The 267285-nt window shown below is 40.0% G+C and overlaps 15 protein-coding genes and 1 pseudogene across 33 annotated transcripts; 6 read left to right on the top strand and 10 right to left on the bottom strand.

Annotated features, from left to right (window-relative positions):
• Positions 1-1793: 1793 nt before the first annotated feature.
• Positions 1794-16985, bottom strand: malt1 (MALT paracaspase 1). Of its 3 annotated transcripts, XM_085295161.1 has the most exons (18): positions 16866-16981; positions 16592-16777; positions 15389-15555; positions 15067-15188; positions 13346-13493; positions 11244-11422; positions 10987-11083; positions 10840-10887; positions 9705-9728; positions 9556-9600; positions 8421-8624; positions 7928-8105; positions 6899-6970; positions 6693-6820; positions 6125-6274; positions 5244-5401; positions 4991-5116; positions 1794-3844 (listed from the first exon to the last, which is right to left on the bottom strand). In XM_085295161.1, the coding sequence occupies exons 2-18, from the start codon at positions 16738-16740 to the stop codon at positions 3353-3355; spliced, it is 2487 nt and encodes an 828-aa protein (XP_085151287.1). In that variant the 5' UTR covers positions 16741-16777; positions 16866-16981; the 3' UTR covers positions 1794-3352. The 3 variants fall into 3 exon arrangements, with proteins under 3 accessions (XP_085151287.1, XP_085151285.1, XP_085151288.1); XM_085295159.1 differs by having other exon boundaries at positions 16592-16985; XM_085295162.1 differs by lacking the exon at positions 10840-10887 and having other exon boundaries at positions 16592-16985.
• Positions 16986-24763: 7778 nt separating this feature from the next.
• Positions 24764-37434, top strand: prlrb (prolactin receptor b). The gene is made up of 9 exons (XM_085295158.1): positions 24764-24902; positions 26501-26661; positions 28816-28948; positions 29794-29957; positions 32497-32660; positions 34338-34476; positions 34593-34689; positions 34777-34846; positions 34943-37434. Exons 2-9 carry the CDS (start codon positions 26583-26585, stop codon positions 35681-35683), a joined length of 1587 nt encoding a protein of 528 aa, XP_085151284.1. The 5' UTR covers positions 24764-24902; positions 26501-26582; the 3' UTR covers positions 35684-37434.
• Positions 37435-38666: 1232 nt separating this feature from the next.
• On the bottom strand, positions 38667-46619 carry LOC146562908 (selenocysteine insertion sequence-binding protein 2-like). 3 transcript variants are annotated; one of them, XM_085295156.1, is made up of 18 exons: positions 46356-46609; positions 45789-45907; positions 45567-45708; positions 45414-45483; positions 44368-44573; positions 44180-44264; positions 43987-44081; positions 42224-42367; positions 42050-42136; positions 41853-41954; positions 41627-41759; positions 41331-41497; positions 41088-41217; positions 40822-40981; positions 40496-40716; positions 39857-40011; positions 39595-39760; positions 38667-39477 (listed from the first exon to the last, which is right to left on the bottom strand). In XM_085295156.1, the coding sequence occupies exons 1-18, from the start codon at positions 46362-46364 to the stop codon at positions 39353-39355; spliced, it is 2316 nt and encodes a 771-aa protein (XP_085151282.1). In that variant the 5' UTR covers positions 46365-46609; the 3' UTR covers positions 38667-39352. The 3 variants fall into 3 exon arrangements, with proteins under 3 accessions (XP_085151282.1, XP_085151281.1, XP_085151283.1); XM_085295155.1 differs by having other exon boundaries at positions 45567-45711; positions 46356-46608; XM_085295157.1 differs by lacking the exon at positions 38667-39477 and having other exon boundaries at positions 39601-39760; positions 39857-39932; positions 45567-45711; positions 46356-46619.
• Positions 46620-48730: 2111 nt separating this feature from the next.
• Positions 48731-55726, bottom strand: LOC146562907 (solute carrier family 75 member 1-like). Of its 2 annotated transcripts, none has more exons than XM_085295153.1 (13): positions 55590-55726; positions 55013-55194; positions 54382-54478; positions 54176-54279; positions 53889-54047; positions 53514-53705; positions 51390-51492; positions 51180-51291; positions 50986-51094; positions 50776-50866; positions 49803-49850; positions 49618-49707; positions 48731-49501 (listed from the first exon to the last, which is right to left on the bottom strand). In XM_085295153.1, exons 2-13 carry the CDS (start codon positions 55163-55165, stop codon positions 49398-49400), a joined length of 1362 nt encoding a protein of 453 aa, XP_085151279.1. In that variant the 5' UTR covers positions 55166-55194; positions 55590-55726; the 3' UTR covers positions 48731-49397. The 2 variants fall into 2 exon arrangements, with proteins under 2 accessions (XP_085151279.1, XP_085151280.1); XM_085295154.1 differs by having other exon boundaries at positions 55013-55191; positions 55590-55702.
• A 1104-nt stretch (positions 55727-56830) lies between these two features.
• LOC146562906 (zinc finger protein 462-like) lies at positions 56831-72121 on the bottom strand. Of its 3 annotated transcripts, none has more exons than XM_085295136.1 (11): positions 71995-72121; positions 71605-71669; positions 66586-71519; positions 66221-66486; positions 65519-65637; positions 65033-65161; positions 64649-64892; positions 64006-64148; positions 63680-63903; positions 60058-61276; positions 56831-58083 (listed from the first exon to the last, which is right to left on the bottom strand). In XM_085295136.1, exons 2-11 carry the CDS (start codon positions 71612-71614, stop codon positions 57947-57949), a joined length of 7425 nt encoding a protein of 2474 aa, XP_085151262.1. In that variant the 5' UTR covers positions 71615-71669; positions 71995-72121; the 3' UTR covers positions 56831-57946. The 3 variants fall into 3 exon arrangements, with proteins under 3 accessions (XP_085151262.1, XP_085151263.1, XP_085151264.1); XM_085295137.1 differs by having other exon boundaries at positions 72032-72097; XM_085295138.1 differs by lacking the exons at positions 64649-64892; positions 65033-65161; positions 65519-65637.
• A 1268-nt stretch (positions 72122-73389) lies between these two features.
• Positions 73390-77923, top strand: LOC146562905 (4-hydroxybenzoate polyprenyltransferase, mitochondrial-like). Its single transcript, XM_085295147.1, has 7 exons — positions 73390-74946; positions 75707-75873; positions 76058-76179; positions 76427-76512; positions 76617-76750; positions 77482-77670; positions 77782-77923. Exons 1-7 carry the CDS (start codon positions 74562-74564, stop codon positions 77896-77898), a joined length of 1200 nt encoding a protein of 399 aa, XP_085151273.1. The 5' UTR covers positions 73390-74561; the 3' UTR covers positions 77899-77923.
• Positions 77924-78913: 990 nt separating this feature from the next.
• Positions 78914-104473, bottom strand: LOC146562904 (zinc finger protein 462-like). Of its 4 annotated transcripts, none has more exons than XM_085295140.1 (11): positions 104376-104473; positions 103951-104015; positions 99910-103865; positions 99553-99818; positions 98817-98935; positions 98331-98459; positions 97941-98184; positions 96534-96676; positions 96352-96431; positions 90056-92456; positions 78915-81661 (listed from the first exon to the last, which is right to left on the bottom strand). In XM_085295140.1, exons 2-11 carry the CDS (start codon positions 103958-103960, stop codon positions 81636-81638), a joined length of 7374 nt encoding a protein of 2457 aa, XP_085151266.1. In that variant the 5' UTR covers positions 103961-104015; positions 104376-104473; the 3' UTR covers positions 78915-81635. The 4 variants fall into 4 exon arrangements, with proteins under 4 accessions (XP_085151268.1, XP_085151266.1, XP_085151267.1 ...); XM_085295141.1 differs by having other exon boundaries at positions 104271-104456; XM_085295139.1 differs by having other exon boundaries at positions 104339-104456.
• LOC146562903 (4-hydroxybenzoate polyprenyltransferase, mitochondrial-like) lies at positions 103765-128121 on the top strand (annotated as a pseudogene). The gene is made up of 9 exons (XR_014894691.1): positions 103765-103904; positions 105561-107783; positions 108326-108562; positions 109314-109480; positions 109661-109782; positions 110030-110115; positions 110220-110353; positions 127680-127868; positions 127980-128121. The product of XR_014894691.1 is annotated as a 4-hydroxybenzoate polyprenyltransferase, mitochondrial-like (transcript).
• Positions 128122-129748: 1627 nt separating this feature from the next.
• On the bottom strand, positions 129749-145348 carry LOC146562902 (zinc finger protein 462-like). Of its 3 annotated transcripts, none has more exons than XM_085295144.1 (8): positions 145251-145348; positions 144826-144890; positions 140797-144740; positions 140445-140701; positions 138929-139071; positions 138747-138826; positions 134507-136460; positions 129749-131777 (listed from the first exon to the last, which is right to left on the bottom strand). In XM_085295144.1, the coding sequence occupies exons 2-8, from the start codon at positions 144833-144835 to the stop codon at positions 131752-131754; spliced, it is 6414 nt and encodes a 2137-aa protein (XP_085151270.1). In that variant the 5' UTR covers positions 144836-144890; positions 145251-145348; the 3' UTR covers positions 129749-131751. The 3 variants fall into 3 exon arrangements, with proteins under 3 accessions (XP_085151270.1, XP_085151271.1, XP_085151269.1); XM_085295145.1 differs by having other exon boundaries at positions 145146-145331; XM_085295143.1 differs by having other exon boundaries at positions 145214-145331.
• A 3440-nt stretch (positions 145349-148788) lies between these two features.
• Positions 148789-156829, top strand: coq2 (coenzyme Q2 4-hydroxybenzoate polyprenyltransferase). Its single transcript, XM_085295148.1, has 7 exons — positions 148789-149450; positions 150202-150368; positions 150549-150670; positions 150918-151003; positions 151108-151241; positions 156388-156576; positions 156688-156829. Exons 1-7 carry the CDS (start codon positions 149429-149431, stop codon positions 156802-156804), a joined length of 837 nt encoding a protein of 278 aa, XP_085151274.1. The 5' UTR covers positions 148789-149428; the 3' UTR covers positions 156805-156829.
• Positions 156830-159892: 3063 nt separating this feature from the next.
• On the bottom strand, positions 159893-175324 carry LOC146562900 (uncharacterized). Its single transcript, XM_085295152.1, has 9 exons — positions 175236-175324; positions 174856-174920; positions 171271-174770; positions 170905-171161; positions 169402-169544; positions 169218-169297; positions 166319-166929; positions 162771-166171; positions 159893-160057 (listed from the first exon to the last, which is right to left on the bottom strand). The coding sequence occupies exons 2-9, from the start codon at positions 174863-174865 to the stop codon at positions 160032-160034; spliced, it is 8028 nt and encodes a 2675-aa protein (XP_085151278.1). The 5' UTR covers positions 174866-174920; positions 175236-175324; the 3' UTR covers positions 159893-160031.
• On the top strand, positions 175011-183634 carry LOC146562899 (4-hydroxybenzoate polyprenyltransferase, mitochondrial-like). 2 transcript variants are annotated; one of them, XM_085295150.1, is made up of 6 exons: positions 175011-176598; positions 177825-178156; positions 178908-179074; positions 179252-179373; positions 179756-179944; positions 180056-183634. In XM_085295150.1, the coding sequence occupies exons 1-5, from the start codon at positions 176387-176389 to the stop codon at positions 179778-179780; spliced, it is 858 nt and encodes a 285-aa protein (XP_085151276.1). In that variant the 5' UTR covers positions 175011-176386; the 3' UTR covers positions 179781-179944; positions 180056-183634. The 2 variants fall into 2 exon arrangements, with proteins under 2 accessions (XP_085151276.1, XP_085151277.1); XM_085295151.1 differs by lacking the exon at positions 175011-176598 and having other exon boundaries at positions 177772-178156.
• Positions 180307-188333, bottom strand: mboat4 (membrane bound O-acyltransferase domain containing 4). Of its 3 annotated transcripts, none has more exons than XM_085295146.1 (3): positions 188115-188333; positions 183812-184036; positions 180307-182565 (listed from the first exon to the last, which is right to left on the bottom strand). In XM_085295146.1, the coding sequence occupies exons 1-3, from the start codon at positions 188234-188236 to the stop codon at positions 181617-181619; spliced, it is 1296 nt and encodes a 431-aa protein (XP_085151272.1). In that variant the 5' UTR covers positions 188237-188333; the 3' UTR covers positions 180307-181616. The 3 variants fall into 3 exon arrangements, 1 of the variants encoding a protein (XP_085151272.1); XR_014894689.1 differs by lacking the exons at positions 180307-182565; positions 183812-184036 and adding exons at positions 185277-186793; positions 187545-187674 and having other exon boundaries at positions 188115-188232; XR_014894690.1 differs by lacking the exons at positions 180307-182565; positions 183812-184036; positions 188115-188333 and adding exons at positions 185277-186752; positions 187545-188089.
• Positions 188334-192362: 4029 nt separating this feature from the next.
• On the top strand, positions 192363-210986 carry gldc (glycine dehydrogenase (decarboxylating)). Of its 2 annotated transcripts, XM_085295135.1 has the most exons (26): positions 192363-192658; positions 193393-193692; positions 193869-193947; positions 196899-197034; positions 197445-197609; positions 197846-197923; positions 198706-198853; positions 199008-199204; positions 199302-199398; positions 199482-199587; positions 199845-199984; positions 200830-200910; positions 201059-201156; positions 201836-201920; positions 202035-202076; positions 202171-202313; positions 202953-203028; positions 204720-204845; positions 205198-205347; positions 207136-207248; positions 207407-207548; positions 208055-208166; positions 208275-208370; positions 208566-208738; positions 208833-208913; positions 209406-210986. In XM_085295135.1, exons 2-26 carry the CDS (start codon positions 193405-193407, stop codon positions 209544-209546), a joined length of 3093 nt encoding a protein of 1030 aa, XP_085151261.1. In that variant the 5' UTR covers positions 192363-192658; positions 193393-193404; the 3' UTR covers positions 209547-210986. The 2 variants fall into 2 exon arrangements, with proteins under 2 accessions (XP_085151261.1, XP_085151260.1); XM_085295134.1 differs by lacking the exon at positions 192363-192658 and having other exon boundaries at positions 192779-193692.
• A 2821-nt stretch (positions 210987-213807) lies between these two features.
• LOC146562896 (monocarboxylate transporter 13) lies at positions 213808-220238 on the bottom strand. Its single transcript, XM_085295133.1, has 5 exons — positions 220101-220238; positions 218639-218869; positions 218420-218563; positions 217206-217988; positions 213808-215937 (listed from the first exon to the last, which is right to left on the bottom strand). The coding sequence occupies exons 2-5, from the start codon at positions 218838-218840 to the stop codon at positions 215735-215737; spliced, it is 1332 nt and encodes a 443-aa protein (XP_085151259.1). The 5' UTR covers positions 218841-218869; positions 220101-220238; the 3' UTR covers positions 213808-215734.
• Positions 220239-221201: 963 nt separating this feature from the next.
• jak2b (Janus kinase 2b) lies at positions 221202-247932 on the bottom strand. 2 transcript variants are annotated; one of them, XM_085295131.1, is made up of 24 exons: positions 247913-247932; positions 244145-244381; positions 243524-243647; positions 243299-243416; positions 240508-240653; positions 239101-239392; positions 238717-238836; positions 238397-238554; positions 235087-235198; positions 234545-234731; positions 232256-232380; positions 231915-232046; positions 229884-229971; positions 228797-228924; positions 228439-228577; positions 228090-228241; positions 227798-227948; positions 227211-227347; positions 226897-227086; positions 226521-226645; positions 226246-226418; positions 226011-226128; positions 223658-223771; positions 221202-222012 (listed from the first exon to the last, which is right to left on the bottom strand). In XM_085295131.1, exons 1-24 carry the CDS (start codon positions 247917-247919, stop codon positions 221905-221907), a joined length of 3381 nt encoding a protein of 1126 aa, XP_085151257.1. In that variant the 5' UTR covers positions 247920-247932; the 3' UTR covers positions 221202-221904. The 2 variants fall into 2 exon arrangements, with proteins under 2 accessions (XP_085151257.1, XP_085151258.1); XM_085295132.1 differs by lacking the exon at positions 247913-247932 and adding an exon at positions 247213-247718.
• Positions 247933-267285: the final 19353 nt, after the last annotated feature.

Genomic DNA, 267285 nt, shown 5'->3' with positions numbered 1-267285 from the left:
TTATACCAAGTGAAACACTAAAAGTAGCCTCACTCTAGTTCTCACAGCGTGGCGTTTACCTCTAAAGTTACCCATAGTCTAATTCTTCTCCTCACCACAGTAGAAATGTTCACACGTTTTGGTATCAATCTCAATTTGTTCTGCATTTTTTAATGTTTAATTCTTAAATCTTTTTCAGCCTTAACATTATTATTATTCAGTTGCCTTTTTATTTCCGGTTTGGCTTAAAAGATAGCTTCTTTAACTAACAGTCTTGACTAGGTCAGCCAATACATTGTAAAAATGAAATGGGGCTGCATTGCTAGACTGTGGTTTAGTTGTTTCTGTCACAGTGTGGTACTAATTCTGTATGCCACACATAGTCCGATGAAGTGCAAATGAGTAATCAGGACTATCACCTAGCACGAGTGTTATTATGGAGTTGAGGAACTGATACGCACTCACTGGCCACTTCTTTAGGTATTCTTCGCGAGTGCCGGGTTGGACTGTGTTTGCCTGTAGCACTGCTTTCTTTGTGTCATTCTTTCAACAAGGTGCTGGAAATATTTGTGGTCCATATTGACATGATAGCATCATCCATCCATCCATCCATCCATCCATCCATCCATCCATCTACTGTCTGAATGTCGCAGCAGAAATCAAAACTCATCGATCCGATCTGATCTCATGCAGCTCCATCAGCACTCCCCATTCAGGTCAGAGGAAATTGGTCAGACTGCACATCGTCTTCATAGATGAAACAAGCGCATTCATTTTTATTCAGTAATAGCACATACCAATTATATAATTGAGACAAAAGAAGTGAAATGGTTAGATATTTAGTGGTTGAAATAAACTTATTGTGGTTGAAAGAAACTTGAAGTACCTTTTTTTTTTGTTCAAAACTATAATTTATTTTCTATCTTCTGTCCCTTGTTGTGGACATCAGATCAGTTGCTGTAATTTTGTTCCTAATGCATTCAGATCATGTTGAAATGTTCACTTTCAGTGTTCACTGTGTGTGAACAGCTCCAACAATATATATGAGAATATGATGAAGACAAATTCTTTAAGCACAATATACTAAAAACTAAAAATTGGCAAAGGCAGAGAGACATACAAAAAAACAATTTCTTTAAATCTAGTTTAGTAGGTGGAAAATTCCCTTTTTCCTGTTCTGATTGTAGCTATTCTGTGAATAAAATGAATTGACTGGTGTGAATCGAAATGATTGTGTGACTTTAGCTTGATCTGATTGGTCAAACAATTTATTTCTATTCATTAAGAGAGGCAAACTGGGCCTGGGCCAGGCTTCCTGGAGTGCTAGGCCATGTTTCACCACTGATTTACCACATGAGATTCAGGAGGGCGCTATTTCACACAGGGCATTATACAGTCAAGGAATGAGAAAAAGATAAAAATAGGGAAAGCTTGCCTTTTAATTAGCGAATATCAATCAACTGTGCAGCAGACTGTGTGTACCCTCAGCCAGTGATGTCTCAGCATCAGGCCAAGGCCTAAAGCAGCAACACCAACTTGGGGGTGATAATGTGAACAGTGGCAGAAATCCCAGGAAAGGCACTGGAGTGGAACACTTTTGGAAAGTTTCATGGTTCATTGACAAGACAGAGGCTAAAAAAAGTCCTCTGCTATAGAAGGGTGTAAGCTGGGCTCATAATGTAAGGCAGTGAGTTCGAGAGCAGTGGGCTCAGAGACAGAGGCTGACAGCAGAGAGGTGTTCTGCTGCCATCCTGAGGGGGTCAATAAAAATAAACAGAAAAACATAGGTAACTAATTTTTGGGGTTGTTTTTTTTGTTGTTGGTTTGATTGTTTTTATTTCAGGTGTATTGTTAGAGATCAGTAGTAGAAATTAACAAACATGAGTCATTAATATATGTTTAAGGTACTTTAAGGCTCATTTTCAGCTCCAAGTTTTATAGTAAACCAGCCTTATATGACTTCCCAGTAACACACACAATCAAATTAAAAACAATACTCAAGTGACTACCTGCCACACGCCTTGTAAACGTTACTTATGAACTCGATCTCCCACTCCAAAAGTATGAATATTTTGGAGCAGCCCGGTGGTTAGCATGGTGGTTAGCACTGTTGGCGACTTGTCCAGTGTGTACCCCGCCTCTCGCCCTATGACAGCTGGCTCCAGCACCCCTCCACTCCAGCAAAGGATATGCGGAAGTGAATGAATGGATGGATGGATTTAAATTCTAATAAGTTACTTGATTGTAACCACGTGTTGCACTCTACATAAAGTGAGCTATACTAATTAGAAGTCATGACTAAAGGGGACAAGAAATGCTGCACTGTTGGGCCCTACTCTCAGAAACTGAAGCCAGGTTTAATAACTAAGGGGTTAAAGTCTCGTGTGGTTGGTTGGTTCCGAAACTAGTGACAGAATCGATAACGCAGAGGAAAATAAGGTCACTAAAACTAAAATTCAGTTTAAGTTGATCACATCTGTGCTGTCTCCCATTGCAACAATGAGTTTTATGTTAAGGATTTACTGTTCACTTTCACTCTGTCTCTTCAGCAGTAAGTGGCTCTTTGCTGTTTGGCTAGTTGCATTCAAACGGGAAAATCCAGGGTTAGCCGTAATGTTCAGGTTTGTAAAGCACTTTATAAATGAGGGCCATATCTTACATATATACTTTAATGGTATATATGTAAGATAAAATAAGGAAAGGGCGATCCACTATAAGATTATTTCCAATTTATGCTATTTCTACAATTCAGAGGAAAATAATATTATAGAATTATACTTTTTGAACCAGTATTTGATGGCTGTAATGATATATCACCAGTTAACCCATTCATATATTTACACAGTGAAAGCAGAGAGAACATAAAAATACACACAAATTCCTCATCCAGCTGGTGGATTCAAACCCAAGACCCAAGACTTTTGCTGTGAGGCAAGAGTGCTAACCACTGCACCACCCTTAACCTTCATATATAATAACAAAAAAGCTGCCAAGTCACAAATGTATAAGTAATAATTATAAATACAGGAATACAAACATGGATGTAAACCACCTCTTTTTCTCAGGTTTATTTGATAAAATGCATACCATGTACCGTTTTTATTTTAATGCCCACCTAGTTTGTAGTTTAAATGCATCTGGCTAAGAAAAATAGTTTCAGCTCTATTTTTAAGTCTCTGAAATACTGTTACATGAGGACCTATTAGTCAGTTTACTCAAATACATGTTTTCAGTTCTCAAAACAGATTTACAAAGGTCAGCATAACACTTTCTGAAACAACCGATGTATAAAATATACATTTGAAATATGTAACAACAAGAGCAGCAGTAATATAGATTCAGAACTACAGACATTTAAAGCTTCTATTCTGTCTCACTGTGGCTGTAGCTGCAGACTGTTGATGAACACAGTCTGCAGCTCGTTGATGTCGTCTGTGGTCTCTATGGGAATGCTGAGCCTGCCTGGTGAGCTCGAAAGCCCACCGGAGGTGTACGGTGGGTCATAGCGACACTGGCTGAGATTTTCATAGTAGATATCCCCGCAGCCTCCAACTGCGCCCTGCAGATGCTCACCGATGTCCAAATAGCGATGCTGCGGGGAGAGGCGGTTGTAGTCCTGGGCCTGGTGTGACCCGTGATAGAGGTGGTGGCGGTGTTCGGGTCCAGGGCTGTGACAGGGGCTGTGGGATGGACTGTGGGGCATCAGGCAGGTCTGCAGGCAGCTGTTTCGCCGCATGGCCCGGTGGAGATCCAGTCGGGCTATCAGCGGCTTTCCAATGTTGACGCTTTTCGTCCAGTGGATCGGATGATCGTCGTCCATAGCAGTGAAGGTTCCCTGAAGACACACGGTGAAGACCAGCTCCTCCTGTTGCATGAGGTGTTAGCACACAAAAAGTTGTATTAATCAACACTCAAAGCTGTTGTAGCACAAAATGAAACCACATCAAATAATTTCTGAATTATAAATCATCTTAACAACTGTGAATAAACTTTATGGTGACCAGGTAAATCCTCCTACTTCCAGTGATCCTATAAGTTTTCTATGTGTCAACTATTCAATAGTTTATCTATACAAGAGGAAAAGTTTAATGACTTTTCCTTTACACACGCAAACATCACTATATCTATTAGATCAGAGATTAGCGAGGATTAGCAAGAGGAGAAGATCTTAATAAATCATAATCTGGGGTGGCTGTGGCTACATGTAGCTTGCCATCACCAGTGTGTGAATGGGTGGATGACTGAATGTGTAAAGTGCTATACAAATACAGCATTTAATAATGCCTCACAGCCTCCTAGAAGATCCACATGTGAAAATCCTATTTGATTTTCAACAAATTTGATTTTCACATTCGTTGATCTCTGACATCAACATGTTGTGACCCTGACCATTAACCATCATCTTTTATAGCTGAAGAGTAAAGATTATCCGCAGATGTCGATGTAGCAGCGGAGCAGATGTTACAGATGTTATACAAAGCTTCTCTGCCTATCCATTAAGTGGTGCAGAAGGTGGTCAGGAGAAATCATTAATTTTCCATAAACATTCATCACAGTTATTCATTTGGATGACCTCTGATGGAAAGAATAGCAAATGTGTACTCATTCAAACTAAATTCAAGCTGAATTCAAACAGCAACAGGATTGAAAGGATATAATTCCCTCAGCAAGTAACATGAATGCACTCCACAGCTGGTAGCTTAATATCCAGACACACGTTAGGGATTGCTCCACCCTTTGTGTAATATCTCCACATCTATTCCTACTCCTCAGATCAACTTATCCATCAACCAGAAAAAAGCCAGTTACATTCACACTGTGGCCTGGGAAGTGCGAGTATAGTTAAAACTCCATGAAACACATCCCACTACGCTCCGATCAGCTCACCAGTCTCAGACCTCAAATTAACCATGATGTTAGCTGGATCCAGCACTCTATATTTCCTCCAGTTATGTCCAGCTCCGAAATCTAGCACACTAAGCGATATACTGTAAATATTTATAATTCTTACCCTAAGCTTCTGCAGTGAGCTGAGTCTGGTGTAGAGACAGTGTTGCGGCAGACTGCTGGACAGGAGGTAGATCCCTGTCTCCTCTGGAGTTTCTCTATTCATCAATTTAGGATCCACATCAAGGTCCTAAGGGAGTTTTCACAAACAGAAAAAGTTGCATATTTACAGACACTTATGGTGTAACTTCTCCTTCACTGCTTAGTGATAGACAGATACAAATGTATGTTCTGCTTTCAGATTCATGAGAGCATACCTGTGAGAAGTCAGTGACGTGTGCTTGACAGAAGGACATGTCTGTAGGTTTCTTAACGATGTGAGTGTAAATCACGAGCACATTGGAGAACTCCGCAGCGAAGCCCAACTTAATCTGAGCGCCGCAGTCAAAGTTGAGACACATACTCTCAGGAAGTTCTGCAGTAAAATACAGAAACGAATTTAGACTCACATACATTTAAGTTTGCATACATTTGACCGAAAGTCCACCTGTAACCATTTACTTAAAATGAAAACTGAAAAACTTTGACTCCCATGTCCCAAAGATTAATAATAACAGCTTTATTATTATTAATCATGTGTGTGTGAATAGTTTTTTGTTTTTACATTGCCCTTGTGCCTAAAAGAATTCAAAGAAAAATGCTAAATATGCATTACAGTCCTTTTAGTACAACTAAATAATGACTAACACAACAATATGTCAAATATATATCACTCATTCACCAAAAATGTCTTTAGTTTGTAAAATACTGAATGCTTTCACTGCTTCTCTCTCAAATGCCACAAATAAAACAGGCACGAAAGAAAAAGCAGCATTTAAAGTGAGAAACCTAACAGGTTGGGACAATATTTAGAGGAACTGGGTCCCCCTCAGACACTGTGAAAGCAAGATTTACAACAGTAAGAGCGAATGACTTCTCCATTGTAGGGGCAAATACTAGAAGAGGCACCGTGGCTGTTACAGGGTGCGTCTCTCACTCTACTGATTGTTGCCCCTTCACCAAGTTTCTACCAGTATAAGCTGAGCACTTTTTCACCATTTGTAAAAATCTGACTGAGCCTCCAGTTCTGAGCTGCCATAGGCAAATAAGGTTTTTAACATATAAAAAAAATGCTTTAAATCTCTAGTACTAAACTCACCGTGAGCTTTTGCCCACTGTCGGCTGTGGGCATGAGCGAGATCAGCGCTGTCTCCGGGCAAAATAGGATCCGTCAGCGCTCTCCTCTCCGACAGACTGCTGCGGATCTCCAGAGCCTGCTTCCCCTTTGTAGCGTCAAACTGGCCCATATCTGTGCACAAAACATAAATCAGACAGTCTGCAGTTATTATAACACAAAAAGCCAAAACATCCTTACATGACCTGAAACGCAATCAGATTAAAAACATTGCATTGGGAGTTGAGAGGCATTGGATTTTTAATTTAACAAAAGCTAATGGATCATAAACTTGTGGGTCCTTGAAGGAAACTCCATTAGCCAACAAGCATGGAAGAATAATGGAAAGCAGAATACGTTTAATTAAATTGTTTTATTCTTTTCATTAAACTGACCGCTGAAACACATCCTGCAGGAAACACAGTAACTGAAATGCAATTTAATTTAAATTTTGCCAAAGGATTCAAAATGCTCTGCTGATCATCTTTTAACTAAGTGCTTCCTACATTGTCTCTGATGTTAGCATATGCTGTACTTTTGTGTTGTTTCTTACCCTCGGCGACTCTGTCCAGCACCACAGTGATCTTCTCGTCATCCAGCAGGCGCTTCTTCAGAAACTTGACAAACACACCGTTGGTGAAGCCGGTGGAGCTCAGCTCAAAGGCCTCTGCATCTTGGCACCTGAACAGCCAAACAAATAATTCAACACTTCATATCTGGGAAACCAAAACCATGTATGAAGTTAATTTATGGACTTACGTAGCATATCCAAAGACAATGTTGGCGGTAACCCTCAGGACGACGTTTGAAGTGCTGTCATCGTGAATATTCCTGAAAATAAATATGTAAAATTTTGATACTTTCTAAACTTTAAGCTAGAGATACAATAGTTTCCTAACTGTCCTTTTCTTAAAGAAAACAGAATATATGCAGTGCTCAAAGAAAATTAGAGGAACACTCAAAGCAGACATTGGGTCTTGAAGGTCGACGTACATGCTCGTAATGAGATGCCGGATTACATCCTGTTTGATCTTCTCACAGACCTGGATCAGGACATCGAGAGCTCCTGGATAGTCCGTGGCTTAATTTGACACATGGTCTTTTATCCCCATACCAAACAGCAATCAGTGTAGTGCTGGCTAGCATGTTTAGGTCTGATCTTCAAAGGATATGCCTCCCCAGACCAACACTGACCCAATACAAACAAATCATGTTGGATGATGTTACAGGCATATTGTTCACCAAGGTGTCTCCAGATACTTTGTCACATGTGCTCGGTGTGAATCTTCTGCTACACCCACCACAATCTTGAGACTGTGTCGGGAGACACAGCAAACCTTCTTGTGATGACACATACAGATGTGCCATCCTGGAGAAGGTGGACTACCTGTGCACCCTGAATGGGCTGTAGATACCATCTCATGGTATGAGCAGTGACAATGCCACTAACAAACACCAAAACTAGAGAGAATCAGTCAGGAGGGACGAGGAGAGAGCAATTCAGTTCAATTTTATTTATATAGCACCAAAACTGTTGCCTCAATGCAGTTATAGCAGTGGTCAGTAACGGCCACTTGTGCAACCTTTCCTTTTGGGGGCGATGTCTTCTTGTTACCTGCTCAGTGCCACTGGTATCACTTTTATTTGAACCAACGCTGCTAAAATGGGTTCACAATGTTTCCTGCTTTGTAGCAGGACAGACGGATACCCCGGCGGTTTAACTGACTGTGTGTTATACAGTGATGATCTGTGTTCTCTTGATTTTTTCTGAATGACTCTAGCACTCACCTCTTCCTGCACATGTCCAGCAGAAAAACATTGAGGTCCGTCTCCTTTTCCTGCATCAGTTTAAGGATGCTCTGCACACACAAACAGTTGGCTGAGCGGTACGGATTTGGAGCATCTACTGGCACCATGAAACTGTTTCCATAGTTTTCGTATCCGTGACCAGCATAGTACAGCAGACCTAAAGAGGAAAGTCGGCATTTCAGTCAGGCAGCTGAGAGATACAAGATCTGGTTGCATACAGCTTTTTTTACTGTTGTTATTTAATGTTTATTTAATTAGAATAACATTTGTTAAGTTATAAATAATCTTGAAAATGCTATGCATTCATTTATATTTTCTTATTTTATCTAAATATTGTTTATGCTTAGATTAGAAGGATTAAAATGGTAGTGTTTCTCTTTCATGCTGTGTTTTGGGATCCGTATATTTCTGTCACCTTCTGGGCTGAAACAATGGCCCAAACCGCTCAGAGGTAAGTCAAATGCAAACGTACCATAGACTCCTTTGTGAAGCAGCAGTAGAAACTCATCTACAGCATTTCTCATCTCTGACTCTGTGAGGTCTAGTAGCGAAACCACCTTGAAGTTTAGCTGCCGCAGGAGGTTAGTGAGATCATAAACATCCACCATTGGAGCTTTAAGCTGCGGGTGGTTCTGGTAAGACAGGTTTCCGATCAGCAGGGCCACTTTGTCAGTTGCTGGGATCAAACACATGAAAGGGAGAAAATGATGAATGTAATAAAAGGAATACCATCCAAAAATCAATGACATACATGGTTTCAGAACTGGAAAGTGAAGTGGAAACAGAAAATAACTGAAGGCGGAAGCGCTGCAAAATAAAATGACATGTGTGACAACGGTGCAAAATCCAGTTATGAAACCTTACAGGTGTGTAGCGAACATCAGAACAAAGGCAAAGTCCACTGGAACATGACGTTAAGTAGTATCGGTTTAAAGGTGTAATAACGCAGGGGCTTTCCTTTTTCCCCCACATACGACTCATCTGCTTTGCTTACTTTTAATATCATGTAAATGACAACAAAGTCCATGTTTTTTTCCTGTCCTTATTTGAGTAAATCTGCTGGTACTGTTTTGCACAGGATCGTTTGTTCAGTTAGACTACAATAAACAATGATTTCCAATGGCAGTTCCTATTTTTTTTGCATGGCTGCACAGTACATGTTAGAGCAAGAAAAACATCCATCAGAAGAAACGGGAAATTTACATACATTCACAGCATTTGTGGTTTATTGTTTGCACAAACTAGAAACTGAGGTAGAGATGATAAGAATCATAATAACCAAGAAATGGAGGGAGGAAGGAAGGAAGTGTTTCATACAACAGTGACATTATTATCACGCTGATGTCATAAAACACGCCAGCCTTTTGTGAAGCTTTTCCTTTTTTGGTGAGTAGCTTTTTTTAGTGGGTGTTATTCTCTGGTGTTTAGTGCATGATGCTGCAAAGTGTTATTTTGTCCTTGTGTGTGGCTGCTAACACTGTGCTACAAGAAGGTTTCACATCTTTGTGTTGGCGTAAGTACTGAGACTGAAACTGATCGCAGTAGTATCGCACATGCAAAGTAGAGGAACTGTGCACCAGCTATCAGTCCTGCATAAAGACACTCACCATAAAGTTGTTCAGGAATACTGTTTAGGAAGAATTCATTGGAACCTAAAAAACAACAAGAAAGTCAACACAAAGCCAAGCATAACATAGGAAGTGCTGTTTAAGAGAAATATTTGATGTCTATGCTTGCTGCGCGTGGTTCCTCTTACCTTCTCCAATGGCGTAAATGTCATCTAGGAAAAAAAAATATCATTATCACTCAAGTTTAGCGTACAAAACTGATTAGTTAAATGAAAGGGTGAAACTTAATAGTAATAAAAGTAATAGTAATAATATTCAGAATTAATAAGAAAGAAAAGACCAAAACCAACACTGAAGTAATCTGCTAACGTCTCTTTGTGCACAAGGACACATGATCAGTCTGCTCTTTGTCTACATTTCATTTATAGACTCTACAGAGATTCAGGGGAAGCAAACAGATGCATGAAACAGTGAGCAAAAAGCATTTATTGTTTCAGTATTTAAGTAATATTTTCCCCTGTTGCATCTGATTCAGCTCAAATAAATGTGACTGAGCATTCAACTTAAAATGGCTTGCAACTGTTCTCATAGTGGTCCACAGTGGGATACTACACCACTGGATTTAAATGATGTGTTTCAGAAACATTTTTACACAGATTTCTTTTTTTTTTTTACTTCCAATCTGGCCAGAAAAACAACTTGTTTAAATGAGTAAACACTTTTTAAATGATGCTGGAAGCTCGTAGGTTGTTTTTTTTTCCCGCAGTAGCAAACACTGTGTCATGTCACTCCTAGTTCCCCTCAATCTCTACAACTGAAGTAGAGAGTACAAAATTAGCATGACCCACAGAGCCACAAAAACCACAATAATTGAAAAAACAACAGAATGATACACAGAAACTATTTGGTGGTCTAAATGTTTCTTTGTGAGTATTTGTAACAGTCAAAGGATGCTGAGTGTGGGACTGCAACAATCATCATCAGACGTAATGGACACGTAACCACAACTTAGTGCTGCAGACATTTTTCCCCATACAGCAATCGAGCTCTGTCACACAGACAGAGAAACACGATGAGTGGTTGAATTGGATCACTTCATTAAGTACCACAGATAAATATGAAATGCATTAAAGATGACAGGAAGGATTGATTTTAGTACAATCAGAAAGCATGCATGTGAGTTTTGTGCTGATTAGTGAGAATAATCCAAGACCACGATCCACATGCAATCTGAATGAAGTTGTGATTTCCATTCGCATGCAGCTAACACCTGCTAACTGTTACCCAATTTAAAACACCATGCACCAGTGCCTTCAACTCTACCTTCAGAGCACTCCATTGCCCCTGAAATCTGGACTGATATCCTTGGTGCTTTCAGTTAAGAACAGAGGCAAATAATCGCTCAAATATGATGACAATGAAACTGGTTCAATAGTAATTTTAAACAAAATGTCTTCAAGTGTGACATACCTATCACAACATCAACTTCATTGGTCCACATTCTCTCAGAGCTGCTGCTGATCTCACAGCGATACCTGCCTTGTTGTTCCTGCATCACGTGAGGAATCTGAAATATACACACAGTTATGCCACAACAGTTTTAATGTCTCAAAACACACACACACACACACACACACACACACACACACACACACACACACACACACACACACACACACACACACACAAGCAATAAAAGAAAAACATTTCTTCCCATATCCTCTCACCATGAGTTTCCTCTTTGTAGAATTCGGAATTGGGACTCCATTTCTGTGCCACTGGTATCGAGGAATCGGCCGTCCCACGGCTCCGCATTCCAGCTGCAAATCTTCCCCAACATGTAGCCGCTGGGACTGAGGCTGGATCACCACCTTTTGTCGACCATCTAAAAAGTGATAACTCTGCCCTGATGATGTGAGGAAAGAAGACAATTACACACAGCACTGCATAACGTATTCTTCATCCGTTAAAGGATTCCCATTTGAGCTGGAAAAAGTGACAGAGTTTCAGGTCCCGCAAAAATAAACAAGTCCTGTTCAGACAAAGAACAGGAAACTGAGGTCAGTGAGCTTCAAACACTAACAATATCTCAGTGATGAATCATTTGTTTTCAATGGAGAAAATCTACATAAAGTCAGAATAAAATGTTGGAATACTGGAGAAAACCTTTGTACACAACACCAAGAAAGAAACTTCTGATTAACTGTGTAAACTGCAAGATTTTGCATACTGTTTTTTATGTTATTTAATTACTAGTACATTATTAGGTTGCAACTGTTGGTTGTTGTCCTCAAAGAGGGATATAGGTTAGCTGGGAAAGTTATTTTTATTAACAGTCAACCAAATCAGGCAAAGCTATTTTACAGTGACAAAAGCTTGTAGTGTGCCATTTATTAGCTTTGAGCAATAAGGCCACATCTTCGTCACAGCATCCATGTTATTTTCATATTCCAAGCACAGGAGCACAGGGTAGCTGGAAGGAAGTAAAAAAAAACTCATAAAAGACAAACATCTGAAGAGCATATGTATTAAATATTGCAAGTGTGCTAGCTATGTGCACAGTATATAGCTAGCGCACACTGCAAGGCATCAGGTCAGAACGATCACAGTCACTGGTCCTTTTTTGAGGATTTAAATTCCACACTTAAACTTCTTCTCTAGTACCACACATTCAAGATGTGTACCAGCAGGCGTAGCTCTGGATTATGAAATACTTCGCCTGCTATCCAAACAATATAACAACAAACTGTCAATCACTGCTGCTTTGCATTGAATAGACAAGAGCTTTTGGTCTTATAACTAATCTGTAACAATTGTGATGTAACAAGAGTGCAGTGTTTAACACCGCGCTAATTCGCACACACGCTAGATTCTTGAGATTCTTGGCTGAGCAGCTGTAGCGCAGAATTAATATTTAGCGCATTTATGCTAATAACCACAGCAATTAACCACAGGAATTACAAAATCACTTCTGCATCACGCTAAAGCCATTCACAAACGCTGCTAAAGAAACTTCAATGTTTTAGCTTTAACTGGAGATAAGATTACCAACGGCTCTACAAAAAAGGCCCTTTCTCTAACAGTAAGAACTCATGACAGCCCTCCTGTCTTGGCCAGAGTTGATGTGTTTTTGGAGGTTTTTTGGTAGGCGGAGTCAATCAATGCAAATGGGAGCACTTGGTCAGTTTCCAGCATTTGAGCTGTATCCCTCTCTCTCTCTTATCTACCCAGCATTATGTTACTTGTTTTGCCTGCTTCAACCTTTTAATATAGTTTTGCATAGTACAACACCTGACACCAGGCGTGGGGGAACTCCAGGTCTCAAGCGCCAGTGTCCTACAGGTTTTAGATGTGTCCTCGATCCAACACAGCTGATTTAAATGGCTACATTACCTCCTCAACATGTCTCGAAGTTCTCCACAGGCCTGGTAATGAACTAATTGTTTGATTCAGATGTGGTGACCCAGGATGATATCTAAAACCTGCAGGACACCGGCCCTTGAGTTCCCAATCCCCGCTCTTACACTCACCATTTTAACTCCACCTGCTGAGATGCTGACAACACTGACCTCATAACCTCTTTTCAGTTAATACTTTTAATTTAAACTGTGTCTCTTTCAGTTTTTGTCATGGCTCATGAGGTGAATCATGACCTGATAACTTAATTTCTTCTATCCACACAGCGGACAGCATATAGACAGTGATGTAATTCAACTCCTAAAGCCCAGAGATGTGAAATATATACAATCAGAGCTGTAACATCAAACATCACCTTAACTGAATATGATTTTTGGACAGATCTACTGAATATAAACCTGCACAATCTTACCGTAACACAAGGTGACATTCAGGACATCCACCTGAGCCCAGTGGCTGAACTCAAAGGCATCTCCACAGTTGACTCTGCAGATGTAAAAACCAGCATCCTTCATCTGAACTGGACTTATTACCAAGTCTGGGGAGAAGCTGTTTGGAACCTGAAGTTTGAAAACCACATTTATTAGTTTACAAGGTTGTTCCCAGCTCAGAAGTGAGACAATTTCGACACCACAGTCATTTTATCTAATGCCTGAAAACTCTGCATGATGGAAACATTATGTCATCATTATGGACATAATAAACTGGAAGGTATATGCATTTTTCTCAACTTGGGCCTGTGAGCTTTGTCTTTCTTTGATCTTCTACTGTCAATGATCTTTATGAGTCGCTGAAATCCAAAAAGGGATGATAAAGTCTTTTACATCACAAGATCAGGAGCAAGCAGGGCATAAGGAGCACTGTTTCTATTTGAAAAAGGTGCTGATTGAGATCACTTCAAGCCCAAACTTGTTAATTTTGTACTTCAGCTCAAGTTTGTGACTCACTGCTTAAAATCCTGACTTCCTTAAAGACTTCTGCCAGGAAGTACTGCTTAAGGAAATGCATTTCAGAGACCGTGAGGCAAAGTTAACAGTTTGGGGAAAAATATTTTTTTAAATAACCTTGCAGTTACCTAAAATTACATTTAGTGTCTTGAAAAAAAATTGGAAAAAAATTGTGTATTTATAAAACTAATGTCCTTAGTTTTAGTCTGTTAGTTCATTTAGGGAAATCAGGCTGAAGAGGCTGACAAACAGCCTCCTTATAATCATTAAAAACACACAAACAACACTGACACTAATGAAATTTAAACATTAACTACACAACACAATGAGCAAAACCACTCTGTAAACTGAGTGAAAATAAACTAAAACCAAAACACAAACTCATTAGAAAAGATCAAAGCTTTGGGTAGAAACTTAGACATGAGCTCCTTCCTCCTAATAATACGACAGCATCTGAATGTGTCTTTTTCTATGATTGAGCACCCATGATGAAGGAAGGAAGTGTTTCATACAACAGTGACATGATGATGAAGGATGTAAAAGTTACATCCTTCAAGTCAGAATGAGTAACACTTATGTATCCCTTTCAGCATGGCGTCACAAGACTGAATGCATGCTGACGCTGACACATGCAGACAATTGCAACTGTGCACCTTTATGAGTTGCTCAGCTCACTAAAAAACATCCCTGCGCTATAGGAAGAGATTCAGGTAAGTTTCTTAACCACTTATTTAGGATCACCCATTAACTATGATGAAACAACAGTGCTATTTACTGCACCGATGATAGGGTAATCATGTCTTCTCACTATTGGAAATACTCTGTTTTATGGGAAAGTCCTGACTGAGAAGAGAATGCAACCGCAGGACTCACTAGTGGTGAATTTACCGGATCATGCAGGTGGACTTTGTACTAGGAAGTTGTCGGTTTAAACACCATTTAATGTTTGATCAGACCATGTTGGACATTTTTGATCTCACATGCATTTCAGTTGTGTCATTTCTAGTAAAGTTAGTAAAGTTATGGCTGCAGTGAATGTGTGAAAAACGCTAAAGAGGTTTTAACGCAAGTACTTCAATTTAAAGTCAGAAAAAATTCAATGTGTGTGTGTGTGTGTGTGTGTGTGTGTGTGTGTGTGTGTGTGTGTGTGTGTGTGTGTGTGTGTGTGTGCGTCAGAGGAACTCACCTCTTCCTTAGATTTGAACCACTGGTACTGTACTGGAGACTTGCCCACAGCATGGCAGCTGAGCCGCAGATTGTGGCCACATATAATGGATACAGACTGGGGCTGAATGAGGATCTGGAGGGCTGCACATGTACAGGATAATTACTGTGAATTTACACTGATTTAGATGGACTGTATACAGCAGAACTTTGTGGTGCCTATAAGTTTCATCCAAACAGCACAATGAACTGCGAGCTTCAGATGAGAAATAAAAAGAATGCAGAAAGTGAAGATTAACCTGCATGATTGACAACATAGCAGCATCGATGTGGTTTTACTCTACCTGGCGGTTTCAGGCACTGCAGAGCCTCTGAGTTGCCTAAAGTTTGGAGGTAGTCCATCAGATGGCCTGTGGTGCAGCCTCGCTCTCCCATCAGCCTTAGCAGCATGAGACTCGGGCTTCCCTCCAGCTCCAGCACCTTCAGCGAGCACATCTCCATGTCGTCCGAGCTGGAAAACATGTAGGTGATTGTCAGCATTTCATATTTCAAATCGTATTACAGTAAAACTCGTCTTTACCATTTTCACACACGAAAACTCAGATCATAAGAAACTGTTAGACAAAGATAAGGGAATAAGTTTACACAAATTTAAAAGAAAGGCAAATTAATGATAATCTTTAAACCATCTGCACTGCTTAGTGCACAATCAGTGAAACACTTTATCTAACAGATAGATGTTAGTGTCATACCGTAACACTTGTATTTGTTGAAGCTTATTACAAAGCTCCTTAATAAGTTATATTTAAGAGCTGATATGTCTTGCTGTTCAGTTTTTGTGATTCTCTATTTACCTGAACTCCCTTCTTTTGTGCTATTTTACACTTGTCTGAGCTTATTTAGTTTGTACTTATTTGATTGAGCCACGTTGTTTTTTAAGTTTTGGCTGCTGTTTTGGTATAATAATGCATATTTCATCTTATAAGCAGACTGCACTGTACGGGGAATATATGTACTCAAACACACGGTGTAATAGTGATATTAGGCAGGTGTGATATCATATGATAATGTTACAGCTGTACAGTAACAGCTAGGATGAAAAAAAACAGAGGCAAACATTAGTCATCATCATTATTTGTTAATAAAACTGCATATAAATAATGACTGGACCCTACACTTTTGATTGATAGTTTCATTAACTGCCATTAACCTGGAAGACGCTGTAAGGAAAAACAAATATTTGTCCAATTTAATCTCTCAATGAGGGTTTCTTGATTTTATTAACTTGGAGTTACATATTTATTTATGCCAGAAAATATACAGGTTAATTGTGCATTACTGTATTACATACTCTACACCTTTATTTTTTAATATAAACCACAACATAAAATTGACAATAACCACCAAACCGAACAGTGTAACTATAATGAAAGTTAATCGCATTAGTCTCCATTAGCTTTAATAAATAAACCGGTGGTTAAGTGTATGCATGCAATGATTTCTGGTCATTTGCTAAGTACAAGTACTAATAGTAATGTTTAACCCACCTGACTTTAAACCGTCTATCATTGCCAACAATCTCTCCAAGTTTTCGCCATCCTTTAGTGCTGGATTTGTCCAGCACCTCACACAGCCTCTTCACAACCGGCTCCTTCAACGAGTTGATCTTCGTGGACCGTTCCAAAGAGTCCGACATGACAGTTCCTCAACCAAAGCTCACCATCAACGTGTTTCTATCGCACGCAAAAGAAAAGTTATGGCACGAGAAATAAAATATGTCTACTTCCTGAAAGAAATGATAAAGTTGACAGACACGCCTACAGCGTCGTCTTGGTTTTTCCCCGTGGTGCAGCTCAGTTGTGGTTTCCTTCTAACAAAGAGCACTTATGCATAAAGATGAGTCTCTGCATGTACGCTTGTGAAGCGAGAGGCGAAAAGAAAATCCCGAACTCTGGCCTGTTTTCAGAGTTTACCTCCTTTCATTAATTCAACGCCATTAAGATAAACCAAGTAACTTACTCAAAAATTAACCTGTGTGATATCTCATTTTCTATTCGTAATTTTGTTTGGAGTTAATCGAAAGAGGATAGCCTACTAGCTAGCTCTGTGCAAATGCCAAAGAGAGTGTAGCTGCCCTCTACTCGCCATTTGACTGAGCCAACACGATTATTTGGTATTTGTTCAGTGTAGTTAAATACGTCACTGTTTTTTTACTGTAAACGCTGCTAATACTAGCTAGTATATACCAAATAACCCTTATTTATCAAGGTTAATCTATATATTCTTTTCTTTTAACATGCAACGTCCTCGTATATTAAACGAGTGCTCAGGCTTAAAATCACAAACCAAGTGGCACAGACACAGGAACTTGAGGAGAGGTGAGTCATCTCGCTCAGTTTGCACTCTTTGATTGCAGTCAGCCGCTCAGGTGGGAGCCGGTGACCTCCTCAAAGTGAAGGAGCTAGAAATTTTCTATAGATTATTGGTTGGCACAGAAAATGAACAGGTTTTTTTAAGGATCAATCCTGTTTTCATTTATGTAGGCATCACTTCCTGGAAAGATACATTGAGGACTCAAACAGTTTTTACCCAGTACTGACATTATCAAGTCAAAACTGGTTGTACACAATGTACACAAAAAGGTTATATCACAAAAAAATTATTCTGTTAATCTGGACGTAGTGTTTTCAGTGGGGAAAACATTCACTCATCACTCATCCAAGTGACCATTTAAGTCTCGGCTGACTGCAGGCTTCCCCCACCTTATAAACTAGCACCACTGACTAACCCTAACCTGCAGTCAGCACTGGTTTTGTGAGTTGACCAAAGGAGAGGCTTGACACCCCTTGTCTCCTCTTACAGAATCTCAGAGCTTTTCTTCTATATACTCATATGGAGACTGGCTCTCTGTAAATCCTGTTTTGTCTAAAGGTTTTTTGTTTTTTGTTTTTTTGTTTTGTTTTGTCTAAAGGTACTTTTTGTAATTGCCCCCTGCAAGCTGTAACAAAAGAATTCACCACAAGGTGGCACTGTTTTACCACTGGAAGCATATCTTTTCAGGTGTGTGCTGCTGTTCAATCAGTCCAGTACCATAATAAAACAAAACCTAACAAAACTAACCTGTCTAAACTTAACTAAGCAGCATGTTGTTCATTAATAATATTTTTAAAAGTGATGATGCATGAAAATATTTGAGATATACAATAGATTCGGTATATAGGAGAATGGAGGGATGAAAAGTTCAAATTTAATGCTGGGAAATTCATGTTGAGGAACACACAAAAGAATAAAAGTTAATGTACAGAAACACAAACTAATAAAATTATAGTTGTGACTATTTTACAAACTGCAATGAGACTGCATGGTGCTGTTAGTGTACTCCTAGTGCCAGTCCCAAGCCTGGACTTATTTCCTCACATACTTTTGATATTTTTAGTTATTTTTTTGATGTCTTTAAACTTGTTAGAGTCCTGGGTAAGTGACCCAGTGTTTTGTGTTATTATAATTTTTTGATTTCATCACGGTTTATCATTACTAGTCTTTTGGTTTATGGTTCTGTATTTGTAGCTCTCTAGTTTTTCGCTTTCTGATTTCTTGGTTTTTGTTCCTGTGCATCTCACATTTAGTGTAGGTTTAGTTCTGACTTCACGTTTTTCTCATTCCCCAGTCAGTTGTGTCTCATGTCGCAGTTTGTTACTGTGTCAAGTCCATGTCTGTCATGTGTTTTCTGTCTTATTTTGATAGTCCCTGTCCTGTGTGCAGTGTGTCTGGTTTTGCTTCCCCTTGTCTCATTAGGTCTGATTTGTCCCAGCTGTGTTACCACCTGTTCCCCATCCTCTCATTAGCTGTGTCCCAAAACTTGGATATTGTGGGCCACGAAGGATACATCCAACCCATCCTTCAAATCTGGGGAAAATGAGGACGCATTTGTCGGCCGGATTAAGAGGAGTCTACGAATTGAGACAGCCTTTGTCGCGTTGCTGTGACGTAATCGGTCTACAAATGTGCCCTCAGGAAGATGCAGCCTATGTTTAAAAAGTTAATTCCTATTTCTCAGTTCCTGGTTTATTTTCTTGTGTTTTAGTTTGAGTTTTTGTGTTTCTAGTTTCAAGTTTTGCTTTTGTGTTTGTAGTACACCCTGCCTGCTACACAGCAAACCTTGACAAAACTGTTTGTGACATACAGTGGGATGCAAAAGTTTGGGCAACCTTGTTAATAGTCATTATTTTCCTGTATAAATCGTTGGTTGTTACAATAAAAAATGTCAGTTAAATATATCATACAGGAGACACACACAGTGATATTTCAGAAGTGAAATGAAGTTTATTGGATTTACAGAAAGTGTGCAATAATTGTTTAAACAAAATCAGGCAGGTGCATAAATTTGGGCACTGTTGTCATTTTATTGATTCCAAAACCTTTAGAACTAATTACTGGAACTCAAATTGGCTTGGTGAACTCAGTGACCCCTGACCTACATACACAGGTGAATCCAATAATGAGAAAGAGTATTTAAGGGGGTCAATTGTAAGTTTTCCTCCTCTTTTAATTTTCTCTGAAGAGTAGCAACATGGGGGTCTCAAAAACAACTCTCAAATGACCTGGAGACAAAGATTGTTCACCATCATGGTTCAGGGGAAGGATACAGAAAGCTGTCTCAGAGATTTAAGCTGTCTGTTTCCATAGTTAGGAACATATTGAGAAAATGGAAGACCACAGGCTCAGTTCAAGTTAAGGCTCGAAGTGGCAGACCAAGAAAAATCTCGGATACACAGAAGCGACGAATGGTGAGAACAGTTAGAGTCAACCCACAGACCAGCACCAAAGACCTACAACATCATCTTGCAGCAGATGGAGTCACTGTGCATCGTTCAACCATTCAGCACACTTTACACAAGGAGATGCTGTATGCGAGAGTGATTCAGAGGAAGCCTTTTCTCCCCCCACAGCACAAACAGAGCCGCTTGAGGTTTGCTAAAGCACATTTGGACAAGCCAGCTTCATTGCGGAATAAGGTGCTGTGGACTGATGAAACTAAAATTGAGTTATTTGGGCATAACAAGGGGCGTTATGCATGGAGGAAAAAGAACACAGCATTCCAAGAAAAACACCTGCTACCTACAGTAAAATATGGTGGTGGTTCCATCATGCTGTGGGGCTGTGTGGCCAGTGCAGGGACTGGGAATCTTGTCAAAGTTGAGGGACACATGGATTCCACTCAGTATCAGCAGATTCTGGAGACCAAAGTCCAAGAATCAGTGACAAAGCTGAAGCTGCGCCGGGGCTGGATCTTTCAACAAGACGACGACCAGAAACACTGCTCAAAATCCCCCAAGGCATTCATGCAGAGGAACAAGTACAGCGTTCTGGAACGTTCATCTCAGTCCCCAGACCTGAATATTATTGAAAATCTGTGGTGTGAGTTAAAGACAGCTGTCCATGCCCGGAAGCCATCAAACCTGAATGAACTAGAGATGTTTTGTAAAGAGCAATGGTCCAAAATACCGTCAACCACAATCCAGACTCTCATTGGAACCTACAGGAAGCGTTTAGAGGCTGTAATTTCTGCAAAAGGCGGATCTACTAAATATTTATTTCATTTCTTTTTTTATGGTGCCCAAATTTATGCACCTGCCTGATTTTGTTTAAACAATTATTGCACACTTTCTGTAAAACCAATAAACTTCAATTTACTTCTCAAATATCACTGTGTTTCTCCTATATGATATATCTAACTAACATTTTTTATCGTAACAACCAACGATTTATACAGGATAATAAGGACTATTAACAAGGTTGCCCAAACTTTTGCATCCCACTGTATATAACACTGACTTTTTCTCCACTATGCAATCTTTTGTCCTGCACCTCCTTAAATTGTCTTACTCTCTGTGATTCTCTGTTCTTAATGATTTTACATATTGTAATTTGATAGGTATTTCCATTCATTCTTATTGATTTTTAATTCTTTGTAAAGTAAACTTCAGTGTTTAGTGTTATTATTTAATAAAATATATTTTACCCTAAAGATTAATGGGGTCCAGCCATTTATAACTTCCTTGTTAAATCTTCTTAGAGTTATAACAATTTTATCAGCAGCTGGTTTAAGAGGATGACATTTTACATAAAAAAAAGACATGCAGAGAAGCCACGAGTTTATTCTTCGAGTTAATCACCATGACAGTCTATGAAGATTAGAGATGTGAATCTATGAGGAGGTGCAGCACAGATTTAACATTTGTTTATGTAGAGTCTATTCAACACAGACTGCAAAACATGCAATTGTCTTGCAATAACATGACAAATTGCATTCTTAGGATTGAAAATGCCAACTGGAACAATGATGGTAATAACAACATAAACTCACCTTTATTTAACGTCACCAAACAAACAGGTTCTTTTGATTGTTTATGGCTATATAAGTAAGTAATGTGTTTAATATAAAATGTGAACATGACTTAAACAGAAACTAAAGGTGTGTCACTCTTAACTGACACGCCAGATGGGCTAAGCACTGCCCAGATAGACAGGCGTGTGGAAAAGTACTGGGGAGCTTCTCTGCTGAACGCAAATTTTTGTTGCTGTGGAAGTTATCCCGCAAACATGTAATGCTTCGCCCAGCCTTGGGGCAAATTACAAGTAGTCACAGTTAAAGCTTTTCACTGAAACCTGTAATTTTACCACATTTGTTTTAAAAATCAGCCCTTTTTAATAAAGCATTTTATTCCTATTGAGCGATCATGTGAGAAGCTTTATCCTATCTTAAAATCAGTATGAGTAATTTCCAGCCACACTTTCCAGTTTCAAATAAACACGGGCAAAGAGTTGACTGAGAGAGTCCAAATGTAACAGTAGAGAAAATCCTGAACACTGAATCATAGTGGATATATTTAGGCTTTTTTTGGTCAGCTATTAACTGTGACTCATCTAGAATCAAAAGGCCTAAAAACTGTATGACATGACAAATACTACAACAGAAAACATATCAAATGTTTGAGCTGAGAAAATGCATTATTTAAAGCAATATACTAACTAATTAACTAACTAACTAAAAAGAAATAAAAATATACTAATTTTGAATTTGATGGCAGCAACATTTCTCCAAAAAAGTTGGTGCAGAGCCATGTTTACCACGGCGTAGCATCACCTCATCTTTTTACAACAGCCCATAAATGTCTAAGACCAGCTGCTAGACTGTGGAAGAAGAATGCTGTCCCTTTCTCGTCTGTTAGAAGATTCTAGCTGCTCTTTCATGATGGACTGAATGTTTTCATTGGTGAAAGGCTTGGACTGCTAGCAGGTCAGTTCAGCACCCAGACATATATGCAGTTTGACAAGCTGAAATACCCACGCTCTTCCCTGAAAAATACATAGTCTGGATGGGAGTATTCGATGCTCTAAACCTTTAAGCGTTGATGGTGCGTTTCTAAATGTTTCCACTTCCACAGGCACTAATGCACCCTCATACCATAAGTGATCATCTAGATCATGTTCACCTAAAGCTCCTTTCTTACATGACAGAGTTTCAACCGGCATTTGTGGATGCACAATGAACTGTGTTTACAGACAGTGATTTGTAGAAGTGATCCTGAACCCATGACGTGATGACCAAAGCTCACAGACAACCAGTATTGATATTCTGTCTTGTCTCTTGCGCACAGGGATTTCTCCAGATTTTCAGAATCCCTTGATGATTATGTTCTGTAGATGATGGGATAAGTTTTTCAATTTTACATTGAGGAACATTATTCTAAAATTATTCCACAATTTGTGGACAGTTTTTTTTTTCGTAAAATGGTGACCCTCTGCCCATTTTTACTTTTGGAAGCTCTGCCTATTTAAGGTGCTTTTTTGATGCCCATGCATGTTACTCACCAGTTGCCAATTAACCTGATTAGTTGCAGATGTTCCAATTGCTTTTCTACCATTTTCCCCCATCTGAACTTTTTTTTAAAATGTGTTAGTGCTATTATGATGCTATTAATGGCAGCAGGCTTAAGGGAGCTTGTATTTTTCATAAAATACAAGTGAAACAACGTGAAACTTGTGCACACTCTGATCAGGTTTCACGTCATTTGTTTGTTAGCAAGGAGCTGCTTAAGTGAACTCCAGAAAACCTTTGTGGACATGGTGATCTGTAGTCTGTCCTTGACCAGTGCCCCTAAAAAATAACAACACTGATGATGGTGGACAAAGAGGAACGTCCACACCTCCATATCAGACGAGAGCATCCCCATAACATCATTTCACCTGTTGTACTTAACCCTTTCATATTCCAAAATAGAGGTTGTCGTCACTGGAAGACAGCTGCACCTGTTTGCAGCAAACAGTGTACAAGCCATCTAGAAATCAACAATACCGCACAGATGGATGCTTGAAGTAAAATTCAAAGATAAGGCTGGTGAGATTCTATATTTTACTTTTTGTTGCCAAATCCTAAAGTAAGACCAAAAGTAGCTACGGCTAAATCTACATCAGAGAATTAACACCAACAAGGAGATGTATATGGGACTGAATTAAAAAAACAAATTCTGTGTTCATGGTAACAAAAGAGTTAGTGTGGGGTGTATGTTAATATATTTTTATTTTACAGCAACAGTGTGATTATTGAATTTTATTACAAATTTCAACATTTAAAATGTTGCTCTCATACTGAAGGCCTTATAATTTACATAATGATGTTAGTGAAATCAAAATTCCCTAACATCATTCAACAAACCCATGTGAATGTGTGATGATTAGTGTTTATCTGATAACAAACCTAGTCATGACCCTCATATACTCACTCGAACAATTTAGGGTTTTGAAACAAGCTTTTATAAGCTTGTAACCAGTATCTGTTTAATTCTGTTTTCTACACCCCTCGTTCATTTCTTCATTTTATGTTTGTTGGCTATTTAAAATAATGAAATAGGTGCAGAAATATTAATCTATCACAGAAATGGTAAACGGAAGAGAAAGTGTTAGGTACAAGAGGAGGTCGCTCAAAAAACTCTACTGTAACTTTCTTGAGTTTACAACCTTTTCTTCATGTGACCTGTAAAACATGACAGCAATATATTTTAAGAGAAAATGTGAGACAGGTGTGCTGCTCTCGCTCTGACTGAGTTTATGCATCTTGATGAGTCACTGCAGGCAAATATTCAGGCAAAAAAGTACAGTGTACACAGTGTATATATACAACAATAAAATAAAACAAGAAAACGTGAATATTTTTAGAAATCTGCCAAAGACCTGTTTAAAATTTTTAAATGGTTTTGTTTTTATTAGGCAAGTAACAAACTGAATTCACGTTTTTACACCAAAATGCAAAAATAATGTGTTTTACAATTTTTTCTGCCTTTTTTTTAACTGTAAATATAAACTCGTGGATAACAAAATAATCAAAGCATTAAAATATTTTGGAGTAGCTTTGATATGCGTGTGCATACTGGTGGATTAACCATTATAGGAACATTAAAAAAATGTAGCTAAATTTGCTAAAATACCAATAAAACATCATGAAGGTATGAAGACTGCCCTTTAAACCTGTTACTAACCAGCCAGTTACCATTACTGCTGGTACTTTCAGGGAATTAAGTGAAGTGAGACATCTCGCTGTGTTTACTCTCTCGCTCGTACTCAGGTGGGTATGTCGTGACGACAATAAGCCCCTCCCCCGACTACTAACGAGACACCTCTCTTCCTTATTTGTGGTCATACCTGGGGTGTTAGGCGCATTGGTTGCCAGGTGTGCGGAGCTCGTCTGGAGCTCGTTTGGCTTTGTGTCATGACTGAAGAAGGCTACCTTTTTTGTTCTGTACCCGTCAACGTCCGATAAATATCGATGATAAACATAGCTGCCAAGATCATAAAGTGGTGAGTGAACGCCAGAGCGCGTCTATTAACCCTCTACTAACCTTTAGTTGTACTTATTTGTGTGTGTTTTTTTTCCCCCCCGCGGCTTCCTGGTAAATATCACACCTGATAGGGCTGCATGTAATTCTTTGGTAATGGATTCTGTGCGTGTTGTGTGCTCGCAGGTTGGTCTACAGAAAATGAAAACCTAAATGTGCTATGTAATGCAATGCAGGGTATTAATCAGGCTTCCTATCACTGAGTAGCTGAGAGTATAAAGCGCGTAAATCCACATGATTTTTTTTTCTGAATTTAATGTGGGTTTTTAAAAAAAAGTTATTTCTTCCGCTTTAACACAAAAAATCTGATAGTAATAAAAGGAAGCAATTAGTTAATCAGTATTAGTACACATAATAAATATTATACATATAGTACAGTTTATATCCTTAGGTACAAATTATTAGGCCTATATTTATACAGAGTGTTGACTGAACATCTATGCTGTTGTGTGTTACCCTAGTAACAGTTTTTCAGCATGCGTCTTGCCAAACATTCTTATATTTTTGCACTTTAAATACAGCATAATAATGCAATTTTTTTTCACTTATCTTTAAACATGTAGAATATTATATGTAGTTCATTAGAAGAATATTAAAATATATACGTTATACTAGATTCAAGATAGGATAGGTTTACTCCCAGACCAAATGTTTATTCTGATTGCCAAATAGAGTATTTAGCTTTGGGTTTTAATTTTGGCATGTAATTGAGACATAAGCCCGATCCAAGACTTGCTCCGCTGAGCGATCCTGTTAAAACTTGTCAGAATGGGTGTCACAGCAGGGAAAAAAGGAGCTTGTTGTCTCTGTTTGTGCTGAGCAAAACAACACAAATTACAAAAAGGGAAAAGGTGTGGCCCCTTTGCGATATTCTGTACATTACAGGTTGGTAACCAGAAAAAGACGGTTTCCTACACTTCCTGTGGTGACTGATTGCATCAAGCATGTTAAGGTGGCAGAAAACTACTTTGGTGTCTGAGTTCCCACTGAGCTGAGCTTCAGTAAATTTCCAGTCCATGTAGAAAAGCCGTGCAGCAGTTTGCAGTGACGTGCAGTTATTCATCAAGCATTTCCAACATAATTGTGCGTACTTTGTTTCTGTGTGTAATCTTTATCCAAGTATCTCTCAGGAATAAGGAAGTGCATAAACAGTCCAAAGTGCGTGTTTGTGAATTAGATGACTTTTTTAAAATCCCCTACACACATATTAACGTATTCATCTCCAGCATTTTTTTTAGACAATGTAAAATTTGCTTAACACCAAACGGCATGTTTCAAACTCTTTTTCACGTTTTGTCTGGCAATTTCTGGCAAATCCACTTTGCTTTTGAAATGAGCAAAATGAATCTAACATCACACTTTCAGTTTATTTATTTACTAAAACACTCATATAATGTTTGAAGTCCTTGATTACAGCTGATGATATTGCCAGCCAATTATTAACAGTTCATTTTAACGTTTGATAACCATATGAAAATTGTTACTGACCCGTATATGTAAATGAAAAACTGGTATTATTGGTTGTGTTTGCTGTTTTCCCACCATATCTGCTTGTTTCAGGTAACAACAAGACATTCTGCCTCAAGCTCGTATCACACCATTGCCACTTGCTTGTGATGTCACTTCCCTGTCACAGAGTGTGATGGCTTGTGCCAGGATGGTGAAGCATCTCAGGCTGCCATTGCTGCTCCTGCTGCTGGCATTAGCTGCAGAATGCAACAGTAAGTTAAATCACTGAGGCTCGATTCGCTCAGAATATTTACTTACGGTTAGACGACATTTCAGCTGAAGTATAGACGTTTTAGTGTTAATGCATGGGGTTTAACAGAAGTATTGCTCCTACATCTCTTTTGACGTCATGCTGAGAGGATTGATAAAGAAACATCCATCACTGGGCAAATTATCAAATTATTTTTGAACCTCTGAAAATTGGTGACATACATAAAAGTGGCTGTAACACCCAAACCTCAATGTGATTCTTTTGTTAAACCCTTTGAATTAAAGCTGAAAGTCTGCACTTCAATCACAGCTTGACTAAAATCCACTGTGCTGGTGTACAGAGTAAACGACTACATCATGGTCCAAAACTGGGCCTTTAGTGCTAGTGGCCTACAGACTATAAAATGCAGATAGTTTTGGATTTTTTTTTTTTTTGTAAAAGGATATTCGGTGCTCATTATCCTGAATAATTACATTTAAAAATTAAAACGAAACACCTTTTTTTTTCTTTTTTCTTTTTTTTTTTTACTTAAATAAAGTTTTCTCTGGTGTGTTATTCTGTTATTTGTAATCTAACAAAAAGCAGCAATGGTTAAAATCTCAGTTTGAAAACACTGAATCCAAGCAAGATTTAATGTACAGACTAATAACTGTGTCTCTACATTAAATCAGTCTGAAGATTAACTGTGAATCTTTGCAAACATTAAAGTCCACGAATAAAATGAAATGAAGTTATGTTTGATATTAGTGGTTTCAATTCTGCCTACTTTCCGTAGCCATGTTACGTCTAGCAGCTGGACATTTCTGGGCTCCTGCTCTCGAGCAGTAGGAGTTTTACCCTCACTTTATCCTTTCTTTTGAGCCAGAAGCTCCCTTGTTGTGCCTCCTCCACCAGATATTTGAGAGCATTTATCAGCATGGAGTCTGTCATCGCAATTCCAACACCCCACACTCTGTTCATGAGCCCACATCTGGCAGTCCTCAGTAATTTTCCCTTTTCCCACAGAGCAGGCATGGTAGTGGTAGATATGTTACCATAGTGAGGTTGTGGTTTTCTGTTGTGGTAATTTTGATTTTGTATTGAGCTCATGTTCTATTTCCTTTCAAGCCACAGTAGTTGCCAACACCTCCAACTGCAAATCTGAGCCCCACCTCTTTGCCTGACAAACAGGATCAGGCACTCTGTTATCATGCTCTCTGTTTACTTCCAGCCTTATTGCTTTCAGTTAGGTTATACAGGACCCTCATATCAGGCCTATGTTACTGCTTCCTTCTAGAAAACGTGCTGCAAGGTGGTAGCTCTCCTCTAGGCCTCCTACATAGCCTTGATAATGATACACAGCCTTGCTTGGGGCATCCACCATATGTGTTCTCATAACAGCCCTTCGATAACAGCCTCCCAGGATGTCCACCTACTGTGCTCCTGTTGGCTAACAGCTCTGATTTTATTTGTCTTCTCTTTCATTTTCTCAGTCTCAACCCACATCTATCAATCTGTCCTACATTTATAGAAACAATCTTGTGCTTTTTCAGTCTAATGATGACGGAGTTTACTGAGATTCCAGACCACTATGCCCTGTGCTTGAACATGAGAATGACCCAGTCATATACAGATTTTATTATTGTTTTTTCTTAATATTATTCTTTTAGTTGCTCCTTTTATGGGTCTGCCTCCATTTCACCCGTTCCCTAACATCCTCCTCTGTCACACCAACCACATGCATGTCAATGACCATATCCATTAATCTTCTCTGTGGTCTTCTTCTTTTCCTCCTCTCTGGAACCTTCACATTCAATACCTTTGTCCTATATACTGACTGTCCCCACCTTGCCTCCCTAGCTTTGTCACTTAAGTATCAAGAAACCTATTAAACTATTTTTGACAAATTTTTCCACCAATCACTGTGGAGTTTTATGTCTAAATAAACATTATAGAAAATGCCATTTCAAATGGTCACAGGTTGAGTTGCTGTGAGCACAGCTTAAATGAATAAACTCTGGGTGGATGAGTGAAACTAAGATAAGTTATCAAAGGTAAGAGACAACGTTCACTTACCTGAGATAAGTGAATGCTGTCCTTTAAATAACTGTGCCAAGTTTTTTTTTATCATATTGTTTATTGGAAGCTGATGTCTCTTTGTCACGTGTGTTGCCAGGCATGTCTCCACCAGAAAAACCAGACAAACTTGGCTGCAGGTCCCCCGACAAGGAGACTTTTTTCTGCTGGTGGACCCCAGGCTCTGATGGAGGGCTGCCCACTGTGCATCACCTCTACTATAAGACAGAAGGGTTAGTTTAACCTACCAAGTCTGTTTTCTTGTTATTTTACACAATAGAGATTGTGGGTCCTCCGCTGGAATCAAACTGGAGTTTTAAGTACGGCATAGTGTATTTATCTTCACCCCACGCTACCAGATACTCCATGAAGTTTCAAATTCTTTATCACCCGCGTTGAGAAATAGTAAAGGTGTTGTTTAGTTGTACGTGGTGCTAGATAAGTAAATGTGGGGAAACTACTGGGTCTCTTTTCACACCCTTGTGAGCTGAGCACAAATCTTTGTGGATGTGCAAGTACACCAACGTAGACGTGGCTCACCCAAATGACCCACATTTCTCTAGCTAAATCCTAGCACTAGCATTTCAAGAATCTTCACAGATGAAATGCCACAAAACTGAGTCATGGTCCTGAGAGGATGGATCTCGAAGATGTTTGTGTGTTTGTGAAGCCCTGACTTGGTGACATTCTAAATCATTAGTCATCCCAGCGAAGAATATAATATAATAACATGCTAACCAGCTCATATTATCATTTAGGTTTCCAGTAGTTGTCTTTACTATAAATAATAAGGATATTATATGATATTTTTAAGTGTTTTTTTTTTTTCTTTGCTAATTTTGAATCATCAATCACTTAACACGCATATTGGGTTAATTGATTGATTCCAAACTGGGCAAACTTGAGTATGTGAGATACACTTAATGCTTAAGCCCATAGAATATGATAGTAAGGTGCAATAGAAATGACTGTACATGCTTACAGACTCATCAGAAAATCCAATTATTCATTTCTTAGGAGATGCAACTGAAGTCACATTGCAGTGATCGGTGATGACATGTATTTTGTTCATGTGCAGTCAGGAGAATATGCGCCAGTGTCCGGACTACCACAAAGCTGGAAGTAACTCCTGTTTCTTTAGCAAGACCTCTATCTGGGTCGAGTACACTGTGATTGTGGAGGCCTCCAATGCCCTGGGGAATACTTCTTCAGACCCCCTTACTTTTGACTTGATGAACATTGGTAAGTTTTTCTAGTTTTAAATAATTTACATGAAATATATAAATCAAACATGATTTTTGATTGTTTTGTGATAAACAGAAACCATTAAAAATAGAAATATGAGCATATATCATTTCTGTAAAGCATTCTTGTACTAAAAATATCCTCAAAGTTTATTTATTTTTTTATTTTCTGGGTTGTAATGGTGGCACGGTGGTTAGCACTGTTGCTGCACAGCAAGAAGGTCCTGAGTTCAATTCCACCATCAGGCCGGGGTCTTTCTGTGTGGAGTTTGCATGTTCTCCCCGTGTTTGCATGGGTTACCTCCGGTACTCCGGCTTCCTCCCACCGCCCAAAGACATGCAGCTTGTGGGGATAGGTTAATTGGATAATCCAAATTGCCACTAGGTGTGAATGTGCGAGTGAATGAGAGTGCAAGTGGTTGTCTGTCCCTGTGTGTTGGCCCTGCGACAGACTGGCGACCTGTCCAGGGTGTACCCTGCCTCTCGCCCTATGACAGCTGGGATAGGCTCCAGCGCCACCCGCGACCCTGAAAAGGATACGCGGAAGCGAATGGATGGATGGGTTGTAATGATCATTTAAACTATGATTGCTTTTGGCCTATCACTGTACTGTGCACTAAACTATAAATCACGCTGACCTTTCTTTAGCTACACAGGTTATTATTTTACAACACTGAAGCTTGTTGATATAATTAGGATTTTCTGGTAATGATTAAGGGTCACTTCAAACTTTCTCATTCAGAATGAAAAACTTTTAAAATGTTAATAATAATAATCTGCTCAGATCAAAACATATTTGTGTCAGAACAGGAGTAACACAAAAATCTGTACGGACTGAGCTAATGATTGGCACAGTTTTATTGCCCAGACTGCCTTCTTGAGGCTGGTGAGGAATGGAAAAGTACTGAGTGACATACATGAGCCGCAAATAAAAACCTGAACAGAATGAGGTGGAACTGGTTTGTGCACAGCAAAACTTCTGTATACTCCAGCATCAAATTTCACACCTTTTGTTGAGGTTATACAGGCAGAGCGGTATCTGCGTCCTGTCCTGTAAGCAAACAGTAATTTCACTGCATTAGTTGTGGAGGGTTTTTGGCCTCAGAAAACACACTTTACAAGCACCCATGCATGAGACTAAGCACAGATCAACATGCTGGTTTCTGAATAGGGCAGCTGCAAACCAAAGTAGAGGTGTGGCCATAGGGGAGGCAATGCTAGTCTGCTGGTTGGTTGTTTCACATGTTTGCCTGCAAACAAATCATGGGTGTAGGGTTTCTGTTGAGTAGCACAAGAAAATATAGAGTATCGGACTCTTCATTTGCTAAATTATGATTACATTTTATGCACTAGAGTGGTTTTTTTTGTTTTGTTTTTTTCTAAATCAGTTCATTCAGTTCAATTCAGTTTCATTTACATGGCTCAAAATCACAACAACAATTAACTCAAGGCACTTTACATTGTAAGGTAAAGACCCTATAATAATACAGAGATGGCCCCCAACAATCAGACAACCTCTTATGAGCAAGCAGGTGGTGATAGTGGGAATAAAAAAACTCACTTTTAACAGGAAGAAACCTCCAGCTGAGCCAGGCTCAGGGAGGGGCAGCAATCTGCTGCAACTGGTTAGGAGGGAGAATGGACAAAAGACATGCTGTGGAAGAGAACAAGACATTAATAACTAACGATTAAATGCAGGGTTTTGTATAAAAGAAGTGAGTGAAGAAGAAACCTCATGGGAAACCTTCTAGCCGAATAGACCTATTGGGAGCATTCTGTGTCGCCTGATCCAGCCCTAACTATATGCTTTATCAAAAAGGAAAGTTTTAATCCTAATGTTAAAAGTAGAGATTCACACTGGGAGCTGGTTCCAGAAGAGGGGCCTGGAAGCTGAAGGCTCTGGCTCCTATTCTATTATTGGATAGTGGAGTAGTGAAGACAGGAAAGGGTGAGTGGGTGGGGGTGCAGCAATGGGTCGCAGGTCAGACTAAAACCTGGGCTGCTGCATTCTGGCCATGTTGAAGGCTTTTCAGAGAGTTCATTGTAACAATAAATTATAATAGTACAGCTTAAAAAGCAATAAATGAACAGAAGAGGATGTTATGGATAGGCTGAGATGAAGTCAGGAAGTAATTTTGTTAAATGAGCTTGCTAGAGACCAAAATATTTACGATTATGATTTTTGCCTCACTTTAACAGCCCTACCTGATAGCTTGACAGTAAACGCACAAACTGTGGGTTAACTCTTGGACACCAAGAACCTTGTGTAAAGTCACTCCTCACTCCAACATGCCCATCTGTATCTACGCTGGTGTTATTGGATAAAGGCAAAATGACAAAAAAAAATACAATCACTTTTTTCAGCCTAGTTCAAAATTTCAATATGTAAACAAACTAAAGTTAATGCTCTTCTCATAAAACTTAATTTCATTTTGCTTTTAGTGCCAAATACCAAATGTTGGCATGCAAATATACTGAACTAAGTTTGTACCTGATAAACAGCATCACAGTCTCTGTTTCTCTCTATTGATGAACAGTGAAGCCCTTTGCACCTGAAAATGTTACAGTGGTGGTCAACATAGAGGACAGCCCACACCTCACCATCCAATGGCATACACCGTCTAACATAGACACAAAGTCAGGATGGGTCACTCTGAAGAATCAACTGAGAGTCAAACCAGACAAGAGCAAAATATGGAAGGTGAGTGGCTGACAGAGCTTCTCTAATATTGCATGGAAACGTTCTTACACTGTGCCAAAAATGAGTCCCCATGGAAAATTACCATTGGATGAATGAAACATGTGCCAACCTATTTTGTTCTCACCACTGTGTGTATGTTAGTAAATTATAATTGTTCAGAACAAACAGTTTTGTAGACTCTTCGTGCTATTTGGATACTATCTACATGCTAACCCTCCCCCACCATATATAAGGAAACAAGTTTCCGAAATGACAATAATAGTTATTATTGGTATTATCAGTAGAGGAGGTGGTTGTTGTTGTTGTTGTTATAGTAGTAGTATTAATTTTAAAGATTTGTATTTGTTTTCCTAAGGCAGCCAAGCTGTGATTTGTTTGTATGCATTTTTAGGGGGGCTTCTAAATGTTACTTTTCTTTTTTTGTTTTTTAAGATACATGATTTATCAATATTTTTATATTTTTCCGTGAAACTTCATTTAGTCAATTGATGAGGTCTAGTTATCCCAAGCACAGTGGCAAATCTACTACAAAATAACTTCAAAAGAAATAAATTAAGGTATTGCAATGGCCCAGTCAACGTTCAGACCTCAACCTGACTGAAATGCCGTGGCGGTACCTTAAAAGAGAGCCATGCATAAATGAATGACCGCAAAACTCAGTGAACTTAAGCAATGCAATAAAGAGGAGTGGGCCAAAGTTCGTCCACAATGAGGTGAGAGCCTGATAAAGTCATACGGAAAATGATTGCTTCAAGTTATGCATGACCTTGTGTTTTTCACACACTGCCTCTGCCTTTTGGCTTAGTTTTTGTTGAATAAATAGTGACATGGTGTAATATGTCACCTGCTGCTGTATCTGAGGTTGTGTTTACCCAGTTTTAAAACCTGGAAAGGACTAGATTTTTGTTTTTTTTTATTTAAATGTCTCTGTATATAAAACCTTCAAACTGACACAGCGCACGCTTCCTGTTTGTATTGATTGTATGTGAAAATTGTAAATAACTTTCAAAAATCTGTGGATCTGAATGCCAATCAAGTCTAAAAGTTACTTCTTCTTAGAAGTCACTTCTAAGTTTGACCAACATTAATTTTATGCAAACCTTTTAACAAATATACAAATCAAACCGACATAACATTTTAGAATTAAATGTGAAATCAAATTAAACTCCAAGTTTAAAGTAAATTAAGTATTATTATTATTACCATTTAGATTTTCTATCCAAAAAAACAGAAAGCCACACAGTGAAAGCTTAACATGTTACCCATTATGAGTTGAAACCTCAAAATGTTACATTTTGAAAATTAATGCAATCACAAAATAAATTTTAGGTCTAACTTTTAGCAGTCTTGGCTAGTAGCGATTATCTCCTCTGTCAGATGATGAATCCATGTTGGCAAGTCAAGCATGAAATCAGGCTCTGGAATGAACTGCACCAGCCCAAATAGGAAATCATTAAACAACCTTTTACTGTCATGTGAAGAATAAAGTTGTGGTATAACCTGTCACACACGATTAATCAGTAAATCAGTATACTGCAGTTTAACCATAAATTTTATGGTTAAATTGTTTTATTTCAAAGTAAACAAATGTATTTTTAACTCTCATTTAGTCCAAAGGTGATCTTAACAGTAGTAGAAGTCAAATGTTTTGTGATTTCTTTTCCTCTTTCTTTCTAGAATTACGCGTCAGAAACACAAACACATTTCACCATTTACAGCATTGATCTTGGGGTGGTGTACATGGTTGAAGTGCGCTGTGCAATAGACAATAGCTGGAGTGAGTGGAGCAACACTACCTTTGTCAAAGTCCCTAACTGTAAGTCCCGAAAGCCCTTTACGCCTTCTTTACAACATATTGGCAAGTGCTAACAGTTAAAGATTAATAAAAATGTGCCTTTTTTTTTTTTTTTTTTTTTTAAAAACAAAATTCAGTTTCTCGCAAGGACAATTCCTTTTGGATACTGGTTTTCAGCCTCTGTCTAATTCCATTGCTTGCGGCAATGATTATCTTGATCCTGAAGAGAAAAACGTATGTATCTGATATAAAGTCTAAATCACTCTATTTTACATGAAGACAAGATGTGAAGACTTGACTCATGACTGTTTTCTTTCTCAGTGTGAAGAAGTATATTCTGCCCCCTGTCCCTAGTCCAAAGATAAGAGGAGTTGATGTTCAACTTATCAAGGTGATTGCCTCTCCATTCTGCTTCTAGAATATGCACACACAAAAAAAGCCCCATTGTTTTGGTGCTGATAATAATATACTCTATTAACCTTTGCAGAGCGGCCAATCTGAAGATGTCATTAATGCCATGCTTCTCAACCAGAGATTTCCTGTTATGATACCCTGGAAGGACCAGAAAGAGGATTACCTGATCGTGTCTGATAAAGAAACCTCGTATTTGCCATTGGAGAAAAAGAAAATATTCATTCTGCCACTTGCCATGGCATTAGACTCAGAAGTCCAATCTAAGGAGACAAGTGAAGTGGATCACTTTCCAAAAGACAGCGAGTCTTCCTCAGAGGAGAGTTCAGATAAGACAGAGTCGTCGCAGCTTCTTACTAAATGCTCAAGTGCAAACGTTTTAAATGATGAGAAGGCAAATCAGCTAAAAGGTGTCACTGAGAAGATCTTCCAACCGTTTGGAATCTGTGGTTATGTGGATATTCCGAGACATGAGCACATGCAGGAAGCAGACTACAGCAGAGTGAACGAGGTAAATGGTGACAATATTTTAATCATGAAGAAAGAAAATATTCCCCATACTCTGGACACACAGGGACAAGAAGGCAGTGTGCCTGATAACTACAGCATGGTGAAAGAAGTGAATAGTGACAACGTGGTTTTCCTGGAGAAACACAGTGAGTCAGTTAACGCTTCTTTTAAGGCTAAAGGCTACATAGACTGGGTCAATCAGAAGCCAAAAAATCTTCATATGACTGGGCACAGTGAAATGGGAGTGTGCCCACAACTAGTTGGTTGTGAATATGTAGATACTGTCCCTCCACCAGCTGTAATCTAAAACTTTTTATCATATAAAAATGCTATTATAAGGTGACAGCAGACATTCATCATTACTTACTGTTGAATCAAAGCTGTGAATAGTCTATATTTTTGCTGTTCTCGTTGGATGTACGGTTGGTACAGACATTCGTAAAAACCATAAAATATACCATCTCTGGTCCAGGGGTACTTGGGCTACTGAGTATAAATTATACTTGCACCAACAGCAGGTAAAAGTTTGTCCTTATTCAGTAGAACAGTTTGACATGTGCTCATTGGATTTGCGCATTTTGTCCAAACATCCATGAGAATGATAGTGCTCTGTTTCATCTCGAGTTATCTGGGGGCTGACTTTTTGTTTTGAGTAACATCCAGTGAATGGATTCTTTTCAACCAGATTTGGCTAATACTGTGGTTTACCAATTAATACCTGCAAAAACCTCAGGTGTAATTTGTGTTTAGTAGAAATTAGTATTGCCAAAGTTATGCTGAAATAGATCGAGACTATACCAGCTAAACATCAAATCCCTGCTTTTAGCTCAAAGCATGATGTGTCCGAGTACAGCATGACTGAATTGCTTTTAAGTCAACTCTTATATTACATTAGCCATGTCAAGCTTTCAAAACATTATTAGTAGAATGCTTAATTTGTGGTATAGCTAAGTAAAGTAACCCAAGTTTAATCATTTAAGGCTTGTTGGCAAAGAGACTGTTGCTTGATGGCTTTACAGTTACTGTTTTCCTTTTTTGTTTTTGTTTTTTTTTTTGTTTGCCTCTGGAAGGTAAATTGTGGTCTGTTTCATTATCAAGAATGTACACAAAGAGCATATCCAGGTTTCTAAAGTCATTACAACGCAATATTATTGGCACATTTTTATTTATTTTTTTAAAGTGGTGGCATACTGTGCTGTAACTGACAAGCAAATCTGCATATGAACCTGTGCCTAGTCTAATCAAGTGATTATTTTACAAGATATGGTATCATTAAAAAAGCTTCAGACTTAAAGAATAGATTTGTTTTACTGATGTAAATTTATAATTAGATTTTTAAAATGCATCTTGTAACATAATACAAGGACTTCCAGATAGGTAATACTTATGCATTACGCATGTAAACAAGCTAATTACATGTGGAATTTAAAAGAAACTTTTGTTGTGTGTGTTTGTTTGTTTTAAACACTCAATTAGAGAGATGGGGAGAGAGAGCGAGATCAGAGGGAGCAGAGTTCAAATGGGTTAACAGAGATGACATAATAAAATATGGAAAAATCATTGTTTGTTCATTTTTCTTCTCTGCCTGAATCTTAAATACTCTCTATGGTCTAAAGGAGCATTTGGCTACCATACATTTCATTTTTTTTTTCAGAACTGGTTCATGTATGAACTAGCTTACATTCACCTCAAAAAAAGTGAGATATATAGATATATCTTTTTTTTTTTTTTTTTTTAATTTAAATAAATTTTTATATACCAAAACCTGAATGTCAAAGATGTATCGGCTCATCCAGCTCACAATCCATCACCAGTCACAGGTTATTGCCTGTAAAATGACAAATGTGACCTTGGGGTGGCTGTAGCTCAGGTGGCAGAGCAGGTCAGCCATTAATCAGAAGGTCGGTGGTTCGATCCCTGGCTGCATGCCAAATATCCTTGGGCAAGATACTAACCCCATGTTTGCCTACTGGTGGTGGTCAGAGGGCCCGGTGGCGCCAGTGTCCGGCAGCCTCGCCTCTGTCAGTGCGCCCCAGGGCAGCTGTGGCTACAATGTAGCTTGCTATCGCGTGTGTGTGAATGGGGGAATGACTGAATGTAGTGTAAAGCGCTTTGGGGTCCTTAAGGACTAGAAAAGCGCTATACAAATGCAGGCCATTTAACAATTTGGATAAAAACCCATTAGGTGATCACCGTGTGCATGTTTCATTACAACCTGATCAATACTGTTGGAGCGGCAGCGATTCTTACTTCTGTTTAGCATTTATTGATAAATGCTGATTGAACAAATATTTTTATGTTTATTTGAGAAGACAACTGAAGGTTGTAGACTTGCTGTTCTCTATAATATTGGGGGTGTCTCAGCCAAATGTACTCAAGCCTCTACTCTTGTGCATTAAAGATTCACTTATTAAGTTGTGATTACACAAATGACACTTAAAATTGAAATTTAAAATTAATGGACTTCAAACTGATCACAAAATGTAATTCCATTGTTCTTGGGACAGTATCTTTTCTATAGTTAAGTATTTGTCAAAAAAATATATACCATTTTAAAAAAAACAAAAAAACAACAACACCTCAACAGTGTGGCAATACATACTTATCAGCACTTTTGGAGCTTACTAAATATTTATTATCTGTATAATTCGATTATAACAAATGTCGTAAACTGACAAATGTGATTTCTTACAACTTTTTCAGGTTTAAACAAATCTACACAAACAATACACAAATTAAATGAATGAGACTAAACATCTTAAACTTAAGACTATGCACAGACAATTTGACACAACACACACATGTCACATGACACTGTTACCTTGCAAAATGTCTGTTATGAAATCTATTTTATATCTATTTCTCCCTGGCTTGAATCAAAATGTAAATGTAATGACTTAAATGCAAAACCATGTAATATCAGTCAGTCATTCAGATATTAAAATCCAAGCTTGGTTTCTACTTTTAAAAAATAAAGCGCAGTTTAATGGATTTTAGTTTTTTTGCCCCTGTGAAATATTGCATGGTTTAAGTTTATTACCCTGTGTGAACCTGCCAAAAACTGAACCAAATGTGTAGAAAAGATTTGTATTTGTGGGTAAAATTTTGAAAATGTAAAAAACAAACTTATTAACATGAGTGAAAGTCTAAGCAGGTTGTTTCATCTTTCATCCAAGTGGATTCTTCAGTAATAAAATCAAATTTATTTAAACCCTACTGAGGGTTGTGCTACATATGCTAAATACCAATTCTAAGCAGTGTGAAAGTCACAAAAGTGCACTCTAAACAAATCACAGGTATTATGTTTATTGTGTATATATATTCTAATATACACTGCTTTATGTTGATTTCTTGTGTATAGACAGTATGCTATAGAGACTGGTATGCAGCATATGTTATATAACATGAATGAGAACATTGAAGAACATAAACATTGGTTTATCATTGTTCTTAAATTAATGTGTAACTTCAGTGTCATGGCAAAATAAAAGGTAAATTTAAACCATTAATTCCTTTAATATGCAATCTTGAACTTACTCCACATGTTTACAAAGGATGATACACAACTCTTTATTCAAAACCTTCAAATTTTACTGGAGTCAAGGAATGTCACTATGTCAAAATGTCATTTCTTTATGTAAAATGACACTAAAATGTCAAAATCGTTTGAACTGAAGTTTATTATAAAGAAAAAAAATGCAGTGTTAAATCATCATACATCCCCTTAACAACCTCCACACACTGTCATGAAGCTGCTGATCATTCAGATTGTGGGATCTCTTCAAGTTCAGCCCTACTAAGAAGAAATCATAAATAACTGGAATAAGCACTAACATGATACTGACAAAGTCCTGGAAAGCTGCGAGCCGCAGTTTGAGAAACACCTGCAGCACTGTAGCCTTGGAAGGCTCTTTTTCTGCCAGTACGATGAGAAATAAGGGGATCCATTTTTCAGGCACAAAAGGCTTCACAACTGTTAGCTCTCTTCATCATCAGTGTTTTCAGTACATTCATTGTCCAAGTGCATGGACCGCAGCTCCACCTCAAAGTCCATTAATGTGTGGTTATACTCTTCCTCCAACATTTTCTTCCAGATTTTTACTGAGAAAGGGAGACAATATGTAATTATTTTTTACTGTTTCACGATTACTGTTAGAGACACTTTGTTTTTTACTAGACAGAGCAATATCATCGCTATCCAATGTTACAGTTACTTACTGTATTGTGGTTCCTCTGGCTCAGTTACATCCGGGTCAGGCACAGGTTCCTCAGTGTTTGTTTCAAGCTCTGCCTCTTCCTGGTCTCTCTGCTCCAGGCTTGACACCATCCCTTCATAGGCTGTCCTGGCCTCAGAAGACAGCTCGATCATCTTGTGATAATAATCCTGTAGGTACGAAAGTTTTCAGCTCATTTGAAATTACCTATTAATGTCATCTTAAAACAATAATTGTGCGTACATTTGCATAACAATAACCCTGACCTGTGCACCATCATAGTTGAAGATGCCGACCAGGGTGACAGGCACGGCCTTGTTGACACAGCGTCCCAAAGCTTTTCTAGAGAGTGCAAATATGAACGGCACACCCTGCTCACGACATGTATCAATGATTGTGTGGAGAGCCTCATCCAGGCCGCCTGTGAAAGGTGATATTTTTGCCCTTTTCATGCAATTGTAAGCATTCCTTGTACGTCACAGCTCTCCCAGGATCACATTTATGAAAGACTATATGACAATTCTCGCTTTTCCATGTTGCTTGATAAATCAGAAAACAACAAATTGTATTCTCTCCATTTTGTCTTCTCTCTAATTTGTGATTTTTAAGACCAAAAAACATTTCTGAAATGCCAACAGGGAATAGTGTGCTTTTTAAAAGCAATAGCATAAAACTAGAAAAAAAGGAGATAATGAAGTTCTGAAACTGTAATGGACATGTTTAAAAATATTAAGTGACCATAAAGAATTGGGATGCATACATATAACTCCTGCTGATCATAGCCTAGACTTGAATTTTAAAGTAACAACACAAAGAACATGAAAGTTGGACTGGCCCAAATTTAAAGAAAACGTTCAGAATTCCTAGTTTCCAAACTGAAAGCCAACTATCAGGTCTTATAGTACCTTTGGACTGGATGCGTTCACAGTTAGGTGAGATAATGACACACTTGATCTTCCTGAGTTTGAGGTGCTTGTGGACCTCCCTAAGGCCCATCACGAGCCGCCTCTTCATGCGGGCCTTCATGGGGTCCTTCTGGTACAGGCGGTCCTGGAACCGAACCAGCTCCTTTAGCAGCAACATCACGCACTCATCCACATCTTTGCTCAGCATCTGGCTGCAATAACTGAAATGCAAATGAAAATGGAAACGCGATATACTCAGGGTGCAAGCAACCAACATCAACTTGTGACTGGTCATGCAGTGAAGCGTGCAGCTTTGGCAGTCTTACTCTCTGAATTTTCTGCTGTGGATTTTAGGTGCTGGGTATGACTGAGGTGAGGGGATTTGTTGCTGTATGGTCTCATTTTTGTCCGTCTCTTCAGCTTCTCCCACGATCTGACATGTGTCATTTAATTCATCAAATCCCTCTGCAGGAGAGCCAACCTCATCTATGGTTTGAAAAGCACAAAATTAAAAATATTAGCTGCAATCATTCGTTTCCAACAGCTCAGAACAAAGCATACTGGCAGCAATAATTTCACTGCATGCTCTGACCTGTGGCGTTTGCATCACACTGCTCTTTTTCTGTACAGTTACTCGCAAGTTTATACTCGCTTTCAGGCAGCAGTCCTCTCTCCTCCAGTAAACGCCTCTGCTTCCTCTCCTCTCTCTCCTTCAAAATGACCTGAGGAACCAAAACATGAGTTCAAGTCTATAAACAGAGCTACACAGCTGAAATGAATTCTCATAAAATTGATTATATTTGTCTTTATTGCATAGTAAATAAATGAACTTTGCCTTCTTCAGAGGAGTTGGTTTCTTTGCTTTGGGCACCTCTCTTTGCTTGCCTTTCTTTACCAAAGGACTAGTTGAATCGAGGGGATTGTGTGCAATTTTATCCTGCTGCCACAGAGGCTTCTTCTGGGCAGATGTTTGCTTCTGAACAACAGGTAGTCCTCCACCAACTACACATACAGGAATACTTATTTTTCATCAGGTTATGATAGCATGCACTCCAAGATCGGGGTTAGGAAACTACTTAAATTAGCATTATTCTTCAAAACAAAGTATAAAGTGATATCTATCAAGCCAACCTGTGAGAATAACTGGCTTAGCGTCCTGCTTGGCTTTCTGAGACTGCTGCTTCTTTTCCAGGGTGGCCAGCATGTTTCCGATGTCCAGTTGCATAGGAACCTTGCTCTTTTTCCCAGAGGCTTTCTCGCTTTTCTAGAAATCAGGTAAACAAGAACAGAACTGCACATTAAAATCAAACCTGTTTCCAATTCTAAAGGTTAACTTTAATGTACACAAGACACAAACCTGTCCTTTTTTTCCCGTTTCAGTGGGTTGTGTCTTTGCTGCAGGTGATTTTCCCTGGTTCTGGTCAGCAGATTGATGCTGACTTCCTTCTCTTTGGTTTTCCTTAAAAAGAATGTAAAAATCACTATCATAAAAAAACACTATAAAATGTAATTTTAGACTAATATTAAATATATATATGATGAAATGATGAGTACCTCATTGCATAGTTTTGTATTGCTGCTGGTTATTAACCTTTCAGTCTTCGACAAAGCAAGAGTCAAGTCTGGGAACTCCTCTTCATCCTTCAAAGAAAACCATACAACAGAAGTAATCCTTCTCCTAGGAACAGAACGAGTTGAACAAAAATTCACAACTCAGATTTTCTTCACCTCAAATTTTGGAGGCTCTTGAGAAATCACCGGCTCTGACGAGTCACCTCCTGCACCCTCACTGCTACTTTTCGGCTTCTTTTTTTTCTTTCGCTTTTTCCTCCCTGGAGCTATCTCTTCCTCCTGTGCAGCCATGCTCTCAATCTGATAAGATATAAAAATGACAAAGCTCAAACACCCGATGAAAATATAAAGGCTTACTGTGAAAGTTTAGCTTTTTGTTATGTTGAGCAACCCATTTGATAAATTCTGTTATATCAAGGATGTAAACACCACGATATATAGTCTGTGTGTCTATAATTACATGTTTGCTTGATGTTCACAAATAATGTCTCTTTGGCCTCATTACTCTGTTGCCTTGCTTATTTTGGTTTGGTTTACAATGTCTTTGTAAATAAAGAACAGCTCTTCACAGAAACTCTCCAGTGTTGCCATAGTTTGAACACAATTTTAAGTACTTTTGACTGTGACGCATGTCAGGTGTACAAGCTGATATGGTATTAAAAAACTGTAATTACCTTGGACTTCAGCAGGTGTGCTGTGTCAGATTTTATAACTATTGCAAGTTGGCATGCTGTAATTTCATTTACATTTATGAATAAAATGCAAGCTTCGAGAGAACATTTGTTGCTTCTTGCTTTTTCTGTGATGGTGCTCAGCCTCTGTGTGGATACAGAGTGTAACGGGAGAGCAGTGGGAGCTCTGTTGCAGAGTAATACTGTCCACATATTTTTAATTAGCGTGAAAAATCTACCTACATTTAAGAAAACCTAATAAAAAGGTTAATTACAAAAAACACCAAAAGCTACTAAATGGATGGTGCATAAGTGAAATTAAGTGTGATGGTTACTGCTGTGCGAGAGACATCAAGAGCCAAGAGTGAGCTATTTAAAAACAAAACAAAACATGACAACAAATGGTAAATGGCCTGTATTTATATAGCGCTTTACTAGTCCCTAAGGACCCCAAAGCGCTTTACATATCCAGTCATCCACCCCTTCACGCACACATTCACACACTGGTGATGGCAAGCTACATTGTAGCCACAGCCACCCTGGGGCGCACTGACAGAGGCGAGGCTGCCAGACACTGGCGCCACCGGGCCCTCTGACCACCACCAGTAGGCAACGGGTGAAGTGTCTCGCCAAGGACACAACGACCGAGACTGTCCAAGCCGGGGCTCGAACTGGCAACCGATTACAAGGCGAACTCCCAACTCTTGAGCCACGATTGTCCCAATACAACAAAACGAATACATACACAACTCACAAATACTCAGATATATCTAGTAATATTTAGTAACAGCCTTACAGATTTCTTTCCATCTTGTAAGTATATAAAGTGTAACGCAGAGCAGGGGTAGTGAGAAGGCTGTTTCGCCTTTCTTGTAGAATAATGAAAAAAAAAAAAAAAAAGTGTTCACACCTATAATACTCACAAATTAACTTTTAAGTGTCCAATTAAATCTTTTTTTTTATATTTACTCAAAATTTATTTAAAGAAGTTAATTTCGGCTGCTCTCTTGTCACAAGGGACGTAGGAGCATCCCGTGTCGATTTGGCAAAACATGATGCCCTTCCGAATGCTATCCCCGAAGGGACTTGTGTTTCCAGCTGAAATCAAAACATGGGCCCAGATAAGAGCCAGAAAATAAATGGTAGGTTTACCTCATGAAAATAATTAATTCACTTACGGATTGTTAAGATTTGCCAATTGCCTAGGAATCTGGTATAACTGTTGAGAATCTAAAACATGCATCATACCTGCATACTGTTACAGCTGATTGTCTTGTCATTGGGATCAAGTTTCTTCGGAGGCTGAGAGGCAATGTTAGCCCAGGACGTCACCACCGGTTGGACTGTGCACACACACCAAATAAAGATAATCAACGTGTGAAATATTTTTAAAACTGCCTTAAAATTGCTGAAAGACAGACTAGAGTAAATCTGAGCCTACCTGCTTGGATAACTTGGCTTTCTGGCTTGGCATTAGTGGCACACACCTGGGGACCAGGTAGGGTTGGAGATCCTCTGCTGCCAGACTGCAACAAAAAAATTACAGCAGCACCAACATCATGAGTATAGCTTTCTGTAATGTGCAAGAGCTGTCACATAGCTTAACATTTGATATTCCCATGAGCTGACCATCCAAGAAGATGCCAATTTTGGAGTTTGGGAGCTTGTGAATGGAGGATCCCAGCACTCTTTCCGAACAGTAGGAGCTGCTTTGGCCACTGAAACACCACCCAATTCCGGAAAATCAGCCATCTTCACTTCAAATGGGACAGAATTTGTCTGTGCTGGTTTTGGCTTCCCTGCAGAGGTTGGGGCAGATCTTGTACCTTTAAAACCTGGGAATGAATTATGAAATATTAAAGGAGAAATATTTACATAAAGCAGCGGGTTTTAAACATTTTGTGCCCAACATACTACAATTCTGTTCATCAAAACTGAACAAACAAACAAAATCTATAAGACAATAATATGCTAAAGAATCTCATCAAGAATTACTGCAATTCTCACTGTATTGACACCTTTGCTCTACATCATCTCAACTGAATGTTGTCAGTTCATTCTTTAATTGCATTTCAGACAGTTACAGTTTATCTGCAGCATCTAGATCTTGCAAGATACCGTTACACAAAAACCATTAAATGGTCTTGCAGCTTCAGCTGTAGAGCTCCTTTAAAGTAGGCCAAGTTTCTTTCAGAATCTCTCTGTGCCCCTTTAGCTTTCTTGGCACCATATTAACATTGCCAAACTGCTGCCAGAGGTTTATGCACTTGGGCTAAAGGCCACAGACATTCCAAATCCACGTGAAGCTGTAAGACAGGCAGCTTTCACAATAATATCTGCTGGGTCATCAGCATAGGTTGTTACTTGGAGTTTGAGTAACATGAGAAAGCAACAAGGTTGGTGCACAAACATGCCCAAGGCACTAAAGCAATAGCCAAGCCTTTAATGTGTGGGCAACTCACAAGTTAGCCGATCATTCGTGTCGCTTTGCCCTCCTGTATATGGCAGTAATACGTGCAAGCTTGATACCAAATCCCATGGGATATTTGGGAATCACTTGACCACAAAATGATTTCCAATGTTAAAAATATTTTGTTTGTACATTCAATACAAAAACTAGCATCTGAACCAAGAAATTATTCCCAAAAAAAGTTAATACCATGTACGCCACTTACCTTTTTTCTGCATGTCCACTGAGGTTTTGCCCATGAATTTTCCTTGAGAGTCCTTTTTGTTTTGAGGCATCTGTGAAGATTAGAAAATAACAATTTACTTCATGAATAAAGTTTGTTTACATGTAGGTTTCTGTAAATAAAAATAAAGCCAACCTTAGCTTGGGGATCCTGTTTGGTCCTATTGCTCTGTAGGAAGTTATCACTGGCCTCTCTAACAGGGCGGCTGCTGCTGTAGCCATGACTCCTCGGTGCATCTCCTCCTCTGCCTGCTGGTTTTGGGCTCAGACCTGACTGGCTTCTTAACAAATTGTAACAACATGAGCACCCGATGAAAAGCCAAATGATTAAATACCCCTGAAAATGATAACTTCCTACCCTCTTGAAAACTGATCGGAGGTATAAGGGTTTGGTAGAATCAGAGGTTGCGCTGATGCTGATGTGTGGGGCTCTGCAGGCGGTTTCCTCGACCCCCTCTGGTATCTATGGTCAAAGTCCTGGAAAGCAAAGCACATGACAGTTTTTTCTTCTGCCACCAAACAGCGTGTTGGTGTTTGACCTTTGATAATCACGCCATTAATTCCAAATTCGAGTAGAATCTGCATAAAGAAATTTAGCTTAAGACTAACCGCTATATCGATGTTTTGGACTCACAATGCACTAAAAACGAAACGCATCCATCTCCACTTGATTACAAAACATCCAGCTTATGTTGCACAATAGTAACCGCCGGGTTGAAAATGTCTTCCAGTATAACTGAACTATTACCTCATTATTGTGTTCAAACCACACATTGTCTTAGCAGTATCTCACTCGTGTAACTAACAGTTAAAGTTTGCTAAGAGTTAGCTCACGCTCAGCTGCAAAAACTAACATTCGTTAGCTTTCTAGCTAACTAGCTAGCAAAAGAAAAGAACAAATGTGGCATTCATTTTCATAAAATACCTTGTCCATCACTCTAGTTGAAGTCACATCTTCGTATCTTCATATAAGCTCATACAAGTCGCCAAGCTCCATCTTACGAGTGTACAGACAATAATCTACCCCAAAAGTGTGTGCATGGCTAACCAGGCTAAGCAACCTGTTTGACAGCATGAAGCCGGAGCAGCTAGCTGCGTGAAACAGCTGGTGTTTACATGTGCAGTCAGGAGATCCACAGCGACACCCTCTGATAAAACAATGTAAACCGTTTAACGAGTATTCCTGTTAATTAAAAAAGTATAATAAACTCTATGAATCCATCTTTTATTGAGACCCCGAAGGCTAGAAAGACGCATAAACATATCTATAACTCTATACTCTGTGCATATATGTGTAAATATAAAACACTTAACATTATCTAAACATACCAGGAGGACCCCAGATTAACGTTGTTGCTTGGCCCTACTTAATTTAAGTTGCTTAAAATTGCACTACATACACATTATTACTGACGCTGGCTCCGTAGTGTAGTGGTTTGCACATCTGCTTGGAACGATAACACATTATTAGTTATATTTTGTTGTAGTTTGCTTGGACTTCTTTGAAACTCCAAAATAAATTGTTGTGTATTTATTTAGTATTTCATGAAAGAGAATTGCGTCTTTAAATTTTCTACTTTGTTAAATTAACAAAACTAAAAAGCTTTACTCTGAGTACCAAAAGTCAATGTCTGGTTTAATTATATAGCACATTTCATCATAGGCCTGCTTTAACTCAATATGCTTTACACAGAAGATAAAAACACCTATGCAAGTTTATGATGAAAACAAAATGAAGTAAAGTGCACATCCATGCACACAGTTATTAACTGTAAGCCTGTGAGAACAAAAAGTTTTTGAACACAGATTAGATTAAATTTAGGTCTGTAGACAGCTTAATCCAGAGAACACGACCATACGTGTAAGCACCCTCAGCACACTTAGATTTATCTCTGGAGACAGTTAAAAGATCTGCAACTGAAAATCTGAGAAGAACGACTGAGTAATAGACACTGAGCTATTTAGAAGTTTACTGGAGGAAGTCAGATGTGTACTATACAAACCACTGAGAGCTTTATGAGCTAATAGAAGGATTTTAAATGTAATTCTGTATTCAGCTGGGATCCAGTGAAGTGACTTTAGCACTGGGATAATATGGTCCAATTTTCATGTCAGGACTCGCCGCTGCACTCTAGACAAGCTGAAGTTGTCCTACTAGTAATTTGGATAATCCTGCAAACAGAGCAGTAGTCCAACTTGCTGAACACTTGGACCAATTTCTCAGTTAGTTTGTGATTAGGATTTTCTAACTATATCTGTGGTAGAAAGCAGTTCTGGTGACCTTATTGATGTGATTATTAAAACTGAGATCACTGTCCAAAATGCTGCAGAAGTTCCAGACAGAAACAGAGTGAGACTGTATGGGATGATAAATATGAAAAAATTTTCTCTCTCTCTGACTTTTTGGACCAGGGACAAGGATTTCCATGTTTAAAACGTCTCTAGACAGCCAACTGTTAATGTCATCAGTGCATCAGTTTGTGAACAGAGGTTAGATCATCAGAAAGTGATAAGTACAGCTGTGTACTATCTGTGTAAGTATGATAGGATATATTGCGATTCTTTATGATAGTGCCAAGGAGGAGCATGTAAAGGTTAAAGAGTAATAGACTAGTAACAGACCCCTGATTTAATTTCTGTTACACTTTAGGGGCCAGATGTTTTGCAGTGGCACAAATGTGTGTTTTAGAGTAAAAAACTTTTTTTCTTCTTTTTTAGTGCCTTTTAGTACAGCCATTTCATTTTCAAGGTGCAAAATGTAGAGAGGAGAATATTTAAATCAGTGGTACAAACTGAATTGAATCATGTTTTCAGCACACAACTGCTGACTGTGTCAAAATTTAACACTGAAAAAAGTATACCTTGCTTTTTGCACTTCATACTGACCTGAACTGACTGTGCCTATGAAATAATTGCACCTTAGAAATGAGCGCAACTTTTGTAAATCAGCCATAAAACTAACCACACCAGTTTGGGTCTTGTGCTTACATGTTATTTTGCCCCATGATGAGAACTGGTTAAGAACCTGAACTGTTAAACCAATTGAATCACAAAGTCGTTGACTAAAAAGTCACACATAATATATCAAATTTAAGTTTCTTTCATATCGTACATTGAGTGTAAGGATTTTCATGGATGGTGCTTACACTTTCCTTTGTTTTAACTGGACTTTACATTTATTTTAGTTTTCTTGATATGAAAGCATCGAACTGTGTATACTATGCTCAGAATAAATCAAGTTAAACTCAGATTAAAAAACAAAACTCATGAAGAATTTCCCTTTTTTGCATTTACCAAGAATAAAGATTGTAATCTTTATTTTTATATACTAAAAAAAATATCAAAAACATATCTTACCTTTAAAAATGTATTTTAGATACATATTGTGAAGTAAAATGTATGCAGCAAAAGCATTAAGTAGACCCAAATACTAAAGCATAAAGATGTTGATCAAAGCTGTACTTGAGTACAGTATTTAATGTGTAGTTCACATAGAATGAATTAGAAAAATTATACAAAAGGTTCAAAGTAAGATAACTGTTCATTGCCATGGACTGATGTTTCATTCTCTGTAGTAAAGAATAGAACATCAAAAAGTTTTATGTGTGTTAATGCTAAAGTATCCTTTGCAAAATAGAAAATCTTAGTGATTAATAAAATACAACATTACAAAAATATCTGTGTACCAGGAGCACTAATATCACATGGAATTCCTTCTAACCCACCCAGTCTACAATACACACCGGTCTATAAGAACACACAAACAACATTATGTTCATTCATTCGTTTTTGGTATTTGTACCATCTTCTCATATCATTTTGTTTCATTTTTTGATCTTTGGCCAACAGCATGGAAAAGTAAACATCCTATTACTGTGAATTTAGTGCTTGCTTTCCCAGAAGATGTAAACATCATTGCATTGATGTAGGTAATGAAACAAGGTTTTTTAAAAAGTCTTTAAGTTGCTCATTCCTCTTTTAGTCTCCTGGCTATGCCCAGGAGAGCTAAGGGCAAGACGAAGGAGGCCGATGTGATAAGAAAGCAGGTCTGTGCTCCAGCAATCCAATATACTGCAAACAAATCAGTTAAAACAAAACAAATATGAATATATAACAAATAATTCAAATAGCACCATCTCAAGAGAAAAGCAGCATATGGAAAGATCCTTTAGTTTCAGTTTCCTCACCTGAGGAGGACACAACTGGGCCCAACGCTCTGGCCAGGGCACCCAAACTACGCAGAATCCCCATCACAGTGCCCTTCTGACTGGCTGAGCCTAGAGGAATCAGCAACAGTGGGTAATCAGCAACAGTACCAACATTATAGCAGGATCAAAATATTTTTGATACTTTGATTTGATAAAAGGCTCACCATGGTCAGAAACTAGAGTCGACAAGCAGGGGACAACTATGGCAGCCGCTGTAAGAATAGGATACATAATACGTTGGAACAATTTTATAATTTAGGGACATTTAAGTAAAATGCTATATAGCACAATATCATACAAAACAGTAACAATCTGATATTTTGCTTCTTAGAAAAGTTAGAGGACGACTTGATAAGAATAACACGAAGTATTTAAACTAAAGTGATATTATCCACTCCTGTTAGGGAGCAGACTAAAAAAAAAGGATCCCTACTTCAATATGCACACATATTCTGATCAAAACAACGCCTAGATTTATGGACTTTGCATCAGATTAAGTATCAGGTTAGACACCATGTTTCTAAAATTTTGGGGGCCAAATATAATAACATTAGTTTTTATCTCAATTTTGAAAATGAATGAAAAAAAATTCCAGACATCCAGGCCTTTGTTCTGTAAGATATATCTGTGGTTTAGCTACATAATTTGCTGTAAATATAGCAGCATATAATCTGTATATCAATGAAAATGTATGTAGTATTTTCTTAGGGAAGAATGTAAAATGTAAATAGAACTGGTCCCAGTACAGAACCCTGTGGAACTCCACATGAGTATAATTCATTCTGAAATTTGACTGAAACTCTTCAGATAAACCACTCCTCTGCTAATGACTTCTTGACTATGTTATAGTTGTTCATTTAAGAATTTTTGAAATAAGAGAAGGGATGGGGATTGGTCTATGATTACTTAAGACAGCTGGATCAGGCAAAGTCTTCTTAAGCAATAGTTTAATTACTGCATCCTTGAAAGTGTTCTTGGCAGTGTTCTTCTATTTTAACAGTGTACTGTCCTGTTATGTATTTTGGCAGTAGTTTATCACATAGTTTTTAGATTTATTTACACATTCTTGGGTGCTGTCAAGACAAGACAGATGAAACTGAGTTACTGCATATTTCGAATACAGTAATTTTGACTCACCAAAGGAATACAGTGACAACCCAATGTACAGCATTGTTACATTCCACGATAACCCGATGATTACAAAGGCTGGGATCAATGCTATGATTGCCTAAAAACAAGAAAAATGGTTCAGTAAGGTAGACATTTGTGCAGTGATTTATCCTGTTCCATTAACACCAACAACGGCATTAGATCAGTATTTGCCATGCAAGCAGTTGGTGACTTTACCATACGAACAGCCCTGATGTGCTGCCCCGGTTTTATTCTGCGAGCATAACCACCCTGGATTAAAGCCATGATGACACCAATAAAGAAGAACATCTTTCCCTGCTCCATGCTGTTAGAGAGAAAAACATAAGGTTGCTGTTTGTCAGACTTAAAAGGGAAACTCAGAGTACACAGCCTTATCTTTGAGTTCATACCTTGTAAACTGGAAACGCTGGTGAGTAAGAAAACTTAAGGTGAACTCCAGACCAGAGAACAGGAAGAGGTAGCAGAAATAAACCAGCCCCAGCACTCGAAGGCTTTGCATTCCTGTGAAACACAGCCCAATAGTGCAGCACTGTGTTAAGGTTTATTCACTCTTTATAAACGGGACAATCACAGATGAATGCAGCGTATACACTACTCACCGTTTCTTGAAAGTTGATCTTTTTTCTTACTAACAGCTGCAAAATAGAACAAGGATAATGGATGCAGCAGGTCCCTGCAGTCCCCACAGCCTGAAGACAAAGCCTAAAATGGAACAAGAAAAATGATCTGCATCTCTCTCTCAGTGAATAATGATTTGAAAAAACAATGCTGTTTCTTCAGAAACAATAAGAATTATGTGAACTTGTAATTTTATTTTATTTATGTATTTTTTCTGCAGTGGGTAGGTGAAAACTGAGAAAAATCAGACATGTTCAATCCAAACAGTGATCACTGTCTCTTTGAAACATTCCTCGCCTGGTGGTTTCAGGTATGTTGCTCAATCTGGCAGACATGCACATAAATCATCGCCTTACTAATAAGGTGGTGTACACAGTGGATCAGCAGCCATAGACCTGTCCAGACATGCGTTAAGTGGAATGACAAAAATTGCTTAAAGTACACCTCATAAGGTTTTTTTTTTGAAAAACTTTCATATAATTTCTGTTGAAGAAGGAATAAAGAGGGTGGAAATACTCTAAACATTGGACATCAGTATATCCTGTGTTTAGCAATGTTCTCCCTGTGTTTGAGTGGGTTCTCTCTGGGTTCCTCCCACAGTCCAAGGACGTGCAGTTAGTGGGGTTCTGAACTGCCCAAAGGTGGGTGAATGTGGTTGTCTGTCTCTATGAGTAAGCCTTGGTCAGATTGGCAACCTGTCCAGGGTGTACCCCACCTCCTTCTCTCCCTATGGTAGCTGAAATATGCTCCAGCCACCCCACAACCCTGATAAGGATAAGCGGAAGAAAATGGATGGATGGGTGTTTGTTGGCGGTGGTCTGACTATTTCAGAAATGGATGATCTACTTTGATTTTCACACACAACCATCTTTAGGGTTTTCAGACTATGGCTCAAAAAAGACAAATTACTCAGTGAGTGGCAGTTCTCTGGATGGAAATCCAAAAGCCAGAGAAGAATGGCCAGACTTCTACGAGCTTTTAGGAGCACAACAGTAGCTGAAATGACCACTTACAACAAAGGTACGTAGAAGAATGCACAACATGTGGAATCTTGACGCAGGTGGGCTAAGGCAGTCAGAATTTGGTTTAAACAACATGAAGGAATGGATTCATCCTGCAGTATATCATGATTCAGGCTGGTAGTGGTGGTGTAATGTGTGGGGGATAATTTTTTGTACACAGTGAGTATTGTTGCTGACCATCCCAATCTTACTACAGTGTGCACATGCTCTGATGACTGATTAAAGTAGTTCACTGCACTCAAATGGACTCCAAAGTCAGCTGATCTCAATCTAACAGAGCACCTTTGTGAAATGGTGGTAGTGAAATTCCCACCATGTATGTGCAGCTGACAAAATCTCCACCTGAAACGGTTTGGTGCTCTCCTGTCAGTATGGACCAAAATCACTGAGTTTTTCCAGCACCTTGTTGAATTTATGTCTTGAAGAATTAAAGTAGTTCAAAAGGAGGGCAAAGGGTGGTCCAGCACCCAGCAGCCTGTTACCTTAGCTCAGCATGAAAAATTGAAAACATTGGAAAACAGATAGTCACTGATACTGGTACTGATATTGGCCCTTATTGAAGTACTTTGTATTTAAGGTGTGTGATACTTCCTCTTCATGGGAAAAAAGTACTTTTTTACTAAACTAAATGTATTTTTCAATCATAGCAATCATTTTTAGAGAAACATATTGTAAACCCAATACAAATATATGGTTACATTGTTTTTTCTACTGTTAGATCAGTATGTTGTCAAATACAGTGGATGTCCTTACATGGTCATTTCAGACAAACAGCTCTGGCAATTACTAAAGCGGTCTAACCCATCTCCTGTTGGGTAATAGGGAAGGAGAACTGAGCTAAAGACTTCTTGTTTGAGACAAAGCCCAGTGTAAGATAAATGAGCACTGTTTTGAACTGTGAGTCATGGAAATCTACACAATTGTAGCATAATAGGTCAACTTTAAGTGAAAAAGGTTCATACTTGTTCTACCACAGGGTGTTTTGGGAATCCATACAGCACAACTGATGGCTGGAAAATGTATGTCTACTGTTTAAAACTGCATTTAGTTCTGTTTGCATTAGCAGGAGTGTTTCTAACTAACCTTGACGTCCTTTGTTAATGTTTCTGGCAGCATCAGCCAAATAAAGAGCAGATCGGCAGTGCTGAAAGCCAGGGCGAGCAGAGCTGGAGTGAGGTAGAAGACATTTCCTGTTGCTTTGGAGGTGATAGCAAAGTAGGCGCCCATCAGAGGCCCCACAGTGAAGCCCAAGGAGAAGGCAACGCCGATCATGGCCTGATTACAACAGAGGGAAACAGAAAACAGAAAGACACTTTATTTATCTATTCTCAATACATGTGCTAAGCTAAGTGTACTGATAACAAAAAAAAAGTATGTATAAATATAACACAAAGTAATTTTAATTAATTTCACTTCAACAAAACATTTCCTGTAATGACCACAAATATTTCTGCCTACCATTCCTCGGTTCCGTGCTTTCGGGCACGGCAGGTCAGCTATGATGGCAGTGCAGAGGCTGACGTTGCCCTTACAAATGCCCCCAATTACCCGAAACAAAAGGAACATGCTGAAGCTCCGGGAAACAGCCCAGACTGCATAGGAGGACATCAGCCCTAACTGAAACACAAGGCACCCAATTAGATGTGAATGAGTCAGCTCTGGAGAAAGGGCTTTGTGTTTTCTTACAGAACGAACAGTGATAAACAAAACTTTAAAAAGTCTTAAAAAAGTGATGTTTTCCTCACTGTGGTGAGCATAAGCAGGGGTCGCCGGCCATATGAGTCTGACAGAGCCCCGGTTACAGGTGATGCCAGGAACTGTAGCAGAGAAAACAGTGAGCCAATCAGACCTGGGGGGGGGAAGGAGCATTATTAAACCAATGAGCCTGCAACACTGAAAATGTTGACCTTAACGTTGAATAAATCTGATGTTTAAAATTAATCCAATATACCTCCAAACAGGACACTGTTGTATTTCTTTTCCAAAGGAATCCCAACAGCCTCCCGGAACCAGTCCACAACAGTTTGAAGAGACTGATACACACCATCCTGCCCACACACAAACAAAGCATCACAGAGCTATAGTATAAATACCAGCAAAGTGGTTGCTTCACCATGACTCAGCAGGCAGATTCACCCACGGACTAATCGAATCAAATCACTCATGAGTTTGTTACAGTTTTTATGGAGGAGATTCTTCAAACAAAACCATCTTTGTTCGAGGATGTGTTCACAATGTAGAAATGGTCCGTTGAGGGAATTCCATTCAAAAAAATCCTATCTAACAATTTTCACACTGCAAAAAAATGTCTTCAGTAAACACTGTTACCCTTTGATCATCACTGGCAGGAAATAAGGCTGCTGGAATCACCTTCAAAGTTTTAATGCTTTTAACCTCTTTCCTTGTCGTGTATAGCAGGCTTATCAGCTTAATGGACTGGACTGGTTCTTATATAGCGCTTTTCTACTCATCTGAGCACTCAAAGCGCTTTAATATCTGCTGTGATTTTAAAAGTGCCTTTACATGATTATACTGCTATAAATAAATAAATAAATAAATAAATAAATAAATGAAAGACCAACCCTGCTTTCTGCATAGTGATCCAAAATAGAAGGCAGCAGAGGTAGAATCAGAGTGAATCCCAGCAGGTCCAGCAGCAGGATGATAAACACAATCTTGATGACCTTTGTGGAGAAGTTGCCTTCATCTTCCTTGGATTTGTTTACGGCTGACATTTTTCCACCTGATAGTGTTTCTTTTCCTGCTGTACAAAGAGCAGCACACAAAACGTTTACACCAGTTTATGCCGGTAAACGTGTAATTACCGACACCCTTAATTAACCACATCTACTTACAGTAAGTAATCAGGAAACAGAGGGAGAAAAACGTGTTGGTCGAGGAGGAAGGAGGAAACAATTCCTGCAGCCTTCCTCACCCGAGCAAATCCACCTCAATTTGTATGAACTTAAAAAGCATCAACACACAAATGTGTTAGATTGTGCTTTCAAATATCTTCATCTAAAAGCACAAAACACGTTTCTCTTCATGTAAATGGTTTGGATCCAGTGGTACTGACCAATATTTATCAGCATCGCATTTTTTCCTCGATTTTTCTCCCTATGTATTTCTTCTAATGTCACCTTAACACGTTTAACTTACCCAGTGTGCGCAGAGCGGTGGACTCAGAGAAGCAGATCAAAGTGAGGACAAGTTCACCTCGACCTGGCTCATCAGTCAGTCCATTATTGAGTACACACCAGGAAGCAGCGTCCTCTTACATTTGGATGACAAGAGTGTGTCGTAACCAACGCAAACACAAGAAAATGCTGCCTTCACGTGACCTCCGTAAGCTCGTATTTTCGCCTTTCTCCCTCGTTAAGGTTTTTCTGTGGTGGTCCAACAAATCTTTTGATTCAGTGCGTCAAAGCAGTGCTTAGAGAATTTATTGAAACAGTAAAGCTGTAATGCCATGTAGTTCACTTTGATGACTGGAATATAATCAAACAGTGGCATGGCCAAACGTTGTATTGTCATATTAACACCATTACTGGTGGCAGAGTGTGTCATAAAAAAATTTGAGAAAACTGAAAAGACAGCCTTTTAGTCAATCCATCTTCTGTTCGCTGATGCCTCATCAGAAATGGTTTCAGTGGCTGTCAAGAAGCCAGTGGTAGAAAACAGGGAGAAAATGCTCAGTATGCCAAATTGCACAAGAACTGGGCTGAAAATCAGTGACAGAAGTTCTTATAGAGGGCTGAATCCAGATGTGAAATGTTTAGTTCAAATTGTCAATATGTATAGAAGAGGTTATGGTGGAGGTGCTGTCATGGTTTGGGGTTTCATTTCAGCCAGTGGTGTTGGGGATCTTATTAAAAAGCTTTTGATCAAACATGGAAAATCATGTAGGAAAGCATCTGCTTGGCAATAAGAAAATTTTTCACAAGACTGATCCCCAAACACACCTCCCATGCAGTGAAAGAATATTGGGATAGAAAAAACACACACACAACTGAACCCAGTCAGTCATGGATTTTCCTTCCCAGAGCCCGGAACTTAATATTACTGAAGCAGTGTGGGATTATATTGACAGAGAACAAAACCAAAGTCAACAAACATCCAAAGAATTACAGGAGAAGCACTCAAGGGAACAAGGCTAGGTTAAGAGAGTTCAGTTTGTGTTGATGAAAAAAGGTGGCCATACCAAGTATTGAATTTCAGGCTCATCAGAAATGTCCAGACTTTTTTCTCAGTATACTGTATTTCTATTTTCACATTTTTATAATTTGCTACACCCATTTCCTAGATCCACATCAAAATTAAAAAAAAAAAAAATAGGGGTGGGTAAGCCATTTGCACAGTATTATTTAGCTAATGCGCACATTGCTCTTTACATCAAGACATTTGAGATCAAACATTTATTGTTGTAACCAGATTATATTTTCTTAATGCACTATTTGATTTTTGCTACAGGGCAACACTTTTAATACAAAGCATCCATGTTTTATAATACAAGGATATGAACACACGTGGTCTCATAACACATTAACTTTTTAAACTTGAACTGTGTTTCAGTCTTCTGTAAATGTCCCTGATTAGTTCTTGGTCCAGCCTGCGTCCGTTTTTTGCTGTTGTTCAAGAAATTGAAAAAAAATGGACCATTTATTAATCATTTATGACCTATTGTGCACAAGTCTGTATCTTCAGATGTACTGCCTTTTCTGACACCAGTGACATCTACTGTAATGGTAAAATTAACTAAAAATGTTTAAATTCACCACTTTCATAGAAGGCGCCACTCTAAGCTAGGAGGAAAATAAATATCAGGTGCTGCAAACACACTTTAAATTCAAAACAAATTGAAGTATTAAAAAAAATAAAATAAAAAAAATAAAAATTGTTAACATGGAATACCAAACTAAATACTGATATTTTACTGTCAACTATTTTCCTTTTCAGTACAAAATACACAATAAAAGTGTGTTGAAATACCAAACAACACCTGAAGGCAGCATTTAATGAACTTTCTGTTATGGAAGTTGGTTCAGTTTGTGGTATTTAACTCTATGTAAACGTTTTCATGTAAAATTAGTTCACAGTGTAGAGGTTTCTGCAGATTTTACAGTAATAAGTTCTCGTAAATAATACCTCCCTGCACAAACTACAGGAATAAAAATGAACTCTTGATGACAGTTGATCACGGCCATTATCCATTAGTGTTTAAAAAAAAATACAAAAAAAATTCTAAAGATTTTAAATACAGTGTGTCACACATAATACATTCACCATATTGGTTCAAAGTTTTATTTACTGAATCACATCTATGTTTAACAGCTTTACCATAAAAGCATTTTATAGGAAGAAGTTTAAAAATGCACAAAAAAGGAAACGTAAATATGTAAACGTACAGTTAGATAAGATATGAGAATAACAAAATCTAAAATGCGTAACTCAACACAACACTGGAAGGAACTTTCCATAAAATGGAAACCCAAATAAAAAAAACGTGGAAAAGACTGTTAGATTCCATGCCGCATGACGTGACGCTTCAGTTCAGAGCTGTTCACCAAATTTCTTCCACAGAACTCACAAGTAAATCGTTTCTGCTCTGTAACCGAGGAGCACAGGACTTCAGCAGGTTCTTTTGTTGTTGTATCTGAGGGAGGGGACAAAACAAAACAAATCAACAACGTAATTATCCCATACCGAAGATTCCTCAAAATCTATTTATGTTCACAACCCAATACTTACCTACAGTTAGTTATCACAAAAAAGTAGATAAAAGCTCAGAAAAAGAGTAAAAAATTACCATTAGAACTTAAGAAAAACCCGAGAAGTTCTCATATTTTTTGCTTGAACGACTAAATAAACAATGATCACACACATAGATCATCTCCTTTTGAATCACTTTTTATCATCAGATTTGTCTGTAATCACACACAGTCCTGTTTTTTTTCATTTAATTTTTCAAATTAATATTAGGAATGCACTAAGATACAGTCATGTGAAAAAGAAAGTACACCCTGTTTCAACTCTAAGGATTTACATATCAGCACATAATAAGAAAATATAACAACACTGTATATATGTAATACACTATATGTATTACTAATATTACATTTATTTAACAGAAACTCAGCCAAAATGCAGAAGCAGTGTGTGAAAAAGTAAGTACACCTTATATTCAGTATCTTCTAGAACCATTCTTAACAGCATTCATCGTCTGTATGACTTTATCAGTCTTTACAACATTGCTTCAGTTCAGTTTGAGGTTTTCAGGCATTCATTTAAGCACAGCCAGTCCTGTGGATTGGAAACGAGCCTAAATCATCGCCCCTCCACCACCCTGCTTGACAGGTGCTGCAAGGTGCTTGTGCTGTTATCCTGTTTGGTTTTCTCCAAATGTGATGCTTTGCAGTATTGCTAGACATCGCTATTTAACCCTTTAGAGCATAGGTGTCAAACTCTGGCCCGCGGGCCAAATTTGGCCCACAGCCTAATTACATTTGGGCCACGAAGCCATACCAAATGACTATCAAAGATGGCCTACTGGTATTATGCAGCTAATATATATATTGTTTAGTATTAAGCTTTGTTTGTTCCATATTCAGTTTTTCAGCAAAACGTGTTTGAGTCCATAAGAAAAGATTCATTCTTATATCACAATACACAATATTGTGTATTGTGTATTTTGTTGTACAGTTATTTTATTTTCAACTTTAATTTATATATTTATCTTTATCTTATTCTTCCCAGTTAAATTTACCCTTCATTCTAATTTGTGTTGTACAGTTATTTCATTTTTAACCTTAATTTATATTTTATTCCTTCCTAGTTAAATTTACCCTTTTTAATTTTTCATATTTATTTCCTATCTTATTCATAGCCTTTTCCTTTTTTGTTCTCTTTAGGTCACGAGCAGTTGTCCAAGCATTTCACTACATATCGTACTGTGTATGACTGTGTACGTGACAAATAAAATTTGAATTTGAATTTGATTTGATCTGGAGGAATAAATATATTTCAATAAATATTAACGTTAGCCCGCGACTTTGTTCCAGTTTTGAATTTTGGCCCACTGTGTATCTGAGCTTGACACCCCTGCTTTAGAGTCTCAGATGTAGCTCTTCTACATATATTTCTTTGGTTTGTCTGAGCATCTCCGCCTTGTGCATTGTTTTATCACACATGTGAATCAGATCAATGAACTGCCAGACAATTTGTTTTCATAGAGGTCACCATACTTGCTGATGATTGTAGCATCTGGCTGTTACTTACCTTCTTACATCCTATAGACGCAACAAAGATGGCTCTTTTAGTTTTTCCACACTGCTTCTGCATTTTGGCTCATTTTTTGTTAAATTATTAATGACATAATAGTTCATCTTTAATTGTACTTATCTAAAGTCCTGACACATAAAACCTTACAATTCAAAGAGGGAGCACTTTTATTTTCATAACTCTATCATTGATGTTGCCCAATATCTGCATTTACCATCTCTTTTTCTGTACTTTAAACAAGTGTTAAAGTGTACTTAAGAGTGTACTTTTAAGTGTACTTAAAATATGTGTTTTGCTTACAAAAATGCACAAAAACTAATATTTTAATTCACTCATAATTTCTTTTTACCTTCAGGCTCTTGCAGACAATCATCATCCTTCATCCCGTCGTGGTCACCAGGCGCCTGATCTTGGTGTCGTTCCTCGTCTTCTGTGAGCATCTCAGATTCTTGGTTCTGTTTCTGCTCGAAAGGACCGTTCTCTTCTTCCTCCTTGAAGCATTCAGGAGAGTGCACTTCCTTCTTCAGACATTCTTTCTCAAGTACTGGTATTTCTGTGCAAGGTTTAGGTTCCTGTTCACTGCTTTGCTGAGTGTGCACTTCTTCCCGCTTTAATTTTGTAAACGAGACACCTAAAATATCGCCGGTGATCATCTTAAGTCGTGCACAAGTGGGCGGGAGGGTTAACATATGTCTTTCAATTTTTAAACTCTCCTTTGTCCTCGTGTTATTTACATGTGCAACATTTAGCTTTGTTAAGGCTGAATTTGCCTCTATACCAACTTGACTCTTTGGATTCTGGAACAAAGGGAAGTTGCTCTCTTCAGCTAATGGGATATCACTTGCCTCAGTGCCCTTCTCCATCTTGACCGTTTTACCCTCATCTGCCTTGTTATGCATCTTGCTGTCATCATTGGCCAACTGTAAGATATGACGCAGTATGTCATCTTCTACCTTTGCCTCAATGTTCAGTGTTTTATGCTCAAGTGCTTTAACGTCTTGCTTTTGAGCTGGTGTTTCTTCATCCACTTTGAAATCATTTCCTGTCTCCATTTGTTGTTTGTCTCCAGATTCTGTGAATTCAGGTTGGGCTTGGTTTTCATATGTCTGCCTCTCTTCCTCTGGATTGCCGTAATCCTCACATGGGGTATCTGTAATTTTCACTTCTCTTACACTTTGTTCCACATTTCCTGTCTCCTGTTCTCTTGCAGTCTCTAGCAGCACAAGCTCCGCTTGTTTTTGCAGCTCTTGTTGGACAGTAGAGTTTGGTTTTGCATTTTCACGTTGAATGCCTGATTCGGAAGTCTGGCCAGGACTTTCTCCGTTGGTTTCCTGGCATTCCCTGATCTGGAGTGCACTTTTCTCTGTGGTATAGTTTTCTTCCAGGTTCTCAGCTTGTGGAACCTCATCACAGTCTGCAAAAAGGTCCTCCATTTCTACATCTTCTCTGTCCTCATCGAGCTGGTCCATGTTAGACAACTGTTCCTCTTTTGTTACTGGCACATTACCAACGCTTGCCTCCAGCTGATCAAGGCTCACCTGACCCACGAGTTCATGATTCCTCACGACCTGCATAGACAGAATCAAGGTCCAAATTATGATACACTTTTCCATCACATTATATTGGGGTGAGGGTGGGGCCCTGATGATGTAGAAGCCTCAAAAACTCATTTATCCAATATAATACACTTGGAGTTATGGGGTTGAGATAAGACTCCCAGTCCTATAGTTTATGGGAAGCCAGACATGACATGGTAAACACTTTCGTGGTGAGTTTATGGGCTTAGTCCCTGATTTTGGAGGCATACTGAATAAAAAAAATGGTAAATGGCCTGCATTTGTATAGCTCTTTTCTAGTCCCTAAGGACTCCAAAGCGCTTTACATATCCAGTCATCCACCCATTCACACACACATTCACACACTGGTGATGGCAAGCTACATTGTAGCCACAGCCACCCTGGGGCGCACTGACAGAGGTGCCCCAGGGTGGTAAAACATTATTACAACTATTTTGCAAATCATGTTTAAATTGCTTAAAAATGTTGGATTATCTTTTGTCTGCTTACTGCATAGAGATAGCAGTTTCACAGTCAGTCCCTCTCCTTCTCACCACATCTTATTCTTTGAAACTAAGATGGTTGTGGTGAAAATGCTAATCTTGGGGTATCAAAACACAATTTCAGAAACCAACGGATAATGTCACAGTAGTTGTCCATGTCCATCTTTGACATTACCTATGGTTTAATCCCCGTAAATGTAGCACTTTTCAATAGCCAAGGAATTGGGGTAGGATATGCACTGCATCACTCCATTAGGTGCAACCTTAATCAATCTAAGGAGCTTGCAAAGAAAAGCGTCTGGACTTCTTTGAGTTGCTTGAAGACGTTTCACCTCTCATCCGAGAAGCTTCTTCAGTTCTAAGGGTCAAATGGTGGAGAGACCCAGATTTAAACCCAGTGGGAGTTTCCCCCCACAGAGGGACAAAGGACCCCCTGATGATCCTCTACCTAATCATATGAGCCAAGGTGTGAAAGCGGGTGTGGGTCACAATCAGCCAGGGTTTCGGGTGAGCTCATTGTGAAACATGGCCCCACCCTATCATGTGATTTCCTGAGGTCAGATGGCCCAGGATGTGAGTGGGCGTTAAGGCATCTGGGAAGGGATCTCAAAACTGGATTATAGATGGCAGACAGTTGGTGTCATAAACCACCGCCTCTGTTCAAAGATGCTCGCTCACAGTGGACGGAAATGGCTTCTTTCACTCCTCTTTCAAACCATCTGTATTCTCTGTCCAAAATGTGAACGTTGGCATCCTCGAAAGAGTGACCTTTGTCCTTTAGATGCAGATGAACTGCTGAGTCTTGTACAGTGGAGGTGGCTCTTCTAGGTTGTGTTATGCGCTTGTGAAGTGGCTGTTTGGTCTCGCCGATGTAGAGGTCTGGGCATTCCTCGCTGCACTGTACAGCATACATCACGTTGTTAAGTTTGTGTTTAGGAGTTTTGTCTTTCGGGTGAACCAGTTTCTGTCTGAGTGTGTTGCTGGGTCTGAAGTACACTGGGATGTCGTGCTTGGAGAGAACCTTGAGTTTCTCTGATACACCGGCTACATAGGGGATGACAATGTTGTTGCGTCTGTCTTTCTTATCCTCCCTCGCTGGTGTCTGATCTTCTTTTCTGTGCATCTTTGCTGACTTTATAGGATTCCACTTCTAGGATATAAGGATTCCACTTCTTGTCTTTTGATTTTGACCCAGGTGCCATCTACATATCTGTACCAATGGCTGGGTACTCTCCCTTTAAAAGAGCCAAGAGCCTTTCTTTCCACTTCCTCCATGTAAAGGTTGGCTCTTCAAGCAACTCAAAGAAGTCCAGACGCTTTTCTTTCCAAGCTCCTTAGACTACAATGACCTGGATGACTGAGAACCTTCACAGACACAACCTTAATCAATATTAAACCGATTTGTGGCAAAGTTTTTGAACTACAAAAACATTCAGACTACAGGAATCAAATGGCCCAGTGCCAATGTCTCCGTAGCGAATGTGATATGTGAATAAAACCATTCTTTTGCAAAAGTAAGTCCACTGTCTATATGTAGCTTGTGAAAGTGATGCAGTGCTACTAAACAAGATACATGGTTGACATTTAAAAATGTCATTCTGATGAATTCTTTATGTTCATTTTTATATCTATTCATATTTTTAGGATGTATGCTCCCACTCTCTTTCGTTGGCTACTCCCTTCAAATATCAGACATGTTGACGTCTGACGTCTAATTGCTGCTTACGTTTTTTATAGGCTTAAATAACTTCATTCTTCATTCAACTTCATATTCTCTTGATTTTCTAAATCTTCATGGTTATGACAGCAGTGTGTAGAACAAGAGCACCGTAAGCCCATCAGTTAAAGAAACAACGTTTTTTGACCCAAAGGAATTCCAAGGATGCACAGAAGGCTTTAGAGAAATCCTGACCTGATGCTTATCGCTCAGGTGTGCCTCCAAATCACTCAGCCGGGTGCAGTCGAAATAGCACAGCCGACACTTGTAGGGTTTGATGTCATCGTGCCTCATCATGTGCAAATGCAGGTTTTCTGGGCTGCCACTGGTGAAAGTACATTTGTGACAGCGAAAGATGATGCCTTGAAGGTAACGTGACAGTTTGGGGCGACGAACCTCTATTGGCACTACACGTTCCTCTGTAAAGAAAAAAAAAGGAAAAAAGGGAATGCTTGTGTGACAGCGTCAGGTATCGGAAAGCAGAACACGTTCCTACAAATCCTGCAAATGCTCCAACATACCACGATGCAAGACAATGTGATCAATCATGTTGTTCTTGTTCTTAGTTTGGTACAGACAGAAAGGGCAGCAGAGGTCCTTCTGATGAGTAGGCTTTGACTGGCAGGTAGAGTGACCCGTCTCCATGTGCATTTCCAGAGTTTTCCTAATGACAACAGGAGAAATCAGTGATAACATTGCAAATCTGTCGGTGTTTGGTGACAACTCGTGTTGAGTAATGAGTAGAAATGACAAATTCAAGATGTCTGTCAAGTCAAATACCTCATAACACTCATCCAAGTTATTTCCATACATCTAAAATAATTGACAACAATGTCTAAATTTGAATAAAAGAAGCTTCTTCTTCAAAAAGGGTTCAAACAGCAGATAGCGCGGCATGTTTGATTTAGCACACTTTTATGCCAGGTTCTCTTCCCGATGCCACCCCAAAGGGATTTGTGTCTCCTCCTTGAGGCAAACCAGGAATGCATTATGTCACCTGACTATAGAAACTAGTCAGATCCTGCACATCTGTGATGATGCAGAATTAAAAGTATTAATTACAATTTGCAGATTTTTAGTAACACACTAAATTTTATTAAAGAAAAAAAAAAAGGCCAAAAATCTTTTGTACACAGCAAAATACAAACTCTTACAGCACCTTACCTTAAACCTGTGAAAAAGTTGCAGTCTTTACATCTGAGGATTTTCTTTCCATGCCGATTTAGGTAGTGCCGCCGGATACTAGACAGGTGTCCAGTGCTGAAATTGCAGAACTCACAGTGAAGCACGCTGTTCTCAGGTAATTTTGAAAGTTGCACGTTCACTTTAGATTTGATGCTGCTCTGTGCCATCATGGTGTAGTGGTTTAACTGGCGCCGCACATCTGGGGGCTCCAAGTACAGAGATCCTGTCAAAGTTTCAAGGACCCACAGTCTGTTAGTACTGCTACAAAACCAAAAACTGTTTGTTTTATGAAAACCAAGACCAAGTTTAAAAAACAAACAAACAAACGCACACACACACAAAAAAACATGAGATATGACTTGCCTTTAATCAGTTCAGGTCGCTCATCAATTTCAGGCAAGCTGTTCATTTTCTCTGATGAATTAGAGGACTCCTTAAACCTCTCTTCACTCTCATCTTTGTCTTCAGTCTCAGCTGCAGCCATGATGAGATCTAAGTATTCAGCAAAAGAATAACCAAATGAAAAAGGAAAGACATAAACGCAGACATAAAGCCACACGAAATCTCTCAAACCCCTTCTTGTGAAAGATGTGGCTGTCTTTAAAACTAAGCCAAAACCATCCCAGTCTGAACAGTTAAAGTCAGCTTCTAATATAAAATGCACCTGTGACAACTCATATTAACTTGACCAAATCCAGCATACAGAAAACTTATGCTAATAATCTACAACAAAAGACTAATTTTAAAAATTCTGGTGATTTTGAAATCAATGTTCGCAGATCAAAGTCAATGCATTTGACACTTAATGCTCATAAGATACCACTGGTGATCTTACAAATGAGTTCTTACCATTATGCTTTTTCATAAAATGACTCCTCCAGAGGCCAAAGACTGTTGTCCGATAGGTACAGCAACTACACAGAAAAGGTCTCAGAGTTCCAGATTTGTGGATGAGATATTTGCTAATGCTGGTGAGGTAAAAAGAAAAAAAAAAGGTTCACAATCATTCAACTCTCACAAAAAATACAGCTTGGGGTGTTTGGGACTTGCTTTAACGAACAAAGCAATCAAAATTCAATTTCAACAAGCCTGCGAAAGATACATTAGTCAAACAGAGAGTAGATGAAGTAACTCCTAAAATCTGTAAAGGAGGTATAATTTCTTGACTTTGGTTCTCTTGTCAGAAAGCCATTGTTTCGATTTATGAGGAAACGGTCTTCTTGTGCAGTTTAAAGTTATACAGGAGTGGATAGAGGTGGAATTGAGGAAAGCGGGAAAGGGGAGTCTAACTTTTTATTTAACCAGGAAGTGAAAATGTTGAGATAAAGAAGCTTTTCTGCAAAGGTTTTCCAATACCCAGATAGGCACTGTACTTTTTCAGACTAAACAAGACCAACTGCTAAAATTTCCATTTGGCTATGTTACTTTTTAAGTGAGCCCACAAAAAAAAAAAAAAAAAGCGTGGCAAAATGGGGTGACTGCTTTAATAGCATTATTAATACGTTTTTTTTAGTTTAGTTTTTAACAATAAAAAAAGCCCAAAGTTCTTACTTGTGTTTTAATCCAGATGTGGAGCTATTGTCCAATTTCTTGATGGCTGCCAGGGCTGCGTGGCTGTGCTCATGTGAATGCAAGCCTTTCAATGACATAAACATCCGGCCGCACTGTCTACACGTGTGTTTGTCTCCATTCGATTCTAGTTCTGGCTGCTGTACATCAGAGAGTTCTGATGTAGCGGCGCTCTGTACTGGTGTCCCGTTCCAACGATTAACCTCGTTCACAGTTTCCAATGTGGTCGTTTCATCTTGCCTGCAGGGCTGGAAAAAAAAAAAAAAAAAAAAATCACAGCAATGGTCAAATAACACGAGTAGATCAGAAGACAAAGAGCGTAGACAGGAATTACAGCGTCAACTTACCTCGCTGGATTCTTGCTCTAGTGTTGTGCTAATAAGCGACTCCTTTCTCTGCGCAGCCTTGGCCTTCTCTAGCATCCTTGCTCTGTGGCGATCCATGTGATAACACAACTTTCTAATCCCATTTAATTGTGTGTTGCAGTGGTCACATTTGTAAACCCCTGTGGTTTTCTTTTTCGTCGATCCTAGTGACAACACAGTAAAGTCCAATTTCCACTCTGAGCGGTGAAAAGTACTATAGTGGTCAATGAGCAGCTGCGACGACTTGAATGTTAATTCTGGACATTTCAAACATTTAACCTTTGTGCTGTTGCCTGATTTAAGTATGTTGCTGGGAAAGTTCCATTTACGCTTATTATATTTCTCAAGAAGTTTGTAAATACTGACTGCATCCAATTTGTGAGTATTTTTGTAGTGGCACTGGAGGTATTTTCGATACAGTCCTTTATAGGTGCACATCTGGCACTTGTACAACTGTTTGTTGCTGCGGAGGCCGGACAGCAAAGTTGATGGGGATGCCTCAGGAGTTTCCGTTTGTGGAGCCTGTCTACTTTCCGCAATGCTTACTTCTCTCGAAGTTTTGTTTTTCACAGAGGCATCCTCCCATGCTGAGCCCTGAGATGTGTGAACCGGCTGGCTTTCAGTGTCTGTGTGCTCATACACTTCTGTGTCATGATGAACCCTCTTACAGTGAGCATTGAGTTTTGTCAGTGATCCATGGATTTGTGAACATTTTTTACACAAGTACCCTCTTTCATTAGAACCTTTTCCTAAAGTACAATTGACCATGTTTGATACAAAGACTTCACCTGTCTCAAGTTCATCTGCCCGGACTACAATTGCTGGATGCTTCATTTGACAGTGAGTGAGGGTCCCGTGGTAGCTAGCATTCACATATGGACAGTTTGGACACTTGTAGATCAAGAGGCTTTCTTCTGCTGTTATGCTAGACTTAAATGTCTCAGAGGCTTTTTCTTGTTGCTGAGTTGATGGGTCTTCAAACGGCGATGGCGCTGTCTTCTTGAGAGGCTGTTTGTATATGGGCACGTAGTATTTTAAATAAGCCTCCTTTCCATGCGTCACTGCATAGTGGCCTCCAAGATGCTTTTTCCTGAAGTAAACTTTAGAACACAGCACACATTTGTATACGCAGTCCTTTGAAATAGTATGCTTGTGGTTAGCAAGCAAATGGCGACCAAGAGCAAGTTTGGTGGTGCATGTGTAAGAACAGTGCTGGCAGTTGATCACGGCATAGATTTTCTTGCTTAAAACTGAAGTCTTTGATACAGATCCATGTGTACTGTAGGCTTTAGATAGAAGTATTTTACTTTTAACTAATGGCTTAGGAGCAGGTTTGGCCGTGCTTTGTGCTGTGCTTGCACCAGTCTTCTTGTGGTCTCGCTCGCAGTGTTTGTTCAGTTTCTCCAGCGTTGCGCAGATTTGGGGACAGGTTTTACACATGTGCCCACAAAGTTTCAAAGTCTCACCAGGAGGACTGCTTTTCCGGGTTTCGTCCAAATTTTCAACATACACCATATCCACATGGAGACTATCGGCCCTGGATGGGAGGTTGGGATGCTTCATCTGGCAGTGAGTGAGAACACCCTGATAAACGGTATTGACGTAGGTACAATACGGACACTTAAAGACATGCAGACGTTTTTGGAGCTGCTTTTTTGGTTTTTGTTCTTGTTCAAATTTTTTGATTACAACTTCCGGGTGTTTCATTCCACAGTGAATATGGAGACCGTGTTTGCTATTAAAATTTGCAGAGCAGTAAAGGCACTTGAACACTGTGGAGGACGCCTTTGCTTCATCCTGTGATTTACCAAACTGGTAGGAGTCAAATGAGCCAGGTCTGTCACTTTGGTCTTGCACCCGCCAGCTTGCGTTTGTTTTCTTGGAAAGTTTTGCACTCAAAGGATGAACCATTCGGTAATGGTGTGCCAGATCTGACAAAGAGTTAGATTTAAAAGAGCATCTTTTGCAAGACAAACCAGCTTTATTTTGTCCGGATCTTTGGGATAGCAATCTGTTTTCAGTGCCACTGCCTCCACTCTGCTCTAGATCAGGCTTCTTCTTTTTACAATGGACCATTCCAGGACCAGCATATAACCGAGAACTTACATACTCAACGCAGGGGACACGTCCTAGGTGGCGTTCCTGGTAGTGCTCATAAACTGCTGCAGCTTTTTCATGTCTGAAAACACAGAATTCACAATAATAGCCGCGCTCTAATGATCCTTGTCTAAAATAATATCTTAAAATATCTGTGACTGTACGCTTTACTTTGTGAATTTTCCTTAAATGCGTCTTCAGAGCATATATCACGTCAGTTTTGTATGCGCATGAGTAACAGTTCAGGGACCTCTTTGTGTGTGGGGTTGTCACTGAGGGTGTTGCTGAAATGACCAAAGATTTTGAATGCTTCTTTGTTTTTTTCTTTTTCATTTTCATCTTGAGGATTTCCTGAGCAGCTTCTTCATTTTGAGTGGATGTTAGAGGAGATTTCTGTGCCTGATCGTGGATCTTAGAAGTATGCAGAAGGATTTCTGAAGGCTTCGCCTTAAATCCATGATGTGTTTTGCTGTAATGGCGCATTACCTGATCCAAAGTACTATGCCTGTAGTTACAAAAGTGGCAAAAAAAAGCTTTTTCTTCGCCTTCATTTATTATAGGAAGAGGTAGATGGGAAGAAGAGGAATCCTTTGCATTTGCTTTCCTGATTTCATCATGGATTAAAGCTGTATATTCAAGAACACACTTAGTGCTGGAATTACACTTTCGATGAACCTTGGCCTGATGGTTAATTACTCCTTTTACAGACGGATTTCCGAAGTTGCATTTGTGGCAATAAAACAAGTTTTCTGGACATGCGTAGGACTTGTTCTGTCTCTCTCCTGTTTCTGAGGCATCTGCTGTGTAATCCTCCTTATACAGATCTTCTTTTTCCCTACACATCTTCACTTGTTTACTAGTATTAAATTGGGAAGATGAAGGACTTTTTGACATCTTAGATTCACTCTGACGTTTCTGCATCTCAGCACTATACCATAGGACATCATCAGTACCTATTGGTGCATCCATAGAATGTTTTGCATTGTGATGACCAAGGATACTCTTAACCTTGGTACTTGTGTAACTGCAGAACTGGCAGTAAAATGTTTCATTTGGTAAACTGGATGAGGAAATGTCCAGTCCAGTAGTAATTTCATTACTGGATTTTGTTGGAAACTTCGAAGATTCCCCTTTCGTGGTTTGGGAAGATTCTGAACGATTCTTACAGGCTTCTGGTGTGGTCTCTGAATGATCTACTACAATCACAGAATCTGAACACTTCTCAGATGTCATCTCTGATGCTGCATGTGATGTGGGACAAGCTGACTGTTTGATTTTATCTAATGTGATTACTTCATCTGGGTGGCTTTTTTGGTAGTGAACATGCATAGCAACAACTGACCTGTGACTAAACATGCATTTCTGGCATTTATACAAGGCCATGTCTGCTCTTTTAGAAGAAGAATTTTGGGATGTGTGGGCACGCTCAGTAGAAATTCCATCTGATTTTTCTAAACTCAGCTGAGACGATTCCTTTTGGGATTCAGACATTGAATATCTGCAGAACAATAAGGAATTCTCCACTTCATATGTTGCATGCTTTGCCTTGTAATGTTCTTTCAAAGACTTCAATAGATTGGTAGTAAATTTACAAAGAAAGCATTTGAAAACCAAACTGAGGCCACATGATTTCATGGCAAATACATCTGGGGCATCTGGATGATTTTCCAAGTAGTGCCTCTTGAGGTCAGCTGTGCTTAAAAACTCAACTGGACACTCCAAGCAACGAAAGGTGGCACTGTGATCACTTGCGTCCTGAATGTAGACAGAATTGTATCTGATATAAGGGTGGTCACTTTGATAATGGGCAGAAATTCGCCTGATGCCCACGTCACTGTAGTCACAATGTTTACAAGAATACACTTTTGCCACGTCTGCCTCGTCTTCATCTTCGCTGACTTCAAATGAAAACTCGTTGCTGCTGGATGACTGCTGTCTTTCATTTTCTTTTTCCGTGAGCATCTCTTCGTTATCCAACTTGGCTTTTTTGACAGGATGACTTTTTAAACTTTTACCACTGGATCTCTTCACAGCACTGTCAGGAACAGTTTCTTTTCTGAATTGTTCCGGAGTTTTAGATGGTGTCAAATCAGTAGTCAAGTCAGTGTGCAAAAAATGGTACGACTTACTTCCGGTGATATCTATCACAGACTTTGCTGTGACTTTGAACACACCACTACTGTTTGGACAGGAGCTTGAAGGAGATTCCTGCAAAATGATAGTTCCTTTGGTTCCATCAGCTAATTTTTCAGCAGTCATTGCATTTGATTCAGATGACACTGAGAAGTACTTTGTAATGGTTTGCAATGGCCTCTTGTAGGTTTTCAGGTCCTTTAACGTGCATTTCCCTTCTGAGGTAGAAATATCTGAAAGAACTGATGGATCTTCCGATGTTCCTGCAGCTTCATTGTTCTGGTTTGCTGAAATGACACTTAAAGTGCTGTCGAGGTTTTCTGAAATGATGACACCTCCTGACACGTTAGGATTTTCTGAAGTTTTGTGACACAGTTCCTCGTGTTCACTTAAACCATCCCAACTACAAGCTTTAAAATCACACCTCTGGCATTTAAAATTATCTCCTGAACTGCTGCTGCTGTTCTCTGTGTTGGCTTTGTCAGTCCCAGGGCATAAACCAGCCTCTCTGAGAGAAATTTCTGTATTGAGGCCATGCACCTTGTTGAGGTGTTCAAAAAGGTACACCTTCGATTTGAAGACCAGCACACAGTGACTACAATGGAAAGCCTTAACTTGGGATTCTTCAGTGACTGCTTGGCTGATGACTTGCTTGATGTGGCCAGAGGTGGAGCACTCCACTGTATCTGAGGGGGCAGGCAACAGACCAGTATAGATCAGCATAGGTCAGTATCTATTCACAAAGACGTTGCATACCTCTGTGATACATACCGTTTTCCATCTTGCATGCCTCTTTTAACCCACAGCCTTACACATTAAGTGACACACCTAGACAACTGAAAAAACAGATTATTATTTTTCTCAAGGCACAGAAGCAGCACAACATAATCCGACACTACTTCGTTATCCGTTATTAAGTTATACACACAAGTGAATACTTAAAAAAGAGAGCGAGAGAGCGAGATTGTACGCTTTGCTAATATTATCTTTAAATATGGCAGCACAAAGAACTCAACACCTCTATTTAACTTTCAGTGTAGCATATTCAACAGGAAGGAGACGTAAAACGAGTCAACCGAATAAACAGATCCTACCTATTTTAACAAAATGCCGAAATGTGCAACTCGCTAAAGTGCGCGATGCACGCAAGGTTTTACTCACGCATGCACACAAAAACAGGACAAGGCTTAGGAGGCACCGTTTTGAACCGCTGCTGGAAGTCGCATGAACACGGAACACGTTTCCGCCATTTTTCCCGCGAGTGTGACTCTCCCTGGCCTGTGCTTCCGCCACCGCAACAAAACATCTTCACTTCCGTAGAATTCACCAACCCTTCAAAATAAAACTACCTGAAAACTACCTCCGCTGTGTAAGTAATTAAAATATCAGTTATAATGTTTTTTTCCAGCAGTTACACGAGATTCGATATAACGACAGGATATTTTGGTTTAATACGAACTAGGATTTCTTAATTGTATTTTTTTTAATTTTATCAATTTGATTTAAAAAAATGTGTGTTTGTTAATATTCACGAAAACGTATGGAGTTTTTTGTTGTTGTTTTTTTTTTTACTTCCACGCTTAGTTCATTGTGAAATCTGGGGAAACAGTAACCGGAAGTGCGTAGATTTCATGCCTTAACGCCAAGCCCCCCTTTTAAAAGTCTTTTCTGTGTTTGTGATGGTGTTGTTTTCTGTTTCTATGGCCGGCGATATAGGTATTATAATGTCCAATGAAGGGTATTAACAAATCCTCCATACTGTAAGTGTTATATAGCACCGCATATTTAAATAAATGGGCGCTATTGTTATTAAAAACTTATAACAGAAATCCTTTTTTCAGGCTCGGTTTCTATCGCAGGCAGTTGGCCACGTGCTTGCAGTGACGATGCTTGCTGAGCTGCACAGGTCACAAAGAAAGCAAGAAAAGCTTTGTTTTACCAATATCACCTTGGTATCCCAGAGAAATTTTATACTGATGTTGCAGACTTTTGCAGAGGGTCTGGCTTTTACAACAAGATGAAAGCTAAAACATTCTAGGAAAAAAAATAAAGGATCTAGATTTGTGTCATATATCACGTCTTCACAGCATTTTTTGCTCAATATGTTTCAAATTCACTCTTTATATGTTCATGATGCGCAAATCCTTTCGAGGCAGATATCCTGCTTTAAGCAGGAGGCCGTTTGTGTAAAAAAGGAACGACCATCTCTCAAACGAGAAGGGGCTTAAGAGTTTATCTTTCACGATCTTATAATGCGGTGAATGCAGCCATTCCTCATCTCACAATGAATAGTACTCATACTAAAAAAGTACAAAATGAAAGCATGTTTCTCATTATCAACTGCACCACTTAACCAGCCACACTGCTCTGTTTCTATTCTCATTGTAGTCTTTGGGGCGATCGTGGCTCAAGAGTTGGGAGTTCGCCTTGTAATCGGAAGGTTGCCGACATACATCGCCGCTTTACGTCAACTCCGAAGCCCTTTGGAACAGGGCCCTGTGCAGCACTGTTCAGCAAGAGCAGTGAGGTTTCAGTTGTAAAGCTGCTTACACTTGTCACATGTTTTTTGCATATGCAATAATGTTGCATATTCCACAGCCCTACCCTGTCTTGACAAGTAAATTTAAGAATCTGTTTAGAACTTATTTATTTTATTTCTCACTTTGAATTTTTTTTTATTGAAACTAAGCTTCTGGCTGATTGGTGTTATTTTAGTCATTTTGCAGCCGTATTGTTTGTAAAGTTGGTGAAGCCTGCAGTCGGCTGAAACTGAAGAAGTCACATAGATAAGTGATAAAATGTTTCTACTAAACGCTGGGTCCAGATGAACAGAAATAAATTTCTAGGATCCGATCAGTTTACACTGACTACTACTCCATGGTTGTTTTGTATGTTAACAAGAACAAAATAAGTGAAGTAGACTTACAGGGCTTGTTCAAAGAGGTTTTCCAACATATGGTTTTAACCAAAAAAGCATGGGTGCTTTTTCCTTAAAAAGTGCAAAAAAAGAAAGAAACAGGCAATTGTTAAGAACGCCTTAGGTGAAGCAGTGTTAGATAAACTAACAAAACACTGCTATTAAAAAAACTATTGGCATATAAAAGCTTCCATTAAGCTGAATATTATTTATATTATTGCATACATATGGTTGACAGAAAGTGACCTCTGTAGCTATTTCCCATTGAGGATTGCAAAAGAAACCACAAAAACGAATAAAACCAACTTACTGATTGTTTGTACATGTGCAGAGGAGGCAAAGTGGATATACTGGATAAAGAATGCTGAATATGGAGCTGCCATAATAAAAAATAAAAACTAGTTAGTGTGAGACCTGGTTTTTATTTAACCAGTAAGGAAATTGTGATGCACACTCCACACCAGTTGGAGGCGCTGGTCCTCCAACTTGTCTGTCAGTCTCAAAGAAGAGACGACCAATGACGACCCAGCAGGGAAGTATTGATGTGGTTGTCATCTGTCCAGTGTTTGGTCTTTTTAAAATCGGTATATTCTCTATTGTAACCTTCATTGTAAGCTTGCTTTGGCGTTATATCACACTAGAGTTAGCAAGTGTGTTGGTAGCATTCATTATATTTTCAGTGATAGCTTAGCCTTGTTACTGTAACACCAGCTTGTCTCATGTAGGTGTGTGCAGTGTCTTACCTAAACAGCTAAAACAGTCAGGTTGTTTCAGCCAAAAGTTTCACACATCTCTGTTTCTGTTGTACCAAATGTATTTGTTTAACCTTCGTTTGCATGTGTCTTTCTGCTTCTGTGTGTGCAGGGGTGATCTTTATGAGTGCAGAGACACCATGTTCACAGCCAAGCTAGCTTTGAGCACTCTGAAAAGGATCCACCATGGAGCTTGTTATCGATGTCTTTCTACCTGCTTCATCCAGAAGGAAGGGATACAGGCTGGAGATGGGCCCCCCTCAGACTCCCGTGTGTGGAAGAGAAAGCCTAAGAACCAATCTGCAATCTGGTCATCAATAAGACTTCTTGAAACACAGCAAAACGGGAGAAGACGGTTCAGTTTATCAGCTGCTACTATAGTAAATTCAGCACCAGTACACGTCCAACCGTACCTCCGGCTGATGAGGCTGGACAAACCTATAGGTTTGTACTTATATGAACATCACATTGTTGGGTTGTCGTGTCTTCATTCGCTCACCCCAACCAGTCGCGACAGATAGCCGTCCCTCCCTGTTAAAAGGGAGTTTTTCCTTCCTACTGTGACAAAGCAAGCTCATGTACTCAGGTTTAACTTCAGCAGGTCATTATGACCATGTCTACATGCTTAAACACATTCATTTTCTGCTATGCAATGACTTTTATCTGTGTCAGTTTAAAAAAAAAAATTGATATCTAGAATATTGCAGAATTTTGACTTTATTCCAAACATGCACTCTTTAAGCCCAGAACAATTTTTAGCAGCATTTTCACCATGTTAACAAAACAGAACAAAACAAGAAGCTATATAACATTAATACAGTCTTCAGAAAACAAATGGCTAAAATAAGCACGTCATCTTTGACCTTGTAGAGCTATTAACTGGCACTAACAGGGAAGCATCTTTGTAAGCATGTAGCCCTAACTCATGATGTAGATAATAATTGTTAAAATTGTTCTTTGAAAGAATCCTACCAAACTGTAAAACTCTTATGTAATTACTGTGTAAGACAATGAGTCTAAAATATCTTGCCCCTGCATTTTTTCAGTGTCACTGCACAGATGCATCTAAAACCAAACCACATTTAAAATGCCACCAGATTAATGTAGCTATTGGCTGCACATTCATCTCTTTGTGGGCTTTGTTTCTGTTCTTATCTTACTTCCTTGTTTAATTCCCTTGAAATTCATTGCCTTTTAATCGTAGGGACATGGTTGCTGTACCTCCCCTGTACATGGAGCATTGCTCTGGCTGCTAACCCTGGATGCTTCCCAGATCTGGGCATGCTCACACTGTTTGGTACAGGTGCTCTTCTCATGAGAGGGGCCGGCTGCACCATCAATGACATGTGGGACAAAGACTTCGACAAAAAAGTAAATGAGATTTTCTTACAGCTGACTCCAAACAAAGAACAGGACATGTTTTTGCAATAAAGTAAATTAAACTTCCATTTCTAAGCAGACGTTAGTCTTACCTGTGTCACTGTCACTCCCCTGCTCAAAGTGTTTCTTTATTTTTCAGCTCTGATAAATTGAAAGTGTTTGTGTTTTTGCGCAGGTGTCCCGCACAGCCTCTCGACCAATCGCATCAGGAGAGATTTCTCGAATGCAGGCGCTGGTCTTCCTGGGAGGGCAGCTCTCGCTTGCACTTGGGGTTCTTTTGTGTCTCAACTATTACAGGTACTCAGAATCAATTTTATGTATGAACGTTAATGACATTTTATTAGGAAAATATAAATAGAAGAATAGGAACAGGTATATAGGTTAGATTAAATCCTCCGAGTCATGAGAAAAAAAAATTAGTGCAACAGTTGAACTGGATCACAATATTACTACAGTGTGTTAATTTTCATAGTGTAACTAAAAGTGATTATTTATCCAGTTATTTTGCAGTCTTTCCCTCACATTGTTCAAAATGCTCTCACAGTATAGCTCTGGGTGCTGCTTCTTTATCTCTTGTTATCACCTACCCGCTGATGAAGAGGTTCACTTACTGGCCACAGTTTGTGTTGGGTATGTGCTGTGTAAAGTTATCTTGTAGTGTTCTTTGTCTAGAGTTAATATTTTACAGATTATCAGAACTATAGCTGTTCTCTTGTTCTCTTCTCTCACTTTAGGACTCACTTTCAACTGGGGCGCTCTGCTCGGCTGGTCCGCTATTAAAGGCTCTTGTGATTGGTCCGTGTGTCTCCCGCTATACTTCTCAGGAGTGATGTGGACGCTGGTATATGACACAATATACGCACATCAGGTAAAGTAGTGGGCCTGAGAGATCGCACCACTTCGTTCCTATTAAACACAATTCTTTCCTTAAACCAAAGGCTGAGTGCAGTAAATGTAAAAGAACGCTCTCATACACCAACACTACCCTGAACCAATGATACCTGGCAACATGCTTTTTTTAATGCCAAATTCTGACACTGCCATTTAAGTGTTGCAGCAGAAATCATGACCAAGGTCATCAGCACCAGACCAGGAAAGCAGTTTTTCCAGTCACCTGTTGTCCAATTTAGCTTGCAAATGATAGCTTCAATTTCCTGACAGGAGCCCCCAATGTGCTTTTCTGCTGCTGTAGCCCATCGTGTTGTGCGTTGAGAGATGCTTTTTAGCAGATGTTCTTCTGAGTGGTTATTTGAGTTAACCTTGCCTTCCTATCAGCTTCCTTTCTGTCCATTCTCCTCTAACCTCAGACATCAATAAGGGATTTTTGCCCAGGTGAACTGGTATACATAATAAAGTGACTGTTGAGAACCTGTAAATTTAAGAAGAAAGGAACCGAGAAACTGAAACTAATTTAAAAACAGTTTAAACTGTGAGTACATGGTAGCTGTTCCTTTATATTTAAGAAATGCAGTTTAAGGGATTGCAGTTTACTGTTTACTGATGTTTTTCTTTGAGGTGAACATGAGATTAATGTGTCCCGTGTTACAGTAGGGACCTTGATTGACTGTGACCTCGTGTTGTTTTGTCTTTCATAAATAGGATAAGGAGGATGACATCAAAGTAGGAGTCAAATCTACTGCACTGAGGTTCCAGGAGCAAACCAAACCCTGGCTGAGTGGCTTCGTTGTGGCCATGATGTCTGGACTGGTATTAGCTGGGGTCAATGCTGAACAGACTCTCCCTTACTATGCTGTACTCACCGGTATAGCAATGCACCTGACAAACCAGGTGAGGATCATGGTCAACTTTAATACAACATTTAAATGAGAAACATGCACAGATTCATGTGTTTTAAGATTAGGTTTTCCATTGAAGTATATTTATTTTCTTCTCTTGTAGATTTACACATTAGACATCAACAAACCAGAAGACTGCTGGAAAAAGTTTGTTTCAAACAGAAACCTTGGACTGTTGTTGTTTTTAGGTATTGTTGTCGGGAATTTGTGGAAAGAATAAAGACAGACTCTGAAGAAATGAACAAGCCTTCATATAATTAGAGACGATGTTTTATTACATTTGTGTGTTTTGTTTTTTATGAGAAGCACTCTTTTAACAACTTATGTATTTTCAAAAATTCCAGCAAATCTAAATTGAAATTGCTGCAATAACTTTGACCACCAGGGAGCAGTATGATTCCTCCTACCTGATGAATGTACTGTACGCCAGTGGCCTCATTACTTTGTTTTGGTCCATAAAACACATAAATATCTGGGTCTTTGCGCGACATCATAAGTCACTGGTTGACATTGGTGCTCTTTGTTTTTATTCTGGCCAGGCAGCATTTACCCACTTTACCTGTGCTTATGGGGCGATCGTGGCTCAAGAGTTGGGCGTTCGCCTTGTAATCGGAAGGTTGCCGGTTCGAGCCCCGGCTTGGACAGTCTCGGTCGTTGTGTCCTTGGGCAAGACACTTCACCCGTTGCCTACTGGTGGTGGTCAGAGGGCCCGGTGGCGCCAGTGTCCGGCAGCCTCGCCTGTCAGTGCGCCCCAGGGTGGCTGTGGCTACAATGTAGCTTGCCATCACCAATGTGTGTGTGAATGGGTGGATGACTGGATATGTAAAGCGCTTTGGGGTCCTTAGGGACTAGTAGAGCGCTATATAAATACAGGCCATTTACCATTTATGTGTCAGAAACCACTTCCAGTTATTAATTATAGGACTTTGGTGAGAGTCGGCATGTAGATCTGCAGACTTTACTGGTTCTTTTTAGTGCTTTTGCAACATGAGACTGCTCTCACCCATGATGTTTCAGTACTCTAAAACTTTTAAACAAATTTTAAAGAGAATTCATTTACATCCAGTCCAGTGAAAAACTAAGTTCAAGGTTCAAGGTTCTTTATTATTTGTCACATGCATAGTTACAAATAATAAAGAACCTTGAACTTAGTTTTTCACTGGACTGGATGTAAATGAATGTCCAGTGAAAAAAACTAAGTACATCTAAGTACATCTTCCAATATAGAAGGTATGTTTAGTTGCAATAACTTAATCATTTTCTCTATGAGTTTATCAGTTCCTTACATTGTTGTAGAGGAATTTCGGCCCACTCTTCTTTACAGTGTTGCTTCAGCTTGATATTTGCAGGCATTTGTTTATGCAAAAGTTTCTTAAGATCCCACCACAGCAATTGAATCAGGTTGAGCATGAAAAGGGGAAAAAACAAAGCTTGGACACTGCTAGCACGGCGCCCACACAAACGCAAAGCAGGGGCTGAAGCATAGCTGAATATGTTTCCAAACCAACTTCATTCTAAGCCAAAGACTAGAAAATACAGTGAAGCATAACTTCCCTTTGGTTTCACCTGCACAAGTCCAAGGTAGGTCTCCCCTGCAGAATTGGTTTTCCCTTCGTCAGGAGCAGCGCTGGGCTCTCCAAATCACGGACAAACAGTATCCCACATTCTTGATTTTTAGTTCACAAGCACTTGTTGTAATGACTAACTACTCCTGACATTTTGGAGATGTTAGCTCTTTATACAGCAAAGTTACAGCGGGATACAAATAACACCAGGCTGATACTGCCACGATTTGTTCCCCCCCATCTAAATCACGGACAAACAGCATCCCACAGTTGTTTATGTTTTTAAACCCATTTTGCACAGAGGCATTTTTTTTTTGAAAAATTTATTGATAGCAATATTGAATATTACATAGGAAAAAAACAACTACATGTAAAATAATTACACCGTGACGCCTCTGCCTTTCTAAATGGAGGGACAGTAACTGCGTGTTTATATGTAAGCATGTAAAACCTGAAGATAGAGACAAAATACTGTTAATCTGAATAGCTGCCATTCTGCAATTCCTCTCATGTAAACAATAACATTGCCCACAGCCTGACATGAATAAAGGCACATGCCTTTAATGTTGCATGACGAACTCTGTATTCCTCGTCCACACATAAACACAAAAGATGAGTTTTAAAAAAAAAAAAATCTCAGTTTTCGGTGATTTGAAACACCATTTACGTGTGGACGAAACAGCTGCGTTTTCAAAAATACCAGTGTAGGCGTGGACGTAGTGTAAAAGAGTTAGTAGTTTATTTTCTTACTACCAAGGTTATTATTGCTAACGAAAACTAACGAAATAATGAAAACTAGAAGTGAAAAAACATTTTCGTTAATGGAAATAAAAATAAAAACAAAAAAAGGAAAACTAACTAAAACTGTAATGAGTGTTCACAAAACTAATAAAAAATTAACTGCATTTATAGCAAAACTGTGTTTAGTTTTCATTGATGTGTGCATGTCATACAATAGTCAAGGGTGAAAATGAAGTTTAGTTTCCAGATTTTTTTTGCTGTCTAATTATGCCAGCAGGTGGCAGTACGGTAGTCGAGTCGTCTGTGTTGCTGCTCCGTCCACGCGCAGAATCATGTCAGGAGAAAGCGCCAGATTCCAATTTGGGATTACTTTGAATATGACTGTTTTGGATAAAGCAAGTGTCTTGTAGTGGAAAGAGACAAATTATGAGGGACATTTCTAAAGGGAAAAAAATTCCCACAAACCTTAAAGTGCACTTGAAAAGCTCACACAAGAAGGCTAACCTAGCTTACCTTGAGAATGTAAGGGAGCACACTCAACCCTCATCCCCAGAAAACAGAAGCTAACCCCAGGCAAGGCAGCGTGATGCATCCCGATGGTAGCTGGAATCGCAACATACTCAAGGATAAGCAGAAGAGAATGACTGATATGATGAAACTGGGATTTTGTTACACTTAATTATTGCAAACACAACTAAAACTATAACTGAAACTAATCAAAACTAAACTGAAACTAAGGATTTTCAGAAAAAATAAAAACTAAACTAGCAAACAATTGGTAAAAACTAATTAAAACTGATATAAAATTGAAAATCTGAAGTCAAAACTAAATATAAAATAAAAACTAATGAAAATTGCAAAACTATTAAAACCCTGCTTACTATCTGCAGATTACTTGTATTTGCTCAATTGTTTACTAAATGTTTGAGGTGTGAAATAAACCGCAATTGAGCAAAATATGGGTGTGTGTGGTTGGAGGATGTGTTAGTGCGTGCGTGTGGGTGTGTGTGGTTGGAGGATGTGTTAGTGCGTGCGTGCGTGCGTGCGTGCGTGGGTGTGTGTGGTTGGAGGATGTGTTAGTGCGTGCGTGCGTGCGTGGGTGTGTGTGGTTGGAGGATGTGTTAGTGCGTGCGTGCGTGCGTGTGGGTGTGTGTGGTTGGAGGATGTGTTAGTGCGTGCGTGCGTGCGTGGGTGCGTGGGTGTGTGTGGTTGGAGGATGTGTTAGTGCGTGCGTGCGTGCGTGCGCGAGCAAGGGGGAGGGGGCGAAGAACACTTTTCTGTAAAACAAAGGGGGGCCCAGCAAAAAAAGTTTGGGAACCACTGCCATAGAGGATGCCAGGGTTGAAATCATGGATAAGATGTTTCAGAAAAAAGACAAGATAAAATCTAACCCACTCTAGCATTAATACTTGCATCAGCTTTAGGAAAACTACACCTAGAGGACTGGGTGGCGAGGTGAGGTTGATCCCCTCCATTAGAGTAATGAATTGTCCATAGGAATCCAAAGGACCACCAAGCAGTGTGGTAAAATTGAGGATGTAGTTGATTAGAGGGAGAAGCGTGACACAAGTCTGCCTTTTGGATGGTGTCAGTACGACTCGTTTCTCCTGAAGGTCCAAAGACACAGAGGTGATTCTCTGGGTGAGCAGCATCAAAGTGGACACTGCCAAGAACAGTCTGAAAGTGAAAGAGATATTGCTGTGATTAAATAGGATATCTGTATACATATAATGTTTTTACTTTAGATGTAAAAACATTATGTCTAACTTAGGCTAAGAGTTCATCTATAATGGTGAAGAAATGGCCTCTGACATTCATATCAGAGTCTTTTTAGTACATTAGCTGTTCTAGAGCTGTGATCACACAAAGTTGATTCTTGGAAACGGCATCTGAAAGGTTAGGCAACAACATAACAATTCTTGGAAACGAAACAAAGTCAACAGGCTGCTAAAACCACGTGATGTGGTTGAATGCTTCAAGCAACAGATTGTTTTATTGAAAAACACATGGTCGTTTTGAGTTTGACATATTTCACAAAAGTGTGATTAGGAACATTTTTGCCACTGTGTTTACAACCCTGTACGCGTTTGAAAACTGAAGGGACTGTGCTGTGTTCTAATCCTATCAAAGATCAGAACATAGCTTATATAATTGAAAGAGCAAGATAAATTGCTCAGGAGTTTCACCTCATCTCCCAACCGTTGTGGCAGACATCTGTCACTCCCTGGAGGCTTCTTCCTGTTAAAAGGGAGGGTTACCTTCCCACCATCACCAAGTGCTTTGCCCATAGGGTATCATCTGATTGTTGTGGTTTTCTCTCTAATACTGTAGGGTCATTGCCTTACAACTTAAAGACCTCACTTTTGTGATTTGGTACTAAATTCAAATGACGATTTTATGTTCTACATTGTTATGTTTCTAATTTCATGATGCAAATGTGTTCTTTCTTATGTAAATATGATCTTTCTTAAAAAAGCCGTTGTCTCTGTTGTTCTAAACCTAGTAGATACTATTAAGCATTAGTGATACCTTTGAAGGTAATCGATGCCTGGATACCATCACGGATACTTGATTTTAAAATATGTGCCAAGCATGAACTGCACCTTCTTAAAGTATCCAAAAATGTACTGCTCTGGTCACAGGTCCTCATTCTTTTTAAAGGTGCCAACTTTCTGTAACTTGTTATAGAAGAGAGAGGGGTTTTAAATATTTTTTTAAAATAAATACCATAGAGATACCATACAAATCACTGCATGCTGCATTATTTATATTTTATACAACATCCTAACTCTGAACAGGCTTGATTCATACATCTGTACACCCTAGAGAATATTCACTTACGAAAGGTTCGGAGGATATAGCATGAAAACTGTCCCATATGTTTATGTAATTTGTAATGGCAGAGTGAAATCAAGATTAATACCTGATGATGACTGGTTCGTGCAGGTAGTATTCCCTGTTAGGGCTGCCACAAACGATTATTTTGATAGTCGACTAGTCAAAGATTATTTTTGCAATTAGTCGACTAATCAGATCATGCGTCCACTGGACGTAAAAGTACATCTTATTGCACCAGCAGCATCTGCTCTTATATAACTATCATTAGCTTACAGCTTTAAGTGTTTAAGGTCTGTGCCAACTAAAAATAAAGACAAGATGGTAGTTTGCAAATTTCATTAAAATTTAATAGATTGTTTCGGTGAAGTTTAATAAACTCCTTGCTATCTAAAATATAACAGGACACTGGAGTATATTCTCGAGAATCTCACACTTCTGATAATCAGCTGTCTGCTTGACGTTTATTCAGCTATGTAAAAACTATAACTTTAATCTCACCCAAACTGATTTACTCAGGAACAAATAAAATACTAAAAAAAGCTAAACAATAACATTGTTAAGTTATCTAAGTGACTTATATATGTTTAACCTGAGTAGCGAAAGACAGCGGTGGGTCTCAGGGCACTAGTGAGCCTAGCCCCCGGCTCGCTATCGAGCTAGTGGGTAACAGACGTCTCCGAAAACGTCGGAGCGCTTTTGAAAATATGTGGTGTCTTGATAAACTGAGCAGATATTTGAGGTTTACACAGCTACATTCTCGCCTGAACATATGTTAAACCTTTATTTTGTGACCCAGAAAGAATAATAAGAGTAATATTAAAACTAACTAGCTGCCGCCGTTTGAGCTGGGCTGCGCTATGAATTCTGGGACACTGCTTCTTCTTCTTCTTCGGGGTTTAACGGCAGCTGGCATCCTTGTACATGCAGTGCTGCCATCTTCTGTATCAGTCCGTTATTACACTCTTAAATCCTACTACTTATTCCTGTGTCTTTTGTGATCTTACAAAGCTTCAAACGACGCGTCGACTATTAAATCAGTCGTCGATGATTTTGATAGTCGACGTAATCGTGACTAGTCGACTAATTGTGGCAGCCCTATTCCCTGTACTGTATAAGTAGGTGCCAGAAGGTTTGCCACAACATCTGCATAACAAATGCCCAGGTGTGGATACAGCTGTGATCTACACAGCACACGAGTAGAACAAAGGCAAGTGTGGAGGTGAACAGCTTGTGCTGTTATCCTGTTTGGTTTTCTCCAAACGTGATGTTCCCTTTCAGTCGATTCACTCGGTACAACACATAAGTATGGGATATCACGCCCTCGCGTGTCCTGGCTGAAGAAACCTTTATTCACGCCTTTACGGCAGATGACGTGTGATGACACGCGCAAGGCCCCGCCCGCACATATAGCCGCTGCCATCACCGTCATCCCTCAGTTCTTACGCTCTTCACCTCGCTGAGAACACCTCTGCTGAGTTGGGCTAGTTAGCTACTGCTAGTTAGCTCCGTTGTCTGCCCACTTGAACCTAGCTTAACTGCCCCTGTTGGTGTTAGCCTCCACCGCCCAGCTGGTGCGTAGGCTGCCCGCGGAGCGCTATTTTCAAGTTTTTCTTGTGCAGCGTTTCGCTTTGCGTTTTGGGAATGGACTCCAAACCGAAGCGAGCAAAGCAGAAATCTTCTGTTCGCCCCTGTCCTCAGGGATGTGGTTTCTCTTTGCACGACAGCGACCAGCACGATGCCTGCCCTGTCTGCCTGGGGATCGTCCACGCTAGGAGAGCGTTGACGGAGCCCGAAGCTTGTGCGTTTTGTCGCCAGCTCCGACGCTCGACCCTGGAAAGACGGGTGACGTTTGTGGAAAGAGTGCTGGGACGCTCGGCTGTCGCACGGCATGACCCTCTTCTTTCCGAGTCTGGAGCCCCGGCTTCGTCCGAGTCCGAAGACGAAAATTTTCAGGTCGATGTCCCCGCGATTAGCTGGGCTGACCACATGGAATACGTTGACGGGTTAGCCGATGACGGACCGGAACCATGCAGGAGCGCTGACGGGCTTCAGCCTGGGTTGAAGCCCGCCAGCGCTCCCCAGGAAGACGATGACGTGCTGGACATCGGCCTGGACATCCATGGTTTGTCGGAGGATGAGCAGGAGAGCTCATTGTCGACCCAATATGCCGCCGCTGCTGCGCCGGTCGGCCACGATGACACCTCTCTTTTCTCCCTGTTTCGCCGTGCCGCTGAGAAGCTGCAGGTGGACTGGCCCTCTCCTCCACCAGCTCGGAAGCCGTCGCGGTTTGCGGGTTTTTTCCTTCCACCGGAGCCCGCAACGGCCAAAAACTGCCTTCCCATGTTCCCAGACTTTCTCTGCGAGCTAACAGCGTCATGGGACAAACCTCTGTCTACCCGCGTCACTGTGCCCGGCTATGGACAGTACATGGAATTGGACGGCGCCGAGGGAGCTGGTTTAGCTAACCCACCCCCTATGGAGCCGTCTCTGGCTGCTTATCTGGCCCCGTCCCATAACCATGGTGTCGGTGGCCCCGCAACTCTGCCGTCCAAGCACTGCAGATTCTCGGCCTCGCAGCTGGAGAAGATTTATCGGGCTCAGGCCGGCACCGCTCGAGCCATGAGCTCCGTCACCATGCTCCAGACGTACCAAGCAATGTGCCTGGCGGAGCTTGGATCGCTGGTTCCGGAGGACAGCCCGCTGTCACCTCTTCTTAACGAGGTTAGAGTCACCACGGATTACATCCTCCGTGCGTCTCGCTGTGCAGCGCTCTCCCTGGGCAGAGGGATGGCTTCGACAGTGGTGGCGCAGAGGCACCTGTGGCTGACCCTCTCCGACGTCCCTGATAGAGACAGAGCTGTGTATCTGGACGCACCAGTGTCTGCGGCTGGGTTATTCGGACATTCACTTGAAGCCATTCAGGCTAGATTCGATCTGAGGAAGAAGCAGACGGAAGCTCTGCGCGACATCATCCCCAGACGCCAGCCCCAGCCCAAGCCCACTGCTAGCTCTCACAGGCCCGCCGCTCCTCTGACAGCTGGCAAGAGACCGGCGCCCACTGCTGGAGTGGGAGGGCCGCCGGCGAGAGCACGTACTCCGGCCCGAGCTCCACGCCAGTCGGCCTGGGGCAAAGGCCCTCCCCCGGGCCCCCGACGGGACCCGACGCCCAGGAGGAAGAAGCCTCAGCCCTCCTAGCTGTGATTGCGAGTGGGGAAGGGATCCGGCAGCAGGGAGACGCTGCTCTTACCCCTCTGTTGCCGCACAAGAGGTGCCGCTTAAGTTCTGTTCAGGTTGTCAGCCCCAGAAGGCGCTGCACTTCCCTATCGCGGTCTCCCAAGCACATAACCCCTGCACACGGTTCAGATGTGTTGAATGTTCAAGCGACCACATCGAGTGTTCCCGCTGTTTTTCATTGTTATGCCCCGGAAAAGGTGCACCCAACAAAATGTATAAATGTACATGTTCCCATGTTGCAATCAATAAAGAGTGTTGTTTACTCTCAAACAATCTCAAATGCTCAACCTGCAGGCGAAATGAGCCAGGTCAGGCAGGGGATGCAGTCCCCTGCAGACACACTGGGGGGCGACGGCGCCCCGCCGTCAGTGCTGCAGGCCAGCCGGCTGGCTGCTCACTTCCCTCAGTGGCGCGCTTGCGCCCCCTCTCCGTGGGTGCTGCAAACCGTTGCCATGGGTTACCGGTTGCAGTTCCGGGTCAAGCCGCCTCGTTTCCAAAGAGTCGTGAACACGATTGTCAACCCCGAGGCAGCCTTGGTACTCAGAGAGGAAATACAGGCGCTATTACAGAAGAGAGCAATACGGGTGGTCCCCGCTTCGGAGACGGACAAAGGTTGGTACAGCCGTTATTTTGTCATTCCGAAGAAAGGGGGAGGGCTTCGTCCCATCCTCGACCTGCGAGTCTTGAACACGTACCTGCGAACGTACAGGTTCAAGATGCTAACACTCAGACAGCTCCTGAGTGCAGTCGGCCCGGGAGATTGGTTTGCGACAATCGATCTAACAGATGCTTATTTTCATGTCGCTATACACCCGAAACACAGGCAGTTTCTGAGGTTTGCATTCGAGGGCGTAGCCTACGAATACCTAGTGCTGCCGTTCGGGCTGTCGCTCGCTCCCCGCACCTTTACGAAATGTGCCGAGGCAGCGCTAGCGCCCCTCAGGAAGAGGGGCATCCGCATCTTGGCCTACCTGGACGACTGGGCTCTCGTGGCTTGCTCCAGAGAACAGGCGGAGACGCAGCTGTCGCGGGTTCTGTCACACATTCAGACACTGGGGTTCTCTGTGAACTTTCAGAAGAGCTCGCTAATCCCAGGTCAACAGATCGCTTTTCTCGGTCTGGAAATATGCTCTCTTTCCAGCCGCGCACGGTTGTCAGAGCACAGAGTGGCCGCGTTTCATCGCTGCCTCGCTCAATTTCAGCTGGGACGCAGACTGCGTTTCCAGACGATATTGCGCTTGTTGGGCATGATGGCATCTATGATCGCCGTAGTGCCGCTTGGGCTGTTGAAAATGAGAGCGTTTCAACGCTGGACTCTCTCTCACCGTTTGTGTGCTTCGCGTCACCTCCGGAGGAGGCTGCCGGTAACTGCGTCTTGCATGCTAGCTCTCCGTCCTTGGAGGGAGCCCGGGCTACTGCACCAGGGCTCTCGGATTGGGAGGGTGTTGTTTCGCAAGGTGGTGTCCACAGATGCTTCCCTAAGTGGGTGGGGAGCGCTGTGCGAGGGTGCGTCAGTGAGAGGGATCTGGTCCGCGGCTCAGCGCCAGCTGCACATCAACCACTTAGAGCTGTTAGCAGTGTTCTTAGCTCTAAAGCGTTTCCGTCCAGTCCTGCAGGGCCAGCATGTCTTAGTCAGGACGGACAATTCAACAGTGGTGTCTTATATAAACAGGCAGGGAGGAACACGCTCTCTTCCCCTGTTGCAGCTGTCTCGCTCTCTGCTGTTATGGTGCAGTGTTCATTTTCTGACTCTAAGAGCCACCCATGTCCCGGGCCACCTGAACCTGGGGCCGGACCTTCTCTCCAGGGGGGGTCCTCTGGTGAGAGAATGGAGGTTACACCCTTCAATAGTGGCTCAGATTTGGGATCTATTTGGCGAGGCGCAAATAGATCTTTTTGCTTCCAGGGTGAATGCTCACTGCCCCCTGTACTTCTCCATAATCGACCACGATGCACCCTTGGGCTTGGACGCGCTAGCGCACCAATGGCCAGACGTGCTCCTGTATGCATTTCCCCCAGTGGAAATGATATCTCCAATTCTGGAGAGGGTGCGTCGGCATTCCCTCTCTCTGATCCTGGTGGCCCCTTGGTGGCCCGCGAAGTCGTGGTATGCAGAAATAATCAGCCTGCTTGCAGCAAGTCCTTGGCAGCTTCCTCTCCGCAGGGATCTCCTCTCTCAGGCGGGGGGGGAAGTGTTTCATCCGCGCCCGGATCTGTGGCACCTTCATGCTTACCTGCTGAGAGGTTAAACTTGGTTGCTAAGGGTCTGCCACCTAGTGTGGTAGCGACGATTCAGAGCGCCAGGGCCTCGTCTACTAGAGGCTTGTACGCTTACAAATGGCGAGCCTTCGAGCGATGGTGCCAGGTCCGCCACACTCTCCCATTTCAGTGCTCTATTGTGGATGTTTTGACATTCCTGCAGGAGCTGTTGGATAAAGGCCTTTCGTTTTCGACGATCAAGGTTTATTTAGCGGCTATATCTGCTTGTCATATCGGTTTTGACGGGGTGACACCAGGTGCGCATCCCCTCGCCGTGCGTTTTCTGAAAGGGGTTCGCCGGCTGAGGCCCGTGCTTAAGTCCAGTGTCCCGGCTTGGGACTTGTCTTTGGTGCTGGAGGCCCTTTGTGGCCCTCCGTTTGAACCCGTTGAGTCGGTAGATATGAAACTTCTTTCGTATAAGACCGCATTACTTCTCGCTTTGGCCTCGGCGAAGCGAGTGGGGGACCTTCATGCGCTGTCTGTGCATCCTGCCTGCACACAGTTTTCTCCTGATGGCCGCAAGGTCGTATTGCGTCCGAATGCCGCCTATCTTCCCAAGGTCATGCCTGCATCTTATAGTTCAATGGAGTTTGAGTTGCTGAGCTTTTGCTCCCCTCCTTTTGAATCTGAGGAGCAGAGGAGGGTGCATTCTCTTTGTCCGGTGCGTGCACTACGCACCTACATTGAGCGCACTCGGGATGTGCGTTTGTGTGACCAGTTGTTTGTCTGCTTCGCTAATCCGAATAGAGGTAGAGCTCTGTCCAGACAGAGGCTGTCCCACTGGATTGTAGAAGCTATCTCGCTGGCATACAGCACCGGAGGTTTTGCGTTGCCCCACGGGGTGGGAGCTCATTCCACCAGGGGGATGGCGACCTCATGGGCTCTTTTTAGAGGGGTGCCTGTGGCTGATATTTGTGCAGCGGCTAATTGGGCGTCGCCGCACACTTTTGTGCGGTTTTATCGGTTGGACGTTACAGCCCCTTCGGTGGCTCATGCTGTCCTTTCTGCTGGGTCTACCACTCACTAAGGATGTGGTGGTCCCGTTCCGGTTCGGTGGCTGCTCTGCGGGGCGTGTATATAGGTCCCATACTTATGTGTTGTACCGAGTGAATCGACTGAAAGGGAACGATTAGTTATGTCTATAACTTCTGTTCCCTGAAGGAGAGGAACGAGGTACAACACAGGGTGGCCCCACTGAGCAGTTGGCTCGGTGAAGAGCGGCTATCGAACTGAGGGATGACGGTGATGGCAGCGGCTATATGTGCGGGCGGGGCCTTGCGCGTGTCATCACACGTCATCTGCCGTAAAGGCGTGAATAAAGGTTTCTTCAGCCAGGACACGCGAGGGCGTGATATCCCATACTTATGTGTTGTACCTCGTTCCTCTCCTTCAGGGAACAGAAGTTATAGACATAACTAATCGCTTTGCAGTATCGCTAGACATCGCTATTGAAGCCTTTAGAGTCTCAGATGTAGCTCTTCTACATATATTTCTTTGGTTTGTCTGAGCATCTTCACCTTGTGCATTGTTTTATCACACATGTGAATCAGATCAATGAACTGCCAGACAATTTGTTTTTACAGAGGTCACCATACTTGCTGATGATTGTAGCATCTGGCTGTTACTTACCTTCTTACATCCTATAGACGCAAAGATTTAGTTTTTCCACACTGCTTCTGCATTCTGCTTACAAAAATGCACAAAAACTAATATTTCAATTCACTCATAATTTCTTTTTACCTTCAGGCTCTTGCAGACAATCATCATCCTTCATCCCGTCGTGGTCACCAGGCGCCTGATCTTGGTGTCGTTCCTCGTCTTCTGTGAGCATCTCAGATTCTTGGTTTTGCTTCTGCTCGAAAGGACCTTTCTCTTCTTCCTCCTTGAAGCATTCAGGAGAGTGCACTTCCTTCTTCAGACATTCTTTCTCAAGTACTGGTATTTCTGTGCAAGGTTTAGGTTCCTGTTCACTGCTTTGCTGAGTGTGCACTTCTTCCTGCTTTAATTTTGTAAACGAGACACCTAAAATATCACCGGTGATCATCTTAAGTTGTGCACAAGTGGGCGGGAGGGTTAACATATGTCTTTCAATTTTTAAACTCTCCTCTGTCCTCGTGTTATTTACATGTGCAATATTTAGCTTTGTTAAGGCTGAATTTGCCTCTATACCAACTTGATTCTTTGGATTCTGGAACAAAGGGAAGTTGCTCTCTTCAGCTAATGGGATATCACTTGCCTCAGTGCCCTTCTCCATCTTGACCGTTTTACCCTCATCTGCCTTGTTATGCATCTTGCTGTCATCATTGGCCAACTGTAAGATATGACGCAGTATGTCATCTTCTACCTTTGCCTCAATGTTCAGTGTTTTATGCTCAAGTGCTTTAACGTCTTGCTTTTGAGCTGGTGTTTCTTCATCCACTTTGAAATCATTTTCTGTCTCCATTTGTTGTTTGTCTCCAGATTCTGTGAATTCAGGTTGGGCTTGGTTTTCATATGTCTGTCTCTCTTCCTCTGGATCGCCGTAATCCTCACATGGGGTATCTGTAATTTTCACTTCTGTTACACTTTGTTCCACATTTCCTGTCTCCATTTGTTGTTTGTCTCCAGATTCTGTGAATTCAGGTTGGGCTTGGTTTTCATTTGTCTGTCTCTCTTCCTCTGGATCGCCGTAATCCTCACATGGGGTATCTGTAATTTTCACTTCTGTTACACTTTGTTCCACATTTCCTGTCTCCATTTGTTGTTTGTCTCCAGATTCTGTGAATTCAGGTTGGGCTTGGTTTTCATATGTCTGTCTCTCTTCCTCTGGATTGCCGTAATCCTCACATGGGATATCTGTAATTTTCACTTCTGTTACACTTTGTTCCACATTTCCTGTCTCCATTTGTTGTTTGTCTCCAGATTCTGTGAATTCAGGTTGGGCTTGGTTTTCATTTGTCTGCCTCTCTTCCTCTGGATCGCCGTAATCCTCACATGGGGTATCTGTAATTTTCACTTCTGTTACACTTTGTTCCACATTTCCTGTCTCCATTTGTTGTTTGTCTCCAGATTCTGTGAATTCAGGTTGGGCTTGGTTTTCATATGTCTGTCTCTCTTCCTCTGGATTGCCATAATCCTCACATGGGGTATCTGTAATTTTCACTTCTGTTACACTTTGTTCCACATTTCCTGTCTCCATTTGTTGTTTGTCTCCAGATTCTGTGAATTCAGGTTGGGCTTGGTTTTCATTTGTCTGCCTCTCTTCCTCTGGATCGCCGTAATCCTCACATGGGGTATCTGTAGATTTCACTTCTGTTACACTTTGTTCCACATTTCCTGTCTCCATTTGTTGTTTGTCTCCAGATTCTGTGAATTCAGGTTGGGCTTGGTTTTCATTTGTCTGCCTCTCTTCCTCTGGATCGCCGTAATCCTCACATGGGGTATCTGTAATTTTCACTTCTGTTACACTTTGTTCCACATTTCCTGTCTCCATTTGTTGTTTGTCTCCAGATTCTGTGAATTCAGGTTTGGCTTGGTTTTCATATGTCTGTCTCTCTTCCTCTGGATTGCCGTAATCCTCACATGGGGTATCTGTAGATTTCACTTCTGCTACACTTTGTTCCACATTTCCTGTCTCCATTTGTTGTTTGTCTCCAGATTCTGTGAATTCAGGTTTGGCTTGGTTTTCATTTGTCTGCCTCTCTTCCTCTGGATCGCCGTAATCCTCACATGGGGTATCTGTAATTTTCACTTCTGTTACACTTTGTTCCACTTTTCCTGTCTCCTGTTCTCTTGCAGTCTCTAGCAGCACAAGCTCCGCTTGTTTTTGCAGCTCTTGTTGGACAGTAGAGTTTGGTTTGGCATTTTCATGTTGAATGTCTGATTCGGAAGTCTCGCCAGGACTTTCTCCGTTGGTTTCCTGGCATTCCCTGATCTGGAGTGCACTTTTCTCTGTGGTATAGTTTTCTTCCAGGTTCTCAGTTTGTGGAACCTCATCACAGTCTGCAAAAAGGTCCTCCATTTCTACATCTTCTCTGTCTTTATCTAGCTGGTCCATGTTAGACAAATGTTCCTCTTCTTCTTCTGTTACTGGCACATTATCAACGCTTGCCTCCAGCTGATCAAGGCTCCCCTGACCCACGAGTTCATGATTCTTCATGACCTGCATAGACAGAATCAAGGTCCAAATTATGATACACTTTTCCATCACATTATATTGGGGTGGGGCACTGATGATGTAGAAGCCTCAAAAACTCATTTATCCAATATAATACACTTGGAGTTATGGGGTTGAGATAAGACTCCCAGTCCTATAGTTTATGGGAAGACAGACATGACATAGTAAACACTTTCCTTGTGAGTTTATGGGCTTAGTCACTGATTTTGGAAGCATACTGAATAAAATATTACTACAACTATTTTGCAAATCATGTTTAAATTGCTTAAAAATGTTGGATTATCTTTTGTCTGCTTACTGCATAGAGATAGCAGTTTCACTGTCAGCCCCTCTCCTTCTCACCACATCTTATTCTTTGAAATAGAAGTGGGCGGTATAAACGGTATACGGTAGAAACGATATAAATTTGGCTAACGGTAGAGATTTTGACTATACCGCTCTACCGCGATAGCGTATGTTGATGGTGTCATCAAGCTGCGCCTGTTTTGGTTGAAAGCATTGCAGCGACTAAAAACAACATCATCTGCAATTTTTACTGAGCGACAGTAATAGCAAAGAGACAAAGTACTTTTGGAATATGGGGATAGCCAAAAACTCCACTCCTCCACTTCTGTCCCATTGATTCATTCAGTGGGGCAAAAAAGTATTTAGTCAGCCACCGATTGTGCAAGTTCCCCCACTTAAAATGATGACAGAGGTCAGTAATTTGCACCAGAGGTACACTTCAACTGTGAGAGACAGAATGTGAAAAAAAAAAAATCCATGAATTCACATGGTAGGATTTGTAAAGAATTTATTCGTAAATTAGGGTGGAAAATAAGTATTTGGTCACCTCAAACAAGGAAAATCTCTGGCTCTCACAGACCTGTAACGTCTTCTGTAAGAAGCTTTTTTGTCCCCCACTCGTTACCTGCATGAATGGCACCTGTTTGAACTCATCATCTGTATAAAAGACACCTGTCCACAGCCTCAAACAGTCAGACTCCAAACTCCGCCATGGCCAAGACCAAAGAGCTTTCGAAGGACACCAGGAAAAGTATTGTAGACCTGCACCAGACTGGGAAGAGTGAATCTACAATAGGCAAGCAGCTTAGTGTGAAAAAAATCAACTGTGGGAGCAATCATCAGAAAATGGAAGACATACAAGACCACTGATAATCTCCCTCGATCTAGGGCTCCACGCAAGATCTCATCCCGTGGGGTCAAAATGATCATGAGAACGGTGAGCAAAGATCCCAGAACCACACGGGGGGACCTGGTGAATGACCTGCAGAGAGCTGGGACCAAAGTAACAAAGGTCACCATCAGTAACACACTACAACGGCAGGGAATCAAATCCCGCAGTGCCAGACGTGTTCCGCTGCTGAAGCCAGTGCATGTCCAGGCCCGTCTGAAGTTTGCCAGAGAGCACATGGATGATACAGCAGAGGATTGGGAGAATGTCATGTGGTCAGATGAAACCAAAGTTGAACTTTTTGGTATAAACTCAACTTGTCGTGTTTGGGGGAAGAAGAATATTGAGTTGCATCCCAAGAACACCATACCTACTGTGAAGCATGGGGGTGGAAACATCATGCTATGGGGCTGTTTTTCTGCCAAGGGGACAGGACGACTGATCCGTGTTAAGGACAGAATGAATGGGGCCATGTATCGTGAGATTTTGAGCCAAAACCTCCTTCCATCAGTGAGAACTTTGAAGATGAAACGAGGCTGGGTCTTCCAACATGACAATGATCCAAAACACACCGCCCGGGCAACAAAGGAGTGGCTCCGTAAGAAGCATTTGAAAGTCCTGGAGTGGTCTAGCCAGTCTCCAGACCTCAACCCCATAGAAAATCTGTGGCGGGAGTTGAAAGTCCGTGTTGCTCGGCGACAGCCCCAAGACATCACTGCTCTCGAGAAGATCTACATGGAGGAATGGGCCAAAATACCAGCTACTGTGTGTGCAAACCTGGTAAAGACCTATAGTAAACGTTTGACCTCTGTTATTGCCAACAAAGGTTATGTTACAAAGTATTGAGTTGTATTTTTGTTAGTGACCAAATACTTATTTTCCACCCTGATTTACGAATAAATTCTTTACAAATCCTACCATGTGGATTCATGGATTTTTTTTCACATTCTGTCTCTCACAGTTGAAGTGTACCTCTGGTGCAAATTACTGACCTCTGTCATCATTTTAGGTGGGGGAACTTGCACAATCGGTGGCTGACTAAATACTTTTTTGCCCCACTGTTAATGCTGAATTCTCTCGCAGCTGCTATATTCCCATGTTGTTGCAGTATATTAATGACTAACCTCGTATTGTGGATGGATTATCTCAGTTGTTCTCCTGACTGAAGTTTGGTCCGTTTACAGCATCCTGCCATGCAATTGCATTTGTCCCTAACCACTAGAAACCCTCACGTTAACTTTTATCGAGTGGGAAAAAGTTGGCATTCATCCTTCAGCTTCACTGTGCTAATGTTATGCTAACGTAGCTGTGTCGCTAGCAATCACGTAGGACATCATTATATACCAGCTAGCCCAACTTCAGTAACCTTACAAATGTCATTGCTGTTTAGTTTTCTGTCTTCATTTATGTTGGAAGTGATAGCAGAGCTGTACATTTTAATTTTTTCAGAAATCTCTCAGTCAGAACATGCTATATGATGTTTAGGTGGAAGCTAGCGAGCAAATTTCCTGCTAACTTCTAACTCCATTCAATTTAATAGATTCTGTTTTCATGGATGCCTGGATGTTAAACTTAATTGTTACACCTGGTAGAGCAGAAACGCTGATCATTTTATTAAAGATGAAAGAATTGCGATAGTTTGTAACTCTCAGTGACGCTGCAGTGTTTGACTTTGGGACCTGAAGTGGACGGAGTTTTGGATTACTCCGCAAGGCTCCTGACTACGGCAGCCGTAATGCTCCGGCAATCCATCAAGCGGTGCGCTTTCATAGCTCTCCAAAGTCGTACTAAAACATTTTTTGATTTCTACGCACCGTGTAACACAAAATCGGTTTGAGGTCAGTAAGCACAACCAGAATTCATACATAAGGCACACTGTCGATTTTTGAGAAAATTAAAGGATTTTAAGTGTGCCTTATAGTGTGTAAAATACGTTATACAGAAGAAAAGAATATATCCTGATATATATCGTTACCGCACATGCTTCAAATTATACCATGATATGGATTTTAGGCCATATCGCCCAGCCCTACTTTGAAACTAAGATGGTTGTGGTGAAAATGCTAATCTTGGGGCATCAAAACACAATTTCAGAAACCAACGGATCGTGTCACAGTAGTTGTCCATGTCCATCTTTGACATTACTTATGGTTTAATCCCTGTAAATGTAGCACTTTTTAATAGCCAAGGAATTGGGGTAGGATATGCACTGCATCACTCCATTAGGTGCAACCTTAATCAATATTAAACCGATTTGTGGCAAAGTTTTTGGACTACAAAAACATTCAGACTAAAGGAATCAAATGGCCCAGTGCCAATGTCTCTGTAGCCAATGTGATATGTGAATAAAACCATTCTTTTGCAAAAGTAAGTCCACTGTCTATATGTAGCTTGTGAAAGTGATGCAGTGCTACTAAGCAAGATGCATGGTTGACATTTAAAAATGTCATTCTGATGAATTCTTTGTTCATTTTTATATCTATTCATATTTTTAGGATGTATGCTCCCACTCTCTTTCGTTGGCTACTCCCTTCAAATATCAGACATGTTGACGTCTGACATCTAATTGCTGCTTACGTTTCTTATAGGCTTAAATAACTTCATTCTTCATTCAACTTCATTTTCTCTTGATTTTCTAAATCTTCATGGTTATGACAGCAGTGTGTAGAACAAGAGCACCGTCCGCCCATCAGTTAAAGAGAATACCTTTTTTGACCCAAAGATGATGCCTTGATGGCAACGTGACAGTTTGGGGCGACGAACCTCTATTGGCACTACACGTTCCTCTGTAAAGAAAAAAAAAGGAAAAAAGGGAATGCTTATGTGACAGCGTCAGGTATCGGAAAGCAGAACACGTTCCTACAAATCCTGCAAATGCTCCAACATACCACGATGCAAGACAATGTGATCAATCATGTTGTTCTTGTTCTTAGTTTGGTACAGACAGAAAGGGCAGCAGAGGTCCTTCTGATGAGTAGGCTTTGACTGGCAGGTAGAGTGACCCGTCTCCATGTGCATTTCCAGAGTTTTCCTAATGACAACAGGAGAAATCAGTGATAACATTGCAAATCTGTCGGTGTTTGGTGACAACTCGTGTTGAGTAATGAGTAGAAATGACAAATTCAAGATGTCTGTCAAGTCAAATACCTCATAAAACTCATCCAAGTTATTCCCATACATTTAAAATAATTGACAACAATGTCTAAATTTGAATAAAAGAAGCTTCTTCTTCAAAAAGGGTTCAAACAGCAGATAGCGCGGCATGTTTGATTTAGCACACTTTTATGCCAGGTTCTCTTCCCGATGCCACCCCAAAGGGATTTGTGTCTCCTCCTTGAGGCAAACCAGGAATGCATTATGTCACCTGACTATAGAAACTAGTCAGATCCTGCGCATGTGTGATGATGCAGAATTAAAAGTATCAATTATTACTCATCCTGAATGCAAATGCGAGAATAAATGCAACATTTAAAACAAATGTGAAAACGAATATTTACTAGGGCTGCTCGATTATGGCAAAAATTATAATCACAATTATTTTCACTGAAATTGAGATCTCGATTATTTGACGATATTTATTTAACAATAACAATGTATTGAATAATGACTTTAAAGATTGTCAAAAAATAATATAAAATAGTGTGCAAATACTGATAACAGTGCAAATGTTTGCAATATAAAAAATAAATGAAAAATGTAAACATCTATGTTTAGTGAACTTTGCAGTGTTGCTCTGTGGTGCAGCTACGACACTGTAGCAAAGTTTACACACTATGTCTACTTGATCCACGTCTGACTCCGCCAACCCATAATGTTTCCACACCACTGAAGTTTTTTTTACCTCTCTTTTCAACCAACAGCAGTCACTCTCCTCTCCAAATAACTTCTGCTTAGCTTTCGGAGCTTCCCTCGGGTCCTCTTAATTGTTGTGACACGTGTTCAAAATGCAGAGAGGTGCGCTCGATTTGCCACACGAAGCAGCGCGAGAGTAAAGCACGAGGGAGGGGCTAATAATCCGCTCAGTCATTTTTAATGATCGTTGAAAGCCCAGATCGTAATCGTGATTAAAATTCGATTAATTGAGCAGCCCTAATATTTACATAAAAATATTTTCGAAGTTTTCAATCCCAGAATATCATTTGTGTACATTTTCCATTTTCAAAAACAAAAGCTAAATAGTTAAAGCTAAGTAGTACAATTTGCAGATTTTTAGCAACACACTAAATTTTATTAAAGAAAAAAAAAGCCAAAAATCTTTTGTACACACAAAACTACAAACTCTTACAGCACCTTACCTTAAACCTGTGAAAAAGTTGCAGTCTTTACATCTGAGGATTTTCTTTCCATGCCGATTTAGGCAGTGCCGCCGGATACTAGACAGGTGTCCAGTGCTGAAATTGCAGAACTCACAGTGAAGCACGCTGTTCTCAGGTAATTTTGAAAGTTGCACGTTCACTTTAGATTTGATGCTGCTCTGTGCCATCATGGTGTAGTGGTTTAACTGGCGCCGCACATCTGGGGGCTCCAAGTACAGAGATCCTGTCAAAGTTTCAAGGACCCACAGTCTGTTAGTACTGCTACAAAACCAAAAACTGTTTGTTTTATGAAAACCAAGACCAAGTTTAAAAAACAAACAAACAAACAAACACACACACACACACAAAAAAACATGAGATATGACTTGCCTTTAATCAGTTCAGGTCGCTCATCAATTTCAGGCAAGCTGTTCATTTTCTCTGATGAATTAGAGGACTCCTTAAACCTCTCTTCACTCTCATCTTTGTCTTCAGTCTCAGCTGCAGCCATGATGAGATCTAAGCATTCAGCAAAAGAATAACCAAATGAAAAAGGAAAGACATAAACGCAGACATAAAGCCACACGAAATCTCTCAAACCCCTTCTTGTGAAAGATGTGGCTGTCTTTAAAACTAAGCCAAAACCATCCCAGTCTGAACAGTTAAAGTCAGCTTCTAATATAAAATGCACCTGTGACAACTCATATTAACTTGACCAAATCCAGCATACAGAAAACTTATGCTAATAATCTACAACAAAAGACTAATTTTAAAAATTCTGGTGATTTTGAAATCAATGTTCGCAGATCAAAGTCAATGCATTTGACACTTAATGCTCATAAGATACCACTGGTGATCTTACAAATGAGTTCTTACCATTATGCTTTTTCATAAAATGACTCCTCCAGAGGCCAAAGATTGTTGTCCGATAGGTACAGCAACTACACAGAAAAGGTCTCAGAGTTCCAGATTTGTGGATGAGATATTTGCTAATGCTGGTGAGGTAAAAAGAAAAAAAAAAAAAGGTTCACAATCATTCAACTCTCACAAAAAATACAGCTTGGGGTGTTTGGGACTTGCTTTAACGAACAAAGCAATCAAAATTCAATTTCAACAAGCCTGCGAAAGATACATTAGTCAAACAGAGAGTAGATGAAGTAACTCCTAAAATCTGTAAAGGAGGTATAATTTCTCGACTTTGGTTCTCTTGTCAGAAAGCCATTGTTTCGATTTATGAGGAAACGGTCTTCTTGTGCAGTTTAAAGTTATACAGGAGTGGATAGAGGTGGAATTGAGGAAAGCGGGAAAGGGGAGTCTAACTTTTTATTTAACCAGGAAGTGAAAATGTTGAGATAAAGAAGCTTTTCTGCAAAGGTTTTCCAATACCCAGATAGGCACTGTACTTTTTCAGACTAAACAAGACCAACTGCTAAAATTTCCATTTGGCTATGTTACTTTTTAAGTGAGCCCACAACAACAATAAAAACAAACAAAACAAAAAAAAAAACGTGGCAAAATGGTGTGACTGCTTTAATATATGAGTCTAAATTTAGCCATTATTACTTTTTTTTTAGTTTAGTTTTTAACAATAAAAAAAGCCCAAAGTTCTTACTTGTGTTTTAATCCAGATGTGGAGCTATTGTCCAATTTCTTGATGGCTGCCAGGGCTGCGTGGCTGTGCTCATGTGAATGCAAGCCTTTCAATGACATAAACATCCGGCCGCACTGTCTACACGTGTGTTTGTCTCCATTCGATTCTAGTTCTGGCTGCTGTACATCAGAGAGTTCTGATGTAGCGGCGCTCTGTACTGGTGTCCCGTTCCAACGATTAATCTCGTTCACAGTTTCCAATGTGGTCATTTCATCTTGCCTGCAGGGCTGGAAAAAAAAAAAAATCACAGTAATGGTCAAATAACACGAGTAGATCAGAAGACAAAGAGCGTAGACAGGAATTACAGCGTCAACTTACCTCGCTGGATTCTTGCTCTAGTGTTGTGCTAATAAGCGACTCCTTTCTCTGCGCAGCCTTGGCCTTCTCTAGCATCCTTGCTCTGTGGCGATCCATGTGATAACACACCATTCGAATCCCATTTAATTGTGTGTTGCAGTGGTCACATTTGTAAACCCCTGTGTTTTTCTTTTTCCTCAATCCTAGTGACAACACAGTAAAGTCCAATTTCCACTCTGAGCGGTGAAAAGTACTATAGTGGTCAATGAGCAGCTGCGACGACTTGAATGTTAATTCTGGACATTTCAAACATTTAACCTTTGTGCTGTTGCCTGATTTAAGTACGTTGCTGGGAGAGTTCCATTTACGCTTATTATATTTGTCAAGAAGTTTGTAAATACTGACTGCATCCATTTTGTGATAATTTTTGTAGTGGCGCTGGAGGTATTTTCGATACGGTCCTTTATAGGTGCACATCTGGCACTTGTACAACTGTTTGCTGCTGCGGAGGCCGGACAGCAAAGTTGATGGGGATGCCTCAGGAGTTTCCGTTTGTGGAGCCTGTCTACTTTTCGCAATTTTTACTCTTCTCGAAGTTTTGTTTTTCACAGAGGCATCCTTCCGTGCTGAGCCCCGAGATGTGTGAACCGGCTGGCTTTCAGTGTCAGTGTGCTCATACACTTTTCTGTCATGATGAACCATCTTACAGTGAGCATTGAGTTTTGTCAGTGATCCATGGATTTGTGAACATTTTTTACACAAGTACCCTCTTTCATTAGAACTTCTTCCTAAAGTACAATTGACCATGTTTGATGCAAAGACTTCACCTGTCTCAAGTTCATCTGCCCAGACTACAATTGCTGGATGCTTCATTTGACAGTGAGTGAGGGTCCCTTGGTAGCTAACATTCACATATGGACACTTTGGACACTTGTAGATCAAGAGGCTTTTTTCTGCTGTTATGCTAGACTTCAATGTCTTATGCCTTCTTTTTTTGCGCTGCTGTTTTGGTTTTTGTTCTTGTTCAAATCTTTCAATTACAGCTTCCGGGTGTTTCAATCCACAGTGAATGTGGAGACCCTGTTTGCTATTAAAATTTGCAGAGCAGTAAAGGCACTTGAACACTTTGGAGGACAATGAGCGAGATCTGTCACTTTGGTCTTCCACCCGCCAGCTTGCGCTTGTTTTCTTGGAAAGTTTTGCATTCAAAGGATGAACCATTCGGTAATGGTGTGCCAGATCTGACAAAGATTTAGATTTAAAAGAGCATCTTTTGCAAGACAAACCAGCTTTATTTTGTCCGGATCTTTGGGATAGCAATCTGTTTTCAGTGCCATTGCCTCCACTCTGCTCTAGATCAGGCTTCTTCTTTTTAGAAAGGACCATTTCAGGACCAGCATATAACCGAGAATTTACATACTCAACGCAGGGGACACGTCCTAGGTGGCGTTCCTGGTAGTGCTCATAAACTGCTGCAGCTTTTTCATGTCTGAAAACACAGAATTCACAATAATAGCCGCGCTTTAATGATCCTTGTCTAAAATAATATCTTAAAATATCTGTGACTGTACGCTTTACTTTGTGAATTTTCCTTAAATGCGTCTTCAGAGCATATATCACGTCAGTTTTGTATGCGCATGCGTATGAGTAACAGTTCAGGGACCTCTTTGTGTGTGGGGTTGTCACTGAGGGTGTTGCTGAAATGACCAAAGACTTTGAATGCTTCCTTGTTTTTTTCTTTTTCATTTTCAGCTTGAGGATTTCCTGAGCAGCTTCTTCATTTTGAGTGGATGTTAGAGGAGATTTCTGTGCCTGATCGTGGATCTTAGATGTATGCAGAAGGACTTCTGAAGTCTTCGCCTTAAATCCATGATGTGTTTTGCTGTAATGGCGCATTACCCGATCCAAAGTACTATGCCTGTAGTTACAAAAGTGGCAAAAAAATGCTTTTTCTTCGCCTTCATTTATTATAGGAGGAGGTAGACGGGAAGAAGAGGAATCCTTTGCATTTGCTTTCCTGATTTCATCATGGATTAAAGCTGTATATTCAAGAACACACTTAGTGCTGGAATTACACTTTCGATGAACCTTAGCCTGATGGATAATTACTCCTTTTACAGACGGATTTCCAAAGTTGCATTTGTGGCAGTAAAACAAGTTTTCTGGACATGCGTAGGACTTGTTCTGTCTCTCTCCTGTTTCTGAGGCATCTGCTGTGTAATCCTCCTTATACAGATCTTCTTTTTCCCTACACATCTTCACTTGTTTACTAGTATTAAATTGGGAAGATGAAGGACTTTTTGACATCTTAGATTCACTCTGACGTTTCTGCATCTCAGCACTGTACCCTAGGACATCATCAGTACCTATTGGTGCATCCATAGAATGTTTTGCATAGTGATGACCAAGGATACTCTTAACCTCGGTACTTGTGTAACTGCAGAACTGGCAGTAAAATGTTTCATTTGGTAAACTGGATGAGGAAATGTCCAGTCCAGTAGTAATTTCATTACTGGATTTTGTTGGAAACTTCGAAGATTCCCCTTTCGTGGTTTGGGAAGATTCTGAACGATTCTTACAGGCTTCTGGTGTGGTCTCTGAATGATCTACTACAATCACAGAATCTGAACACTTCTCAGATGTCATCTCTGATGCTGCATGTGATGTGGGACAAGCGGACTGTTTGATTTTATCTAATGTGATTACTTCATCTGGGTGGCTTTTTTGGTAGTGAACATCTAGACTCAGCTGAGACGATTCCTCTTGGCATTCAGACATTGAATATCTGCAGAACAATAAGGAATTCTCCACTTCATATGTTGCATGCTTTGCCTTGTAATGTTCTTTCAAAGACTTCAATAGATTGATAGTAAATTTACAAAGAAAGCATTTGAAAACCAAACTGAGGCCACATGATTTCATGGCAAATACATCTGGGGCATCTGGATGATTTTCCAAGTAGTGCCTCTTGAGGTCAGCTGTGCTTAAAAACTCAACTGGACACTCCAAGCAACGAAAGGTGGCACTGTGATCACTTGCGTCCTGAATGTAGACAGAATTGTATCTGATATAAGGGTGGTCACTTTGATAATGGGCAGAAATTCGCCTGATGCCCACGTCGCTGTAGTCACAATGTTTACAAGAATACACTTTTGCCGCGTCTGCCTCGTCTTCATCTTCGCTGACTTCGCTGCTGGATGACTGTTGTCTATTTTCTTTTTCTTTTTCCGTGAGCATCTCTTCGTTATCCAACTTGGCTTTTTTGACAGGATGACCTTTTAAACTTTTACCACTGGATCTCTTCACAGCACTGTCAGGAACAGTTTCCTTTCTGAATTGTTCCGGAGTTTTAGTCAAATCAGTAGTCAAGTCAGTGTGCAAAAAAGGGTACGACTTACTTCCGGTGATATCTATCACAGACTTTGCTGTGACTTTAAACACACCACTACTGTTTGGACAGGAGCTTGAAGGAGATTCCTGCAAAATTTTCAGGTCCTTTAATGTGCAGTTTGCTTCTGAGGTAGAAATATCTGAAAGAACTGATGGATCTTCCGATGTTCCTGCAGCTTCATTGTTCTGGTTTGCTGAAATGACACTTAAAGTGCTGTCGAGGTTTTCTGAAATGATGACACCTCCTGACACGTTAGGATTTTCTGAAGTTTTGTGACACAGTTCCTCGTGTTCACTTAAACCATCCCAACTACAAGCTTTAAAATCACACCTCTGGCATTTAAAATTATCTCCTGAACTGCTGCTCTCTGTGTTGGCTTTGTCAGTCCCAGGGCATAAACCAGCCTCTCTGAGAGAAATTTCTGTATTGAGGCCATGCACCTTGTTAAGGTGTTCAAAAAGGTACACCTTGGATTCGAAGATCAGCACACAGTGACTACAATGGAAAGCCTCGACTTGGGATTCTTCAGTGACTGCTTGGCTGATGACTTGCTTGATGTGGCCAGAGGTGGAGCACTCCACTGTATCTGAGGGGGCAGGCAACAGACCAGTATAGATCAGCATAGGTCAGTATCTATTCACAAAGACGTTGCATACCTCTGTGATACATACCGTTTTCCATCTTGCATGCCTCTTTTAACCCACAGCCTTACACATTAAGTGACACACCTAGACAACTGAAAAAACAGATTATTATTTTTCTCAAGGCACAGAAGCAGCACAACATAATCCGACACTACTTCGTTATCCGTTATTAAGTTATACACACAAGTGAATACTTAAAGAGAGCGAGAGAGCGAGATTGTACGCTTTGCTAATATTATCTTTAAATATGGCAGCACAAAGAACTCAACACCTCTATTTAACTTTCAGTGTAGCATATTCAACAGGAAGGAGACGTAAAACGAGTCAACCGAATAAACAGATCCTACCTATTTTAACAAAATGCCGAGATGTGCAACTCGCTAAAGTGCGCGATGCACGCAAGGTTTTTACTCACGCATGCACACAAAAACAGGACAAGGCTTAGGAGGCACCGTTTTGAACCGCTGCTGGAGGTCGCATGAACACGGAGCACGTTTCCGCCATTTTTCAAGCGTGTGTGACTCTCCCTGGCCTGTGCTTCCCCCACCGCAACAAAACATCTTCACTTCCGTAGAATTCACCAACCCTTCAAAATAAAACTACCTGAAAACTATCTCCGCTGTGTAAGTAATTAAAATATCAGTTATAATGTTATTTACCAGCAGTTACACGAGATTCGATATAACGACAGGATATTTTGGTTTAATACGAACTAGGATTTCTTAATTGTACTTTTTTTAAATTTTATCAATTTGATAAAAAAAAATATGTGTTTGTTAATATTCACGAAAACGTATGGAGTTTTTTGTTGTTGTTTTTTTTACTTCCACGCTTAGTTCATTGTGAAATCTGGGGAAACAGTAACCGGAAGTACGTAGATTTCATACCTTAACGCCAAGCCCCCCTTTTAAAAGTCTTTTCTGTTTTTGTGATGGTGTTGTTTTCTGTTTTTATGGCCGGCGATATAGGTATTATAATGTCCAATGAAAGGTATTAACAAATCCTCCATACTGTAAGTGTTATATAGCACCGCATATTTAAATAAATGGGCGCTATTGTTATTAAAAACTTATAACAGAAATCCTTTTTTCAGGCTCGGTTTCTATCGCAGGCAGTTGGCCACGTGCTTGCAGTGACGATGCTTGCTGAGCTGCACAGGTCACAAAGATAGCAAGAAAAGCTTTGTTTTACCAATATCACCTTGGTATCCCAGAGAAATTTTATACTGATGTTGCAGACTTTTGCAGAGGGTCTGGCTTTTACAACAAGATGAAAGCTAAAACATTCTAGGGAAAATTAAAGGATCTAGATTTGTGTCACATATCACATCTTCACAGCAGTTTTTGCTCAATATGTTTCAAATTCACTCTTTATATGTTCATGATGCGCAAATCCTTTCGAGGCAGATATCCTGCTTTAAGCAGGAGGCCGTTTGTGTAAAAAAGGAACGACCATCTCTCAAACGAGAAGGGGCTTAAGAGTTTATCTTTCACGATCTTATAATGCAGTGAATGCAGCCATTCCTCATCTCACAATGAATAGTACTCATACTAAAAAGTACAAAATGAAAGCATGTTTTTCATTATCAACTGCACCACTTAACCAGCCACACTGCTCTGTTTCTATTCTCATTGTAGTCTTTGGGGCGATCGTGGCTCAAGAGTTGGGAGTTCGCCTTGTAATCGGAAGGTTGCCGACATACATCGCCGCTTTACGTCAACTCCGAAGCCCTTTGGAACAGGGCCCTGTGCAGCACTGTTCAGCAAGAGCAGTGAGGTTTCAGTTGTAATGCTGCTTACATTTGTCACATGTTTTTTGCATATGCAATAATGTTGCATATTCCACAGCCCTACCCTGTCTTGACAAGTAAATTTAAGAATCTGTTTAGGACTTATTTAGCTTATTACTCACTTTGAATTTTTTTTTTTATTGAAACTAAGCTTCTGGCTTATTGGTGTTATTTTAGTCATTATGCAGCCGTATTGTTTGTAAAGTTGGTGAAGCCTGCAGTCGGCTGAAACTGAAGAAGTCACATAGATAAGTGATAAAATGTTTCTACTAAACGCTGGGTCCAGATGAACAGAAATAAATTTCTAGGATCCGATCAGTTACTACTCCATGGTTGTTTTGTATGTTAACAAGAACAAAATAAGTGAAGTAGACTTACAGGGCTTGTTCAAAGAGGTTTTCAAACATATGGTTTTAACCAAAAAAGCATGGGTGCTTTTCCTTAAAAAGTGCAAAAAAAGAAAGAAACAGGCAATTGTTAAGAACGCCTTAGGTGAAGCAGTGTTAGATAAACTAACAAAACACTGCTATTAAAAAAACTATTGGCATATAAAAGCTTCCATTAAGCTGAATATTATTTATATTATTGCATACATATGGTTGACAGAAAGTGACCTCTGTAGCTATTTCCCATTGAGGATTGCAAAAGAAACCACAAAAACGAATAAAACCAACTTACTGATTGTTTGTACATGTGCAGAGGAGGCAAAGTGGATATACTGGATAAAGAATGCTGAATATGGAGCTGCCATAATAAAAAATAAAAACTAGTTAGTGTGAGACCTGGTTTTTATTTAACCAGTAAGGAAATTGTGATGCACACTCCACACCAGTTGGAGGCGCTGGTCCTCCAACTTGTCTGTCAGCCTCAAAGAAGAGACGACCAATGACGACCCAGCAGGGAAGTATTGATGTGGTTGTCATCTGTCCAGTGTTTGGTCTTTTTAAAATCGGTATATTCTCTATTGTAACCTTCATTGTAAGCTTGCTTTGGCGTTATATCACACTAGAGTTAGCAAGTGTGTTGGTAGCATTCAGAGCATATTTCTCCTGTTTTGGCTTCCTGTTAAATCCAGAATTGAATTCAAAATCCTGCTCCTCACATACAAGGTCTTAAATAATCAGGCCCCATCTTATCTTAATGACCTTGTAGTACCATATCACCCTATTAGAGCACTTCGCTCTCGCTCTGCAGGCCTACTTGTTGTTCCTAGAGTATTTAAAAGTAGAATGGGAGGGAGAGCCTTCAGTTTTCAGGCCCCTCTTCTGTGGAACCAGCTTCCAGTTTGGATTCAGGAAACAGACACTATCTCTACTTTTAAGATTAGGCTTAAAACTTTCCTTTTTGCTAAAGCATATAGTTAGGGCTGGATCAGGTTACCCTGAATCCTCCCTTAGTTATGCTGCAATAGACGTAGGCTGCCGGGGGATTCCCACGATGCATTGAGTTTTTCCTTTCCAGTCACCTTTCTCACTCACTATGTATTAACAGACCTCTCTGCATTGAATCATATCTGTTATTAACCTCTGTCTCTCTTCCACAGCATGTCTTTTATCCTGTCTTCCTTCTCTCACCCCAACCGGTCGCAGCAGATGGCCGCCCCTCCCTGAGCCTGGTTCTGCCGGAGGTTTCTTCCTGTTAAAAGGGAGTTTTTCCTTCCCACTGTTGCCAAAGTGCTTGCTCATAGGGGGTCATATGATTGTTGGGTTTTTCTCTGTATCTATGAAGCGCCTTGAGGCGACTTATGTTGTGATTTGGCGCTATATAAATAAAATTGAATTGAATTGAATTATATTTTCAGTGATAGCTTAGCCTTGTTACTGTAACACCAGCTTGTCTCATGTAGGTGTGTGCAGTGTCTTACCTAAACAGCTAAAACAGTCAGGTTGTTTCAGCCAAAAGTTTCACACATCTCTGTTTCTGTTGTACCAAATGTATTTGTTTAACCTTCGTTTGCATGTGTCTTTCTGCTTCTGTGTGTGCAGAGACACCATGTTCACAGCCAAGCTAGCTTTGAGCACTCTGAAAAGGATCCACCATGGAGCTTGTTATCGATGTCAATTGTTAGATTATAATATTATTTTATGCCATGTTATACCCCTAACTAAAGATTGTGAATTATTATGTAGTTTTAGTTTTCATTATTCTCCTGAATTAGAAGAAGCTGATAACTATTGCATTCGTTAAACTGATTTGCATTACATTAGACTGCTGATTTATTGTGGATGAATGATATTGTTTTATGATGTTATAAGAAATACTGTTTGCAGAAAGTCATCGCCTTATTTGTCTGATTAGAAGAGAACAGAATATACTGGAGTTTTCTGCCCCAACTCAGCAGGAGCAGATAAACGGGGAGCCAAGGTCGTAGCTTAGGCGCCGTGTGAGAGAAAAGCATGTGAATGTTTAGGCTTTTATGATAAGGTGGGAGAACCAGAGGCTATAAGAGTTTGAGCAATGCTCCACCATTTTGAGATCTGAGGCTGTCTGCATCAGTGTCCATCTCCCACGTGTGTGATCATTAAAATCATCGTTTGACTTGACCCGGCCGGACCAGTGTTGTTATTGTGGTTTTTCTCTTGTCTCCATCCCCAATATTTTGAACCATAACACTTTCTACCTGCTTCACCCAGAAGGAAGGGATACAGGCTGGAGATGGGCCCCCCTCAGACTCCCGTGTGTGGAAGAGAAAGCCTAAGAACCAATCTGCAATCTGGTCATCAATAAGACTTCTTGAAACACAGCAAAACGGGAGAAGACGGTTCAGTTTATCAGCTGCTACTATAGTAAATTCAGCACCAGTACACGTCCAACCGTACCTCCGGCTGATGAGGCTGGACAAACCTATAGGTTTGTACTTATATGAACATCACATTGTTGGGTTGTCGTGTCTTCATTCGCTCACCCCAACCAGTCGCGACAGATAGCCGTCCCTCCCTGTTAAAAGGGAGTTTTTCCTTCCTACTGTGACAAAGCAAGCTCATGTACTCAGGTTTAACTTCAGCAGGTCATTATGACCATGTCTACACATTCATTTTCTGCTATGCAATGATTTTTATCTGTGTCAGTTTAAAAGAAAAATATTGATATCTAGAATATTGCAGAATTTTGACTTTATTCCAAACATGCACTCTTTAAGCCCAGAACGATTTTTAGCAGCATTTTCACCATGTTAACAAAACAGAACAAAACAAGAAGCTATATAACATTAATACAGTCTTCAGAAAACAAATGGCTAAAATAAGCACATCATCTTTGACCTTGTAGAGCTATTAACTGGCACTAACAGGGAAGCATCTTTGTAAGCATGTAGCCCTAACTCATGATGTAGATAATAATTGTTAAAATTGTTCTTTGAAAGAATCCTACCAAACTGTAAAACTCTTATGTAATTACTGTGTAAGACAATGAGTCTAAAATATCTTGCCCCTGCATTTTTTCAGTGTCACTGCACAGATGCATCTAAAACCAAACCACATTTAAAATGCCACCAGATTAATGTAGCTATTGGCTGCACATTCATCTCTTTGTGGGCTTTGTTTCTGTTCTTATCTTACTTCCTTGTTTAATTCCCTTGAAATTCATTGCCTTTTAATCGTAGGGACATGGCTGCTGTACCTCCCCTGTACATGGAGCATTGCTCTGGCTGCTAACCCTGGATGCTTCCCAGATCTGGGCATGCTCACACTGTTTGGTACAGGTGCTCTTCTCATGAGAGGGGCCGGCTGCACCATCAATGACATGTGGGACAAAGACTTCGACAAAAAAGTAAATGAGATTTTCTTACAGCTGACTCCAAACAAAGAACAGGACATGTTTTTGCAATAAAGTAAATTAAACTTCCATTTCTAAGCAGACGTTAGACTTACCTGTGTCACTGTCACTCCCCTGCTCAAAGTGTTTATTTTTCAGCTCTGATAAATTGAAAGTGTTCGTGTTTTTGCGCAGGTGTCCCGCACAGCCTCTCGACCAATCGCATCAGGAGAGATTTCTCGAATGCAGGCGCTGGTCTTCCTGGGAGGGCAGCTCTCGCTTGCACTTGGGGTTCTTTTGTGTCTCAACTATTACAGGTACTCAGAATCAATTTTATGTATGAACGTTAATGACATTTTATTAAGAAAATATAAATAGAAGAATAGGAACAGGTATATAGGTTAGATTAAATCCTCCGAGTCATGAGAAAAAAAAATCAGTGCAACAGTTGAACTGGATCACAATATTACTACAGTGTGTTAATTTTCATAGTGTAACTAAAAGTGATTATTTATCCAGTTATTTTGCAGTCTTTCCCTCACATTGTTCAAAATGCTCTCACAGTATAGCTCTGGGTGCTGCTTCTTTATCTCTTGTTATCACCTACCCACTGATGAAGAGGTTCACTTACTGGCCACAGTTTGTGTTGGGTATGTGCTGTGTAAAGTTATCTTGTAGTGTTCTTTGTCTAGAGTTAATATTTTACAGATTACCAGAACTATAGCTGTTCTCTTGTTCTCTTCTCTCACTTTAGGACTCACTTTCAACTGGGGCGCTCTGCTCGGCTGGTCCGCTATTAAAGGCTCTTGTGATTGGTCCGTGTGTCTCCCGCTATACTTCTCAGGAGTGATGTGGACGCTGGTATATGACACAATATACGCACATCAGGTAAAGTAGTGGGCCTGAGAGATCGCACCACTTCGTTCCTATTAAACACAATTCTTTCCTTAAACCAAAGGCTGAGTGCAGTAAATGTAAAAGAACGCTCTCATACACCAACACTACCCTGAACCAATGATACCTGGCAACATGCTTTTTTTAATGCCAAATTCTGACACTGCCATTTAAGTGTTGCAGCAGAAATCATGACCAAGGTCATCAGCACCAGACCAGGAAAGCAGTTTTTCCAGTCACCTGTTGTCCAATTTAGCTTGCAAATGATAGCTTCAATTTCCTGACAGGAGCCCCCAATGTGCTTTTCTGCTGCTGTAGCCCATCGTGTTGTGCGTTGAGAGATGCTTTTTAGCAGATGTTCTTCTGAGTGGTTATTTGAGTTAACCTTGCCTTCCTATCAGCTTCCTTTCTGTCCATTCTCCTCTAACCTCAGACATCAATAAGGGATTTTTGCCCAGGTGAACTGGTATACATAATAAAGTGACTGTTGAGAACCTGTAAATTTAAGAAGAAAGGAACCGAGAAACTGAAACTAATTTAAAAACAGTTTAAACTGTGAGTACATGGTAGCTGTTCCTTTATATTTAAGAAATGCAGTTTAAGGGATTGCAGTTTACTGTGTTTACTGATGTTTTTCTTTGAGGTGAACATGAGATTAATGTGTCCTATGTTCGTTCGATCAATCAATCAATCAATCAATCAATCAATCAATCAATCAATCAATCAATCAATCAATCAATCAATCAATCAATCAATCAATCAATCAATCAATCAATCAATCATTATTTATAAAGCACTTTTCATACAAAAAATGTAGCACAAAGTGCTTTACATAGTTAAAAGCAGCCCACCCCACCCTCCAACTCACTCCCCACACTCTCATTAACATAAATGATGTGAATACACACATATCCCCCCCCCCACACACACACACACACACACACGCGCACACTTAAAGAGTAAAAATTGGGCTGGGTTCACATGAGCCAAGTGAGGAAACACTATAACAGGGAGCCGTCTGCACCGAGAGCCGGTCACAGACCGCAGCCTCCAGGCTGGGCACACAGCAGGAGGGAGGCAAAGGAGCCCCCCAGCCAGGCTGAGAGGACCCCCAGCGACCCAGCAGCCACGGTCGATCACAGCCCCGGTGCAGAGAGCCCCCTCCGAGGAAACACTGGAGATATGCCACAATAGGCTATATACAGGGTAAAATGATAAAATAAATAAGAAGGGGATACAATATAAATATAAATAGAGTAAGAAGATTAAAAAATGGATAAGAATAAAATCAATAAATATTAGGTAAAGCCTAAATTAATAATAAAATAGCAGGATAGAATAAATAAGCATAAAATAAATAAACGCTAAGTAAAAGCTAAATTAAAAAGGTGGGTCTTGAGCCTGTTCTTAAAAACATGTACGTTCTCTGCGGCCCTGAGCTCCTCCGGCAGGCTGTTCCACAGACGAGGACCATACCACTGAAAAGCTGCCTCTCCGTGAGTATGTGTCCTGACTTTAGGGACAATCAAAAGGCCAGTACCAGAGGACCTCAGGGTCCGCGAGGGTTCATATGGTAAAAGCAGATCTGAGAGATAAGAAGGCCCAAGACCATTAAGACATTTAAAAACCAATAAAAGAACTTTAAAATCTATCCTGAAACACACGGGGAGCCAATGCAGCGATTCTAAAACCGGTGTAATGTGGGTCCGCCCTCTGGTCTTCGTCAGCACACGAGCTGCCGAGTTTTGCAAAAGTTGTAAAGTTGAAATATTCTTCTTAGGAAGACCAGAGAGCAGGGCATTACAGTAATCAATGCGACTGGTAATAAAAGCATGCATCAGCATCTCTGTGTTGGCCCGAGAGAGAATTGGGCGGACTCTGGCTATATTTTTTAGATGATAAAATCCAATTTTGGTTACATGTTTAATATGTGGGATAAAACCAAGCTCAGAGTCAAAAATAACACCCAGGTTTTTCACTTGTAGCGAAGGACATAGTGAAAATGCCTCTAATTTAGACAAGAGTTTCTCTCTCTGAGCCTCAGGACCGACAATTAAAACTTCAGTCTTGTCCTGGTTAAGCTGTAAAAAGTTTTCTGCCATCCAAGATCTTATATCTAAAATACAGTTAAAAAGGGCATCCATTGGTCTGGTGTCATCAGGAGACACGGAGATGTACAGCTGCGTGTCATCAGCGTAACTGTGAAAGTTCACTCCATGCCTCCTGATGACACTGCCGAGAGGGAGCATATACAAATTAAAAAGTACAGGGCCTAAAACCGACCCTTGAGGCACACCACATGTCATTTTATGGATCTTAGAGGAGCATGTATCCATACTCACCATAAAAGTTCTGTCAGAGAGATAGGAAGTGAACCAGTTGTGTACAGCACCAGAGAGGCCTACCATGTGTTTCAGTCTGTTTAAAAGAATAGCGTGGTCTACTGTATCAAAGGCTGCGCTTAGATCCAGTAGCACCAGGACTGAGAGCTTTTGGGCGTTGTTAAGGTTCAAAATATTGGGGATGGAGACAAGAGAAAAAACCACAATAACAACACTGGTCCGGCCGGGTTGAGTCAAACGATGATTTAATGATCACACACGTGGGAGATGGACACTGATGCAGACAGCCTCAAAATCTCAAAATGGTGGAGCATTGCTCAAACTTTTATAACCTCTGGTGCCTCCACCTTATCATAAAAAGCCTAAACATTCACATGCTCTCTCTCACACAGCGCCTAAGCTACGACCTTGGCTCCCTGTTTATCTGCTCCTGCTGAAATGGGGCAGAAAACTCCAGCACACTCTGTTCTCTTCTACTCAGACAAATTAGACAATAACCTTCTGCGAACAGTATTTCTTATAACTCAGCAATATAATGCATCATAAAACAATATCATTCATTCACAACAAGTCAGCAATTTAATGTAATGCAAATCAGTTTAACTAATGCAATAGTTATCAGCTTCTTCTAATTCAGGAGAATAATGCAAACTAAAACTACATAATAATTCACAATCTTTAATTAGGGGTATAACATGGCATAAAATAATATCATAATTTTACAATTCCCCCTGATGAGGTCATTAGAATAATGACCTCACAAACACCCCGTAGCCCAGTGTGGCCGGGTTCATCTCTTCTCACTCCTGAGGTCCTTTGTCCCCCTGAGGGGCAAACCATATGTAAGATGACCTCTGTGTTTGCGCAAGTCAGGTGCAAGACAAACTATTACTACAAGGATAGCAGGTCCAGATGACACTCCCCTGTTCTCCCACAGCTTTATTTGGTGTTCCCTTATACCATTCAGACGTAGACTAGAACCTCTGTCCGAAGAGCTCTTAACCTTTATTTTATTGCTGCAGCTACCAGTGTCGTCCAGTTGGGTGATCCTCTGCTCTTAATTCTTCAACCTTAGGGGTTAGACAACCCTTCAGTCGTAACACAGATCAGGGGATTATTCTGCTCCGATTTCAAACAACGATCTGTGTATTCTCCAGAAAAAGGAACAGGAAGGTGTCCCCTTTTTGCCCAAAAGCCTCTCGAACTTCGTTGGTCTGGTGTTCCCGGATTTCCGCCAACCCCTTCATGGTTATTGCTGTGTTTATGGGATCCATCCTTTTGTGGTGACTAGCTGGAGCCCAAACGCCATGACCCTTGGACCCAGTTGATGTCTCGGCAGTCACTGTGTCTGACTCTGCTACGGAGGATCCTCGCATCTCTGTGACCTCGTCTGGTGTCTGTTCCTTTCTCTGTAAGAGACAGAAAACCAAAACACCTCTCTTCCTAACCCTAATAATCTAATGTTATTATCTACTGACCTTCTAGTGATTCAGAATTGGTCTAAAACATTCAGAATGTCCCAGGGACTTATTCTAATCATATCTTATGTGTGTGTAAGCATGTTTGCATTTAGCCCTCCGCACTCAAGGCATTTCTTACACTTTATCAGTCCGGACAGTCACGCCGAACGAAGCTTCTGACCTTCAAAAGGCCGAGTGCCAACTCGTTATAAGCACATTTGCAAGGTGTGTCTGAAAATTATTGAAACCCCTCTTTTTAACAAAAGACAAAAAATTAACAAATCTTCTAAACGCTATTCAGTTCATTTCAATGAGTAATGATTAAACATGAAAATGATAGTTTATGCTTTTTCACTGATTCTCTAAAAGGTCCGTCTTCTCGGACCGCTATTAGCTTAAGCTTTACCATTCCTAAATTATTAAAGACACAAATGAAGTTATAAAATGTTCAAATAATCCTGGTTGGATGTTAAAGCTCAACCTTCCCCCCCTTTTTTGACACATTCCAATGTGTCAAATCAACGGAGCTAGAACATTCAAAAAAAAAGTTAGGCAGCTACAAAGTTTCCCAGACTCTTAAGGTGATCCGCGTGTAACGTTCTGACTCAGGTATTTAATATTTTAACAAATCTCGTTTAATTAACTGCCACTATTTAAACTAACCTTAAAGACATACTTTAAGAAAAGATCACAAAGAATAACATGATATCAGTGTTTTGTAAGCGCGTGCGGCCTTCTATGCTCGAAGCCTTTCCCCTCAATAGATCAGTCAGACATTCGCGCTGACTGTAGCTTTTAACCCTTATTAACTTGAGCACAACTCTACAATGAGCAACAAGTTGCAATATGTATAAAAATGATCATGGTTACACCTGCAATGAAAAATTATATCATTATCCTAACACCTGTAAATGGAAGATTCATCAGAAGTTATAACAATCACAGGAACACAGATGTTAGTATAAGGTCAAAAGCTTCAATAAATGATCATCGATGCAATGCTTGTTGCATGATTCTCATACAATAATAATGCTGACATTGAAAATAACAGTATAACACCCCCTTTTGTCCCGTTTCACTTGACACCTAAACGTTTATAAATGCCTCTTTAATTCTTGATTTTATTTCCCCCTTTTCTCCCCTTACTGACCACAGCAGGGGGATCTTAGTTTTGAATCAGCCATGAATCCAGCTCACCTGATTCATCAGTGAGCTCCACCATCACTGGCGTCTGACAGGGTGGCGCTGCATACTCTTCCTTTAATATCACTATTTTCAACCTGTTAATTAGAGTGTTTAAACCTGAAGTCGACTACGTCCACAACAAGTCAATACAGCTGTAAATGTGGCCAATTATCAATCTATTACCAATCAATAACAACAGATAACTTCTATTTTATGCATGCTTTTAATCAACCACTCACCCAGAGGATCTCCAATCCCAGGAAATGCCTTCTCCTCCTTTAATGAGTCTGTCCTCCTTCCATGCCCTGGTAACTGGTCCATCCAGAGCCATATGATCTCAAATATACATACGACAAGCCAAACCACACCTTGGTCACACCAACCCCCTTTCCACCCCCAAGATGTCCAATGCCATCCTAGTATGGACTGTCAAAAGTGGCTTTAACGCTGACTGTTCTGACAATCCATTTTATAACGTTCCTGGTCAGATTTGCCAATCTCTGCACCAGAGTTTTAAACGTTTCGCCATTTTCATTAGATTTTATCTTTTATTTAGTTTCGACTCCAGATTTTCAATTTTTTGCCAGTTGTAATTAGTTTTTACCAATTCTTTGCTAGTTTAGTCTAGTTTTTATTTTCTGAAAATCCTTAGTTTCAATTTAGTTTTATTTGTGTTTTGCAAAAGTTAAGTGTAACAAAATCTCAGTTCCATCATATCAGTCATGCTCTTCTAATTATCCTTGGGTGTTGAGACTAATAACTATTAACTCTTGCCGCACCGAGTGGTCCTAATTTTGGTTCAAGTGAATTGATAACCTTTTTGAAGGCGATTGTTTCACACCTTTATTTAGATGTCCCAGTCCTGTTATCTCGGGATACATCACGCTGCCTTATCTGGGGTTAGCTATTTTCTTGGGATGCGAGTTAAGTGGGGGAGCTCTTCAAGGAGGGGGAGCGTGCTCCCCCTGATGAGGTCTTCTAGGTAAGCTAGGTTAACCTTCTTGTGTGAGCTTTTCAAGTGCACTTTTAAGGTTTGTGGGATTTTTTTGTTTTATAAATGTCCCTCAAGACCCCCTGATGACCCAGTAATTCATTTTTGCGCACTGTAGTACACATTTAGTTTTTTGCTTGTAGCTCTCATACTCTACTTGCCACTCCTCTAAGTCCTGATGTTTCTTAGAGAGGACAACAGTACCTTTAAAATTATGTCACATGTGTGGGGGTGTGGCCTTGCCAATTGTTTTTCCCACCTTTTCAAAATGGCTGGCGTGCCCACAAGCACATTTCATGGAAGAGAGAAAGGTAAGCTTGATATTTACATTTAAAATGTTTTGTTAAACTCAGATTTTTATTTTATTCAAAAAATAAACATCTGGTAAATAATTTCAGGGGTCTTTAAGAATTAGGCTCATTTACTTTCACAGGGAACATGACTAATTTATTAATGTGTGCTCTACACATTGGGACTTTATATTTATATTTATTTCACTTTTTCCTAATACCCAACTTTTGACAAAGGCGGAGAGAATTCTTAACACAATTATTAAGGGAGATTCAAACATAGATTTTTCAAAATATGAGAGGGTCAGGACCCACTAAAAGCCACACAAAGATTATCGAGATGCAGTGGCAGATGTAATAGAGAAAGACACAGGGCCACCTGAAATCTGTCGTCCTATCTGGTGCAAAACCAACATGTAGTAGAATCTGGAATTTTGATTTTGAGTTAAAAATAAAATATGGGTAAAATGCAGAAATCTTTTCCAGTAAAGTAAAAAAAAATAAGTGTCGCAATTATAGTTGAATCCATAACACCTAATTGTTTCTACGAGATCACGTCGTTGCTAAGAGTTATCAGTGATCTCAATGTGTGAAAAGAACTCACAGTATCTGGGGTTTAAGCTCCTCTTGGCTGAGAAACCTGGGACAAACATGTGAACAAGACCTGAATAATACCAGTAATGAAGACTTCTCTCCAAAGATCAATAAAAGGAAGCCCCAATCTGATGAGAGTCTAGCAAAATATGGTTCACTCCACTTGCCTGAAATGGTTAGCAGTCCAAGGCATTTCAGTTGTAGAATGATTGGGTACAACAATGAAACAGATGTGAGATGAGGGAAGTGCCAAATGTTCCTTTGTGTCTCCAAATAAAATGAGTACTTCCTCAGATATCCTAAATAAATTGACTTTTGTGAAATAGACAGTTCAGTGCCATCACTTATTCCTAAACCAATAGTTTACAGCTAGTGAAGTGTCAGTGACTTCTGGGTTGGTCCCTGATCTTCATCTTATGAGATTGTTATTTTAATAACACTTGATTCATTTAAAAGAAAAAAGAAAAAAACGAAAATATTTTCTCCCTGTTTTTTCTTATTCTCTGGGTCTCAGGAGGACATTATGTCCCTCTCCACTACAAGACTCTTGTTATGTCTACAAAACAGTCATATTAAAATCATCCTCAATTCTATTCTGGCGCTGTCTCCCGACTTTTCCTGACCTGATTCTGCGCGTGGACGGAGCAGCAACACAGACGACTCGACTAACGTACTACCTTAATTTCACTACAGCAGGGCACGCACACATCAATGCAACCAAACACATTTTGCTATAAATCCAGTTAATTTTAGTTAGTTTTGTGAACATTCAGTACAGTTTTAGTTAGTATTTCTTTTTTTTTTGATTTTATTACCGTTAACGCAAATTTTTCCACTTCTACTTTTCGTTATTTCATTTGTTGTCTTTAATAATAATAATCTCCTCTGCACCCTTGAATAAACACCATTAACATGATCAACCCTTTGCTGCTTGTTATTTCACCATGTTATTGAATCAAATACTTCATGCTTATGTGGTTTACGACATTATATGTATCTAAAGCTCCACTTTGTGTCTAAATGTTTGAAGAATTTTTGAGGGTCAAATTTTGAGAATTTGACCATAGTGAAAGTTATGGCATTATCACCCCCTTTGGGGATTACCTGTTTCCAGTTTTGATGATATTCCTCCCCGTTCTTTATTTTTGCAAGTACCCCTCTTCGGTGGCGAGAAACTGTTGGTGTGATCAAGCGGGTGCTGTAAAAACAAAAGCTCAGGACAGAACAGTCACCAGTCATGTACTTCATTCAAAATTAACAAATATCAAGCTTCATATTGATCCTCTGAGTGTAATGGTACATTTTAATTTGCACTTCTAAAAACAATATTTTCTTTATTTTACTCTTGTTCTTGTGCAGCACCACCCCTCAGCACATGCCCCTGTTATTTTATCTTACTTTTAAATTGTTGACTACTTCAAGAGAGCGCCCAAAAGACGGGGACCAGTGTTTATCATTACATATCTCCATTTTGAGTGTGGCTGTCTATCATTCCCCTCTTATTCATAGACCTCGGTGGAGGGTTTTTTGTTTGTTTGTTTTTTTTTTCTAAAATTAATTGACTCTCTATAGTGACCCACTATGGTTAATAATAACATGCTCAGTCATGAGTGGGATCAAACCTTTTCTTCACTTTAGCATTTAATATTCCCAACAATATAATGTAATACCTTAATTAAAACACAGCTACTAAAACACAATTTCCTTAATGCAAACATCAGTAGCTCAAAATTAGCAACCAAAGGGTTCAGTCTGCAGTTCACACTGCTGTGAAGCTACAGCTCTTTAGTCTCTGTCATTCTTCTGTTCTTGCAGACAAAACAAAGCAAAACAAAACATCCACCCTTCTTTTACAGGCTGGGTGAATTGTCTGTGGACATTCAATAATCCTAAAGTCAGCACCGTTTTTGTCTCAGTATCAAGTCAGTTAAACTTTTAGTCATCAGTCCATGACTTTTAGTCGTCAGTCATATGCATACATCCACACACATTCATACCAAAAGTTGCTGATAATGGAGTCTCACGCGCAGCCTATTCGAGGCTCCATCACCAGCAAGATGACGTCATCATTTTAAAGGAAACAGCTCCTTGTTTGTTTTTCCTTCTTTGGACTGGATTGACTCGCTGCAATCCTTTTAGGCTTCAGGATCAGTGTCCCATATAAGTCAATTTTCTCCCAAGCTCATTATAATCATGGAGAAAAAATACTTTGCGACTGTTTTCAATAAGAATATTTTATAGCGCTTTAAAGTTCAATCTCTCAGGCCTGGATTAAAGAGCTGATTTGTTAAATCAGGAACTCACAAAATACCAAAATATCACCACCGGTGGATCACACCTCTCAGATGTTCTTATCTCAGTGCACTGTAACAAAAGCAAAAACAAACGTAAACAATAAAACACTCATATAATAACAGATACTGGGGCCCATTGCAAACATGTCCAAAGTTCAAACCATCTTTCTCTCTTTTAGAGAAAGAGAACAATCCAAACCTCACTGATAGAATCAACCTAGTGTCAAACAAAACCCAAAGATCAACCAAAACTCCTTTTTGCACCAACAAAACATGTTGGATTTACTTGACTCAATAGTGGACACTAGTTACACACCAACTCTTTACCTTGGCAAAAACGTAAACAACTAAGTTGAATCAACACAACCTTTTCATAATCTCTTCGAAATAAAACTCACACCATTCATTCATCATTTTCGCTCTGTACCACTGCTCCTTGTTAGACTGTGTGAAGCACAGTAAACAATTCAGTGGAGGCTTTGAGCCATAAACAGACATCACGCACAGACATTGTTTTCATTATCAAAGTGCTTCAGACCATGTCCTCTAAATCTACACAAATGCCCTCTGCGTAGCATGAAATACATTTAAGCAATAAATAATCAGTCAGTTCTTGCTGTTGTAACCAACTCCGTATTTGGATGTTTGTGTGCAGCATTTGTTAGTAAAGCATTCTTCATTGCATCAGCGTGTGTGTGTGTGGATCACTTCTCAGTTCATTGACTCAACATTTTAATTTGTGTGTGTGTGTGTGTCATTTCTCCCTCAATCAACGAGTGCATATGTTCATATGTATGTTTCTTTTCACTCTGAGTCGGTGCATGTAGACGTGTGTGTTTGTGTGGGTGTTTGTGTTCATCACTTTCCTGTTGTAGTGTTCTGGGTAAACCACGGCCTGAAGCGTGCCCTGGGTCCTGCCCTCCTCCTTTTCAGTCTGTTTGCATCCATTGGTGCTGCTGCTCAGAGTTCTGTCCATACTGGTTCTGGCCCCAATTGAGGCAGTCCTTTTCTCCAGTGTCCAGCATCTTCTCCTTATTTCGCTCCTCCTTAACTTGACCCTTTTGCTTCGGTCTTCCTTCAGGGTTTTGATACGCAGCTCAATTGTCTGGATGTCCGTTTGTTGCTTGCAGAAGTGCGACTGCTGTCCGTTTGTTTGCAGGTGGAACGGCTGACATCCAGAAGGTGTATAGGAGAGTCTGCAGCTTCCACCTCCCCAGTGGAAGACCTCAATCTTTGTTCTGTTAGTTTTACACAGGCCTCAAGGCTCTCTGGGATCCCTTCTTGCACTCTCAAGCCCACGGCTGAGGTCGTAGTCGTGGTCCCATTCCACGGGAATGGAGTCCATGGTTGTTTGGGTGTCTCGGCCCGAGCGTTCAGTCCAGAGCTGGGCAGCCCAGGACGCTGAGCGATCGGAGGACGGCAGAGGCGACAGGAAGCCATCCCCCTAACGTTCGCTCCATAGCAGACCGGACAAATCACACTGCTCATCTAGCTCCAGGACGCTCTGGCCTGATTTCAAGTCCGGTGTCTTGGACTCCAAGCCTGATGGGTTCGATTTTCAGCTAGCTCCTCCTGGGCCATGCTCAGTTTCTGCTCTGATGCCTCGAGGTCTTATTGAGGGCAGAAACCTCAGAGTCTTTTCCGTAGAAATCAGATTTAAGTCCATTGATGTTTTCCTTGCTTTGCTCCACGGCCTTTTGCGGCTCTGCTGTTCGGCTCTTCTCAGAGGTCAGCTCCTGGCCGAGCCCCGACACCTGTGCCTTCAGCTTATTTTCTCCTGGTGCTTTGTCCATTCTGAGGTGACCTCAGTTACTCCTCCTGTCCCTGGCACGCCCTTTTTTGCTGCCCGATGGTCATTGTTGGTCCGTCACTGTCCTGCACAGTTTTAATGCAGAGTGGTTAAGGTCAGCATGGTTTTGCTCGGCCTCACTTTTCATCTGGGCTTGATGGGCGTCTCGTCACAGCTCTGTCAGCTGAAGCTGTCTTTTTCCATATGGCAAGAATGTAAAGAGTGTGTGAGAGGGGTGTGTCCAATCAGGCACAATGCTGGTGGCTTTGCGAGTGCCTCGTTTTCCAAATCCAGATGTTTCTTTGTCACGTACACAGCAACAGAGAGAACAGTCTGTTGTTGGGATGGCTGAGGTCTTTCACGATCTTCCTGGTCTTGGTCCAGCACCGCCTGCTGTAGATTGAGTGCAGGTCAGGGTGCTCGGAGCGGATGGTGCGCTCAGCTGATTGCACAACCCTCTGTAGTGCTTGTCTGTCCGGCATGGTGCTGTTCCCGAACCAGACAGTGATATAGCTGCTCAGGATGCTCTCAATAGTTCCTTTATATAAGGTGGTCAGAATCGGTGGTGGGAGCCGGGCCTTTCTCAATCTTCTCAGAAAGAAAAGACGCTGACAGAAATCTCCCCGTGTAGTGAAACGGGCCTTGGATTACCGCTCTCCGTCTCTGCTGCATGAGATCATTTTCCTGCAGCACTGTTGACATTTTCAAGTTGTTGTTGCGGGTTCAGCTGCTTTAGCATTTAGTCAGGGTCACATCAAAGATGGTAGAGGAGAGAGCAAAGATGGTAGAGGGGAGAGCAGGAGTCCAGGGTCAGCCTCGGCTTTTCCGGGCCGACAAAGCAGCCTGTAATCAAGCATAAAGAGAAAAAACAAAACAAAACAAAAACAAAAACAAACGAACAGGAAAATCATGTTGTATTGGCTGTGTTACTCAGAGAGGGGAAAAACAACGGGACCAGGCCCTGTGTCAGCCTTCTCTCCCCCCTTTTTTTTTTTTTTTTTTTTTTTTTCTCACCATATAATCCTCTCATAACTCACCAAGCTGACAGGACAACACAGGTACATGTTAAAATTCTTAAGATCATGTTTAAAGCACAAAAATGGAATTTTCTTTCATTCAGTAATCACTTGTATTAATCAATCAGAAGAAAACATGTCACAGTTTGACTTTTATTAACCACTAAATTTGTCGTGTTATCACTGGTTGTGATTTTTTTTTTTTTTTTTTTTTGAAGTTAAGTTGTTGTCCTGCAACCCAGAGGGTTTATTTGTTAGTAGTGGATAAACTTTATTGTGTAACGGCGGGTGTATGTTAAGTTTCACTGCTTTAAACTTGCTGGAAAATCTTCACGTGTTCATGGGTGTAAGCTGTTTCTTCATTGCGTGTATGTGCGTTTGTACATGGGCTAATTTAACGTTTTTTCTCAAACGAGGCATTTCTCTAGCACGTGCCTCTCTCTCACATTTCTCTGCTTGTGTGTGTTTTTGTTTCACCTTCTTGTTGTGATGCTCCAGGCGCCTTCCCAACCTCCACAAGTCTGTTGGCCGCAATTTTATGTGTAAAACTTCTCTTAATTTCTCCTTTAATTCTCTGCTAGCTGCTGTCTTTTCCACAGCTGCTGATTCTTGCTGATTTTGTGTCCATTACTATAATTTTGCTTCGGCCGCCGTGCTTGTGGGGGCAGTTGGTCCAGCCCCATAGCCACCTGTATCAACACACTGAGAGATTTATTTAATATCATTTTCATCACTGTTAAATAGACTAGCAGGCAAGACGCCCACCTTTGCACTGCAGACTACATGCCAGTCTCCCAACACACTCCTCTCTGAGTTTCCGCTTTAAACTCCAACATCATTCACACCCCAGTCATTCAACACCTTATTTGTAGTATCATAATCAGCAAAATCAGCGTTTTACTTACAGGCATGTATCATTGTTTGCAAATCAAAATTATAAAACTCAAAAACACGCTAAACAGGAAGCAAAGTCCTCTGTGCGCGTCACAGCTCATTTGCATGTTCACACACCGTCTAAAAATAGCTCGCAGCGCTGCAGTGCGCTGTCGTCACACACAGGGTCACACAAAGCTCAGACAAAACTCTTCTATTTTATATTACAAAGACGTCTTATATTTACAATCACTGACAGGCCTGACAGATTCAGCACCTAACAAATTTCGACAAATTTAAGTTAACGGGTCCAACCGAAGAAAGCTTCACTTTTTTGTAATCAATTAACCAGTATCTGTTTCCTCCAGAACAGCCTATGGCCTGATTTCTAAAATCCCTAACTCAATTTAACTGTGTCCAAAAAAGCACATCACACCATTTAAACGGTGAGGAGATTCTAACTCCTAGCTTATTTCGGGATGCCCTGTACCCCACAGTTAAAGCCAAACTGAACTACCCCTGTTCGCCGACAGGTCAAGACCGCGCGTCCACGGCCAGGAGGGAGCGTAACCTCCGGGCTATGTGCTTCTTAGCATCTTCCAGTGCCGTCCTATAACAATTTTCACCTAAACAATTTTGACAAATTTTAACATATCAATTAAACAGTATCTGTTACCTCCAGAACAGTTTCTGACCTAATTTGTAAAACTATTAACCAGTCTCTGTTTCCTCCAGAACAGTTTCTGTCCTAATTTCCCTACCAAACTACCTGAGCCTTCAGCTCAATATCCAGGGACTCAAACCCAACATTATATCTGTTACCTCCAGAACAGTTTCATATTTCTTCAACTTCATTAAACATTCTTAAGCAACTTTAACTGCATAACACACGGTGATTCTCATCAAAATCAAAACAGACACTCTACCAGTAATTTCAGTGAGTAGACTTTAATTTAGTCATATCCAATTTGGCACATTTTGGAAATAATTCAACAGGTAGTGCCTTACCTTTAGATAAGCCGGCTTTTGTCCACTCAAATCAGACCACTGGCTCGTGCCTGTCCGTTCGACAACCTCGGACCGTCCAAACTTTTAAATTCCACCCCAATACCACAGGACGAGCCCCCAAGCTGTTAAGGTTCAAAATATTGGGGATGGAGACAACAGAAAAAACCACAATAACAACACTGGTCCGGCCGGGTTGAGTCAAACGATGATTTAATGATCACACACGTGGGAGATGGACACTGATGCAGACAGCCTCAAAATCTCAAAATGGTGGAGCATTGCTCAAACTTTTATAACCTCTGGTGCCTCCACCTTATCATAAAAAGCCTAAACATTCACATGCTCTCTCTCACACAGCGCCTAAGCTACGACCTTGGCTCCCTGTTTATCTGCTCCTGCTGAAATGGGGCAGAAAACTCCAGCACACTCTGTTCTCTTCTACTCAGACAAATTAGACAATAACCTTCTGCGAACAGTATTTCTTATAACTCAGCAATATAATGCATCATAAAACAATATCATTCATTCACAACAAGTCAGCAATTTAATGTAATGCAAATCAGTTTAACTAATGCAATAGTTATCAGCTTCTTCTAATTCAGGAGAATAATGCAAACTAAAACTACATAATAATTCACAATCTTTAATTAGGGGTATAACATGGTATAAAATAATATCATAATTTTACAGCATCCCAGTTACATCTAAGATCATTTAAAACCTTTAGGAGAGCCGTCTCTGTGCTGTGGTTCACCCTAAATCCAGACTGGAATATCTCCAGGATCTTTCTATCATTTAGAAAATCATTAATCTGAGTAAAAACAAGTTTTTCTAAGATTTTACTTAAAAATGGTAAGTTGGATACAGGTCTGTAGTTATTAAAATCATTACAATCCAAATTGCTCTTCTTCAGAAGGGGCCTCACCACCGCCGTTTTAAAGGCAGCAGGGAAGACACCCAACTGAAGAGAGCAATTCATCATGTATAAAAGCTCAGCCTCAAAAAATCCATAAAGTGTTTTAAAGAGTGAAGAAGGGATTGGATCTACAAGACATGTGGTGGGTCTCACTGTGGAGAAAACTTTCTTAAGGTTCTCAGCATTAACCAGGACAAAGCTGTCCAGTGTCTCCTCAGGTACGATCGAGCCCGCAGATGTGTTTACAAACATATCGCGATTAGATAAAATATCAGATCTGATGGCGCTGACTTTTCCCCTGAAGTGGTCTGCAAACTGCTCACAGAGTGAGTCTGTGGGGGTTCTTTGGGAGCTGTTAAAATCAGGGTTAAATAAATGATCTATGGTGGAAAAGAGGACCTTGGGATTATTTTTGTTATTACTGATTATTTTGGCGAAGTATGAATTTCTTGAATTCCTTAATGTATTATTGTACACTTTAAGTTGCTCGCAAAATATTTGATGGTTGATAGTATTTTTATTTTTCCTCCACCTCCTTTCTGCTGCCCTGCAATTTCTTTTGAGTTTTTTGACTTCTTCGTTTCTCCAGGGTGATACGTGTTTTACGTTAATGTTTTTGGTGGTGAGTGGAGCAACGGAGTCAAGGCTTTTTTTCAGTTTGCTGTTGAAATGATTAAAAATCAAATCGCAGGGTGCAGGTAAAATCGCAGGGGGGCATTCGTCTAAAACCCTGGTAAAATTTGCAGCCACTTCAGAGGTTAGATAGCGCCTCCTCACAGTTCGCACCGAGGTCTCCCGCTGAATAAAACCGGTGATGTTAAAAAACACACAGTAGTGGTCAGAGACAGCCAAGTCAACAACAGAGGACACGCTGGTGGACAGCCCATGGGTGATGACCAGGTCCAGAGTGTGTCCTCTGTTGTGAGTCGGCTGTGTGACGTGCTGGGTAAAATCCAAACAGTGAAGAATGTTTAAGAATTCTTTTGATGCAGGGTCAGAAGGATGATCTATGTGCAGGTTAAAATCACCGGTTAAAATTATCATATTATATTTTGAATGTATGTTTGTTAAAAATTCTGAGAATTCCTTGATAAAAGCAGCACTGTCTTTAGGTGGTCTATAAATTGTGACAGATGAAACTGGAGGGCTGCTGAAAACAATAGCGTGGAATTCAAAAGTGGTAAAATGATCAAGTAAAATTTGTTTGGAGGTGAGTGTGTTGTTGGCTAAAGATGCAGTCCCACCACCTCTCTTACCACTTCTAACAGAAAAAGAGAAATTAAAATTTGGTGGGGAGGCCTCAGTGAGAACAAACTGGTGCATCCGAACCCAGCCATGTTTCAGTTAAAAATAAACAGTCAAGTTTATTATCTAAAATTAAATCATTAATAATAAAAGACTTGTTCAACAGAGAGCGGACATTTAAAAGTGCCATACTGATTGAGACTGGTGGATTTTTGACAATAGAGTTGAATGGATGTTGATATTTTTGAAGAGGCCGGAGGTTATTAATGTTTTTGGAGTTACTAGATTTATGATAATTCTGTTGCTCTCTGTTTGTGATTATGACGGGTATTGTGTTGACTGTGGGAGAGAGAGGTCCGAGTCCAGAGTTTTGTGTATTACTGTTAAAAGTGGAACAAATATAGGAGCTGGGACCAGGGGAACATCAGTCAGTGGCAGACAGATCTGCAGGTAATGTCAATTTGGGGTAGTGACAGGGCGATGTGCGGGAGTGCTGTACGCCAAATGCCAAATTGGCGGACAGCAAACGGCGTCCCCAGGCGTTGAGGTGGAGCCCGTCTGCCCCAAAAAGATGCCTCCTCTCCCAGAAGGCATCAAAATTGTTAATAAAACCCACGCCGTGGGAGACACAGGCGGAGGAAAGCCAGGTGTTAAGGCTGAGCAGCCGGCTGAAACGGCCTATCCCTCTGCCACAGGTGGGGGTGGGCCTGGAGATAAAAGCACTCACCTGCAACTGACCAAGGAGGCTGAAGAGTTGGAGGAAGTCCAACTTCAGCAGCTCAGATTGCTGTTTGGGGATGTCATTGGTGCCGATGTGGATGATGAGCCGGTTAACCTGTGGGTGGGATGCCAGAATGTTGGGAATTCTGTCCACTATGTCAACAACAGTGGCTCCCGGGAACGACAGCGTGAGCGCCCCCCTCATCCGCACGTTCCTGACGATGGAATCCCCGAGGACCAGCGTGGAGAGAGGAGGTGCTACCGGGGGCTGCTGGCCATCTGAGACGCCCGCGCCGCGGCACCGGGGGTGTTCAGATGGAGATGCGCCAGCCGGACTGCGTGAGTGACTCCCAGGTAGCCGCGCCGTGGGGCCTCTTCTCCGAGGAAAAGCACAGCTCTCCGCGGTGAGTTTGCACCACAGCGTCGGGTTGCCCACCGCGGCTCCGGGGGCGTAGTGGTGGAGATGGCGCAGACCTCAGCGACACAGCGGGATGGCGAGGGCTAGCGGTCAGAGGAGGAAAGTCCACAGGATCCAGGATGTTAAAGTAGGGACCTTGATTGACTATGGCCTCGTGTTGTTTTGTCTTTCATAAATAGGATAAGGAGGATGACATCAAAGTAGGAGTCAAATCTACTGCACTGAGGTTCCAGGAGTAAACCAAACCCTGGCTGAGTGGCTTCGTTGTGGCCATGATGTCTGGACTGGTATTAGCTGGGGTCAATGCTGAACAGACTCTCCCTTACTATGCTGTACTCACCGGTGTAGCAATGCACCTGACAAACCAGGTGAGGATCATGGTCAACTTTAATACAACATTTAAATGAGAAACATGCACAGATTCATGTGTTTTAAGATTAGGTTTTCCATTGAAGTATATTTATTTTCTTCTCTCGTAGATTTACACATTAGACATCAACAAACCAGAAGACTGCTGGAAAAAGTTTGTTTCAAACAGAAACCTTGGACTGTTGTTGTTTTTAGGTATTGTTGTCGGGAATTTGTGGAAAGAATAAAGACAGACTCTGAAGAAATGAACAAGCCTTCATATAATTAGAGACGATGTTTTATTACATTTGTGTGTTTTGTTTTTTATGAGAAGCACTCTTTTAACAACTTATGTATTTTCAAAAATTCCAGCAAATCTAAATTGAAATTGCTGCAATAACTTTGACCACCAGGGAGCAGTATGATTCCTCCTACCTGATGAATGTACTGTACGCCAGTGGCCTCATTACTTTGTTTTGGTCCATAAAACACATAAATATCTGGGTCTTTGCGCGACATCCTTCATAAGTCACTGGTTGACATTGGTGCTCTTTGTTTTTATTCTGGCCAGGCAGCATTTACCCACTTTACCTGTGCTTATGGGGCGATCGTGGCTCAAGAGTTGGGCGTTCGCCTTGTAATCGGAAGGTTGCCGGTTCGAGCCCCGGCTTGGACAGTCTCGGTCGTTGTGTCCTTGGGCAAGACACTTCACCCGTTGCCTACTGGTGGTGGTCAGAGGGCCCGGTGGCGCCAGTGTCCGGCAGCCTCGCCTGTCAGTGCGCCCCAGGGTGGCTGTGGCTACAATGTAGCTTGCCATCACCAATGTGTGTGTGAATGGGTGGATGACTGGATATGTAAAGCGCTTTGGGGTCCTTAGGGACTAGTAAAGCGCTATATAAATACAGGCCATTTACCATTTACCATTTATGTGTCAGAAACCACTTCCAGTTATTAATTATAGGACTTTGGTGAGAGTCGGCATGTAGATCTGCAGACTTTACTGGTTCTTTTTAGTGCTTTTGCAACATGAGACTGCTCTCACCCATGATGTTTCAGTACTCTAAAACTTTTAAACAAATTTTAAAGAGAATTCATTTACATCCAGTCCAGTGAAAAACTAAGTTCAAGGTTCAAGGTTCTTTATTATTTGTCACATGCATAGTTACAAATAATAAAGAACCTTGAACTTAGTTTTTCACTGGACTGGATGTAAATGAATGTCCAGTGAAAAAAACTAAGTACATCTAAGTACATCTTCCAATATAGAAGGTATGTTTAGTTGCAATAACTTAATCATTTTCTCTATGAGTTTATCAGTTCCTTACATTGTTGTAGAGGAATTTCGGCCCACTCTTCTTTACAGTGTTGCTTCAGCTTGATATTTGCAGGCATTTGTTTATGCAAAAGTTTCTTAAGATCCCACCACAGCAATTGAATCAGGTTGAGCATGAAAAGGGGAAAAAACAAAGCTTGGACACTGCTAGCACGGCGCCCACACAAACGCAAAGCAGGGGCTGAAGCATAGCTGAATGTTTCCAAACCAACTTCATTCTAAGCCAAAGACTAGAAAATACAGTGAAGCATAACTTCCCTTTGGTTTCACCTGCACAAGTCCAAGGTAGGTCTCCCCTGCAGAATTGGTTTTCCCTTCGTCAGGAGCAGCGCTGGGCTCTCCAAATCACGGACAAACAGTATCCCACATTCTTGATTTTTAGTTCACAAGCACTTGTTGTAATGACTAACTACTCCTGACATTTTGGAGATGTTAGCTCTTTATACAGCAAAGTTACAGCGGGATACAAATAACACCAGGCTGATACTGCCACGATTTGTTCCCCCCCCCCCATCTAAATCACGGACAAACAGCATCCCACAGTTGTTTATTTTTTTAAACCCATTTTGCACAGAGGCATTTTTTTTTTGAAAAATTTATTGATAGCAATGTTGAATATTACATAGGAAAAAAACAACTACATGTAAAATAATTACACCGTGACGCCTCTGCCTTTCTAAATGGAGGGACAGTAACTGCGTGTTTATATGTAAGCATGTAAAACCTGAAGATGGAGACAAAATACTGTTAATCTGAATAGCTGCCATTCTGCAATTCCTCTCATGTAAACAATAACATTGCCCACAGCCTGACATGAATAAAGGCACATGCCTTTAATGTTGCATGACGAACTCTGTATTCCTCGTTCACACATAAACACAAAAAATGAGTTTTAAAAAAAAAAAAAATCTCAGTTTTCGGTGATTTGAAACACCATTTACGTGTGGACGAAACAGCTGCGTTTTCAAAAATACCAGTGTAGGCGTGGACGTAGTGTAAAAGAGTTAGTAGTTTATTTTCTTACTACCAAGGTTATTATTGCTAACGAAAACTAACGAAATAATGAAAACTAGAAGTGAAAAAACATTTTCGTTAATGGAAATAAAAATAAAAACAAAAAAAGGAAAACTAACTAAAACTGTAATGAGTGTTCACAAAACTAATAAAAAATTAACTGCATTTATAGCAAAACTGTGTTTAGTTTTCATTGATGTGTGCATGTCATACAATAGTCAAGGGTGAAAATGAAGTTTAGTTTCCAGATTTTTTTTGCTGTCTAATTATGCCAGCAGGTGGCAGTACGTTAGTCGAGTCGTCTGTGTTGCTGCTCCGTCCACACGCAGAATCATGTCAGGAGAAAGCGCCAGATTCCAATTTGGGATTACTTTGAATATGACTGTTTTGGATAAAGCAAGTGTCTTGTAGTGGAAAGAGACAAATTATGAGGGACATTTCTAAAGGGAAAAAAATTCCCACAAACCTTAAAGTGCACTTGAAAAGCTCACACAAGAAGGCTAACCTAGCTTACCTTGAGAATGTAAGGGAGCACACTCAACCCTCATCCCCAGAAAACAGAAGCTAACCCCAGGCAAGGCAGCGTGATGCATCCCGATGGTAGCTGGAATCGCAACATACTCAAGGATAAGCAGAAGAGAATGACTGATATGATGAAACTGGGATTTTGTTACACTTAATTATTGCAAACACAACTAAAACTATAACTGAAACTAATCAAAACTAAACTGAAACTAAGGATTTTCAGAAAAAATAAAAACTAAACTAGCAAACAATTGGTAAAAACTAATTAAAACTGATATAAAATTGAAAATCTGAAGTCAAAACTAAATATAAAATAAAAACTACTGAAAATTGCAAAACTATTAAAACCCTGCTTACTACCTGCAGATTACTTGTATTTGCTCAATTGTTTACTAAATGTTTGAGGTGTGAAATAAACCGCAATTGAGCAAAATATGGGTGTGTGTGGTTGGAGGATGTGTTAGTGCGTGCGTGCGTGCGTGGGTGTGTGTGGTTGGAGGATGTGTTAGTGCGTGCGTGCGTGGGTGTGGGTGTGTGTGGTTGGAGGATGTGTTAGTGCGTGCGTGCGTACGTGCGTGCGTGCGTGTGTGTGGTTGGAGGATGTGTTAGTGCGTGCGTGCGTGCGCGAGCAAGGGGGAGGGGGCGAAGAACACTTTTCTGTAAAACAAAGGGGGGCCCAGCAAAAAAAGTTTGGGAACCACTGCCATAGAGGATGCCAGGGTTGAAATCATGGATAAGATGTTTCAGAAAAAAGACAAGATAAAATCTAACCCACTCTAGCATTAATACTTGCATCAGCTTTAGGAAAACTACACCTAGAGGACTGGGTGGCGAGGTGAGGTTGATCCCCTCCATTAGAGTAATGAATTGTCCATAGGAATCCAAAGGACCACCAAGCAGTGTGGTAAAATTGAGGATGTAGTTGATTAGAGGGAGAAGCGTGACACAAGTCTGCCTTTTGGATGGTGTCAGTACGACTCGTTTCTCCTGAAGGTCCAAAGACACAGAGGTGATTCTCTGGGTGAGCAGCATCAAAGTGGACACTGCCAAGAACAGTCTGAAAGTGAAAGAGATATTGCTGTGATTAAATAGGATATCTGTATACATATAATGTTTTTACTTTAGATGTAAAAACATTATGTCTAACTTAGGCTAAGAGTTCATCTATAATGGTGAAGAAATGGCCTCTGACATTCATATCAGAGTCTTTTTAGTACATTAGCTGTTCTAGAGCTGTGATCACACAAAGTTGATTCTTGGAAACGGCATCTGAAAGGTTAGGCAACAACATAACAATTCTTGGAAACGAAACAAAGTCAACAGGCTGCTAAAACCACGTGATGTGGTTGAATGCTTCAAGCAACAGAGATTGTTTTATTGAAAAACACATGGTCGTTTTGAGTTTGACATATTTCACAAAAGTGTGATTAGGAACATTTTTGCCACTGTGTTTACAACCCTGTACGCGTTTGAAAACTGAAGGGACTGTGCTGTGTTCTAATCCTATCAAAGATCAGAACATAGCTTATATAATTGAAAGAGCAAGATAAATTGCTCAGGAGTTTCACCTCATCTCCCAACCGTTGTGGCAGACATCTGTCCCTCCCTGGAGGCTTCTTCCTGTTAAAAGGGAGGGTTACCTTCCCACCATCACCAAGTGCTTTGCCCATAGGGTATCATCTGATTGTTGTGGTTTTCTCTCTAATACTGTAGGGTCATTGCCTTACAACTTAAAGACCTCACTTTTGTGATTTGGTACTAAATTCAAATGACGATTTTATGTTCTACATTGTTATATTTCTAATTTCATGATGCAAATGTGTTCTTTCTTATGTAAATATGATCTTTCTTAAAAAAGCCGTTGTCTCTGTTGTTCTAAACCTAGTAGATACTATTAAGCATTAGTGATACCTTTGAAGGTAATCGATGCCTGGATACCATCACGGATACTTGATTTTGAAATATGTGCTAAGCATGAACTGCACCTTCTTAAAGTATCCAAAAATGTACTGCTCTGGTCACAGGTCCTCATTCTTTTTAAAGGTGCCAACTTTCTGTAACTTGTTATAGAAGAGAGAGGGGTTTTAAATATTTTTTTAAAATAAATACCATAGAGATACCATACAAATCACTGCATGCTGCATTATTTATATTTTATACAACATCCTAACTCTGAACAGGCTTGATTCATACATCTGTACACCCTAGAGAATATTCACTTACGAAAGGTTCGGAGGATATAGCATGAAAACTGTCCCATATGTTTATGTAATTTGTAATGGCAGAGTGAAATCAAGATTAATACCTGATGATGACTGGTTCGTGCAGGTAGTATTCCCTGTTAGGGCTGCCACAAACGATTATTTTGATAGTCGACTAGTCAAAGATTATTTTTGCAATTAGTCGACTAATCAGATCATGCGTCCACTGGACGTAAAAGTACATCTTATTGCACCAGCAGCATCTGCTCTTATATAACTATCATTAGCTTACAGCTTTAAGTGTTTAAGGTCTGTGCTAACTAAAAATAAAGACAAGATGGTAGTTTATTAAATTTTAATGAAATTTGCAGATTGTTTCGGTGAAGTTTAATAAACTCCTTGCTATCTAAAATATAACAGGACACTGGAGTATATTCTCGAGAATCTCACACTTCTGATAATCAGCTGTCTGCTTGACGTTTATTCAGCTATGTAAAAACTATAACTTTAATCTCACCCAAACTGATTTACTCAGGAACAAATAAAATACTAAAAAAAGCTAAACAATAACATTGTTAAGTTATCTAAGTGACTTATATATGTTTAACCTGAGTAGCGAAAGACAGCGGTGGGTCTCAGGGCACTAGTGAGCCTAGCCCCCGGCTCGCTATCGAGCTAGTGGGTAACAGACGTCTCCGAAAACGTCGGAGCGCTTTTGAAAATATGTGGTGTCTTGATAAACTGAGCAGATATTTGAGGTTTACACAGCTACATTCTCGCCTGAACATATGTTAAACCTTTATTTTGTGACCCAGAAAGAATAATAAGAGTAATATTAAAACTAACTAGCTGCCGCCGTTTGAGCTGGGCTGCGCTATGAATTCTGGGACACTGCTTCTTCTTCTTCTTCGGGGTTTAACGGCAGCTGGCATCCTTGTACATGCAGTGCTGCCATCTTCTGTATCAGTCCGTTATTACACTCTTAAATCCTACTACTTATTCCTGCGTCTTTTGTGATCTTACAAAGCTTCAAACGACGCGTCGACTATTAAATCAGTCGTCGATGATTTTGATAGTCGACTAATCGTGGCAGCCCTATTCCCTGTACTGTATAAGTAGGTGCCAGAAGGTTTGCCACAACATCTGCATAACAAATGCCCAGGTGTGGATACAGCTGTGATCTACACAGCACACGAGTAGAACAAAGGCAAGTGTGGAGGTGAACAGCTTGTGCTGTTATCCTGTTTGGTTTTCTCCAAACGTGATGCTTTGCAGTATCGCTAGACATCGCTATTGAAGCCTTTAGAGTCTCAGATGTAGCTCTTCTACATATATGTCTTTGGTTTGTCTGAGCATCTTCACCTTGTGCATTGTTTTATCACACATGTGAATCAGATCAATGAACTGCCAGACAATTTGTTTTTACAGAGGTCACCATACTTGCTGATGATTGTAGCATCTGGCTGTTACTTACCTTCTTACATCCTATAGACGCAAAGATTTAGTTTTTCCACACCGCTTCTGCATTTTGCTTACAAAAATGCACAAAAACTAATATTTCAATTCACTCATAATTTCTTTTTACCTTCAGGCTCTTGCAGACAATCATCATCCTTCATCCCGTCGTGGTCACCAGGCGCCTGATCTTGGTGTCGTTCCTCGTCTTCTGTGAGCATCTCAGATTCTTGGTTCTGCTCGAAAGGACCGTTCTCTTCTTCCTCCTTGAAGCATTCAGGAGAGTGCACTTCCTTCTTCAGACATTCTTCCTCAAGTACTGGTATTTCTGTGCAAGGTTTAGGTTCCTGTTCACTGATTTGCTGAGTGTGCACTTCTTCCTGCTTTAATTTTGTAAACGAGACACCTAAAATATCGCCGGTGATCATCTTAAGTTGTGCACAAGTGGGCGGGAGGGTTAACATATGTCTTTCAATTTTTAAACTCTCCTCTGTCCTCGTGTTATTTACATGTGCAACATTTAGCTTTGTTAAGGCTGAATTTGCCTCTATACCAACTTGATTCTTTGGATTCTGGAACAAAGGGAAGTTGCTCTCTTCAGCTAATGGGATATCACTTGCCTCAGTGCCCTTCTCCATCTTGACCGTTTTACCCTCATCTGCCTTGTTATGCATCTTGCTGTCATCATTGGCCAACTGTAAGATATGACGCAGTATGTCATCTTCTACCTTTGCCTCAATGTTCAGTGTTTTATGCTCAAGTGCTTTAACGTCTTGCTTTTGAGCTGGTGTTTCTTCATCCACTTTGAAATCATTTTCTGTCTCCATTTGTTGTTTGTCTCCAGATTCTGTGAATTCAGGTTGGGCTTGGTTTTCATTTGTCTGCCTCTCTTCCTCTGGATCGCCGTAATCCTCACATGGGGTATCTGTAATTTTCACTTCTGTTACACTTTGTTCCACATTTCCTGTCTCCATTTGTTGTTTGTCTCCAGATTCTGTGAATTCAGGTTGGGCTTGGTTTTCATTTGTCTGCCTCTCTTCCTCTGGATCGCCGTAATCCTCACATGGGGTATCTGTAATTTTCACTTCTGTTACACTTTGTTCCACATTTCCTGTCTCCATTTGTTGTTTGTCTCCAGATTCTGTGAATTCAGGTTGGGCTTGGTTTTCATTTGTCTGTCTCTCTTCCTCTGGATCGCCGTAATCCTCACATGGGGTATCTGTAATTTTCACTTCTGTTACACTTTGTTCCACATTTCCTGTCTCCATTTGTTGTTTGTCTCCAGATTCTGTGAATTCAGGTTGGACGTGGTTTTCATTTGTCTGCCTCTCTTCCTCTGGATCGCCGTAATCCTCACATGGGGTATCTGTAATTTTCACTTCTGTTACACTTTGTTCCACATTTCCTGTCTCTATTTGTTGTTTGTCTCCAGATTCTGTGAATTCAGGTTGGACGTGGTTTTCATTTGTCTGCCTCTCTTCCTCTGGATCGCCGTAATCCTCACATGGGGTATCTGTAATTTTCACTTCTGTTACACTTTGTTCCACATTTCCTGTCTCCATTTGTTGTTTGTCTCCAGATTCTGTGAATTCAGGTTGGGCTTGGTTTTCATTTGTCTGCCTCTCTTCCTCTGGATCGCCGTAATCCTCACATGGGGTATCTGTAATTTTCACTTCTGTTACACTTTGTTCCACATTTCCTGTCTCCTGTTCTCTTGCAGTCTCTAGCAGCACAAGCTCCGCTTGTTTTTGCAGCTCTTTTTGGACAGTAGAGTTTGGTTTGGCATTTTCATGTTGAATGTCTGATTCGGAAGTCTGGCCAGGACTTTCTCCGTTGGTTTCCTGGCATTCCCTGATCTGGAGTGCACTTTTCTCTGTGGTATAGTTTTCTTCCAGGTTCTCAGCTTGCGGAACCTCATCACAGTCTGCAAAAAGGTCCTCCATTTCTACATCTTCTCTCTCCTTATCTAGCTGGTCCATGTTAGACAAATGTTCCTCTTCTTCTTCTGTTACTGGCACATTATCAATGCTTGCCTCCAGCTGATCAAGGCTCCCCTGACCCACGAGTTCATGATTCTTCATGACCTGCATAGACAGAATCAAGGTCCAAATTATGATACACTTTTCCATCACATTATATTGGGGTGGGGCACTGATGATGTGGAAGCCTCAAAAACTCATTTATCCAATATAATACACTTGGAGTTATGGGGTTGAGATAAGACTCCCAGTCCTATAGTTTATGGGAAGACAGACATGACATAGTAAACACTTTCCTTGTGAGTTTATGGGCTTAGTCACTGATTTTGGAAGCATACTGAATAAAACATTACTACAACTATTTTGCAAATCATGTTTAAATTGCTTAAAAATGTTGGATTATCTTTTGTCTGCTTACTGCATAGAGATAGCAGTTTCACTGTCAGCCCCTCTCCTTCTCACCACAACTTATTCTTTGAAATAGAAGTGGGCGGTATAAACGGTATACGGTAGAAACGATATAAATTTGGCCAACGGTAGAGATTTTGACTATACCGCTCTACCGCGATAGCGTATGTTGATGGTGTCATCAAGCTGCGCCTGTTTTGGTTGAAAGCATTGCAGCGACTAAAAACAACATCATCTGCAATTTTTACTGAGCGACAGTAATAGCAAAGAGACAAAGCACTTTTGGAATATGGGGATAGCCAAAAACCCCACTCCTCCACTTCCGTCCCATTGATTCATTAATGCTGAATTCTCTCGCAGCTGCTATATTCCCATGTTGTTGCAGTATATTAATGACTAACCTCGTATTGTGGATGGATTATCTCAGTTGTTCTCCTGACTGAAGTTTGGTCCGTTTACAGCATCCTGCCATGCAATTGCATTTGTCCCTAACCACTAGAAACCCTCACGTTAACTTTTATCGAGTGGGAAAAAGTTGGCATTCATCCTTCCGCTTCACTGTGCTAATGTTATGCTAACGTAGCTGTGTCGCTAGCAATCACGTAGGACATCATTATATACCAGCTAGCCCAACTTCAGTAACCTTACAAATGTCATTGCTGTTTAGTTTTCTGTCTTCATTTATGTTGGAAGTGATAGCAGAGCTGTACATTTTAATTTTTTCAGAAATCTCTCAGTCAGAACATGCTATATGATGTTTAGGTGGAAGCTAGCGAGCAAATTTCCTGCTAACTTCTAACTCCATTCAATTTAATAGATTCTGTTTTCATGGATGCCTGGATGTTAAACTTAATTGTTACACCTGGTAGAGCAGAAACGCTGATCATTTTATTAAAGATGAAAGAATTGCGATAGTTTGTAACTCTCAGTGACGCTGCAGTGTTTGACTTTGGGACCTGAAGTGGACGGAGTTTTGGATTACTCCGCAAGGCTCCTGACTACGGCAGCCGTAATGCTCCGGCAATCCATCAAGCGGTGCGCTTTCATAGCTCTCCAAAGTCGTACTAAAACATTTTTTGATTTCTACGCACCGTGTAACACAAAATCGGTTTGAGGTCAGTAAGCACAACCAGAATTCATACATAAGGCACACTGTCGATTTTTGAGAAAATTAAAGGATTTTAAGTGTGCCTTATAGTGTGTAAAATACGTTATACAGAAGAAAAGAATATATCCTGATATATATCGTTACCGCACATGCTTCAAATTATACCGTGATATGGATTTTAGGCCATATCGCCCAGCCCTACTTTGAAACTAAGATGGTTGTGGTGAAAATGCTAATCTTGGGGCATCAAAACACAATTTCAGAAACCAACGGATCGTGTCACAGTAGTTGTCCATGTCCATCTTTGACATTACTTATGGTTTAATCCCTGTAAATGTAGCACTTTTTAATAGCCAAGGAATTGGGGTAGGATATGCACTGCATCACTCCATTAGGTGCAACCTTAATCAATATTAAACCGATTTGTGGCAAAGTTTTTGGACTACAAAAACATTCAGACTAAAGGAATCAAATGGCCCAGTGCCAATGTCTCTGTAGCCAATGTGATATGTGAATAAAACCATTCTTTTGCAAAAGTAAGTCCACTGTCTATATGTAGCTTGTGAAAGTGATGCAGTGCTACTAAACAAGATACATGGTTGACATTTAAAAATGTCATTCTGATGAATTCTTTATGTTAATTTATATATCTATTCATATTTTTAGGATGTATGCTCCCACTCTTTCGTTGGCTACTCCCTTCAAATACCAGACATGTTGACATCTGACATCTAATTGCTGTTTACATTTTTTATAGGCTTAAATAACTTAATTCTTCATTCAACTTCATTTTCTCTTGATTTTCTAGATCTTCATGGTTATGACAGCAGTGTGTAGAACAAAAGCACCGTCCGCCCATCAGTTAAAGAGAATACCTTTTTTGACCCAAAGATGATGCCTTGATGGCAACGTGACAGTTTGGGGCGACGAACCTCTATTGGCACTACACGTTCCTCTGTAAAGAAAAAAAAAGGAAAAAAGGGAATGCTTATGTGACAGCGTCAGGTATCGGAAAGCAGAACACGTTCCTACAAATCCTGCAAATGCTCCAACATACCACGATGCAAGACAATGTGATCAATCATGTTGTTCTTGTTCTTAGTTTGGTACAGACAGAAAGGGCAGCAGAGGTCCTTCTGATGAGTAGGCTTTGACTGGCAGGTAGAGTGACCCGTCTCCATGTGCATTACCAGAGTTTTCCTAATGACAACAGGAGAAATCAGTGATAACATTGCAAATCTGTCGGTGTTTGGTGACAACTCGTGTTGAGTAATGAGTAGAAATGACAAATTCAAGATGTCTGTCAAGTCAAATACCTCATAAAACTCATCCAAGTTATTTCCATACATCTAAAATAATTGATAACAATGTCTAAATTTGAATAAAAGAAGCTTCTTCTTCAAAAAGGGTTCAAACAGCAGATAGCGTGGCATATTTGATTTAGCACACTTTTATGCCAGGTTCTCTTCCCGATGCCACCCCAAAGGGATTTGTGTCTCCTCCTTGAGGCAAACCAGGAATGCATTATGTCACCTGACTATAGAAACTAGTCAGATCCTGCGCATCTGTGATGATGCAGAATTAAAAGTATCAATTATTACTCATCCTGAATGCAAATGCGAGAATAAATGCAACATTTAAAACAAATGTGAAAACGAATATTTACTAGGGCTGCTCGATTATGGCAAAAATTATAATCACGATTATTTTCACTGAAATTGAGATCTCGATTATTTGACGATATTTATTTAACAATAACAATGTATTGAATAATGACTTTAAAGATTGTCAAAAAATAATATAAAATAGTGTGCAAATACTGATAACAGTGCAAATGTTTGCAATATAAAAAATAAATGAAAAATGTAAACATCTATGTTTAGTGAACTTTGCAGTGTTGCTCTGTGGTGCAGCTACGACACTGTAGCAAAGTTTACACACTATGTCTACTTGATCCACGTCTGACTCCGCCAACCCATAATGTTTCCACACCACTGAAGTTTTTTTTTTACCTCTCTTTTCAACCAACAGCAGTCACTCTCCTCTCCAAATAACTTCTGCTTAGCTTTCGGAGCTTCCCTCGGGTCCTCTTAATTGTTGTGACACGTGTTCGAAATGCAGAGAGGTGCGCTCGATTTGCCACACGGAGCAGCGCGAGAGTAAAGCACGAGGGAGGGGCTAACAATCGGCTCAGTCATTTTTAATGATCGTTTAAAGCCCAGATCGTAATCGTGATTAAAATTCGATTAATTGAGCAGCCCTAATATTTACATAAAATTTTTTTTTTTTTTTTTTTTTTAAATCTTGAGATAAAGAAGCTTTTCTGCAAAGGTTTTCCAATACCCAGATAGGCACTGTACTTTTTCAGACTAAACAAGACCAACTGTTAAAATTTCCATTTGGCTATGTTACTTTTTAAGTGAGCCCACAAGAAGAAGAAGAAGAAGAAGAAGAAGAAGAAAAAAGCGTGGCAAAATGGTGTGACTGCTTTAATATATGAGCTTAAATTTGTCTATTATCAATACTTTTTTTTAGTTTAGTTTTTAACAATAAAAAAAGCCCAAAGTTCTTACTTGTGTTTTAATCCAGATGTGGAGCTATTGTCCAGTTTCTTGATGGCTGCGTGGCTGTGCTCATGGGAATGCAAGCCTTTCAATGACATAAACATCCGGCCGCACTGTTTACACGTGTGTTTGTCTCTATTCGATTCTAGTTCTGGCTGCTGTACATCAGAGAGTTCTGATGTAGCGGCGCTCTGTACTGGTGTCCCGTTCCAACGATTAACCTCGTTCACAGTTTCCAATGTGGTCATTTCATCTTGCCTGCAGGGCTGGAAAAAAAAAAAAAAAAATCACAGTAATGGTCAAATAACACGAGTAGATCAGAAGACAAAGAGCGTAGACAGGAATTACAGCGTCAACTTACCTCGCTGGATTCTTGCTCTAGTGTTGTGCTAATAAGCGACTCCTTTCTCTGCGCAGCCTTGGCCTTCTCTAGCATCCTTGCTCTGTGGCGATCCATGTGATAACACACCATTCGAATCCCATTTAATTGTGTGTTGCAGTGGTCACATTTGTAAACCCCTGTGTTTTTCTTTTTCCTCAATCCTAGTGACAACACAGTAAAGTCCAATTTCCACTCTGAGCGGTGAAAAGTACTATAGTGGTCAATGAGCAGCTGCGACGACTTGAATGTTAATTCTGGACATTTCAAACATTTAACCTTTGTGCTGTTGCCTGATTTAAGTATTTTGCTGGGAGAGTTCCATTTACGCTTATATTTCTCAAGAAGTTTGTAAATACTGACTGCATCCAATTTGTGATAATTTTTGTAGTGGCGCTGGAGGTATTGATATCGTCCTTTATAGGTGCACATCTGGCACTTGTACAACTGTTTGTTGCTGCAGAGGCCGGACAGCAAAGTTGATGGGGATGCCTCAGGAGTTTCCGTTTGTGGAGCCTGTCTACTTTTCGCAATTTTTACTCCTCTCGAAGTTTTGTTTTTCACAGAGGCATCCTTCCGTGCTGAGCCCCGAGATGTGTGAACCGGCTGGCTTTCAGTGTCAGTGTGCTCATACACTTTTCTGTCATGATGAACCATCTTACAGTGAGCATTGAGTTTTGTCAGTGATCCATGGATTTGTGAACATTTTTTACACAAGTACCCTCTTTCATTAGAACGTCTTCCTAAAGTACAATTGACCATGTTTGATGCAAAGACTTCACCTGTCTCAAGTTCATCTGCCCAGACTACAATTGCTGGATGCTTCATTTGACAGTGAGTGAGGGTCCCTTGGGAGCTAACATTCACATATGGACACTTTGGACACTTGTAGATCAAGAGGCTTTTTTCTGCTGTTATGCTAGACTTCAATGTCTTATGCAGACGTTTTTGGAGCTGCTGTTCTGGTTTTTGTTCTTGTTCATATCTTTCAATTACAGCTTCCGGGTGTTTCAATCCACAGTGAATGTGGAGACCCTGTTTGCTATTAAAATTTGCAGAGCAGTAAAGGCACTTGAACACTTTGGAGGACAATGAGCCAGGTCTGTCACTTTGGTCTTCCACCCGCCAGCTTGCGCTTGTTTTCTTGGAAAGTTCTGCACTCAAAGGATGAACCATTCGGTAATGGTGTGCCAGATCTGACAAAGAGTTAGATTTAAAAGAGCATCTTTTGCAAGACAAACCAGCTTTATTTTGTCCGGATCTTTGGGATAGCAATCTGTTTTCAGTGCCATTGCCTCCACTCTGCTCTAGATCAGGCTTCTTCTTTTTACAATGGACCATTCCAGGACCGGCATATAACTGAAAATTTACATACTCAACGCAGGGGACACGTCCTAGGTGGCGTTCCTCGTAGTGCTCATAAACTGCTGCAGCTTTTTCATGTCTGAAAACACAGAATTCACAATAATAGCCGGGCTCTAATAATCCTTGTCTAAAATAATATCTTAAAATATCTGTGACTGTACGCTTTACTTTGTGAATTTTCCTTAAATGCGTCTTCAGAGCATATATCACGTCAGTTTTGTATGCGCATGCGTAACAGTTCAGGGACCTCTTTTTGTGTGGGGTTGTCACTGAGGGTGTTGCTGAAATGACCAAAGACTTTGAATGCTTCCTTGTTTTTTTCTTTTTCATTTTCAGCTTGAGGATTTCCTGAGCAGCTTCTTCATTTTGAGTGGATGTTAGAAGAGATTTCTGTGCCTGATCGTGGATCTTAGATGTATGCAGAAGGACTTCTGAAGTCTTCGCCTTAAATCCATGATGTATTCTGCTGTAATGGTGCATTACCCGATCCAAAGTACTATGCCTGTAGTTACAAAAGTGGCAAAAAAATGCTTTTTCTTCGCCTTCATTTATTATAGGAGGTGGTAGATGGGAAGAAGAGGAATCCTTTGCATTTGCTTTCCTGATTTCATCATGGATTAAAGCTGTATATTCAAGAACACACTTAGTGCTGGAATTACACTTTCGATGAACCTTAGCCTGATGGATAATTACTCCTTTTACAGACGGATTTCCAAAGTTGCATTTGTGGCAGTAAAACAAGTTTTCTGGACATGCGTAGGACTTGTTCTGTCTCTCTCCTGTTTCTGAGGCATCTGCTGTGTAATCCTCCTTATACAGATCTTCTTTTTCCCTACACATCTTCACTTGTTTACTAGTATTAAATTGGGAAGATGAAGGACTTTTTGACATCTTAGATTCACTCTGACGTTTCTGCATCTCAGCACTGTACCCTAGGACATCATCAGTACCTATTGGTGCATCCATAGAATGTTTTGCATAGTGATGACCAAGGATACTCTTAACCTTGGTACTTGTGTAACTGCAGAACTGGCAGTAAAATGTTTCATTTGGTAAACTGGATGAGGAAATGTCCAGTCCAGTAGTAATTTCATTACTGGATTTTGTTGGAAACTTCGAAGATTCCCCTTTCGTGGTTTGGGAAGATTCTGAACGATTCTTACAGGCTTCTGGTGTGGTCTCTGAATGATCTACTACAATCACAGAATCTGAACACTTCTCAGATGTCATCTCTGATGCTGCATGTGATGTGGGACAAGCGGACTGTTTGATTTTATCTAATGTGATTACTTCATCTGGGTGGCTTTTTTGGTAGTGAACATCTAGACTCAGCTGAGACGATTCCTCTTGGCATTCAGACATTGAATATCTGCAGAACAATAAGGAATTCTCCACTTCATATGTTGCATGCTTTGCCTTGTAATGTTCTTTCAAAGACTTCAATAGATTGATAGTAAATTTACAAAGAAAGCATTTGAAAACCAAACTGAGGCCACATGATTTCATGGCAAATACATCTGGGGCATCTGGATGATTTTCCAAGTAGTGCCTCTTGAGGTCAGCTGTGCTTAAAAACTCAACTGGACACTCCAAGCAACGAAAGGTGGCACTGTGATCACTTGCGTCCTGAATGTAGACAGAATTGTATCTGATATAAGGGTGGTCACTTTGATAATGGGCAGAAATTCGCCTGATGCCTACGTCACTGTAGTCACAATGTTTACAAGAATACACTTTTGCCGCGTCTGCCTCGTCTTCATCTTCGCTGACTTCGCTGCTGGATGACTGTTGTCTATTTTCTTTTTCTTTTTCCGTGAGCATCTCTTCGTTATCCAACTTGGCTTTTTTGACAGGATGACCTTTTAAACTTTTACCACTGGATCTCTTCACAGCACTGTCAGGAACAGTTTCCTTTCTGAATTGTTCCGGAGTTTTAGTCAAATCAGTAGTCAAGTCAGTGTGCAAAAAAGGGTACGACTTACTTCCGGTGATATCTATCACAGACTTTGCTGTGACTTTAAACACACCACTACTGTTTGGACAGGAGCTTGAAGGAGATTCCTGCAAAATTTTCAGGTCCTTTAATGTGCAGTTTGCTTCTGAGGTAGAAATATCTGAAAGAACTGATGGATCTTCCGATGTTCCTGCAGCTTCATTGTTCTGGTTTGCTGAAATGACACTTAAAGTGCTGTCGAGGTTTTCTGAAATGATGACACCTCCTGACACGTTAGGATTTTCTGAAGTTTTGTGACACAGTTCCTCGTGTTCACTTAAACCATCCCAACTACAAGCTTTAAAATCACACCTCTGGCATTTAAAATTATCTCCTGAACTGCTGCTCTCTGTGTTGGCTTTGTCAGTCCCAGGGGATAAACCAGCCTCTCTGAGAGAAATTTCTGTATTGAGGCCATGCACCTTGTTAAGGTGTTCAAAAAGGTACACCTTGGATTCGAAGATCAGCACACAGTGACTACAATGGAAAGCCTCGACTTGGGATTCTTCAGTGACTGCTTGGCTGATGACTTGCTTGATGTGGCCAGAGGTGGAGCACTCCACTGTATCTGAGGGGGCAGGCAACAGACCAGTATAGATCAGCATAGGTCAGTATCTATTCACAAAGACGTTGCATACCTCTGTGATACATACCGTTTTCCATCTTGCATGCCTCTTTTAACCCACAGCCTTACACATTAAGTGACACACCTAGACAACTGAAAAAACAGATTATTATTTTTCTCAAGGCACAGAAGCAGCACAACATAATCCGACGCTACTTCGTTATCCGTTATTAAGTTATACACACAAGTGAATACTTAAAGAGAGCGAGAGAGCGAGATTGTACGCTTTGCTAATATTATCTTTAAATATGGCAGCACAAAGAACTCAACACCTCTATTTAACTTTCAGTGTAGCATATTCAACAGGAAGGAGACGTAAAACGAGTCAACCGAATAAACAGATCCTACCTATTTTAACAAAATGCCGAGATGTGCAACTCGCTAAAGTGCGCGATGCACGCAAGGTTTTTACTCACGCATGCACACAAAAACAGGACAAGGCTTAGGAGGCACCGTTTTGAACCGCTGCTGGAGGTCGCATGAACACGGAGCACGTTTCCGCCATTTTTCAAGCGTGTGTGACTCTCCCTGGCCTGTGCTTCCCCCACCGCAACAAAACATCTTCACTTCCGTAGAATTCACCAACCCTTCAAAATAAAACTACCTGAAAACTACCTCCGCTGTGTAAGTAATTAAAATATCAGTTATAATGTTATTTACCAGCAGTTACACGAGATTCGATATAACGACAGGATATTTTGGTTTAATACGAACTAGGATTTCTTAATTGTATTTTTTTAAATTTTATCAATTTGATAAAAAAAAATATGTGTTTGTTAATATTCACGAAAACGTATGGAGTTTTTTGTTGTTGTTTTTTTTACTTCCACGCTTAGTTCATTGTGAAATCTGGGGAAACAGTAACCGGAAGTACGTAGATTTCATACCTTAACGCCAAGCCCCCCTTTTAAAAGTCTTTTCTGTTTTTGTGATGGTGTTGTTTTCTGTTTTTATGGCCGGCGATATAGGTATTATAATGTCCAATGAAAGGTATTAACAAATCCTCCATACTGTAAGTGTTATATAGCACCGCATATTTAAATAAATGGGCGCTATTGTTATTAAAAACTTATAACAGAAATCCTTTTTTCAGGCTCGGTTTCTATCGCAGGCAGTTGGCCACGTGCTTGCAGTGACGATGCTTGCTGAGCTGCACAGGTCACAAAGATAGCAAGAAAAGCTTTGTTTTACCAATATCACCTTGGTATCCCAGAGAAATTTTATACTGATGTTGCAGACTTTTGCAGAGGGTCTGGCTTTTACAACAAGATGAAAGCTAAAACATTCTAGGGGAAAATTAAAGGATCTAGATTTGTGTCACATATCACATCTTCACAGCAGTTTTTGCTCAATATGTTTCAAATTCACTCTTTATATGTTCATGATGCGCAAATCCTTTCGAGGCAGATATCCTGCTTTAAGCAGGAGGCCGTTTGTGTAAAAAAGGAACGACCATCTCTCAAACGAGAAGGGGCTTAAGAGTTTATCTTTCACGATCTTATAATGCAGTGAATGCAGCCATTCCTCATCTCACAATGAATAGTACTCATACTAAAAAAGTACAAAATGAAAGCATGTTTTTCATTATCAACTGCACCACTTAACCAGCCACACTGCTCTGTTTCTATTCTCATTGTAGTCTTTGGGGCGATCGTGGCTCAAGAGTTGGGAGTTCGCCTTGTAATCGGAAGGTTGCCGACATACATCGCAGCTTTACGTCAACTCCGAAGCCCTTTGGAACAGGGCCCTGTGCAGCACTGTTCAGCAAGAGCAGTGAGGTTTCAGTTGTAATGCTGCTTACATTTGTCACATGTTTTTTGCATATGCAATAATGTTGCATATTCCACAGCCCTACCCTGTCTTGACAAGTAAATTTAAGAATCTGTTTAGGACTTATTTAGCTTATTACTCACTTTGAATTTTTTTTTTATTGAAACTAAGCTTCTGGCTTATTGGTGTTATTTTAGTCATTATGCAGCCGTATTGTTTGTAAAGTTGGTGAAGCCTGCAGTCGGCTGAAACTGAAGAAGTCACATAGATAAGTGATAAAATGTTTCTACTAAACGCTGGGTCCAGATGAACAGAAATAAATTTCTAGGATCCGATCAGTTTACACTGACTACTACTCCATGGTTGTTTTGTATGTTAACAAGAACAAAATAAGTGAAGTAGACTTAGAGGGCTTGTTCAAAGAGGTTTTCCAACATATGGTTTTAACCAAAAAAGCATGGGTGCTTTTTCCTTAATAAGTGCAAAAAAAGAAAGAAACAGGCAATTGTTAAGAACGCCTTAGGTGAAGCAGTGTTAGATAAACTAACAAAACACTGCTATTAAAAAAACTATTGGCATATAAAAGCTTCCATTAAGCTGAATATTATTTATATTATTGCATACATATGGTTGACAGAAAGTGACCTCTGTAGCTATTTCCCATTGAGGATTGCAAAAGAAACCACAAAAACGAATAAAACCAACTTACTGATTGTTTGTACATGTGCAGAGGAGGCAAAGTGGATATACTGGATAAAGAATGCTGAATATGGAGCTGCCATAATAAAAAATAAAAACTAGTTAGTGTGAGACCTGGTTTTTATTTAACCAGTAAGGAAATTGTGATGCACACTCCACACCAGTTGGAGGCGCTGGTCCTCCAACTTGTCTGTCAGCCTCAAAGAAGAGACGACCAATGACGACCCAGCAGGGAAGTATTGATGTGGTTGTCATCTGTCCAGTGTTTGGTCTTTTTAAAATCGGTATATTCTCTATTGTAACCTTCATTGTAAGCTTGCTTTGGCGTTATATCACACTAGAGTTAGCAAGTGTGTTGGTAGCATTCAGAGCATATTTCTCCTGTTTTGGCTTCCTGTTAAATCCAGAATTGAATTCAAAATCCTGCTCCTCACATACAAGGTCTTAAATAATCAGGCCCCATCTTATCTTAATGACCTTGTAGTACCATATCACCCTATTAGAGCACTTCGCTCTCGCTCTGCAGGCCTACTTGTTGTTCCTAGAGTATTTAAAAGTAGAATGGGAGGGAGAGCCTTCAGTTTTCAGGCCCCTCTTCTGTGGAACCAGCTTCCAGTTTGGATTCAGGAGACAGACACTATCTCTACTTTTAAGATTAGGCTTAAAACTTTCCTTTTTGCTAAAGCATATAGTTAGGGCTGGATCAGGTGACCCTGAATCCTCCCTTAGTTATGCTGCAATAGACATAGGCTGCCGGGGGATTCCCACGATGCATTGAGTTTTTCCTTTCCAGTCACCTTTCTCACTCACTATGTATTAACAGACCTCTCTGCATTGAATCATATCTGTTATTAACCTCTGTCTCTCTTCCACAGCATGTCTTTTATCCTGTCTTCCTTCTCTCACCCCAACCGGTCGCAGCAGATGGCCGCCCCTCCCTGAGCCTGGTTCTGCCGGAGGTTTCTTCCTGTTAAAAGGGAGTTTTTCCTTCCCACTGTTGCCAAAGTGCTTGCTCATAGGGGGTCATATGATTGTTGGGTTTTTCTCTGTATCTATGAAGCGCCTTGAGGCGACTTGTGTTGTGATTTGGCGCTATATAAATAAAATTGAATTGAATTGAATTATATTTTCAGTGATAGCTTAGCCTTGTTACTGTAACACCAGCTTGTCTCATGTAGGTGTGTGCAGTGTCTTACCTAAACAGCTAAAACAGTCAGGTTGTTTCAGCCAAAAGTTTCACACATCTCTGTTTCTGTTGTACCAAATGTATTTGTTTAACCTTCGTTTGCATGTGTCTTTCTGCTTCTGTGTGTGCAGAGAGACACCATGTTCCCAGCCAAGCTAGCTTTGAGCACTCTGAAAAGGATCCACCATGGAGCTTGTTATCGATGTCAATTGTTAGATTATAATATTATTTTATGCCATGTTATACCCCTAACTAAAGATTGTGAATTATTATGTAGTTTTAGTTTTCATTATTCTCCTGAATTAGAAGAAGCTGATAACTATTGCATTCGTTAAACTGATTTGCATTACATTAGACTGCTGATTTATTGTGGATGAATGATATTGTTTTATGATGTTATAAGAAATACTGTTTGCAGAAAGTCATCGCCTTATTTGTCTGATTAGAAGAGAACAGAATATACTGGAGTTTTCTGCCCCAACTCAGCAGGAGCAGATAAACGGGGAGCCAAGGTCGTAGCTTAGGCGCCGTGTGAGAGAAAAGCATGTGAATGTTTAGGCTTTTATGATAAGGTGGGAGAACCAGAGGCTATAAGAGTTTGAGCAATGCTCCACCATTTTGAGATCTGAGGCTGTCTGCATCAGTGTCCATCTCCCACGTGTGTGATCATTAAAATCATCGTTTGACTTGACCCGGCCGGACCAGTGTTGTTATTGTGGTTTTTCTCTTGTCTCCATCCCCAATATTTTGAACCATAACACTTTCTACCTGCTTCATCCAGAAGGAAGGGATACAGGCTGGAGATGGGCCCCCCTCAGACTCCCGTGTGTGGAAGAGAAAGCCTAAGAACCAATCTGCAATCTGGTCATCAATAAGACTTCTTGAAACACAGCAAAACGGGAGAAGACGGTTCAGTTTATCAGCTGCTACTATAGTAAATTCAGCACCAGTACACGTCCAACCGTACCTCCGGCTGATGAGGCTGGACAAACCTATAGGTTTGTACTTATATGAACATCACATTGTTGGGTTGTCGTGTCTTCATTCGCTCACCCCAACCAGTCGCGACAGATAGCCGTCCCTCCCTGTTAAAAGGGAGTTTTTCCTTCCTACTGTGACAAAGCAAGCTCATGTACTCAGGTTTAACTTCAGCAGGTCATTATGACCATGTCTACACATTCATTTTCTGCTATGCAATGATTTTTATCTGTGTCAGTTTAAAAGAAAAAAATTGATATCTAGAATATTGCAGAATTTTGACTTTATTCCAAACATGCACTCTTTAAGCCCAGAACAATTTTTAGCAGCATTTTCACCATGTTAACAAAACAGAACAAAACAAGAAGCTATATAACATTAATACAGTCTTCAGAAAACAAATGGCTAAAATAAGCACGTCATCTTTGACCTTGTAGAGCTATTAACTGGCACTAACAGGGAAGCATCTTTGTAAGCATGTAGCCCTAACTCATGATGTAGATAATAATTGTTAAAATTGTTCTTTGAAAGAATCCTACCAAACTGTAAAACTCTTATGTAATTACTGTGTAAGACAATGAGTCTAAAATATCTTGCCCCTGCATTTTTTCAGTGTCACTGCACAGATGCATCTAAAACCAAACCACATTTAAAATGCCACCAGATTAATGTAGATATTGGCTGCACATTCATCTCTTTGTGGGCTTTGTTTCTGTTCTTATCTTACTTCCTTGTTTAATTCCCTTGAAATTCATTGCCTTTTAATCATAGGGACATGGCTGCTGTACCTCCCCTGTACATGGAGCATTGCTCTGGCTGCTAACCCTGGATGCTTCCCAGATCTGGGCATGCTCACACTGTTTGGTACAGGTGCTCTTCTCATGAGAGGGGCCGGCTGCACCATCAATGACATGTGGGACAAAGACTTCGACAAAAAAGTAAATGAGATTTTCTTACAGCTGACTCCAAACAAAGAACAGGACATGTTTTTGCAATAAAGTAAATTAAACTTCTATTTCTAAGCAGACGTTAGACTTACCTGTGTCACTGTCACTCCCCTGCTCAAAGTGTTTATTTTTCAGCTCTGATAAATTGAAAGTGTTTGTGTTTTTGCGCAGGTGTCCCACACAGCCTCTCGACCAATCGCATCAGGAGAGATTTCTCGAATGCAGGCGCTGGTCTTCCTGGGAGGGCAGCTCTCGCTTGCACTTGGGGTTCTTTTGTGTCTCAACTATTACAGGTACTCAGAATCAATTTTATGTATGAACGTTAATGACATTTTATTAGGAAAATATAAATAGAAGAATAGGAACAGGTATATAGGTTAGATTAAATCCTCCGAGTCATGAGAAAAAAAATTTAGTGCAACAGTTGAACTGGATCACAATATTACTACAGTGTGTTAATTTTCATAGTGTAACTAAAAGTGATTATTTATCCAGTTATTTTGCAGTCTTTCCCTCACATTGTTCAAAATGCTCTCACAGTATAGCTCTGGGTGCTGCTTCTTTATCTCTTGTTATCACCTACCCACTGATGAAGAGGTTCACTTACTGGCCACAGTTTGTGTTGGGTATGTGCTGTGTAAAGTTATCTTGTAGTGTTCTTTGTCTAGAGTTAATATTTTACAGACTATCAGAGCTATAGCTGTTCTCTTGTTCTCTTCTCTCACTTTAGGACTCACTTTCAACTGGGGCGCTCTGCTCGGCTGGTCCGCTATTAAAGGCTCTTGTGATTGGTCCGTGTGTCTCCCGCTATACTTCTCAGGAGTGATGTGGACGCTGGTATATGACACAATATACGCACATCAGGTAAAGTAGTGGGCCTGAGAGATCGCACCACTTCGTTCCTATTAAACACAATTCTTTCCTTAAACCAAAGGCTGAGTGCAGTAAATGTAAAAGAACGCTCTCATACACCAACACTACCCTGAACCAATGATACCTGGCAACATGCTTTTTTTAATGCCAAATTCTGACACTGCCATTTAAGTGTTGCAGCAGAAATCATGACCAAGGTCATCAGCACCAGACCAGGAAAGCAGTTTTTCCAGTCACCTGTTGTCCAATTTAGCTTGCAAATGATAGCTTCAATTTCCTGACAGGAGCCCCCAATGTGCTTTTCTGCTGCTGTAGCCCATCGTGTTGTGCGTTGAGAGATGCTTTTTAGCAGATGTTCTTCTGAGTGGTTATTTGAGTTAACCTTGCCTTCCTATCAGCTTCCTTTCTGTCCATTCTCCTCTAACCTCAGACATCAATAAGGGATTTTTGCCCAGGTGAACTGGTATACATAATAAAGTGACTGTTGAGAACCTGTAAATTTAAGAAGAAAGGAACCGAGAAACTGAAACTAATTTAAAAACAGTTTAAACTGTGAGTACATGGTAGCTGTTCCTTTATATTTAAGAAATGCAGTTTAAGGGATTGCAGTTTACTGTGTTTACTGATGTTTTTCTTTGAGGTGAACATGAGATTAATGTGTCCTATGTTCGTTCAATCAATCAATCAATCAATCAATCAATCAATCAATCAATCAATCAATCAATCAATCAATCAATCATTATTTATAAAGCACTTTTCATACAAAAAATGTAGCACACACACACACACACACACACACACGCACACTTAAAGAGTAAAAATTGGGCTGGGTTCACATGAGCCAAGTGAGGAAACACTATAACAGGGAGCCGTCTGCACCGAGAGCCGGTCACAGACCGCAGCCTCCAGGCTGGGCACACAGCAGGAGGGAGGCAAAAGAGCCCCCCAGCCAGGCTGAGAGGACCCCCAGCGACCCAGCAGCCACGGTCGATCACAGCCCCGGTGCAGAGAGCCCCCTCCGAGGAAACACTGGAGATATGCCACAATAGGCTATATACAGGGTAAAATGATAAAATAAATAAGAAGGGGATACAATATAAATATAAATAGAGTAAGAAGATTAAAAAATGGATAAGAATAAAATCAATAAATATTAGGTAAAGCCTAAATTAATAATAAAATAGCAGGATAGAATAAATAAGCATAAAATAAATAAACGCTAAGTAAAAGCTAAATTAAAAAGGTGGGTCTTGAGCCTGTTCTTAAAAACATGTACGTTCTCTGCGGCCCTGAGCTCCTCCGGCAGGCTGTTCCACAGACGAGGACCATACCACTGAAAAGCTGCCTCTCCGTGAGTATGTGTCCTGACTTTAGGGACAATCAAAAGGCCAGTACCAGAGGACCTCAGGGTCCGCGAGGGTTCATATGGTAAAAGCAGATCTGAGAGATAAGAAGGCCCAAGACCATTAAGACATTTAAAAACCAATAAAAGAACTTTAAAATCTATCCTGAAACACACGGGGAGCCAATGCAGCGATTCTAAAACCGGTGTAATGTGGGCCCGCCCTCTGGTCTTCGTCAGCACACGAGCTGCCGAGTTTTGCAAAAGTTGTAAAGTTGAAATATTCTTCTTAGGAAGACCAGAGAGCAGGGCATTACAGTAATCAATGCGACTGGTAATAAAAGCATGCATCAGCATCTCCGTGTTGGCCCGAGAGAGAATTGGGCGGACTCTGGCTATATTTTTTAGATGATAAAATCCAATTTTGGTTACATGTTTAATATGTGGGATAAAACCAAGCTCAGAGTCAAAAATAACACCCAGGTTTTTCACTTGTAGCGAAGGACATAGTGAAAATGCCTCTAATTTAGACAAGAGTTTCTCTCTCTGAGCCTCAGGACTGACGATTAAAACTTCAGTTTTGTCCTGGTTAAGCTGTAAAAAGTTTTCTGCCATCCAAGATCTTATATCTAAAATACAGTTAAAAAGGGCATCCATTGGTCTGGTGTCATCAGGAGACACAGAGATGTACAGCTGCGTGTCATCAGCGTAACTGTGAAAGTTCACTCCATGCCTCCTGATGACACTGCTGAGAGGGAGCATATACAAATTAAAAAGTACAGGGCCTAAAACCGACCCTTGAGGCACACCACATGTCATTTTATGGATCTTAGAGGAGCATGTATCCATACTCACCATAAAAGTTCTGTCAGAGAGATAGGAAGTGAACCAGTTGTGTACAGCACCAGAGAGGCCTACCATGTGTTTCAGTCTGTTTAAAAGAATAGCATGGTCTACTGTATCAAAGGCTGCGCTTAGATCCAGTAGCACCAGGACTGAGAGCTTTTGGGCGTCCCAGTTACATCTAAGATCATTTAAAACCTTTAGGAGAGCCGTCTCTGTGCTGTGGTTCACCCTAAATCCAGACTGGAATATCTCCAGGATCTTTCTATCATTTAGAAAATCATTAATCTGAGTAAAAACAAGTTTTTCTAAGATTTTACTTAAAAATGGTAAGTTGGATACAGGTCTGTAGTTATTAAAATCATTACAATCCAAATTGCTCTTCTTCAGAAGGGGCCTCACCACCGCCGTTTTAAAGGCAGCAGGGAAGACACCCAACTGAAGAGAGCAATTCATCATGTATAAAAGCTCAGCCTCAAAAAATCCATAAAGTGTTTTAAAGAGTGAAGAAGGGATTGGATCTACAAGACATGTGGTGGGTCTCACTGTGGAGAAAACTTTCTTAAGGTTCTCACCATTAACCAGGACAAAGCTGTCCAGTGTCTCCTCAGGTACAATCGAGCCCGCAGATGTGTTTACAAACATATTGCGATTAGATAAAATATCAGATCTGATGGCGCTGACTTTTCCCCTGAAATGGTCTGCAAACTGCTCACAGAGTGAGTCTTTGGGAGCTGTTAAAATCAGGGTTAAATAAATGATCTATGGTGGAAAAGAGGACCTTGGGATTATTTTTGTTATTACTGATTATTTTGGCGAAGTATGAATTTCTTGAATTCCTTAATGTATTATTGTACACTTTAAGTTGCTCGCAAAATATTTGATGGTTGATAGTATTTTTATTTTTCCTCCACCTCCTTTCTGCTGCCCTGCAATTTCTTTTGAGTTTTTTGACTTCTTCGTTTCTCCAGGGTGATACGTGTTTTACGTTAATGTTTTTGGTGGTGAGTGGAGCAACGGAGTCAAGGCTTTTTTTCAGTTTGCTGTTGAAATGATTAAAAATCAAATCGCAGGGTGCAGGTAAAATCGCAGGGGGGCATTCGTCTAAAACCCTGGTAAAATTTGCAGCCACTTCAGAGGTTAGATAGCGCCTCCTCACAGTTCGCACCGAGGTCTCCCGCTGAATAAAACCGGTGATGTTAAAAAACACACAGTAGTGGTCAGAGACAGCCAAGTCAACAACAGAGGACACGCTGGTGGACAGCCCATGGGTGATGACCAGGTCCAGAGTGTGTCCTCTGTTGTGAGTCGGCTGTGTGACGTGCTGGGTAAAATCCAAACAGTGAAGAATGTTTAAGAATTCTTTTGATGCAGGGTCAGAAGGATGATCTATGTGCAGGTTAAAATCACCGGTTAAAATTATCATATTATATTTTGAATGTATGTTTGTTAAAAATTCTGAGAATTCCTTGATAAAAGCAGCACTGTCTTTAGGTGGTCTATAAATTGTGACAGATGAAACTGGAGGGCTGCTGAAAACAATAGCGTGGAATTCAAAAGTGGTAAAATGATCAAGTAAAATTTGTTTGGAGGTGAGTGTGTTGTTGGCTAAAGATGCAGTCCCACCACCTCTCTTACCACTTCTAACAGAAAAAGAGAAATTAAAATTTGGTGGGGAGGCCTCAGTGAGAACAAACTGGTGCATCCGAACCCAGCCATGTTTCAGTTAAAAATAAACAGTCAAGTTTATTATCTAAAATTAAATCATTAATAATAAAAGACTTGTTCAACAGAGAGCGGACATTTAAAAGTGCCATACTGATTGAGACTGGTGGATTTTTGACAATAGAGTTGAATGGATGTTGATATTTTTGAAGAGGCCGGAGGTTATTAATGTTTTTGGAGTTACTAGATTTATGATAATTCTGTTGCTCTCTGTTTGTGATTATGACGGGTATTGTGTTGACTGTGGGAGAGAGAGGTCCGAGTCCAGAGTTTTGTGTATTACTGTTAAAAGTGGAACAAATATAGGAGCTGGGACCAGGGGAACATCAGTCAGTGGCAGACAGATTTGCAGGTAATGTCAATTTGGGGTAGTGACAGGGCGATGTGCGGGAGTGCTGTACGCCAAATGCCAAATTGGCGGACAGCAAACGGCGTCCCCAGGCGTTGAGGTGGAGCCCGTCTGCCCCAAAAAGATGCCTCCTCTCCCAGAAGGCATCAAAATTGTTAATAAAACCCACGCCGTGGGAGACACAGGCGGAGGAAAGCCAGGTGTTAAGGCTGAGCAGCCGGCTGAAACGGCCTATCCCTCTGCCACAGGTGGGGGTGGGCCTGGAGATAAAAGCACTCACCTGCAACTGACCAAGGAGGCTGAAGAGTTGGAGGAAGTCCAACTTCAGCAGCTCAGATTGCTGTTTGGGGATGTCATTGGTGCCGATGTGGATGATGAGCCGGTTAACCTGTGGGTGGGATGCCAGAATGTTGGGAATTCTGTCCACTATGTCAACAACAGTGGCTCCCGGGAACGACAGCGTGAGCGCCCCCCTCATCCGCACGTTCCTGACGATGGAATCCCCGAGGACCAGCGTGGAGAGAGGAGGTGCTACCGGGGGCTGCTGGCCATCTGAGACGCCCGCGCCGCGGCACCGGGGGTGTTCAGATGGAGATGCGCCAGCCGGACTGCGTGAGTGACTCCCAGGTAGCCGCGCCGTGGGTCCTCTTCTCCGAGGAGCCGGGGTAAAGCACAGCTCTCCGCGGTGAGTTTGCACCACAGCGTCGGGTTGCCCACCGCGGCTCCGGGGGCGTAGTGGTGGAGATGGCGCAGACCTCAGCGACACAGCGGGATGGCGAGGGCTAGCGGTCAGAGGAGGAAAGTCCACAGGATCCAGGATGTTAAAGTAGGGACCTTGATTGACTATGACCTCGTGTTGTTTTGTCTTTCATAAATAGGATAAGGAGGATGACATCAAAGTAGGAGTCAAATCTACTGCACTGAGGTTCCAGGAGCAAACCAAACCCTGGCTGAGTGGCTTCGTTGTGGCCATGATGTCTGGACTGGTATTAGCTGGGGTCAATGCTGAACAGACTCTCCCTTACTATGCTGTACTCACCGGTGTAGCAATGCACCTGACAAACCAGGTGAGGATCATGGTCAACTTTAATACAACATTTAAATGAGAAACATGCACAGATTCATGTGTTTTAAGATTAGGTTTTCCATTGAAGTATATTTATTTTCTTCTCTTGTAGATTTACACATTAGACATCAACAAACCAGAAGACTGCTGGAAAAAGTTTGTTTCAAACAGAAACCTTGGACTCTTGTTGTTTTTAGGTATTGTTGTCGGGAATTTGTGGAAAGAATAAAGACAGACTCTGAAGAAATGAACAAGCCTTCATATAATTAGAGACGATGTTTTATTACATTTGTGTGTTTTGTTTTTTATGAGAAGCACTCTTTTAACAACTTATGTATTTTCAAAAATGCCAGCAAATCTAAATTGAAATTGCTGCAATAAGTTTGACCACCAGGGAGCAGTATGATTCCTCCTACCTGATGAATGTACTGTACGCCAGTGGCCTCATTACTTTGTTTTGGTCCATAAAACACATAAATATCTGGGTCTTTGCGCGACATCCTTCATAAGTCACTGGTTGACATTGGTGCTCTTTGTTTTTATTCTGGCCAGGCAGCATTTACCCACTTTACCTGTGCTTATGTGTCAGAAACCACTTCCAGTTATTAATTATAGGACTTTGGTGAGAGTCGGCATGTAGATCTGCAGACTTTACTGGTTCTTTTTAGTGCTTTTGCAACATGAGACTGCTCTCACCCATGATGTTTCAGTACTCTAAAACTTTTAAACAAATTTTAAAGAGAATTCATTTACATCCAGTCCAGTGAAAAACTAAGTTCAAGGTTCAAGGTTCTTTATTATTTGTCACATGCATAGTTACAAATAATAAAGAACCTTGAACTTAGTTTTTCACTGGACTGGATGTAAATGAATGTCCAGTGAAAAACTAAGTACATCTAAGTACATCTTCCAATATAGAAGGTATGTTTAGTTGCAATAACTTAATCATTTTCTCTATGAGTTTATCAGTTCCTTACATTGTTGTAGAGGAATTTCGGCCCACTCTTCTTTACAGTGTTGCTTCAGCTTGATATTTGCAGGCATTTGTTTATGCAAAAGTTTCTTAAGATCCCACCACAGCAATTGAATCAGGTTGAGCATGAAAAGGGGAAAAAACAAAGCTTGGACACTGCTAGCACGGCGCCCACACAAACGCAAAGCAGGGGCTGAAGCATAGCTGAATATGTTTCCAAACCAACTTCATTCTAAGCCAAAGACTAGAAAATACAGTGAAGCATAACTTCCCTTTGGTTTCACCTGCACAAGTCCAAGGTAGGTCTCCCCTGCAGAATTGGTTTTCCCTTCGTCAGGAGCAGCGCTGGGCTCTCCAAATCACGGACAAACAGTATCCCACATTCTTGATTTTTAGTTCACAAGCACTTGTTGTAATGACTAACTACTCCTGACATTTTGGAGATGTTAGCTCTTTATACAGCAAAGTTACAGCGGGATACAAATAACACCAGGCTGATACTGCCACGATTTGTTCCCCCCCATCTAAATCACGGACAAACAGCATCCCACAGTTGTTTATGTTTTTAAACCCATTTTGCACAGAGGCATTTTTTTTTTGAAAAATTTATTGATAGCAATGTTGAATATTACACAGGAAAAAAACAACTACATGTAAAATAATTACACCGTGACGCCTCTGCCTTTCTAAATGGAGGGACAGTAACTGCGTGTTTATATGTAAGCATGTAAAACCTGAAGATGGAGACAAAATACTGTTAATCTGAATAGCTGCCATTCTGCAATTCCTCTCATGTAAACAATAACATTGCCCACAGCCTGACATGAATAAAGGCACATGCCTTTAATGTTGCATGACGAACTCTGTATTCCTCGTCCACACATAAACACAAAAGATGAGTTTAAAAAAAAAAAAATCTCAGTTTTCGGTGATTTGAAACACCATTTACGTGTGGACGAAACAGCTGCGTTTTCAAAAATACCAGTGTAGGCGTGGACGTAGTGTAAAAGAGTTAGTAGTTTATTTTCTTACTACCAAGGTTATTATTGCTAACGAAAACTAACGAAATAATGAAAACTAGAAGTGAAAAAACATTTTCGTTAATGGAAATAAAAATAAAAACAAAAAAAGGAAAACTAACTAAAACTGTAATGAGTGTTCACAAAACTAATAAAAAATTAACTGCATTTATAGCAAAACTGTGTTTAGTTTTCATTGATGTGTGCGTGTCATACAATAGTCAAGGGTGAAAATGAAGTTTAGTTTCCAGATTTTTTTTGCTGTCTAATTATGCCAGCAGGTGGCAGTACGTTAGTCGAGTCGTCTGTGTTGCTGCTCCGTCCACGCGCAGAATCATGTCAGGAGAATGCGCCAGATTCCAATTTGGGATTACTTTGAATATGACTGTGTTTTGGATAAAGCAAGTGTCTTGTAGTGGAAAGAGACAAATTATGAGGGACATTTCTAAAGGGAAAAAAATTCCCACAAACCTTAAAGTGCACTTGAAAAGCTCACACAAGAAGGCTAACCTAGCTTACCATGAGAATGTAAGGGAGCACACTCAACCCTCATCCCCAGAAAACAGAAGCTAACCCCAGGCAAGGCAGCGTGATGCATCCCGATGGTAGCTGGAATCGCAACATACTCAAGGATAAGCAGAAGAGAATGACTGATATGATGAAACTGGGATTTTGTTACACTTAATTATTGCAAACACAACTAAAACTATAACTGAAACTAATCAAAACTAAACTGAAACTAAGGATTTTCAGAAAAAATAAAAACTAAACTAGCAAGAAAATTGGTAAAAACTAATTAAAACTGATATAAAATTGAAAATCTGAAGTCAAAACTAAATATAAAATAAAAACTACTGAAAATTGCAAAACTATTAAAACCCTGCTTACTACCTGCAGATTACTTGTATTTGCTCAATTGTTTACTAAATGTTTGAGGTGTGAAATAAACCGCAATTGAGCAAAATATGGGTGTGTGTGGTTGGAGGATGTGTTAGTGCGTGCGTGCGTGGGTGTGGGTGTGTGTGGTTGGAGGATGTGTTAGTGCGTGCGTGCGTGCGCGAGCAAGGGGGAGGGGGCGAAGAACACTTTTCTGTAAAACAAAGGGGGGCCCAGCAAAAAAAGTTTGGGAACCACTGCCATAGAGGATGCCAGGGTTGAAATCATGGATAAGATGTTTCAGAAAAAAGACAAGATAAAATCTAACCCACTCTAGCATTAATACTTGCATCAGCTTTAGGAAAACTACACCTAGAGGACTGGGTGGCGAGGTGAGGTTGATCCCCTCCATTAGAGTAATGAATTGTCCATAGGAATCCAAAGGACCACCAAGCAGTGTGGTAAAATTGAGGATGTAGTTGATTAGAGGGAGAAGCGTGACACAAGTCTGCCTTTTGGATGGTGTCAGTACGACTCGTTTCTCCTGAAGGTCCAAAGACACAGAGGTGATTCTCTGGGTGAGCAGCATCAAAGTGGACACTGCCAAGAACAGTCTGAAAGTGAAAGAGATATTGCTGTGATTAAATAGGATATCTGTATACATATAATGTTTTTACTTTAGATGTAAAAACATTATGTCTAACTTAGGCTAAGAGTTCATCTATAATGGTGAAGAAATGGCCTCTGACATTCATATCAGAGTCTTTTTAGTACATTAGCTGTTCTAGAGCTGTGATCACACAAAGTTGATTCTTGGAAACGGCATCTGAAAGGTTAGGCAACAACATAACAATTCTTGGAAACGAAACAAAGTCAACAGGCTGCTAAAACCACGTGATGTGGTTGAATGCTTCAAGCAACAGAGATTGTTTTATTGAAAAACACATGGTCGTTTTGAGTTTGACATATTTCACAAAAGTGTGATTAGGAACATTTTTGCCACTGTGTTTACAACCCTGTACGCGTTTGAAAACTGAAGGGACTGTGCTGTGTTCTAATCCTATCAAAGATCAGAACATAGCTTATATAACTGAGCAAGATAAATTGCTCAGGAGTTTCACCTCATCTCCCAACCGTTGTGGCAGACATCTGTCCCTCCCTGGAGGCTTCTTCCTGTTAAAAGGGAGGGTTACCTTCCCACCATCACCAAGTGCTTTGCCCATAGGGTATCATCTGATTGTTGTGGTTTTCTCTCTAATACTGTAGGGTCATTGCCTTACAACTTAAAGACCTCACTTTTGTGATTTGGTACTAAATTCAAATGACGATTTTATGTTCTACATTGTTATATTTCTAATTTCATGATGCAAATGCAAATTTCTTATGTAAATATGATCTTTCTTAAAAAAGCCGTTGTCTCTGTTGTTCTAAACCTAGTAGATACTATTAAGCATTAGTGATACCTTTGAAGGTAATCGATGCCTGGATACCATCACGGATACTTGATTTTGAAATATGTGCTAAGCATGAACTGCACCTTCTTAAAGTATCCAAAAATGTACTGCTCTGGTCACAGGTCCTCATTCTTTTTAAAGGTGCCAACTTTCTGTAACTTGTTATAGAAGAGAGAGGGGTTTTAAATATTTTTTTAAAATAAATACCATAGAGATACCATACAAATCACTGCATGCTGCATTATTTATATTTTATACAACATCCTAACTCTGAACAGGCTTGATTCATACATCTGTACACCCTAGAGAATATTCACTTACGAAAGGTTCGGAGGATATAGCATGAAAACTGTCCCATATGTTTATGTAATTTGTAATGGCAGAGTGAAATCAAGATTAATACCTGATGATGACTGGTTCGTGCAGGTAGTATTCCCTGTTAGGGCTGCCACAAACGATTATTTTGATAGTCGACTAGTCAAAGATTATTTTTGCAATTAGTCGACTAATCAGATCATGCGTCCACTGGACGTAAAAGTACATCTTATTGCACCAGCAGCATCTGCTCTTATACAACTACCATTAGCTTACAGCTTTAAGTGTTTAAGGTCTGTGCTAACTAAAAATAAAGACAAGATGGTAGTTTATTAAATTTTAATGAAATTTGCAGATTGTTTCGGTGAAGTTTAATAAACTCCTTGCTATCTAAAATATAACAGGACACTGGAGTATATTCTCGAGAATCTCACACTTCTGATAATCAGCTGTCTGCTTGACGTTTATTCAGCTATGTAAAAACTATAACTTTAATCTCACCCAAACTGATTTACTCAGGAACAAATAAAATACTAAAAAAAGCTAAACAATAACATTGTTAAGTTATCTAAGTGACTTATATATGTTTAACCTGAGTAGCGAAAGACAGCGGTGGGTCTCAGGGCACTAGTGAGCCTAGCCCCCGGCTCGCTATCGAGCTAGTGGGTAACAGACGTCTCCGAAAACGTCGGAGCGCTTTTGAAAATATGTGGTTGTCTTGATAAACTGAGCAGATATTTGAGGTTTACACAGCTACATTCTCGCCTGAACATATGTTAAACCTTTATTTTGTGACCCAGAAAGAATAATAAGAGTAATATTAAAACTAACTAGCTGCCGCCGTTTGAGCTGGGCTGCGCTATGAATTCTGGGACACTGCTTCTTCTTCTTCTTCGGGGTTTAACGGCAGCTGGCATCCTTGTACATGCAGTGCTGCCATCTTCTGTATCAGTCCGTTATTACACTCTTAAATCCTACTACTTATTCCTGCGTCTTTTGTGATCTTACAAAGCTTCAAACGACGCGTCGACTATTAAATCAGTCGTCGATGATTTTGATAGTCGACTAATCGTGGCAGCCCTATTCCCTGTACTGTATAAGTAGGTGCCAGAAGGTTTGCATAACAAATGCCCAGGTGTGGATACAGCTGTGATCTACACAGCACACGAGTAGAACAAAGGCAAGTGTGGAGGTGAACAGCTTGTGCTGTTATCCTGTTTGGTTTTCTCCAAACGTGATGCTTTGCAGTATCGCTAGACATCGCTATTGAAGCCTTTAGAGTCTCAGATGTAGCTCTTCTACATATATGTCTTTGGTTTGTCTGAGCATCTTCACCTTGTGCATTGTTTTATCACACATGTGAATCAGATCAATGAACTGCCAGACAATTTGTTTTTACAGAGGTCACCATACTTGCTGATGATTGTAGCATCTGGCTGTTACTTACCTTCTTACATCCTATAGACGCAAAGATTTAGTTTTTCCACACCGCTTCTGCATTTTGCTTACAAAAATGCACAAAAACTAATATTTCAATTCACTCATAATTTCTTTTTACCTTCAGGCTCTTGCAGACAATCATCATCCTTCATCCCGTCGTGGTCACCAGGCGCCTGATCTTGGTGTCGTTCCTCGTCTTCTGTGAGCATCTCAGATTCTTGGTTCTGCTCGAAAGGACCGTTCTCTTCTTCCTCCTTGAAGCATTCAGGAGAGTGCACTTCCTTCTTCAGACATTCTTCCTCAAGTACTGGTATTTCTGTGCAAGGTTTAGGTTCCTGTTCACTGATTTGCTGAGTGTGCACTTCTTCCCGCTTTAATTTTGTAAACGAGACACCTAAAATATCGCCGGTGATCATCTTAAGTTGTGCACAAGTGGGCGGGAGGGTTAACATATGTCTTTCAATTTTTAAACTCTCCTCTGTCCTCGTGTTATTTACATGTGCAACATTTAGCTTTGTTAAGGCTGAATTTGCCTCTATACCAACTTGATTCTTTGGATTCTGGAACAAAGGGAAGTTGCTCTCTTCAGCTAATGGGATATCACTTGCCTCAGTGCCCTTCTCCATCTTGACCGTTTTACCCTCATCTGCCTTGTTATGCATCTTGCTGTCATCATTGGCCAACTGTAAGATATGACGCAGTATGTCATCTTCTACCTTTGCCTCAATGTTCAGTGTTTTATGCTCAAGTGCTTTAACGTCTTGCTTTTGAGCTGGTGTTTCTTCATCCACTTTGAAATCATTTTCTGTCTCCATTTGTTGTTTGTCTCCAGATTCTGTGAATTCAGGTTGGGCTTGGTTTTCATTTGTCTGCCTCTCTTCCTCTGGATCGCCGTAATCCTCACATGGGGTATCTGTAATTTTCACTTCTGTTACACTTTGTTCCACATTTCCTGTCTCCATTTGTTGTTTGTCTCCAGATTCTGTGAATTCAGGTTGGACTTGGTTTTCATTTGTCTGCCTCTCTTCCTCTGGATCGCCGTAATCCTCACATGGGGTATCTGTAATTTTCACTTCTGTTACACTTTGTTCCACATTTCCTGTCTCCATTTGTTGTTTGTCTCCAGATTCTGTGAATTCAGGTTGGGCTTGGTTTTCATTTGTCTGCCTCTCTTCCTCTGGATCGCCGTAATCCTCACATGGGGTATCTGTAATTTTCACTTCTGTTACACTTTGTTCCACATTTCCTGTCTCTATTTGTTGTTTGTCTCCAGATTCTGTGAATTCAGGTTGGGCTTGGTTTTCATTTGTCTGCCTCTCTTCCTCTGGATCGCCGTAATCCTCACATGGGGTATCTGTAATTTTCACTTCTGTTACACTTTGTTCCACATTTCCTGTCTCCATTTGTTGTTTGTCTCCAGATTCTGTGAATTCAGGTTGGGCTTGGTTTTCATTTGTCTGCCTCTCTTCCTCTGGATCGCCGTAATCCTCACATGGGGTATCTGTAATTTTCACTTCTGTTACACTTTGTTCCACATTTCCTGTCTCCATTTGTTGTTTGTCTCCAGATTCTGTGAATTCAGGTTGGGCTTGGTTTTCATTTGTCTGCCTCTCTTCCTCTGGATCGCCGTAATCCTCACATGGGGTATCTGTAATTTTCACTTCTGTTACACTTTGTTCCACATTTCCTGTCTCCATTTGTTGTTTGTCTCCAGATTCTGTGAATTCAGGTTGGGCTTGGTTTTCATTTGTCTGCCTCTCTTCCTCTGGATCGCCGTAATCCTCACATGGGGTATCTGTAATTTTCACTTCTGTTACACTTTGTTCCACATTTCCTGTCTCCATTTTTTGTTTGTCTCCAGATTCTGTGAATTCAGGTTGGGCTTGGTTTTCATTTGTCTGCCTCTCTTCCTCTGGATCGCCGTAATCCTCACATGGGGTATCTGTAATTTTCACTTCTGTTACACTTTGTTCCACATTTCCTGTCTCCATTTGTTGTTTGTCTCCAGATTCTGTGAATTCAGGTTGGACGTGGTTTTCATTTGTCTGCCTCTCTTCCTCTGGATCGCCGTAATCCTCACATGGGGTATCTGTAATTTTCACTTCTGTTACACTTTGTTCCACATTTCCTGTCTCCATTTGTTGTTTGTCTCCAGATTCTGTGAATTCAGGTTGGGCTTGGTTTTCATTTGTCTGCCTCTCTTCCTCTGGATCGCCGTAATCCTCACATGGGGTATCTGTAATTTTCACTTCTGTTACACTTTGTTCCACATTTCCTGTCTCCATTTGTTGTTTGTCTCCAGATTCTGTGAATTCAGGTTGGACTTGGTTTTCATTTGTCTGCCTCTCTTCCTCTGGATCGCCGTAATCCTCACATGGGGTATCTGTAATTTTCACTTCTGTTACACTTTGTTCCACATTTCCTGTCTCCATTTGTTGTTTGTCTCCAGATTCTGTGAATTCAGGTTGGGCTTGGTTTTCATTTGTCTGCCTCTCTTCCTCTGGATCGCCGTAATCCTCACATGGGGTATCTGTAATTTTCACTTCTGTTACACTTTGTTCCACATTTCCTGTCTCCATTTTTTGTTTGTCTCCAGATTCTGTGAATTCAGGTTGGGCTTGGTTTTCATTTGTCTGCCTCTCTTCCTCTGGATCGCCGTAATCCTCACATGGGGTATCTGTAGATTTCACTTCTGTTACACTTTGTTCCACATTTCCTGTCTCCATTTGTTGTTTGTCTCCAGATTCTGTGAATTCAGGTTGGACGTGGTTTTCATTTGTCTGCCTCTCTTCCTCTGGATCGCCGTAATCCTCACATGGGGTATCTGTAATTTTCACTTCTGTTACACTTTGTTCCACATTTCCTGTCTCCATTTGTTGTTTGTCTCCAGATTCTGTGAATTCAGGTTGGGCTTGGTTTTCATTTGTCTGCCTCTCTTCCTCTGGATCGCCGTAATCCTCACATGGGGTATCTGTAATTTTCACTTCTGTTACACTTTGTTCCACATTTCCTGTCTCCATTTGTTGTTTGTCTCCAGATTCTGTGAATTCAGGTTGGACTTGGTTTTCATTTGTCTGCCTCTCTTCCTCTGGATCGCCGTAATCCTCACATGGGGTATCTGTAATTTTCACTTCTGTTACACTTTGTTCCACATTTCCTGTCTCCATTTGTTGTTTGTCTCCAGATTCTGTGAATTCAGGTTGGGCTTGGTTTTCATTTGTCTGCCTCTCTTCCTCTGGATCGCCGTAATCCTCACATGGGGTATCTGTAATTTTCACTTCTGTTACACTTTGTTCCACATTTCCTGTCTCCATTTGTTGTTTGTCTCCAGATTCTGTGAATTCAGGTTGGGCTTGGTTTTCATTTGTCTGTCTCTCTTCCTCTGGATCGCCGTAATCCTCACATGGGGTATCTGTAATTTTCACTTCTGTTACACTTTGTTCCACATTTCCTGTCTCCATTTGTTGTTTGTCTCCAGATTCTGTGAATTCAGGTTGGACGTGGTTTTCATTTGTCTGCCTCTCTTCCTCTGGATCGCCGTAATCCTCACATGGGGTATCTGTAATTTTCACTTCTGTTACACTTTGTTCCACATTTCCTGTCTCTATTTGTTGTTTGTCTCCAGATTCTGTGAATTCAGGTTGGACGTGGTTTTCATTTGTCTGCCTCTCTTCCTCTGGATCGCCGTAATCCTCACATGGGGTATCTGTAATTTTCACTTCTGTTACACTTTGTTCCACATTTCCTGTCTCCATTTGTTGTTTGTCTCCAGATTCTGTGAATTCAGGTTGGGCTTGGTTTTCATTTGTCTGCCTCTCTTCCTCTGGATCGCCGTAATCCTCACATGGGGTATCTGTAATTTTCACTTCTGTTACACTTTGTTCCACATTTCCTGTCTCCTGTTCTCTTGCAGTCTCTAGCAGCACAAGCTCCGCTTGTTTTTGCAGCTCTTTTTGGACAGTAGAGTTTGGTTTGGCATTTTCATGTTGAATGTCTGATTCGGAAGTCTGGCCAGGACTTTCTCCGTTGGTTTCCTGGCATTCCCTGATCTGGAGTGCACTTTTCTCTGTGGTATAGTTTTCTTCCAGGTTCTCAGCTTGCGGAACCTCATCACAGTCTGCAAAAAGGTCCTCCATTTCTACATCTTCTCTCTCCTTATCTAGCTGGTCCATGTTAGACAAATGTTCCTCTTCTTCTTCTGTTACTGGCACATTATCAATGCTTGCCTCCAGCTGATCAAGGCTCCCCTGACCCACGAGTTCATGATTCTTCATGACCTGCATAGACAGAATCAAGGTCCAAATTATGATACACTTTTCCATCACATTATATTGGGGTGGGGCACTGATGATGTGGAAGCCTCAAAAACTCATTTATCCAATATAATACACTTGGAGTTATGGGGTTGAGATAAGACTCCCAGTCCTATAGTTTATGGGAAGACAGACATGACATAGTAAACACTTTCCTTGTGAGTTTATGGGCTTAGTCACTGATTTTGGAAGCATACTGAATAAAACATTACTACAACTATTTTGCAAATCATGTTTAAATTGCTTAAAAATGTTGGATTATCTTTTGTCTGCTTACTGCATAGAGATAGCAGTTTCACTGTCAGCCCCTCTCCTTCTCACCACAACTTATTCTTTGAAATAGAAGTGGGCGGTATAAACGGTATACGGTAGAAACGATATAAATTTGGCCAACGGTAGAGATTTTGACTATACCGCTCTACCGCGATAGCGTATGTTGATGGTGTCATCAAGCTGCGCCTGTTTTGGTTGAAAGCATTGCAGCGACTAAAAACAACATCATCTGCAATTTTTACTGAGCGACAGTAATAGCAAAGAGACAAAGCACTTTTGGAATATGGGGATAGCCAAAAACCCCACTCCTCCACTTCCGTCCCATTGATTCATTAATGCTGAATTCTCTCGCAGCTGCTATATTCCCATGTTGTTGCAGTATATTAATGACTAACCTCGTATTGTGGATGGATTATCTCAGTTGTTCTCCTGACTGAAGTTTGGTCCGTTTACAGCATCCTGCCATGCAATTGCATTTGTCCCTAACCACTAGAAACCCTCACGTTAACTTTTATCGAGTGGGAAAAAGTTGGCATTCATCCTTCCGCTTCACTGTGCTAATGTTATGCTAACGTAGCTGTGTCGCTAGCAATCACGTAGGACATCATTATATACCAGCTAGCCCAACTTCAGTAACCTTACAAATGTCATTGCTGTTTAGTTTTCTGTCTTCATTTATGTTGGAAGTGATAGCAGAGCTGTACATTTAAATTTTTTCAGAAATCTCTCAGTCAGAACATGCTATATGATGTTTAGGTGGAAGCTAGCGAGCAAATTTCCTGCTAACTTCTAACTCCATTCAATTTAATAGATTCTGTTTTCATGGATGCCTGGATGTTAAACTTAATTGTTACACCTGGTAGAGCAGAAACGCTGATCATTTTATTAAAGATGAAAGAATTGCGATAGTTTGTAACTCTCAGTGACGCTGCAGTGTTTGACTTTGGGACCTGAAGTGGACGGAGTTTTGGATTACTCCGCAAGGCTCCTGACTACGGCAGCCGTAATGCTCCGGCAATCCATCAAGCGGTGCGCTTTCATAGCTCTCCAAAGTCGTACTAAAACATTTTTTGATTTCTACGCACCGTGTAACACAAAATCGGTTTGAGGTCAGTAAGCACAACCAGAATTCATACATAAGGCACACTGTCGATTTTTGAGAAAATTAAAGGATTTTAAGTGTGCCTTATAGTGTGTAAAATACGTTATACAGAAGAAAAGAATATATCCTGATATATATCGTTACCGCACATGCTTCAAATTATACCGTGATATGGATTTTAGGCCATATCGCCCAGCCCTACTTTGAAACTAAGATGGTTGTGGTGAAAATGCTAATCTTGGGGCATCAAAACACAATTTCAGAAACCAACGGATCGTGTCACAGTAGTTGTCCATGTCCATCTTTGACATTACTTATGGTTTAATCCCTGTAAATGTAGCACTTTTTAATAGCCAAGGAATTGGGGTAGGATATGCACTGCATCACTCCATTAGGTGCAACCTTAATCAATATTAAACCGATTTGTGGCAAAGTTTTTGGACTACAAAAACATTCAGACTAAAGGAATCAAATGGCCCAGTGCCAATGTCTCTGTAGCCAATGTGATATGTGAATAAAACCATTCTTTTGCAAAAGTAAGTCCACTGTCTATATGTAGCTTGTGAAAGTGATGCAGTGCTATTAAACAAGATACATGGTTGACATTTAAAAATGTCATTCTGATGAATTCTTTATGTTAATTTATATATCTATTCATATTTTTAGGATGTATGCTCCCACTCTCTTTCGTTGGCTACTCCCTTCAAATACCAGACATGTTGACATCTGACATCTAATTGCTGTTTACATTTTTTATAGGCTTAAATAACTTAATTCTTCATTCAACTTCATTTTCTCTTGATTTTCTAGATCTTCATGGTTATGACAGCAGTGTGTAGAACAAAAGCACCGTCCGCCCATCAGTTAAAGAGAATACCTTTTTTGACCCAAAGATGATGCCTTGATGGCAACGTGACAGCTTGGGGCGACGAACCTCTATTGGCACTACACGTTCCCCTGTAAAGAAAAAAAAAAAGGAAAAAAGGGAATGCTTATGTGACAGCGTCAGGTATCGGAAAGCAGAACACGTTCCTACAAATCCTGCAAATGCTCCAACATACCACGATGCAAGACAATGTGATCAATCATGTTGTTCTTGTTCTTAGTTTGGTACAGACAGAAAGGGCAGCAGAGGTCCTTCTGATGAGTAGGCTTTGACTGGCAGGTAGAGTGACCCGTCTCCATGTGCATTTCCAGAGTTTTCCTAATGACAACAGGAGAAATCAGTGATAACATTGCAAATCTGTCGGTGTTTGGTGACAACTCGTGTTGAGTAATGAGTAGAAATGACAAATTCAAGATGTCTGTCAAGTCAAATACCTCATAAAACTCATCCAAGTTATTCCCATACATTTAAAATAATTGACAACAATGTCTAAATTTGAATAAAAGAAGCTTCTTCTTCAAAAAGGGTCCAAACAGCAGATAGCGCGGCATGTTTGATTTAGCACACTTTTATGCCAGGTTCTCTTCCCGATGCCACCCCAAAGGGATTTGTGTCTCCTGCTTGAGGCAAACCAGGAATGCATTATGTCACCTGACTATAGAAACTAGTCAGATCCTGCGCATGTGTGATGATGCAGAATTAAAAGTATCAATTATTACTCATCCTGAATGCAAATGCGAGAATAAATGCAACATTTAAAACAAATGTGAAAACGAATATTTACTAGGGCTGCTCGATTATGGCAAAAATTATAATCACAATTATTTTCACTGAAATTGAGATCTCGATTATTTGACGATATTTATTTAACAATAACAATGTATTGAATAATGACTTTAAAGATTGTCAAAAAATAATATAAAATAGTGTGCAAATACTGATAACAGTGCAAATGTTTGCAATATAAAAAATAAATGAAAAATGTAAACATCTATGTTTAGTGAACTTTGCAGTGTTGCTCTGTGGTGCAGCTACGACACTGTAGCAAAGTTTACACACTATGTCTACTTGATCCACGTCTGACTCCGCCAACCCATAATGTTTCCACACCACTGAAGTTTTTTTTTTACCTCTCTTTTCAACCAACAGCAGTCACTCTCCTCTCCAAATAACTTCTGCTTAGCTTTCGGAGCTTCCCTCGGGTCCTCTTAATTGTTGTGACACGTGTTCGAAATGCAGAGAGGTGCGCTCGATTTGCCACACGGAGCAGCGCGAGAGTAAAGCACGAGGGAGGGGCTAATAATCGGCTCAGTCATTTTTAATGATTGTTTAAAGCCCAGATCGTAATCGTGATTAAAATTCGATTAATTGAGCAGCCCTAATATTTACATAAAAAAAATATATATATATATTTTTTTTAAATCTTGAGATAAAGAAGCTTTTCTGCAAAGGTTTTCCAATACCCAGATAGGCACTGTACTTTTTCAGACTAAACAAGACCAACTGTTAAAATTTCCATTTGGCTATGTTACTTTTTAAGTGAGCCCACAAGAAGAAGAAGAAGAAAAAAGCGTGGCAAAATGGTGTGACTGCTTTAATATATGAGCTTAAATTTGTCTATTATCAATACTTTTTTTTAGTTTAGTTTTTAACAATAAAAAAAGCCCAAAGTTCTTACTTGTGTTTTAATCCAGATGTGGAGCTATTGTCCAGTTTCTTGATGGCTGCGTGGCTGTGCTCATGGGAATGCAAGCCTTTCAATGACATAAACATCCGGCCGCACTGTTTACACGTGTGTTTGTCTCCATTCGATTCTAGTTCTGGCTGCTGTACATCAGAGAGTTCTGATGTAGCGGCGCTCTGTACTCGTGTCCCGTTCCAACGATTAACCTCGTTCACAGTTTCCAATGTGGTCATTTCATCTTGCCTGCAGGGCTGGGAAAAAAAAAAAAAAAAAAAAAAAAAAAAAATCACAGTAATGGTCAAATAACACGAGTAGATCAGAAGACAAAGAGCGTAGACAGGAATTACAGCGTCAACTTACCTCGCTGGATTCTTGCTCTAGTGTTGTGCTAATAAGCGACTCCTTTCTCTGCGCAGCCTTGGCCTTCTTTAGCATCCTTGCTCTGTGGCGATCCATGTGATAACACAACTTTCTAATCCCATTTAATTGTGTGTTGCAGTGGTCACATTTGTAAACCCCTGTGGTTTTCATTGTCTTCGATCCTAGTGACAACACAGTAAAGTCCAATTTCCACTCTGAGCGGTGAAAAGTACTATAGTGGTCAATGAGCAGCTGCGACGACTTGAATGTTAATTCTGGACATTTCAAACATTTAACCTTTGTGCTGTTGCCTGATTTAAGTACGTTGCTGGGAGAGTTCCATTTACGCTTATTATATTTCTCAAGAAGTTTGTAAATACTGACTGCATCCAATTTGTGAGTATTTTTGTAGTGGCGCTGGAGGTATTGATATCGTCCTTTATAGGTGCACATCTGGCACTTGTACAACTGTTTGTTGCTGCTTTTTTCTGCTGTTATGCTAGACTTCAATGTCTTATGCAGACATTTTTGGAGCTGCTGTTCTGGTTTTTGTTCTTGTTCATATCTTTCAATTACAGCTTCCGGGTGTTTCAATCCACAGTGAGTGTGGAGACCCTTTTTGCTATTAAAATTTGCAGAGCAGTAAAGGCACTTGAACACTTTGGAGGACAATGAGCCGGGTCTGTCACTTTGGTCTTCCACCCGCCAGCTTGCGCTTGTTTTCTTGGAAAGTTTTGCACTCAAAGGATGAACCATTCGGTAATGGTGTGCCAGATCTGACAAAGATTTAGATTTAAAAGAGCATCTTTTGCAAGACAAACCAGCTCTATTTTGTCCGTATCTTTGGGATAGCAATCTGTTTTCAGTGCCATTGCCTCCACTCTGCTCTAGATCAGGCTTCTTCTTTTTACAATGGACCATTCCAGGACCGACATATAACTGAAAACTTACATACTCAACGCAGGGGACACGTCCTAGGTGGCGTTCCTCGTAGTGCTCATAAACTGCTGCAGCTTTTTCATGTCTGAAAACACAGAATTCACAATAATAGCCGGGCTCTAATAATCCTTGTCTAAAATAATATCTTAAAATATCTGTGACTGTACGCTTTACTTTGTGAATTTTCCTTAAATGCGTCTTCAGAGCATATATCACGTCAGTTTTGTATGCGCATGCGTAACAGTTCAGGGACCTCTTTCTGTGTGGGGTTGTCACTGAGGGTGTTGCTGAAATGACCAAAGACTTTGAATGCTTCCTTGTTTTTTTCTTTTTCATTTTCAGCTTGAGGATTTCCTGAGCAGCTTCTTCATTTTGAGTGGATGTTAGAAGAGATTTCTGTGCCTGATTGTGGATCTTAGATGTATGCAGAAGGACTTCTGAAGTCTTCGCCTTAAATCCATGATGTATTCTGCTGTAATGGTGCATTACGTGATCCAAAGTACTATGCCTGTAGTTACAAAAGTGGCAAAAAAATGCTTTTTCTTCACCTTCATTTATTATAGGAGGAGGTAGACGGGAAGAAGAGGAATCCTTTGCATTTGCTTTCCTGATTTCATCATGGATTAAAGCTGTATATTCAAGAACACACTTAGTGCTGGAATTACACTTTCGATGAACCTTAGCCTGATGGTTAATTACTCCTTTTACAGATGGATTTCCAAAGTTGCATTTGTGGCAGTAAAACAAGTTTTCTGGACATGCGTAGGACTTGTTCTGTCTCTCTCCTGTTTCTGAGGCATCTGCTGTGTAATCCTCCTTATACAGATCTTCTTTTTCCCTACACATCTTCACTTGTTTACTAGTATTAAATTGGGAAGATGAAGGACTTTTTGACATCTTAGATTCACTCTGACGTTTCTGCATCTCAGCACTGTACCCTAGGACATCATCAGTACCTATTGGTGCATCCATAGAATGTTTTGCATAGTGATGACCAAGGATACTCTTAACCTTGGTACTTGTGTAACTGCAGAACTGGCAGTAAAATGTTTCATTTGGTAAACTGGATGAGGAAATGTCCAGTCCAGTAGTAATTTCATTACTGGATTTTGTTGGAAACTTCGAAGATTCCCCTTTCGTGGTTTGGGAAGATTCTGAACGATTCTTACAGGCTTCTGGTGTGGTCTCTGAATGATCTACTACAATCACAGAATCTGAACACTTCTCAGATGTCATCTCTGATGCTGCATGTGATGTGGGACAAGCGGACTGTTTGATTTTATCTAATGTGATTACTTCATCTGGGTGGCTTTTTTGGTAGTGAACATCTAGACTCAGCTGAGACGATTCCTCTTGGCATTCAGACATTGAATATCTGCAGAACAATAAGGAATTCTCCACTTCATATGTTGCATGCTTTGCCTTGTAATGTTCTTTCAAAGACTTCAATAGATTGATAGTAAATTTACAAAGAAAGCATTTGAAAACCAAACTGAGGCCACATGATTTCATGGCAAATACATCTGGGGCATCTGGATGATTTTCCAAGTAGTGCCTCTTGAGGTCAGCTGTGCTTAAAAACTCAACTGGACACTCCAAGCAACGAAAGGTGGCACTGTGATCACTTGCGTCCTGAATGTAGACAGAATTGTATCTGATATAAGGGTGGTCACTTTGATAATGGGCAGAAATTCGCCTGATGCCTACGTCACTGTAGTCACAATGTTTACAAGAATACACTTTTGCCGCGTCTGCCTCGTCTTCATCTTCGCTGACTTCGCTGCTGGATGACTGTTGTCTATTTTCATTTTCCGTGAGCATCTCTTCGTTATCCAACTTGGCTTTTTTGACAGGATGACCTTTTAAACTTTTACCACTGGATCTCTTCACAGCACTGTCAGGAACAGTTTCCTTTCTGAATTGTTCCGGAGTTTTAGTCAAATCAGTAGTCAAGTCAGTGTGCAAAAAAGGGTACGACTTACTTCCGGTGATATCTATCACAGACTTTGCTGTGACTTTAAACACACCACTACTGTTTGGACAGGAGCTTGAAGGAGATTCCTGCAAAATTTTCAGGTCCTTTAATGTGCAGTTTGCTTCTGAGGTAGAAATATCTGAAAGAACTGATGGATCTTCCGATGTTCCTGCAGCTTCATTGTTCTGGTTTGCTGAAATGACACTTAAAGTGCTGTCGAGGTTTTCTGAAATGATGACACCTCCTGACACGTTAGGATTTTCTGAAGTTTTGTGACACAGTTCCTCGTGTTCACTTAAACCATCCCAACTACAAGCTTTAAAATCACACTTCTGGCATTTAAAATTATCTCCTGAACTGCTGCTCTCTGTGTTGGCTTTGTCAGTCCCAGGGGATAAACCAGCCTCTCTGAGAGAAATTTCTGTATTGAGGCCATGCACCTTGTAAAGGTGTTCAAAAAGGTACACCTTGGATTCGAAGATCAGCACACAGTGACTACAATGGAAAGCCTCGACTTGGGATTCTTCAGTGACTGCTTGGCTGATGACTTGCTTGATGTGGCCAGAGGTGGAGCACTCCACTGTATCTGAGGGGGCAGGCAACAGACCAGTATAGATCAGCATAGGTCAGTATCTATTCACAAAGACGTTGCATACCTCTGTGATACATACCGTTTTCCATCTTGCATGCCTCTTTTAACCCACAGCCTTACACATTAAGTGACACACCTAGACAACTGAAAAAACAGATTATTATTTTTCTCAAGGCACAGAAGCAGCACAACATAATCCGACGCTACTTCGTTACCCGTTATTAAGTTAAACGCACAAGTGAATACTTAGAGAGAGCGAGATTGTACGCTTTGCTAATATTATCTTTAAATATGGCAGCACAAAGAACTCAACACCTCTATTTAACTTTCAGTGTAGCATATTCAACAGGAAGGAGACGTAAAACGAGTCAACCGAATAAACAGATCCTACCTATTTTAACAAAATGCCGAGATGTGCAACTCGCTAAAGTGCGCGATGCACGCAAGGTTTTTACTCACGCATGCACACAAAAACAGGACAAGGCTTAGGAGGCACCGTTTTGAACCGCTGCTGGAAGTCGCGTGAACACGGAGCACGTTTCCGCCATTTTTCAAGCGTGTGTGACTCTCCCTGGCCTGTGCTTCCCCCACCGCAACAAAACATCTTCACTTCCGTAGAATTCACCAACCCTTCAAAATAAAACTACCTGAAAACTACCTCCGCTGTGTAAGTAATTAAAATATCAGTTATAATGTTATTTACCAGCAGTTACACGAGATTCGATATAACGACAGGATATTTTGGTTTAATACGAACTAGGATTTCTTGATTGTATTTTTTTTAATTTTATCAATTTGATAAAAAAAAAAATATGTGTTTGTTAATATTCACGAAAACGTATGGAGTTTTTTGTTGTTGTTTTTTTTACTTCCACGCTTAGTTCATTGTGAAATCTGGGGAAACAGTAACCGGAAGTACGTAGATTTCATACCTTAACGCCAAGCCCCCCTTTTAAAAGTCTTTTCTGTTTTTGTGATGGTGTTGTTTTCTGTTTCTATGGCCGGCGATATAGGTATTATAATGTCCAATGAAAGGTATTAACAAATCCTCCATACTGTAAGTGTTATATAGCACCGCATATTTAAATAAATGGGCGCTATTGTTATTAAAAACTTATAACAGAAATCCTTTTTTCAGGCTCGGTTTCTATCGCAGGCAGTTGGCCACGTGCTTGCAGTGACGATGCTTGCTGAGCTGCACAGGTCACAAAGAAAGCAAGAAAAGCTTTGTTTTACCAATATCACCTTGGTATCCCAGAGAAATTTTATACTGATGTTGCAGACTTTTGCAGAGGGTCTGGCTTTTACAACAAGATGAAAGCTAAAACATTCTAGGGAAAATTAAAGGATCTAGATTTGTGTCACATATCACATCTTCACAGCAGTTTTTGCTCAATATGTTTCAAATTCACTCTTTATATGTTCATGATGCGCAAATCCTTTCGAGGCAGATATCCTGCTTTAAGCAGGAGGCCGTTTGTGTAAAAAAGGAACGACCATCTCTCAAACGAGAAGGGGCTTAAGAGTTTATCTTTCACGATCTTATAATGCAGTGAATGCAGCCATTCCTCATCTCACAATGAATAGTACTCATACTAAAAAAGTACAAAATGAAAGCATGTTTTTCATTATCAACTGCACCACTTAACCAGCCACACTGCTCTGTTTCTATTCTCATTGTAGTCTTTGGGGCGATCGTGGCTCAAGAGTTGGGAGTTCGCCTTGTAATCGGAAGGTTGCCGACATACATCGCCGCTTTACGTCAACTCCGAAGTCCTTTGGAACAGGGCCCTGTGCAGCACTGTTCAGCAAGAGCAGTGAGGTTTCAGTTGTAACGCTGCTTACATTTGTCACATGTTTTTTGCATATGCAATAATGTTGCATATTCCACAGCCCTACCCTGTCTTGACAAGTAAATTTAAGAATCTGTTTAGAACTTATTTATTTTATTTCTCACTTTGAATTTTTTTTTATTGAAACTAAGCTTCTGGCTGATTGGTGTTATTTTAGTCATTATGCAGCCGTATTGTTTGTAAAGTTGGTGAAGCCTGCAGTCGGCTGAAACTGAAGAAGTCACATAGATAAGTGATAAAATGTTTCTACTAAACGCTGGGTCCAGATGAACAGAAATAAATTTCTAGGATCCGATCAGTTTACACTGACTACTACTCCATGGTTGTTTTGTATGTTAACAAGAACAAAATAAGTGAAGTAGACTTACAGGGCTTGTTCAAAGAGGTTTTCCAACATATGGTTTTAACCAAAAAAGCATGGGTGCTTTTTCCTTAATAAGTGCAAAAAAAGAAAGAAACAGGCAATTGTTAAGAACGCCTTAGGTGAAGCAGTGTTAGATAAACTAACAAAACACTGCTATTAAAAAAACTATTGGCATATAAAAGCTTCCATTAAGCTGAATATTATTTATATTATTGCATACATATGGTTGACAGAAAGTGACCTCTGTAGCTATTTCCCATTGAGGATTGCAAAAGAAACCACAAAAACGAATAAAACCAACTTACTGATTGTTTGTACATGTGCAGAGGAGGCAAAGTGGATATACTGGATAAAGAATGCTGAATATGGAGCTGCCATAATAAAAAATAAAAACTAGTTAGTGTGAGACCTGGTTTTTATTTAACCAGTAAGGAAATTGTGATGCACACTCCACACCAGTTGGAGGCGCTGGTCCTCCAACTTGTCTGTCAGCCTCAAAGAAGAGACGACCAATGACGACCCAGCAGGGAAGTATTGATGTGGTTGTCATCTGTCCAGTGTTTGGTCTTTTTAAAATCGGTATATTCTCTATTGTAACCTTCATTGTAAGCTTGCTTTGGCGTTATATCACACTAGAGTTAGCAAGTGTGTTGGTAGCATTCATTATATTTTCAGTGATAGCTTAGCCTTGTTACTGTAACACCAGCTTGTCTCATGTAGGTGTGTGCAGTGTCTTACCTAAACAGCTAAAACAGTCAGGTTGTTTCAGCTGTACCAAATGTATTTGTTTAACCTTCGTTTGCATGTGTCTTTCTGCTTCTGTGTGTGCAGGGGTGATCTTTATGAGTGCAGAGACACCATGTTCACAGCCAAGCTAGCTTTGAGCACTCTGAAAAGGATCCACCATGGAGCTTGTTATCGATGTCTTTCTACCTGCTTCATCCAGAAGGAAGGGATACAGGCTGGAGATGGGCCCCCCTCAGACTCCCGTGTGTGGAAGAGAAAGCCTAAGAACCAATCTGCAATCTGGTCATCAATAAGACTTCTTGAAACACAGCAAAACGGGAGAAGACGGTTCAGTTTATCAGCTGCTACTATAGTAAATTCAGCACCAGTACACGTCCAACCGTACCTCCGGCTGATGAGGCTGGACAAACCTATAGGTTTGTACTTATATGAACATCACATTGTTGGGTTGTCGTGTCTTCATTCGCTCACCCCAACCAGTCGCGACAGATAGCCGTCCCTCCCTGTTAAAAGGGAGTTTTTCCTTCCTACTGTGACAAAGCAAGCTCATGTACTCAGGTTTAACTTCAGCAGGTCATTATGACCATGTCTACACATTCATTTTCTGCTATGCAATGATTTTTATCTGTGTCAGTTTAAAAGAAAAATATTGATATCTAGAATATTGCAGAATTTTGACTTTATTCCAAACATGCACTCTTTAAGCCCAGAACGATTTTTAGCAGCATTTTCACCATGTTAACAAAACAGAACAAAACAAGAAGCTATATAACATTAATACAGTCTTCAGAAAACAAATGGCTAAAATAAGCACATCATCTTTGACCTTGTAGAGCTATTAACTGGCACTAACAGGGAAGCATCTTTGTAAGCATGTAGCCCTAACTCATGATGTAGATAATAATTGTTAAAATTGTTCTTTGAAAGAATCCTACCAAACTGTAAAACTCTTATGTAATTACTGTGTAAGACAATGAGTCTAAAATATCTTGCCCCTGCATTTTTTCAGTGTCACTGCACAGATGCATCTAAAACCAAACCACATTTAAAATGCCACCAGATTAATGTAGCTATTGGCTGCACATTCATCTCTTTGTGGGCTTTGTTTCTGTTCTTATCTTACTTCCTTGTTTAATTCCCTTGAAATTCATTGCCTTTTAATCATAGGGACATGGCTGCTGTACCTCCCCTGTACATGGAGCATTGCTCTGGCTGCTAACCCTGGATGCTTCCCAGATCTGGGCATGCTCACACTGTTTGGTACAGGTGCTCTTCTCATGAGAGGGGCCGGCTGCACCATCAATGACATGTGGGACAAAGACTTCGACAAAAAAGTAAATGAGATTTTCTTACAGCTGACTCCAAACAAAGAACAGGACGTTTTTGCAATAAAGTAAATAAAACCTCCATTTCTAAGCAGACGTTAGACTTACCTGTGTCACTGTCACTGCTCAAAGTGTTTCTTTATTTTTCAGCTCTGATAAATTGAAAGTGTTTGTGTTTTTGCGCAGGTGTCCCACACAGCCTCTCGACCAATCGCATCAGGAGAGATTTCTCGAATGCAGGCGCTGGTCTTCCTGGGAGGGCAGCTCTCGCTTGCACTTGGGGTTCTTTTGTGTCTCAACTATTACAGGTACTCAGAATCAATTTTATGTATGAACATTAATGACATTTTATTAGGAAAATATAAATAGAAGAATAGGAACAGGTATATAGGTTAGATTAAATCCTCCGAGTCATGAGAAAAAAAAATCAGTGCAACAGTTGAACTGGATCACAATATTACTACAGTGTGTTAATTTTCATAGTGTAACTAAAAGTAATTATTTATTCAGTTTAAACTGTGAGTACATGGTAGCTGTTCCTTTATATTTAAGAAATGCAGTTTAAGGGGTTGCAGTTTACTGTGTTTACTGATGTTTTTCTTTGAGGTGAACATGAGATTAATGTGTCCCGTGTTACAGTAGGGACCTTGATTGACTGTGACCTCGTGTTGTTTTGTCTTTCATAAATAGGATAAGGAGGATGACATCAAAGTAGGAGTCAAATCTACTGCACTGAGGTTCCAGGAGCAAACCAAACCCTGGCTGAGTGGCTTCGTTGTGGCCATGATGTCTGGACTGGTATTAGCTGGGGTCAATGCTGAACAGACTCTCCCTTACTATGCTGTACTCACCGGTATAGCAATGCACCTGACAAACCAGGTGAGGATCATGGTCAACTTTAATACAACATTTAAATGAGAAACATGCACAGATTCATGTGTTTTAAGATTAGGTTTTCCATTGAAGTATATTTATTTTCTTCTCTCGTAGATTTACACATTAGACATCAACAAACCAGAAGACTGCTGGAAAAAGTTTGTTTCAAACAGAAACCTTGGACTGTTGTTGTTTTTAGGTATTGTTGTCAGGAATTTGTGGAAAGAATAAAGACAGACTCTGAAGAAATGAACAAGCCTTCATATAATTAGAGACGATGTTTTATTACATTTGTGTGTTTTGTTTTTTATGAGAAGCACTCTTTTAACAACTTATGTATTTTCAAAAATGCCAGCAAATCTAAATTGAAATTGCTGCAATAAGTTTGACCACCAGGGAGCAGTATGATTCCTCCTACCTGATGAATGTACTGTACGCCAGTGGCCTCATTACTGTGTTTTGGTCCATAAAACACATAAATATCTGGGTCTTTGCGCGACATCCTTCATAAGTCACTGGTTGACATTGGTGCTCTTTGTTTTTATTCTGGCCAGGCAGCATTTACCCACTTTACCTGTGCTTATGTGTCAGAAACCACTTCCAGTTATTAATTATAGGACTTTGGTGAGAGTCGGCATGTAGATCTGCAGACTTTACTGGTTTTTATAGTGCTTTTGCAACATGAGACTGCTCTCACCCATGATGTTTCAGTACTCTAAAACTTTTAAACAAATTTGAAAGAGAATTCATTTACATCCAGTCCAGTGAAAAACTAAGTACATCTTCCAATATAGAAGGTATGTTTAGTTGCAATAACTTAATCATTTTCTCTATGAGTTTATCAGTTCCTTACATTGTTGTAGAGGAATTTCGGCCCACTCTTCTTTAGTGTTGCTTCAGCTCGATATTTGCAGGCATTTGTTTATGCAAAAGTTTCTTAAGGTCCCACCACAGCAATTCAATCAGGTTGAGGACTGGACTTTAACCAGTCAATTGCAACACTTTGATGTGTTTCTTTTTTTAGCCATTCTGTTGTAGATTTGCAGGTGTGCTTGGGATCATTGTCCTGTTGTACAACCCACTTTTGGCAAAACTTTAGCTGTCACACAGATGGCCTCACATTTGACTCTAAAGTACTTCAGTATACAGAAGAGTTGAAGGTCGACTCAGTGAATATAAGGTGTCCAGGTCCTCGGCATCCTGTGTTTTGGTTTTTGCCAAACGTAGTTCTGTGCATTATGGCCATGTTGGGTTTTTTTTTTTGGTTTTTTTTCTTGTGTGTCATTCAGTTGAAACTTGGCAAACCTAAACTGCTGCTTTCTTTTTAGAAAGAGATTTTTCTTCTGGCAAACAAGCCACAACTGTTCAGTCAAAATTGTACTGCCATGAGAGTCTGAGATGTAGCCCATATTACATCTGAATGCTCCGACCCAGAAACCGCTGAAACAACCGCTTTCATAGAGGTGATCACATTTGCTTTTGCTTTTGTTTTTTGATTAACAGCATGTGGCTGCTACTTACCCTCTTAATTCATATAGAAGAGGTAGGGGTGTAATTAGAGTTTTATAATTGCATCTGAAACGTAGAAAGTGTTATAATCTAAGCCCAGTTATATGTTATGTTCCTGAAGCCAAAGTCAACGTTCTTTTTGCTTTAATAATATATCTTTGTTTGACTACTGTTCTAGTGAATTGAGGTTTAAAACGATAAAGTGCAGGATTATATTAACAAGTGGAAAAAGACCTATGTATGTTTTGGATAAAAGTCTCAAACCAGACGAATTTCTAAATTCTACCGCTATAACAATGCAGGTAACAATCATTTGAGTGTTTATCCAGTTTACAAAAGTGTAGATTTTTCTCTGTGTCGGTGTAATATTTGGGAGAAGGTTCCTGTGAATATGATGGTCTGCTTTCACTGTTGCTGCCCAGGTGAAAAACCCCACAAAGTGTCCTAAATGTAAACCGTGCCACCACAGTGAAAAACCAAAGCACATGAGCAGTGGGAAGTGTTTGTGCCTTGCATAAACTAGTCTACGCAGCCATGAAGCTGTTGTGGCGTTCCAGCGACGAGCAAACTGTGACATGCATATCGATGCCTCAGTGGTCCAGAAGTCCCCATCGGATAGTCCGCTCCATTTGGAGAAATAGTCCCCAGATGAATCTTCCCAAAAGCCAAACCCTGCTGCGTTATTGAGGCATTCGCTGATCTTCCAGTGAGAGTAATACTGTATTCTTAAAACCAGTCCAAGACACCAGGTCGACAGGATGCCATAGAGGATGCCAGGGTTGAAATCATGGATAAGATGTTTCAGAAAAAAGACAAGATAAAATCTAACCCACTCTAGCATTAATACTTGCATCAGCTTTAGGAAAACTACACCTAGAGGACTGGGTGGCGAGGTGAGGTTGATCCCCTCCATTAGAGTAATGAATTGTCCATAGGAACCCAAAGGACCACCAAGCAGTGTGGTAAAATTGAGGATGTAGCTGATAAGAGGGAGAAGCGTGACACAAGTCTGCCTTTTGGATGGTGTCAGTACGACTCGTTTCTCCTGAAGGTCCAAAGACACAGAGGTGATTCTCTGTGTGAGCAGCATCAAAGTGGACACTGCCAAGAACAGTCTGAAAGTGAAAGAGATATTGCTGTGATTAAATAGGATATCTGTATACATATAATGTTTTTACTTTAGATGTAAAAACATTATGTCTAACTTAGGCTAAGAGTTCATCTATAATGGTGAAGAAATGGCCTCTGACATTCATATCAGAGTCTTTTTAGTACATTAGCTGTTCTAGAGCTGTGATCACACAAAGTTGATTCTTGGAAACGGCATCTGAAAGGTTAGGCAACAACATAACAATTCTTGGAAACGAAACAAAGTCAACAGGCTGCTAAAACCACGTGATGTGGTTGAATGCTTCAAGCAACAGATTGTTTTATTGAAAAACACATGGTCGTTTTGAGTTTGACATATTTCACAAAAGTGTGATTAGGAACATTTTTGCCACTGTGTTTACAACCCTGTACGCGTTTGAAAACTGAAGGGACTGTGCTGTGTTCTAATCCTATCAAAGATCAGAACATAGCTTATATAATTGAAAGAGCAAGATAAATTGCTCAGGAGTTTCACCTCATCTCCCAACCGTTGTGGCAGACATCTGTCCCTCCCTGGAGGCTTCTTCCTGTTAAAAGGGAGGGTTACCTTCCCACCATCACCAAGTGCTTTGCCCATAGGGTATCATCTGATTGTTGTGGTTTTCTCTCTAATACTGTAGGGTCATTGCCTTACAACTTAAAGACCTCACTTTTGTGATTTGGTACTAAATTCAAATGACGATTTTATGTTCTACATTGTTATATTTCTAATTTCATGATGCAAATGTGTTCTTTCTTATGTAAATATGATCTTTCTTAAAAAAGCCGTTGTCTCTGTTGTTCTAAACCTAGTAGATACTATTAAGCATTAGTGATACCTTTGAAGGTAATGGATGCCTGGATACCATCACGGATACTTGATTTTGAAATATGTGCTAAGCATGAACTGCACCTTCTTAAAGTATCCAAAAATGTACTGCTCTGGTCACAGGTCCTCATTCTTTTTAAAGGTGCCAACTTTCTGTAACTTGTTATAGAAGAGAGAGGGGTTTTAAATATTTTTTTAAAATAAATACCATAGAGATACCATACAAATCACTGCATGCTGCATTATTTATATTTTATACAACATCCTAACTCTGAACAGGCTTGATTCATACATCTGTACACCCTAGAGAATATTCACTTACGAAAGGTTCGGAGGATATAGCATGAAAACTGTCCCATATGTTTATGTAATTTGTAATGGCAGAGTGAAATCAAGATTAATACCTGATGCTGACTCGTTCGTGCAGGTAGTATTCCCTGTACTGTATAAGTAGGTGCCAGAAGGTTTGCCACAACATCTGCATAACAAATGCCCAGGTGTGGATACAGCTGTGATCCACACAGCACACGAGTAGAACAAAGGCAAGTGTGGAGGTGAACAGGAGGGTGCTGTAGATGCCCATCGTGAAGACTGCCAGGACACTACCTCCAGCAGAAACAAACAGGTACCTATAGAGGGGAAATCATGCTGAAGGTTCTCAGTCATCCAGGTCATTGTAGTCTAAGGAGCTTTAAGTTGTTTGAATACGTTTCACCTCTCATCTGAGAAACATTCATTTTTAGAGTCAAATGGTGGAGCTTCCCAGATTTAAACCCTAATCTGCCTAATCACATGAAGCCAAGATGTGAAAACGGGTGTGGGTCACAATCAGCCAAAGTTTTTGACCTCAGGAAAGGGTGGGGCTACATTTTACAATGAGCTCACCTGAAACTTTGGCTGATTGTGCAAAGGATCATAAGGGGTCCATTGTCCCTCTTGGGGGGGACACTCCCACAGGGCTTAAATATGGTACTCCACCATTTGAACCGAGAACTGAAGAAGCTTCTCGGATGAAACATCCTCAAGCAACTTAAAGAAGTTCAGACACTTTTCTTTACAAGTTCCTTAGACCATCCTGAATACTAAAACTACAATGATTGGCCAGTTAATCAGTGTTTTTTTTGTTTAGTAAATACCAAATAATTTATTTCAGGTGGCAGCTTCTCTAGTTTGATGATACAGTTTTTCTTTTGACATGCAATGTATCACTATAAGCTAAATTTCTTTCAGCTGATGATGTCAAAAATTTAATGTCCTTTTGTAACATTTTCTCACCTTAAACCAAAAACATAACAAATAAAATGGCTAAAGAGTAAGATTTGTGTGTATGAGTGTATATATCTATATATCTATATATCTATATATATAGATAGATACACACACACACACACACACTGATTCATATAGTTAAAAAAACACCAAATGATATGTTTACTCAAATATGTGATCCATTTGATAGTATTTACAATCCAGATGTTACAGTGTTTGTATATGTAAACCCGGATAAGTTCAATACACTTAAATCGTTTGAGGAAACCGATTCCCTTCAAATGATTTGAGTAATCAACCCAAAACAAAAAATTAACTGATTTAGTCAAGTAAACTTAAAAGTAAAATTGTCACAATTTACTATATTGAGTCATCGCTACCTAAAGTGTTTAAGTATTCAATATTTCAAAAATAATTTGTTTAAGTACAGTTAACTTAATATTAATAGAAAAAACTAAATTGTTTAAGTGGTGCTAATATTACAAAACTCACTTTTTTGCGTAGTGTTTAATTAAAAGCGTCTTTTAATTAAATGTATTATTATTACTAAAACTTAATATGTCAAGGCAAACACACTCAAAACCAAAGACCACTAAAGTGTTTTTTGTTTTTGTTTTCTACTTTATTTATAACAAAACAAGACTTTTGTTTTCCTTTGAACAGTATTCCAATTTTTACACATGGTGCTTCTTAGAAGACATTTCTTTCAGAAACAAACACAATATTTCAGTTGTTCCTAGCCACTTTTTGACAAGAATTTATTTGTGGTCTCTGAGGTAGTTTTTTTTGAACAGTAAGTTTTTTGTTTGCACAATTGGACTTCCAATAAAACATTTTCTTTAAAACAATCCTTTTAAACAGATAAAACTGTGTATCACAAGTAAAGAACTTTGGTGCGACACTCTGGGTAACAAGTTGTAACAGTAAAACTTGTTTTCACAAATATTTTAACTTGGAAAAATAAAAACTATGGAATAAGGAATGGCCCCAGCGAGACAATGAAATTAAAGGAATAGTTCACTGATTTTACATAATAAGATATGTTCTTACCTTAGCTTTGACGAGTTGATGTGTACCAGTCTTGTCTTTGTGCGTGCCCTCAGTCATGCAAATGGAGCAAAGCCTCTCCCATATATTCCAAATACCTCCACTTTTTGCTCCTTTTCGAAGCTACCGAGCTCCCCCATGTTTTCCCTATTTATGTAAAATTACATGAAAAGTGACACTCTCCAAGTTTAGTTTAACTAAATTTAACGTGTGGATTTTCTAAGCCGATAAGAAGGGGTACTATATTACAAGGTGTAATAACACTGTAGGAGCACTTCTTCATCCCCCCAGTAACTCAGTCTATGCTCCAGAGTGCACTAGGGTTACTGCGCGCTTGTAATATAGTGCCTCTTTTTATCGGCTTAAAAAATCTATACATTAAATTTAGTGAATCTAAACTTAGATAGTGTAACCTTTCATGTAATTTTACATAAATAGGGAAAACGTGGAGGAGCTCGGTAGCTTCTAAAAGGAGCAAAAAGTGGAGGTAGTTGGAATACATGGGAGAGCCTTTCTCTCGCACAAAGACAAGACAGGTATGCATCAACTCTTCAAAGCTAAGGTAAGAACATATCTCAGTATGTAAAATCAGTGAACTACTCCTTTAAGCCCTGGTTTTGCCATCCACTAAAAACAAAAAAAGACAATTACAAACACAATAATGACTTCCTGAACTTGAGAAAAAGCTGCTCAATGAAGAGTGAACATTCAATGTATCTATGCACACATTGAAAGCTCATTTTTTAGCCTTTGGAGTTTTGGAGGAGGATCGTTTCGTCCCAGATTCAGCATAATCTGCTGGATAAACAGGAATGTATTCTTCATGCACTTTGGGTACTCCAAGTGGAGTGCACAAGTCAGTCCAAACAGGAGACACATTGCCAAAGGAAGACTGCAGATGGAATCCATTACCACATTGCCCTCTAGAAGGATCCCCAGCTGGCAGGGGTTCAGTTCTTGCTCTGGACTTCCGTTTTCACCATTGAAGATGATTCCTATTGGGATTTCAAGGTCACCATCAGCAGCATTCTACAGAGGGGGGAGGGGGGGGGGGGGAACTGTGAGTTAACCTGTTGGTGGAGAGTAACACAAGTATAAAAGGTCAAAGTATTGTATTTCTATAAATGTTGTTTATTATTTAAGTACAAGTTAATTGTTCAAATAAAATAAAATAAAAACAGGAAAATGTGGGGAATCTGTAAGGCTTATTGTCATCATACAACTGTATAATGAAGTTTGTCCTCTGCATTTGACCCATTCTTCAATGTTGATAAGGCAGCAACCCGTAAAGAGAATGGCGCTGCAGCGGCGCACATGTTAATAAAGTAAACTTTACGAGAGGCCGTACAGGTGCAGAGGAGCGGTGTTCAGCCCCTCGAGCCTCAGCGAGGGGCTGAGTGTCAGAGCTCGGCTGTGCAGAGAATAATGACAGGTTTATTTGTCCGTGTGAACGGCTGGAGGTGCCCGGCCGTGCTCTGGTCCTCCTCCTCTGACCGGGGCCGGAGTCCGGACCCGGGCTAACCCTGAACACGGTTTGGATGTGCTCACATCACACAATGGAACCGCGCGGTTTGGATGGACGAGGAAGATGCTAGAACCATTACGCATGAGCAGGGGTTAAGGCTGTGAGGGTTACAGCCTTAAAACATTTATAATAAATAATTTTCACTACTTTGCGGATTTCACTTATTGCGGGTTGTTTTTGGGACGTAACCCCCGCGGTAAACGAGGGTTCACTGTAGATTGAATTAGCGTGCACATTTGCGTAATGTAACATGCAACTATTTTTGCTTAAAGTTGAAATAAAAAGATTTAACTCACCAGTGTGCGTGGAGGTTTGAGGAAAAGTACTCCCTATCGACTGTAGACTGAAACAAACATGTCCAATCCCAGGCAAAACCACCAAAAACGACTTGTCTTAATTTTTCCTGACAAACAAGTCCAGACGTCTCTTCGGTTCCAGTGCCGGGAAAAATATGGGAGGGGCAACAAAAACTTAAAAATAGTGAAAGTGCTTTCAACTAAACATGATCAGTAAACATCAAATTTACTTTTATTATTTGAGTGTTGAGTTTAAAACTTATTCTCTTATAAAAAATTGAACTTAAACTATTTATTAGAATAAACTTAAAATAGAAAGGACCATGTTAAATGTATTCATTTTAGTGCATCACATGCAAAACAATATAGGTTAAGTGCAAAAAGCTTCCACCAATGAGTTCTGTCTGACACAGTTATATGATTTTAGTTTTACAAAGAAAATTAATTACCATCAGTGATTATAGCTAAACCATTTGAATGCAAATAACTTTTGGGATTACAGTGTAGTACAGATCATTGTATGATGCAATCAATCAGTGGACTCATAGGCCATAATTATACTGTACATACCTGTATGTCAAGGATAGATGCCCCCGTTTTGCAAGAAAATAAAATAAGAAAGCAAATGGAAGTGAAAGACATTGATACATTAAAAAACGATGTTGCTCCCACGACCAGCCGATCGAGCCCATGTCTGCATTTCAGGCTGAATACCACAGTTGAACTCAGGCAAGCACAGTAGAGATTTGATGCTGCTGCTATCAAACGTAGGTAAAATATTTGTTTTATCTGTGGTTCCTATTGCAGTTTTATAGTGGTCATTTCTTTTGTCTGGCCTTATCAGTGCTGATTGTCTGTACAAACAGTACTGACATTTGTATGGTTTTGTAACTGTTTGTCTGAGAAAGCTTGTCCTTACATATTTCTGCAACTGTAGCAACCAAAAGAAAAAAGAAATGTCTTTTTATTTTGCAAATTAAACACTGACTGTTCATCCTTACTTTGTTTGGATAAGGTTTCTACTCTACCTTGACCTTCTGCAGTTTCTATAGGCTTGAATCAAATATACTTTTTATATAAACTCATATACTCCTGTATATGAAAGATAAAAATGAGGTGTGGTGGTGTATTTGTGTGACGGTGTAGAAAACACGAATGAGTTTAAACAAAGCAGGAGGCTAAAAGGTTAAAGATAAAATGAGGGGTCAAACACAGTCACGTGGGCGTGTGACATTTGTACCCCAGCAGTCAACAGCAAACTTTTGGAATTTACTCTAAAATAAACATCCAGCGAAGAAGAAACTCTGAAGGTCAAGAGATTTGTCATTATGAGATTTCCTCAATTGACAATAGATTGACAATATTATTTTTTTATTAGTTTCTAATCATTTCTAAGCTGAGCTTCGGTTGTAACCAAAGAAAATGTGACTTTTAATACTTTTTTAATGTTTCTGTGGCTTCAGGGTTATTGTTGTTACAGTCAGAACCAGTTTGTTTCAGAAAAATAAGAATATATTATATAAAATATAAAACATATATGGAGTGCTGTAGAGATGTGGAGATTTCTATGGGGTAAATGAGTGAGAATGGATTCAGTCATAGAGGAGTAAAAGTACACCACTTCTGACGTATGCAGGTTGAATTTCTCCAGTAGCTACAGGACATGGATCCTCCGATGTGTGGGGTTTTTTTTGTTGCCTTTTTTTTTGGACAGACATTTAGCTTCCACTTTAAGTCGTGGGAGAAAGACTCGTCAATGTCCACTGGGCAGGCAGGATGATGGGGCAGGGTTCCTCCTGAAGTCCAAAATCATCTCCACTGTTTTGACAGCAGCATCCAGGCTGTTGCCTCCCCACCGTGTTGCCAAATTGGCAATTTCAGCCCAAAGGATAAACATCTGAGATGAGCTCAATGAGAATTCGTATTAAAGTTTGACATTGGTGACTGAACACATTTTTCCTACCAACTGATCCTCTTGAAGAACTCGCTCCTAATTCAACAGTCGGAATCTGCATCATTCAAGATCTTGTATTTGTCACGTGCATACTAGTACACAAGTATAACACTCAGTGAAATGTGTCCTGATACGCTCCTCGACTGTGCAAAAATAGAGAGAAAAAACATTATATACAGTAAGTAAGTAAATATATACAAAGAGGCCATTGTGTGCAGTAAGTGAGTGAATTATATACATTAAGTACATTAAATAAAATAAAACAATCTGTTCAAAATTTGGGAATGTACATTGTGTAAGTGGGGTCAAAACTAATCTGGGATTCCCTTAACTATCATAACTTCCATAATATATTAGCAGTTCCATTTAATATCATTTAACTTTACTGTTGATTGTTTTTGCAACAGAGAGAGAGAGAGAAAAAATTACAAAGACCAGTCAGGAAAAGAAAAGAGTAGAAAATTATGCCATGAATTGTAATGTTACACCAAAGAGCACATCCTTCTCCTGTGAGCATCATTTTAAGTATATGAACAGATTCCTTTTTGCTTCAGGTATCAGAGAGACAGATCTGTGACCTGTAATGTCATCTCAGTGAGTCTATCTGATGATAAAGACAAAACAAACAAAAAAACAATTAGTCCCATGAGTAAGACCCACACTATGCAAATATTGCTTCAGTGACACTATTGTTGAGTGTTTGTCCTCACAAGCATCAGAGAGAGGAGACCAGAAAGCATTTTCACTCGTGAGGTTTGGTGTTTGGTTTCTAAGGGGTTGCATTATTAACAGGATGATGCATCATTAAAGAGCTCCCGCAGTAAGCATTTCAATGATTATGAGGCTCACTATTACACAACACAGGTCATGTGGATCACAATGACTTAGATATAATAAATATAGCATTGGTTTGTTACTATTGATGTTTTTTTTGAATCATTGGCTCTGTAGTGGTATTTCATATGGTACAAATGTCTCAAATGTTCAAGGTGAGGTGACCTTTAGACATCTAGAAATTTTTTAATTAAACTGCTACTTGTCCTGGCAGACATCCTCCCCTTTCTTTTCCTCAGTCAAGTCGGTCCCGTATCTAACAAGTGAAAATAAAAAATAAAATAAACAATAAAAGATGAATCAAATAGATCATTACGGCAAGGCTGGGATGGTCCATTTGGTAAAGTAAATCCGTTGGGCATCTTTCTTCGCCTTTAGACAATAATTCTAAAAGAACCAAATGGGACAGGCAAAAAAAAAAAAAAAAAAATAGATTTCTGGTGTTTGGTAGTAACTGCTGTTGTGAGTTGGTGCTTTTATTCAGTGACTCATATTAAGCTGGGATGATATTCATACTACTAGTTAAGGTACAAAAAAGAAACAGTAATTTAGAGTTCAGGGTTAGGGTTGGGGAGTTTAGCAGTGCAGCTGTCAGGACTGTTGCCTCGAGGCAAGAAGGCTTGAAACTGAATTTAACAAGTTCCCTTTCAGAATTGGCTGTAGTTGTGGGTGTGAGACTTTGTGCCTGTCTGGTATTTGGTGGGAGTTTTTATGGCGTGTGATATCCCTGTGATATCCTGCCAACCTGCGTAGACTGAACCTGCATCTTTCTTAGAAAGGGCTGGCACAAGCTCACATATAAACTGCTCAGCATTAATAAACTATGATTCACCATCAAGTTGCTACTTGATGAAAGCTAATACATCCTGTGACTATGAAACAGTGGTGTTTAATTCTTTTGAAATTTTAGAGGTCTAGAAAGTTATTTAGCAAAAATACATTATGCACAACTGATAACTGTTGTTATCGTTTTAAGATTATTCGATCAATTTTTAATCAGATGTTTGTAAATCTGAGTTTCTGCCAAATGTTTTTTCACTAGATCTTCACTGAGCCTTGTAGTGAAACTCAATTCAGTGGGAGCTTAGCAGCACATTAGCATAACACTAGAAACCTTGAAGGCATTGTTTCACCTTATATATATATATTATTTAGATTAAGGAAAATGAAGGGGGGAGGGGGGATTTTACCTGGAAAGTTTACCCTGGAAAGCTAGTTTTTCTCAGATGCTTTCATCCACATCTACCTTCTACATCACCATGATGCTTGCCAAGTGTGTCTTAACTATTAACTTTTGTTTTCTTCTTTCCAACACCCATTTCCTTGTGCTGTAAAACTGTAACATGCAAACAGAATTAAACCAAAGGTCTCCTTATTTGTCCTTAACCTGTTATTAGAAAAACACATTTCAATGACACCTTTGTTTTAGTGCAGGCAGTATTGTACAAGTTAAATCACATACAGTCATGTGATAAACTTTTCCCCAAACTCTATGTAGTTTTGTGAGAAAGTAAACTCCATGATTCAGTAGCTTGTAGAACCACAGTTGACAACAATAACTTAAAGTTTATCTTTTCTTCTTTGCATGCTCTGCACTTTGGGTCTTGTGTGTCCAACAGACATTCTTCCATTAACATTAAACATGCTAACTGAGGCCTATAGAGTCTGAAATGTAGCTCTTGAGAAAGCACTGCATAGACTGATGTTGGGGTTAATTTGCTGGGGTGTCCACCATTGCATGTGTTTGGACTGTGGGAAGAAGCCCTAATACCAGTTGAAAACATGCCCAAGTGCGCAAGAAGGGCCCCAGAAGGCCAGTGGACTTGAACCCTGCCTTCTTGCTGTGAGGCACCACAATGCTTTTGACTTGTGAATTATATTTTTGAACGATTAACATATTTTCCACCCCTATTTTAAAATATGAAATTTGCAAATCAGAGATGGCAGTAACAGGTAAAACAAGTCTGAATGACTCACCAGGAAGTAGTGTGTGTGAGAGAAATAAGTAAACCGATCAGAGCTCAACTGAAGCTGTGGTGAGAAGAACAGCTATCGACTCTCTGCATCACTGACTGGACAGACAGCAATCTATAATAACCACATGCAAGAACTCTTTACAGCACAGCAGAGAATAATCTGCTCTCTTATGTAGTTTATTTCATCCCTGCACAGTCACCAAAGGGTGTACAGATTATATTTCCCAGAGTCATCTACACAGAATAGAGCGACAGCGTTCACCACTGAGATAAGACCTGTGTGGTTTGGAAACTTACGTTCAAGATCTGAAACAGCTGCGGAGACACTTTAATATCATCTGACATTTGCTGTGAGTGTGTTTTAACTAATTTAATAAGCCAGTTTCTAATAATTTTATTTGACTTTACTGATTTTTTAAACTGTCTATCTTATAGACCCACTTTATTACAGTGTATTCACTTTTCCCATAGCTTTTCATTTCCTTTTATAAAGATTTTTCACTCAATTAGCTTATTGAGCTCCTTTAGTGTTTCTTTACCTGAAATATCTTTATTCTGTGTAATTTCTTTTAGTTACTTGTGTGTTTTATTCTATTTATTGAGCTGTTGTGGATTAAGTTGTTTTATTACAGATTATTTTTATCTTTCTTTAAACAACGATTTATTGGCATGTTTTCATCTCACAGGTTGTGGCTTTGTTTGTGAAACTGGAAAACACAAATAACGTGTGTTTAAAGTTCAGGTGTAACCACTTGCACTCGCAGCACGTCCTGTTCCTAGTTTGTCTGTATTCTTGGCGGGTCGACTGATGAAATAATTCTGGATCCATACCCAACCTTATTATTCTTGCTCAATTGAAGATTATGGGCACGTGAAAAGTTGAGCAGCTGGTTAGCCGGGGCTCGTCACCGCGTCACGCAGCGTCTCCGCTCTGATTGGTCCGCTCTTGTGCAACTGTGCAGCCGTATAAACTCAGCAGTTTGAAGGAGTTGGCTGTATCTCCTGCGCCGGTCTCAGTGGGTAGAAAGTCTACTGAGTTAAGGGAGGGAAAGGCTTCACCAGTTTCTGCACGCTTGTCTCTCAGTGTGATTTAGAGATGCAGAGCTGCGCCAAGTCCTGGGGGGTCTTTTTGGCCAAGTCGGTGAATCCCGGCGCACCGCGCAGGCATTTGAGCGATAAGAGCCGCGTGGTTTGGAAACTTCAGTGCAAGATCCGAAACAGCTGCGCATCCCTAACAACATCAGCCCGGGCTCTGAGGACCTCTGCAACCGTCTCCTCCAGGCAGATAGAAAGGATTTTACCCAGACATGATGATTTTGCTGAGCGCCACATCGGTCCAGGTGAGAAGGAGAAGAGAGACATGTTGGATGTTCTGGGACTCGAGGTAAGATTTACGTCGCTGTTTCCCTCCCTCTATGAAATGGGCGCAAAAAAACCCACTCCTTTCATTTTCATTAAGACAAGTTTCAGCACAAAAACACCTGCACTGAGTGGCGTGTTTATGTCACTGGGTAGCGGTTTACGCGCCTTTGTTCATTAAACTTCCCCTTTTTCCTACAGTCAGTCGACCAGTTGATTGAAAACACAGTACCATCTTCTATCCGTCTGCAGAGGAGCTTGAAGATGGATGATCCAGTCTGTAAGTTTGGCCTGATGTGCACGTATGTGTTAGTGAAACAGTAGCTGAATCTCTTCCTGTTATTATAGCGCTGCAAGCTGCTGCCTAAATCTCCCTCGATGCGCCACCAATCTCAATTTCAAATTGTAAATGTAATTCAAATAAGTGTGTGTGTGTGTGTGGAGCGGGAATGAGTGTTAACCTCATATTGTGCCGCTTTATTTCAAATTTTAATTTATTTTTTTTAAAAACATGTCGAGCTTTTCCCACACCCAACGGGCGCTGAATGAAGCCAAGTGAGAGGCTGAAATGTAGGTTGCCCTTCTATTGTGTGGCGCGGAGCGCTCTCCCCTGTTAAGTCTTCCTTTGAACATATTTGGAGTTGTTTTTGCGAAACTCGGCGAGCGGCACCAATCTCCTGTTGGGAAGCCGATGCTCATAGGATGGCAACTGGAGTGTAAAGTTTAGCCTTGAGCTCCGGTCCCAAGTCCAGTTCAATCTGGTTACAGCGTTCACGTTACGTTACATCACAGCCGGGGATCCTAATAAGGTGGTTTCATGATGATGCATGGATGGTTTTTTTTCTTGCTCCTATACAACACGGATAGCCTACATTTCAGCAGCAGACGCAGACTGCTGTGTTTAATCCTATACAGCAGTCAATCTTTTTAACGCTTTTTAAGCTGCGGCTTTTTCAGCTCTAAGCTGATGGCTTTCTGTGTGAATTAACGTGTATTTTCATGTGGAGCTGTATTTTTGCTCAGTTTGTTTTGTGAAGTAGGCCTGTCCCTATCAAATGTGCAAAAATAGGGCTGGAGAGACAGGAGATTAAAAACATTACATATATAAATAAAAAAGCAGCATAAGTTACCATGGTTTCACAGATATGGCTCACCCTGCTAAGAATGACCTTCTTAATACAGAAAATCCAGATTCAATGCTGAAGTTACCTGGATGACATGAAATCCTGCTTCACAGTACAGACCTCAGGTCATCAAATTAGACAGATACAACCCCTGATGAACATGACATATCACACAATGTCTTTAGATGTTTAGCAAAAACTAAAATGCAGAAGCAGTTAGTGACAAACAAAGTGTAATTTAACTACCTTTAGCAGCGATAACTTTTTAGTAATCGTTTCAATCTCTCTCCTCATTGTGGAGGAATTTGGGCCCACTCTTCTTTACGGCATTGCTTCAGGTTGTTGAGGTTTCATTTATGCACAGCTCTCTGAAGGTACTTCCATTCAGCATATCAATCAGGTTGAGGTCTGGACTTTGACTAGGCCATTGCAACACCTTGATTCCCCCCTACCCCTTTCTTTTTTCCTTTAGAGATTCTGTTGTAGATTTTCTGCTGTGCTTGGGATCATTGTCCTGTTGTATGACCCAGTTTCAGTCAAGCTTTAGCTGTTGGACAGATGGCCTCACATTTGACTCCAGAATACTTGGGTATACAGAGGAGTTGAAGGTCGAATCTGACTGCAAGGTGCCCGGGTCATGTGGCTGCAAAAACATGTCCTAATTTAAGACATTGTAATGTCCTGATATGTAAAACCGAAAGAGAGAGTACTTTGCTTTTACCATGACTGTATGCTTATGAACTTGGATAAGCAAAAAAATAATTGATGCTCAATCAATTATGAGGGGGAAAAAAAAAAGGGGGGGGGGGGGCATGCAATCAAAACAGACCAATGTGTATTAGCTCAAAGTCTTAATTGGGGTCAATAAATGGTGAAATTGAATTGCACCCAACTTAATGCCAGGCTATTGATTTGAGGCATGTCTAAAACCTTTACACTTGCAATGAATGATGACTGAGCTCTTTATGCACAGTCGAAAGAGCTAAGTCATGACAGTTTTTCTAAATTTAACATTTATAGTAATAAAAGGATCTTTATAAGAGGTTTCTAATGCTCAGGTACTCTAACGTGTCTATTAGCCAGAGTGACGCTGACCTGCCTGTATGTCAGCCCCTCCTGACACTGTCAGTTTTCATAATGCAACAAGCCATGCTGAAGGAACAAACTGGAGGCCGTGCTGGTTTTCTGCTTGTTCAGCTTTGAAGGGCTTCAGTTTGCAAAGCCAGCAAAGGATTCTCTCTTCAACAATAGACCTCCTGGATGGTTGTGAATCAGCTTTTTTTGCTGCCCTGTAGAACTCTGGGACCATGGGAAAGCAGTCCAACTGAAACGAACTCCGGTTCGCACGTCTCATCAACTCACCCTGAGCGTCATCTCCAAATGTACTTTTATTTATAGTTTGTCCTGAATTTCCGAATACTTCTGCCTTTCCCCCCCATCTTTTAAAGAAGCTGTAAATATTCACTTGTATACTGGCTGTGGTCCCTCACGCCACCACGACTAGAGGTGTCCTCCTTTCACCAAAACGGGAGTAGCCAGGACTCTTGGTTCAAACGGGTGGTATTGTCCATTCCTTGGAGTTGCTAGGCAGCCAGAAAGGCCAGAGGAATCTCAGAGGCTGGTTGTGTCCTGGCAGAGCTCCCTTACAGGACTGGGAAATGAAGCTTAATGAAATTGAGGAAGTAACAATATGTACTAGATTTTGGGGCCAGTTTTTAGGGAACATAAGATGTATTTCTCTCAGTATTAAAATTTTATGTTATTAGTGATATGAAAAAGATGGTTGAGGCTCTCAGTAGAAAACAGATTAGCATTGGATTTCACTGACTTTTTAAAAAAAAAACTATTTAGACCACCTGACTGCTCACTATAATGATTTTCTTCATCTTGTTACACAATCAGTGGCTCACGTGAGGGTTGCAATGTTGTTCATCAGACCTTCAGACAGGTGTTGTTGTTGTTTAGCAGCAGACATGACAGATGTATCACATGATGTAATTTAAGTAGAACTGTTTTAACACTTACCAACATCCTGTATTTCTCACTTATGACTCAGTGACTGTTGTTTGGAATAAGTTTAAACAGCTTCCTTTTAAATATTTTGCAGGTGAGAATGAAGTTCTGGAGTCCCTTCAAAAGATTGCATCAAAAAACAAAGTATGGAGGTCCTACATCGGCATGGGTTACTACAACTGCTCCGTACCGCCGCCCATCCAGCGCAACCTCCTGGAGAATGCAGGCTGGTGAGTGCCGTCAGGCTACCTTGGATCGGAAGAAATGTGACAAAAGTGGTGTGAGCTGGTTTCTTCTGTGGACAATTAATGATATTTATTCCTAAATTTGGGATACTAATTTGAAGCTTAACTGTCATGGTGCAGAGTAACGTGCCCTCAATAAGAAGTCTTGTGATTTGATTTCACTTGGGGTCTTGTGAGAACTGCATTGCTCCAATGTTTTGCTGAACAAAAATTTCTTTCACACAGTTCCAAGTCAGCTATTCCGACCCACATTTTCTCTAAACTCTTAGGGTCAGAGAAGACATACAATGGCCTCCCCTGACCAGTCTTGGGTCCATAAATGCCATCGACTTTGTGCTATTGTTCTTCTGTCCAGTCTCGCTCTGTTGAATCATTGTTTTGGGTTTTGTTCACAGGGTCACTCAGTACACCCCTTACCAGCCTGAGGTCGCTCAGGGTCGCCTGGAGTCTCTTCTCAACTACCAGACCATGATCTGTGACATCACAGGCATGCCTGTGGCTAACGCCTCTCTGCTTGATGAGGGAACTGCTGCTGCTGAGGCCATGCAGCTCTGTCACAGGTATTTACATGCTGACCTGTTTAGACAAAAGTGCTCAGTTGATCAGAATCAGAAACTTTATTGTCATTGTCACGAGAACAACGAAATGAAGAATCTTGAATATAGTCTTGTGAAATTATATTTTGGCCACTAGAATGGATCGTAGTCTGTGCCACCTGTTGTAGATTCAAGATGTAGTGTGTGTGTGTATTAAACCTGCCTTACAGTGGTCTGTTATTGATTTTTGCTTCTCACAGACAAAACAAAAGAAGAACCTTCTACGTTGACCCACGCTGCCATCCCCAGACTATTGCTGTAGTGCAGACCAGAGCTAAGTATGCATCATAGACAGTCAATGTATGAGGTCTCCAGTAACAGTAAATCATAAAAAAGAATCTAAATATCTTTAATATTAAAATTACAAGATTGAAGTAAAAAATATTGCAAAGGTGTTGTCCTAGGCAACTTTATTTTATTTTATTTTTTAAATTCCCTGAGGTGTATTCTCTGTTGTGCCATCATATGTCCTCCTCGGGGTTCTGTCTTTGTGCACCCTGGACCACGTCAGCTCTCCTGCTACATTTACTTGCCTTTGCAGTGTGTCCTGGATCGTCTTCATGCTGACAAAATGACAGCCCGTTAAGTTAGTTTTATTTTGGGGAAGAGGACAAAGTGGCAGGGTGCCAAACCTGGCAAGAAGGCTTGGTGATGTGCAACACTGGTATTTCATGCTGCCGGTGAGCGGTTGCACCCTGGAACACATCCCAGTTGAGGTCAGGATGTGGCCTTGGTGGTGTTTCCTGACCTGATGCATTGCATTTAGTCTTAGACACTGGCTGTTTCACTGTTCCGTTTTTGAATTGATGGAGCCTTGCGTCCATTGCTAACGATGATCGTCTACGTCAATGTTGTGTGACTTTTACACACAAGACAAAGTTTGCTCATCCAAGTGTTCAGACCTGAACGGGGAGATTGAAATGTAGCTGCAGGGGTACTTGAAGTGGTCCAGAACTGCACAAAAATACTACCTTGAAGGGGAATTTAAATTGGGGGTGCAAGTTTGATTGCATCCTATGTCTGTATTTTGATCATTCAAGTTTTGACTGCTGTGTTGCAGCTATATTGGGGTAAAAACTGTTCTAAAGCTGCCTCATGAGATGGACTTCAGTGGACAAGATGTGAGCGGTGTGCTGTTTCAATATCCAGACACTGATGGCAGAGTGGAAGACTTCACTGCGCTTGTAGATCAAGCACACAAGGGTGGGGTAAGAAAGCTTTAACCACAAAAAGAAATGTAAAAGCTCCCCAAAAGAACCGTGGGAGCAGGGGATATAATTAGGCTTAAGAATGATCTTAATAACAAATGGGAACATCTTTGTTCATTTCCACTGCTGAGATTGGTTTTTATCTCCTGTCCAGGCCCTGGCTTGCTGTGCCACAGACCTATTGGCACTGTGTGTGCTACGTCCCCCTGGAGAATTTGGTGTTGATATTGCACTGGGCAGTTCCCAGCGGTTTGGGGTTCCTCTTTGCTACGGCGGTCCACATGCTGCCTTTTTTGCGGTTAGAGAAAACCTGGTCCGGATGATGCCTGGCAGAATGGTTGGAGTCACCAAGTGAGAAGCGACCTCCAGGGTTCAAGATTGCTAATCTTCTTTTCTGAGTAAACTGATGACAGTAGTAAGATGGTTGAATGCTATGCTGTTGTTGCAGAGATGCAGCTGGTAAAGAAGTGTATCGTCTTGCACTGCAGACCAGAGAGCAGCACATCCGCAGAGATAAGGCAACCAGCAACATTTGCACTGCGCAGGTACGATCCAGGTTTATATGCGTCCTTCATTTTGGTGAAATGCATTACTCTAAATTAATTACAAAAAATTACTGTTTTCCTAGGCTCTGCTGGCCAATATGGCTGCTATGTATGCACTGTATCATGGCCCCCAGGGACTAAAACACATTGCGAAGAGGACACATGGTGCTGCTTTGATCCTTGCAGAAGGTATATAAATATATATGCAACATTGCAGTAAAACTTCAGTCCTCACTCAAATTGAGAAATTGTTATTTTAAAAAAAAAAAAATGCTTTCCTCCTTGTGAACTGCGAATTTCTCATTTTACTTTGTGCACGTTCTCAGTAATGAGTGGTTAAAGACTGGATAGAGACAAATATGTCACCAAATTTCTGTTCTTTGTCTTTATCCAAACTTCTCCCCGTAAACATGCCGTGCACAGTTAATTCGTACATTTTCTTTCAGGTCTGAAGAGAGCGGGACACCGGCTGCAGAGCGAAATGTTCTTTGACACACTAAAGATCAGCTGTAGCGTGGCTGCCAAAGATATCCTGGAGAGAGCTGAGCAGAGGAAGATAAACCTGCGAGTCTACGCCGATGGAGTGGTGAGGATCAAATGTTTTGGGGAAAGCGCTGGACTGATTAAGGTGGTCTAAGCCTGCAGAAGTGCAGCGACTTGCAGTTTTTGGATAATGCTTTGTAATTGGTGCACTGCAAAAAAAGGAGTGGAAATTAATGCTGCCTCATGTATATGCAGAAACATTTTTTTTTTTTTTTTTTTTTCTTCCTGCAGTAGTTTTCAGGCTGAAATGGGAGGGGATAGGGGATCTTTGCCCAGAAGCAACTGATTGTTGTAGCTCCTAGAAAACTCTGAATATGGCTTATAGGGATGAAGGGAAGTTTAGCACATTAATTAGATCTAAAACTGGATAAGATGAAAAATCCTGTAATTGGACATGTGGGGAAAAATGTTGGGTGCAAAAGAGAATTCTTGAGAGGATCAAGAACCAGTGAATCCAATTTAAACTTTGTAAGAGTGGATGTGACTTTTTAGCTAGTCTAACACACTTCCTCACTCATACAGGAAGAGCCAAAATATAGGAGTGCATAACAGCAGGTTCATTGGTTTAAACATATTGACAAATCTACAAATGATGCATGTAATGTATAATGAATGGATTGATACATAAATCACTTGGCATTCCTGAGATCAGTGTCAATGTTCCCTAATTAACTTTTCTGCAGTACAAATTTTCAATTTCACCGAGCTGGGATTGCAAACAAACCCACTGTTTGTTATAGATAAGCTGTCAGAACAAGTGCTAGTCTCAAGTTTTCACCCCCCCCCCCCCTTTTTTTTTACTGTTTAGGGTGAAAGACTTGAGTCGCTGGAACACTTTAAAAAAAAAAAAAAAAAAAAAAATCCTCTTTTCGTCTTCTCTTTGAACAGTTGGGCGTCTCTCTCGATGAAACGGTGACTGAGAGGGATTTGGATGACTTGCTCTGGGTCTTTGGCTGTGAATCTTCTGCTGTATGTTGATGGTTACTTCCATTGTTTGTTTGTGCTGTCTAAGTTATTCATTACTTAATATGTTACTGGTTTTTAATTTGAGCAGTTATTGTTTTATGGTTATGGAGATTGGTGAGAGAATGACTTGGCTTTAATTTGAACCTTTCAGGAGCTGATAGCTGAAAAGATGGGCGAGCGGGTGAAGGGGATCATGGGAAGTCCTTTCAAGAGGACAAGCAAATACCTTACACACCAGGTCTTCAACAGGTCTGTTCCCAGTTTAAGGACTGTACTGTTCCCAAGAAAGGTGTAGGTGTGTGTGTGTGTGTGTGTGTGTGTGGCATTTTAGCTGTAATAACCTTTGATTAACTGCACAATAAGAACTTTAATGGTGTTGCAGTCATATCTTACAACACCAGTAGTTCCATAAATGCAGTCTTGTATCCAGGCTTCCTGTGTCTGAGCCCTACATTTATTCTTTGACATGATCCTTGACATAAAGAGGGTAAAACTTTTAGTTAACCTTAGGTAGTGTGTGCACAGATCAGCCACAACATTTGGACCATCTCCCCAATATTGAGCTAGAGTATTGTTAGCAGTGGGGTGGGGCCACTTTGGATTGACCATATTCTAAGGGTGTAACAACTCCAAAGACGATACCCATGTTGAACTGTTACTGCCTCATCAATGAAAGCTGTAATGCATGAGAATTTTTAACCTTACTTTTGTAATTTATCCCTTTTAAAGAGGTTGTGGTATGAACGTGTCGCTCGTATGATTGATGTGTTTGGGATGTGGAAATTTGGAGAGTCGGTGCTTTAGGGTATTTGCGGTGTTTCTGGAGCAGTCTTGGTTGGCTGCTGCATGTCCAAGATCCAAAACATAGCATTATTGCCATGCGAGCCCTCTAAGTGTTCGTGTCTCTGCTTCTTGTTTTTTCCTTCAGTTACCATTCTGAGACCAACATTGTGAGATATATGAAGCGTCTGGAGAATAAGGACCTCTCCTTAGTCCACAGCATGATACCCCTGGTGAGGCTACCATAAGTCAAGGCAGAGGTTCAGGTTCACAGATAGTTGAAATTTATAGCATGCTTTATACTAGTGTGATAAAGTAGTGGGAAAAAAAAAAGTTTTTATTTTCAGGGCTCCTGTACCATGAAGCTAAACAGCTCATCAGAGCTCATGGTGAGTAAAAACAGGAACTAGTTTTTCAGTTTTCTTCAGGTGTAACATGAAATGCTTTTGAGTAATTATGTCTCACTGCTGTATCCTCTGACAGCCCATCACATGGAGGGAGTTTGCCAACATCCATCCTTTCGTGCCCCTGGATCAGGCAGAGGGCTACCAGAAACTCTTCAGACAGCTGGAGAAAGACCTCTGTGAGGTGACAGGCTATGACAAGATCTCGTTCCAGCCAAACAGGTGAGGGCACAAAATTATGTACTTGTTGGTGCACAGACCGTATCAGTTGGGTGGGCATGATATTTGGTAAAGACGGGAGCATGTTCCTCTTTAAGATGATTACTTTGATGGTTCCGTGCAGTGCAATCAAATTATCCCGAACCCTCCTTCTGGATCATAGAACCTCTGCAGAAGGAAGGAAATGCTCAAAGCAAGCACTTAGCAATACAGTTTTCCTTTACAAACATTTGTGAAAGAACCGTTATTTCAGAGAGCTCACTGAATTGGAGAGTGGTGCTGAACGTAGGATGGGGATGGTGCCTTTGCAACACAAAAGTTTGTGGAAAATCTAAAAGGGAAGAAATTTCGCAATCGACTTTTAAAGGGGAATCTCAGCAACCTTATTAAAGCAGTGCATAGCTGGTTTCACACTTGCAGGATTAACTTGCAGGATATTACAGCTGATAAGCGACACACCCACCTCTGCTCTCTGTCACTGCTTATCAGTGTGTTCATGGTGGCGCATGCTACATTGGCCAAGAATGCACCTAGCTTCATCCCATCTTTCCCTCCTCTTTTGGTAATGTCTGCAGACTGGTCTTTGGACTTTGAGGCTGTGTGTGTTCTATGCATGACTATGGTGTCTGCCTTATTTTTCAGTGGTGCTCAGGGAGAATATGCAGGCCTGGCTGCCATAAAAGCCTACCTGAACTCAAAGGGGGAGAGTTCAAGAAGTGTAAGTGTCCTGGAAAGAGCAAAAGTCTAACAGGATTGCAGTCATGGTTAATTATGTTATTTTATCCAACCCAAAATTATTTTAAGCTAGAGTCTCTAGTCTCTGCAAGAAAATGGAATCCTTTTTTTAATTTAAACTTGACTCTGAGGAAGAGCCTCATCTTCTGAAAACTCTAGAGTTAAAATGATGATCCACTGAACTTTAAAAAAAAAAAAATACCTGGAGGTATAGAAACTTTGAGTTTCATTTTCAATTAAAGTGCTTACAAATATACACTGTTTAGCCACAACATTAAAGTTGCTGCCCTGGCATTGTGCAGTTCTTCTTTTTTTGGGTGACGTAAAGGCGGGCGGAGTGCACAATGCTTGGCAAGTGTTTTTCTATCAGTTCAGAGGAATCCTTTTGCAACTGGCACTAGGATGGCAGATTCTTTGGGTCCTGTGGGGTCCAGGGTGACATGTCCATGGATCAGGCTTGGTCTGTGCATGCAGAGCTTGAATTTTTGAGAGCAGCTGCTTCTGACGTTTTCCTTTTTCCTGAGCAGTTTTTGCAGTGTCCTAGTAACTATGCTCCTGTCATTGGGAGAGCTATTGCTGTTTGAGGTGCGCTTGGTCTGCAACAATATATAAGCAGATGGTATGCATCAAAGCAACATTCACATGAGTGCCAAAGGTTTCTGAGCAGAACTTCATATGGCAACTAAGTTATCAATGTTTAGCTGTTGGTGTATCTAATCAGGTGACATTGAGAAGACTTTGCTGACTTGTAAAGACTATTTACTATCAGTATTATCCTTCCTGATACTGACAGGCTAACAGAGTATTAGCACATATGCCCTACAGGGTAACCCCCCCCCCCCCCCCCCCCCCCATCAGTGACAGGGTTATTGTTGTAAATTGAAACATCTGTGATGTTAAAGCATTCTCAACAGTAGCTCCTAAAGTATCCTGACATTCTTATTGATTGTTGAAGGATGATGAGATGCTACCCAAAATTAAAGACTAGCGTACTGAAGTATTTTCTCTTCTGTCATTTTATTATTTTTATTGCTTCCTAATAAGTAAATCTTAGTAGCCTGATTCCTGGAACTAGTCAAGGTCCAAACTGGCATCTGTTTGTGCAAACAAGGAGCTGAAAATGCTGTGATCCCATAGGCTAGCTGTTTTTTAAGACTCCATATTTGGAGGTTTTAAGACTTTGTCAAATGAGAGTTCCTGGAGTGACAGCAAAGCACTGTTTTTCAGGTCAGTCATGTCTTTTTTGGCTAACACCGGATCCATGTGCCCTGGTTTGCCTGTGAAACTGGGTTGCAAAATGCCAGACGTGTCACCCTAATAAGGGATAAAAATCAGTTAATGACCTGCAGGCAGGTTACTCATTAGTAGCAGAGATCAAAGAGAGCTGCAGTTTCCTCCCACTGAGACCTTAAAAGTTAAGTTTTTGTATAAATGAAATTGTAAAAGTAGCTTAAGCCACCAGTCTCACTAATTTAATTATATCTATTTTTGTTTTTATTTAATTGAGCTTCACTTTGGATCTGAAATATCTATGGCTTTAATTGGCTCTGTTTCTCTTGTTGCATAACCTGCAGTCACAGCAGTTTTGGCGTGACTTTGGATTATGGTTAGGACAATGACTCAAGCTGCATTTTGCTTGTTCTGCTTTGCTGACTATTTTTCCCATTGCCTCAGGTTTGTCTAATCCCCAAGTCTGCACACGGGACCAACCCAGCAAGCGCTCAGATGGCAGGAATGAAGGTTCAAGTGGTGGAGGTGGATAAGGATGGCAACATCGATCTGTCTCACCTGAAGGCCCTGGTGAGAAAACGGATGCTGTTGTACAAGATTTGTGTTGTCTGCAAATATTAACAGGTTTATCCAAGACGGACATGTCCAGTTTCATAGGTGGATTTGAAGGGAATCTATTTTTTTGGAGTATTTTTGCTCTGCATGACTCACAGCTCAAAATAATCCTCATTTATTGTAAACTCATGCAATCCTTCACGCTGTGAAACAAGCTCTTTTGATGCCTCTGGTCTTAAGTCGATCCTCACTCTAATCCAAATGTGTTCATTAATCCAAGTGTGTTCATGAAGGACTGGAACTTTGACTTCATGTAAATGATGGGACACAGCTTTATTATTATTTTTTTACATGTTTATCTTTCCAGGTGGACAAACACAAGGCAAACCTGGCAGCCATGATGATCACCTACCCCTCCACCTTTGGTGTGTTTGAAGAGCATGTCGGAGACGTTTGTGACCTTATTCACAAAAACGGTGGCCAAGTGTACCTGGATGGCGCCAACATGAATGCCCAGGTAATGCAATAAGTACAGTGGGATGCAAAAGTTTGGGCAACCTTGTTAATAGTCCTTATTATCCTGTATAAATCGTTGGTTGTTACGATAAAAAATGTTAGTTAGATATATCATATAGGAGAAACACAGTGATATTTGAGAAGTAAATTGAAGTTTATTGGATTTACAGAAAGTGTGCAATAATTGTTTAAACAAAATCAGGCAGGTGCATAAATTTGGGCACCATAAAAAAAGAAATGAAATAAATATTTAGCAGATCCGCCTTTTGCAGAAATTACAGCCTCTAAACGCTTCCTGTAGGTTCCAATGAGAGTCTGGATTGTGGTTGAAGGTATTTTGGACCATTGCTCTTTACATAACATCTCTAGTTCATTCAGGTTTGATGGCTTCCGAGCATGGACAGCTGTCTTTAACTCACACCACAGATTTTCAATAATATTCAGGTCTGGGGACTGAGATGACCGTTCCAGAACGCTGTACTTGTTCCTCTGCATGAATGCCTTGGGGGATTTTGAGCAGTGTTTCTGGTCGTTGTCTTGTTGAAAGATCCAGCCCCGGCGCAGCTTCAGCTTTGTCACTGATTCTTGGACTTTGGTCTCCAGAATCTGCTGATACTGAGTGGAATCCATGTGTCCCTCAACTTTGACAAGATTCCCAGTCCCTGCACTGGCCACACAGCCCCACAGCATGATGGAACCACCACCATATTTTACTGTAGGTAGCAGGTGTTTTTCTTGGAATGCTGTGTTCTTTTTCCTCCATGCATAACGCCCCTTGTTATGCCCAAATAACTCAATTTTAGTTTCATCAGTCCACAGCACCTTATTCCGCAATGAAGCTGGCTTGTCCAAATGTGCTTTAGCAAACCTCAAGCGGCTCTGTTTGTGCTGTGGGGGGAGAAAAGGCTTCCTCTGAATCACTCTCGCATACAGCATCTCCTTGTGTAAAGTGTGCTGAATGGTTGAACGATGCACAGTGACTCCATCTGCTGCAAGATGATGTTGTAGGTCTTTGGTGCTGGTCTGTGGGTTGACTAACTGTTCTCACCATTCGTCGCTTCTGTGTATCCGAGATTTTTCTTGGTCTGCCACTTCGAGCCTTAACTTGAACTGAGCCTGTGGTCTTCCATTTTCTCAATATGTTCCTAACTATGGAAACAGACAGCTTAAATCTCTGAGACAGCTTTCTGTATCCTTCCCCTGAACCATGATGGTGAACAATCTTTGTCTCCAGGTCATTTGAGAGTTGTTTTTGAGACCCCCATGTTGCTACTCTTCAGAGAAAATTAAAAGAGGAGGAAAACTTACAATTGACCCCCTTAAATACTCTTTCTCATTATTGGATTCACCTGTGTATGTAGGTCAGGGGTCACTGAGTTTACCAAGCCAATTTGAGTTCCAGTAATTAGTTCTAAAGGTTTTGGAATCAATAAAATGACAACAGTGCCCAAATTTATGCACCTGCCTGATTTTGTTTAAACAATTATTGCACACTTTCTGTAAATCCAATAAACTTCATTTCACTTCTGAAATATCACTGTGTGTGTCTCCTGTATGATATATATAACTGACTTTTTTTTTTTTTTTTTTTTTTTTTTTTTTTGTAACAACGGGAAAATGATGACTATTAACAAGGTTGCCCAAACTTTAGCTTCCCACTGTATCTGTTTTTTGTAAAAGGGTAAAGACTGAGCTTATATCAGTTTTTTTTTTTTCTTGTTTTTGCAAGGTTTTTCTGTAGAATATTTAATTTAAATAAAAAAAAATTTGTTCCTGCTCTGCCTTGAAGGTGGGCTTGTGTCGTCCTGGAGATTACGGGTCGGATGTTTCTCACCTAAACCTGCACAAAACCTTCTGCATCCCTCACGGTGGAGGAGGGCCCGGCATGGGGCCAATTGGAGTGTAAGTCAGTGGATATAAAGGGAGAAATGGTGACTAGTTTGATGTGAATTTGTTTATAAAAAGAGAAATTTCTTTTTCTTTTTTTTTTCTTTTTTTTTTTGGTTCTTATTTTGTGATGATTCTCTGACCCGACAGTATATTCATCTATTTCTTATCAGGAAGGCGCACCTTGCCCCCTTCTTACCAAGCCACCCGGTGGTTTCCATGCAGTCAGTGAACATCAGCAGCTCACTGGGCACCATCAGCGCAGCTCCCTGGGGCTCCAGTGCCATCCTGCCAATCTCCTGGGCTTACATTAAGGTCAGCACAGATAAACTGAGTTGAGACCACATTGAAACACATTGGTAAACTCGTTTCCACTAATCTGTTAGCATGTTTGAAACTGTTACTTAACCTTGTGTGATTTTTAAAAGTCTACAGTCACAAGTCACTGAAAACTTCCTGGGCTCTGTTTTTGTCACATGAGTAGTTGGTCACCTGGCTCTCACTTCAACTTAAGACAACATGAACAAAAGTGTTAATTTGTGATAAACATCCAGGGAAAGAAGTCATTAACTTTAACAGCTACTCTACATAGCTGATACATTTTGAGGCAGCAGCCCACCACCCAAACTCCACCCTGTTTACCAGCAGGTGGAGGAAATATGCACATTATATAAAAAGAAAAGCAAAAAGAGGGGCAGTTGTTGGACAGAGTGCTAATACTGCTAATAAAGAAAAATGTTATATTAAAGCTGTATTAAAATGTTCTTTTGAACATTGGGCTTTTTGAAGCCCAGATGCTTTAATTCTGTTTTGGTGTTTAGATGATGGGATCCAGGGGACTGCGGCACGCTACAGAAGTGGCCATCCTTAATGCCAACTACATGGCCAAGAGGCTGGAAGGTCACTATAAAATCCTTTACAGAGGCAGGAAAGGTATGGTGCCGTCTCTGTGGACGTGTAGTGATGTACTCTCATTTTAAAATAAATAAAACCGCATAACTAACTTTATCTTTTTTTACCCCTCCTTCTTTTTGTGCACAGGTTTTGTAGCCCATGAGTTCATTCTGGACGTGAGGCCATTCAAGAAGACGGCTAATATTGAGGCTGTTGACGTGGCCAAGAGGCTGCAGGATTATGGTACCACATCACTCTGTCGGCCACAGTGTTTCATTGGTGGCCAAAAAATACCTTTGATTTGAGTATTTGTAGAATATGTATGTATGTATGTATGTATGTATGTCCCTTTCATAATTTTTATCAGATGCATATTGATACCTATTGTTTATTATTGTAGTAGTATTATATATTTTCTTCTCTACTATTTGTGTCTAGGTTTCCATGCACCCACTATGTCTTGGCCAGTGGCAGGTACTCTTATGATTGAGCCTACAGAATCGGAAGACAAGGCTGAGATGGACCGTTTCTGCGACGCCCTGCTAGCCATCAGACAGGAGATCGCAGAAATCGAGGAGGGAAGGATGGACTCGCGCATCAACCCACTTAAGGTTTCTGTGCTGAAAACATACCATACAGTGGTTAATATAAAGCTGTGATATCTGAAGTCGTCATGCAAGTGTATGTCTTTGTGCCTGCGTGCAGATGGCCCCTCACTCTTTGGCGTGCATCTCAACATCCAGCTGGGACAGACCCTACTCCAGGGAGTGTGCTGCCTTCCCCTTGGTGAGTACCTTTATCCCATTAGACTTATTCAATGCCCCACACTCCAAAACGACTACAACTGACTTAATATGCAATGCATATTGTAAATTTTTCTCCTTTATTAAATTGAAAAACAAAAACAAAACAACTTCAATTATGTTTCCTTTGTTGCAGGAAAAAATGCATAATATGAAATCCCTGTTACTTTTGGGAAAGTCAAACTCGGTGAAAGCAGCTGTACTGTTTAAAGAACTTGTATTTATCGCCCTCTAGTGGTGAAAAATAAGAAGTGTAATTTGTCTCATGTCCTGTAGCCAACAACTTTTTCAGATTACTTAGCAATAGAGTTTTGGTTTTAATTAAGTTATAGATGCCCTGATTTAGTCAACATTGGTAATGGGGTTTGTTGACTGTTCACATTTTACATTTAATGCAAAGCCGGCTACTTGAAATGAGCTTTGTATAAATGTATTGTTTGAATTTTTTGACCCCTCTTTTCTCCCTTCTTCACAGCCCTTCATAAAACCTGAGACCAAATTCTGGCCTAGCATCTCCAGGATCGATGACATCTATGGCGACCAGAACCTCATGTGCACCTGCCCACCCATGGAGGTGTATGAGTCTCCATATGAGGAGAAGAGAGCCTCCTCCTAGATACTCTCTGTGGCTCAGTCCCATTGTCCAGCCAGCGCACAAAACCTCCAATTTTAAACATCTGTGATTTTTATAGAAGTTCTATATAGTGGTAAATTTCCTCAAAACCTGCACTAGGGCTCTGAAATCTCCAGGGAGACCCTCGAGTTTCTTAATTTTCACAGTGAAGCAGATCTGAGCTGCCGCTGATGTAACGGGTGGAAAAGCGTGCGAGGTGGATGATGGGACTGGCCTCTCTCTGACTGCACCCTTTTTGTGGGGTTGTAGGCTTTTGCCCTGACTTGAACTACTCAAATTGACCAAAGGTGTGACTTATTGCTATTCCAAGCTTGCGAAAATAAGCGCACCATTCAACACAGAGGCCGCTCCATAGCCCACCTCTGAAATGCTGTACTTTAAGCCAAGTGCAGATAATGTGACATCTGTAATTGCTCTTGGTGCCTCTGTTCTGTGTAAAATAGCTGCTTTCATTTCAACTTTTTTTTTTTTTTTTTTTTAAACTGTCAGTATAGGAGTAATTAAGCCTTTTTTGTAACACTTTATAATAACCATCAGTTGAATGAGTAATTGATAATTAAACTTTATTTGATTCTGTTAAGCTGTGAACTTAACATGTATGTAAACAGTCATCTGGATGGCAATTGTAAAGTCTGAAATGTTTATACTAGTTGTTTTACAGAGTAAGTAGGCAAGTGAGATGTCGATGGAGTAAACGCTGTAGACTGTAAATATGGAGGTCGTACATTTTCCTGCTTCACTGGCAATTTGGTTTTGTTTTCAGCATCTCCAACATCCCGGTTTTTGCTTTGCTGGCAGTTTGGTTCAGTTTAAGCACCAAAGGCGCACCAGCGGGTTTGATTAAACGGCAGTATTTTATGATTAATTTGTGTGATAAATAAAAGAATCTTGTAAATAACAGCCATTACGTTGTTTGATGGTAAGTTAATTAAACATTACACAATATCAGGTCACAAGTGATGGTTATTTTAAGGTGTTACTTTTTTGTGAATATATCTCTTTTATTTGAAAATGTTTTTTAATGTAGTAACAAAGTAGGTAGTCCTCATTTAAAATCAGTTTTTCTAATCTAAAGTATTTGTCTGTAGGAAAAATGAATGTATTAAAAGCATTCTCTCCAAAGTGTGTACATGTTTTGTATGAAGATTAACAAGATACGCTTAGTAAACTACTCAATAAGACATTTTGCCAAAAAACTATGCATATAATTGATTTTTGTGTACTTAATCTCAACATGTTAGTTTCCACGAACGAAAGAAGCTGATATTTCCCATCGTTAACCCACCCATCAGCCCGGACCACCAAAAATCTTCAGAAAGGGCACACGGTCTTATTAATAGTCTAAATGTATTTATTTTTTGAGGAAAATCTCGCCGCTAAAATTCAATTCATGACGAAAGTGTAAAGACTTATTGTTTTAAACTATTTCACAAGTGCTGTCAAACAGATGAATTTTTAGAGCTTTTCCAAACATCAAAGTCTTAGTTTCTATTCACAAAAACTACCACGGTCGCAATTTCACACACGTCTTCTGAGCAATCCCAGCTGTTCCTTCTCTGGCAAATCTCTCTCCAGATTTCACTTAATTTCCCAGATTTTCAAAGGGATTCAAGCCGGGGCTTTGTGCAGACCAGTAGGTAAATATAATAAACACCTGTTGTCTTCCCCACATTATGGCAAAATCCATCACACTGTGGAACCCTTAAGTGCTCTACTGTGCTGTACTTCCTCGATCCACACCCCCCCCGCCATCTTCATGAAAGGGCTTTCAGGAGTATTTCTGCGCTCGGTCACTGTTAATCTCCTTTTACAACTTTCCATTTGCTTTTATGATAACCAGGTAAACAAACATTCTTAACCTTGACTTATTTACCATTTACATTATATAAACAAAAAAAAACCCAGTTTGATCATTGGTAAATTATTTAGTATATCAATTATGACAAAATCTCCATCAAACAGATGAATGACCCCAAACTGGACTGTAACATGTTTTTTTTAATGGTCCTTGAAATGATAAAAATCAGTTTCTTAGCAAATACTGACACGTTTAAACACGTTTAAATTGCCTAACCTCAAACTTATTTTCTTTTATGAAGTGACTGTTTCAACAGAACATGTTTTGTCATATGAAACCAGCTGAAACTGGTTTGAGAAGCTAATTACATAACATAATGTGAGTAATTCGCACAGCACATACCACAGATTCCTGCACACACACTGCAAATGTCCCCCTGAGTGTTTCAGTGGTTCTCCATGATAAGTCTTTAGCTTTAGAAAGGCCGGCCTGACCAAGACTCTAGATAACAAAAGAGGACACAGATTTATTTCTTAACAGTTCCCGTAGCAATTTAAAATGTCCCATAAATGCCCCATTTACCTCACACATATTAGATAAACAGTTTAAGACCAAGAGGAAACAAACTCGGCCTCAGGGTGTCACAAACTTGTGTACTTCTAGCGACGATCTCAAGCCTGGATAAATGGGATGGTTGTGTTGGAAAGGGAATCAGATGTAAAAGTCGGTGCCAAATCAAACACGTGGATCATCTACTTTGGCAAATCCTCTGGGAAAATAGAAGAGCAGGCAGAAGTACCCACGAGATATATAAAAGTGTGTGCTTAAAAAAAAGTAACCTGAACTGTGACGGCTAATTAGCTGCAGTAGCTGTGTGTCATCTTTTCAAGTCTGAACATTTACAGTTCACTACATATACCATAAAAACTGCACCATAAAATATGTTTCTGATTTGACAGAAATGAGGCTTGCTGATTTTAAACCAGAATGCATGTTTACACTGACAGAGGCGAGGCTGCCGGACACTGGCGCCACCGGTCCTCTGACCACCACCAGTAGGCAACGGGTGAAGTGTCTTGCCCAAGGACACAACGACCGAGACTGTCCAAGCCGGGGCTCGAATCGGCAACCTTCCGATTACAAGGCGAACTCCCAACTCTTGAGCCATGATCGCCACGATTATAACATTTTCAACTGCATTAAAGGTCCAAAAACCAACAATTATGACTGATGTAATTATTTTTCCTCTTAAAATAGATTCTTCCTCTTAAAAGCATTTCACTGAGCCACACCGCTTTCCTGGGTCACCTGATAAAGATGGGGACTCTAGTGTAGCACTCCCCCCATAAAAACTATTCATTCTTATTGCTAAAAGGAAGAATCTAAAGTCTACGGTATTAACCCATCCAGCATATATACAGTTTACTCCTGCTTGTGTAATGTTAACTAAATAATATACTGCTTGAGGTAGTTATTGGAATTATAAAGGCTAATTTGGTACCATATGAGATTTGCTTCAGCAGCCACCCCCCCTCCAAGAAACAGATGAATTTTGGGAATGAGTTCCTCAGGACATCATCAGCCTTGTTATTTAAACTCTGCTGGAACTACTTTCAGTCACTTCTGCAGATGAAGACCTGCCTCACATCTGCTACAGACGTACAGCTGCAGTGTTTCAGTTTGGTAATTCCGCTTGTTTTATTTTTAAAGACCAAAGTATTTATTTTTACTCAGATGACGTGGTCCTCCGGGCTAACTTTGGATAATTATAGTGTCACAAGTTTGCAGCCCATTAACGATGGGTTATACAATTCTGATTACAAAATGTGTGACTGCACAAAAGTTCAAGCTGAAACAATACAGCTCCTTTTTGTGATATCTGTTCCCTGGTGTGTCTTAAAATCTGTTAAGGGATTCGAGTAATAAGCTGGTTCATTTCTCTGATTGAACACAGAAGAATAAAGCCTAATGAGACCTGAAAAGCACGGGAATAAATTCACCAGGTCATCTCACACAGGGCATACAAAACCTGTTTAACTAGGTCAAATCACCTATCTGCTGGCAGAAAACTAAACATTTAACAAATCAAACTGCTTTCCTGGCATTCAAGCCCACAAAGACTACCCTGCATGAAGTGTTCAGACATAGGCACTTTACCCTGGAAATAGCTGGATTTTTTTGTCTGTAGAGTAACCACTCATTTGCTCTACAAATGGCAAAGCAGTTATTTTGTACTCATTTTTATAATAGCAGATCAATCATATGGAAAATGCAGAGACTTCTCTACATTTATCTCACTTCTTCAAGTGCATAAAATTTAAATAAGCAGCTTCAGATGAGGTGCCAACAACCAGAAGCTGTTTGGGGTGTGACATCTAAATAACTGACAAAGGCTTTCAGGTCAAAGAATGAAGTACATTAAGAAGTCATTCCACTGTAAGGCAAGGCAAGGCAAGGCAAGTTTATTTGTATAGCACAATTCAACAACAAGGTGATTCAAAGTGCTTTACAGAGACATTAGAAACAAGAACAAATAAAAAGCATGATTTAAAATAGATTAAAACAAGCAAATAAACTAACTAACTAATTAACAAACAAACAAACAAACAAACAAACAAAACAGTATATAAAATCAAAACAGATAAAATCAGAACAGTAGATAAAATCAGTAGTTAAATGTAAGTTTTGAAATTTAAGCTTAAAGTGTGGATTTGGTGCTTTATTCAAATGCAGCTGAGAATAGGTGAGTCTTCAACCTGGATTTAAATAAACTGAGTGTTTCAGCTGATCTGAGGCTTTCTGGGAGTTTGTTCCAGATATAAGGAGCATAAAAGCTGAATGCAGCTTCTCCGTGTCTGGTTCTGACTCTGGGAACTGATAAAAGACCGGATCCAGATGACCTGAGGGATCTGGATGGTTCATACTGGGTCAGGAGGTCATTGATGTATTTTGGTCCTAAACCATTCAGAGCTTTATAGACCAGCATCAGAACTTTAAAGTCTATCCTCTGACGGACAGGCAGCCAGTGTAAGGACCTCAGAGCTGGACTGATGTGGTCCACTTTTTTGGTCTTAGTGAGGACTCGAGCAGCAGAGTTCTGAATGAGCTGTAGTTGTCTGACTGATTTTTTAGGTAGACCTGTAAAGATGCTGTTACAGTAATCAAGCCTACTAAAGATGAATGCATGGACTAGTTTTTCCAGGTCCTGTTGAGACATCAGATCTTTTATCCTTGATATATTCTTGAGGTGATAGTAAGCTGACTTTGTTATTGTCTTAATGTGTTTTTCTAAGTTTAGGTCTGCATCCATCACTACACCCAAATTTCTCGCCTGGTTTGTGGTTTTTAGATGTATAGATTGAAGTTCTCTGGTGACCTGTAATCGTTTTTCTTTGGCGCCAAAGACTATTACCTCAGTTTTGTTTTTGTTTAGCTGGAGAAAATTGTGGCACAACCAGTAAGCCAAATTATCTGCAATCGATCACAGTATCTGCAGTTAACTCTTTCAACTGTTAGACTGCAAAAAAGGTGTGTTAGTAAAATAGAGTTAAACTAGTCTGCCAGTGAACGTGCAACACGTGTTTAGCTGTGAACAGCAGGATTGTAAGACTGCTTCACAGGAGAAGCAACACTGAAAAATCACCCCAAAGTTTGGGATTATTATCTCAAAAGTTTGCCTTACACAGAAGTTTGAGTTAGTCTGTCAGAATTTTGCGATATCTACCGTGAAATCTACCTGTCAATAAATGCTTTATGTCAGTGGTGGAAACGAGCTTCGACACATACTCACTGAGAAGCAAACAAGTGAAAATTAAGTGAAAGTGTTGTTTTTGGCGGATCCTTTGTTGTCACACTGACTCTGCTGACTGAGCTGAAAACCCCATCATATCAAGTAGTCTGATGCAAGGCCATCAGTTTAACTGCAAGCAGATTTCTGAACAGGAACACCAACGAATATCTCAAAACAGGCAGAACACACAAAAACCCCAACACTAAAACATCCTGAAACTGAAACTATTCTGCACAGAAGAAAAGCTGATACAACAGACGGGAAGAAGAAGAGTGCTGCTTCTGATGGTGCTTTCTCTACACATAAGTACTAATTTTCTATTTTGAATAAATAATTAAAAAAAGCTAAGTTTCTTTGTGTTTGTGTTCAAGTATGCCACACTTATCTGTTAGGATCCTATAATAGAGGATTCCATGCTTGGTTATTCTAGTGAAATGAAATTTCCAGGTGATGCAGTTACCTTCCTACATCACTATCTGTGAATATAGATTATTTATAAAAATACATGAAAAAATATCCGCTGATATCAGTATGTGCCCCTAAAAAACAGTATGCACCCCACAACTCTGCTGGGTTCTCCCTTTATGTAACAGTGTCTGACTCGGCTTTTGCCGTTTCCCAATCCTCCTGCTGGTCGATGGCACAATAAACTTGAGGCTCTGCTGCTTCTCTCCTCTTATGAACCAGGCGGTCGACCAGGACGACAAACACTGTGGACACAATCAGGCAGACGCCCGAGAGGTAGAAGGCGACGCTGTAGTTGTTTGTGTGATCCACCAGCCAGCCTGCACAAGTAATCCAGGACAAGAAGAAACATCACACCACCAGTGCTGATGAATAAATGAACACGGGTATGTGTTCATGCAGAGAAATGTTTGAGACATTTACTGTAAAAGAGGTTTTGTTCTTTGATGACTTCTAACAAGCAGTCTTATTATTTGACATAAAAGCCAACAAGATCATGTCACGTCAGATTTAAATATTTAATGACCATAAAAAATTTAAATTTTTTTGTATCTGCTCTGTAATGTTTAACTGAACAGTTCACATCTGCTAGATGTGGCTAACAAACTGCTGAGTGCACCTGGAGCCATGAGATCACAGCTATGCACAGCAGCAGCTCCGACACACATAATTGTCAAAATGTTTAGGTTTACTTCAAAGGTAAAGGAGCTAGTGCCGCTTTTATGTCAGCAAAACCTGCACCCTGAATTTATATCATTTCTGCTACATAACTTTGGACTTTTGCTGTAACGAAACAAATTTCCCACCTGTGGGACTAATAAAGGTCATCTTATCTTATCTTATCTTATCTTATCTTATCTTATCTTATCTTAATAACTATACAAATAAAATTTAATTTCATTGAACTAAGCTGAAATGAAATTGTGTGTCAGGCTTTATCTTCATATGAACTAGTTCTTATATAGCACTTTTCTACTATATTTAAACTTGAGTGCATTTCTATCTTTAGCAAAAAGTATCAACATTTCATATTAAAGTCAGTCTTTTCCAGAATCTGAATCAGACTGGTGAAGACTCCAATCTGATCCACTGGATGGCTTTGTAAAATGAGAATTAAGACATCAATTTTGGACTTTTAACTCTATTTTCATTCAGTTTACATATTTCCAATAGATAAAGACCTCCCCTTTATGGCCAGTTATACTTGACCAAAGTAACTAAGTTTTTTATTTACACATATACGTCTCAGAATTTAAGCCCAAAGAGCCATGTTTTCATTTATTTACCACAGCAGCAGGTCTTTATTGATAAGAGAAACTAAGAGATACTGTTGAGATTGCATTTTTTTTGTTATATTAAGCTATCTCAGGGATTAAATGAGTTAAATGTCTGTACCCTGATGGAAAGGGCAGTTTCACTGGCCTGGTGCACATGATCTCAAAGATGGTTTTAATAAACTGCAGTAAAATTCATCAAAGTCAAAACGTGAAATAAAAAAGCACTAAATGATCCTCATTCAGAAAATTGTTTTGCGACATTTGTAGTTCCATAACAAATAACAAAAAACATAATTGATAATCCGCATTACCTGCAGCAGGTGGACCAGTGAAACCTCCAATGCTCCTTAAAAGCATAAAGAGCCCGAGTCCACTGTCGAAACACTCCAGGGTTACAATGTCCACAATAGCTGTGACGTGAATGGCCACCACACAGCCAAACAGGAAGCCGTAGAGTGAGGCGAACACCAGAATGGCCCAGTAGTTTTGGCTGATGGGCAGCAGCAGGAGCACCACGCCAAGGAGAGTGGCCACCATGGTGAGCAGTTGCAGGTTTCTTACCAGCCTCATGTTGGCGATCCACCCACAAATCAGCCTCCCTGCCAGGTCAGCTGAAGCCAGAACAGAAAGAATCATAGCAGGCCAGTACTTATCCATACCCAGGCTGCTAGCAAAGGGGACCAGAAAAAGAGGTGGGATGAAAAACCCTGCAGCTGAAAATATTGCAAACAGGATGTACAGAAAAAATTCAGGTTTTCTCATGAGGAAGCACTGGAAGAATGTCCTTCTCTTGGCTAGGAGTGTGGTTGCATCTCCCTCTAGACTGTCTTTGGTGTCCTGTGCAGGTCTCGTGGTCTTCTTCAGGGGTCTCATGAGTGCACCACACACACACAGGTTCAGCTGAAGGCCTCCAATGATGAGCAAAGCATCCCGCCAGCTGTAGGTGTCAATGAGCCACTTGAAGAACGGACTGAACATAACAGCAAAGACGCATTCACCTGAACTGGCGATGGCAAAGGCAATGGGACGCCATCGTACAAAGTAGTGGCTCACCATGCTGTTGGCAGAGATCCAGGAGAAGGAAAGACCTGTTCCTGGAAATAGAGATGATGAAAATTATTAACCACCCACTATTTTTTTTTACAAGACTCAGGTCTGCCAGTATTAGCATTACTTACATGTCCCAGATTCGTTTTAATTGTAGCGCGTCACTTCTAAGGACATGTGTGTGTCACTGTAAGTCTTTGCATACCATTTCATGCTGTTTTGTCTGTTTCAAAATGCAAACATTAAAAGAGTCCATTGCAATTGTAGTAGTAGTGCTGCTGGTGGAAAAACATGTTTCTTAACATGAAATGGAACGTGACGATTATCCTCAAAAATCACAAAATATTGAACTTTTAGTAGCAGTGATACTTTTCTTTTCTGCCCTAAAAATCAGTTTACAAGGTTAGTTTTTTCATTCAAACCCTCAAAATGGTTCAATTTGCTTTGTAGGATTTAGAGTATGTCCCGGGTGTGCTACCTTGCAGGATGCCCATGGTGAGGTAGAGCCAGGGCAAACTGAGGTCCAGTGAAGCCAGCACCATTCCTAAGGTAGCCAGCAAGCCTCCAAGCATGATGACTACTCTCTGAGAAAACTGTAAGGTCATCGCACTGGCTGCTGGAGCTGCAGAGAGAATAACAATGGCTCTACGAAAACGCCTTTGGTTTAAAAACAACAGATTGAAAACCACTTATTTACCTCCTAGATGAAGCATAGCAATTGTTGTGGAGGTCACCCAAGAGGTGGTGCTGGCCTGTACTCCGAAGTGATTCTGGATTTCAATGAAGAAGTGTCCAAAGTTTTTGAGAACAGCAGCAGTAAGGCCCATGGTGAAGAAGGCTGACATGACCACCACCCAGCCATACCCACCGTCGGGGGGTTCAACTTTTCTGGACTTCATCTTTTAAAAATTATCTGCAGGCTTTTTTCCTGCGGATGAAAAAATCTCCAGTTACGGCGGCGATCAGAAACTTCTCAGAAGTGAAAAACTATACAACTGTATGAGTGACTACACAGGGGCGTGTCTAAAGGGAGTGTATGGGGTGGCACAACCCCCTCTGAAAGCTCTTGTCTCTTCTCGCTGTAGGCTACTATGTATTAAGTTGGATTATGACTTTTACTTAAGAAAAAGAATTCCTACATTTTAAGCTAAAAAGCAGGTATCATGCAGAAACTGTTGCTGTGAAGGACTTTTCTGCTTGTTTTTCTAATGTATTTTGTTAGAGAAACAGCAGTTGGTGACCTGTTGTGCGCTTCACTTGTGATTTTGCCAGTTTATCAAGATAATATTGGCAAATCAAATGTTTTTGGCACAGTGGCGTATTCAGATGAGGAATCTGCTTGTTAACGCAAACAAACAGGACAACCTTCAAACTGGAGAGTCTGTTGCTGACATAAATGAACCTCCTTCCCTGTATGCTGATGCGGAGATGTGGGTAAAAAAGGGTGACTCGATGCCGATTATGCTTCACAGAAAACAAAAAAAGTCCATCTTCAAAGCAGAGGTTTTTCTGAGTTTGATATGATATTTATTTAAACTGATATTTTTCAAACTGATAGCACTTTGTGCTGTTGAAATTTGAGCTCATTTTATATTAAATATTAATGGTATGTGCAGGAGGGTATTTAAGTCTTGCGTATTAAAACTTTTGTTACATTTAATTGCATCATCTTTATCTGAGGAGGAAAATCCGAGAGTGAGAATATTGTTCATATTAATTTTATTAAATATACATTAGTGTTCTTGTAAAAGCTGTGGCTATAATAACTGCAATAACTGCTAATAATTATTCTATAAAACGTACACAGACAGGAACATGCTCATGTTTTTGTTTTGCGAATATGCTTATCTTACATTTCAAATTATTATAAGTTTATATGCCTCACGCTTGTTAAAGAGTCTTTTTAGAGGTATTTAAATGTTAAAATTGTATCATCCCTATTGTTGTTGTTGTTGTTTTTAAAAAATATTTATTTCTAACATTAACATTTCTAACATTTGCAGCCGGGTTTCACAAGCTTAGCTCCCAATGAGCGGACTAAACATTTAAAATAATGTTCGATCAGCATCATTTGTCTTATTGTCTACAAGGCTGGTACACTCACTGCGTCTCCTTTACGTTAAAGGTATTGACATAAACAGAAAAAAGTGGAAAATCACCTGCCAAGCTAACGTCCTTCCCCGGGTCTTCTCGGAATATCTGCTGCTAACATACCGGCTTATGTAGTGTGGTGAAGTCGCATCTGCGCTGTGAAATCCAGCTCTCCTCGGAATTAAAGTGCACTCTCATTTGGACGTTTGTGGTGACTGAGAGGACAGAAAGAGGTTACCGTTGGGATGTGTGCCATTCAACTTTAAAGATTTCTTCGCAGTTATCAAAACCACGACAGCTCACAACCTTTAACGTCCGCTTTAAACACGTAAGTCCGCCTACCATCATTAGCGAGTACGAAGTCACAGCTCAAACGTCGTCATCCGGATTTCAAAATAAAATATCAATTTCCATATATGTTGTATTATCTGTTGCTTTTGAATTAGCAAGTAAAAAGCAATTAGACATGTAAAGAGCGATTCATATTTACCGTGGAAAGCTACATGCAAGGTTCCTTTGTAAAGAGATCGGTGTGACCTTTTCCGCAAAGTCTATTTATAGCTTTTAGCAGTTTGAATCAGCAGCCAATGGACGTCAACTTACACCAGGAGGAAAAAACGAAAACAGCAGTAAAATAAAGAATGTGATCTTTTTATTAAAAAAACAAAACAAAAACAATCACTATTTGACTCCAAAGAAGTTATTTCTGGATTTTTGACCTATTCTCTCTTTTTGCTGGTGTCACAAAATCAGAACAAAGTACTGTATGAGTAGCAGCAGAGTCTAATCTAGAGAGCCATGTGAAGCACATCTTAAGAGAAAAATCTGTAACAGCACACAGGGAATCAAAGACTTTGGGGAACACATCCACTAATCACCTTGACACCAATCTCAGATGATCCCTTCATCTCAAGGCAGCATTTTCAGTGAGAGCAACATTTCCAAGCGACTTCTTTCCAGAATCAGCTTTATGTGACTTTCTTACCTGGGTTATTGACAAAGACACTGGTGTAAATGTTTGTGAATCTTCAGTCATTTATTTTTTGCTGTTGCTTGGAAGGTTCTCATTTGTCACTATCCAATAACTGGCCCTATTAACAGCACGATACTTTATGCTGAAAAATGGCGTTAAAAGGAACTGAACACAAAAAAAATCTGCATAACATATACACAGTTGAATTATACCGTTTAATTTTCACACAACCTCTTACATTGCAAACAAAACAATTCTTAAAGTAATTTTTGCACATACTTCATTTACAATAACATGGCAGTTCAAATATAATATTTAGTTTAATTTTACAAAATTATAAAATTTTACTGGACATATATACACAAATATACTGTAGGTATATACAAACATAGATAGAAAAACAGCTTTTGTCTATTTCTCTGGTTGGACAAGGACAAGAAATGGCAAGAGCTAGCCCTGCTAGCTGTTTGTATAGACACAACAGGCACTCACTCTCACACAAACAGACGCTTGCACACAAAACTTGTTCGCCACAAGCATCTGTAGCTTTAGGCCTGGCAACAGTCTACTCACAGTCTAACACCTCAAAACTTTTCTGTTACAAATTTGACCAAACAGATTCAGAATTCAGGAACATCACCTTCCACTTTCAAACCGTCCAAGCTCCTCCTCCATTTCCACTGTGCTGTGGGCCAACATGGGGCACCTTGCTTAAAAGGCACTAGTTTATAAGCAGGCTCTCGTTCCAAACCTCAACTTTTCCATTTGCAAGCTGCTCTGCCACATGCTGGGATCCATCAGGAGAAGGACCTCACTTTGGGCTTTGTCCCTTTGCCACAAGTAGGGCAATAACATTAAGAGCATCTCGGGTGAAGAGGAGCAGGGCACTTTGGGTGAATTTAAAACGCTTTACTGTCCCTGAACAGGTCGATGCGCAGGGCCAGCTCCTTGAAAGAAGGGCGCAAACCAGGGTCTTTGTCCCAGCACTCCTCCATGATTTCATGTATCTGAAAAAGAGTAGGACACGAACAAATAAACAAACAAACAAAAAAAAAAAACTACTGGTAGTGATTTGATTCCTGATATGGAAACGGAGTCATAACAATCCTCAGAAGGATTTCTGTTGATTTTCCTGATGACTAACAACAAAACTCTTGAATGTCTAAACTATTCTCAATGGGCAACTTGTTGAAGCTCAAACTGAACTTAGAATGGGGAAAAAGATGATTTAAGTGACTGTGAATGTGGCACAGCTGTTGATGCCAGACAGGCTGGGATTGTCACACACCTGCAGAAACCACTGGTAGTCATCAGTGCTTCCCTCAGCCTCCTAGTAGGCACATCTATGGGATCAATTTCAAACTCCTATGCTGCTTTGTACTCAAGTTATAACATTCACAGCCACAACCACAGTGTACCCATTAGGGCTGGGCTATATCATACCGTTCACGGTAATACCGGTGTAATTTTGGGCAACGATAGGAAAATGAAATATCGTGATAGAATATGGGTAAAACGCGCATGCGCAGTGCCTATGTTTACATACGCACATGGCGGTGACGCAGAATGAGAAGAGCGAAAGTGGATTGTTGAATGAAACGGATGAACCAGAAGTGGTTTGTAAAAGTGCTGCAACTTCAGTGGTGTGGAACTGGTTTAGCTTTCGTCCATCAGATACACAACAAAGCACTATTTTTGGTAGCGCATGCTAGCCGGTCGTCGTTATTACCGTGTTGTTTGGAAAATACGACAGTGCCCCTTATAATCCTGTGTGCCTTATGTATGAATTCTGGTTGTGTTTACTGACCTCGAAACGATTTTATGTGTTAGACGGCGCTCGAAAATCTGTCAAATGTTTTAGTACGACTTTGCTAAGCTACGAAGCCGCACCGCTTGATGGATTGTCGGAGCATTACGGCAGGAGCCTCGGGGAGTGATACGTACTGTGCTTCAACATAATATTACCGTATTGTGTGTGTGTATAACCTCTTTTTAAGTTTTGTGGATATTATACATGGTTATGCTGAGGATATGCCGGCCAGTTTCCACTGGAAATGCCTTTTGGTTAGATTGTCAGCAAGGAATTTGCACTGTTACATTTTTATATAACTTTAATGCACATAAAAAACAGCTACTTGTTTAAGTGAAAATACATTGATGGGGTTTTTTGCACTAATAAAGTTGTGGAGTTGTAAAGTATTTTGTCTAGTGTCAATTATATCGTCAGTTATATCCTTATCACAAATTTTCAAATGTATATCGTGATAAATATTTTTGGTCATATCGCCCTGCTCTAGTACCCATTTTGTAATAGTAGCTCAGAGCATGATAAGACCACGTTACAGAGTTCTAATGATGTCAAACTCATTCCCCTAACATGACTGTGAGTTTACTGTAAGAATTAGGCCAACCACGAAGGCAAAAGGGCATACAACCCAGTACTAGGCAGGGAGTACCTAATAGAGTGGCAGAGAAAAGCATGACTTCAATTTAAAGATACAATTGCTTGATGTGTAACTAAGCAACTACTTGGGAATAAAGCCGTCCAATCAGTTTGTCTATGTTCTGGTCGAAATTTGTTAGGGCTGATAACTTGACAAGAAAAACAAACAACCCCAAAACAAAAGAACAAACAGCAGAGCACGATGATACCTCTGTAGGACATCCCAGGGGTTGAGGCAGCCTGCTGCCTGATTTGAGGAGCTCAATGAGGTGATAGACAATCAGCTGTCCTTGCTTGTCATTCCCCATCATGGCCATGAAAACCTGAGCAGGAGGAGAGGAAAAAATGTTTCAAATAGCTTGGCTTTCACCATATGACTTAAGCTAAATAAAACTTAAGCTCTTGAGAAAGCGCAAGAATATCCTTACAGATAAAGCAAACTGAAATCTAATCTAAGACTAGGCATGACTGGAACCAGCCTCTCCTTTACAAAATATAAAGTCACTTAGTGAATCAACAAAGTATAACTAAAATATAAAAAATACACTTAAACGTCTAATAATTTTAATGATTAATTTTAATAAAATAATGTCCCCCCCCCAAGAAAAAAAGAATCCTATCTCGGGCTCTCTGGAAACAGACGCTCTACCTGGAAAGTGCATTTATGTGCACACCTCGACTCAGCGATGCTTCAGGTGAGGGAGGGAGAAACAAAAAGAATGCTGCTGCAAAGCTTTTAACTAAGACACGAAAAACTGGGAGCCAGTTCATTACACTGGCTCCCAGTACATTTTAGAATTCATTTTAAAATCTTGGTGCTGACTTTTAAAGCTTTGAATTGTGATGCCCCTGCCTACATTTCTGATCTTTTAGAACCCCACGCTCCCTCTCGCAGCCTGAGATCATCTAATCAAAGGCTGTTGGTAGTCCCACGAACTCGTTTTAAGACCAGAGGTGATAGATCTTTTAGAGCAGTGGCCTCCAGGTTGTGGAATGCTCTCCCTCCATTATTACGTTGCCTTGATTGCATTTATTCTTTTAAAAAGCAGCTTAAGACTCATTTATTTAGATTGGCTTTTAATTAGATTTGTGCTGTATGTTTGATTATTGATGTATTTTATGTATTTCTGTTTTTATATTACTGTGAAGCACTTTGTGGTTTTTATCCTGTGAAAGGTGCTATATAAATAAATTGATTTGATTTGAAAAAGAGCCTCTTTTTTTCCTGGAGCAGTCAGATAACCTTTCAGTTGTTGTCAGGGTTCAAATGTTATGATTTTTTGTTTTTTTTTACAGAGTATGAATCACTGCATGATGTTAAAGGCATGCATTCTCCAAAAGACACATGCTGACAGGTCTGTGAAGACGTATTTGTTCAGTTGTTCAGTTGGAGGGGGTTCCTTCAAATTTATTTAGCATTTTTGTGTTTGAAGGGATTTCCTGGCTCACAATGAGCCTTTGGCGATGACTAAATGCTATTGTAAAAATGCTCTGTCTTAATAGATTAAAGGAATTAACTGAGTTCATTTTATTTCACTCAAGCTGGATATCAAAATAACCAAGTTTAGACAGTAATATACTCACTCACTACTCACTATCATAAACAAGCTAACTAGTTAACTCAATAACTGATGGATTAAAACTAACAGCATGTGTTCCAGTTTGTTTTATTTTGTTTGGGGTTTTTTTGCTGTATAGGTGGAGAGAAAAAGACCTCTTGATGGGGTTAATTTTTGCATTTTTTAAACAAAATGTCTTCCAATCTGTTTCAGATTGTTGACGGGGCCACTATCAGCATACTCTTTCCCCCTTGGACACCTACTAGTAGTAACTCTTATATAGCTTACTAGGGCTTCACTTGGAATATATATTGGCATAAAAGAAAACAAACCTCCATGAATGATTATAAATTACTTTTAAACTAAAACTTTATTTAAACACAGATATAAACCTGAAACTCTGCCCTATGCATTTATGAAGGGGATTAAATATGATTGCTCCATTTTTCCAGGCATATGAAAACTCCTTGAAAACTAATGTTTAGTTTGGTCAGGTGTAAAATTAAAAAAACAAAATACATATCTGATATGTGTGCGTTCTGAACACCATCTTATGTATTGTGTTGTACCTGTTACTTCAAAACAGCAGACTAGCTCATTTCTGTTAGGTCTGAAAGAAAATCTGAATTCACAAAGATTTTGAGGCGATTTCCACACACTCCTTTTTCAACATGAGAACCTTTTTTAACCGATGTTCCTACAAGCTATGAAGTTAACCTGAAGGGTGTGACTCAAGGATTGTCCAGGTGTGAGGCAGGTCACAACACTACTCCACTATTAACTAGAATAAAAAAACCACTATGGTGCAATGCCCAAAAGACAAAAGGCAATACTGCCTGCTAAAAATGGAATGTTGATCTGTTTGTTAGATGTCAGGGTGCAATGAGTGGATTTTGGTAATGCACACAGAGATGTGCTCTTAAAACTCTAAAGTTACTTTCTTTTTTCTTTCTATACACACATAAAAACTTGAACTGCACTGTATGTATGATGTATTACTTACTGCAGGAGGACTGCAGTTCTTGTCACTGTGGGTGAAGAGCTCATAAAGTACAACTCCAAAGCTCCAGACATCCGACGCCACAGAGAACTTGCTTTCAGTCAAAGACTCGGGGGCATACCTGTGAAGCAGCACACCAGGTCACCAGATTTCTCTGAAGTTAATTTATAAGGCTATACTAAACTAAAAATAGAGAAGAGGATCACAGTTAAATTCTAAAAAACAAACATATTCTGACCAGAATATGGGGCTCTCTCCAGGATCCTTCACCATGTAGTAGTCTTTGTCCTGAGGCAGGACTTTGGTGAGGCCGAAATCCCCGATTTTTACTCTGAGTTCGCTCTCCACTAGGATATTTCGTGTTGCCAAGTCTCTATGGATATACCGCTTACTTGATAGGTACTCCATACCCTATGTAAAGATGTAACAAAAACAAACAATTATATTTTATCACTAGTTTAACTGGTCAGAAAAACAAACAAACAAGGGACAAACTGGCCATGTCTGCAGTACCTTGCAGATCTGAGAAGTGTAATGGACAAGCTTCTGATGCTCGATTCGCTCTCGGTTTTTTATGAGGTAATCTCGCAGACTTCCAAAGGGAAGATATTCCATGATGAGACGGAGGTTTCGTCGACCTGAAGGAAGGAAAATTTCCAAAATACAAAATGCTCATCTGTAACCGAATTGTAGGAGGACATAATGAAGCCACACTGGGGGGAGGATACTAAGAAATATGTATGTAGAATTATTTTTTTCCATTCCCACATAAGATAAAAAAGTAGAAAATGTTTGTACCATGCATTTAGTTAATGAAAATGTAAAACAGACTGCTTACTTTGTTTCTGTAAGAGAAAAACCAAGATACACAGACGTTGATCAAAAGTACCTGCACTGTAGCAAACACCCTTGTACTTGACGATGTTCTCATGCTGAAGAGATTTTAGGATCTCGATCTCCCGCTCGAAGTCTCGCATGTGCTCTGCGGTGCTGTGCTGAAGTTTCTTCACGGCCACGACCTCTCCGGTGTTGTCCTGCAGTGGGTCATATCGACACATCTCCACACTGCCAAAGTTTCCCTTGAACAGAAGAACAAATAATTGAGCCGTCGTTGTTTATTCATAGTTTGATTTTTAATTGTACTGTATCCTTTTTGAATGCACATTTTGTTCAAAAATACCTCAACCTCCACATTTATCATACCTTGCCCAGCTGCTGTAAGAATATGAGGTGTCTCTCTTCAAACTGAGCTGGATCCTGATTGTCAAACCCACCAGATGCCCACGCAGAGCCCACTGTCCTATTTGGCAGGATGTCACTGTCCACGATCAACTCATAGTCTGGGAAGAAAGGAGAAAACTCTTGTGTCTGGATGGAAAAGACATTGGACTTGTCTGGCCTCCCCAGGCATGAATCATAGTTGAGGGATAATGGACACTTGTGAAATCTCTTTTTTTGTCATCAGGATCATGTAAAAACCAGCTGTGAAGTGGAGGGGTGAGTCTGACAGTGAAACTGCAGGCAGACCGACCCCAGGGTAAATACTACGGATGACCAAGATTTAAAAAGAGACTTAATTTTGCATTCAATATGACCCACTTCTATGAAACCGGAAGTTTGTTTTATTTTTTGCATCCACAGCTATATCCATCTGGTGGCCTTCAGCTAGAATCCAGATTTAAGGCACTTCCACATTATTTTTTTTAAATGTTGTGACCCAGAAGATACTACATTCATGTTTCTGGTTATGTTTTTACAACTTCAGTTTAGTTTTTGAGGCGTCTACCAACCTGGTGTGAAGAGGCTGTGGAGGTCACGGATAACGGCACGAAACGTAGGCCTGAATGTGGGCTCATAGTCCATGCAGCTAGAAATCAGATTAGCCAGTTCAGTCCACTTTGGTGCAGGAAGCTGGTGGTGATCCATGTAAAACAGGGTTTTCTAGGACAGAAAATTGGGGATTAATGCCGGTGTGCAGATGCAGATGGAGTGACTTAAAGCAACTCTTCAATTAGCATGCATTTATATGGAAACAATATATATATATGAATATATGTTTTACATGTTGCCACTCAGCTTTACCTTGGAGTTGTCTAGTGTTGCTAAAGGTTTATCACCACCACTGCAGATTTCCCACAGTGTAGTGCCAAAACTCCACTTGTCAGCAGCCAGACTCAGTTTGGCAGGGTCCTCAATACATTCAGGGGGCACCCAAGGGATCCTCTCAATGAGAACTGATTACAGACAAAAACATTTGACCTTCCACTTTTAGCTCTTCACTTACCAAATGCTTGCAGAACAAGACAGCAAATAACTCATTTTAGCTCTGTTTTTGTAACAAAAAAGTAATAAAGCTCACTGCAGTTACATTAATATATTAACTAGCTATCTACTGCCCCCTGCTGATCTTCGACACAACGGACAAACTCACTTTCTTTGGGCAGGACAGTGATGCTGATACCAGGATCACTTAGTTTGATGAAAGGTGGGTTCCCAGCCCTCCGATCCTCTTCTCTGATCAGGAGAACATTTTTTGCACACACATTCCCATGAACAAGATGTTTTTCTTCCTACAGGAACAGAAAAGAGAAGCTATCACACTTTCTTATTAGCAAAACACTTCCTATGTTCTTACATTTATTTTTATAATGTACTTTAGTTTTAAAGTTTCACTTCTTTTTAAAAAAAATGTTTTCAGTACTAAACAGCTGTAAGCAACAAAGAAATCTATATTTATCAATATTTTAGCAATGACATGACCTAAAATGAAGCGGCACATATTTTCATACCAGGAAGTTCATGGCCCAGGCCAGCTGCTTCGCCACTTCAAGCTTCCACAGAAGGTTAATAGAGTTCTTGTTTTTCTTCAAGTAGGTGTCCAGTGAGCCGAATTTCACATACTCCTGAACCATGATGTCTGGAAAGAAGTTTTTTAAAAAAATAAATACAATGACTTAAAGATGTGGGAATTATGGTTTGTACAGTACAGCGATTTATAGATTTATTACAAAAACCAAATTCAGGAACTGAATGTTTCTAACAGAATCTCAGATGGGCTACAGCTCGGTTTTACATTACAATCAGTTTAGATACATGTTTTTAATATATACCCACTGAGTATATATAAAGAGTGGCTGTCACTTATCAGTCAGTGTGTCCTCGTCTTAAAGCCTCAATCTTTTTTCCAGTCGTCATCTTAACATAACAAGTAAACAGATCTGGTTTAAAAACTCAGCGACATTGCAGTCATACGGCAGCGGCTTGTTAACATTTTCTAAACGACCATCATTTAGAAAATGACCATCATGCTGTACTCAGAAACAGCTGGCGATTGACACCATAAAGCCACTGGTCAAGTGTTTAATGATGTCATAGCTTATGAAAGCTATGAGGGTAGCTTTCCTTTAGCCCAAAGTCCAACCAGGTCCAAATGTACTCCCCACAAACACTTTCACTTAAAACCTTCACAGTGGACTTCTGGCTGTTAAATAAACATGTTGACTCTTGAAGATTTACACAACCAACAAAACCTTAGTTTACATTGAAATATTTACTGATTTCTTAGCTCAGCAAAAACGGGTTTTGGCATTAAAAAGTTCTGTATTAGTATTACTAGTACTACTAATCAGTACTTGGTTGTAAGTACTAATTAGTATTAACGTTAAAGTCGAACGACAAGATCATGTGTAAGATGTGGGAATTTTGGCGACTGACCCCGTTGCATATGGATTTCTGGGACTACCTTTCTCAAGGATGTATGAACAGCCAAGTTCAGCCGGTCAAGATTGTGGTAAAGCATGGTACATAGTTGGCACATTAGGCTTAATGACATGGCTCAAATTGTTTGCCAAATAAATAGGTACTGAGACAACTTACTCTCTTCTCCACAGACACAAACGCCGTAGTTTAGAATAAGGTGTACGTGAGACAACTGGCTCATCATGCTGGCGGCTTCAAAGAACGACTGCAGGACAAGAAAAAAAAAAAGAAAATATATACCGTATTTTCACAACCATAAGGCGCACTTAAAAGTCTTAGATTTTCTTCAAAAAGTGCGGCGCGCCCTATAGCGCAGTGCGCCCTGTGTGTTGTAAGGAGGACGTAGTAGAGAACACCATGAGAACGCTAAAGGGTGAAGTGTGTGCGTTGACTTTATTGCACATACCTGTATAAAAGAACAGGTATGTGCGTTATGCAGGACATCGTTGTTTTAACAACCCTGAAAATGGCAAAGAGACACGCTTACGAAGCACAGTTTAAACTGAAGGCCATCAGCTACGCGGAGGAACATGGAAATCGAGCAGCGGCGAGAGAATTTAAGATTAATGAATCGATGGTTCGCAAGTGGAGGAAGCTGGAAAACAAGCTCCGGCAGGTCAAGAAGACGCAGCTGAGTTTCCGCGGACATAAGGCGATCATCGAGCAAAGAACGAGCGGGAGAAGCGTTTCGACGGTCACCATTCGGCTAAAAGCAGTTTCACTTTTTATGAAACGGTGCCATTTTTCCCTCCGGACCAGGACTACGGTAGCGCAGCAACTTCCAGCGGATTATAAGGAAAAGCTGGCCATCTTCCGCTCCTACTGCAGCAAACACATCGGCGACAAACACATCCAGCGATGGATGACCGATGGAGACCACAGTTTAACCAAGAGTGGAAACCAGCGCCGGGCGAGTTACGCCACAATTTGCCAATGGATTGTAGATGCTTGGGCTAACATGTCTGCTGGCACTGTTGTTCGAGCTTTCGCAAAAGCCGGCATCATTTCCGAGGAGCCGCACGGCACGGAAAGTGACTCTGACAGTGAAGAAAGTGAACCTGGCATGTTTGATGAAGATTTAGCGCAGCTGTTCAATTCAGACACAGAGGATGAGGACTTCGATGGGTTTGATTGATGATAAAAATGTGAGTACCAAACTTTGTTTTGCTCCTGCTTTATTTTTAAATACGCACACTTGTATGCTTGTGTGTTGTTGATGATGACGATTACTGGTAATAAAAATGTGAGTAAGGTACCGAACTCAGGTTTGCTCCCGCTTTATTTTTAAATACGCATACGGTACTTGTATGCGCCCTATGATCCAGTGCGCCTTATGTGTGTGTTAAATACAGTAATGGCACACATAACTGAGACTGCGCCTTTTAGCACAGTGCGTCTTATGGTCGTGAAAATACGGTATTTGTTTGCTGATGGAAAAAATACCCCCAAACAAAACTATATTACGTCAGTGTTTTAGCTACATTTGTCTAACAAAACCTAAGATAAGCTCCAATATTACTCCAAGAATACCTCCTACTCTAAGGCTGTGCAATGAATAATCAAATTAAATTTAGGGCTTCCAGTGATTATGAAACCAGGATGATTGAGATAAAATTCATTTTTGCAGATCCTGTTATGCAATGGTGATCTTGTTTTATCTTGTTTTTTTGTCTTTCCTTTACAATGATGCACTTCTGCCCCTTTCTAAAAAAAAAAAAAAAAAAAAAAAACACCCCAAAACCAGAAAAAAAAAAAAAAAGAAAAAAAAAAGTGACTCAAGGCAACAAAATAAAAAAATTAAAAATAGATACCCTCTCCAGCAAACAGTCACAAAAATAGAGCCAAATGATGCTTTTATAAAGCAGGAAAAGCTTATGAAAAGAAGTCACATGGCTCCTGCTTGAAATTTCCACCGTTAAAGAGTTCCTTAAAATATGCCGGTAAAGGGACTCAAGAGCGGTGGTGTAAAGTTCCAGTGTTTAGGCTGATGATCTAAAGCACACCACAAAATGAATTCAACTAACTACCAGTACTAGTCAAAGCCTTTGTTATGCCCCCCAACGTAAATATAATAGAAAATCTGGGCAATCACACAAATTTACAAAAATCAACGCCTCTGTAAGCAAAACATGCACAAAAGCCACAGACCTCAGAGAAGTTCCTGTGGGCCTGGTCCAGCACTTTCATGACTACTTCCGTTTGGTGCTCTCCATAGTCTCTCAGCTCCTTTCGAACCCCTTTAAAGATCTTCGTAAAAGTCCCTTGACCGAGACTCTCCATCTAAGAGAAAGATCATCATTGTATAAAAACTCATAACACCAGCACATTTAACTTATTGGTGAAAATATGGAGGGTATCCTATAAAGGTATAGCAATTCAATACTATAACATAATAATGCTGAACATTAGAAACATTCATGTAAAGAATGACTGGATAAATGAGGGCATACAGACATATTAAACGCTCTGAACATGTAAACTAAGCTTACAAATTCCAGATCTTCTTTCCTGATCTTGTGAAACACCATTTGACTGATGTTGTGTCGATGTAGTGATGGGGACAGTGGCACTTCTGAACCTTTGTTGCTCCTGCACACGAGGAGGCACGACTTTTCTGTTATTGGAAAGAAAAGAAAACATACTTTCAAGTTTTACTCGTTGGCACAGCCTCTACCTTAACCAAATCTCACAGTTTCTCCATTAATATTGAAAATTCCCCCTTCCTTCCACGCAGGTAAAGAGTTTGGGTGTTATACTTGACAGTACTCTCTCATTTCAGTCTCACATTAATTACATAACCCGGTCTGCATACTTTCACTTACGTTTTAGGTGTATTCATAACCTTGCCCCTCCTTATCTCTATGATCTGCTTCATATTACCACAGTTTCCCGCTCTCTCAGATCTTCATCTGCCACTCAATTTGTTGTTCCTTCTGCTCGGCTTATCACTATGGGGCACAGAGCTTTCAGTCGCTCTGCTCCTCGGCTGTGGAACTCACCTCCTTCAGCCTTAAGAAATATAGATTCCCTTCCCTTATTCAAGTCACAACTCAAAACCTACTTGTTTAAACTGGTTTACTCGCTTTAATACAGATTTTACTTGCTGTCAAATCGTGTTTGGTTTTTTTGTTGTTGTTTTTTTTTAAATTTTGTTTGTGGTTGTATTTTGCTTTTTTTTTGTATTTTAATTCATTAGAATCTATTTTAATCTACTGTTTTATTGACGTCTTTTTCTCTTTGTAAAGTGACCTTGGGTTTTAGAAAGGCACCCTCAAATAAAATGTATTATTATTAAGAAACTATTTACTAAGTATCCTGCAATAAAATGTAACAATCCAACTGAGAGAGAAGCACGGGAACTGATGACAAAGACTCGAGAAGTTCCATGCTGTGTTTCTTCATCAGTTTCTGGGAAAAAGACTTGTGGTAGAATTATGAAAGCAGACAAAGACCGAGGCACCTTTGAGTCATCCTGCCTGGTAGTTTGTGTTTCGTGCATTTTTCTTCTGTAGTATAAGATTGCTAGAAAATCAAATTTAGTACTTTTGTGACCTTTACAGAATAAAGAACACACAAAACCTCATTTACAGCTTTTCAAAATGCATGGCAAATGTGACATGGACATTTCATTTGGTACTCCACAAAAACATACAACAGAATAGTTTACATGGGGAAATTGTTTTCAACTGTTCTACATTAAATATAAAGTTTAGGGTTTTTGCACACAACTAATGACAAATACAGAAGCAAAAGCTAAGACTATGAAATCAAGATTTACAGCCTAGACACCAGCAACCTCGTGGAAACTTGTAGTCACTAGGGAAAAAAAAAAGTGTCCTCCCCAACCAGTTTACAAGCGGTGAAGTCAGTCAGAAAGTGGGTGCTGCATCAAAAACCTCATTTTGCTTGCTTTGGTGCCAGCAGATTCCCATGATCACCTCTAGTTTGTGTGGACTGTGATATCTCTGCAAACACTTGCCATTTAAACTCCGAACAGTACTAAAAACACAAGCAGTGCAACATAAACTGGAAATGAAAAACAGTCACCTTTGATAGTTAATGTTGTACCTGTGCTGCAACGAGCACACCTCAAACAGTGCAACTTTTACTTTTTACCGAATACACAATATAGTGTACGCTACTGACGTGTAACACAGACGAGCCAAAGATTGTTTTCTTTACATACTTTTTTTTTTTTTTTTTTTTTTTTTTTATGTATACATTTTAAGTATACATACTTAAAATGAGTATAACACTTGAATGTTTCTTTTGAATCCTTTGTCTTAACTTGTAACAAGCCAATATAATGTCTTGATTCATGCTCAACCGGCCAGCTAAATAAATCCCAGAACGTTGATTCTGTTCATCGGAAAGTTGCATTTTAAGTGGGAGAAACACTCCACCAAGTCACAAAATAGAATCTACTAATCACAAACTATACAGTTTCACACACACTACCAAGGCTAGTTGTGTACTGAATTGAAAAAACAAAACAAAACAAATGTCATCAATGATCACAGGCACCAGCCTGACCATCCCTGCCCAATACATTTGTTAAATTTATTTAAATTTCCATTGGTTAGAAAGAACTAATGTGTTAACTTATAAACGAATGCGAAGAGATAGAGTCATTATCCTTTCAGGATACAGTACATTTTCCATTCATCACAATTTGTGGAGTTTACAGACTCCACAAAATCCTTCTGATGCAATATCTACCATCTGTGCTCTGCTAACATGCACCTAAATTGGACAAATCCAGATTCTGTTAGTTTTACCTTTGGATTTAGGAGGGCAGCACTTGCTGAATTGGAAAATGATGCTGTCTGAGCGCACTGTTTCCTTCTGGTAGCAGCTGAGCAGTTCTTGCAGACTGCTGAAGTTTCTTTTGGTTCCACTGAGGTTGAACTCTCCACTTGCAGACCTGGTGATCTGGCAGTGCTTGTGTTCTATAGCATCATACACCTGGCAAACGCAAAGAGGACACCAAATTAACCATTTCAATGATGAATTTAATGTAAACCTAGAATCCTTTAATCATGAAAGACATCACAATAATACAATACAATACCAGAAAGAATTAGTAGGTATTAATAAACACATACTGGTGCATTTCAACAACAAATGTGATAACATGACAAAAGTTAATCTAAAAGATAAATATAGAATGTATGAAAGTTACTTACCTAGAAACTAAAAATCTAGCCAGCCAATTTGCCAGACCAAACCCACTCATGGACTCTTATGTCACATTTGGGCAATACACACAAACAAACAAACAAAAAAATGAAATGAAAGACCACAACTGAGTGTCACCTACCTCAACGGGGAAAGTCAAAAAGTATTTGTTGAAATCTTTCGGGCTACATCTCAAAATGTACAGTCCCCGTTTGTTTCCAGACTTCTGAAGCCAATTAACTGCAAACTCCATTCTACAAGAAAAACAACAAAATAAAATTGATGGAGGAAAATGCAGTATTACCAGTTAGAAAGCCTTTATTGACATCATATTTGGGATTCAATACAAGTGGGATATATAAACTCCAACTGCCAAAGGAATCTGTCTACATTTTGGCCACATTACTAAACATTAAATAGGAACACAATAGTATAAACATTTTAAATACCCATATTTATTTATGAGTGTAAAACACCTAAGTGTTTGTTTTAGTTTAGTCTAACCTAAAACAAACACACTTCCAATAAAAGCATAATGCAGGCTCAAATTGCAGAAATAATCATATTTAAACATCTAGGAATTATCTCACACTCTCTTTCACACACACGCAAATATATTATTACCATTTGCTGTTAAACTGACAATTTAGCATCAGCCAAAAACCTGCGATGACAGAAAATTAAAAAAAAAAAAAAAGATGACAAAAATATCAATATTCATGAAATTATCCATCCATCTGTTATAGACACACACACACACACACACACACACACACACTTGTCTCTGTCTTTCTCATTAACAGCATAATGTAAATCTAGACTGGGAAACAGCTTTGCTAATGTGCAAGTGTTAAACTTACACATGCTCAGTGTTGCATATGCTCTGAGTTTAATGACCGACTCTGAAACATTGTAGACTGGTGAAAGTGGTAATGTTTAAAGATTATACATGTAAAGAATTAACTGAGAAAACACTTGTTGAGCTGAAAGGAGAGGAGCGGTTTTTGTAGAAACAAAGAATAATATATAGGTTTGCCTTTTTGTTTTAGAGACTGGCTGTTCTGTCAGTCTGATTTAAAAAGTAAACTGACAAGGACAGTTCCCCATAAGATGATATTAAGTGGTTTTACTTCTTTGATCACCCATATCTACAAAATACAGTACTGTGCAAAAATCTTGCAGCCACCCCTTATTTCTGAATATTGTGTTTCTAAGGAGCCAGACTTTCTTGTAGATTTTGAAAATGGTCTCCAAGATTCTGAAAGTGTTTCAAAGATTTCTTTGAACATTGGCTGCTTTTTCACTCATTGACAGTGTTGTCTTTGTATCTAACAATTTCAGAGGAATGTTTTTTTTGTTTGTTAGGCCACTTAACACTGACCAATGAATCACTCAAACATAAAGGCCAGTAACACAAGGGGTAAACCACTATTCTGCTCACACATAGAGGACAACTCAGAAAATAACCACTTTTTAATTGAATCATTAGGCACTTTCTTTCGAGCAGCCTGTGGTGTGAAGTGTATCATTAAAACTTTTGAAGAACTTCAAAACCTTGCTTTAAAGAATTTTGAGGTCTTACAGCCTTGACTTAAACATAAATAAATAATCTTATTAAATACACACACACAGTCCCCACTGCTGCATAGGCCTAAAAGTCCTCAGTGAGATCATTAACATTAACTCACTCAGGCTATAGTCTACGAAATGGTTTAAACGTCAGCCACCTCCTCTGCATGGATGACATCAAGCTGTATGTCAAGAGCAAACAAGACATCAATTCATTGATCAACACCACTAGGATCTACAGCAACATTTGAATGCCATTCAGGCTGAAGAAGTGTAGTCGCATCAATCGCCAAATATGTGCAAAGGTTTAAAGCAAGTCTTGAGGATGAACGGGAAGAACAAGATCTAGGCAATCAATACCTACGCCCAGCTGGTGATCAGATACCCTGCTTGGATAATAAGCTGGGCAAAGTAGAAGATGGAAGCCACTGACATCAAGACAAGAAAGCTTGTTACTATTCATGAAGGTTTCCTGCATGGAGGGAAGGTGGGCGAGGAACAGTGAGTGTCAGAACCACGATCAAGCATGAAATAGCAAACATCCATGAGTTCATCTGGAAGATGGCTACAACTACTCACATGCTTAGTGAATACCTCAGGCAGCAGAAACCCAAGCAAGAACAGAAAACATCATGGAAGGAGAGAACCCTACACAGCATGTATCACCGCCAGATGGAAGTGGAAGCTGATATCTACTAATGGATGGACAAAGCTGACTGAAAGACTACATAAAGGCACTAATCGTGGCAGCACAGCAATTAGACCTGATCACAAGATCCATAGTCTGCTGCACCAAGTTGCAAGATGCTAGCAGGCAGGGCATATACGGAACGCCATAACCAAGTGGCTGGCATAGTATACAGGAAAATCAGAGTATGGCCTGGAAGTCCCAACGTCAAAATAGGGTGGTTGAGAATAACCGAACTAAGATCCTGTGGGAATTCCAGATAGAGACAGACAAACTGGTGATGACTAACCAACTGGACAAGCAGAGGAACAAGGCCATTAGGGCTGGGCGATATGACCCAAAATTCATATCTCGATATTTTTTAGCTGGATGGCGATATAAGATATATATCTCGATTTTTTTTTTAAAGCCATAAGTTAAGAACAAAAAGAGAGTTCTTAGTCACACTGTGTCCCAGATGTCACACGGGCACTTTTATTTACATACAGCGTAGATGTACATGAAGAAATTACTCAAAAATAAATTATCAGCATTTATTAAATAATCATGGTCCATAAATAAAAAGAAAATGTTGTTTTTGTGCATAACAAAAAGCTCACAATTGTGCAGTCAAAATGTAAACTAATAGACGCTGAGCATAATAACAAAGAGACAGATTTCACAGCTGCACCACGTCTCTGAACAGGTGCCATTTGTGGTCCTTATACACACACAGTACGTAACACTCCGCGAGGCTTCTCCCCGGTAGCCGTAATCCTCCGACATCAAGCCGTGCAGCTCCGTAGCTTAGCAAAGTCATATTAAAACATTTTTTGACAGATTGCTGAGCGCTGTGTACCACATAAAATCGGTTCGCGGTCAGTAAGCACAACCAGAATTCATACATAAGGCGCACTGTCGAGTTTTGAGAAAATGAAAGGATTTTAGGCCGTGCAGCCCCTCCGGGCTGCATGTCGTTAGCGCGGTTAGCTCGCTAACACGTTGACGCCGTCCAGCTCTACTAAAGCTCCAAAGCCTCTAGTAGAGGACCCAAGCTTGAAGGATAAAGACTGCCCACAAGGCAAGTGGGAAATTTTATTCACCTATATAAATGAATAAAACATCAAATACATCGTGTTTTACATCATTCAAGCTGGATTTTTTTAAGGGGGAAGTTCTTACACATGTCGATGTTACAATATAATATTTTACATACGTGATTGGACCGTGGCAATGAGAAGATATGGCCTCAACCAGCCTAGGGGGAGCCACTTCTTTACAAAGGTAATGATGTGCATCTGTGGTCAGTCGATAGTAGCCATCAACGAGGGACACAAAAGAGAGGGCTTCAAGCAGGCTGGGGAATTCCAGTTCCTAAAATATCAAGAAAAATGTAACAGACCACATCGTTGATTTGTGTCACACAAACCAACAAAGAAATGTGAATTTATCGGTATATTAAAAGGCATGAGTAGACACTTAGGTGATGGCTGTGGTGAGAGTCTACAAAGAAATAGATTTATAAGATGAAATTACCAGATTCTTGCCATCTTGCTTGTTAATGGTAACCACCCGACTCTCTGCAGTGCCGTCTTTGTTGGCCTGTTTGATGCTGATGTTGGTGACATCAGGGAAATCACACAAGGTCTGTAGTTCCTGGCAAAACAGTGTAACATAGGAACTTAAAAGAAACAATTACTACAATAACAATTCAATGCTGCATTAAGGCCCTTTTACAAAGAAAGCAGCATGTGCTGCACTGACTGATACCTAGGTGGAGTTGATAGTTTAAATCTGTTTTCTCAGAATCTAAACACTTGTTTGTTACCTCAAGGACTATCAAAAAAGATGTTCCAGTGAAACGTCAGTTTCTTTATCTTCCAAAATATACACTAACACAGTAGTACTCATTGTACCAACCTGTTCCGAGTCCTTACTCAACTCCCGACACCACTGTATGCCAGTATCTGCTGCCACCAGGATGATGCGCTGGACGCCTGCTGGCTCCTTGACCTGGAAGGTCTCTGTATAGAAGGACTTCTCCAGAGACTCCATGCTGATGAGGTACTTAAGCTTAAGGTCACGAACTGTAGTCCGACACTGGCTAAACTGCTGGATAAAGCGCTTGAAGCGGAAGCGGATGCGTTTACGTGTCAAGAAGTTGCAGTCCTGGATCTGAGCTCGCATGTCCTTTGGCAAGAAGGACTTGTAGCTAAAAGAGATTCAGTAAATTCTCATGTCAGCGTGATATGCCAAGTATCATGAATCCTTTAAATGTCTCACAAAAAAAAAGCTCTGCACTTCCACATATTTTGTACAAAATTATAAAATAAAAGATAGCAACACAAATTTAAAGAGTTGTTCTTTGATGTTTCAAGTTCAAATACACTAAATGGACAAAGGTTTTGGCCAACACCACATAATATTATGACCACAAAATGTTCACTTGATCAAGCATCTAGCCATTCAGTCTGCCTTTACAAACATTTGTAATCAAATAGATGGTTCTAAAGAGTTCGCTGATTTCCCATTTGGTACTTTACTAGGATGTCACCATCGCAATAAGTTTGTTCTTAAACATTCCATAATCAACCTTATGTAAAATTATTGCAAAGTGGAAGCATTCAGAAATCATGACAACTCAGTCACAATGTGGCAGACAGCATAAAGCTATAGAGTGAGGTCAGTGAGTGTTGAGGTGCTGTAAAAGTCACAGATTCTCTGCTGACTCCATAAATGCAGAGCTCCAAACCTCAGCAAAAACTCTGCGCCAGGAGCTTCATGGTATGGACTTTCATGGTATGGACTTTCATGGTATGGACTTTCATAGCTGAGTAGCTCCTGTATGTTTAACCTCCTAAGACCCGAAGTCTTCCATGACATGCATTTTTAATTTCTGTTTGATATTTGGGCATATTGGGGCCCGATGAATGTAAAAACAAAGAATTACCAGTTGTTGGGTTTGTTTTTTTTACCTTATTTTTGTTTTTAAGAAAAATAAGAGCCACATATGAGGATATTAGTTTAAAATTTCGATAGAACAGTAGCAGTATAATTTCCTCGTAAGTGGATATCAGGCCCCTGTAGAGCAAAATTGAGTATTTTGGTCTAAATAACCCAAAATGTGTGGTCCACATATGTGAACACCAGGTCCTAGGAGGTTAAGTCTATAGGTGCCTCAGTAATTATGTTCACCTGGTGCAAATTTGCCAAATTCCTTTCACAGCTGTTTTTGTTAAGGCAAGTCAGCATTATTGATGCACAACACGAGTGAAATCAATTAGTAGCAGTGAAACAGATAAAACCCATAAAAGCAACTCTAAGTACCTTATAGAGTGATATATATCAAGAGGCGACAGCTGCTTTTCTTTGGCTGATCTTGTCATGTCAAGTACAGCCAAACCAAGGCACTCTTCTTGTGTCTCATGGGAGTTGGAAAACTTCACCAAGCCATTCAGATAGTCATTCCTCCACTGCGATGAGAGAAAAATACCAATCATTGTTAGTTGTATCTGCTAACGTTCAGGTGAGTGTACTGCTGTCTGTCCATATTTTCAAGTCTACCGTAACTCAACTTAAGTAATTTCTGTATACCAAGTGTAGGGCTGTTCGATAGAACAATATAAAAACAGTCTATCGTTTCATTTTACGCTATCGTTTGTTTCGTGGTGTCGCAAAATAAACTGCTTACGGCAATATTTGTTTCATCGTTTTGGCACTTGGTCACTGTAGTGGCTATATTAATTTCTTAAAGTTCTCTCTCTCTCTTATATTTAATATAACCACACTATGGACAGACAAGCGCCTGTTTTCTTAACGACGGTAAAACCATCGCGTGTCTGCTTGTTTATTTTCTACATAAACCTTTCACAATAAAGCTCAAGATCCTGTTGAGACTTTTCAAAATAAACTGAATCACGTGAAAGAGTATGCAGATTATTTACAGATGAAAAGCAAAAAAGAGCCGTCAGGTGCTAAAAAAAATAAAGCTTAGCCTCAATCGTTAGAACAGGCTTTTCCCCGCAGCACACGTGTAATAAATACTCACAAAGAAAACGGCGGCCGTTACAACTTATGTCTAAAAATGTATCGTTTCATGCATGTTAAAAACACTCGACTCCAGGTACACGACGCCCAGCTGGAAACAATTCATGCAAGTCGAGCTGCCCGAGATTCACAGAATTTACAGAAAATGTTACATTTTTGTGATTTATATCGTTATCGGACGCTAGATGTCTTATATCGGGATATGAGATTTTGGTCATATCGCACAGCTCTAAGCAAGTGTGACAGTTTTTAATTAAACCAACAATCTCAGGATATGCTCCTATTAAAGCACACAAAAGACTGATATTTAAAATGGGTATGGACCATACAATCGCAACCAGGCTTACAAACAATTGCCTCATTTTTTGTAAGCTCAGTTATGGTGTTAATCCAAAGCAGGCAATGCTATCCGTGTTCAGTAATGTGCAACAATAAATTTAAAATTAATTCAAATTTATATTTTTATTGATCACAGCCTCATGTCAAGGTTCTTCCTCCCATTCTCTTTGCCTTGTTTTTTTTTTTTTTTCCCTATGTACAAATATTTCTCTGTCACCTTCTGACCCTAACAGTTTAGAGAAAAGTTAGGTACAACATAGGTTGCTTGCAGTGACTGGATCAAACACTGATTATGCAGGGTGGCTCTTTACCACAACTGACCAATGAATGAGCTTCCCGTGAGGCCCTCTGGCGTCATATTTGCAGCTCTTGTTTTGACTGTAATAAGAAGCCAGTGTGAACACTAAACAAGAGCAAAACTACAAGATAACGTTCAACCCTTTTTTTTTAACATATGGCATTGGGCACCAATTACAAGCTATTGTTATTGTGTCTTCAATAAAACAGTTTTTTGTTATTACACCCAACACTGAAAAAAGGGTTTATTAAAATGACAGCAAATTCTAAAATTCAACAATGCCCCCTCATTTTGGTCTTGCCCTTTTACAAATTATCAACTTTCTTGTCAGAAGCACAGACTGTAAGCTGACTAGACCACAAAGAGTTTAACATATCCTATAAATGAACGCAAGCATACAGAATAGCTTTAACGGCTGCAAACACACTAACATATTTAAATGACCTCTTGGGTGGTACTTCATCTCTCCCTCTTAGGGTTTTGCCGGGCCACCACGACAGACTTCCATCGCCATAATTCCACATAATCCTAAATTCATGCAGAGTTCAACTTCAGCCACATTGTAGGCTTAAACTATAACCATTCACCTACCCTGGAAATATTTCTATTACATTGTGGTCACTATACATTACTTTTTTTTAATTGTTTTAACTGGCTGTACAGTTTCGAGGACTCTTCTGATAAAGTTTACTGCACTTGTCACTTTCTTTCTTAAATAGATATTTTTCATTTGTTTAATGTTAAAAAAAATGAACTGTATATAACACAATTTCATTCTAAACAAAGCAAAACAAATGCAAGTACCCAATGCAGAGTAATATTTAAATATTTAAATAAACCTGTGAATTTCCAGCAAAAACATACAGTAGCAGGTACTGGTTTTGTTATTGATCCTTACTGGTACCCTAACTGTACCTTTCAATAACAGGATTTTTCTTTGTATTACTGACTTAATTAATAGGCCTTAAATGCCAGTTACATTTCTGGACAGTGACAGAAGAGAAATATCTGTGAAATGCAAGTAAGGAACTTGCTTTCACGTTAGGTTTCATAGATGCAGAGGGGTAAATTGCTGTATACAAATGCTAACACTACAGTCACATCTCTCTCTTTCGTGTGAGGGAGATAATGAGATACACTGAAGTTGCCAGATCAGAGAGAATAGAATAAAATACACCAGTATCTTAGTTTCTTATTCATATCTTTATATGTATCCCTGAGTAATGAGGAAAAAAAAAAAATCATTTAAACATGTGACCTAACTCATAATCTACCAAAGTCATAGCTCTGCACTTCAAGGATAAAAGCTGCTATTTTTTAACACGTTGTCTACATTACTGGTAATAAATGCTGCTCTTGAATATTTTTGTTAAATTAACCTACATATAAACAATCAACTTCTAACCTATTTGGGGTTTAGGTGAGAGCATTTACCTGAAAGAAGAGGTACGACATTACAAAGTCATCAATGACGGGGCTTTCTGAACCTTTTGTGACTCCGTATCGATAAGCCCTGGATGCCCCACCACTATACCAACCAGGGAAGTAGTACCTGTGAAAACAGGTTAGAAAGAAAATGCAGAGAGTCATTAAGACGTTTTCATTTTAAATCTCAAAAAGACACAAGAGAAATTGCAGAGGCAAAATAAGATATGCTACCGTATTCTGAAAAACACATCTTCAGATGCAGTCTCATCAAGCTGGAAGATGTGGTTGGGTGAAAACCACAAGTGATCCTGCTCTCGGAAAAGACCAAAAAGGCTGCAATAAAGTGGTGATATACCTACAGTGACGAAAGAATGAGAGGGCACATTATGTTCTGTAAACTTGGATTATATTCAATTAGGTAACTAACAACAAATGAATGCTTTATTTAGAGGGAGCTCTGAGGACTATGCCTCAGGATACATAGAGTAAAAAGTGAAAAAGGTCAATAAGATTGTCTAAAATGTCATTTGTGTTTGTTTTATCATCAGATGCACAATGCACAGGTGAGTGTAGTCCCACTCTGCAAAGCCATACTGTTGATGAATTTTACCTCTTAAAAAGAAAAAGAACACAGTACAAAGCTAAGCAACTTTATTTTTTCTTATCATTAAAGACAATAAAGGCAAAGTTTAAACACAGCATGGAGATGAGCGAACAAACTACCAATTTTTCTGTTATTAGGTTTTACTGTGGCCTCTTGATAACCTTATCTTGGGATCTATGCTCCAAGTTACAGAAAAAAAAACATGAATGGGAGTTCTTTATGGAGACTTGCACAGCGTGAGTACTCACTGCATGCTTTTGCCGCATCTATGCACAGCTCTTCAGCTACATAGTCCCCAGGTGGGTAGCTTAGAAAGCTGCCGTCGGCCACTCCCTGGTTGGTGTGATATAAATGAAGCCTTAGAACAACAGCAGCTGGTCTTGTGTCTGCAGATTCCCGATGGGCAGTCCCATTTTGGTGCGCCACTGGACATGTGTCTGTCACAGTGTCCATGGCTGGCAGGGAGGCCATCAACAGCATACAACCTTCAGTAATAATAATAGTAGTAAAGTTAATTAGTATAGAACCCATCAAAACCAGCATTACAAAATGTTTCCCAGAAACATAAAAAAAATATATTAAAAAAAAAAAAAAAAAAATTATATATATATATATATATATATATATATATATATATATATATATATATATATAAAAAAGATGCATATAAAAACCATTTAACCATAAATTAAAACTGACAAAGCAAACAAAAGTGTACGTAAAAGAATGACTAGGATAGTGTGATTCCATTGTAATAAATAACTTAAAATTGACATAAAAATCTAAACATTAAAAGAATAAAATGAAAAAAAAATGTCTGTTAACATTTGACAGAAAATAAGGTTATTGAGGATAGTTGGATCAGTGGATTTTACTGGGAGAAAGAGCTGTCTGTCATCAGCATGGTAGCAAAACTAAATGCTATTTGACTAATGTGACCTACAGGTAGCACAACAAAAAAACAAACCCAGTACAGACCTCTGAGGGACTTCATATTTAAGAAAGGAGAACTACCAGTGAAACCAATGTTGTTGTTGTTGTTTTTAAATTGGTCAGATATGACGTAAACCAACAACTGAGCTTTCCCAGACATACCAACCCAGTGGCACAGGAAAATTTTATAGTCTACTGTAACAAATGATGCACACAAGTAGCACAAAAGGAGAACACTGACCAGAATCAGCAGTTTTTAAAATATTACTTGATAATCTAATAAAGACAGTAATTCGACATCTGTGACGCTGACTAAAACCTGAAAATTTTCAAAGATATTCTGAAATAATGTTTCACAGTGACTGGCATAAACTATGATAAAATGTTATGGCTGATGTAGGGGACATCATTAAAAGAATCAGGAGATACTATTTTTGGATTTTACGTCATTAATTTTATCACTAAACAACGTTTTTCACTAAACATGGTAATCTTACTAAAACTTGGCTTAAAAAGACAGTCACACAAAGGAGGTCAAAGTCAGGAATCGGGAGGAATACCAATGGTGGCTGGAAGCACTGATGAAAATTTTTGTCCTGTTTTCTCATTAAACGAGCATAAGCATACTGACACGACCTCTTTTGGCTCTTCGCTTGGAAAAAAGATATCAGACAGAATCAGAATCAGTTTAATGTGACATGTCAGCATACAGAATGATACAGAGTTCTTCTTTTTCGTCTCCTTTTTTTAAAGCACTCTGTGATAAATTCAATATTCTGATTATGGTACATGGAATGAACTTTTACATAAACTGTTATCAAACGTGTTGCATAAAGCTGAAGTACAGGGGAACCATTGTCAGGGCAGAAAGATTATAAAAGCTGTATATCTAATTCAACCAATGGCTGCCTTTACACGTAGAAGTCATTTTTTTGTCAATTACTTACACTTAAATAGTAAAGACTGTAGATATTAAAGCTCTAAAATGAGTACAATTTGCACTTTGCCACAACAAAGCAGCATAAGGAAATCGTCTTTCAAACAGCTGCTAATCCGCAAACCCCTACTGCTCTTGCCCTAATCAAATTGAGAGCTGAATTATGAGTGTTATGGTACTTCTTACAAAATTAAAACCTACTATAAATAGCTTATGATTGTGGGTTAAATAGGATGTATAAATAGGCCATTATCACAGTCCTGTGCTTATTTTATTGGACAACGAAAACACTAAACATCTTCAATTTAAAATAAAATTTGTTAATAAACTTCTAACAGCAAAGAAATGACAGAAATTAGCTCTGCTCAAGTGACTAGTGCTATAACAAAATAAGTGGAACTATGCTGGAGTATAAATAACTCCCTTTCCTTTGTCGTCACTTTTTGACATCACTGAATCAAAGCGGATGCAATTAAACTGAACAACAGGGAAAAAAACAGCAGGAGTAACTTTTAAGTTCAGGTTCATATTGCTTAAATTGTGGACACTACCTTATACACAAATTCTGTTTAACTTTTTCTTGTGGAAGAATTTATAGATTCTTATTTGTTTTGACATTGATTCTGTAATTTTCATTATTGTTGACACTAAATTTTTGCTTAAGAGCAACTGGAAAACAAGGCTGACTACAGTTAGACCTACCTACTAACGATTTATTTCAGAAAACATCAAGAAAGAAAAAAAAAAGCAATACATGCTTGTTAAAGTTTCATTTACAGAAACTGCAACAGCTAACCGAAAACAAAAGCTCAAATTAAAAGGAACTAGAAAAAGTGAAAGCGCAGCATTTTTCTAGATAAATTATTTTTTTCCCCACTTACATGATTAATTTAAAATTACACTGGTTTGTAAGCAAAAGAAAAATACTTTGAATGCAGTTTGATACTTCCCAGAGAGAAAGAGGAAACCCATGACATTAGCTTTAATAAATTCTGACGTGCAAATACACTGAGCAAAAGGGGGTTTGGCTACATATACCATCTCCTATAATTTAAGACAAGGTTCTGCAATAATTGTTTCCTCAAGACTCCTAAATTTCTCTAACTTTTATTAGGATTACATGATACTACAGAATTTCTGGACGCGTAGTACATTAACCCAAATGTGACAGGTAGCAAAGTCACAAATCGATAGTGCGACTGGGCATATCCAGTGATATTTTATAAACTTGGCTTCAGAACAAAGTCACCAAGGCCATGATCTTGCGTGCTACCGTTAGCTATAGCTTCATTAGTTTAATTAAGCTGGCGCTAACAGCCAAGACACGCACCCATATTAGCTTAGATATCATGCAAATAAAGTATATAAATGCATTTAGCAACTCCAGTATTTAAAAGTGAACCGTACAACCATGTCAATGAACAATTTACGAGTGTAAACACTTACTATGGTTGAGGGGCCAGACGTGCAGCTAGGTAGCGTTCTCCTAGTTACCTAGGCCAGCAGTGCAGCCAGGATGGGAAAGCTACTGCCAGACACTTCTGCTTCGGTTTTTGTAAGACCGGTTCTTGATAGCTGTCCGAATAAATAATAATTCATTTATGGCCTAAAGCCACTTGGAAATATTGTTTTTTCCATGTCGCACTCGGCTGGCTAACTCGCCACACAAGCTAGGCTACCTCTGGTCAGCCCAGCGCTACTCATATCACTCCGGAGGAACTTCAGTTGTTATCTTCACAATCTTCTAACTTCAGCCAGTGTTAACTCAAACAACGTCGCGCGTGCGTACGACTTGCCCGACAGCACGAAATTCATTTAAAGACCGTCATCTCTTTGTACGAGAACATTTGACGAGGGCTACATTATTGACATTAACTAGTGAACGACTAGCTACTTTCCCAGCCGTAGCTACAGCGAAACCAAAGCTCAGGCGAGTCAACAAGCCAGCCTTTTCCATCATACCAATGCTGCATTTAGGGACTGTCGGAAACGAATTACCACTTGTATGTGGTTATTCATAATTCAAAATGTCACACGTAACAACATACACGAGAACCATCAGCGTAACATTCGAAACTCATTAAGCAGTGGCTTGAAAATTAAAATGTACAACTATGCTTAACATTAACTTATTTACCATACTTACTAAACATCTGCACGACAAGAAAGCAGGAGATGAGTAATGTAACAGGAGTACTGTGAAGATTGGTGTACAGCAAAGAGAGAGAGGTGGCAATGGAAAAGGCTTGTTGTCAGTTGTAACTGAGGCTGGATACTTGAGGAAGTAGAAAAGGACTTGTATTTATATGTTAGGTAAAGATCGAGTTGGAAAGGATGTGCAGCTCTGGGGTAATTGTTTCCTCGAGACTCCCAAATTCCCCAGATTTTCATAAGTATTACATAATACTGCAGCAATTTCTGAATGCTACTAGTGTGGCATATTCAACACTCACCCAAATGTGCACAACAGGAAAGGAGAAGATGAGGAATGTAGACAGGAGTAATGGGAGGATTGGTGTACAGCAAAGAGAGAGGTGGCCAAAGAAAAGGCTGGTAGTAAATTGTATATGAGGCTGGAGACTAAGGAATGAGACAATGACTTGTATCAAGATCAAGCTGGAAAGGATTTTCAGTAGTTCAAGATGATTGAAGGAAAGAGATGGAAATATACTCACAAGTGATGAGAGTGTGCTGGGAAGATGGAAGGAGTAATTAGAGGAGCTAATGAATAAAGAAAATGTAAAAGAGAGGAGGATGAATGGAGAAATGATTGTTAATCCGGGAATGCAGAGGATTAGGAATGAGAAAGTAACGGCATCTATGAACAGGACGGGCGGTCGACAATTCAGTAGAAAAGAGTAGAAAGACAGCTGATGCTGATGATGACATACCTGTGGAAGTATCCAGACCTCTATGAGAGGGCAGCAGACTTTTTAACCATATTGTATAACAGAATCTTGAAGAGTGAGAGGAATTCTGAGTATGGTATTGATTTTCAAGAACAAGGGTGATCTCCAGCACTGCAGTGACTACAAAGGAATGAATTTGATGAGCCACACTATGAAACTATAGGACAGAGTATTTGAAGGTAGACTGAGAAGACAGATGACAATCAGCAAGCAGCAGGATTATTCTGAGTAAGAGCACTACAGATCCAATCTCTGCTAGGAAGTGTTGATGCTGGAGTAATATAGAAAAGATCAGAAAGAGTTTGACTTTGTCTTTGTAGATTTAGATATCTCTAAATAATAGAGTGTCAAGAGAAGAATTGTGGTACTGCACGAGAAAGTCAGGAGTTCCAGAAAAGTATGTTAGGGTGGTGAAGAACATTCTCGATGTCCTGAGAACAGTGAGACACAGACGAAGTAGATGGGGTAGACTAGTCAACATCTTTGATGAGTTCAGTGACTGGAATTTGGGACCTTAGTGGCTGGTTCTTGAAAGGGCAGTCATTAGTGTGAGGAAAAAGAGCATGTGCTCTAACTGTCCAAACTGCAAAGGTGACTTTCTTCATCTTCACCTGCTCTTTCCTGTTGGACAGGAAGATGTTGCCTCACTGGCAGATCAGAGGGGATGCACTAAACTGGGAGAGTTTGGATCATTTGGTGGATGATTTTCATCATCATTTTGAATGCCAAGCTGAAATCTATAAACAGGATCCTTGCACAAGTCCTTTAAGGTGTTCTAGGACAGCGGTCCCCAACCCCCGGGCCTCGGACCGGTACCGGTCCGTGAGTCGTTTGGTACCAGGCCGCGAGAGTTGAGGCTCAGAAAACTGTATAGTTTTCAGGGTTTTTATCGGTTTTCAGCGTTATTTTGTTATTGTTTTTATCGTTTACTCGGTTTTCCTTGGTCTTTTCACGTGTGTTATGAATAAATTTTCTTTTTTTCGGTACCGGTACTAGTTTTATTTTGTTGTATTTATCCGCGACACCGGTCCATGAAAATATTGTCGGGCATAAACCGGTCCGTGGCGCAAAAAAGGTTGGAGACCGCTGTTCTAGGATGTATTATCTTCCCATAATGATTGCATCATCACACCAACACAGACCTATTTGCCCAGTAAGTAAATAACAGGGTAACCAGCAGTTATCCTGTAATGGTCTTCAATAATCTCAACATCAGATGTTCAAAGGTCTTCATGACCACATACATTAGAGCAGGGGTGCCCAATCCCGGTCCTCGAGAGCTACCGTCCTGCAGCTTTTAGATGCATCCTTGTTCCCACACACCTGAATCAAATGAATGGCTTGTTATCAGGCCTTTGCCAAACATGATGGCATGCTGTAGAGATCAAACCATTTGATTCAGCTGTGTTGGAGTAGGGATGCATCTAAAAGCTGCAGGACGGTAGCTCTCGAGGACCGGGATTGGGCACCCCTGCATTAGAGCAACACGCCTGTAGCCATTCAGTCCTGTGATGGGGACTGGAATGATGGTGAAATATTTAAAGCAGGATGGTAGCTGGCACAGCTCGAGGGATGTATTGAAGATCTAAGTGAAGATAGGAGCCATCTAGACCTAGTTCTTTCTATCTGCGGAAGAAGCTGCTCACATGAGTGTCATACAAATTGCTGGTGCCATTTAAGGCTGAATATAAACCACAAAACCAAATCCGCTTTTGCTAATTGTCCAGTATACTGATCTGGGAGTGCTGGAGTTAATCCAGTAATCATATTGCTAACTGACTATGTTTATTCTGAAATGCTGAATGTTGATACAATCATTAATACCATTGTTTTATTGAATGTTATTACGAATGTACTATTGTTTTTCAGGTTGTAATACTCATTGGAATAAGAAAAAAAGATTTCATGCACTTGTAATATTGTTTAGTTGAGACCAGTAAGAAAAATAGGGCTTAAAATTTTTCATGAAGTGAATATCAGTGAAATTAGTTTTTAAAGCAAAATGAAGCCCTAATTGTTGATGTTCTAAAGGTATTTATATACATCTATGATTGATTTAATTGGTATCACACAGTTTCGACAGTTTCTATTAGATGAAATGTGAACATCAAGATTTCCAGAAGCCCAGAAAGGCAGCATCTTCAAACTGAATGAGCCCTCATGGTGAAAAACTACATAACCCACGCACCAAAAGTAGAATGGACCTGTAGCTGCACTGATTAAATTATATAAAATGTATGAGTCAATAGTTTTTGAACAAATGGGGCGACCGTGGCTCAGGGGGTTGGGAAGCGTATCTGTACCGGAAGGTCGCCGGTTCGATCCCCGGGCTCTCTGTCCTGGTCGTTGTGTCCTTGGGCAAGACACTTTACCCTACCGCCTACTGGTGTTGGCCAGAGGGGCCGATGACGCGACATGGCAGCCTCGCTTCTATCAGTCTGCCCCAGGGCAGCTGTGGCTACAACCGTAGCTTGCTTCCACCAGTGTGTGAATGAATAGTGGCATTGTAAAGCGCTTTGGGTGCCTTGAAAAGCGCTATATAAATCCAATCCATTATTATTATTAAATGCCAATTAACTGAAATAAGCATATCTAGGCTACCTATAGGATGTGCCGTTCCATGTACACATGTGTGATTAACAACAATGAAGCAGACTAACCTGTAATTAAGCCTTATTATACATTTCTTTCTGTCAAACACTTTGTAACTTAGTTAAGATACTACTACTACTAATTAGAGATGGACCGATCCGATATTACGTATCGGTATCGGTCCGATACTGACCTAAATTACTGGATCGGATATCGGAGAAAAATAAAAAATGTAATCCGATCCATTAAATATCACGAAAGCACCTCACAAAACTTGCAACACGCCGTAACTCACCTCAGAACGTATGCATCACGTGATAGAGCAGCTGTGGCATGCAGGACCTGTTGGTGGTCTGGATAGCATGTGGAGCTTCGCTAGCAACCTGGCATTTCATCTCCGACAAAGTTATCCCCGAGAGAAGTAAAGCAAGTGTGTAAGTCCATCTCTGAATGTTTGTAAAGCATTCCCACGTTAAGCTTAACAAGCGACTGCCTCTCGCTCTCCGGCTGCTACTTCAATCGTGAAACTGCTTAAATCAGCTGATCGGCTTTTCTGTCGCGAGTCTGTCTCTCGTTTGTTTTTGGTCCACTTTGCGCCAGAAAGAGGAAACCAGCGGCTGAACAACAGCAGCACGTTTAAGCTTGATAAGCTGTTGTTAGAATTTATTTAATATTACTTTCTACACCAGGATCTTTTTCTACGTAGCTGACGGCTGGTAACTGTGCAGGGGCGGATCTAGCAAAGTTTAGCCAGGGGGGCCGATAGGGCATTAACAGGGAAAAGGGGGCACAAAGACATACTTTTCTTTCTTATTCTCATTTAAAATGTCTAGCTTTTAATAAATAATTATCTGACACCCAAAGTTTTAATTTGATGTAAAATGAATAGAAGTCAATTACTGTACATAGTGACTATTAAGTCTAATATATATACCCTAGTAAGCTATAGTACTTTTTACTTTGGGAAGGTACCATCTGTGCAGTCTGCAATTTTGTTGAAGAAAGATGTTGAATCTATTTAATATTTCTTGAAAAATAATTGATTTCTGTGCATTTTTTTTCACACTGCATCAAATTAAGGTTGATTACGTCGATTAAGCATCATGAGGTGGCGCGTGAGGGGTGGTTCCCTATTTTTTATTTATTTAATTTTGTTGTTGCTGGGAGTTGGAACCCTATTAGTTAGGTTGCTTAATATTTACGCTAAGTACTCTTTAAAATACCAGAATAGGGAGGATGGTGTAGGTCTAAGTTTATTAGATTGATCAGTATTGCTGAACTATGAAATATTTTTTTTGTATACAGGTATAACAGAATAGCTTTAGTGTAGTTGTTGTTTTAAACTTGAGTATGAACTTGCAGACTTGCAAAATGCAGCAAGATATTTTAAAAAACAGTTTTATTGATTAAAAAACACTATATCGGATTCATATCGGTATCGGCAGATATCCAAATTTATGATATCGGTATCGGTATCGGACATAAAAAAGTGGTATCGTGCCATCTCTACTACTAATAATAATGATGATAGCAGTAGTGCTATTACTGTGTAGTGAAAAAGCAGAATCATAAAAGATACGTTCCACATGTAAATGGGACCTGTAATCACTTGGTAGTTCAGTCACTTTAGCAAGGTTGGTGAGTTCACTGGATCTCAAAGGTGTTGCAGGGAGTTAAACTCAGAGCTCCTTGCAAGCCAGCCACATTATCCACACCCAGCAGGGAAACTACGTATTTACAGCACAAGTGCATTGTTTTGCTGGGACAGGAAAATGGCCCTTCCCAAAAACTGCTGGCACAAAGTTGTAAATAGACCATTGTCTAAAAGTGTGGTTAACGATCTACTGTTCAAGACCATAAAAGGGGGTTGCAGAAGCAATCTGCAGAAAGGCTTTTTTCTTAAGAATTGTTGACAAATTTACTATGCTGTAATAATTAATGTGCAAACATGTGCTAATGAGAACCAAGCATAGTATCAGTGAGGCTGAAAAATATAATTAACTTTCAAACTATTTCACTGTAAACTAAAGGTCTAAAGGTTTACAGAAATCATTATCATTGATTTTCTTGTTCGAAACTTACTCTGTCAGGCTCAAAGGAGACATATTATATATAAATGATTACTATTGTTGTGTCTTCTTTTAAAAAGCTGCTTGTATCCCTTGCAGTTGACTGATGTTTGCTTGAGTCACCACACAAAAGTTCGTTGTGTCTTTCTACAGTGACAAATCTTAATCTTAAAATGGCATGACAACATTCTATTTAAGATTTTTTATGGAAGACATGCCAGTGAATCATAAACTTTATTAGAACATACCATCTGCAAAATGTCTGTACAAAAATAACCTCTCACTTTATCAAGTCATGGCACTAACCTTTGTCCTCTGGGCACCACAAAGGTCTGCACAAAATTACGGGCAAGCAGATATTTCAGTCTGGACTTCCTGACAAACAGCATTGGTGTCCATGCAGCTGGAATGGTGAAACTAATGGAGTTGAGAAGGCTTGTAAAAAAGTGGATAGGCCTATTGTGTGATTCTATGGGACAGATAGATAAAGAGGTACGGAAAGAGGTTTGTAGTTTTACAGTTAAAATAAGGACAGAGAGACAGACAGACAGACATATATACATACGTACATCTATGGGAGGCAGACATTTATGTCCCTTAATAAAAACCCATAGGCTTGCACCTGACACACACTCCCATACACACTTGAATGAATTGAAAGCATTAAGACAGTCCCGGGGCAATCAGTTGACACACATACACACACAGAAAAAATATCAGGTGTTTGAGTAAACACATATTCACGCACGTACACACACACACACACACACACACACACACACACACACACACACACACGGAACAAAGGAGTGTGTTTTGCTCCAACACACCAGTGGATCTAAAACAGCATCCCAGCCGGTTTGCCCTCGGCAGAGAGAGACGAGGTGGAGGGAGGAAACAAATGAGAGAATGGGAGAGCAGGAGACATGGGGAAATGAGAACACCAGAGGCATAAAGAGGAAGGAGGACAAAGTGGAGGAACTGAGAGAAAGACAAGAGAAAACAAGGGTGAGGTAGTGGAAGAAAGGGAAGTTTGGAAGAGAGGAAAGGGAGGAAGATTTAATGAAAGCAGCAAAGCCTTCAGTATCATTGTTCTTTTTTTTTGCAGTGCATTGGATCTTTTTTTTTTTAAATTAGCTGTCTATATTATATCCAGATAACCTATTAAATTATTTTTCCAATAACAAGACTGATAAATCATCAGCTTACTGTCACTAAACAGCCCTGCTTATGCCATCAATACTGAGGTCAGCCATCCAAAGCCGATCGATCGTAACTATATTGTCATGTGTAGTGAGATTGGGGAGCAGGTGGAAGAGAGCCTGGAGAGGTGGAGATATACTCTGGAGAGAAGAGGAATTAAAGTTAATAGAAGGACGACAGAATACATATGTGTGAATGGGAGACAGTGAGAAAGGGGGAAGGTGACCATGCAAGCAATAGTGAAATAGATACTGAAAGCGGGGTCAAAATACTGAACAGTTTTACCCATTGTAGTTTTACTCTTTCAGCTTTGTAGTCCTGGTTTTTAGTTAAAACTTAATGCACAGAAAAAGAGTTGGGATATAAAAGGTAAAATGATACAGGACAACAGCACAGCACACCTGATAGATACATCTACACAATGTTGGTAGCTCCTCATGTTTGGCAGGTTTTACACCAAATGCCACTCCTGACACAACACCTGAGGGAAGTGTGTCTCCTCCCAGAAATAAGCCAGTGATTTTTTTGCTTGTGTAAACCAATACACTATAGAGTCACTATTCTCAGCCAAGTTTAAAAAAAATACTTCCAATTTAATTTACACTCCAATAATAAAATTTCTTCATAGAAATTCTGATATTTATTCTCAATCATACATTTTTAGTTCTTACAATAGATTATAACACAATTTCTGCTTAAAAACATAATATATAACACAGTAGCTGTGTTGAATGAGGAATGGGCAATCATGATCCAAAGATAACTACTTGACCATGTTGGAAATATCATAATTTTGGTGTTCCTCTGAAATAAACACGTGGAATAAAGTTGTTTAAAGACACAGTTATGTCCTATCATCCTAATAACATAAGCACTATATTATTATACTATGTGTTAAGTGTAAAAACACACATTGTAATGTTATTGTAATGATTATCACATGCGAAGTTAGCTTCAGGTACTAAATATACCTACAGGACAACTTTTGCACAGTTTCCTTCGTGTTTCACTAGCAATTTGCTGGAAGTGGATCTCTGACCTTTTCATTTCATTCAAGCCAGAGATCTGAATCATCAGATTTACAGCTTTCTTAACGTCAAAGACATTACCCAATGTTTTCTGACAGGGTGTGGTATGTGTTGACGCATTTCTCTGACATGTCAGTAGTGTGCCAGTCTGCAATGACAGCAGAGCCATGATACAATAGCATTTCTTCACTGTCAGGTTGCTCAACATCTGTTAATGCAGGGGTGTTCAACTCCAGCCCTCGAGCGCTACTGTCCTACAGCATTTAGATGCACCCTTGTTCAGACACACCTTAATTAAATGAATGGCTTGTTACCAGGCCTTTGCCAAACTTGATGGCATGCTGAAGAGGTAATTTAATCATTCAATTCAGCTGTGTTGGAGTAGGGATGCATCTAAAAGCTGCAGGACAGTAGCTCTAGAGCAGTGGTCCCCAACCCCCGGGCCTCGGACCGGTACCGGTCCGTGAGTCGTTTGGTACCGGGCCGCGAGAGTTGAGGCTCAGGTGTGAAATGTATGGTTTTCAGGGTTTTTATCGGTTTTCAGCGTTATTATGTTATCATTTTTATTGTTAACTCGGTTTTCCTTGGTCTTTTCACGTGTGTTATGAATAAATCTTCTTTTTTTTCGGTACCGGTACTAGTTTTATTTTGTTGTATTTATCCGCGACAAGGCCAGTCCGTGAAAATATTGTCGGGCATAAACCGGTCCGTGGCGCAAAAAAGGTTGGAGACCGCTGCTCTAGAGGACTGGAGTTGGACACCCCTGTGTTATTGGATGGTGTATCAAGTAGCTTAGATGTGTACTTCTTGATTGTTTCAGTTTAAAAAAAAATCTTGCAGTTTTTTTTCACATAAGGTCAAAACTGACTATGTGTCACATTAATTAAATAATTTTAGAACATTTGTTTTGCAGACATCAAGATGATTGAAAGGTGCTTTTCATAGGCCTTACCACTAGATGGGGATAAATACACACAACTTGTATGGAGTGGGAGACTGAGGAATGCACACACCTACACACACACACACACACACACACACACACACACACACACACACACACGCACATACAAAAGAGTGAATATGAAACTGAAAAAAAAAGCAGAGAAGCCCAATGACAAGATAGAAAAATTGAAAGAACAGAGGTAAAAATGTTCTTCTCTCAGTCCCCGGTGGTTTTCACAGAGCCTCCAAAGGCCTCCCATGCCTGTAACCCACCACCTGCGTCTCCTTTTCCCTCAGCCAAACACACACACACACACACACACACACACACACACACACACACACACACACACACACACACACACACACACACACACACAGTGCCATTTTCTTTTCCAAGTCCTCTCTAAAATAAATTGAGTTGTTGGAGACTTGAGAACAGCATCAAGCCAGACAGTCAGACGCTTTCCCACATAAAAATAAACTGGTCCTGTTCCTACATTCTGTTAGCTTCTTAGTTTCTAATTACTCAAAGTAGTACTTACATTTCCATTTTGTCTGTTGTTTATTTATTTATTTTTACTAACGTTGATGCTTTATTGAACAGATTGAACTTTGCAGTTTCAAGCATTTTCAGCTCTAGTGAGCAAAAGCTCCCCCCAAACATCTGGTAAACTAAAGATGAAAACTGACACTTCGAGAAGTCTAATTCTGCCAAGAGATAAGCAACAGTTGTTTTTGCTAGAAATCTGTCCTGTCATACAGTCACAGCTACAATTGGAAAGCTTATTAACTGCAATTCATCACTCAATTTAGCAAATAAGGTAAGGGAACTACATGTTCCTTCAGTACCAACTAATATCTTTTCAGCTTTTTTGAGACAAATTAGAAATCACTGTAATAGAAAGGGAGTTGGACTTCACAGACGACAAAAAGTTGGAGAAACTGACCTTAATGTTCTCAGTAACACATGGTACCTTTTCTCTGCATACTAATTTGACCTTTAAAGAATGAAAAAACAGACATCTTATTCAGGAAACTGACCCACAGAAGGACAAAATTCAGTACAGATTAGGGCTGCACGATTAATCGTTAGAAAATCGCGATCTCGATTCATACTTATGTGCATCTCATTTCCAAATGACAACGATTTTAAAAAAAAAGAAAAAAAAAAAGACAACGACGACGATTGTACCGCATTTTGATCCGGGACGTAATCTGCATGAAAACAAGCGCTCACTCTTCCAGCTCAACAAATGACAAGGGCGGGGCCTTATACCACGTGATACAGAAGCTGTGCCGTGTGATGCTAAAATTAGCAGGGAAAAAACAACGGAGAGCACGTCAGGGATAACGAGAAAGTGACAGGAGAAAATCCGTCCCGGTCAACCACCCAAACATCAATAACGGGAACCTTATACAGCGCTTCCCTATACCCGTACTCTGAGTCCCTCCCGGATGGCTGAACTTCTCACCCTATCTCTAAGGGAGAGGCCAGCCACCCTTTGGAGGAAGCTCATTTCCGCCGCTTGTATCCGCGATCTCGTTCTTTCGGTCACTACCCACAGCTCGTGGCCATAGGTGAGGGTAGGGACGTAGATCGACCGGTAAATTGAGAGCTTCGCTTTTACTCTCAGCTCCCTCTTCACCACAACGGTCCGGTGCAGCATCCACATCGGTGCAGCGTCTGCATCACTGCAGCCGCCGCACCAATCCGTCTGTCGATCTCCTGATCCCTTCTCCCATCACTCACGAACAAGACCCCGAGACACCCTTTTCCGGCTGAGAACCATGGCCCCAGATTTGGAGGTGCTGATCCTCATTCCCGCTGCTTCACACTCAGCTGCGAACTGTTCCAGTGCGAGCTGGAGGCCTTCACCCGATGAAGCCAACAGAACCACATCATCCGCGAAAAGCAGATGAGATTCTGAGGCCACTGAAGTGAAAGCCCTCCACCACTTGGCTGCGCCTAGGGGCCTGGCTCCGGGGTGGGGCCCGGGTAACCCTATCCCGGGCAGGGTAAACTGTTCCCTCGATGTTTTCTTCATAATCTCAACAATCATATACAAAATATCATTTTGTTCTGTACATGTTTAAACAATAAGAGAATGTATTTTCCCTTATATACAAACACAGTTTATTTGATCCAGGGTAAGGTCAACTACAACTTAATATGGACCTGGCCATAATCTGATCTCTCTAATTGCCTTGCAATGTCCATCTTTCTGTCTACTGTACACACAGAACCGTCTCTCTCCATGAAGCCTTTGTCTAACGTTGACCTTACCTTAACCTCAACCGAATTCTTACCTTAACCTCAAAATTAAAGCGTAATGCTGAAATTTGAAGAAAGCCCAAATGTTCTTAGTTTCTAACAACGTTCTTATTCTCAAGGTCTAAAATTTAAATCAGTCCTCACAAAGACAGAAGTATGGGACGACACAAACACACATAGATGCACACGATACCCACTACCTGAAACGACTCAGCCAAGCCGAGCTGGGAGGCACAATTATGAGGAGCTGCCTTCTTGACCTTCTATCTGCCAACCAATCAAATTGAATGATGATTATCATATGAGCGATAATCTCTTTAAAGCACTTTTATATAACTTTTTCTTTTTCCCTCTGACTGTTTGTCTTTTTCATTTCCCTTCTCCAGTATCTTGCTTTCAGCGCTTTACCTGAATCTCTCTCTCTCTCTTACACACACACACACACACACACACACACACACACACACACACACACACACACACACACACACACACACACACACACACACAAATGTTCCTTCATCTCCTGTTATATCTCTTCTACCTTCTCACTTGCTCTTTCCTTCCACTTTGGAAAAGGGCTCCCAAACGTCTGCGTTAAAAATGTCATATCATAACTGATCTTATCCATCACAGTCCTGCACTGCAAGAGGCGCATTTTTTAATGGTGTGCAGAAAAGTTATGTGATACATAACTGAGTAATGCTGAAATATGTATTATGTATACCTTCAGTGTTTCACTGTTGTAGTAACAAATTGAGAACATAGGAGCCTTAGCCTTCAGGTGTGCTCTCAACTTTGAATTCATTTACATTTTATGCACAAAATATGTTTAAAGTTTAAACCCTCTAGATTTTTTTCTTGAACTCAAATACATTTTTTCCCTAAAACTGCAATTAAATGAATAGGCAGCATGGTAGCCGAGGTTTGCACTGTTGCCTCACAGTTCTATATATTATGACTGAATGTAATTATATTTAATGTCCATCCATCCATCCATCTTGTTCTACTTAAGGGTTGCGAGGAGGCTGGAGCTGCAGAGGGTCTTGGGTTTGAATGCATTAAAGGCAGGAATGGTTGTCTCTCTGTGTTGGGCCTGTGCTAGAATGGCGACCTGTCCGAGGGCCTTGCCTTTTCCCTGTACCCTGCCTTTTGCTCCGTGACACGTGGCATTGGCTCCATCCAATGGATGGATAAATGGATTGCCATTAAATATAATTACATTCAGTCATTATATATTAGTAGATTCGTAGTGGTAGAGTCCATGACTCCAATGCTGATTGGAGTGCAGATTGTCTGCCCAAGCAGGGATTTGTGTATAAATGTAGTTCAGTGCAATCTAGCCTCATTAGCCTAATAATGTCTATCAATCTCCTTCTATGTGAGAATCTATTAAGTCACTGCTAATGAAAATTGAATAGTTCCTGCTTTAATATCAGTTTAATAAAAGGATGATCTGATATCGTTGTATTGTTCCCAGATCATCATGAAAATGGTGTTCCACGTTCAACATCGCAAGTGACCAATCACATTGTTGTGACGTTATTCTTTTGCGCAGCAAGCCATTCGTGCATTTATGAAATTCCAATGTTGCAAGGACAATATCAATTCTGCTTACCGTTTAGGGTTACGGTTAGGGTTAGGTTTAGGGTCAGGGTCCATTGATCGGCGGACAGAGGCGGTTTCTCGCAGCTTAAGTACAGTTTTTGGTGTTACGGCGATTTTTCCCGAAGTCACAAAAGTATGACATCACAACATTCTGATTGGTCACTTGCAATGTTGATCCTGGAACAACATTTAGTATGATGATCTGGGAACAACACCAACACGACGATATCAGATCGTGCTTAATAAAATGGCTGAACTGGTTTGAATTTTATTGTGAAGAAGACACCAGAAACAATTAACTGTAACAAATTATTATTAACTTTATATAGAACAAATATAAAAGCTGAATAGTTTAGAGAGGGATAAAAACAAGTGTTTCAGTTGTTATGACAGTAAATTTCTTCACAGAAAAAATATAAGTAACAAGATGAACATGTAAAAAATGTAAAGTTTTAAAGGGTGCATTTTTTGTGCATTGTTTTGGGAGGTGACAATAAGTATTTTAAAGCTGTCTGTGTTTATCCCCAGCATTTTTTGTTTAAGTTAAAGTATCTTTTAAATTTGATCACACCTTAAAATTCTACAGTATCTCCTTAATTATTAGAGGAGTAAAAACAGTTTTTTTTAACACTATAAACAACCTGTGATTAAAACATGGTTTTATTTATGTTGTTTTTCCACAGCTGGTCAGGATCGTTTATAAGTGCAGAGGCCTTATTTTTTAACAGCTCATACTATAGCCCTGAACTCAGAAATCCAGTTAGACCAGATGCTTAATTTCAGATGATCCCATAAAATTCTGAAAATGATGACGATCTGTCCAAAAGTGTTCAAGCGGTAGCTTCTACCATCTGTTGAGCTAACTGTTTGGTCAAGCATCATACACAAGAACATACACAGATTGTGATTAAAGCGAGCCTTTGTGTTACACACAGAGGATCTTTGGTTGATATCTGTTGAGCTGAATCTTTCAATTTCACACTGTTCTGTGAGCACAGTGTAACTGAGACTAACACGAAATTTTTAACATTCACTTGCCAAATGAAATATAGATCAAAGTGCAGTCACTGAGTGTAATCTATGTAAAAAGCATGTTGTGTTCACTGCATGCAGAAACTCCTCACGTGCATAATTTTCTCACAACAGAACTGATTGAAGTCTCCCACACAAAAATAGTGCATCCTTTGACGACATATGAATATGGTAAAAGGTATTTGTCGTGCGTAATGAGCTTCATATTTTGTCTGGCCTGTGCATCTAAGAGGAGGCATCTAAGCGTGAAAGATCATGTTTAAACCACTTCATTAGCTTTCAATGAAGCAAAAATGCAAAAATGGTTTGGAAGAGCCAGCACACAATGGACTAGTCTGTACAAAAGATGTGATTTCTGGCAGGAGGAGGACTTTTGTGTGTGTGTGTGTGTGTGTGTGTTTGCTTGTGTGTTGGGACAAAACTCTGTTTCCAGTCACATTTTATGAACTTATACTTCCATTTTGGGACACAAATCTCATGGCTGGTTTAAGGGTCCCTACTCGTAGAACAAACACACCACGCTCACTTGATGTGCATTCACATCCCATTTGGGCAACAAAGTTACACCTCTGCAACTTAAACCATTATTAATTTTAGGGTAAACTTTTGCTGGGGTTTGTTTCACTACTCAGGATGAACAAATAATTAGAAATTTGCATATTGCATGACTGCAATATATATCTGGATACTACTTTAATTTTATATTTATTGTCTTGTGTATTGTAGTTGTATGTAAAGAACATCAATTCTGCAGGAACCAATGCAGTACACACGCTATCAGAGGGAGTTAAAAACAAAAACCAATGTACTTCATTGTATACATTTGCCACATTAGTGAAAAAGAACAAGCTTCGATGTATCTCTGTGGGTATGTCTGGGGTAAAGTGTTATCCAGTACTTGACTGGCCTTTAAAACTAAAACAACATGTGAATGAGGCTTGCATGCTTCTCTGCACTTGATTAAAATGAACATTAATGAACAACCAGAAATAAACGTGAAGTTGCAGTCTGAGTCACAAAGTGGTAAACTGCTGAAGATAAGGGATGTTTCAATTAAAAGGCTATGTCATTTTGATTTGAGTTGATGAACATCAAGTTAGCCCAAATGAAAGTGTTGTAAACCCAGTGACTGATTGTTGCCCCTGTAATAAATTGCCTTGGCACAGTGTTCATAAGCACTGGCTCACTTTAATGTATAAAGACAGGAAACTATAGAAGCTTCCCTACAGTATAATTCTCCTGTTATTTAGCTTTAACCTGCTACAACATCTCCATTTATCTTTTACGATAATGATGGGAGCTTACGTAAACTTTAAAAGGTGAGCTCCAGCCTGGAGTGCCTTTTCCTCACACTTGGTTTAGTTAAAATATCCCTTTATTTGAACCACTGGCCATGAGAGAGTGTTTGAGCTAAAAATAGTTTTGACATTTAGAGCAGAAAATACAGATCAATGGTGAACTGAAACACAGCAAATATATTACTGTAAGTGTAACAGTGAAAGGGTCACATCTATAAAGTAACAAAATGAATTAACAGCCTTAGCAAGAAGAAGAATAAAATGAAGGCATCAGTGAGACTGATGTGAGTGAGTATGCAGAAAATGGATGAGAGGCTGTGATGGAAGGGGATGGTTAAAGTTTATCACTATATGACTCAGACTCACTGAAGGAACTAAAAGGTCTAAATTAGGAACATCATCTCTCATATGTAATTTCACTGAATCAATCTGCATGGGCATAAAGTCGTCTTGTCCATCTTTTATTCATAGAAATAAGAGAAAGAAAACAGAGGGACATGCTGGCTGGTTATTCTTGCCCATACGCCAGTCATTTCCACGTTCACACCTAAACCACCCACCCACCACTAAGTCTGTGTCTCATTTGTCCTTTCTGCTCACACATTTTATGTACCCATGTAACTCTGTGCGTATGTGGTTGTCGGTCTGTGTGCCCATGTGTGTGTATGTCTGGCTTGGACGGTTAATTCTCTCTGCCAGAAAATGTCCTGCAGCAAGAATTTGGAGTTGAGAAAGTGTCCACTGCTCTGTCTATATGCGACATGGTGCCAAAACGGGCATGAAGCCACTTCCTATTAGCATGGAGCACAGCCACAGCAATGCCAAAGACTGGTCGGGAGTGCTGAGAAAATCTCCATATTGCCAGAAACAAGTTTGAGATGCAGCTAAAAAAAATCCCCCCAAACTGCCAAAAACTTTATTAATCCATAATCACATTAATCCTGTGATTAATACAAAAAATGTAAGCGAAGAAAACGAAAATTTGCCAGTCTTGTGTGTTTTTTGTTCACTGTTGGCCAACAATTACTGAAAATTAGTAAAAAAATTAAGGAACACAATGTCTTGGCCAAAGCAGAATTATCCTCATGCTTCTACTGTCAACAAACGATTAGAAGAACACGCTAGTGGTTTTGATGTGTTTAGTCCAGAAATATTTGGATTTTTCCACATTTGTGCTTCTTGTTTTAGGCCAGTCAGCATTTTCTGTAATCCTTTATTGTTGTGCAGTAGGCTTACTGCTTACTGTTGGTAGAAGTTTTCATATCTGAGAGTTTAGACTTGGCTGCTGACAGTTGTTGGTACATTTGGGAAGGGCCAAGTGGAGTAGTCTCCACTCGCTATGGTCTGCTTGCCTAATATTTCTTAGGTCTATGTTGTACCCTCAAAACGACAGGACTGATTCCCTGGCGCTTGGACACAGGAACTTTATGGATGTCCTGTAGTGTTACCTGGCAATGGATCCTTTGAGTCTCCTTCGTTTTGGGTACAGATTTGTGCTAGATCTAGATCTGAATGAGATCTTGGAAGATTATCGGACGTCTCAATATATTTACCTCTTCTTAAGCTGTTCCTGAGCAGTTTTTGGGGTGAGACTGCATTGTGTTGCCAGGATGTGCTGGTGCAGTGGGTGAGCGCTCAATCTAACACACTGTTTTGGTTGTAGTAAAAATAAATATTGAATACTAGAATCTAAGGTTTCCCAGGACACCACTGTATCATACTAACATGATAAGGTTTATTGACTTAATCTGGTATTGGCTTGCCTTGGTTGTTTTTGAGCTTTAGAAACCAAGAAATCAATTGAGTTTCGGCAGTGATTGGGTATAGTACTGGTAGAAAACAAAGCAGCTCTGTAGTAAAACAGACATAAGTTAATGTGAACTCTGTTCTGGGACTCAGACCTCGAACTATACGCTAGTTTCTTTTAATCTGTTTGATCTGAGCTTTGAGCCAGTCTTTCCAAAGTGTTAACTTGCACTGCAGCATTGCCTCCCTCTCTTTCTCCATTTCCATTTCCCTCTTCGTTTCCATTGTGCTGGCAGTATTTAGGGCCCCAGTTAACAAGCCATTTAAGTCCCATCTTCTCTGCTCCCTAATCACACTGTCAATACCCATACATGGCTGTCACTCATGCAGACGCATTAAGCCTGTCATTCCCTCTCTGCTCTCTCGCCGTCATCTCCTCATCTTTGCTGTTTCCCTTCCTACTCTCCACCCCGCTCTCATCTGTCTCCCGCTTCCATTTTCTCCTATTTCCTCTCTACCCTCCCTCCGTCTCAGCCATTCAGTCTCCTCCTCTCTTCCCATCTGCATGCAAAAAGAACACGACATCTTCAGTCTTTTCATGTGATCGACTGAGAGGGACTGTGTTGAAAACTGTTTATCTTTTGATAAAGATGCCATGTGCAGGATCTGCTTATTAATAATAATTTGCTGTAAATCAGCCATGATGATACATTCCGATGTATGCCTCTCACATTCAAGTAAAACCGACAAGGACCTGCTTGCCATTTTAATTTGGGTGAATATGGGAGCTTGATTGCCTGCAAGAGTAATTGTTGATGTACCCGTCAACAGTATTTTGACGACTGACATAGTGAAATGCTGCCTTAAAAAAACAAATCACAATTCTGCCAATACTGGGAAAATTGCACACAATGCTTGCAAAGTAGCTGTATCACTGAACTTTAGGTGAATAGTTCTTGTGTTGAAGTTGCTTCCCGAGGCAGATTTAAGCCTTGTAGTGAGAGCTGCAACTGAGGACAAATAATGTTTGGGAAGTTAACTGTTAGCACAATAGCCAGTCACAAACAGGCTATGGCTAGCCAATCAATAGTTTCCTTAGTATTTTTTCTGTACAGGGTTCAGAAAGCAGACAGCAACTCAATATTGTTTTAGTGTGCTGTTGTAGCTACATAGGTGACTGCAAGACCACACACACACACACACACACACACACACACACACACGGTAGGCAGAGACAAAGTGAAAACAATGCCAGCTACACTAGCAAAGCTAGTGACAAAGCTAGAAAGCTGTGACATGCTGACCTTTGAGAAAACTGAAAATCATAAAGACAGTGCAGGAAGAATAGTTTATTATCTAGGCGCCCTAAAAAAGACAAAATAGTTTACCAATAAAAACAAAAGAGGAACACATAGTATAATATTTATTTTAAATATACTTACCTGTTGGCTACAGAAACAAACTTGCCAACTTGACTGTAGGAGTTGAGAAGGGAATGGTAACCTCGTATTTTTTTTCTTTTTAATTGCATAATCATTTAAACAAAATGCCCATGGTGACTACACAAAACAATGAGACTGGCAAGCTATTGTGCTATCTTTTTTTTTTTTTTTTAGCTGTTTAGTGCGTTTACCACACTCCCCAGTGTGGTATACAATCGAATTTTTCATCTCTTAAGTCTGACGCCATTAGCCATTTCCGGGTCCAAACTGTTTTTGGGTTTTCAAACTCAAAAATCAACAATGCAGCATCACTGAGAGTTTAAAACTTCCCAGATTCTTTGATTGTTAACAAAATCTTCCAGGTGTTACAATAAAATTTTACATTCAGGCATTTGGCTACAAAACGGATTTACAGTTTAACAGAGTTTGATGTTAGCTCTAAATTAGCTTGCTAGTATCCATCTAAAGATGATATGCCATGTTCTGGCTGAGGGATTTCTAAAAAACTAACTGTACAGGTCTGCTATCACTGTGGATAAACATGAAAACAGAAAAACTAATCAGCAGCAATCTTTGTAGGGTTATTGAAGTTAGGCTAGCTGGCTTATAATGGCGTGCTACCTAGTGGCTAGCTACCAAGCTATGAACACGTTAACACAGTAAAGACATAGGATGAGTGCTAACTTTTTTGTACTTAATAAAAGTTAATCTCAACATCCCTGATGGATGGAGACAAATGCAATCACACTGCATGAAATAGATTCTGAAAACAGACCAAACAGTTAAGAGAATACCTGACATGTTTCATCCACAGCACGAGGTTCGTCTCTGTTAATATTCTACATGGTTTGGATGACTCGCTATGAAAAATACCTGATCTGAAGCTTCGACAAAACATCAACCACTGATTATTTTTAGGGGCTTTTTTTTAATATTAAATCAAACAAGATATGAAGCATTCCAACCTGTTAAAAAGACAACAGCCCTAATGAACACAGTAGGAGTTTAGACCCAGAAGCAGCGTTGATATGTTACTTAACAGCCTGTTAGAGGTGTGTAGCTCGGTTCTAAGTGCCAGCAGTAAGAGGGTCAACAGATCACTTTATATTCCTGTCCTACGTATTTTTTATTTTATTTTTTTTTACTATTTCAGTATAGACTGTTCACAACTCTCCATATAAATTATCTTTACCTAATACATCACCATATTATATTTACCAGACTGAAAAAAGTAGCTGGTGTTGTTTTTACCTTTGTGCATTTCATCATGTCAATATATGCTTCTGGAAACACCTAATCCTTCCTTCTGTTGTCTCCCTGTCTGTCTATAAAAGAAAGATGCTATAAATAGAGTGCTGAAGTAGCTTGAGGC

The sequence above is a fragment of the Mchenga conophoros genome, linkage group LG12, assembly GCF_057382185.1.
Source record: "Mchenga conophoros isolate Kocher_MC1m ecotype Shallow Benthic linkage group LG12, M_conophoros_male_GT1.1, whole genome shotgun sequence".
Taxonomy (NCBI): domain Eukaryota; kingdom Metazoa; phylum Chordata; class Actinopteri; order Cichliformes; family Cichlidae; genus Mchenga; species Mchenga conophoros.
This window is presented reverse-complemented; position numbering and strand designations above follow the sequence as displayed.

What these genes read in the sequence shown, in the direction of transcription:
- malt1 (XM_085295159.1), bottom strand. Translation starts at nt 16,740, where the DNA reads ATGTCGGACTCTTTGGAACGGTCCACGAAGATCAACTCGTTGAAGGAG. An exon ending in GATAGACGGTTTAAAGTCAG is followed by an intron (nt 15,556 to 16,591) that starts GTGGGTTAAACA and finishes CATGTTTTCCAG; the next exon opens with CTCGGACGACATGGAGATGT. An exon ending in GCTTCACAAAGGAGTCTATG is followed by an intron (nt 8,106 to 8,420) that starts GTACGTTTGCAT and finishes TTTCCTCTTTAG; the next exon opens with GTCTGCTGTACTATGCTGGT.
- prlrb (XM_085295158.1), top strand. Translation starts at nt 26,583, where the DNA reads ATGGCTTGTGCCAGGATGGTGAAGCATCTCAGGCTGCCATTGCTGCTC. An exon ending in ATTAGCTGCAGAATGCAACA is followed by an intron (nt 26,662 to 28,815) that starts GTAAGTTAAATC and finishes GTGTGTTGCCAG; the next exon opens with GCATGTCTCCACCAGAAAAA. An exon ending in CTTTGTCAAAGTCCCTAACT is followed by an intron (nt 34,477 to 34,592) that starts GTAAGTCCCGAA and finishes AACAAAATTCAG; the next exon opens with TTTCTCGCAAGGACAATTCC.
- LOC146562908 (XM_085295155.1), bottom strand. An exon ending in AACCAACTCCTCTGAAGAAG is followed by an intron (nt 41,218 to 41,330) that starts GCAAAGTTCATT and finishes TTGGTTCCTCAG; the next exon opens with GTCATTTTGAAGGAGAGAGA. An exon ending in GTGTGATGCAAACGCCACAG is followed by an intron (nt 40,982 to 41,087) that starts GTCAGAGCATGC and finishes TTCAAACCATAG; the next exon opens with ATGAGGTTGGCTCTCCTGCA.
- LOC146562907 (XM_085295153.1), bottom strand. Translation starts at nt 55,165, where the DNA reads ATGTCAGCCGTAAACAAATCCAAGGAAGATGAAGGCAACTTCTCCACA. An exon ending in CATTAACAAAGGACGTCAAG is followed by an intron (nt 51,493 to 53,513) that starts GTTAGTTAGAAA and finishes GTTCCATTTTAG; the next exon opens with GCTTTGTCTTCAGGCTGTGG. An exon ending in AGATCAACTTTCAAGAAACG is followed by an intron (nt 51,292 to 51,389) that starts GTGAGTAGTGTA and finishes TGTGTTTCACAG; the next exon opens with GAATGCAAAGCCTTCGAGTG.
- LOC146562906 (XM_085295136.1), bottom strand. An exon ending in TAGAGCAAGAATCCAGCGAG is followed by an intron (nt 66,487 to 66,585) that starts GTAAGTTGACGC and finishes TTTTTTTTCCAG; the next exon opens with CCCTGCAGGCAAGATGAAAC. An exon ending in ACCTGAGCGATAAGCATCAG is followed by an intron (nt 61,277 to 63,679) that starts GTCAGGATTTCT and finishes CTGTCTATGCAG; the next exon opens with GTCGTGAGGAATCATGAACT.
- LOC146562905 (XM_085295147.1), top strand. Translation starts at nt 74,562, where the DNA reads ATGTATTTGTTTAACCTTCGTTTGCATGTGTCTTTCTGCTTCTGTGTG. An exon ending in GAGGCTGGACAAACCTATAG is followed by an intron (nt 74,947 to 75,706) that starts GTTTGTACTTAT and finishes TTTTAATCGTAG; the next exon opens with GGACATGGTTGCTGTACCTC. An exon ending in CTGGCCACAGTTTGTGTTGG is followed by an intron (nt 76,513 to 76,616) that starts GTATGTGCTGTG and finishes CTCTCACTTTAG; the next exon opens with GACTCACTTTCAACTGGGGC.
- LOC146562904 (XM_085295140.1), bottom strand. An exon ending in TAGAGCAAGAATCCAGCGAG is followed by an intron (nt 99,819 to 99,909) that starts GTAAGTTGACGC and finishes TTTTTTTTCCAG; the next exon opens with CCCTGCAGGCAAGATGAAAT. An exon ending in AACTTTTTCACAGGTTTAAG is followed by an intron (nt 96,677 to 97,940) that starts GTAAGGTGCTGT and finishes TGTTGTCATTAG; the next exon opens with GAAAACTCTGGAAATGCACA.
- LOC146562902 (XM_085295144.1), bottom strand. An exon ending in TAGAGCAAGAATCCAGCGAG is followed by an intron (nt 140,702 to 140,796) that starts GTAAGTTGACGC and finishes TTTTTTTTCCAG; the next exon opens with CCCTGCAGGCAAGATGAAAT. An exon ending in TTGTCTGCAAGAGCCTGAAG is followed by an intron (nt 131,778 to 134,506) that starts GTAAAAAGAAAT and finishes TTTCACTTTCAG; the next exon opens with ACTGTTCTTGGCAGTGTCCA.
- coq2 (XM_085295148.1), top strand. Translation starts at nt 149,429, where the DNA reads ATGAGGCTGGACAAACCTATAG. An exon ending in GAGGCTGGACAAACCTATAG is followed by an intron (nt 149,451 to 150,201) that starts GTTTGTACTTAT and finishes TTTTAATCATAG; the next exon opens with GGACATGGCTGCTGTACCTC. An exon ending in CTGGCCACAGTTTGTGTTGG is followed by an intron (nt 151,004 to 151,107) that starts GTATGTGCTGTG and finishes CTCTCACTTTAG; the next exon opens with GACTCACTTTCAACTGGGGC.
- LOC146562900 (XM_085295152.1), bottom strand. An exon ending in ACATCTGGATTAAAACACAA is followed by an intron (nt 169,545 to 170,904) that starts GTAAGAACTTTG and finishes TGTTGTCATTAG; the next exon opens with GAAAACTCTGGAAATGCACA. An exon ending in TCACATTGTCTTGCATCGTG is followed by an intron (nt 169,298 to 169,401) that starts GTATGTTGGAGC and finishes TTTTCTTTACAG; the next exon opens with GGGAACGTGTAGTGCCAATA.
- LOC146562899 (XM_085295150.1), top strand. Translation starts at nt 176,387, where the DNA reads ATGAAAGCATGTTTTTCATTATCAACTGCACCACTTAACCAGCCACAC. An exon ending in GAGGCTGGACAAACCTATAG is followed by an intron (nt 178,157 to 178,907) that starts GTTTGTACTTAT and finishes TTTTAATCATAG; the next exon opens with GGACATGGCTGCTGTACCTC. An exon ending in TTGTGTCTCAACTATTACAG is followed by an intron (nt 179,374 to 179,755) that starts GTACTCAGAATC and finishes TTTCATAAATAG; the next exon opens with GATAAGGAGGATGACATCAA.
- mboat4 (XM_085295146.1), bottom strand. Translation starts at nt 188,236, where the DNA reads ATGGGCTCGATCGGCTGGTCGTGGGAGCAACATCGTTTTTTAATGTAT. An exon ending in CATCTATCCTTGACATACAG is followed by an intron (nt 184,037 to 188,114) that starts GTATGTACAGTA and finishes TCCCCTCTATAG; the next exon opens with GTACCTGTTTGTTTCTGCTG. An exon ending in CACGAACGAGTCAGCATCAG is followed by an intron (nt 182,566 to 183,811) that starts GTATTAATCTTG and finishes TTTCACTTTCAG; the next exon opens with ACTGTTCTTGGCAGTGTCCA.
- gldc (XM_085295135.1), top strand. Translation starts at nt 193,405, where the DNA reads ATGCAGAGCTGCGCCAAGTCCTGGGGGGTCTTTTTGGCCAAGTCGGTG. An exon ending in GTAGTGCAGACCAGAGCTAA is followed by an intron (nt 197,924 to 198,705) that starts GTATGCATCATA and finishes GCTGTGTTGCAG; the next exon opens with CTATATTGGGGTAAAAACTG. An exon ending in CCTTTACAGAGGCAGGAAAG is followed by an intron (nt 208,167 to 208,274) that starts GTATGGTGCCGT and finishes TTTTGTGCACAG; the next exon opens with GTTTTGTAGCCCATGAGTTC.
- LOC146562896 (XM_085295133.1), bottom strand. Translation starts at nt 218,840, where the DNA reads ATGAAGTCCAGAAAAGTTGAACCCCCCGACGGTGGGTATGGCTGGGTG. An exon ending in TGCTATGCTTCATCTAGGAG is followed by an intron (nt 218,564 to 218,638) that starts GTAAATAAGTGG and finishes TTCTCTCTGCAG; the next exon opens with CTCCAGCAGCCAGTGCGATG. An exon ending in CACTGGTCCACCTGCTGCAG is followed by an intron (nt 215,938 to 217,205) that starts GTAATGCGGATT and finishes TTACTTGTGCAG; the next exon opens with GCTGGCTGGTGGATCACACA.
- jak2b (XM_085295131.1), bottom strand. An exon ending in GATATATATCACTCTATAAG is followed by an intron (nt 239,393 to 240,507) that starts GTACTTAGAGTT and finishes AATCTCTTTTAG; the next exon opens with CTACAAGTCCTTCTTGCCAA. An exon ending in CACTGTCCTGCCCAAAGAAA is followed by an intron (nt 228,242 to 228,438) that starts GTGAGTTTGTCC and finishes GTCTGTAATCAG; the next exon opens with TTCTCATTGAGAGGATCCCT.